The sequence below is a fragment of the Sus scrofa genome, chromosome 14 (genome assembly GCF_000003025.6).
Source record: "Sus scrofa isolate TJ Tabasco breed Duroc chromosome 14, Sscrofa11.1, whole genome shotgun sequence".
NCBI lineage: Eukaryota > Metazoa > Chordata > Mammalia > Artiodactyla > Suidae > Sus > Sus scrofa.
In genome coordinates, this window is record NC_010456.5 from 47516570 (window position 1) to 47753305 (window position 236736).

Consider the following 236736-nt stretch of genomic DNA (forward strand, 5'->3'; position numbering starts at 1 on the left):
AAGGAGTAGATGACACCGTAATGATTTCACTGCTTTTCTAGATATGAGAAGATACAAGAATTGGGCTCATAAAATCTCCTGAAAATATCTCTCGAAAGCCTGTTCTGCCGGTTTACCCAGAGCACAGAGGGCCTCATTCCTGATCACCTTGAACACCTTTCAGGGTGTGTTAAAGGTCAGCAACTGTGTTGGCTAGTGACCTAATCCTTGTAGTGCCAGTTTTTAGTTGGCGATTGTTAGGATCTCATGACAGAGTCTAAATTCAACCAGAGGCCCGGGACCCTAGAGCTTTTCCCCAGAGCAGTCAGGGCACCACCCCAGGCCTCAGCAGCCAGTGGGGTGGGGAGCCTTCCTTGCAGCAGGAGGGCCTAGGCTCTGGGTGGCCCTCTGGGAAGTGGGGTTCAGGCCAGGGAGGCACCCCTGGCAAGGTTAGGAAGGGGCCTGCCTTCAGAGGCCCCTTTAGACAGCACATTGGGCTTTCCAGTAACTCCAAATTGTCAATGCTGCAGATTAAACATGTGCTTCTTCCAGGAGAGTCAGTCTCCAAGGTTTAGGGTCTGGGCAGGTAGGAAAAATAGGTGATTTAAAAGATGTTTTGATATTGAAATAAAGATCAAAGTATCTGAAAGCCAAATGAAAAAGGTGACACTGTCTAGGCCCAGGCCTCTAGAGTGCTTATTCACTGTCCTTCCTTAATCTCAGCCCAGGGCACTTTACTGGGGGAATCAGGACCTGCCCTCCTTTGAAGCGTGGGGGCTTAAGAGGTCTATGGCTTACCTCAGGTCACTCAGTCCACCAATTCAAGGGCAGCCAAAGGCAGTGAGGAGATGGAAGTTGGGGCTCAGGCCTTCTCCTGAGTATGGCCCTAGCAGTGACTATGTCACCTTCCAGTTCAGTTCCCCAGGCCCGCTATTTTCTCAGCCTGAGTCCTGAAGCCTGGGGATGGGTCTGACTGGCATAGGCCATCTCCTGACACTGGGTCAGATGTCCAGTCTGGCTCAGTCAGCAGGAACCAAGAAGGGGTATGGATGAGAGGACAGCTGCATCCTCAGTAAGAGTCTGATAAGCAAAGGCCCTCCCTGGGGTTGGGGACCAGGTTTGTTTCTGACCTGCATTTAGATCCGTGTGACTCCATCCAAACTGCGTTCCCCCTCACAGCCTAACTCACAGCTTGGTGGGGGTGGTTGGTTTACAGATGGGGAGACTGAGGCCCCCGCAGTCAAGTGATTTGTCTAGGAACATGCAATGGGGGTGGTTGGTTTACAGATGGGGAGACTGAGGCCCCCGCAGTCAAGTGATTTGTCTAGGAACATGCAATGACAAGAGAGCCCCATCCTACAGCCTCTGTAGCCCACTTGCTGGAAATGGGTTCTTCCTCTCTCCCAGTGCCTCCTGAAGGTGGAGACCCTTCCCAAATCACCTGCTTCCTGTGGGGGGGGGGGTGAAGTGGGGGCGGAGACAGTCAGATCTGAGGGATTTGGGAGCCTGTGGCAGGGCCAGGCTACTGGGAGCTGCTCTGGGCTTTTAGGTGGACCCCAGGGGATGTGAAGGAGCCCCTGCTTCCCTCCATGAAGCTGGGCACCTGCCTCCGTCCCCAGTCTCCCACAATAGCCTGTGGAGAGCTTTACTGCCTGAAGGTCAAGGCAGGTTAAAAACTGGAGCTCTCCAGCCAGACAGACTAAGTCTGAATCCCCCACTGTGCTTTGTGGCAGTCTTGGAGGAGGTATAGACACTGCCTACCACTCCCCACTAACTCAGCTCTGAGAAGATCAGGGGGTTATTTATTATGTTTTTTTATTTTTATTTTTATTTTATTTTTTTGTCTTTTTGCCTTTTCTAGGGCTGCACCCATGGCATATGGAAGTTCCCAGGCTAGGGGTCTAATCAGAGCTGTAACCACCAGCCTACACCAGAGCCACAGCAACACGGGATCCGAGCCTCATCTGCAACCTACACCACAGCTCACAGCAAGGCTGGATCCTTAACCCACTGAGCAAGGCCAGGGATTGAACCTGCAACCTCATGGTTCCTAGTCGGATTCGTTAATCACTGAGCCACGATGGGAACTCCAAGTTTTATTTTTTTAATTAAAGCTTACTGGAAACTGACAAAATCTTAAAAAGAATATAACCCTTAGGGGCCCTAGTTCCTCCTCTTCAGGAAATGTGGGGCGAGGTGGGCTGCCCCTTGACTGGCTCAGTTTCCCTCCCACAACCCCTCCTGGAGAAACGCTGTTTAAATAAACACCTATATATTTTGGTCCTTCGCTTGGAAATCTCCTGCCCTACAATTCGTAGTATTCAGCAGTGATTTGAAGGCTCCTATAGGTATTAGAATCATCAGAGGCAAATGAAGAAAAAAAAAAAAAGCACACTCCTGGGCCCACCAGATGGCATGTGATTCAGCAGGTCTGAATCAGCAGTGAGGCTGGGGATTTTAATTCCAGCCCAAGGATCATGATGGGGATTAGGGAACACTTGCAGTAATTCTCTGTTCTGGCCACCAGAGGGTGCCAGGGACCGTGTTAAGGGTCTCCCTTTGAGGTCTTGTTCCTCTAGACAGGTTGCCTTCATCAAGGACTTGCTGGTCAAACAGGCTAGGGGTGAACAGTATCCCAGCTGGCAGGAGCTCCCACAGAAGGAAACCGGGCATCAGAAAAGAGGCTCACAGCGGGCACTGGGCACTTGTGATTCTTGCATATCTGACTCTAGAGCTAAGAGAGGCCAGGGCTCAGCCTGGAATTCCTATCAGCCTGTCCTGTTTTGGGGTGTGCTGTTTACCCAAACCTCAGCTCTGAGACTAACCGTCCATTCTGATGGAAAAGCCAAGACTCAGGCAGGGGCAAAGGCTTAATGGCAGCTGCTCTGGCTCCCAGCCCACCTGGGGCTCATGTCCTGCCAGGAATGGGGACAGAGAATGGACACTAGGAAGTCCAGCTGTGAACCAGCCTCCAGTGCCCAGGAGATGGGACAGGGCCTGCTGGCCAGGGATAGATGCTGGCTGGCGGGGCCCTGCTTCCGCAGCTGTGGGTGGCCTTGGTGAGTCAGCTTTCCTCTGCCTGCCTAGAGGGGGCCCGCCCTGGGCTGGGAGAGGGAGGTGTTCGGATTAGGGAGGGGCATTAAGGTGCCCCGGTGGTCCAGCTCTTCTGGATGCTGAGGTCCCACGGGATATAACTGTGGCCCCGAGGCCCATCTTCGAAGGAGGTCTCCCGGGGTGGGTGTCCTTGAAGATGGAATCTCTGGAGAGGCTAGGGCTCTTTATCAGGCTCCCTCAGAAAGATACCCCGTGGTCTCCTGCTCTGTGTTCGTCTCTAAGAGGCTTGCCACGGCACTAGGTGGGGAGAGGCCTGATCCCCCACCAGTAGGGTAAATGGGAACAGACTGGCTGACCACTCCCGTGAGGGGGGGCTCTGCTGGCGGAGGGAATGCTAGGCGGATGGGGGAGAGACGGAGAGCCGGCAGCTTGTGGGCGGGGCCTAGCCAGAGGTGACGCCCGAGGCTCAACCCAATTTTCCGGGTGGGGCGAGAGGGGCGGCCGCGGAGGCGGGGCCTAGAGCGTGGAGCCTTGCCCTCCGCCCGAGCCTGGCGGGATCTGCCGCCGCAGCCTGAACCGCAGCCGGAGCCGCTTGGAGCCGGAGCTGGAGCGCAGGCCCTGCCGGAGCCGAGCTGAGCCGAGCTCGCCGCTGGGCACCGGCCGGAACAGGGGCCCGCGTATCAGCCCGCTTCAGGGCCTGGGCGCTATCGGAGGCAGCGAGCCCCGACAACCAGCACCGCCCGGCTCAGGAGCCCGGATCTCCCCTTCAGGCCTGCGTACAGCCTGAAAACGCAGGAGAGTCCCGGGGTCTGGACTGAAGAGAAAAAGGAGTATTCCGTCTAATCATAGCGGGCACTGGGAGGGGAGAAGAGTGGAGACTTCGCCTGGCACAGGGCAGAGGTGCCCTGCACTTACTAGGCCAGGCTTGAGCACCAAAGAGCCTGGCATCCTAGTAGAAGCGACCTGGGCTCTGCCCTGCCTGAGCCGGGAACGCAGCATAGCTCCTGGACAGCCGCTGGCACAGGCCCAGCACAAGAAGCAGTGCCCTCACCTGTCAGAGACACGGTGGGATCCGAGGACTCCGGATCTGGCCCGACCCAGAGTGGGGCTCTCTGGTGACTCAGAGCTGGTCACTGGCGGGCCGGCCTCCTGCCCCAGCCCCACTGGTACGGATGTGCCGCTGCCCGCCAGAACACCATGACAGCAGGATGACCTCAGCTGAGGTAGTGGCACTGGCTGGCGGGGCTCGGCTGGCCGGGTCCCCCGAGTGGCCCCCAGACACACCCCAGGCCCTGGGGCGGCCTGGCCGGGCCCGGGTGGCTGTGGCAGCACTGGTGTGGCTGCTGGCGGGAGCCAGCATGTCAAGCCTCAACAAGTGGATTTTCACAGTGCACGGCTTTGGGCGGCCCCTGCTGCTGTCTGCGCTGCACATGCTGGCAGCCGCACTTGCATGCCACCGGGGAGCCCAGCGCCCCATGCCTGGCCGCACCCGCCGCCAGGTGCTGCTGCTCAGCCTCACCTTTGGTACCTCAATGGCCTGTGGCAATGTGGGCCTGAACGCTGTGCCCCTGGACCTGGCACAGCTGGCCACCACCACCACGCCGCTGATCACACTGGCCCTGTCCGGGCTGCTGCTCGGCCGCCGCCACCATCCGCTGCAGTTCGCTGCCATGGGCCCGCTCTGCCTGGGGGCTGCCTGCAGCCTGGCCGGGGAGCTCCGCACACCACCAGCTGGCTGTGGTTTCCTGCTGGTGGCCACCTGCCTCCGTGGCCTCAAGTCCGTTCAGCAGAGTGAGTACCTGGGCCACCGGCTGAGGAGGTGGGGATCGGGGTGGGAGTGTGGCCTGGGTGGCCCTGTGAGGGGCTTTGGCCATTATCCCATTTAATATATGAAGAGTCAGGAACTGAGGCTCTTCTCAGAAAGGGCCAACTGATCAGTGAGTTCAAGACCCCAGATTTAGGCTCTAGAGGCCCAGCCAGTATTTGGTACCATTTGCTGCCGTAGATCTGTGGCCCATGTTTTGCCAAGCCCTTTATCTCATTGGATCTCCACACCTGATCAAGAAAGTTGGGCCACATGAGCAGCAGAGGCAAGATTTTTAAAATTTCTTTTTATTTTGGCCACCCCATAGCATATGAAGTTCCTGGGCCAGGGATCAGATCTGAGCTCCAGATATGACCTATGGCAATGCTAGATCCTTAGCCCACTGTGCTAGGTCAGGGATCGAACCTGTGTCCTGGTGCTGCAGAGACACCGCTGATCCTGCCATGCCACAGTGAAACTCCCAGAGGCAAGATTTGAACCCAGGCAGAGAAACTCCAGGTTGTCCAAGTTATGTCGCATGAGGCTGTGAACCCAGAGGGAGCCTGAGAGCAGGGACCCGGGAAAGAGAAAGAGGACGAGGCCATGAGCTGGGATTCGGAAGGCGAGGTGGGTGGGCTCATCTGGCAGGGGCTGGTGTTTACTGGGAGCTGCAGTGTAACAGGCCCCATTCCGGGTGTTGACGTTGAATCATCATGGCACGCACCACCTTCATCCCCATTTTACAGGTGATGGAATGGAGACCCAGAGAGGTTCATGATTTGCTCAGTCCTATAGCCCCTAAGGACTGGAATCCTGGTCCCTGTGACTCTGGAGCTCAGGTCTGATGAAAAGGGGTCGGGGGTTCTGGGTAGAGGGTAGGGTGAGTGAGGCTCCAGGCCTAGACCACTCTGCCTGAGGGTAGAGGCCAACTTCCTGCCTGTCCTACTCAGGGGTGTTTGAGTCACAGCCCCCGCTCTCTCTCTGCCTCAACGTAAGGGTGCCCACTCAGGGTAGGCAGGACTGGGTTCCAGCCACACCTGAGTTGTTACTTGCTGGGTGACTTTGGGCCAGTCTCGATCTTGGCCGCACCTCAGTCTCATCTGTTTGGTGGAGGAGGTTGGAGTTGATGGCTTTCTTGCTCTCTCTCTCTTCCAGCTCTGAGGTCCTGTGACCCAGGCCTGTGAGAGGGGAGAGGGTGCTCCAAGGGCACTGGGCTGGGGTTAGGGGCAGTCTGCAGCCAGAGAAGGTTGAAGATGGAGCTCAGCCCTGTCCCCATCCTCCAGGGCCCTGAGGCAGGGCCAGAGCCCGGTTCTATTTTTGCACTCAGGTTACTTGAGAGCTGGGGCCTGAGCTCTGGACCTGAGTCAGTGGGAAACTTAACCTCGTGCCCTGCTCTGGTCAGGGCCAGAAGGCTGGGAAGGCCCACACCACATCTGCTGAAGCCCCATGCTCCTCACACGGGAGGAGCCTTGGCCTGCAGGAGGGGCTGTGCGGTGCACCAGGCCATAGGCCCACAGCGTGGGACAGCTCTGCCAGCTCTCTCCTTGTCACCTGCCTGGCCCTTGAGGGGATTGGATGCTTGCTCCAGGCTCCCACAGCGCCCTCTGTTTCCCCCTCAGGGCTCCGCATGCCTTGTATTATGGCCACTTGGTTACCTGTCTGCCTCCCACCACACAGGAGCCCTTGGAGGGCCTGAACTGGCTTTGGGAGATCTCTATGTCCCCAGCACCTGGCCTGGGGCCTGGCACAGAACAGGTACCCCTTAAGTGGTGGGTTTATTAATATTTCTGAATTGGAAGGCTGGTTAGGCTGTGTATTTCGGGGTGCTAAAGAACATGCTTAGGAAGCTAGAGGCCCAACCAGCAGAGATGGGAGCCTAGCAGAAGTGAGCAGGAACAGGCTGGGGATGGGGTGAGATGGGTTTTGGACAAGAGGAGGTTTCTACTTCCAGAGGTTCCAGGAAAGGCACCAGGGTCAATTCAGACTAGAGTGCAGATGGCTGACACCAGCTCCCTTCCTGAAGGCAGGCTCTGTGGGAACAGAGGATGAAAGTCCAGGAAGATGAGTCCCCAGCAGCCACAGGCAGATCCAGCAGCTTACCTCCTTCCCCGGCCAGTTGCAGCCACATGGGGAAAGGAGTGATGCCACCTTCCAACTCACAGGAAGGCTGGGAAGTGGAGTGCCAGCTCACTGAGACTTGTCCTCAGCTATACCCACTTGCATTAGGGAACAGCCTGACCCTGTCCAATAAGCTCTCAGGCTGGTGGGGAGATGCTCTCAGAAGTAGCAATGACAAGGCAGGGGACAAGTGATAGAGCCAAGGTGGGCACAGCTGTTACTTTAGGGGAGACCAGAGGAGGCTGCCGGGGGGAGGAGGCAGGCAGTGATAAAGATAATAATGTAGTAATAATGGTGAACATATGCTGAGCCCTCACTCCGTCCTTGCCGTGCCCAGCTCGCAAAGGGCCAGAGCAGGAGAGGGCGTTCTGGGGGTGGGAAGCAGGGCTTGCCAGGGCGCAGGTGTCAGCCAGCAGGAGCAGCACATGGAGGATCATGATCGGTTGCTGCTGGGCACCAGGCCCTGTGCTTAGCACTTCCCACGCCCCCATGAGGAGAGTGTTGTCACTCTGCCCACGCTCAAGGAGGGGACAGTCATAGAGAGAAGGTGGCTTGTGTGACATCACACAGCTCATGATGGAGCAGAGACAGGGTAAGCCAGAAACCAGCAGAACTGGGTCTAGAGGAGCTTTGTCTGCATGTGGTCAAAGCTTGGTATATTCAGATGCTGAAACAAAAATGCCTTTGGAGGAGGAGAGGTTGAAATGCAGAAACTGGGGGGAATCTGGCAGAGTAGGGGTTGCTGAGGAGGCAGGATGACAGGGTGGCATCTGGGGGCCTCTGGCAGAGGATCACTGCTCTTTCTCTGGGCTGTGGGGAGGGGAGGCAGAGGGCTGGGTGGGATGTAGAATAGGGCAAGGGTGCTGCCTGGCCACTTCTCAGAAGGTGAAATTATCCAAAGGTAAAGTTCACCTACAATCCTGACACCTTCCAGCCATTGCACCTTGAACACGTGGGTCACAGGCAGCTTGTAATGGTGCTAAATTTGGAGCGAACGAACAGGAAGCATTCCAGTTATCTCTTCATTTCTAGAAATGCTTGAGCCAGAGAGACTGTTTGTTGCCTAGAGAACAAAGCCAAAACATCAGAATGAAATCGAGAGAGAAATAAGATTTCCTATTCTAAGCGTAGCCTATGAGTAAGCACCTCTGTGGGTCTTTGGAAAGTGTGTGTCAGAAAATGCATAGAGGCTCAGAGAGCCCTGGGAAGGAACCAGGAGCCATGACTCATCTCTCTCCACGAAAACTTGGAGAGGGCCCCAAACCGTCATTGCCCAAGTGCAAGTACTGTCATTTCACCTGATTCTGTGATAGGTGCCGCTTCTTTTGTGAACCAGCTGGGTGGTAATACGTGTGCAGGGTGGTAGACTCCCCTCTTCCCTTGCAAGTCCTAAGCCTTTGTCCTGGATTCATCTTGACAAGCCCCAGTGTTGGTACCAAAAACGCTGATTATCAGTGATAAACAGTGAGTGACAGCCTAGCGCAAACAATGACCTTCTTGTTCCTCTGCCATCCCAGCAGTCATAAGTGATTGAACGTTTGATTCAAACAGTTTTTAATTTTTTGTTTGTTTTTGATGGAGAAAAAGCATTTGACAAAATTTATTGCCTAATTCATTAATTATTTTAAAACTCTCTTTCTTAACGTAAAGGCCACATAGCTAGTAAGTGGCAGAGCGGGGCTGGTGTTAGTCTGTCCCTGCTCTGGTGTGGAAGCTGCACTCCAGAGCCATGGGTGACAGAAGGGCTGCAGCCAAGAAAGCTGGGTCGGGGCTGCTTAGCTCAGGGCCTTCAAAGCTGGTTTAAGTCTGGGGGCCGCTAAAATTTTTTTTTTCATGTTTATTGATCCAGTAGGATATCCTAAGCAGATTGTTTCAGTTTGTGAGAGGTGGTGGTTACAGCTTATTTTATCTTATCTTTGTACATTTACCAAGTACTTACCTTATAAGAGCTTTACAGGGACCCTGCATAGTTGGTTTTATTACCATCCACCTTTGCAGGTGAGGACACTTAGGCCTCCAGGGCACCACTAGAAAAGGGCAGACCCAAGCCACTACCCGGGTGGTCTGGCTCCAAATTCTCGACCTTCGTGTTGCAGAGCAGGAGCCTCTCATCCTGCCTGAGGGTTGGGGGCAGGCTTCCTGGAGGTCAGGCCACGTTGGCCCACTGGGGTTGTCACTATGCCCAGTGCTAATGGCTGCTGTCCTGGTTGCAGGTGCCCTGCTGCAGGAAGAGCGGCTGGATGCGGTGACCCTGCTATACGCCACCTCGCTGCCCAGCTTCTGCCTGCTGGTGGGTGCGGCCCTGGTGCTGGAGGCTGGTGTGGCCCCGCCGCCTGCCCCCACTGACTCGCGCCTCTGGGCCTGTATCCTGCTCAGCTGCCTCCTGTCCGTGCTCTACAACCTGGCCAGCTTCTCCCTGCTGGCCCTCACCTCGGCCCTCACTGTCCATGTCCTGGGCAACCTCACTGTCGTGGGCAACCTCATCCTGTCCCGGCTCCTGTTCGGCAGCCGCCTCAGCACCCTCAGCTACGTGGGTATCGCACTCACCCTTTCGGGAATGTTCCTTTACCATAACTGCGAGTTTGTGGCCTCCTGGGCTGCCCGCCGGGGCTTCTGGCGGAGGGACCAGCCTGGCAAGGGTCTCTGACACCTGGGGGAACACAGGGACTACCTGGTACAGCCCTGAATCCAGCCTTGGCCAGTGGCCATGGGAAATGTGGAGAGTGGGCAGCGGCTGGGGCAGTGAGGGAGACAGGCCTTCCGGAAGGGCCACCTCGGAGGCTGGAATGGGGACTTCCAGAGAGACCCACCTCCTGTCCCTGCTGGCCTCTCTTCATCAGTGACCCCACTCACCACTGGATGGTGGGTCCAAGCCCGGCACAGTCACTGAGTTTGTCCGAGAAATTATTACATTTAGTTTCAACTATGGCGCCGAAAATTACCGGCCAAACTTTGAAAACCTCACCGTGTTCTAATGTCAGCAATGGTGATTCTTGGCGGTCACACAATCCTTCCTCCAGGAAGTGGGGGAGGCAGCTAGGGGGCTTGGGGTGGGGCTTCTTGGCTGTTGGCCTTCCCCAGGGAGTTGGGGTCTTCTGTGCCAACTCCAGGCAGCTGCTGAGGCCTCAGTCCTGGGCCCCCCAATTTTGGGTCTTCCGTCCTCAAATAAACTATTTTTACTTGTACACCAGTGTCATTCGTTGGGCTGGCAGCCAAGGAAATATGGGGAGATCAGTGGGCGTACTGGCTGCCAGCCACCCACATGGAAATGAGGGCCTCCTCCCTTACCCTCTGTGGTCTGTCCAGGCCCCCACCCTAGCCCTCTGCTCCAGCCCCTGCATGCCATCTTCCATTCAGGATCTCCTAAAACACAGGCTGTCTGTCCTCCACACTGCTCTTGGGACAGAGGCAGAGCTTCCTGCCCCAGAGCACAAGGCCTCGGGGTCTGGCCCCCACCAGGCTCCTCCCCTCTCCCCTTGGGCTACACCTTCCATTGTGCTGGCTTCCTTCAGGCCCCCAGATGCTGATCCTGCCGTCTGCAGCCTCTGTACCCGCTGGGCCCCTGTCTTCTCTCTTCCTACATCTGTTCCTCCTGTCTCATGGCGAAACCCTTGCCTAGGGGAGAAAACCCAAATATGCAACTCTCCTCTAAAAGAAACACCAAAAGGGAAGCCTGAGGAAGGAAGGGACTTGAGAGGGGCTGTGGCCCAGGCTGTGGGTGCAGAGGGGAAGGACTCGGGGGTTTCTTGAAGGAGGGCTGGCCTGGGGGCCTGACAGGGGAGCAGGGCTGCAACAGAGAGCACATGGGACAGCAGTCCTCCGCCTGGAGCCTCCCTGACCAGCCGGCCTGACTCAGCTGCATCACTTCTCATCCTTAACTCGGCTCTAAGCACATAACCTCTACCACCCACCTGCCTCCACTGAAGGCCACCTGTTAAAAAACATAAGGTCCCTGCCTGGGCTGGAGAGAGCTGAGGCCTAATCCTGCTCTGCCCACCTCACCATGAACCTGGGGTAAGTACCTCCCCTCTCGGAGCCTCGGTTTCCATATCTGCAAAATGGGGTAATGATCCCCATGGAGAGGATTCCAGTGAGGAGCCTGGTGGGGGGAAGGGTGGGGAGGTGGTGCCAGCTGGGTTGGTCCCTATCTTGTTGTTCACTCTCTCTAAGGCTCTAGGCTCATCTGGAAAGTGGGAGGGTGGGAGCACGACCAGGCTGGGGTGAGGGTCTAGGGGACCTAGGATCATTCATTTCTTCACATAGCCAGAATTCAGATGACTGCTGTGCCTGCCAGTGCTAGCCAGGGCTGTGTGGAGGTTAGGCCCCAGGCTGGGGCAGCAGGCAGGGAGGGCTTGGGAGGCACCTGGCCTCCACCCAGGCTGGTCTTGCTGAGGGGAAGTAGGCCTCGGTTGAATCACTCATCATCCATCCTCCCTGTGACTCAGAAATGCCACTGGCCCAGCCCTGTCCCTGTGTACCCTCAATACCTCTAGGCTCTGCTCTGAGGCTTGGCAGGACAAGACAGAGGATGGCTGTCTTCAGATGGTACTCAGGACCCTCAAGGGAGGCCCCTGACATAACCAGAGCCTCCTGCTGCACCCTTGCCCTGGCTCCTGGGCCCCAGGGAATGCTTCTTTAACAGTGAGCCTCCCTTCTGATCAAAGCCAGCCCCTCATGGTTGTAGGGTGGGGCAGGAGGGAACTGGAGCTGTGCTTGCCCTGGAGACTGGCTTGTCATCAGACTCAGGACCATCCAGCATTGAGGTGAGTTCCTCAAGTTCAGAGTTGAAGCCCTCCTATCACTCCCCTCAGCAGTGGGCACAGTGAACACCAGACTGGGAGTCAGAGGCCTGGGTTCATGTCCTGGCCCCCTTTCTCACCAACTGGCTTCACGATGGGATCCTTACAGGGAGGTGCTTAGCAGGTGATTCCCACTGACAGGCTGCTGCCCTCTGGGCTCTGTTGCTTCCTTGTTCTGGGGCCTCAGGCCAGGCACCTCACCTCCCCAAGCCTCTGTTTTTGCACCCAGTGCCTGCTGGGAAGCCTTCTCAGGATAACAGATGTCACCTTCCCTGGAAGCTCTTCCCTACCCATGCCACGCTGGGCTTAGAGCCACAGCCAAAGGTCACTGCAGCCCCTGGCTCCTCTCCAGGCAGGGCCCTGAGCACATCCCTCTCTTGGAGCTGGTTTATGGCCGAGATGACTGCTCACGGCCATCTCCCCAGCACAGCACAGAGCCTGGCGTGGATGGAGTAGGCGAGCGAGAATACTAGTCAAGAGCAGGGATCAGACCCCGGTTCCAATCCTAGTCTTGGCAAGTCTGAGCTGTGTGACCCTAGGTGAGGGTCTTCCCCTCCTATGCCTCTGCGTGTTAAGTGGGAGCAGCAGCAGAGCCTAACCCTGTCGAGCTCTGGAGGCTGCAGGGGCTAATGCGTAGCAAGTGCTTAGTGACAGTGCCTGAAACCTCCCAGGTCCTTGAGCGATGTTAGCTGGCTCACCACAGGTGCCTCCCAGTTCCTCTCCCAAGGCTCTTCATGCTGCCCCTGCCCCCAGGCTTCCCTCACACATCAAGGGCCTCAGCTCCCACTCCCTTGCCCTGCCTTGGAGGAAGCTGGGTCTGTGCTGGGCATCCTGCCATTGTGGGTGCAGAACAAACTGCGGCCTTGTCTCAGCCCCAGCTGCCAGGGGGGCCCTCCAGCCCTCCCCAGGGGGCCCTGGGCACACAAGGACTCGTGCTCCCAAATCAGCTCAGGGATGCCAGAAACTCCACCAGCACACTGTTCCTGTTCAGTTGTAAATACTTCTGGGAAATAATATAAAATTCAGTGGAGAGCTGTGGAAGGTTTTGAGCAGGCAAGGAGCATGCAACAATAACTTTTTTTTTTTTTTAATAATGGCCCTGCAGTTTAGTCTGAATCCTACATGGAGGAGAAATTGAAGGGGCTTGAGACAGGAGACTGAGAGACCAGGGAAGAACTATTGCAGTCCACCGAGCAGATGACAGCTGGGACAGTGTCTTGGGCATAGTGCAGAGTACCATCAGTTGTACTCATCTGTGGAAACAGGTTAGCCCCAAACCTTATGGCTTAGAGCAATGAACATAAACTATCTCCATTTTCTGTGGATCAGACATTTGGGAGCGGCTGAGTGGAATGGTTCTGGCTTGGGGTCTCTCATGAAGTTGTAGTCAAATGTCAGCCGGGGCTGCAGTTGTACAAAGGCTTGACGGGGCTGGCAGGTCTCCTTCCAAGCTGAGTCATCCACATGGCTGATAGCAGGAGGCTGCAGCTCCTTGCAGTGTGGGCCTTTCCACAGGGCCCCTTGAGTGTCCTCATGACATGGCAGTTGGTTTCCACCAGAGTGAGTGATTCAAGAGAGCAAGAAGTCACAATGGGCTTTTGGATCCCGTTTCACAAGTCACACTCCTTTCGCTAATATCTTCATTATTTAATTTGAATGATTGTCACTTCTCTAATGTCTTATTGGTCCCAAGTCAACCCTATTCAGTGTGTGTCCTCCCACCTTGACGACCAAGGGCAGGAACCAGGAGAGGATGGTGAGGTCACCCCTGAGGCTGGCTACCATATCAGTGAATGCTTGTGGAGTCAGTGAGGAGGATGCAGTCTGGGGCCGTGGGGAAGTAGTTCAGGAGCTTCCTGCTCCAGGGGGCATCTTGTCAGCCACACTTCTGCATCTCTCCTGACACAGCACCATAGATTCCTGGCCCATAGCAGGCACTTGGCAAGTGCTTCTCTCAGTGAGGGCTGGAGGTTCCTCTCTCTGCTCCCAACTGCAGACAAGGAGAAGACCTGGGCTCCTCGGTCTGGTAGGTGAAGCTGTGGATCGCTAGTGTTTCCATGCCCACTCCCCATGACCCTTCCAGCTCTATCAGCCACCTCTGCTCCCTGGGAGTCTGATGGAACCTTCCTATATCTAGGCCTCCTGCCCCCTCCTTACTGCCATGATACTCAAGTGCCCCTCCTGCCTTCTCTAAACACTGCCAGGATCCCAGCTGGATAGATTCTGGCCCAGCAGTACCTGCTACCTGGGCTGGGCACTTCTCTTTCTATGTTTTTCTTTTTTAGGGCTTCACCTGTGGCATATGGAAGTTCCCAGGCTATGGTCGAATCAGAGCTGTGGCTGCCAGCCTACACCACATCTACAGCCATGCAGGATCCAAGCCATGTCTGTGATCTACACCATAGCTCATGGCAATGCTGGATCCTTAACCCACTTAAGCGGGGCCAGGGATCAAAACCACAACTTCATAGATACTAGTCAGGTTCGTTACTGCTGGGCCACAATGGGAACTTCTCTCTTTCTATGTTTAAACTTTTTTTTTTTGGTGAAAGAAGCCTTGTCTCTGCTTCTCATGCTGGAGCCCAATATCAAATAAGCCAAAGCTGATTTGCCCCAGATGAACCAGGAGCCCCTCACACCTCTTCCAAGTTTTCCAAGAACCCTGTTTTGAAAACCATAGATTTAGCTCATTCCTTATACAGAAATCCCCCAAAGGAAGAACCAAGATGATGGTCTTAGTCCATTTGGGCTGCTATGACAAAATGCCACAGACTAGGTGTCTTATAAACCATGGAAAATTACTGCTCACCATTCTGGAGGCTGGAAGTCTGAGATCAGGGTGCCAGCATGGTCTGGCAAGGGTCCCCTTGTGGGTTACAGGCTTCATTGATAAGGGCACTAATCCCATTCATGAGGGCTCCATTCTTGTGATCTCATCACCTAATTACCTCCCAAAGTACCACCTCCGAATGCTATCACCTTGGTCATTAAGTTTTCAACATAGGAAGTTTAGGGAGACACAATATTCAGACCATAGCAACCACCCTGCATAAAGAGGGGGCAGCAGGGCTGGGTCTTCGTCTCCTAATTCTTGGGGTTCTGCCGTTCCCTACCCCATCCCCCACTCTGATGTGAAGAACAGAGCCAGGGTGTAAAGTTTACAGGGATATGTGGGGTCCAGTGTAGGTTCACAGGAAGTATCTGCTGGGTACCCCGACCCCCCAGGTCAGCACATTTGTTTCTTCATGGGAAAGGAATTCAGATATTTTGCCAAAAGTAGTCTAGAAAGATTTGTCTCAAGAGTCTTTTATGTGTGTCTGAAGCTTTCCGCTTTTGAGTGCTCTTGGCTCCTATAAGAGAGAGTAGGATGGTGTGGTAGGATGGAGAAGCAAGCACTAAGATGGAATTAAAAGCACAAAGATTTTATGAGGGCAAACATATGTGGAAATGGGAAGGGGGCTGGGAGAGCTGTCAGATCATTATCCAAGTGGAGGAGAACGAGGGGAGGAAGTTTGGGGGAACCATTCTTGACCTCACAGCTGTCTAAGGAAGGTTCGGCAAGGAAGCCAATCAGAAGAGTCCCAGGTCTGCCAGGACTGGCCTCCCCCAGGATCCCTGCTATGCTGGGGCATTAGCCAGATAGAGTCTGATGCAGTCTAGTCTCAGCACAGATGTGGTGATGGATTTCAGGGTGTCACAGTGGGGCCCTTGTTCTGTATTGCTTCCTGTAATTGGACGTCTGTGGGCCCTGTTCTTACGGCCACCACGGATGGCATTGTGACTCCCATTTTACAGAGTAGGCAGAATTCCAGAACAACTCTGGGCTCTGCCTGAAGTCACAAAGCAGGAGAGTCCACACTCCTTAACTCTCATCCCAAGCTTCTTCCTAAGTGACATGGGGCCTCAGTCCAGTGGTTATTAGGCTGATGGATTCCAGGTAGGTGAGCAGGGCTGTGAGCTGTGAGCTTCCAGGTAGGTGAGCAGGACAAGAGCGACTTGTCCCTAAATTTGTAACAAGATCACCATCCCAACAGAGGTCACTCAGGGAAACCCTCAGGGCCACCGGGTGTGTCTACTTCTCTGGCAGGGTAGTATGAATGTCACAAAAACTTCTCACACCAAATTTAATTGACTTTAATTCATCATAAAGAAAGGAAGTGATCCCATACTTTTGGAAGAAGAGAATTAAAGGTTCATGGAATCAGAGGCTTGGAATCCTGCTCCAAGTTAAGGATTAGGCTGTGAGGGCCATTTCATTCTCCCCTCTTATGGGAGTGCACTGAAATTCCAACATGACCTCTTTTCCTAGGTTGTCTGACTTAAGGACCACTCTACTCTGAATCTGGGGGAACAGAGTAGACTGTTTGGGAAAAGGACTTGGACCCTCTCAAGAGCTCTCAACCTCAACTTCTATTTAAGATGTGAAATCCTGGTCCTTCCACACCCAATTCTGAATATTAAAAGCATAATTTAAAAGGATCCAAAATTTTCTCAACTACAAAAAAAAAAAAATGCAAAGAAAGATGGAAATAGGAGTTCCCATCATGGCTCAGTGGGTAATGAACCTGACCAGTAACCATGAGGTTATGGGTTCGATCCCTGGCTTTGCTCAGCGGGTCAAGGATCCAGCGTTGCCATGAGCTGTGGTGTAGGTCACAGACTTGGCTTGGATCCCGCATTGCTGTGGCTGTGGCATAGGCTGGCAGCTACAGCTCTGATATGACCCCTAGCCTGGGAACCTCCATATGCCACAGGTACAGCCCTAAAAAGACAAAGGACAAAAAAAAAAAAAAAAAAAAAAAAAAAAAAAAGGAAATATACCATAATACCAAAATTTTGACTTGCTTACTGCTTGAGGGTAGTACTGTAGACGGACCATATTTGTTTTCCTTTTTCGACAAATGAGTACATATTAAAAAAAAATAGCATTTCTTAGGGTTCTAGTTTTAGTAATATAGAGTAAGCATCGTCTGTACTTCCCCAACTAAAAACCCTGGAGAGAATGCAGGAAGCAACTATCTAAGGACTCTGAAAAATAAGTGGTAGCAGGTGGATTGACAAAGGGAATCGGAACTTAGAGTACAAACAGTCTGGTGGCAAGTCTCCCGTTTTGCTTTTTGCCCGGGTATCTGCTGGCCTGGTCAAAGGCACTGAGAATCCTGGAACCACAGTGAAAATGGAAAGAACGAACTCCAAGAGAAGCCCTGTCTTTCTGGTTTGAGGAGTAGGAAGGAAGGCCCCTTCAGGACAGAGAGTGAGTGAAATCCCCCACCTCCCCGCACCTTTTTTGTTGTTCTTTTCTGATCTAGTCCTGAAATTGGGCAGCAGCAGGGGCAGTGGAAGCCCGGAAAGCATCTGAAACTCTGAGGGGAATGCTTCTGTCTGACCAGATGACTATGGCTTAAAAGGTGTGTGTGGTGGAGGGGAACTCCTTTGGTTTTTTTCTCTCTCCATGCTATCACTTGGTCCCAGGGCAGAACCAGTCATAGAATGTATGTAGCAGAGCAGGGAGACTAAAGATCCTGATTTCTAGCTGGAGAACCAGGGAAAGGGTGGCTTTGAAATCTACAGAGTTTGGGAGAAAACATGGAGAGGAAGAAGCTTGAGAAATGGATTCCTTAGACTCACCACATGCATAGATCTGGTCCTAAACAGTACTACCCTCAAGTGTTCCAATGACTTTAAGAATGAAACTACTATGTAGACCACTCAGATTTCAGATGGGCCCCTGAATGGCACAAGCTTAGGACTGATCTGACTTACATTGCAAAAGTTTTGAAAACCAAAAACCAAACTATGGCCTTGTTAAAAAATAAAATTCAACTGAGTAAACTTTAAAAGATCTTATTGGTTTATTCAGGGATTCATAAATTGGGCAGCATCCAATCTAGCAGATAGGAAGAGCTCTGAGGAGCTGTACAAAATGGAGGCTTTTATAGGCAGAAGGGAGCAGGAATGAGGAAGATATTCAAGGCAGAAAATCGCATTGGTTATTGCAAGGTTTTTTTCTTTTAGGGGATAACAGAAATCTACCAGTTAACCAGTGCTGATCAGATGACTCCTGATTGAATGGTTTAATATTCCATTTCTGAGAGAATTGAAACTATAATTAAGTTTCAGTTTGGTGACGTGGGGCTTAGCATAAGTGACTTCACTTGGGGCCTGCTGTCTTGTTTTTAATAAGGAGGCAGACTAAAACTAATCCTAAATGGATCAATTGCCCCCTAAAGTAAAAACTCAACATTTTCCACGGGATTTAACCACGACCTAGAGTCTCATAATATCCAAAATGTCTAGGATACAATCCAAAATTACTCTACATACAAAGATTCAAGAAAGTCTAAATACTGAGGTGATACAAAGATCCAAGAAATTCTAAATACTGAGGTGATACAAAGATCCAAGAAATTCTAAATACTGAGGTGACCCAAATGTTGGAATTATCAGAAAAAGACCTTAGAAATGAAAAGATAGAAAGTCTCAGCAGAGAAATAGAAGATATAGAACATACTCAAATTAAATTTTTTTAAACTAAGAAAATAATCAAAATTTGAAAATATACTGAATGGCCTTCATAGCACGATAGAGGTAACAGGAGGAAAATCTGTGAACTTGAAAGTAGATCAGCAGAAATTATCTGGGATAAAAAGAATGTTCATCTCTGCCAAAGATGTCTACCCCATTCCCTGGAAAACTGAATGTTTCTTTACATGATAAAAGAAAATTTGCAGATGTAACTCAGGTTATGGACTTAAAAGAGTAGCCCTCAGCTGGCAGGAAGGAAATGGGGTCTTCAACTACAAAGAACTGAATCCAGTCAACAGTCTCAATAAGCTTAGAAGAAGATCTTCCTCAGAGCCTCCCGTAAAAAACACACTTGATTTCAGCCTTTCAAAACACCTTGATTTTGGCCTTGTGAAACCCTAAGCAGAAGACTCAGTCAAGCCCAGTCAGACTTCTGACTTACAGAAATTGTGAAGTAATAAAGAGTTATTGTTTTAAACCATTATTATTTGTGGTAGTTTGTTATGGCAGCAAGAGAAAAAGGATACATTACCCAATATGAACAGCAGCAAGAAGTAGTAAGATATTAAGTAGATTTTGAAAAGTTAAGTATGTATACTGCAATTTCTAGTGCAACCTCTAAAAAAATTATATAAAATTAAAATGGAATATTTAAAAATATTAATAATCCAAAAGAAGGCAGGAAAAGGGAAATAGAGGAATGAAAAACAGAAAGAACAAACAGAAAATAATAAAATGCTAGACCTAAAGCCAAATATCAGTATTTTTGGCTTAAACATATCAGTTAAGAGGCAAATAGGATCTATTAAAAAAGGCTCAACTAGGAGTTCCCATCGTGGCACAGTGGTTAACGAATCCGACTAGGAACCATGAGGTTGCGGGTTCAGTCCCTGCCCTTGCTCAGTGGGCTAACGATCCGGTGTTGCCGTGAGCTGTGGTGTAGGTTGCAGACGCGGCTCGGATCCCGCGTTGCTGTGACTCTGGAGTAGGCCGGTGGCTACAGCTCTGATTTGACCCCTAGCCTGGGTACCTCCATATGCAGCCCAAGAAAACGGCAAAAAGACAAAAAAAAAAAAAAAAAAAAAAAAAAAGGCTCAACTATATGTTGTCTATAGGAAACCCACTTTCAATATAATAGTATAGGTAGGTTAAAAGTAAAAGGATGTAGGGAGTTCCCTTGTGGTGCAGTGGGTTAAGGATCTGGTGTTGTCATTTCAGTGGCTTAAGTCACCTCTGTGTCTCGTGGGTTTGATCCCTAGCCTCCTGGGAACTTCCACATGCTGCAGGCATGAACAACAACAACAAAAAAGTAAAAGTAAAAGGAAGTAAAAAAAAATCATACGTACATACTTAAAACAAAGCTAGAGTGGTTATATTAATATCAGACAAAACAGACTTCAAAAAATTAAGGATAAAGAGACACTGTATATTGATAAGAGTCAATTCACCATAAAGATATAACAATCCTAAGTATATATGCACCTGACAACAAAGATTAAAAATACATAAAACAAATATTAATAGAATTGAAAGGAGATGTACACAAATCCACAAATTTAGTTGGATACTTCAACACTCCTCAGTAATCAACAGAACCAGTAAACAGAAAATCAGGAAGGGTATAAAAGAACTGAAACCACCATCAATCAACTGGACATTTACTGAACACTCCATCCAAAATAACCTTTTTTTCCCTCAAGTGCACATGAAGAATTCATAAAGATAGACCATATCCTACATCATTAAGTAAACATTAACAAAATTAAAAGAAATGAAATCACACATTTTCTGACTGTGATAGAATTAAACTAGAAACCAAAAACAGAAAGGTGTTTATAAAATTTCTAAGTACTTGTAAGTTAAATTACACACTTCTAAATAGTCCCTGGGTTAAGGAAGACATTTCAAGGAGAATTAGAAAATGTTTTGAAATGAACAAAAATGACAATGCAGTATATCAACCTTTGTGGGATACAGGTCTCAAATCAATAATCCAAGTATCCACCTTAGGAAATGAGAAAGAAGAACAAAATAAATTTGAAGCAAGCAGAACTATAGACATAATAAAGAGCAGAAATCAATGAAACAGAAAAGGGAAGAATACAGAGAAAATTAAATACACAAGGTATATAGTTCTTTCAAAAGACTTTTTAAAATTGATACACCTCCAGCCAGACTAACAAAGAAATAGAGAAGACAAATTATCAGTATGAAGAATGAAAAGGTGATGTCACTGTAGACCCTGCAGATAATAAAGATGTTAAGGGAATACTATAAACAACTCCACATGCATAAATTTGACAGTTGGATGAAATGGACTTATTCCTCAAAAGTTACAAACTACGAAAACTCACCCAAGATGAAATGAATAAACTGAATAATCCTTTAACTATTAATGGAAATGAATTCATAGTTAAATCTTTCTGAAAAAGAAGTCTCCAGGCCCAGATGGTTTTACTGCTGAAGTCTACGAAACATTTAAAAAAGAAGTAACACCAACTCATACATCTCTTCCAGAAAATAGAAGAGAACACTTTCCAACCCTTCCTTAACATAATAAAGGGCAACTACAAAAAACCCTATGGTTAACCTTAAAGTTAACAGTAAAAGACTGAACACTTTCTAAGATCAGGAATAAGGCAAGAATGTCTGTTCTTACCACTCATATTCATCACCGTACTGGAAATCCTAGCCAGAGTAATAAAAAAAGAAATCAAAGGCATTCAGATTAGGAAGGAAGAAATAAAAACTTTCTATTTGCAGATGGCATGTAGATTGCCAAGGAATCTCTAAAAATGCTCTAAGAAAAGTGAATTTATCAAGATTGGGATACAAGGTCAATACACAAAAATCAATTGTGTTTCTATATACTAACAATGAACAATTGGAAACCAAAATTAAAAAAAAAAAACAGCTTTTTTACAATCCCCTCCTTCAAATAAAATATTTAGGTATAACTATGTAAATTCTGCCCCAGATAGGTCAACAGATTTAATGCAATTTCAGTTGAAATCCTAGCAGATTTTTTCTTTTGTCTTTTTAGGGTCACACCTGAAGCATATGGATGTTCCCAGGCTGGGGGTCGAATTGGAACTGCAGCCACAGGCCTACGCCACAGCAACAGCAATGTGGAATCTGAGCTGTGTCTCCAACCTATACCACACCTCACGGCAACAAAGGATCCTTAACCATTGAGTGAGACCAGGGGTTGAACCCTCATCCTCATGGATACTAGTCAGGTTCATTACTGCTCAGTCACAACGGGAACTCCACAATTTTTTTTTTATATAGACAATTTGCTTCTAAAATTCACATGGAAAGGCAAAGAAATTAGAAGAACCAAAAAAATTTTTTAAAAAAGAAAACTGGAAGACTTACAGTATCCAATTTTAAGGCTTACTATAAAGCTACAGTAATCAAGAATGTGGTATTGGTGAAGAGAAAGACACCTATATCAAACAGAATGAAGAATACAAAAATAGACATATACAAAAGTGCAAAGGCAGGTTTACAGAGAAAGGACAGTCTTCAACAAATGGAATTAAAATCATTAGACATTCATATGAAAAAATATGAACCCCAAACTAAACCTCACACCTTACACAAAAGGACCATAGAAATAAGTGAAAAATTTGAACTGTCAAGCTTTAAAACAGAGAAAATCTTTGTGCTTTGTGATTAGACAGAGAGTTCTTAGACCTGACACCAAAACAACAATCCATAAAAGGAAAAATTGTTAAGTTGCACTTCACCAAAATTTAAAACTTTGTTCTGCAAAAGACACTTTTAAGAGAATGAAAAGACAAGCTAGACTAGGGGAAAATATTTAAAAATCCACATCTGATGAAGGACTTGTACCCCAAATACATAAAGAATTCTCAACATTCAATAGTGATTAAACAACTCAATTTAAAAATGGGTGAAAGAGGTCACCGAAGAGGAACTGTGGAAGGCAAAACACACAAAAAAGATGCTTAACATCATCAACCATTAGGGAAATGCAAATTTAAAACCATAGTGAGGTAACATCACACACTTATCAGGATGGCTGAAATAAAAAATATTGGCAGTTCCAAATACTGGCGAGAAATGACCTCCCATAGTGGAATGCAAAATGGTAGAGCCACTCTGGAAGTTTGGTAGTTATAAGTTAAACATAACCTTTACCATATGACTGAGGAAATTCCACTTCTAGGTATATATCTAGATAAATGAAAACTTATTTATGTTCATGTAAAAACCTATACACAAATATTTGTAGCAGTTTTATTCAAAATTGCCCCAAACTGGAAATAACCCAAATCTCCTTCAATGGGTGAATGTTAGACAAACTGTAGCACATCCATACAATGGAATACCACTTAGCCATACAAAGCCACATGTGTGAATTTCAGAGACATTACATAGAAAGAAGCCAGTCTCCAGAGGTTACATCTCCTATGATTCTAAGTATGTAACACTCTGAAAAAGGCAAATCTATAGGGATGGAGAACAGATGGATGTTTACCAGAGGCTGGGGTGGGGCAAAGATGTGACTACCAAAGTGCAGCACAGGGAAATCTGGAAGGTGATGGGACGGCTCTGTGTCTGGATCGTGGAGGTAGTTACACAAATGCGTTAAAATACATATAACGTTATATAGGAGAAAGTTAATTTTATGGTATGTTAATTAAAAATTTTTTAAAAATTGGAACACAATATATCCAAATAAATCTCTTTAAAAATGCTTTCAAAGAAATTTTCCATCTGGGTTTTCTCCAAATGGGTTTTTTCTGCTTCGTGGGGCTCTGTCACACCAGCCCTGGTATTTGTGGGTCTGTTTATTCATCTATAAAATGAGATCAGCCTAGAGCAGTGATTTTCCTTCTCCACCAACCTGAAAATGGTACCCCTGGGCAGGTCCTTTGTGGAAGCAGGACTGGGGCAGGTTTGAAGAGAAGGAGAATTTGGCCTCCACAGCAGTTGTGCTTTTGTCTGCCCTATATATTATTTCTCTGAAAAATCTCTGGACTAGAATAGCTGGTCCTGACCCAGAGCCTCAGGCTTCAGGAGTGTGTGTTGCGGGGGTGGCGGGGAGGGTTATGAGTGGGTGTTGAACAATCCTGGATTTCAGGGCCTACTGGTAGGGCCCACTCATTCACCCCTTTGGCACATGCCCCATTGGACCCCGGAGGTTAGTCAGACCCGGGTGTTGGCTCTAATGATCAGTAGTCTAAACAAGGCCCTTTGGAGGAAGCTGAATAGTGCTCCTTGTTCTAGGATTCCCAGGTGGCAGGTGGATTAAACACAATGAGAACTCTGACAAGGCTTCGAGGTCTAGGCCTCCTCCGAGGCTGGGTCTGAAAGGGCTTAAACCATTTCTTTCCCACACAGCATAGCTTTTTGGAAGAGCACTTTGTAAGCAATAAAGAGCTGTGCATGGATGGGGGAAATGCCATCAAGGATGACTTGCTGACCCAGACCAGCAGGGCCAAAGCATTGTTCATGACGAGAGTACCTACCATGAGTGCCTACCATGTGCCAGGCACCCTGCTGAGGAATCGTTGTCTTCACAACCCTGTGGGAAAAGCACTGTCATTGCTTGAATGAGGAAACTGAGGCTCCAAGAGGCCCCAGATCACATAAGCAGGAGGTGACAAGGCTAGTTTCTGGTCTGCAGTTCCAGCCTTCTGAACCTGAGGCTCCATGTCAGGCCCACTCTCCACAAATGCCCCAAAATGGAGACTAATGCCACCTTTCATCAAAAGCTGGTGGGGGACTTTGCTATGTACATAAAAAAGAATTATTTTTAAAACATTTTTTACAATGGAATGCTTTCTTTGAAAACCATCTTATGCATAAGTCCAATCTAGTAAATCAGAGTTGGGCCCCTGTGGTTGAAGGTGGAAGCAGGGTTGGCCCAGGGCCCCTGGAGTACCACCTGAAGGCTACTTATCCAGTAGGCTGGCACTTACTGTGAGAAGCACAGGAGGTGCCATGATGCTTAAGGCTGGCATGAGTTCGAAAGAATGAGGTGGGATTGTGGCAGACTCATTCCTGGGCTAGTTGGTTGGGGGAGGGCTGCAGGATTCCAGGCTTGCCCTGTGTACTGGTTGCTGGTCCATCTCCCTGGCACCACCTGGCTCACCCTCTCCTCTGGTCAGCAGCCATGAGCTGTCACTCACAGGGTGGGAAACTTATCTACACCATCTTACAGTTATTAAGTTGACTCTTTAAAGATATGAATTATAAGGTTAAAAGCTGCAGCATCCTTCCTTTTTTCTCACCCTTATAAAAGGCATCATCTGGTTTTTCTATATCAATGAAAGCGGAATGTCCAAGTACAGATCTCGATGTGGGATCAATGGCAGATCTGTACCTCTGACCCCGGGGCAGGGGCTGGCAGGACGGCTCACAGTGGGATCATGAGGCGGACCTCCTTCTCGTAGATGTCAGGGATCACTCCCATAGGGGAGCTGACCATGTGCACAGTGTTCTTGCCAAACAGCTGGAACTCATAGTGGATGAGCTGCTCCCAAAAGCCATTGTTGGGCCGGATGATGGGCCGGCATGACTTGGTCCACGTGTGGGCATCCAGCAGGGACATGGCGTGGTACTTCATGAGGTAGGCAAGGCAGAGAGCAGCCGAGCGGCTCACGCCAGCAGCACAGTGCAATAGGGTGCGGCCCTGCTTCAGCTCCACACTGTGGATGTGGTCTGCGATGGGGTCAAAGAAGTCACAGAGATGCGAGGTGGGTGTGTCAGCCACAGGCACCTGCATATAGTGGATGTCCTCGTATACGGTGTTTGCCACCTCCACTGAGACGTTGATGACTGTGGTGATGTGGTTGCTGGAGAGCATGAGCTTGTTGTTGGCGGCCACCCCGTTACTGATATACAGGCTGCTGGTGATCTGTGAGAGGCCACTGACTGAGGGCTGCCGGAACTGAACCGGGAAGGCACACGGGGACGCTGTCATCAGGCCGGTGGGTCAGCGGCCAGGGACACAGAGGCTGCATCTCCCTGCTAGGCCGTGTCCATGGAAAACTGCAAGAGAGGAGACAAATGAGAAGTTTTGTTCCCCCAGCTTAATATGTGGCTGCCTGCTGTCAGGATGAGATGGAGCCCCTTAGCTTGGCCCTCAAGGCCCTTGTGGCCCAGCTTCTGCCACCTCTCCAGCCTCCTTGTAACCTTTCCCAAGTCCTGAGCCACTTGCAGTTCCATATGGACACTGGTCCTCTCTGGCCCAGGGCCTTTGCTGCTTTCAGCCCAGAACACCCTTTCCTTATAAGCCTATCAGATTCTGCTCCATTCAGCAGAGAACTGTTGAGCATTGGGATCTTTTGTTTTGTTTTGTTTCATTTTTTGGGGCCAAGCCTGTGGCATGCAGAAGTTCCTGGCTAGGGATCAAACCCGCGCCACAGCAATGACAATGCTGGATCCTTAACCCACTGAACCACCAGGGAACTCCTTGAGCATTGGGATCTTAGCCAAGGGTCACTTTTTGGGAAAACCTCCTTGGACCATATCCCTCCGCAACACTTGATCAAATCCCAGCCCCAGGCCCTATGTACCCTCTTTCCTAACATTTCCTGATCTATGGGTTTTTCCATGATCTATGGGTGAGTTCTCTTGGGATACACTGTGTCTTTCTTCACTCCTACTATATCACCAATGCCAGGCTGCATGTCCCCACAAGTAGGTGCTTAAAAATATTTGCTGAATGAAGAAATGACTCCAACCACCACGACTCTGCCTCCTGAGGGCTTTTCTAGAATTTGGGGGAGGAGCTGACTGCGGGGATAAGGGTGATTTTTAGGCTCTTGCAGAGTAGGGCCAAAGGCTACACAGACAACTCCTACCTGCCCATACCCCAGGTCCAATGCAACACGCTCACCCCAGGTAGGGAAGATGGGGGTAGTTTGTTCTAAAAGTCATGTGAGGGCAATCGAAAAGCCCCACTCCAATTCCACCCAGTTGGAAGTCTAAATGCTAAGGGATGTTCTGGAATCCTCATCATCTGAAAACCCAGGGCCAGAGGACTGAGGGCCCCCAAAACTAGTGCCCAGTGGACAACAGGAGTAGGGGAGACTGCTGTTCATCTCTCAGGGACAAAAAGTGTGCAGAGGAGACACTGCTCTGGAAGGTGAGGGTAGTGATGGGAGCAAAGTCATCTTCATGCTAGTCAAGAAATATTTACCAGGCACATAACAGATGTTGGGGATACTGATATGTACAAGGCAGCCAGGGCCCCCTCTCTCACACAGATCAAAGACTAGTGGGAGATGGGAGTTCTGGCTTTATTGCAGTGGGTTAAAGATCTGGCTTGTTTCTGCGGTAGCGGTTCAATCCCCTGCCCAGGTGCAGTGGGTTAAGGATCCAGCACTGCTGCAGCTCTATTCAATCCCTGACCTGAAGACTTCTACATGCCGTGGGTGTGGCAAAACAACAACAACAAACAAACAAAACTACTGGGAGAGATAGACATTAAAAAGGCAAGGACAGGCACAACAGAGTTAGAAAACAGATAACAGTGCCTACCTTATAAAGACCTTCTGAGGCTTAAGTGAGGTAACCGAGATAAAGTGTTTTAACACAGGGCGTGGAACACAGTGAGCACTCCATAAATAACTATTGTTGCCGCTGTTAGGGAAGTTAAAATGCAGGGCATTCTGGGAAGGAAGAGTAAAGGGATTATTTCAGGCTGGGGCTACAGAGTCACAAAGATCGCCTGAAGAAAACAACATAAAGATCCGAAGAACCTTTAGCGTGAGGGGGGAGGGGCGGGGAGAGGGGAGAAACCGCGACCTAGCAGCAGCTGTTCCATCGTTTTACAGCCTACGAAGCCTTTGGGTCCATCTCCAAACAAACAAACAAACGGACAAACAAGCAAAAAAACAATGGACCGGTGCCTGGAGTTAATATCTCCATTTTACGCATTGGGTTTAAAACCGTGGAACAAAGTCCACCGGTTGAAGGGAGAAAGGCGCCACTTCCAGGGGTGAGTCAGGTAGGTTTCCTGGGGAGTTGGCTTTGGAATGAGCTTCTTCGCCCGCTCGGTGTCAAGATATCGATGTATTACCTCTCTCTCGCGAGCGGAGGTCAGGTCCCTTCAGAAAGCAACCTTGGGCGAGAGCCTCTGGGTGAGAGAAGACTGATCACGAATCAGGAGCCACAATTCCCGCCCGGCTGCGCCCCGGTTTCCATAGCAACGATCCTTGTCAAGGGGAGGAATGGGCCGTACTGGGTCTTCGGAAAAATCCCGGCCTCGTCTCCCCTCCCGCACTCACGCGGTTACCCACCCAGCGATCACGCGACGACCATAGCAGTCCCAGCCGAGAACTAGGGTCTGCTCAGCTCGCTGTAGCCTACTCTAGCGCTCCCAGCCCGTCTCCAAGGCAACGCGCCGGGCCGCATCACGGCAGCCGCCGAGGGACAATCGTGCAGCGTCCGCAGTCTTCCGAGTTCCGCGCGCATAGCCCACCCATTGCCCTCCCCTCGGTCCCGCCCGTCTCCCGAGCAACATGCTTTGCTCAGCGCACTGCGTCTGCGCGGGAGTTCACTCCGCGTCTGCGCTTGCTCACACAGCATGGATTCTGACCGGCCTGCTCTTCCCGGCTCGCCCTATAAGGTGGAAGACGAGAATCTAGCAGTTAGTCAGCAGCCCAGGCCCTCGGTCACATGGAACCTAGGCTCTCCCAGTGCCTATACGGCCGCTGCCCAGGTGACCACCAGTTCTGGCACCAGCCCGGCCTCGGCCTTCTTCTGGCGCAGTAGGCTGGGCAGCCACCCGGAGATTCACCTGGGGTCCCAGCCAAAGATCTGCTTCCTGCGGCCGCGGACTGCGCGGCCGCCTGTGCTCTTCAGGTGCGGCTCGGGTGCCCAGAGCATTCGTCAGAGCCCGGGGCCCCCGCTCCCTCAGCCTGCCGCTGGGACCTTAGCGCCGGTTCTCTAGAGCCTCAGAGAGTTCTTCAGAGCTCAGCCCTTTCTTAGACCCCAGGAGAGGCTGAATTTCCCAGCCGAGGTCTTCGCCCGCCTGGGAGCCCGAACACCCTCAGCCCAGGAGAGGGTGGAATTCCCACCTCCAACCCAGAGAACTGCGAATCGCCCCGGGCCGGCACTTTTGTCTTCCAGGCTTGACGTGTAACCTGAGGGTCCTTAGCCCTCTCTGTCCAAGTTTGACCTTCCTTAGAGCCCGGCAAAGCCCAGGTCCCCTCAGACCTGAAAATTCCCTCCTCAGCCCCTACTTTCCCCAGAGGCCCTGGGAAGGCCCCATTCTCTCAGCCCCAATCCCCACAGACCCCAATTTCCCCTCCCCCTTCCACTTCACAGCCTCCTTATAGCATCCTCCAGGCTCTCAGAGGCCTTACTTTGGAAAACAATTCGGTAAATTCGGTGCACCACTATGTGGTTGAAGTGTTTTGTGTATCTTTAAGTATTTTAGGTCTTTTTTTTTTCTAACAATTTGGGGGACTTTTGTATGTGAGCATCTTTATCTCTAAACTTTTCCATCACCTTTGTCTGTCTTTGCTGTCAGCAGACTACATCTCTGTCCTTGCTATCAGAAGAAAATGTAAATGGGAGATGAGGGGTGGTTGTTCCAGTTTGTAAATGTAAAAACATTCATAAAGCCACGGTTCCAAACTGGCTGAAAATGAATTAAGAAGGTAGTTTCTGTTGTGGCCAGTGGGTTAAGAACCGACTAGTATCCATGAGGATTCGGGATTGATCCCTGGCTTCACTCAGTGGGTTAAGGATCCCAAGTTACCAAAAGCTGTGACATAGGTTACAGATGGACTCTGATCTTGTCTGTGGCTGTGGCGTAGGCTGGCAGCTATGGCTCCAATTTGACCCCCAGCCTGAGAACTTCTGTATGTCATAGGTGCAGTCCTAAAAAGACCCCCCCCTCCAAAAAAAAAGAATTAAGAAAAAAATGTTTAATCCTTCAAAATGCTTGATCCTTTAAAATTGTCCTTTTTTCTATCCTATCAAAATAGTATACACTCATAGAAAAATCAGACAAGCAAAATGAAAGGCTAGAGACAATGACTATTAGCATTTTGGTATATATTGTTCCAGATCCATTCTTATATATGTACTACAACATGCTTACACATTTTTTTGGGGGATGTGGGGGAATGTCACAAAAGTTTTACTATTCTGTAATCTTTTGTTGCCCACCCAAATACACTGTGGGTGTCTGTTTTATTCATAACTGCATAGTATTTTATTGTATAACCTAACCACAGTTTATTCTTTTGCTTCCCTATTGTACATTTAGATAATTTCTAACTTTTAGAAAGAAAATATTAGTAATTATTTTTAAGTGGGCAAAAATATTTAAAGGTATGTAGTTGCAAAACCACTTCATGGTGTCACCAAATTATCAAACAGTGAAAACTCAGTACCTAGTATTGTCCGTTTTTGACCATTTCCTCATTTTGACCAAATTGTTATCTCTAGTTTTGCCTGGAGCGCTTGAGTCCATTCCGACATACTCCTTTCATCCCATTTCAACCTCACACCCTCCAGAGTCTCCTCAAATCTTTGTTTACCCCAAACTTCCCTTACTTTTTTGACTTTTCCCAAAACTTTTCCCTTAGATTTCCGCTGTTAACTGAACTGACCTCTGTCCAAACTCTTTCTTTTTTTTTTTTTCCCTTTCACCTCTCCCGTCTGGATCCCCCTTAGACTTAGGTTTGAGCAGTACCCTCCCCCAACTAAACCCCTGTCAAGTTCATCCCTCTGACCTTGCTTCTTTCCTCTAAGACCTTTGCCTCACATTTCATCCTGCATTTCCTTAAGATGACTGCTCCTGTGGACAGTTCTGTGTCCCTGGTGACACTTCTCTTGTGGATTACCCTGGCCTATCTACATCCTTCTTGGTATGGTTTTTCCTCTTAGCATCCAAGAAACATCCCTTTAGTGCACATTTTCCACAGGAAGAAACCTAGGCCTACTCCTTGCTCACCCATGACAGGGCTGAGTCTCTCTCAAAAAACCTGGGGAAACCTCACTTTCTACTTCAGGATCCCCCAAAATAAGGCCCTGTTCTGGCTCTGGCCCCAGCCATCAAGCGTGTACCACCTTCTCCTACCCTCTCCAGCTTAATGAATTCCAGTGAAGCAGCGGTGAAAAAATTTTTACCCAAGAGCCACTTATCTCGGGTGATTATTCGTGACAACCTCAGTGCACAACGAATCTATGAGATGGAGGTAAAGTCATCACAAGCTTTTGCATTAGAGAGTGTTAGTGGCTCGACCCATGTTCATTTCACTCTCCCCAAAATCCTGGGGGAAGAGCACAGATCTTAGAGGTGATAGGGAGCCATCAAGGTGCTCTAATACAAGCACATTTTACAGGGGAGGTAATTGGGACTCAAGGTTACTGATTTGCCCAAGGTGTCATGACTGTCCCTGGGCTGAGGGAGCCAAGGAGAAGGACTCTGTGTCCCTTGGCTCTTATGGCATTCCCCCTGCCCCAAAGCACATTACCTTTCTATTGAGGGAATCCCCAAATGGATTCCTATTATCTCACATAAAAAGAAGTCTTGGATCTCAGAACTTGAAGTGGCATCAACACAACCTGGCCATTTTTTTCTTCAGGGACTGTTTCCCACTTTCCACACGAGAACTGAAGCTCTTCTACTTTTTGCTTAATGGATGAGAAGGGTTAGATTTGCTTACCCAAAACCCTCCAGAGAAGAGGGAAACCATAGCACCAACCCTGATTGATTAATTCATTAAGTGTATCTTTAGAGCCTGCTTGGGACAGGCACTATTTAGGGCACCCGGAAGAGGCTAGTGAACACAGTGGACTCTGAGAATGTACTCATTTCTTCCAGCATAGCAGGCAGCCCAAAGTTGAGCTGTCACTCCCTTCTTGACTCATTTGAGCCTCACTCCATGTTCCAGGACGAAATTTTTTTCACAATTTTTTTTTTTTTTATCTTTTTGCCTTTTCTAGGGCCACTCCTGCAGCATATGGAGGTTCCCAGGCTAGGGGTCTAATCGGAGCTGTAGCTGTCAGCCTACACCAGAGCCACAGCAACACAGGATCCAAGCCGCGTCTGCGACCTACACCACAGCTCATGGCAACGCTGGATCCTTAACCCACTGAGCAAGGCCAGGGATCGAGCCCCCAACCTCATGGTTCCTAGTCAGATTTGTTAACCACTGCACCACAATGGGAACTCTTTTTTTTTTTTTTACAATTTTTTTTTTTTTTTTGTCTTTTTAGGGCCACATCCACGGCATATGGAGGTTCCCAGGCTAGGGGTCGAATCGGACCTGTAGCTTCTGGCCAGCAATCCAGGATTTGAGCTGTGTTTGTGACCTACACCGCAACTCATGGCAATGCCAGATCCTTAACCCACTGAGCAAGGCCAGGGATCGAACCTGCATCCTAATGAATGCTAGTCAGATTTGTTTCTACTGAGCCACGACAGGAACTCCCCCAGGACCAAATCTTGATGGGCCTATGGGATTCTGACTTTGAAAACAGTGGGAAAGTCATACAAGATGGTGCCAGATCCACTTAAGTGTCACTTAATGACGACTAGAGCCCTGGGTGTTTTTTCCTCTGCTAAACTTCTAGTGGGGTGGTGTAGTAGAAATAGGGTGGCCTTGAACTTGGGCAGGCCAGCTTTGTGTGAACTTGGGGAATTGCTTTTCCTCTAGGATTCTTTTTCTTATTTTTAAAATAGGATCTATTAGGATCCTCTCACTTGTAGGTGGCACAAACTGAACTTGAACCAGTTCAAGCAAAATTTGAACTAAAAAGTTGGGTCATGGCCCCATCTATGCTCCAATCACTGTGGTCAGGTAGTGTAGGATACTCTGACTGGCCCAGGATGGGTTGAGGGCCAACAAGTGGGTTTGGGGATATTGTATCTCTGATAAATGGGGTGAGGATCTGTGAGATACAACTGGAAACTCCCGAGCTGGCTTTATGTGTGCCATCCTCCAGCCATCCAGAGATCTCTTTTGAAATCTGTATTGGGTCCTTACATGTTTTAAGTACAAAAGGTCCATTATGTATTCTGTTCAGGAAACTGAGACTGAGAGAGACATAGTAACTTCACTAAGGTCATACAACTTTTCATTGTGGAATCGCAAACCCAGGTCTGACTGATGGTGCAGGACCTTCTCCCTTAAGGACAGAGACTGTCTTTTCTGTGTTTGTAGACCCAGTGACTTGCTGAGGGCCCAGCTTGTAAGAACTTGGTGGATTTGAGAGGCCTGAGTGGCAGCATGATTGTGTTTCTCCCTCCAAAGTGCTCCATTAGTGGAAGAGGCAGCTTTGGCTAGGCTCTGATTTCTCAGGGCCTCCAAGAAGGCAGCTAAGATCTAGTGTCCTGGGAATCCTCTGAACAATGCTCTGAGAACCGTGGATGATGGCTAGTGTCTCTTCATCTATGGCCACAGTTCTCAACCTGAATGGCTTTCCCCCTCAGGAGCTTTGGCAATGTCTGGAGTCATTTTTAGTAGCATGAGTGACAGTGGGGTGGTGCTACTGGCATTTAGAAGCCGGAGGTCATCCCCCAACCACAAAGAATTCCCTGACCCCAAAATATTAGTATTGCCAAGGTCAAAAGGCCTTGATCCATGGTAAAAGTGAAATCACTCTCTGCCCTGGTTAGAAATATCTGGGCATGTGTTCCATCTTCCTGACTACATTGTCCTTACTAAAGACCTGAGGCTGATTGTCCTTAGTATCTTCTCCCCAGCTAACTCATTGGAATAAGTAAATGAATAAGACAAAGGACGTGCCTTCCCAAAGCTTATAGTCTTGTTAGGGACAGGACAGAAAAGAGAGAAGAAATAAGCAAAGTTCAGTGTGATGTAGGGAGTGTTCCCAACTATATGTGGGATCCACAAAGTGAGTGACAGGGACCGGCTGATAGGAGTTAAGGAAGGGGGTGAGCAAGATGCACCCTTTCCCCTCCTCCCACACCCCCTCCTCTTTCTGACCAGTCTTCAGATAGAGACGTTAAGGTCAAAATCAGGCTCTAAGGCTGCAGACTGTCAGAAGGTACCATAGACACTATCTAGCTTGATGCCTACGCTTTACAAATAGGGAAACCAAGGCGCCCTGTGAGCCGAGGTACTTACGAAATATTGGGTCCAGCTGGTCCCTTCTCCACCCTTATATCAGTAGCACAGATGCCTCTCTTACTGTGAAGTAGCCTCTTCATCCTAACATCACCTCTGTTTTTTGTAAGATAAGAGCTTCTGACAAGACCAAGAAAAAGATGGGCCACTTGTATGACCACTTGAAAAAAAAATTCATGACTGACCAGCTCAGAAAGCTGGGGCGCTGGAGACGGGAATCCATGAATATTCGGCAGTACCTGGATAGTATCCGGATGTACAAGGTCGAGTTAAAAACCCAGCTGAAGAAGAGCAGACGGCCACCCTAGTCAAGAAAGAGTGACCCACCTCAAGGCCATGACAGCACAGGGCTGACAGGAGAAGAGCTGGGAAGCAGCCAGTCTACACCATCGTAGAACAACAATAAACCAAGACCAGTGGACAGTGGAGCACAAAACCCCTGAACAATTCTAATATTTCTTGCTCCATCCCATCCCCTCTTTTCTGGTAAGAGTCCTGTAGCTGCCCAACTAGAAAAGGGTGAATTAAGCCAGCTTCCAATGTTAAGGCATAGAATGCCCTTTGGTCCCCACGTGTCTGAGACCTTTGATGGGAAGGTCTCAGTAATGCCTTTGCCTGGCATTCCAGTGGTGAGGAGTCAGGGTGGGGCATCAGGTAGACCTGAGATAAGGGTTATTTCCGCCATCCTTAGCTGTGTGACTTGGTAATGTCTCTGAGCCTCTATTTCCTTATCTAAAAGAATGGGGTAGTAGTGAGGGAACCTGCCTCCAGGAAGTGGTATGAGGATGTGAGTGCATGGCCAAGGGCCCACACTCAGTGGCTCTCATCACGATGCCTCTGGTTAGCTTCAGCCTTGCCTGCCCTCACACCCACCCTGACCTGCCTGCTGTCCCAACTATACCCGACGGTCCCCACATTGTGTCTTTACTTGCGCAGCCCCATCACCTAGAGTGCCTCTTCAGCCCCCCATGGGCTTTGGGAAGCTCTCTTCATCTTTCAAGGCTTATCTCCGTGCCATTCCTTTCCCACTCCCTGAGATTCTCAGATCCTCTGCCTCCTGCCTGCCCCACCCCTCTCCCCGCCCTGCCTAAGCCAGAGGAGGTTTCCCCTCCTCTGAACTTGGCTGACCTCCGGTGGCTTTGCTCTGCCTTCTGTGGTAGATGTTTGGGCATTTGTCCCAACCCTTGATGAGACTGTACAGTGTTTGCGGGCAGGGGCCAAGGATCCTCCAAGATTCATTTCAGGCCTCTTCCATGCCACTCTCTGTCCTGCCCCCTCCCCCCCCAGACCCAGTAGAAAAGGCTACTCTTTTCTGTGCTGACCTCTCTGTCCATACTGAGCCTGTGGTTGGCCATTTCTTGTTTGCTTGCTGTCTTCCTGACCACATCGTGAATGTCTTGCTGGTAAGAGTGCTGACTTGTTCATCCCTGTAACCACAATGCTTAGTAACTACTCGATGTTTTTTGCATAAATGACTATCTTATTTGTTCTTGTATTGCAGCTTTAGCACATTGCACAGAATAAGGGCCTGGTGCATGTTTTTTTTTAAGTTAACCAAGTTCCCTCGTTTTACAGATGAGGAAACTGAGGCCCAGAGAGGTGACCTGACTTGCCCAAGGTTATACAGCAAGTTAGTGGCAGAGAACTAGAAGCAGGTTTCCCAACTGCCGTGGAGTGGTCATTCCACATCACCACCGCAGCTGCTAGGTAAGGACCTCAGTCCTCTCTGTGGCTTTCAGAAGTCCTCTTTGCTCATCCTCATCCTCATTCACCCTTCCAGCGTTGCTGCCTAGTCATTTCCTTTCAGCTGGATCTCAGTGAGCCCCCAACCCAGGGGTCCAGGGCAGAGGTGGGGAGCCAGAAGCTCATGATGCTTCTGTTTTCCTCCTTCGGGGTCTTCCTTTGAGAACTGGAGCATATGCTGCTTTTCAGTGGGAGCCAAACTGTCTTTTTCTAGGTTCTTGTCTGTTTTCTTGGCTGAGTGAAACTGCTTAGAATAATTGATTTAAAATATTTAAATTTTATTGTACAAGCCATACGACCACATTTGCACCCCTCCCCCCCCAAAAAAACACCCTAAAAAAGTTCAACTGCTTCTAGCATTTGGATGTGTTTTTTTTTTTGTTTGTTTGTTTGTTTTGTTTTGTTTTTTTGTCTTTTTGCTATTTCTTGGCCGCTCCCGCGGCATATGGAGGTTCCCTGGCTAGGGGTCGAATCGGAGCTGTAGCCACTGGCCTATGCCAGAGCCACAGCAACATGGGATCCGAGCCACGTCTGCAACCTACACCACAGCTCACGGCAACGCCGGATCGTTAACCCACTGAGCAAGGGCAGGGACTGAACCCGCAACCTCATGGTTCCTAGTCGGATTTGTTAACCACTGCGCCACGACGGGAACTCCTGGATGTGCTTCTTATATTTGGTATATTTGTTTCAACAGTCTTTTTCCTTAGCACTGTACCTAAAAAGGGGAAAGAAAGGCTTTGGGGATTGTGCCACCTTCAGAGGGCCCACACAGCAGCCCCAGCACCTCTTTTTCCAAATTGTCCTCAACTCTCCACTTCCTAGCTCTTAACCTGATGCAGCCTCTCTGAGAATCACCCCAATCTAGCCTCCAGCCACATATACCCTTCTCCCCTGGATGAGGGTCTTTGCATTCTCATGCTGAGGCACAATGGACTGGGGGACTCCTGGGAGTCAGGTGGGTGGGGAAGATTAAGAATCCTGTCTAAGGTTGGACAGCTTGTAAGTGACAAAGCCCACCTCAGGCCTGTCTCCCTCTGAAGACCATCTCCTAACCTCTGTGAGATAAGCACCCAATCTTTATTGGTGCAGTTGGGAGTAGAGGCTGGGGACTTAGAGCCCTCGGGAGCATGAGCTCACAGATGGTGCTGTGGAGCCATAGCTGTAACATCAGTTACTCAAGGTCAGCTCTTTAACAGAGAGCTGGACTAAACTCCTGGTCCCTCTTCTACCAGGTGACTGAGGAGAACTTGTCACCCATTCTGGGATGGATTGGGCGTTAGGGAGAGTTAGGCTATGTTAGGGACATATGGACGATGAGGCAGGTGCCCACCAAGGAAGTGGGTGAACAGGACATGGGAGTCCTGACCATTGCCTTTGAAAAGATGTTTTCAGTTTCATCCTCAGGAAATATTTGTGGAATATCCTCTGTGTCTGAAGAATAGTGCTAATGGCAGGGGACAGTGCTGATGGCAGTTAAATGATACTCTTTTAATGGGATCAAGTGTGTCTGAGAAGATCTTTAATTCTTGCTGAAGGCACACTTCCTTTCCTCCTCCCCATCACCAGATGCATATCGCTCCTTTAGGGTACTTGGAAAACCTGGCCAATTTAAAAAATTGCTGGGTGCACAGTGGACCTTGTTCCTTCCCTCTCCAGAATTTCTCCATGACCTGGAGTAGAAGGAGGGAACTTCTGGGGTTTTGGGGGGCTTTTTTTTTTTGGCTGCCCCTGTGGCTGGATCATTAACTCTTCTACCTACCCATCCACTCACCTATCCATCTGTCCAACATAGAGGTGGAGGAACTGGTATTTTTTTGTTTGCTATGACACCTCTCACTTTACCTGATCAGTGTGGGGAAGTGAGGTGACCTGCTGACCAGGAGTGCCTCTGCCCTGACTCACTCTGACCTTGGGCAAGTCACCTGTCTGCTTTGAGAGTTTGGGGAGCTGGAACAACCTCAGAGCTGCCTCGTGCGGGGTGCTTCTATTTCGCTGGCAGATAACAGAGGCAGGGAGTGGGGAATTGACTTGCCAAGGTCAGATAAGGAATGGGTGGATTTGGGACTGGATCCCAGGGTGCTGCCACTTTGTAAAGTGGGGATGGGAATCTGGCTCCCCTCGCCTCCTGGGGTGTTAGGGAGGACCCCATGAGGTAAGTGGTGGGAAAACGCTTTGAGAAGTGAGGTCACCAGGGCAGAATGTCCCAGCCGTGTAACCAAGGCTGGGCCACAGTGACCACAAGGGGTCAGCAGATGCTTGCGCGCCCAGCTGGATCTGCTTGTGCCTCCAGCTGGATCTGTGTGCCAGGATCTGGGAGGGAGGCCAAATCACTTCATTCCTGAGGACCCCTATTACAAACAAGAGGACGACAACGGATGCTTCCCAGCCCAGCCCCTTGGTGGGGCAAGAAGTGTTACCTGGGTATTACAGTTCAGGGCCTGGCCCAACTGCTGACTTGGGAGCTCTGCAGGACTCTGAGGGCTGAGGGGGCCAAGCCAGAAGCGAGCCTTGACCTGGATCCTGGCCTCCCACAGTAACCTTTCTCTGGGCTTCAGCTCTCCTACCTCCAACTGTTTTTTGTTTGTTTTTTGAGTGGAGGATAGTACATGTGCTGGTGGCAGATCTCTGCACTTCTTTCCATTCTCAAGCCTGAGATGCAGCACAGACCTTTACACACATGATGCTCCATACATATCTGTTGAGTGGATGGGAGCAACTCCTGCTATGAGCAAAGCCAGAAAAATCCAGGTCAGCTTGTGGCCACAGATTCAAAAGTAGATGCTGGTTTATGTCTCATTTTACCCAGGAAAAGAGAGGCAAAAGCTAAGAGGGAGGCAGGGCAGCACGGTGCACAAATTTGGAAGGAAGGCCTCAGTTCAAATCCCAAGTCGACTGCTTTCTGGCTCTATGTCCCTTAGCAAGTGCCTTGTAAAATGAATCAGTATGTTTCCTCTGCTATTATGCAGCTAGGTCTGGCTTACCTCTGGCCCCTTTGCTGAATGAGGATATCTGGCTGGAAGCTGTGTGTGGGGCAGATCACACATAGCAGAGTCAGGAGGGCTCTATTTTGTGGTCCCAGTATCCACTCTGCAAGCCCTTGCTGACCTCAGATATTTAATTCATTTTCTCTAGAGAAGAGACACATTGTTTTCTGCCTGGGAGAAATGTTACCTGCACTTTGCAAACTTCAGTGTAGAGAGAGGTAGGACAGTAGGTTGGAGCAGCTATCCCCCCACCCCTGCCCCAGGGTGTATGTGAGGCTATGTTTATTATATAACTAAGCAGACACAAAAGGATGTCATAAAACATGTGGAAGGCATACAAAAATACAAGACATCATGGGCTCGCCAACCAGTTTGAAGAATAAAATCCCCCATTTTGTTCCCCCTCCTACTGTCTGCCATAACCTGTTGACTTTGAGCCTAAAGCCTCCCTGGGTTCTTTCAAGCCAACTGGCTCCCACCTCCTCTTTAGTTGGCTAAGAGAATGTTCTCAGCCGCTGCTTCCACCTGTTTTGCTCATCAAGTGCTCTCTCCTTCTTCCCATATTCTAAGCACTTGTTGAAATTTCTCATTCATCAGTGATCCATCTTTTTTTAAAATTGAAACACCCCCAACATGGTGTTTTTAAGCCCTCTTAACTGTTCTCTTTGTCTCCATGGCCTCTGCCACCCTCTAAATGATTTTTTTCCCCCTGTCTTCTTTTATTAGAATGTAAGCTTCAGGATGGCAGAGATTTTAGTCAGATTTCTTTCACTGCTCTATCATCATGATAAATACCATGAGGTATTTATCAGGGCCTAGAAGAAGATTTGGCATATGATATGAATTCAATGAACATTTGTTAAATAAAGTCTTTTTTTACTTCTCTTTGCTGTCAAATGCTTAGTACTATTTGAGATATTTATTTATTTATTTTGCCTTTTCTAGGGCTGCTTCCCGCAGCATATGGAGATTCCCAGGCTAGGAGTCCAGTCGGAGCTGTAGACGCCAGCCTGTGCCAGAGCCACAGCAACGCGGGATCCGAGCCGAGTCTATGACCTGCACCACAGCTCACGGCAATGCCGGATCCTTAACCCACTGAGCAAGGCCAGGGATGGAACCCACAACCTCACGGTTCCTAGTTGGATTCGTTAACCACTGCACCATGACAGGAACTCCCCTATTTGAGATTTTTATACTTTTGTTTCAGTAGGGTCTCTTTGGGTCTCAAGAAAGATGGGAGGCAAACATGGGTGCTTCTCAAATACCCTGAACGAAAAGTCTCAAAGTCAGTGGTTCTTAATGTAGACGGATCACGGACCCCTTTAAGATTATGATGAAACCTATGGAACACACAAATTGGCACTTACATTTAAATTTACACGTAATATATGAAGATCATAAACTCCATCCTAAGGACCTGCTCTCTTAGAACATTTCTGGAAAGATGTGTGGAAACTATCCACATACTGCTCCAGAGAGGAGGAAGAGGGGAGTTCTTTCATTATACACCTTATATACTTCAGTTCTAAATAATGCATGTATTACAATTTTAAAGTTTTAGAAGCCAGTTAAATATTTTAAAGGAACTTTTGTTTTCACCCCTTGGGGTGATCACAGACTCACAGGGAGTTCAGTGTACTTAGCTTTAGGATAATAGGCAGCAGTGGGAGCTGTGGCTAAATGGAACTTGCATACCCCACACAAGATGCTTAAATTCACAGCATGAAAAACATGGTGTTGACCAGACTGCTCAAGTCTCTGTTTAATTTGTTTCGTCAAACATTTCACAGAACACCCTCTAGTTCAATAACTAGGGAATATATACTGAGCACCTACCATGCCAAATGAGCTTGACATACATGATTTTTTTTACTCTCAACCTGGAGGTAGGGATTATTATCCTCATTTTACTGATGAGTAAGAGGAAGCTCAGTGAGGTGACTGAAGGTCCGGCAGCTAGGGTGTGATAGAGCTGGGATTTCCCTAGTGGCTCTGACTCTCAAAGCCCAAGATTTTCCCTCCATATCACTGTCCATCAAAATGTGGTCCACAATCCACCCACATTAGACATCCCTGGGGAACTCATTAAAATGCATGCTCCTGGATTCCCCCTCAGACCTTTTGTTTGACTCAGAATCCCAGGGAGACGGGGCTGGAAAAAACTGAATTTCTAATAACCTTCCCTGGGGTGATTTGAAACAATTATTAGTTTTGAATAGGTGAAACCGACACCCAGTTAAAACATTCAAGAGGTTCAAATGGTATAAATGAAAAGCAAGCCCCAGCTGAATTCCCCACTTGCACATTTCTCCTCTACCCACTTCCCCCCTCCAAATCGCTTTCCCTTGAGTCAGCACATTCAAGTTTGAGGACCATCTTTGGTATATGGGATATACCAAGATGGGCAGGTCTCTGCACTCCAGAACTTACAAAAATCTGCAGCTAAAACAACCATTCGGGGGCGGAAGCCCAATACCCATCCTTTCAGCCTGTATTTCCTAGTATTCGTGGAAACCATCAACCTTCCCTTTAGGATAGATTCTTTAAAATCAGTGATGTTTAACCTTTCTGGGAACACAGATCCCACTGGGACTCTCATGAAAACTAGGGACCTTCTCCCGGGAAAAATGCAAACAGGTAAAACTCCACAGAAGTTTTACAGGCCGCCAGCCCAGATTGTCAGGATGTCCAGGAGCTCCAAATTAAGAACTTCGCTTTTAGATGTGTTCCTTTGTACTAAGAAGCTCCGCTTACTAAACTCTTTCTATATTCCTTTAGAGAGCCTGAACCATGTTGCCACTTGCAGCGAAGTGTCCTGGATGAAGCCGAGGCCAGCTGACCCAGGAGGTAGAGGCGTGGTGACTTCGGGCCTCTGAGCCTGGTGGCAGCGGGAAGGACCCACAGACAGGTGATGGACCCCTTGGGGGGCGTTGGGCTTCCTCCCCAGCTTTTAACGTCACTCGGCTGGGTCCCTGTGCTTCGGGAGCATTCTCTGGGTTTCGGGGAGCGCCGGCGCGGGGCAGCGTGCAGAGCTGCGCTGGGAGCCGGCTCCGCATTCATCATTGTTCGCCCAGCGCCTGGCACCGGTTGGGGCGCAGGCAGGGATGGTGGTCTGAAGCGCGCCATCCCTTCCGCGGCGCTCGCTCGCTCGTCAAGATCGCGCCCACGAGTATTTCTAGGGCGTCTTCCTAGGGCTAGACTCGGAGCCGGGAGCTGGCGACGCAAGCGAGGGTGGAGGTCCAAGTTCAGTCCCCCGCGCGCAGAGGGGGACGAGAGCTGGCGGGCGCAGGCGGCACCAGGTGCACCTGCCGGGAGGGACGCGAGCGCGCCCCCGACGCGCTCTCGCGACAGCGCCCCCGGCCCCGCCCCAAGCCTCCACCCCCGCTTCTCCCCCCTCCCCCGCGCCCCCGACTCGGCCGCGCTCGGGTCTGCGGGCTCTATGGGGAAAGCGGCCGCTCTGTGCCGAAGCGGCGGCTTCAGCGGCCGCTCCCGCGGGCTCTCCTCTCTCTTCACGGTTGTCCCCTGCCTGTCCTGCCACACGGCGGCGCCGAGCATGAGCGCTTCCACGCCCGGCCCCGGGCCGGAGCCCAAGCCTCAGCCCCAGCTAGTGCCCCGGCCCAGGCGGGAGCTGATGTCAGAACAGGTGTCGGAGCCAGTTTCTGAGCGGATGCCAAGATCGGAGCCTGAGTCCAAGATGTCTGTACCGAGGCCAGGGTTCAAACAGGAATTAGAACTGCTGCCCGGGTTGGGGACGGGGTCAGGGCCCGGGCCAGAGTTGGGCTCAAGCCCAGGGGCTGGGCCCTTCACCAAGACCCCATCCGAGCAGGTGCCGGCCCTGGGGCCAGTATCGGGGAGCGTGCCCTTGAACAAACTCGAGTCAGGGTTGTTGCCGGCATCAAAGCCCCCACGACCGGGACAAACGAAGACAAATCTTGGGGCTCCAATGCCAGGGAGTGGCACAACTTCCACTGTCCCGGTGGCCTTACTACCTCTGGACAGCTTCAAAGGCTGGCTTCTCAAGTGGACCAACTACCTGAAGGGCTACCAGCGCCGTTGGTTCGTGCTCGGCAATGGCCTCCTCTCTTACTACAGGTATGGAAGTGTCAGGGTATGGAGTCTAAGTTTGGAGGGTTATGATGCTGCAGTGATGGGGACAGAGGGCATCCATGGTTAGAGGACACCACCGGTAGCCTAGGGACGTTTGGGAACACGTAGTCTAGTAGGAGAAATAATACCTCTGACCAACCTTCAAGGGCTGGGGCCCTGACATCTGACAGGGGAGTTCCCTGTGGATGTGACCTCTGGCAAGCTTGAGTCTAGGGAGTGAGCAGGGAGGTTGGAGTGAGGGAGTGATTTGAGGCCTTAGGACCCCTCTGGTTTTGGTAACTGTGGGACTTGGGCCAACTAACCAGAGTCAGCCCCTCAAGTCCTTGATTCAGGAGCTAAGATTGTTGTATTAGAACTGAGGGGGATAGTAACCTTGTCATCCCTTGGGTCCCACTCGTGGGAGGCTCCAGTTCCCTCCTCAGTTGGTCAGACTATTTCTCGATTTTCCTGATGCCTGCTGGTTGCTGGCTTTAGGTTGGGCACAGCAGTCTCACAGATGTATCAGACATTGTTCCTGCCCTCAGGAGCCCATTTTGGTATTCTATGGAGAACCAGGAAGCCCCCCACCCTGGCCTTTCTTATTCTAGAAGCAGTGTGGGATTAAAAATTGAAGTCCAGTGGAGAGATAGCTAACACTGTATTCCCCTGAGATTGACTGAAAGGGGGAAAATACTAAAGGCTGCCTTGGTGTGTTTCCTGGGTGTGGTTGGTTTAAACTTTGAGATCCCAGATCACTTTGTTCCTTTGATTCCCAAACCTAAGCAAGCATCAGAATTCCCTAAAGGGCTTGTGGAAACTTCAAGTGTTCAGCCACCCTGCGAGTTTCTTCTGTGGTGAGTCTAGGAGGGATCTGAGATTCAGCATTTCTAATAAGTTCCCAGGTGATGCTGTTCTGGGCTGCAGTCTGAGAAGCAGGGCTGCATTGTCATTGCAAGCAGGAGGGCCCTGCCTTGCTCTTTGCAAACTCAGGTCACCTTGCTGTCTTCACTCAGTTGGACAGTATTCCTTCAGGTCACCCACCAGAGCACTTATATGGTCCTTCCTAGCCTTTTTGGAACACAGCTTCTAGAGGATGGTTGAGTCGGTGATGTCCCTGAGAATTTGGGAGCTCCACTGAACTTAAATGGTAGTTCCCACTCAAAGCGGGGTCACTGTCATTGATTCCTGGCAAGAGAGAAAGCTGACCTGTGTTTCTAATGCGTCCATCTCATGTGGTGTCTTGTTGCCCCTCAGTCCACTCAGCTGCATCATATGGATCACAGAACATAGTGTTCTTAGAGCGAGGCAACTGAGCAAAAAGAGATCCTTTTCGAAATGGTGTTTTTATCTCACTTCCCATACTCTGTAAGATATGTAAACATTTCATCAAGGCATGCAATGATAGGGATCCTCAGTGATTTGTTATGAGTATGTGTCACTCTGTCTGCTTGTGGACAAGGGACATAACACATAGGGCACATCCACTGTGGACCACACTTGCTGTTTTATGTTGCATTCATTTATTTCATCCTCACAGCCACACTGTGAAGTGGGTTCCAGGATTGTCCTCTTGTACAGATGAGGAGCTCTGAGTTTTGACAGAGAGATGTGGCTTGTCCAGAATCTCTGGGCCAGGTGGGCAGGCGAGAGAGAGTCTGACCTGGGCCTTTTGCTCTGTGCCTGTCCCAGATATGTGTCCTAGTATCTGGCTTTACATTTAGATCTTTAATCCCTTCTGCGTTTATTTTTGTGTAAGGTGTTAGAGGATGTTCTAATTTCACTCTTTTACATGTACCTGTCCTGTTTTCCCCAGCATGCTTATTGAAGATACTGTCTTTTCTCCGTTGTATATTCTTGCCTGCTTTGTTGTAGATTAACTGACCATAGGTGCACAGGTATATTTCTGGGTTTTCTGTCCCAGATGTGTGTCCCAATACCCACTCATCCTTGAGTTCAGTATTTCTGAATTATTTGTGTTTTACCAGGTGCTACTGACCTGCGGGGGTCAAGAAAGTGTTTGTGAATCTAGGGTCTTACATGCAGGAAGGCCTAGTTCTAGTGGAAATAAAATCTGACCTCATGCATTTTTGTTTTGACTGGAAGAGCAAAAATGTCCTGTCTTTTTTCTTATAATAGCTATGTATAGACAGTTGGCATTTCAAGGCAATCTCAAATGTTTAGATTCTCTGGGTAATTAAAAAAAGTCCTTCTTGGAGTTCCCATCGTGGCTCAGTGGTTAACGAATCTGACTAGGAACCATGAGGTAGTGGGGTTCGATCCCTGGCCTCGCTCAGTGGGCTAAGGATCCAGCGTTGCCATGAGCTGTGGTGTAGGTCACAGATGCAGCTCGGATCTGGCATTGCTGTGGCCGTGGCTGTGGCTGGCAGCTATAGCTCCGACTAGACCCCTAGCCTGGGAACCTCCATATGCCACTGGCGTGGCCCTAAAAAGACCAAAAAAAAAAAAAAAAGAAAGAAAAAAGAAAAATCCTTCTTTCTTGCTGATAAGGTTGTGGGGAGAAATACTGGTTTAGGGGGGAGGAGCGGGAGGACAAGTTTTCTTGTCTGTGTGCTTGCATGTCCAGCTCTGTAGTTTCATTTTTGGATATTTCCAGATTCCAAGGTGGGCAGAAATGTTGCTTAAATCACCTGATGGAACAAATGATCCCTGATGTTTGCTAGCCCTCCGCCCTCCTTTAGCCCCATGTGAGGCCAGACACAGAGATGTCCTCATTCCCATTTTACAAGGAGGGAAACTGAGGCCAAATGAACCAGCTTCAGTGGCTTTTCCCGAGGTGGCCAGCTTGCTGGCTATGGTTGAAAGTCAGTCTTTGTGCACAGAAAGTCTCTTCTGAGGTGGAGCCAGAATCACCACTTATCTGCTGTCCAGCCCGCCTTCTCAAAGACACTTTGGTCTGCTCCTCCTGGGGCTTCCCAGCACTTCAAAAATTTAACACTGCTTTCCTGTCCCTCCTTCTGGTCTGAATCCTGCCTTACAGACCAGGCCTGGCCATCCTGCCTGCTGGGCTCAAGGGCTGAGTACCTCCAGTCCTTTGCTCACAGTTCCGGCAGGGCAGGGCTGGTGATCCAGGGCTTGGTCTGTACCCAGTGCCATGCATGCATCATGTCCTTCCAGCCCCCCAGGTCCCCACTCTCATAGTTCTCTAAGTGTGGGTAGCAGGCACAGAGGCAAATTCAGGCACTTGTGAGCTAAAAACAGAGTGAGAGAATTTTTATTCATGATCTCCTTTCCTCAGGGGCCAGGTACAGTCAGCTTTACTCACTGGGGTGGCATGGCTGGTGGGGAAGGAATCAGAGCCATTCTCTCTTTTGGAAAGACCACTCTCTAATTTTTTTTTTATCTAAATTAAGCCTGGTGTTTGGAGAAATGTGTTTGGAGAAAGTGGGCACATATTTCTTGTACTCCCTCCCTGACCCCACCCTCCAGCCTGCCCGCCTCCAGGATAACCCTCACCCCAAATCCTGGTCACCATCCACTTTCTTTACTTTTTATTTAGTTTTATCTACATGCAGTTTTTTTAATTCTGAAATTTTATTTTTTGCAGAATAAAATACATACATTTAAAGGCAATTATATTCACACAGATTATTATATCATGGATCTTAAGAAACAGATTAAATGACTCCCTCTGGAGAAGTGGAATGGAAAACATGCTGAGACAAATAGGAAATTTATTCTATACTTTATCCCATTTTGTATGGCTTTCATCCTTACTATTTAGTATTTATTACATTTCAATTTTTCTTTAAAAATTAGCATTATATTAAAGTTGTTATATTATGCAACTAAAATTTATAAAGAAAGCCTTATATACCATTAAATATTTTATATAGCATAATAAAAAGAATAACAACTGGTAAGAATAACAAAAATAATACACCCTCTGAAAATAAGTAAAATATATATTGCATAAATTGGTTTAAAAACAGTGTAACTACGTAAATATGTCCTCACGATTTGTTACATCTTATTGATTCTTCAATATAGGCATTACACCATTCCAGGTGATATGATAAACAAGACATTATAGACCTTACAGTGTACCATGGAGAGAAATGGTTATTAATAATACAATTGTATTATTTAATTATACAGTTGCGTTATTTAATTGTAATTATCATAAATTCTCTGATGGAGAGGAAATCAGAATCAGATCTAAGGAGACTTCAGCATTCCAACAATGATGTCAAATGACCCCTTCATGGTGGATTATGCACTTATTTACTATGAGATATATTTCTTCTCCAGAGATTCCTTGTTTGTGTATCAATTGTAGATTTTTGGTTTGCAGTTATTCTGAAGTTTTGATGTAAGAGTCTATATGTATATGAGATTGTTTTAAGTTGTTGTTCTCTTAATGGCAAGTTCATCTCCAGGGTCCTGCATTTGTACCCACCTCTTCTCATGATTTTGGATTTTGGTGGTATAATTGTGCATGGATTACTTTGTATCTTTACTGTATATATACCTTTACTGGTGAGCCTTGTCATTTGTGGCATTTTTGTTTCCTGTTGCTGTCTTTTCTTTTCTGCCTAGAGAAGATCCTTTAGTATTTGTTGTAAAGCTGGTTTAGTGTTGCTGAATTCTCTCAGCTTTTGCTTATCTGTGAAGGTTTTGATTTCTCCCTCCAATCTGAATGAGAGCCTTGCTGGGTAGAGTAATCTTGGTTGGAGGTTTTTTCCTTTCATCACATTAAGTGTATCATGCCACTCCCTTCTGGCCTGCAGAGTTTCTGCTGAAAAATCTGCAGATAACCTTATTGGGGTTCCCTTGTATGTTACTTGTTTCTTTTCCCTAGCTGCTTTCAAGATTTTCTCTTTGTCTTTAATTTTGGTCAGTTTGATTAATATGTGTCTCAGTGTATTCCTCCTTGGGTTTATTTTATATGGTACTCGTTGTGCTTGCTGGATTCGAGTGAGTGGTTCCTTTCCCATGTTAGGGAAGTTTTGAGCTATTATCTGTTGGAATATTTTTTCTGTCCCCTCTCTCTCTCTTCTCCTTCTGGCACCCCTATAATATGGATGGTGGTGCATTTAACGTTGTCCCAGAGTTCCCTGAGACTCTCTTCATTTGCTTTCAATCTTTTTTCTCTTTTCTGTTCTGCATCTGTACTTTCCACTAATCTATCCTCCACCTTGCTTATTGTTTCTTCTGCCTCCTGTATTGTGCTGTTAGCTGCTTCCAGTGAGTTTTTAAGTAAAAAAATACAGTTATTGTATTTTGCATCTCTTGTTTAAGTTTTGTGTCTTGTATCTCTTTGCTCAGTGTTTCCTGTAAGTTATCCATCTTTGCCTCCAGTTTATTTCCAATGTCTTGCATCATCTTCAGCATCAACAGCCTAAAGTCTTTTTCCTGGATGCTGAGAATCTCCTGATCACTTAGCTGTTTCTCTGGGGCTTTTCCTTTCTCCCTCATCTGAGTTATAGTTCTCTGTCTTTTCATTTTTATAGGTTTTTTGGTGTGGTGACCTTTTTATAGATAATAGAGTTATAGCCTCTCTTCCTTCTGGTGTCTGCCCGCCTTGTGGCTGAAGTCAGTATGGGGGCTTGCTGTAGGCTTCCTGATGGGAGGGGCTGATTCCTATCCCTGTGGTGGGTGGGGCTTAGTCTCTGGATGGGATTAGAGGCAGCTGTGTGCCTGAGGGGTCTTTAGGTAGCCTGTTTACTGAGGAGGGGCAGGGCTGTGATCCCACCTGGACTGTTGTTTGCCCTGGGGCTTCTCAGCAGCTGACTGATGGGTGGGGCCAGATTTTCCCCAAATGGCCACCTCCAGAGAAAGGCAGCTGCTGAATATTCCCGAGAGCTTTGCTTTCAGGTCCCTCCCTCACAACAAGCCACATTCACCCCTATTTTCCCAGGATGTCCTCCAAGAACTGCAGTCAGGTTTGACCCAGATTCCTATGGAGACCTCGCTCTGCGCTGGGACCCAGTGCATGTGAAAGTCCGTGTGTGCCTTTTAAGAATGGGGTCTCTGTTTCCCCCAGTCCTGTGGAGCTCCTGTGCACAAGCCCCACTGGCCTTCAATGCCAGATGCTCCAGGGCTCTTTCTCCCAGTGCCAGATCCCCGCAGGTGAGGGTTTGGTGTGGGGCTCAGAACTCTCACTCCTGTAGGTGAGTCTCTGTGAATCAGTTAGTTTTCAGTCTGTGGAACTTCCCACCTGGGAGGTCTGGGGTTGCTTATATCGTGAAATCACCCCTCCTACCTCTTGATGTGGCCTCCTCTTTTTCTTCTGGAGTAGGGTATCTTTTTTAAGGTTTCCAGTCCATTTGGGTGGAGATTGCTCAGTCTTTAGTTGTGAATTTTGTTGTTTTTAGGAGAGAAGTTGAGCTCCAGTCCTTCTATTCCGCCATCTTAATCCTGTCTCCTACATACAGTTTTTTAAAAAATGTATTTTTCATTTCAACCACTTTTTACTTTATAAAAAAAAAGGATATTGTACAACATATGATTTGGGGGAAGACTACTTTGACTGCTTTATAACAGCCCAGGAAGTGAGTGCACCACTTTTTACTTGTGTGTGCTCTTCTTGATGGGTGACTACAAAAATTCTTGTACACATATGGGAGTTCCTCTTGGGTGAAATCACTGAGTTCAAACTCTTTCTCAAAGCACTTGTGCAAATTTATATTCCCACTGGCAACAAATAAGACATTTTTTGTAGATCTCTGGTATTGTGAGCATTCATTTTGCCAATCAAATGCGTTTTGCATTGTAGTCTTGACCTCTGTTTCAGTTCGCATTATTTTTAGTTTAAGAGAAAATCAGTGGAGGTTTGGATTAGAATTTCCCATTAAGTGTGGCTTCCTCGACTGCCTCCACCGTAGATTTTGCTGAAAAAGCTCATTCGATTGCTCAAGTTTATTCTAAGGAAGAAAGTACATAGTGCCAACAGCCAGGCTTAGTAACATTCATATTATTAAGACTAAAAAGAGGCTCTTTGTAAATGTCACATATAGAAAGTATTTCTGGAAGGTCTGGATGAATTGTTAGCAGGTTTTTACTTCTTTCCAGCAACGTGCTAGGAATACAAATAAATAGGAGACGAGGTTCTTATTCCATTGCCCGGCACTCTTTTTTTGGGTGGGCAGGGGGCTGCATCGCGGCATATGGAGGTTCTCAGGTTAGAAGCTGAATCAGAGCTGTAGCTGCTGGCCTACAACACAGCCATGGCAATGCCAGGTCCTAGCCACATCTGTGACCTACACCACAGCTCACAGCAACACCAGGTCCTTAACCCACTGAGTGAGGCCAGGGATCAAACCTGTGTCCTCATGAATACTAGTCAGATTTGTTTCTACTGAGCCACAGTGGGAACTCCCTGGCACTCTTAATCATTTATTTTTTGGAATACCAACAAGAGGAATATGATTTTGTACTCCTTTTGGTGGGGGGTTGTTAGTTCCTATTTTAAAAATTTCATCCCCAGTTCTCATCTCACAGGGAGCATGTAATTGCATGAAATTAGGGAAGAATTCATAAATGATGTAGAATTTTCAAAGGCATTGCCCCCAGCAAGTCCTTATAAAGAGAGTGTTCCAAATATAAACTTTATCCATGTTAATGACAAAATTGATTTGACTAAACACAATTCTGTTTTGTTGTACACAAGTTGCCTGTTTGGTGACATTATAAATGACATCTGCTTCCCAGGAAATGATTTTAAACAAATCATGAAAAAAAATGTTTTAATTTATTATTATTTAGACTGATCCATGGATAGGGATGAAGAAGCAGTTAACAAGGAAGGGCTCAAAGAAATTAGTCTTGAAAAAGAAGGCTACTGTCAAGTGCAAGCCAGCTTTGAAAGTCATCTGGTTGAGGAAGCCACAGAACATACAGTGAGCTGGGCCCAACTTGGGATGGAGGCCAAGTGCCAAGACATCTCTGCCTCTAGGATGGAGCAAGGCTAATCCTTCAGCGCAGCCAACTCTCCATGGCAAACTCTTGTGGAAACTGGGCACCAGGATATAACAGTATCTTTGGTGTCAGTTTAGGTGATGCTTGAAGGATGGAGATGGAAAAGACCATCCAGTTGCTAAGAGTCCCTGGAACCATGAAGTTGAAGGTGCAAGTCTTTAGGTTAAACTACTGGGGTCTTCACCCCAGGAGGTGGCCTTATTATATTGGCTTCGGCTTTAATTTGAAATAGTACCCAGTGCTTCTCTATACTATGAGACCATCAGGGGGCTGAAAAGAAATGCACAGATTGATAATGTGTAAACATTGGTTTATGATCTGTTACCCTAACATTCAGCACTAGAGTATTGTAAAGAGCCCTTGAGTGGACTAGCAGCATGTTTGGGACACCAGGATTCTTAGCAAGGTCTAGTGACATGAATGATAATTTCTCCACAAAACCTGCTGCTCCTCCTGACCTTTCTCTTCCTATGAATAGCTGAAAACCTCTGAGTTGCATTTGTGCCTCCTGCCTCCTCATCCCACCTAAGATGGACCTGCCGAGCCCTGCCTCTTTCCTCTTGTCCCTCCTCCCCATCCCTAGCTCCTCATTGTGGCTTGGGTCTGCCTTCTGCTAACCTGGTGCCCCAGCCTCCAGCTTCTGCCCTGGACAGGATCCTGGGGGTGCTGACAGCTCCTCACCCCAAGGGCCCTGGTTTGCCTCATCTTCTCCAGGGGTCTCTTTCAACAGTTTCACCCCCTGTGTTAGCAGTTCCCCATGCCATGTTTCTCCCATCGGAAATACCCACATGGCCCCCAACAACCCAAGGACAGTCAGAACAGGAAGGGGGTATGGGGAGAAGTCTGGGGAAGTGAGGCACAGGATCCTTTCCCAAGGCAGTCACACAGGACATGCTAATCCCTCCAGCAGCCGGTTGTGACACATGTGTGAATGGTTGCCAAGCGGGATTGCTGGTTAGACACTTAGGGCCCAGCGATCTGACTGGGAGCTGATTGTGTGGGTGCCTTCTTCCTGGCACATTCCCAGAGTCCAGGCTCCCAGAAGGAAAGCAAGGGTGCAGCCTGGACCACATTGTTTGCACAAGCAGTTTGGGGGCAGTCAGCCACCCTTCCAGTTAGGGAATCCCAGATCCAGACTCCTAGCACCAACCTTTGATGCAGGCCTTTCAATGAAGAGCGTTCTGGGTGGTCCTGCTGTGTTAATTCTTTTCTGCACGAGTCTGACCTCCTTCCTACCTTCAGGGATGTCAGTGGCATCAGGACCAGCACTCTCTGGTTCAGAGAGAGTGTTTGCCCTTGGATCTGAGTGGAGAGGGTCTTCTGTTTCCTGCCAGGCTTGCAGGGTGTCTCACCCACCTCATGGTCTGCTGCTCTGTGGGCTGAGAGCCTTTGCTCTGGAGCCTCTGGCCACATGGTTGGCCCTTGATCGCTTCTGAGCTAGGTCTTCCCTGAGGCCCTTCAGTGGCTTGGGTTTGGCATGTGAGTAGGGAGAACTTGCCACATGGACCTCCTTTCTCTGCAGAGGTACTTTGCGCCTTTGGTGGGATGTCTGGTGTGAGTTCTTCAGCTGTTGTTGGCTCTTGAACCTTCTGTTTATCCAAGACCAGGACCTGGCAAGCTGTCTGGAACATTGTAATGGCAGGCAAACAGCAGCTTTTGTTGTATCATTTATTGAGGGTGAACAATGTACAAGGCAGTGCTGGGGACAAGCAGACATACCATCATCAAACCCCTGGGTGGGAGAGGAGAGAAGCCTGCATCCGTCCTGGCTGGTCAGTAAGGGGCCAGAAGGTTCTGGGGAAGTGCCATGGGGGCTGCTAGAGGCTGGGTATTCATGCCTGTGGCTTTCGCACCTCCTGTAGTTTTCTGCATGTGGTTGGCAAACTATGTCAGTCAAGAAAGACAGGCTTGTGAAAAGGATGTGAGGTTCCTTAGATCAGGATCAATATCTGCTTATCCCAGGGGGAAGGAAATACAGAGGAATGGGCTGCTTCCTGGACAACTACTCTGGATACTGACACGTGGAGAGGAGGAGATGGTAAGAAACACCCCTGAACTAAATTGAAATTGGTAGCTGAGTGTGTGGTAGGTCACATGCCAGGTGTCACCAACAGATGTGGCTTTAAGAGGCTCCCTTCATAGTCACACACACGAAGCAAATTGTCAGTGAGTTATAGGTCAGGCTGGGTGCTGTGTGCTTTTTTCTTTTACGAGCAGCCCTTCTCTGAGTCTGCTTCCATGTTTAAGATTTCTCAGAGTTCTGATCACTTAGCTTCACTCCTCCTGGCACCTCATCACATGTTCAGCCACAGCTCTGTTCGTCAAATGCCGATTTAACAATCTTGACTCACACCATTTGATCTGCATTGCTGGGCTGCTGCCTAAACCAAGAAGGGGGCAGATGGCACTGCTGAGCTTGTGACGGACCTGCCAGATTGTGTTGTCCTGTGAAGCAGCCATAGGTGCTGTCTTCCTAAAATATCGTGTGTGGCTTCCCTGGGCTCACTGCCCTTCCCAGGTGAGTCCCCCCTTGTCCTTCCTGTAGCCTTGACTCTTCTTCCCCCTAACTTACCTATCCTCCCTCTGCAAACCACCTGCCTTTTACTCTCCCCTCCAGATCTCTGTTCTTCCCTGTCCCCCAGCCCCGCCCAGGAAGGAGAACCCTTCATTGCTGCAGATGTCCTAGCAGGACATCTAATTCCAGGTCATCTCAGCCTGGCCCTGCCTGGATTCCCCCGCAATGAGCTGGGCTGGCAGAATCATCCATTGTCTGATGGACTGTTGTGCATTGTGTCAGTTGGCCATGTAGCCCTGTTACCTGGGTGTTGGTCCATTCCCTTCCCACCAGAGCATGGGGCTATGTCTTCTCCCTGGGGTCCTGGGCATTGCCCCTTGTAATTGTAGATTCTCAAATTTCAGTGAAGCTTTTTTTTTTTTTTTTTAAATAGAAGATGCACTTTGTAATGTTAATCTTTTTATGTGTTATAAAGACCCAATATGCAGCCTGGATTATTGCAGTAGACTGGGGGAAGTCACTCAATTGCTGGGAGAATGGAGTGACCACGGGGGGCTAGACATGTCCCAAGTTTTCAACTCCTTTCTGAGGTTTATCTGAGCCAAGGACATGTAATGATATTGAGAGCTCACTGTATTCATTTACACTTAAAACTCTTTTTATGAAGAATTTTAAACATATATAAGATTAGACGTAGTATGACAGCCCCCCCCATGTACCCATTACCCAGTTTCAATAATTATTAACTTCCTGGCCAGTCTTATTTCATCTTAGTGCCTTTATCTCACACCACTTTGAAGTGAATCCCAGATTCACATATCACCTATAAGTGTTTCGGTATGTATTTCTAAGGGACAAAGATTAAAAAAAACATATCCATAATACCATTGTTACAACTAAAACAAATTAGCAGTAATTCCTAAGGATTATTATTATTATCATCATCATCATCATCAAACATCCAGTCAATGTTCAAAGTTTCAGTCGTCTCAAATGTTGTAAATGGTTTTTTGATACATTTGTTTGTAGCAGACCTAAATAGGGTTTACCAGTAGAATATCCCTCAACCTGGGTTTTGCTCATTGCATCCTCTCGGTGTAGGTTAACGTGTTCCTATATTTTCTGTAGTTCCTTATTTTGGTAGATGGATCTCGAAACCTGGTCAGGTAGTTACGTGCTCTTCCATCAGGAACTTATAATATCTGGCGGCTTCCTGTCTGTAATGTTAGCAGGTGGTAACAATCAGTCTAGATTAACCCAGTTCTACCACTTCTTCTTCACTTAATAGCAGGAATACTTCTATAAAGAGAAACTTACCCTCATTTATACTCTGTTATTCAGGGATACCGTTCACACAGGAAAGGCAGAATAAATGCTGTGCAACCTGCTGCCACATTGCCCTTAATGATACTTATATCATTCTGCCTTATCGTTGTTTAGTGGGGTTATCTTCATTTGGCTCTGGGGTCTTCTGGCCAGGAGCCTTATGGTATTTATAGCTTACCAAGTCTGGCTTGAAAAGATGTTCCAGGCTCTTCTTGTCTTCTCCCAGCCCTTGAGTCAGCCATTTCTTCTCCCTACCCCTCTTTTTTGGCTGTCATGATATATGTGGAAGTTCCAGAGCCAGGGATTGAACAAGTGCCAAAGCAGTGACAATGCAAGATCCATAACCCATGAGCCACCAAGGAACTCTGAGACGAAAATTTTGACAGAGGGAGTTCCCATTGTGGTTCAGCAGTTAACGAATCTGACTAGCATCCATGAGGATGCAGGTTCGATCCCTGACCTTGCTCATTGGGTTAAGGATCTGGCATTGCTGTGAGCTGTGGTGTAGGTTGCGGATGTGGCTCAGATCCTGCATTGCTGTGGCCGTGGTGAGGCTGGCAGTTACAGCTCTGATTCGACCCCTAGCCTGGGAACCTCCATAGGCTGCAGGAGTGGCCCTGGAAAAGGCAAAAAGATTAAAAAAAAAAAAAAAAAAAAGAAAAAGAAAAACAAAAAAAATTTTCGACAGAGACAGTACTCTGCATTTTTTTTCCTGTTCTATCTCAGGTTCTAATAATGGCCAGATTTGAACAGTGCTTGATGATGCATAAGACGCCTATGCCTATGTTGTCCATTTGATGACACCCAGGGAGAAAGGTAGTTATTATGTCCTGGTGACAAATCAGAAGCCAGGGTCTGTCCCACTGCAGTAGCACCACTTGGAGGGTGACTGTACTGAGGTCTGAACGCAGCACTTTTTGGAATTCCACACCACCAGAGCTTCTTCTCCAAGCGTCAGAAGCGCTGACTTTCCACCCCAAAAAGCCATTCCCCTGAGCATTTCCTGCTGTGGGTATGTCCCACCTGCAGACCTGTGAGTGGGCAGCCTCCTCCAGGAAGGGGTGGGGGTGGGGGATTTGCCCCCTCCTGGTTCCCCTGTTATCTTCATTCAGGAGACACCTTGCCTGGCTCACCTGTCTTCAAGGTGAGGCCCTGCAAGTGACCACCCAGCACAAGTGCTGGCTCCAGAGTCTTCCGGAGAAGTGAGTCTTATTCCCTTGTTATCAGATACTTGCCGAACACTGAAATCACTGGCAAGGTCACCTGCCCATGTGCACTCAGTTTATCAGTTATCTATTGCTGCGTAGCTTTGAGGCTTAAAACAACAACAAAGATTTTATTGTTGCAAACAGTTTCTGCCAGTTGGGAATTCAGAAAGGGCTTGCTGGACAGTTCTGGCTTGGGCCCTGTCACGGGGCTGCAGTCAGCTGGTGGCTGGGCTTGGAATGGCAGGCTCTGGAGCATCTGGAGGCTGGCCAAGCAGCTCTCCCTCCATAGCCTCAGGGCTTCCCTTGTGCTCTGTCCACAGGGGTTGGTTTGGGCTTCCTTACTGCATGATGGCTTCAGAGCAGTTAGACTCTTACCTGGGGCTGGCCTCCCTCAGAGTGAGCATCCCAGGAGAACAGGACAGCTGCGCATGGACCAGGCCTGATCCAGAGACCACATTTTCAGCAGTACTGCTTTAATCACTGGCCCCAGAATTGAGCTATAAGTGGCTTCCTACACATTTTTACCCTTCAGATTACAACATGGGACATATTGAACCCAGGAATTGTCTACAGTTGGCTTTTTGTTTACAAGCAGCAAAAACCTCCCAGAGCAGCTAGAGCAGGGGTGGGAATAAAGTTGGGGTTGAGGAGTGCCTTTCTTGTGAGACCACAGAATAATTTATAAGCCCTGCCTGGCTGCACACTTTCCTCATTTCTCATATCTGATTTCCTTCATATTTTTTCTCTGTATTCTGGTCTGTTTGTTTGTTTTGTTTTGTTTTTGGCTTCTTGGGCCATGTGGCAGAAGATGGCTGCTGCCTACAGTGCCTGAGTTCATGAGTTACACATCTAACCATCACCAAAGAAGAGGCTGTCAAACTGAACCCAATTTCTAGAAAAGAAAATTAGATTGGCTCCATTTTGGTCAAGGGTCAACCTCAAGTTCAATCAACTGGTGTCTGGGAGTGGGTCTGGGTCAAAAATGCTCAGGTCACCTGGGAGAGTAGGGGCAGTTCCAAGTAGGCTTGTCAGATTTAGCAAATAAAAATATAGGATACCTAGTTAAAGTTGTATTTCAATTCAGATAAATATCAAATGAATTTCCAAATAAATTGGGCCATATATATACATATATACATACATATATATATACACTCACATACACACATATATACATACATATATATATACATATATACATACACACACACACATATATATATACACACATATACATATATATATATATATAGTCTTTTTGGGGCCCACACCTGAGGCATATGGAAGTTCCCAGGCTAGGGGTCAAATAGCCATAGCTGCCAGCTTATGCCATAGCCACAGCAATTCCAGATCTGAGCCACATCTGCAACCTACACTTCAGCTCACAGCAGCTCCAGATCCTTAATGCACTGAGCAAGGCCAGGGATTGACTTCGAGTCCTTGTGGATACTAGTAGAGTTTGTTACCGCTAAGCCACAACTGGAACTCCTGTATTTTTAAATTGCACTATGTGTTTTAGCTTAGGATTTTTTTTTTTTTGTCTTTTTGCCATTTCTTGGGCCTCTCCTGCTGCATATGGAGGGTCCCAGGCTAAGGGTCGAATTAGAACTGTAGCTGCCAGCCTACACCACAGCCACAGCAACATGGGATCTGAGCTGCGTCTGCAACCTACACCACAGCTCATGGCAACGCCTGATCCTTAATGCACTGAGCGAGGCCAGGGATTGTACCTGCAACCTCATGGTTCCTAATCAGATTCGTTAACCACTGAGCCACAACGGGAACTCCAGGACTTTTTTTTTATCCTATATTTTATCTGGTAACCCTATTCTAAGAGAAGGACTGGGCAAATGCCACATAGTGTCTGCTATGTTTGGTAGCCCTTCTTTGCCTCTTCAGAAGCTGTCGAGTGTAATCTTAAATATGTATCCCCAGAGGCTTTATTTCTCATGATAATGTTTATCATGTTTGCAGAGTTCCCATCTTGGCACAGCAGAAATAAATTGGGTTAGGAACCATGAGGTTGTGGGTTCGATTCCTGGCCTTGCTCAGTGGGTTAAGGATCCAACGTTGCCGTGAGCTGTGGTATGGGTCACAGACGCGGCTCAGATCTGGCATTGCTGTGTCTGTAGCATAGGCTGGCTGCAACAGCTCCCACTAGACCCCTAGACTGGGAACCTCCATATGCCGTGGGTGTGGCCCTAAAAAAAATTATTAAAACAAACAAACAAACAAACAAAAAAAGCAAGGCGTTCCCGTAGTGGTGTGGTGGTTAATGAATCCGAGTAGGAACCATGAGGTTGCAGGTTGATCTCTGGCCTTGGTCAGTGGGTTAAGGATCTGGCGTTGCCGTGAGCTGTGGTGTAGGTTGCAGACGAGGCTCGGATCCCATGTTGCTGTGGCTGTGGTGTAGGCTGGCAGCCACAGTTCGGATTCAGCCCTTAGCCTGGGAACCTCCATATGCTGCAGAAGCGGCCCTAGAAAAGGCAAAAAGACAAAAAACAAACAAACAAACAAAAAAACATTTATCATGTTTGCTATGTGCCAGGCCCTGTTCTAAGCACTGTACATGGATTATTTCATTTTATCTTATCTTCTGAACAAGCCTAGGGGTTGTAGATTCTGTCATTATTGTGCCTTTTTAACAAATGGAGAAATGAGTCTAAAGAGGTTAAAAAGACTTAAATATGTCACGACTAGTAAGTTGCATAGCCAGATTCAAGTCCAGGCTAAGCTAAGTCCAGAGCAGTTGTTCTTAGTTACTACACTGTCCTGATTCCATTTCCCCCAAAAAACTTGAAAATAAATATGTTTGGATTAGAGGTCCATCAGATTTATCCTTTGTTCTAAAGATCCAGTTGTCTAGTTGCTAGATAGAAAGTGAGAGAAACACATTAAAGTATCTACTAGGACTCCTCCTAGATCCCAGTGTTTCTCTCAGTCCCAAATTGTAAAATTCTTAAGAATTGTATTAAAATGTTCCTGTGAAATCATACACAGAACCACATTGTTCATAATCAGAGTCTAGCCATTGCTGGATTTGATAACCTCTAGGTAGCAAAGATAGTGAGAAATCAAGCTTCCCCCTGACAAACTAATTTTTGTCATTAATTAGCCATGTACTTTTTATTATTTATTTGTTTATTTATTGTATTTTGTCTTTTTAGGGCTGCACCTGTGGCACATGGAGGTTCCCAGGCTAGGGGTCTAATTGGAGCTACAGCTGCCAGCCTACGCCAGAGCCACAGCAACGCCAGATCCAAGCCGCATCTGTGACTTACACCACAGCTCATGGCAACGCCGGATCCTTAACCCACTGAGTGAGGCCTGGGATCGAACCTGCAACCTCATGGTTCCTAGTCAGATTCGTTTCTGCTGCACCACAACGGGAACTCTGAGCAATGTAATTTTTAAAAATATGGTAAAAAACTCACATAACATAAATTTACCCTCTTAACCAATTTCAAGTAACCAGTTCTATAGTGTTAAGTATATTCACATCATTGAATCAGAGCTTTTTCATTTTGCAAATATAAAACCCTTTACCAATTAAATAACTCCTCTTCATCCCCTTCCCCCCAGCCCCTTGTAACTGCTATTCTACTTTGTTTCTATGAGTCTGACTACTTTAGGTACCTCCTCAAAGGGGAATCATACAGTATTTGTCATTTTGTGACTGGCTTAGTTCGCTTAGCTTCATGTCTTCAAGGGTCATCCATGTTGTAGCATGTGACAGGATTTCCTTGCCTTTTAAGGCTGAATAGTAGTCCATTGTATGGATAGACCACATTTGGCTTATCTGTTCATCTGTCAGTGGACATTTAGGTTGTCTCTACCTCTTAGCCATCATAAGTAGAACCTCTTTGAAACTTTGCTTTCAATTCTTCTGGATATATACCCAGAAGTGGGATTGCTGGATCATATGCCAGTTCTATTTTTAATTTCTTGAGGAATCTTCATACTTTTTTCCGTTATGGTTGCACCATTTTGCAATCCTACTAACAATGCACAAAGTTCTTCCAGTTTCTTCATATCCTTGACAACACTTGTTATTTTCTGTTTTTTTTTTTATAGTAGCCATCATGATGGATGCGAAGTGATATCTTACTGTGGTTTTGATTTGAGTATCTCTGATGATTAGTGATGTTGAGCACATTTTCATATGCTTGTTGGTCATTTATATATCATCTTTGGAGAAATGTCTGTTCTGTCTATGGCCAGGTTATTCCTGTCTATGGCCAGGTCATTTGTCCATCCTTTAGTCTATCTGATTTTTCTGTTGTTGAATTGTAGGAATTCTCTATATATTCTGGTTTTTAATCCCTTATCCCTTACTTCTTGTGAATATTTTTCTCCCATTCCATAGGTTGCCTTTTCACTCTTTTGATGTACAAAAATTTAAAAATATGGTGTGGGAGTTCCCGTCGTGGCGCAGTGGTTAACGAATCCGACTAGGCACCATGAGGTTGCGGGTTCGGTCCCTGCCCTTGCTCAGTGGGTTAACGATCCGGCGTTGCTGTGAGCTGTGGTGTAGGTTGCAGACGCGGCTCGGATCCTGCGTTGCTGTGGCTCTGGCGTAGGCTGGTGGCTACAGCTCCGATTAGACCCCTAACCTGGGAACCTCCATATGCCGCGGGAGCGGCCCAAGAAATGGCAAAAAGACAAAACAAAACAAAAAAATAAAAATATGGTGTAGTCGGAGTTCCCGTTGTGGCTCAGTGGTTAACGAATCTGACTAGAAACCTTGAGGTTGCAGGTTCGATCCCTGGCCTTGCTCAGTGGGTTAAGGATCCGGCGTTGCCATGAGCTGTGATGTAGGTTGCAGATGTGGCTTGGATCCCACGTTGCTGTGGCTCTCTGATTAGACCCCTAGCCTGGGAACCTCCATATGCCACAGGAGCGGCCCTAGAAAACAAAGTCACAAAGTTTTTCCCCAATGTTTTCATCTAGGAGTTACATACTTTTAGGTTTTAACATTTAAGTCTTTAATCCATTTTGAGTTCATTTTTGTATGTGGTGTAAGTTAAGGGTCTGATTTCATTCATTTGCATGTGGATATCAACTTTTCCCAGCACCATCTGTTGAAGAGAACTGTCCTTTCCTCAGTGAGTGGTCTGGGCACCCTTGTCAAAGATCATTTGACCATATATGGTAAGGTGAAAAACAAACCCTTTTGAAAAACACAGACACTCATTGACTATGACAGTGTACCATCTTTGAGGTCCAGCTGCGGCTTTGTCATTTGGGACCGTGAGAAATTAAATCCAAGAAGCTGGACATCTCTAGGCTTTTGACTAGCTGTAGGGCCCTCTACCCACAGATAACCTGAGAGAAGGTGAGTGGAGACCCAGAGCAGATATTGCTGCAAAGACGGCTGACAGGCACCCGTGTTTCAACACTAGAGTCTCCCTTTCACATTCCATTCATCCTATACCTCACACTCAGGGTGGCCTTGTCTCTGCCTCTCCAGGGTCATCTTACCTCTTCCACCCCAGTCACATTCCAGAGATAATGGGTTCTGTGACTGTCCTGACAGGAGAGGGATAGACAGGAGTTAGAGCTGGGTCCTCAGCTCACTTTCCTCCTGGTTCAGGCTGCTCCAAAACAAATCACCCCAAAACTCAGAGGTTTAAAGTAAGGGGTTACTCTTGCTGGCACATCTGCAGATGGCCAGAGCACCTTGAATGAGTGGCTGAGGAATTAGGGCCCCCTCATTCCTATCCATGCTCCACTGGCCAAATCCAGGCACATGGCCCTATCCAGTATCAGTGGGGTGGAGCACACCCACTTTCCACTCCAGTGGGTTATCCAGCAAAGCCCCATGGAAAAGGTTGTGGGTGTGTAAGTGTAATTCAGGGAGGCTGTTAAGAATTAGAGAAAATGCTCCAGTCTGTCCCAGCCTCTAACCTCCCTTCCAGTGATCACACTCTTCATCTGTGAGGTGAGAGGGCTGGCCAGGTGAGCTCTGGGGTTCCTTCCAGCCTCAGCTTCCTGAGAACTTGATGGGAGAATCAGATGGAAGAAAGAGAAGAGAGTCAAGATATCAAAGATGATTTATGCCCAGCACTGGGGGGCTCAGGAAACGTCTACTGATTCAATGGGTCATTGGACAGAGTCCAGACATCTGGGAGCTGGTGTCAACCTGGTAGAGAAGGATTGGGGGGGTGCTTTTGCTGGGCCCCAGATGTTCTCTGGCCTTCCTGCTTCTTGGGCCACAGGCCTTTGGGAGTCTTTTGGAGTTGCACTGACAGCCTACAAGTGCTCATCTCCCTTTTTTCCTGCTGCTGATAATGGATTTGGTCCAGGGATGGTGAAGGCCTCTGCTCCTGAGCCCCTGGGTGGCATGGGAACAGGGCTAATGGTGTTTCCAGGTTTCAGCCCCAGGAGATTTGCAAGCAGGCTGAGTGTGGACACCACCCTGTGCTGAGTTGTTCATGTGCTGGGATGAGAAAGGCACCTTTGCTGAATTTCCTATTTTTAGAAAATTAAATTATTTTTTGCCAGATGCAAGCACAGAATTGAGTTTCTTCATCTGAGTCCCACGTTTCTCCTAAATTTGAATTTATTTTGCATGTCAGTTTACTGAGTCTTTGCCTTCTGGAGGTGGGCTCATGGCGTACTTAGCCTCTGCGCAGATTCTATGGTGCCTCCTCTCTCACCTGAGTCACCTTCATGACCTTCTAGACCGTGAAGGCTCCAGGCTGCAGCCCTCCTACTTCCTTTCCCCCTTTCAGACCTAATTTGTACTTGGTGACAGTGTCATCTGTGTGCAAGTGCCACTGCTTAAGGGCAGGACCAGTAGATGACATTTCATCTCTTTCCTTCCAGAAGGCCAATGTACATTAGGTCAGGGTTCAGTAGCTGATAGCCGGCCACACACTGCGCAGACCTATCATTGGTGCCTGGGAAGCTGGTGGTGGGAGAATCTCTAGGTAGGAAAGGAACATAACATTCATCTGGTCCAGCCCTCTGTCTGTTATTGACTTCTTCCTATAGCATTTCTGTCCCCTCAGCACTAGGCTTGAGCAAACCTCTCAGGTGACAGAGAATAAACCTTCATCTCCCAAGACAAGCTGGTATTCCTTAGACACTCTGAATGTTAGAAAATTCTTCCTCTGTTGAGCTGAGATGGGTTTCCAGCCGGCATCTGTCCTCATTGGGGTGTTTCTCTGTCTCGCATGGCTGGATTTATCCTTCCATCTGGGCACACTTTTCATCTTTAGAGAGGCTGGCTCGGTGTCCCTGTGTATGAGCTATTACTGCCCAACAAATAACCTCACCATGTAGTGGCTTAAAACAATAATAAAGGTCTCAGTTTTTGTGGGCTGAGAACTCATGAGTAGGTGGTTAGTGGGAGTGACTCTGGCTGGGATTGTCTCATGAGGGCTACACTCACCTGAGGGCCTGACTGGGGCTGGAGGCTCCACTGCTGAGGTGGTTCACTCACTTGCCTGGCAACGTAGTGCTGGCTGTTGACAGGACGCCTTCATTCCTAGCTCTACGGACCTGTCCAAAGGGCTGCTTTAGTGTCCAAACAATATGGCAGCTGGCTTTGCCCAGAGGGAGTGATTCAAGAGAGAGCAGGCGGGAACCACAATGCCTTTTCTGACCTACCTTTAAAACTACTCTGCCATTTCCTCTTAGTTATACAGGTCAGTCCTGCCAGTCAGGGAGGAAGGCTCCAAACCTCTGTGACCCTCACTTTCCTCATCTGTAAACAGCCCCACATGGCTGTCTGCAATAAACCGTGAAGAAGCCCTCTATCAACTCTTTCATATGTGAAAGGGATGTTCTAAAGATAAGGGTTTTGCTAGCATGGAAAGGCTTAATGAGTGAAAACCTCCTACTGAACCCCACACTCCTGTTTAACGGGTCCAGTCAAGGAAAGCAGGGCAGGGTTTGCCAGAGGATGAGGAAGACATATTTGAGGCCTCTTTCAGGGGCAAGCATGCTGGAGACTATCCTCCTGGGGTTCAGGAACCTTGTTGTGGGGAGACCCCTCTCTGCTGACAGGGCCTTTCCCTCATTCACTGCAAATATTGGAGGGGAGACAGAAGGTCACACAGTCTTCCCGGATGCTGTGAGGACCCAGGAGAGTGACTGACCCACAGAGGCCCCACTTCATCTGTCTTGTTCGCTGATCTGACCCCAGTGCCTGTCCTGATACATTGACTGGACTAAAGAATGAACGTGCCACTGGGGTGACAGTTGTTTTAGACTCAACCTCCGTTTGAGCATCTGCAACTGCTTGTGCTGTGGGGCCTTTGGTTCTGCTGTTGGCTGTCACGGTTAGACAGGAGTTCAACTGCTATTTCTGCTTTCTTTGAAGCTTGGTGGGAGTCACTTTTACATAAGATTATTTCATCTAATATTAATGTCAATGCCTATAATACCCGAGGCCATGAAGGGAAGACATAGAATTCCTGAATAATGACCTGTCTCACCATCACATCTGTAAACTCATAATCTGTGCATTTAAATTTGTGATTGTCCTTGGAATGTTACATTCTGATGTCAGTGTATCCTTCCCTGACCTCTAAATCCTGGCATTTCAGTCTCTCACTTGTCTTGGTAACTGATTTTCTTTTTTTAGAGCCTCCTTTGCTTGGTGTAGCATTTTGGGGGTTATGTTTTAGTGCTGCTTAACTTTTAAGCTAACAGATCACTTGTAGAAGGAAGAATCTAGGTTGCTAGGACATCCCGGAGATTGTGGCTGCAGCTACAGAGATTGTGTGATGATTTAAAAAATCAAATCTGTTCAAGGACCCTGAATTGCTCTGTGTAGGCTCATGACTGTGCTCAAAATAGATCCCTCCCTGTGCCCTAGGGCCCTGTCATCTTGTTCCTTCTCCTCCTGAGACACTCAGCCCACAGCCTAATTCCTATGCAAGCTCACAGGGCCTCGAGGGGCCCCCTTGGTCACCAAAGTCCTTCAGCTGTCACCAAAGTCCGACTGCTGTTGGATGTCACTATGTGCAGGGACGAATTTTGAATGAGATAGGTTTTAAATGGATTTTATTTTTACTATGGGAATTTTCAAACAGTTAAAAGTACATGGTGTCCCCATCACCCAGTGTCAGCAAGTCTCACAGTAGGGTTAATCTATGGCCTCTCCACCCTCACTTAATCTGAAGTAAGTCCCAGACATCTATTACTTAATTTTAATAATTAAGTTTAAAAACAGTTGTAATAATAATTAATATTTGTAGATATTTCAATATGTATCTCTTTAGAGACAAAGGTTTCTTTAAAAAATAATCTAAACGGGAGTTCCTGGAGTTCCCATTGTGGCTCAGTGGGGTAAGAACCTGACTAGTATCCATGAGGATGTGGGTTCAATCCCTGGCCTTGTTCAGTGGGTTAAGAATCTGGCATTGATGTGGCTATGGTGTAAGCCAGCAGCTGCAGCTCCAATTCAACTTGTAGCCCAGGAACTTCCATTTGCCATAGGTGTGGCCCTAAAAAGAAGAAAAAAAAAGAAATAAATGGTAGTTCCTCTTGTGGCTTAGCGGGTTAAGAACCTGACATAGTGTCTGTGAGGATGCAGGTTTAATCCCTGGCCTCGCTCAGTGGGTTAAGAATCTGGCATTGTCACAAGCTGCATTTGGGTTGCAGATGTGGCTTGGATTTGGTGTTGCTGTGGCTGTGGTGTAGGCCAGCCTCTGCAGCTCCGATTTGACCCCTAGCCCAAGAACTTCCATATGCCACAGGTACAGCCATAAAAAGAACAAAAAAATCTAAATGGCATTAATATGCATAAAAATTTAACAGTAATTCCTTGATATTATCAAAAATCCAGTCAATATTAAAATTTCCCCTTTGATTTTTTTGGCCCCTCCCACAGCACGTGGACATTTCCAGGCCAGGAATCAAACCTGCATCACAGTTGTGCCCTGTGCCATATCTGCAGCATCTTTAACCCAAGCAATACATGGGAACTTCAGGATATTTTAATTAAAAATTTTTTGTAGGCATTCAAAAGATATTTATTGAGTGAAAGATGTTTTAAATTCTATAGTGCTTTATAATTATTAAAAGTTTCACACACATGAGTTCATGTAATCCCAGAATAAAGTTTCTCCACTGATTAAAATTTTTTATAGTTTTTTTGTATTTTCTAGAAGTGTGTCCAAATAGAGTCCTTTCGTTGCAATTGTTGCTATTTCTTCTCAGATTTTTTAAAATAAACTTTTTGTTTTGAAATAATTTCAAAGTTAGAGAAAAATTACAAGAGTAATACCAGGAACTCCTATTCCAACTGGTGATTTTCTAATAGCATCATTCCTTCTATATTTATTAGTAGACATTGTCCTATAAGGAAGAACTTTTAATTTGTTTATCTATTCATTTATTTGCATCGGTGTGAACTCATGAATTTCTAGCTTATGCAACGGGGTTGTTATTACCCATCCCCCAGATCCCCCCAATGTTGACATACAACATTTACCTTATCATTCTCTCTGTATATTATGTTTATACATATTATTTTTTTAACTCTTTAAGAGTAAGTTTCAGGAGTCATGGCTCAGCAGAAACAAATGTGCCTAGCATCCATGAGGACGCAGGTTTGATCCCTGGCATCGCTCAGTGGGTTAAGGATCTGACATTGCCGTGAGCTGTGGTGTAAGTCTCAGGTGCAGCTCGGATCTGGCGTTGCTGTGGCTGTGGTGTAAGCCAGTGGCTACAGCTCTGATTCAACCCCTAGCCTGGGAACCTTCACATGCTGTGGGTGCAGCTCTAAAAAAAAAGCAAAAAAAAAAAAAAAAAGTTTCAGATGTGTTGCCTGTGATCACTTAATACACCAGTGTGTATTCCTAAAACAAGGATATTCTCCTATATATTCACAGTGTAAACACTGATACAGTGCTACCATATAATCCATGGACCCGTTACATATTTGCCAGTTGACTCAATAATGTCCTTTCGGGGTAGAAGATCCTTTCCAGGATCACAGATTGCATTTGTTTGTAATGTCTTGTTTCAGTCTGGAACAGTTCTTCCATTTTTCCTTGTCTTTCATGATCTGGATATTTTTGATGAATTCAGGCTTGTTACTTTGTAGAATGTGCTCAATTTGGGATTGCCCAGTATTCCCTTATGTTTAGATTCAGATCCTGCATTTGAGGCAGGCATACCAAAGGATGCATACTGTGTGCTTCATAGTGCATCGTGTCAGGAGGTACACAATGTCCATTTGTTCTACTACTAGTGATGTGACTTTATCATTTGGTTAAGATGGTGTTTACCTGGAGTTCTATAGTGTTTTTGAGTATGTCTCTTTGGATAACTTTTTAAGTTGTTCCTCTATGTGTACTGCATTATATATGCATAACTTATCATAGTCCACTGGTGTCATTTTGCCAGTTTTAGTAAAGTATAGAAACCTTACTCCATTGTAAGTTTCTTTACACTCCCTTTCTTACAGTATAATTGTCTTAAATATTTCCTTTACACACATGTACAACCACATCAGACAGTGTTTTAATTTTTGCTTTAACCGTTAAAACACTCATCTGTTTTCTACTTGGCAAGACCTTTTAGTCTAAATTTGAGATATAAAGCATTTGTGTAATTTTCTGTGACAGACTTTCTATTTAATAATCTTAAGAACCACCTTAGATATCACTAGGTGGTTCATGGTATTCTGATACTTGGATGGAACCACAAAAATCATCTAACAGATTTTCAGTGACTGATGTTGATGGAGTGGGATGGTGTTACCCCAGTACTCCACCTTTGGCATGTGAGCTTAGCAGAATTTTGGGTGGGGGCCAGAGCTGGGTCATCTCCTTGGGTTTGTTCCACTGCATGTAACACACATGCATTAATTCACTCCACCAGCCCCTCGTCTCGGAGTCCCACCATGTGTCACCTTGTGTAGGGAAAGACAGGCTAGCTCTGTATCTCAGAGAATTGATGTTCTAGCTTGTAAGCAGCAAATAAGAACAATGACCAGGTAAAGTAGAACATTTTTTCTGGATGGAAACCCCAGTATTCTCCATGGAAAGAGTCCTGTGCTGATAGGAGAGAAACCCAGTTCTGGTGCTGGCTTTGTTGTTCACCAGCTCTGTGGACAGGGGCACATGATTTACCCTTTCCTGGCCTCCTACCTTCTCTTGGCTATGAAATGAGGCTAATTCCCTCCTACAGGTTCGTGCCGTATAGAATATACTTGATAAATATTTATTAAACAAATCAATGTCTACTTTGCCCACTTTATGGGCCCTGGAGAGGATCAAAAGACTCATGTTTGTGACAGACTCTTACAGAAAGGGAAGTACTGCTTAGATGTAAGTTGTATTGTTAAGTGTGCTGTCTTATAAATTACTGTCATCCTCCATTTGTGTTAAATTGTAGTGGCGTGAATTTCAGTAACTAGAGGATGGATCCTGAGTTTCCTTTTTAATTTTCATTCTGAAAATTACGTTAGAAATATCCTTCCTGTAGAATTTGTAGCAGCATTTATTTAACATTTCTCAAGGGAAACTCTAAATGGCAAAGAATGAGGCCAGAAGCAAAATGAAATGGTGTCAGGTCTCATAGTGACAGCCTCATCTCTGGAAGCAGACACTGCACAGTAGATGCTTCTGTTTGATAGGACACTTCTGACACTTGCAATGTTGAGCATTTTCTAAATAGAGCCAGCCAGCCAGCTTTGGTGATTTTTGAGAGCACACATGACGCCTTGGGGGAGAAAGTCTGAGGAGTCCCTGTGGGTAAGAGGCAGGGCAGTATGTGGGTGGGCGGGCCTGGCTTGTTCTCCTTTGGGACTTCCTGTGAGCTGCCTACATCTCCGAGCCTCAGCCTCTGCGTCTGGAACAGAGAGATGACATTCCCACATTTCTTATCACATCTTAAATGCTAATCTGTTTGAGACACTTCTGAAGTAAGCTCTCAGGATGGCATAGTTAGACCAACTAGCTGAGCTTCATTACTTAGATCTTAAGGGTCCTGAAGCATCCCCTTGGCCTGAGATATAGAAGAACCCAACTCTGCTGTTTCTCCTGCCTCTGTCTGTCACTTCCTCACTGCCCATCCCACCTTCCAACATCCCTTCTGTGGCCACAGTTCACATGTACCAGCAGGTTCTTAGTTGAGAATAGAAAACCAGCTCTGGATATGTTAGACACAAAAAGATGTTTACTGAAAAGATCTTCAGGAGCTCACAGGATCCCTGGAAAGGCAGGAGAGCAGGATCTCAGAGGAGCAGTGAGAACAAGGCAGCCTGGTCAGCCAGATCCAAGTCCAAAGTCATGTCACAGAGCCATCCCCTTGAGGACATTGCCACCCAGGCACACCTACCTCTGCTGCCCTAGAGAACCAAGTGTTCCTACTGCCACCACTTCCAGCAAAGAATCCTCCTCATCCCTGTCCTTTTAGATGTGTAATTTTTTTCAGTTGAATTTTAAACTGAAGTATAGCTGATTTACAATGTCGTGTCAACTTCTGTACAGCAAACTGACCCAGTCACACACATACATATATTCCCTTTCTTTTCTTTTTTTTTTTTTTTTTAGGGCCACACCTGCAGCATGTGAAAGTTCTCAGTCTAGGGGTCGAATTGGAGCTGCAGCTACTGGCCTATGCCACAGCCACAGCAATACGAGATTGAAGCTGTGTCTGTGACCTACACCATAGCTCACGGCAATACTGGATTCCTGACCCACTGAGCAAGGCCAGGGGTTGAACCTGCATCCTCACGGATACTAGTCAGATTCATTTCCGCTGCACCCACAACGGGAACTCCCATATTCCCTTTCTTACATTATCTTCCATCACAGTCCATCCCAAGAGACTCGATATAGCTCCCCCTGTGCTATACAGAAGGACCTCATTGCTAATCCATTCTAAATGTAATAGTTTGCATCTACCAATCCCAAATTCCCAGGCCATCCCATAATCGTTTACTTTTAACAACAGTATGCATAGAGAAAAGTGGGCAAATAAGCTCAGGAAATGCTAACAAAATGAACACACTGAATATCTTCCACCCCTGCTGAAGAAATAAAATATGACCAGCCCCCCAGAGGTCTCCCCCATGTCCCCATCCTGTCACTGCTCCCCCAAAGGTAACCACTGTCTTTACTTCTCACCCCAGAGCTTAGTTACTGTACTTTCTATAAGTGGAATCACACCGTGCATTCTCTTGGTGCCTGACTTCTTTCGTTCAATGTTACATTTGTGAGGTTCTTCCATATTGTTATGAGTAGTTCAAATGCATTCATTCTCATTGCTATGTAATATGCCACCATTTGGATAAACCTCCAGATGAATAAACCACCATTTGTTTATCTGGCCTAGTGTGGATGGATACGTGTGTTGTTTTCAGTTCTCAGCTACCAGGAGGAGTCCAGGGGACATTCTGATACATGTACACGTATATACATCCCTGATGGGGAGGTCTGTAGGGGCAGAATTGCTGGGTCTTGGGTATCTGTGTGTTTCCTTATAACTGAGGAGGTTTCATACTTCTTCATACTTCATTAGCCATTTGAATATCCTCTTTTGTGAAGTGCCTGTTCAAATCTTCTGTCCATTTTGAAATTGGATTGCTGGCCTCTTTATTACTAATTTTAGAAGTTCTTTATGTTTTCTTGACATGAGTCTTTGTTGGTTACCTTTATTGGGAATAACTCTCCATCAGTGGTTTGCATTTTCTGAGCATGTGTTTTGCATTTCTAGATCCAGATTTTAAAACCTTCTTAAATGCACGGGATTGGCCTGTGCATGTCTTGGTTGCTGGGAATCCTGGACAGCAAACATTGCATGCTGTTTGCCGTTACAGGATTCCTCTCAGAGATGGCTTAGCCTCTGGGGAGGTGCCTGGGTCAGGACTCAGTCAGCCACACACACCAGACCTGGCTAGCGTTAGTGGAAAGGTTGTGCTGCCAGAGGCCGGATAGCTTTCTACTCACCGGGAGGGCCGGAGAAGCGGTCTGGGCCCCCAGACTTTCATTACCTCTGCTCTGATGGGGCCAAGCGCTGACACCCCTGCAGAGAGCCCTGTTGTAGTTCCTGCCACCATGATAGGTACCTTTTCTCCTGCTTACTTCCATGGTTAAGTCTTGTGTGAATGCATGCATATCCCCAGTGGAAACTGAACCCTTGGAATCTTTGCTCCGGGTCATTTCTGGCTGTCCAGCCGCTGTGGTGTCAGAAGAGGGGAAAGCTCCAAGCAGGTTGGGCAGCCCTGGAGCAGGGCTGCTTCAGTAACAAGCAGAGCCATGGGGCTGCCGTGGAGCTGATTGTTCTAGGTGAGAACAGTGGGGAGGGTGAGGAGCAGCCCCATGAGCGAGGTGCTCAGCTGATGAACTGGCTCAGCTGCCTGTAAGGCTCCAGAAGGTCCTTCCTCTACCAATCTCTTTAGCCATTGTGTTTAGTGTCCTAGGGCTGCTGTGATAAAGCACCAAAAACTGGGTGGCTTAAAACAAGAGAAATGTATAGTGTCAGAGTTGTGAAGACTAGAAGTCCAAAGTCAAGGTTTTGGGAGGATTCTGCTTCCCAAAGGCCCTGAGAGGAGTCTGCTCCAGGCCTGCCAGGTCTCTGATGTTTGCTGGGGATGAATGGTATTCCTTAGCTTGTAGATGCTTCACTCTCAACTCTGCCTCCCTGCTGTTTCTGTGTCTCTTCTTCTTATAAGGACACCAGTCATATTGGACTAGGGCCAACCCTAATGACCATACCTTACCCTGATTATATCTTCAAAAACCATATTTCCAAATAAGGCCACATTCATAGGTGCAGGGGTTAGGACTTCAGGAAATCTCCTTGGAGGACATAGTTTAGTTCACTTTTATACCCGTCATCAACCTAGGCCATGGCTGGACCCTCTTCTTTGGCTGGTCCAGATCCCTAGGCTTTCCCAGAGTCACAGCCTCATGCTGCTGCTTCTGTGTTTACCCAGCCCTCCTCTTCATCTTTGCCTGGGCAGAGGCTCTCATTGTTTGAGACACTGCTCTGGTGTACTCCGCACTGCCCCCTCCCAGGAAAAAAAGGGTCATTCTGTGTCCTGAGCTCCAACTTATCCTTTCATTTTGTTATTATTGTTATTATTTTTTTAGGGCCACACCTGTGATATATGGAAGTTCTCAGGCTAGGGGTCAAATTGGACCTACAGCTGCCGGCCTATACCACAGCCACAGCAATGCCAGATTCAAGCTGCGTCTTTGACCTACACTGCATTTTGTGGCAACGCCAGATTCTTCACCCATAGCGAGGCCAGGGATCAAACCCATGTCCTCATGGATACTAGTTGGGTTCATTACTACTGAGTCATGATGGGAATTCCCCCTGACATTTTGTTTTTAAAGCCAACTTTTCTTTTTTTTAATCTATCTTCCCTCCTCCTGCCTTCCTTCTTTCCTTCCTTCTTTCCTGCTGCACCTATGCATGTAGAAGTTCCAGGGCCAGGAATTGAACTTGAGTCACAGCAGCAACCCAAGCTGCAGCAGTGACAACACTGGTTCCTTAACCAGTTGAGCTACAAGAGAACTCCTAAAGCCAATTTGTAATTGACAACTGATATGTACGTAACATACAACATAGTGTATGTGTGTAACAGACACAGAAAAATACAAGAGTATAACTCAATGAGTTTTCGTAAAATCACCCCCTTTATTTTGAATTTATTTCCCTCTGCTTATTAAATAGTTGCTTGCAGTTTACAGGCCTCTATCTTTCATAAAACAGAATGTTCTCTGAGGCCAGAAAATATGTCTTATTTACCTATATATCTGCCACCTCTCTAGTTTCTAGCACAATTCCTGCATATAGTAGCCCACAGGAAGTACTTGATGAATTAGAATTTGGAAGATCAGAAGAAAGTTTCCTAAGTGAATCAGAGTCGACTTCAGCTAGTGTTAAGACTGAGTGCTTTGCTCCAGATTGGTAGCTTTTATCTTTCTTTGAGTCTGGATTAAAACTTGCTGCCTGTCGATGTTTTTCTTACCTGTAGACATTGTGTGTGTGTGTGTGTGTGTGTGTGTGTGAAGGTCTTTCTTACCTGTAGACATTGTGTGTGTGTGTGTGTGTGTGTGTGTGTGAAGGTCTTCCAGAAAGCATAGCCCAAGGCAAGAACTAAAGAGTTGACGCTTTGTTTGAGAGATGCCGTCCCAGGGGTGCAGAGAGGTAGAAGTGGAAAGTGGAAACATAAAAGTGACCTTTGCTAGATGTCACTTTGTAGCGAGGAGCAGAGACAAAGTGGGCCTGGCACACAGACTCCTCCAGAAGATGCATGAGGAGGAAAACCTTGCTGAGTTATCTGCAGAGGTGTGAGTGGAGTGGGGCTCTATCTGCCCTGTTTGCTCCCATCTCCTGTTTCCCGTTGTCATTTCATGAACATCCAGGAGTAGCTTTCATGACAGTTGGGCAAGGGGCAGGCACTGGCCAAGAGAGAGGAGGAGGCAATAAAGAGAATCTGAGAAGACATGCAAGTTTTGTGTCCAGTATGCTCCACACCTTGTGCTGCTCAGGTCTGCTCGTGCCTTCCTGTTGAGATGGAGGGGACCATCATTCTCCCAGAGGATGAAGACACCTTGGTTCCTTCTCTGGGAGGAGACATGGCAGGTCCATTCAGTGATAGGATCCCCTTCCTGGTGGCCAGCTGGGATTGCCTAGAAGACTAAAGCGAAAAGGTTGTAAAACAAGCTCATTTGAGGCTGTGGCTGGTCCTGATGCCATAATTGATATTCATCCTCTTCTTCCTCTTCCACCCAGTCTAGATCCTCTTTACTCTGCCAGCACTTTGGCTGGAGTGTGACATCTGTCCTGAAGGGTCTGAGTTCCTCGTTTCCATGCTGTTAGTAGCCATGACTAGGCATGGAAGTATTATAAGCTTCCTCAGGGAATCCCCTGGGCTCTATTCCAGACATTCTTCTTCAACCCCATATGTGGCACTAATCAAACTCCTTGTGGTAATCAGGATTGGTGACCTGGCAGTATAGTCAATCCCTTCTTGGTCTGTTGGTCACTGGCATAAGGAACCAAAAGTGACCAGGAGTTAGTGTCAGCTTCCAGTTTAATAGACATTTCACTGTGCTGTCTTCCCCCTTAGCCTGGAACTAGAACCCCTATCCCAACGGAGCCCAAGAATGCAGGGATGGGAAGCACAAAGTCAGCAAGTAACTATGAGCAGGGCCACCCCCGGGCCAGTCTGCTGTAGTCATACGGGACATGGCACCCAATATCAGTGCCAGTTCATGGAGTGTATTGCATCCTGGAGGATAGCTCAAACCCATAGATGGTGCACCTCCTTGGCTGAAATTGGTGACGTGGTCTGAGGCTGTGTTGTGTGAGAATCAAATAGATGAAGATTCAATAACTCTGGACCATGGTGCTGCTGGAGGCAACCCCATTATTAGAAAACACGATGATTCCAGTAAGGACAGATTGCTTTCCTCACAAGGTGGCAGGGGTCTGATCTAGCTGGTGGCTGTCTGGTTCTTCCCAAGGAGTGGGCCATGCCATGGAGGTTCAGTGTTGGTCTCTCATGCTGGCAGGTTGGGCACTCAGTGGGGCAGCAAGATGAGCCTTGGTGATGTGAAGCAAAAAGGGAGACTCAGGCAAGGGAAGGGTGCAAAGCAATGTGATGCCTTCACAGGCCAGCCACTGCTTCATAGCAAACTGTGAGGGTCACGGGGGTTGCTCATGCTCTCTGGCTCATGGACTTCTCCAGAAGCTTTGCAAGAATAAACCATACTGTGAAGAGGCCCATGGAGGTGATAAATGAGGTGTATTTACCTTCCTGCTTCCCACCCATTTCCTACTTCCCACTGGTCACTGTTCAACTTGTGAGGCATTAACCCTTCCACGCTAGTGGGTTGCAAAGATCCAACCTCTCAGTGGCCACTGAGGAAGCCAGATGGTGAACTCTGAGATTCAGTACGTCCAGAAGTGGAGGATGATTCAGGCCAAATGGATCACCAAAAGGGGGAATGGAGGAGGAGGTAAGGCAACTCTGAGCTGGTGCACAAGGTTGTACCTAATACAGATGAGTTGGTCACTAGCCTTTGTGCTATACTCACTATTATAGCTTAGTTAGTGCATAAGAAGTGCCACATTAACTATTACAGGCTTTCAAGTCCTGATGGCTGATGTCACATCATTCTCCTCTCTAGCAAGGACATTGGTCGTCAGAACTGCTGAGTATTATTTGGTTGAGTAAGAATGATTCCCTTGGAAGGATGTTAGTCATGGCAATATGGTAACCTTTCTTGAAGTTAAGCATTTTTTTTTTTTGTCTTTTTAGGGCCACACCTGCAGCATATAGAAGTTTCCAGGCTAGGGGTCAAATCAGAGCTGCAGCTGCTGGCCTATACCGCAGCCACAGCAATGCATGATCTGAACCATGTCTGTGACCCACACCGCAGTTCATGGCAATGCCGGATCCTTGACCCACTGAGCAAAGCCAGGATCAAACCTGCATCCTCATGAATACTAGTGGTTCTTTACCACTGAGCCACATTGGGAACGCCATCTTGCAGTTAAGTTTTAGTGCAGGTGTTCCATATTTTATGTCCACTTGTTCTTAAGACATCAGATATCCACTAAATGTAAAATAATGCTTCAAAACATGTCTTCTTTAAAAGATGACAGAAGAAACATGCTCATGTTTGTTGGGTATGAGCTCTGATATAACTGGGACACCCTAGGACATGGCCTAGGATGTGGTCTTGAGGTACTGAGGCCACGGAAGCTGCCCAGGGTTCAAAGGGAATAAATGGTTATGGTTTGTTGGGCACCCCCAAAGGCTCCCAGCAGGGAAGAAGACTTACTGCTGCAGCTTGTAGCCCAAGTTCATGATGTGCTATGAGTGGGGCTTTAACGATTCCACTGTCTGGGCTGTTGGGTAGCCCTGGAAGGTCAGCTCTGAGAGAGAAGGTTACCTCAGCCAGAACTCACAAAGGCAGAAACAAAACCTTTTCTATACAACATGAACAGGTACACCACTCCCCCAAACAGCTTGAGTTTTAAGATTTGTCCCTGAATTTTAGGCCCTTTCAGGACTGACTTTGGAGGCATAGAACTTTTAAAAAACTGACTAAACAAGACCAAAAAACAAACAAACAAACAAACAAAACTATCACTTTGGCTGCTGGTGGAGAATGGATTGACCACAGAACATTTAAATGAAAGAAAAAAAGAGAAAAGCTAAATTCAAACAAATGATAAACAAATGCACTGGATCTTAATAATTTTAAGGGACAAACTCTCCTATGCCACTATATGATTTATCCCAAATAACACAGAAAAGTAAAACTGAAAAATCAATGTCTTCAGTCTTTTAATGAAAAGTAACTCTAGTTACAAGAAATTAAGGATAAATTTAGATTTGTGTCTGGGTGACTGGTAAAGCTTATCTACTGTATCTTCTGAAATTCTTTGGTTACTTTTTCATATCTCCCTGTTCTTATTTCACTTACCTGCTTCTGTTATATAAATTGTTGTTCCTTTTATCAATGTTATTCCTTCATCTTTGCGAATCCTAAACCTATTTATATTCATTTATTTCATATTGTTCTCATGGTTCCATTTTGTCTGAAGTGATTCATCTTTCGAGCATTGACTTTGCTGGCTTCTTTATGTAGGTGATTTTCTTCGTGGGCTTTGAATTTTTATTTTCAGGCTGGTCTTGACTGGGAGGTCCTCCCTCCCTCTCTGAGCCTCAGGGAGGCTGTACTCTACTCTTCCTGGTCTAGTGATTTCTAAAGTGCCTCCACCCACCCCCTGGAGAATCTGGTCCAGAACCAGGCTTTATGATGCCTGGGCTCTGTCCTTCAGTGATCTTGGGGAATATCTCCAACCTAGTCACTGAGCCTAAGGGCAGGTGAGTTCAGATTCTGGCCATAAGACATCAGCTATGACCCTGGGCAGAACATGATGCAATATTAAATTTTTTAAAAATTTGAAATAACATAGACTTACAGAGAAGTTGAAAAAAATAGTACAGAGAGTTCCTATAATCTCTTCACTTAGCTTTCCCTAATATTAACATCCTCCTTCACCAAAGTACAGGTCAAAACCAGGAAATTAACACCCTTAAAATACTACTAACCAGGAGTTCCTGTTGTGGCTCAGTGGAAACAAATCTGACTAGCATCCATGAGGATGCAGATTTGATCTCTGGCCTCACTCAGTGGGTTAAGGATCCAGCATTGCTATGAGCTGTGCAGCTCGGATCCTGAGTTGCTGTGGCTCTGGTGTAGGCCAGTGGCTATAGCTCCAATTTGACCCCAGCCTGGGAACCTCCATATGCCTTGTGTGCAGCCCTAAAGAGACAAAAAAATTTAAAAAAATAAAAAAATTACTACTAACCAAATCCAAGGATTATCAGTATTTCGCAAGTTTTTCCATATCTTTTTTCCTATTTTATAATCCAGTCCAGGATCCCACAGTACATTTAGTGATTTTCTATTTCCACGATTCCACCTACTTTTATCAAGGAAGATCTCTCCCTTTTCTCACGCTTATTTATCCCTTCAATTATTTACTTATATCAGTATGGACTATGGGTATTTATTTCAGTCAAAGCATTGCCATCCAGCACAGTAGCCACTGGATGATTTCTAGCCCAGTCCTGATTTCACCTACCAGGCTGCCTTCCACCTCCCATCTTGCACAAGGTACTTCTATTCCCTGTTTTCCGTAGGAACTCCTGGAATTCTTAGTCACCTCTGTTTTGTTCCTGACATTAGGGGCAGGATGACCATTATTTCAGTCTTGGGATAAAAGTCTAAATCCTTAATATAAAGCGCAAGTTGCTATGTACCTTTGATCCCTGCCTGATTTTCTAGCTTCATTTTTTTCTTGTCATGTCTCTTGTTCTCAGTGCTTTGGCCACATAGGACCTTTTTCTGTTCTTTGAAAGCTGTAAACTCCTCCTTGCCTCATAACCGTTGCCCCTGCTGTTCCTTCTGCCTAGAACACTATCACCACCACGACCCCCTCTGCTTTTGAGCTAAGGCATAGTGTCATTTTTATTTACTAAACTATTTAACACCTGAACAGTCTCTAGCCTGAAAGTCTTTATAACAGCAAGTTTCCAACAGCCATGCCCAGCTTTGCCATTTTGTAAATTAGAATCTGTTTCTTTCAAGCGGAAGATGTCAGCAACCAGGAACTGAACCTTTCTTCAGGTATAAACTATAGTCGACCCTTTAATTACATGGGCGTAAATAGCACAGGTCCGCTTATGAGTGGATTTTTTTTCAATAAATGTAGTACCTGGGAGTTCCTGTCATGGCTCAGTGGTTAACAAACCCAACTAGTATCCATGAGGATGCAGCTTTGATCCCTGGCCTTGCTCAGTGGTTTAAGGATCCAGTGTTGCTGTGAGCTGTGGTGTAGGTTGCAGACACAGCTTGGATCTGGCATCTTTGTGACTGTGGCATAGGCCAGCAGTTACAGCTCTGATTCAACCCCTAGCCTGGGAACCTCCATGTGCCGTGGGTGCTGCCCTAAAAAGACAATAAGTAAGTAAGTAAATAAATAAATAAATGTAGTACCTGTATTTTCATTTTCAGATCTTTAAATTAATTAAGTGTATGGAAAAGTTTGGGTTCAGTTAGAGATCACAATATATGGAATTAAAAGAACCAGAATTTGGGTCCTGATTCTATCCTAACTGCTTCAGCTTCCTGCCCTTGGGTGAGTCACTTATAAATTCATTTGTTTTTAAGGCGAGATGGCAGTATGCAGATTTCTGACTGCACAGGGGGTTGGATGCTTCTAACCCCGTGTCATTCAAAGGTCAACTGCATATCATCTTCTCTAAAGAATGTAACCAAAGCAGGAGAGAATCAGAAATGGCAGCAGCTGTTCAAATGAAAGTTAAATGTCTTACTGAGTGTCAAGCTGTTTGACTTTGGAACTGGTAGGAGAATCAGGAAAATAGCAGATGATGAACAGCCAGAGAATATAAGTGAGCATCAAAGGGCAGCAGAATTGCCAATGATCTCCCACTACTGGCAGTGTTACGTGCTGACCAATCACGCTTCCTCTTCTAACATCCTCTGTGGAAAGATATTTGGTATGTCATGAGCGGGGGAGTGTTTGAATTTCCTGCGAGTGCTTAAAGGAGTGGATTAAGTAGATGCCGTCATGATAGTTGGATCTCAGTTTTCAGACACTGGTCACAGTTGGAAACAGCCCACTGTTAGTCACTTCCATTTCCCCTTACTTTGATACCATTAGCTCCATGATCTAGTAACCAGCAAAGGGTCAGTCCCTTGTCACGAGGAGCACTGTCAGCCCAGCGTTGCCTTCATCACCTGGGGCCAGAGGAGAAGGTGGCTTCCTTGCTCTGTGGACCTTGGTTCCCAGGTTGCCCCTGGCAGGGCGTGCCTCTGGGTCTGGACCCTGCCCTTCAGGGTCTCTAATCTCAGCTTTGGTGGCAAGTTCACCCCCAGCTCCAGCTCTGTGGTCCTGAGACTTAGTGGAAAGAGCCTGGGATAGTGTCAGAGATCCGTGCTGCCTAGTAGGACCCTGGCAGTCACCCCTCTCCATTTCCTGGTGTCTCAGACCACAGAAAGCACACCCCACATGCATCATTGCTGTGGGCCCTCTGCCACTCTCCCCACTGAGTGTCCCCCAGTTAAGCCTCTACCAGTCCTTCCCGAGAGGCATTACCTCCCAGTGCTGACTCCAGGGCCTCTGCCAGCTCCAAGGATCTGAGATTCCAAGGCTGTGCCTTGAGGCTTTTTTCAGTTGAGAAGTATTGCATTTGGGAGCCTTACCCCATCCCTTCTCTTGCATCCTACAGAAATCAGGGTGAAATGGCCCACACCTGCCGTGGCACCATCAACCTGTCCACCGCGCACTTTGACATGGAGGACTCTTGCGGTATCGTGCTGACCAATGGGGCCAGGACCTACCACCTCAAGGCCAGCTCGGAGGTGGAGCGGCAGCAGTGGATCACCGCCCTGGAGCTGGCCAAGGCCAAGGCTGTCCGAATGATGAGCAGCCACTCAGGTAGCCAGTGCTTAATGCAGCGGGTGTATGTGCAGCATCGTGGGCCTGGAGAGAGTGGGAACTGAAAGCTTTGGGTGGGCAGTGGGGACCAGCAGACCCAGGCTAGTTCAGACCAACCTTGGAAGGTCAAGGTGCATGTTCTCCCTTCCCACTTAGCTCTGTTCGTCCTCAGCAGTGGGATGTTAAGTGGTTCAGGGTGGCTGGCAGATCTTGGGATGGAAATGTTTGCGGCAGACAGGGCTGTCTGTGTGTGCCTTTCTTTGGACAAATCTGTTCCTGGGCTTCAGTAGATCCTTCGGATGCTGTAGTGGGTCAGCTCCTAAAGCAGCAGTCGGGGTGAGAGACCAGGATGGCACACTTGTGCCTCGGCCAGACCTTTTCTGAGGTCCATTTTGGGGACTGAAAACCTTTTAGCCAGAGCTACTGCCTTTGCCAGGGTGGAAGGTCAGCTCAGAAGTCCTAAGCAAGACATTTTATTTTCTACTTTAATACATTTATTTTTAATATGTAATGTCTTTCTAAGATTCATAAACCAATGATTTGAAAAGCATAAGCAGTGAAGTCTGCTCTTGACTCTTTTCATTTTTAAAAGTTTTATTGAAGTATAGCTGATTTACAATGTTGTATTAATTTCTGCTGTACAATGAAGTGATTCAGTTATAAATATACACAATCCATTCTTTTTCAGATTCTTTTCCCATGTAGATTATCACAAAATATTGGGTCGAGTTCTCTCTTCTGCCTTAACTCTTATTCCCAGCTACTCACCCCATTCTCCCACCCAGAGGCAACCAGAGCTACCAGTATCTTATATCTTTACATATGTGTTCAAATAGGTGCTTATTTTAAAATAAATAGAGTCCCCCACCTTGTTTTTTTTCCCCCATTTAGCAATAGTATATCTTGGACTTTTTTCCCTGTAACTACATGAAAAGTTTCCTCCTTGTTTTTATGACAGCACAGTACTTCGCTGTATGGATGTGCTCTACTTTATGTAACCTATAGCCTGTTGATGGACATTTAGGTAGTTTCACTGTGCTGCAGTGAGTAACCTTGCATTTCATTTCATGTGTGTACAAGCATAATGACGTTCTAAGACTTGGTGGTGCTGGGTCAGTGGGTTACCGAACATTTGTAATTCTGAGACACTATCAACCTGCCTTCCACAGGAGTCGTACCATTAGATGACTGCAGCCAGATGTGAGAATGCTGGCCTCTGCAATGCCCTGCCTGCCTAGAGAGATAGCAAATGTTTCTAATGGGTGAAAACTGGGTCCACACACAGGGAGGGGTGACTGGGAAGCTGTGCTCCTTTGGAAGTTATAAGCAAAAGGTCTACATAGACCTGTGTGGTTTGTTTAGGGAGGCAGGACTCCAGGTGAGAAGGAGTTGCAGCCCTATTTTCCAGGATTATCTCAGGCTGGTTTCAGAGACAGTGAGTCCTGTGAAAGGAGCTCTAGCACAAAGCAGGGTGAGGGGCTAGTGACATCAGTCCCTGTGCTCAATACTCAGTCTCCCTGCATTGGGGTCTCTCCCCCAGCTAGCTTCTCAATGCACATGGAAGGTTATTGAGAATCGCACTGACCTTCTCTTTCAGTCTCACCCATTTGCAGTGTGGATCCTCTGTGATGACTCTTGGGGTCCATACTCTGTGACCTGGGTGTGTCAGCAGTGCTGCTGACCTTGACAAGGGATCCCCAGGATACCACTCCATTTCCCAGAGAAGGAAGGTGTTTTGGTCATCTCAGGTATGGGCTACACTGAGAACCCCAACAGGACGTGTGGTCTCAGTTTGGATGCCTATGGAAAGCTCCTGTGGAGGGGCTGGTGGTGTGACTGGGCTCAGGAAAACCCCAGTGACCAAGCATGGAAGCATTGCTGGTCATGGAAGAACCAGCCTCCTCTTATCAGCTTCTCCTAAGTAAATACATACATACATCCATGCCTTATTTTTAGGAACTTACTGAAAATAATGTAGTAGGTAGGATTTATTGGATCCATCATTCTAAAACACTTTTCCTAGGGTAGGCAGCTGGAGGGGTTCCTTTTGCAGCTGGCATAGAAGTACTTTTTAACTCAGCTGGACAGTGCCAGGGATTGCTAACCTGGACCTCCTCTAGGAGCGGTTGGGACCCCTGAAGGAGCAGCCTCAGGCTTACCTTCCTTCATTTCATGCCCCTTAAGCATCATCAGAGGCTAGAGATGCAGCGCATGTCTTGTGTTCCCAAGGGGTTATCCTTCTGGGTAAGGATGCAGGATAGATATTCTGGCACAACTCAAGGTAACAATATGCTGTGTGTCAGTGAGAAATGGAGGGATTCCTCTCCTTTTGGTGTTTTGAAGCACAAATAAACTAATATACATGAAGGAGGAACGTTCAGGCAGGTACTGTGCTTTTATAGAAAGGTTGAGGAGTTCCCGTTGTGGCTTGGAGTTCCCGTTGTGGCTCAGTGGTTAACAAATCCGACTAGGAACCATGAGGTTTCGGGTTCGATCCCTGGCCTTGCTCAGCGGGTTAAGGATCCAACGTTGCCGTGAGCTGTGGTGTAAGTTGCAGACGCAGCTCGGATCCCGTGTTGCTGTGGCTCTGGCATAGGCCAGTGGCTACAGCTCCAATTCGACACCTAGCCTGGGAACCTCCATATGTCGCCGGTGCAGCTCCTGAAAAGGCAAAAAGAACAAAAAAAAAAAAAAAAAGAAAGAAAGGTTGAGGCCACCTTATTGTTTCTTGAAAAATAACATTTGTGGTGGCTTCTCTGCAAGGCAACCCCTCCTCCCATACGTCTCAGGCTGATGTTGGAGAGTTGTGGTATGTAACTTTTTGCTTAGAGTGAGCCTCAGGTAGCCCTAAATGAGGGAAGACCACCTGGAGTAGTTCTCCTTGAGTCTGGCTGATGGTGACCAGCTGAGTCAAGGGCACAAACAAGACTCCAGGCAGATTCCTATAGGTCATCCTACGGCCTTTCTGTCCCTTCTTAAGACTGTGGACAATCTCTCATCCAGCAGGAAGCCTACTTCCTACCTTCACTTACCTCTTGTAAGTGTTGCTCTCTAGCTTTTACTTCTGTTTACTTTTTACTTTTTATTACTCTCTAGCTTTTCTGCCACCCCCTAGTCCATGTGCCATTCTCTCTTACCTGGATGTCTGCAAAAGCCTCCTCCCTGTTTTCTTCCTTGTAGTCAGTTCTCCAAACAGCAGACAGAAGAATATGGTAAAAAAAAAAAAAAAAAAAAAAAAAAAAAAGGAATTCAGTCATACAACTGCACTGCTTACAACTTTGGGTGCTATGAACTGCCGAGACCAGCTCAGCAGGATGGGGCTGAAGAATGGGTGCTGTGGAACTTAAGGGAAAAAGTTAACATAAAACAAGACACAGAGACATTTATCTTAAGTAAAGGTGGGATGGGGCGGGGGGGACTCAAGGTCTCAGGGACCAAGAGCCCTGCCTCAAGAAACCATACAAGCTTTTATTGTGCTCTTTAAATGAGATCAAGTGAGGAGCGGCTATGGGTGGATGATATAGGGTTTGCTTACTATTATATAAGTTCTTTTACTATTTTAAAAGCCACTTATCTGGTAAAAGGTTAAGCTCTTACTCTGACCTCTAGGCACCTAACAGTTCTTAAGCTTAAGTCATTTACCAGCACTGTGACTGTTTTTCAAGCAGGAAGATGGGATAAAGTAAGGCAAGAAGATGGGATAAAGTAAAGAAGGTTTTCAAAGAAACAGGTTTGCAACAATGAACCAAATAAACTTAATGGACATATACAGAAGCTCCACACAAAACAACAGCAGAACAAAATTCTTCTCAGGTGTGTATGGAACATTTTCCAAGATAGACTATATTTTAAGCCAAAAACCAAGTTTTAATATGTTTTAAAGGGTTGAAATCCTACAAAGTATCTTTTCTAACCATGGTGGAATGAAGCTAGAAATAAATATTAGAAGAAACACTGTAAAATTCACAAATATATAAAAATTAGCACTCTTAAATAATGAATGGTTCAAAGGTGGAATCACAACAGAAATTTAAAAATACTTAATGATTATTGAAAATGAAATACAACATTCCAAAATTTATGGAATGCAGCAAAAGCAGTACTCAGAGGAAAATTTGTGGCTGTAAAAAGATATGTTAAAGGAGTTCCTGCCATGGCACAGTGGGTTAAGAATCTGACTGCAGTGGCTTGGGTCACTGCAGAGGTGTGGGTTTGATCCTCAGCCTGGCACAATGGGTTAAAGGGCCACAAGCATGGCTTGGCTTCAGTCCCTGGCCCAGGAACTTCCACATCCCATGGGTGTGGTCTTAAAAAAAAAAAAAAAAAAAGATGTGTTAAAAAAGAAGTAAAATATAAAGTCAATGGATAAAACTAAATCCAAAGCTAGCAGAAGGAAGGAAACAATAAATAAAAACAATCCAAGGTTGAGATAAATGAAATAAGAACAGAAAAATAATAGAGACAATCAATGAAACCGAAAGTTGGTTCTTTGAAAAGCCTGACAAAATTGTCAAATTTTTATCCAGACTGAATATAGGAAAAAAAGAGAGATGACTCAAATTACTAACATTAGAAATGAAAATGAGAACATAACTACTGACCTTTCAGAAATAAAGAGGATTATAAGATAATACTATGATCAACTGTATGGCAACAAATTCAATAACAGTTGAAATGAAAAAATTCCTAGAAACAGAAAAATTAAACTGACTAAAGAAGAAATAGAAAATCTTTACAGGCATGATAAGTAAAGCTATTGAATTAGTAATTTAAAAAAAAATCTCCCCATAAAGAAAAGCTCAGGACCAGATGGCCTCACTGGTGAATTCTACCAAACATTTAAAGAAGAATTAACATTGGTCCTTCTCAAACTCTTCCAAAAAAGTAAAAATAAAGAGAGGGAAACACTTCCTAACTTATTCTACAAAGCCAGCCCTATACCAAAGCCAAAGACATCACTATAAAAGAAAACCATAGACCATTATCCCTTATGAATATAGATGCAAAAACGCTCAACAAAATGCTAGTAAACAAAATCTAACAGCATATTAAAAGGATTATACACCATTGCCAAGTGAAATTTATCCCAGGAATGCAAGAGTGGTTCAATACAGGAAAACCAATCAATATTATATACCACATTGATTGAAGGAAAAAAATCCCTCATGATTATATCAACTGATGCAGAAAAAAAGATTTGACAAAATCCAACACTCTTTTATGATAAAAACACTCAGCAAACTCTGAATAGAAGGTAACTTCCTATATGATAAAGGGCATTTATAAAAAAAAAATCCCACAGCTAACATCATACTTAGAGGTAAAAACTGAAAGTTTTCTCCTAAGATCAGGAACAAGACAAGGATGCCCACCTTTACCATGGCTATTCAACATTGCGCTGGAAATTCTAGATAACCAATTAGGTAATAAAAAGAATCAAAAGGAAAAATTAGAAAGGAAAAAGTAAACTTTCTATTGGCAGATGGCATGATCCTATATATAAAATCTACACACATAAAAATTATTAGAGCTAATAAACAAATTCAGCAAAGCTTCAGTGCACAAGATGCACAAATACCACTTGCATTTTTATATATTAGCAATGAGTAACCCAAAAAGGAAGAAAATAATTCCATTTAAATATCATCACAGGAGTTCCGCCCGTGGCTCAGTGGAAACAAATCTGACTAGTATCCATGAGGACACGGGTTGATCCTGGCCTCACTCAGTGGGTTAAGGATCCGGCATTGCTGTGAGCTGTGGTGTAGGTCACAGAAATGGCTTGGATCTGGTGTTGCTGTGGTTGTGACATGGGTTGGTGGCTACAGCTCCAATTCGACCCCAACCCCAACTTCCATAATGCAGCCCTAAAAAGACTAAATAAATAAATAAATAAATAAAATCACAAATAATAAAATACTGAGGAATAAATTTAACCAAGGAGATGAAGGGCTTGTTCACTGAAAACTAAAAACAGTTACTGAAGGAAATTAAAGAAAATCTAAATAAATGGAAAGACATCCCATCATCGTGGATGGGAAGACTTAATATTATTAAAATGTTATACTCCCAAAGCAATCTATAGATTTAGTGTGATCCCTGTCAAAATTCCAATGGTCTTTTTTCCCCCCAAGGTAGAAGAAAATCCTAAAATTTATAGGGAATCAATTGCAAGGAACCCAAAGTAGCTAAAACCATCTTGAAAAGAAGGGAAAGTTAAAGAACTCTTTCTAGCTTCAAAACTTACCACAATGCTATGTAATCAAGATAGTTTGGTACTGACATAAGGATAGACATGTATAGATCAATGGAATAAAATTGAGAGTCCAAAATTAAACCCATACATATACAGTCACTTGAGTTTCAACAAGGGTACCAAGATCATTCAACGAGGAAAGGATAGTCTCTTCAGCAAATGATGCTGAGATAACAGGATATCCACATGCAAAAGAATGAAGTTGGATCCCTACCTTACATCATACACAAATACTAATTCAGAATGCATCAAAGAGCTAAGTATAAAGGCTAAAACCATACAACTCACCGAGGAAAAAAAGTAGTAAATACTCATGATCTTGAATTTGGCAATATTTTTAAGATATGACATCAAAAGCACAAGCAATGAAAGGGAAAACAAAATGGATAAATGGGACTTTATCAAAATTTGAAATATTTGTCCAATTAAGGAGTACTATCAAGGAAAAGAAAAGACAATCCACAGAGTAGGAAATTTGCAAAGCATATTTTGGATGAATTAGTATCCAGAATATAAATGAGAAAAGTATTGAATAGACGTTTCTCCAAAGAAGAAATACACATAGCCAATAAACACCTGAAAAGAGAATCAATATTATTAGTCATTAAGGAAATGCAAATCTAAACCACAAGATAACAACTTCACATCCCTTAGAATGGCTGTGATCAAACACGCAACAACAATGGAAAGTGGCAAGTGCTAGCAAGGATATGGAGGATTGGAGCCTTCGTACATGGCCAGTGGGAATGTAAAATGGTGCAGCCACTGTGGAAAATGTTTTAGTGGTTCATCAGTACTACCCATATGATTCCAGCAATCCTGCTCCTGTATACCCCAAAGAACCAAAAACGAAAGTGTCAACAAGTTTTTGTTCAAACAAGAACTTGTACATGAATGTTCCAGGACTCACCACAAGAGCCAAAAGGTGGACACAGCCCAAATGTCCATCAGTGGATGAGTGAATAAACAAAGGAGATCCCTCTACACAATGGACAGATGCTGCAACATGCATGAACCTTGAAAGCATGTAAGTGAAAGAAGCCAGACACAGAAGATCACATATTGTATGATTCTGTGTATATGAAATGTTCAAAATAGGCAAATCCATAGACAGAAAGCAGGTAGGGGTTGCCAGGAGTTGAGGGGCAGGGAATGACTGCCTAATGGGTACAGGATTTCTTTCTTTCTATGAAAATATTTCAGAGCTAGATAGCGGTGATAATTGCACCACATTATGATTGTACAAAGTATCACTGAATTGTGCACTTAAAAATGGTTCAAGTGGGACTTCCCCTGGTGGCTCAGCGGTAACAAAACCGACTGGTATCCATTAGTACGTGAGTTCAATCCCTGGTCTTGCTCACTGGGTTAAGGATCCAGTATTGCCATGAGCTGTGGCGTAGGTCACAGATACGGCTCGGATTCTGTGTTGCTGTGGCTGTGACGTAGGCTGGCAGCTGTAGCTCCAATATGCTGCCCTAAAAAGCAAAAAAAAAAGGTTAAAATGTGGAATTCCCTTGCAGCACAGTGGGTTGAGGATCAGGCATTGTCACTGCAGCATCTTGGGTCAGTGCTGTGGCATTGGGTTTGATGCCTGGCCTGGGAAATTTTATGTGCTCTGGGAGCAGCCAAAAAAAAAAAAAAAAAAAAGTTGGAGTTCCCATCATGGCGCAGTGGTTAACGAATCCGACTAGGAACCATGAGGTTGCGGGTTCGGTCCCTGCCCTTGCTCAGTGGGTTAACGATCCGGCATTGCCATGAGCTGTGGTGTAGGTCACAGACGCGGCTCAGATCCTGCGTTGCTGTGGCTCTGGCGTAGGCTGGTGGCTACAGCAACGATTCGACCCCTAGCCTGGGAACCTCCATATGCCGTGGGAGCGGCCCAAAGAAATAGCAAAAAAAAAAAAAGACAAAAAAAACAAAAAAAAACAAAACAAACAAAACAAACAAACAAAAGTTAAAATGTTAAATTTACCTGCAAGGAGTCAAGTGCCCAAGGTATCTGAAAGACAAAGGGAAAAACTGCTTTCTCTGTCTCAAGATGACCTGCCTCCAATAACATACATTTCCTTGAAATGTGGTTCAATGGCCCCAGAGGGCTGCATCTCTGGGAAGGCAGCCACTCTCCCCTCTAGGTGGGGACATGCCATCGGTAGGTGCAAAGGGACAGGCTATGATCATCCGTGGGGTGCCTGCACCTCCTAATGGGATGTCTTTGTCAGGTGTCCATGCGGGAACTGTGGCCCTTTCCCTGCCAGCCCCAGCCCAACTGTGGGCCTGCCTTAGAGCCCAACACTCCTGGAAACCTCCCCCTCAGCTGTACAATCACCTCTGCTTCCAGGAGCCACTGTCCCCTTGGGCACTTGAAACTCGGCCTTTTGAGTTTTTCCAGTTTTGTATTTGCAGCCTTAATTTACCAGTTGCCTAAAATGGGCAGAAGGAAGGAACACTATTTCCAGGCCACAATAATTTTTATTATATATTTATATTTTAAAATCTGCACAGTATGTGTGCTTATATATTAACCTTTCAGAAGGAAAGAACATCATTCAAATGAAACAATCTTATAATAAACCCAAACTTCGTGAATGAGGCATAGCAGCTCCCACAGAGGTTAGAGTGACTTGCAGGTGAATTAGTACAGCCTAAGATGGGAAGCTGTCAGTGCAGGCGAATAGCGCCAGGGATGGCTATCCATAGGAAGTGAGACCTGGACTGGGTTTGAAGGATAAAGATGAGTTTGAAATGTGGAGATGGAAGTTCCCATTGTGGCTCAGCGGAAATGAATCTGACTAGCATTCACGAGGACGGAAGTTCGATCCCTAACCTTGCTCAGTGGGTTAGGGATCTGGTGTTGCCATGAACTGTGGTATAGGCTGCAGATGTGGCTTGGATCCCATTTTGCTGTGGGTGCGGCATAGGCCAGCAGCTACAGCTCCATTTGACCCCTAACCTGGGAACCTCCATATGCTATGGGTGCAGCTCTTAAAAAGACAAAAAGAAAAAAAGAAAAAAGAAATGTGGAGATGGAGGTGAGGAGGTTAGGGAGGAAGACTGTCCAGGCAGTGGGAATGACTGGAGCAAAGGAGCGGATGTGTTCAGGTTCCTTGGTGTTCTCTGTGGCCGTGGGCACTGTGTACTTGTGGGCCACATCACCCCTCAGCCCAGCAGTCTGCTGGGGAGGTTCAGGATCAGCCTGGTGAGGGAGGCCTCTCTGCTTCCTCCCTCAGGGCTGAGGGGGTCAGCTGGAGACAACCTCTTCACCTGCATAGGTCACAGCCACTGAATGGTCATGCTTTCTGCCCACTATCAGAATGTTTTCCCCAAGGATCATTGGCAAGTCAGGGATGTCTGTTCTCACAAATAATATTCATCCTCATCTTGGAAGTCCTAGCCAGTATAATAAAGCAAGAAAAAGAAATCAAAGGCATTCAGATTAGAAAGGAGGAAACAAAACTACCCCCATTTGAAATGACATGATGGCTTTGTAGAAGATCCCAAGAAATTTACAAAAATACTCCCTTAGAATAAGTGAGCTTAGCAAGGACACACTATTCAAGATCAATATACTATACATATTTGTATGTACTAGAAATGAACAATTGAAAACCAAAAATTTTTTAAATCATTTATAATGCCCCCATGATATACTTAGATATAAATATCACAGAACATGGATAGTATCTATATACTGAAAACTATAAACTGCTAATGAAAGAAAAGGCCATAATAAATGGAAAAACACACAATGCTCATGGCTCAGAAGATTCAACAAAGATGTCAGTTCTCACCAACTTGATTATTATATTTAATGCAATTCCAATTAAAATCCCAGCAAGACTTTTTTTTAATACAGACAAACTTATTATAAATTTATTTATTTATTTGCTTTTTAGGGCCACACCCCCAGCATATGGAAGTTCCCAGGCTAGGGGTTAAATCGGAGCTGCAGCTCCTGGCCTACACCACAGCTACAGCAACATGGGATCTGAGCTGCATCTGTGACCCACATCACAGCTCACAACAATGCCCAGTCCTTAACACAGAGTGAGGCCAGGGATGGAACCTGCATCCTCATGGATACTAGGATTTTCTTCCACTGCACCAAAATGAGAACTCCCTCCCACTTATTATAAATTTTAATGGAAAGACAAATGAACTAGAATAGCTGAAACAATTTTGAAAAAAAGAATAAAGTGGGAGTAATTGCCCAATTTAAAGACTTATTATAAAGAAACTATAATCAAGATTGTGGTGTTGGCAAAGAGACAGATACACAGATTGATGGAACAGAATAGAGAGTCCAGAAATGAACCTACACAAATGTAGTCAGTTGAATTTTGACAAAAATACAAAAGCAATTGAGAAAGGATAGTCTTTCCAACAAGTAATGTTAGAACAAATGGACATCTATATGTTAAAAAAGGAAGCTTGATCTAAACGTGCCACATGTATAAAAATTAACTCAAAATGTATAACGCAAAACTATAACACTCTTGGTAGAAAACATAAAAGAAAACTTTTGTGACCTGAGATTAAGCAAATAGTTATTAAACATGACATCAAAAGCATAACCCATAAAAGAAAAAAATTGATAAACTGAACTTCATGGAAATAATTTTTTTACTCTGCAAAAGACACTGTGAAGAGAATGAAAAAATAAGCTGCAGACTAGCAAGTCATTCATTCAACAAAAGACTTGTATCCAAAATACATAAAGAATTCTCAAAACTCAATGGTAAAAACACAGACAACCCCTTCAAAGCTCAAAGTAAGTGAGTTCAGTAAGGTTATAGGATATAAGGTCAACACAAAAATCAACCATATACTACCTATGTACTAGCAAAGAACATGTGAGGACAGAAATTTAAAATATAATACCACTTATAATTACTTCCTCAAAGTGAAATACTTCAGTATAAGTCTAACAAAACATGTACAGGATCTGAATGCTAAAAATTACAAAGGTCTGATGAAAATGTATCAAAGAATACCTGAAGAAATGGAGAGACATAACATGTCCCTGAGTTGGGAGATTCAATAGGGTGACATAGGTAAGATGTCAGTTCTCCCCAAATCAATCTATAGGTTTTTGAGATCTATCAAAATCCCAGCAAGATTTTTTTGTAGCTTCTTCTAAAACTTATATGGAAACACAAAGGAACTAGAATAGCTAAAACGATTTTTAAAAAGAATAAAGTCAAAGAAGTAACTTTACCTGAAGTTGACTTACTCTGTAGCTGGAATAATCAAGACAGTGTGATGCTGGTGGAGGAACAGAGACATAGATCAATAGAACAGAGCAGGAAATCCAGAAATAAACAAACACAAATACACCAAATTGATTTTTGACAAAGTTGCCAAAGCAGTTTAATGGGGGAAAGATTGTTTTCTAAATACATGCTGGAGTAATTGGATATCAAAAAAATGAACCTCAACCTAAGTATCATATGGTATATAAAATTAATTCAGGGGAGTTCCCGTTGTGGCACAGTGGTTAACGAATCCGGCTAGGAACCATGAGGTTGCAGGTTCGATCCCTGGCCTTGCTCAGTGGGTTAAGAATCCAGCATTGCCCTGAGCTGTGGTGAAGGTTGCAGACGTGACTCAGATCCCTTGTTGCTGTGGCTGTGGCGCAGGCCGGCTCCGATTTGACCCCTAGCCTGGGAACCTCCATATGCCGCAAGAGCGGCCCAAGAAATGGCAAAAAGACAAAAATAAATAAATAAATAAGTAAATAAATAAAATTAATTGAAAATGGACAATGTAAATGTAAAATGTAAAACTATGAAACTTTCAGAAGAAAACATAGACTATCTTTGGGACCTAGGGCTAGGTGAAGAGTTTTTAGACATGAGAACAAGTTTAAGACATGAAACGCACACTCCATAACAGAAAAATTAATAAGTTGGTCTTCAAAATTAAAAACTATTGCATTGCAAGACCTCATTAAAAGAATGAAAGGACAAAGAACAGATTGGGAGAAAAATTTACAAGCTGCTTGTCTGACAAAGGACTAGTCTATAGATATAAAGAACTCTTAAAACTCCACAGTAAAAATACAAGTACTCTAATTATAAAATGTGCAAAAATATGAACAGCTATTTCACTGAAGAGTAGATACACATGGCAAAGAAGCACATGGAAAGGTGTTCATTATCATTAGCTGTTAGAGAAACAAATTCAGATCACTGTGAGATAGTCACTATACGTTATTAGAACAGCTAAAATAAAAAATAGTGATAATACTAAGTGCTGGTGAAGATCTGTCATACATTACTGGTGGGAACATAAAATGGTACAGTTACTCTGGAAGACAATTGGGAAGTTTCTTTAAAAATTAAACATACAGGAGTTCCCATCGTGGCGCAGTGGTTAACGAATCCGACTGGGAACCATGAGGTTGCAGGATCGATCCCTGGCCTTGCTCAGTGGGTTAAGGATCCGGCGTTGCTGTGAGCTGTGGTGTAGGTCGCAGACGTGGCTCGGATCCTGAGTTGCTGTGGCTGTGGTGTAGGCCGGTGGCTACAGCTCTGATTGGACCCCTAGCCTGGGAACCTCCATATGCCACAGGAGCGGCCCTAGAAAAGACAAAAAAAAAAAAAAAAAATTAAACATACAATTACCATATGACCCAGCAACCACAACCTTACACATTTATCCCAAAGAAATGAAAACTTATGTTCAGACAAAAACCTGCACACAGATGTTCATAGCAGGGTTATTTTTAATAGCAAAGGAGTGGAGACTTCCCACATGCCCTTCAGTGGATTGAACAAACCCTGGTACATCCATACACAGGAATACTACTTGGCAATCACCATGAATAAACTCTTGATGCATGCAACAACTTGGATGGACCTCAGAGCCATTATGCTGAGTGAAAGAAACCATTCTCAGAAAGTTGTATGATTCCATTTATTTTCTGGAAAAGGCAGAAACTAGAGATGTAGTTATTAGGGCTGAAGGGAAGGAGCGACACAAAGTTATAGTAGGAGGAATTGTTTTTGTGGTGATGTCCTATGTCCTAGTTGTGGAGATGTGTCATGAATCTATACACGTGTTAAAATGCATAGAACTGTACAGCAACAAAAAATGTGCTGTATGTTAACTTGAAAATAAAATGCAGAATTCCTGCTGTGGTGCAATGGGATTGGCGGGGTCTTGGGAGCACTGGGACAAAGGTTCGATCCCCGGCCTGGCACAGTGGGTTAAGGATCTGGCTGCAGCTTAGGTCACAAATGTGGCTTGGATCTGATCCCTGGCCTGGGAACTCCATATACTGCAGGGCGGCCAAAAAATGGGGAAAAAAAAGAAAAGCAAAGAAAATGCAATTTTGACCTCTGTTCCTTCTCTGCTCTCCTTGTTCTCCAGACCTGTCCAGCTTCTTCTCTCCTTATCAGCACACCATCTTGCTGCCAGGCCAACTTGCAAACTGAACCTCTCACTTACCAACCCGCTCCTTAGCACCCAGCCCCCTCCTACACCCTCTTCCTCTTAGGTTTGCTTACCCTTCAAGAAGTGGCCATTCTGGAAACCTTCCTTTAGCCAAAGGTCCCCTGCCTGAGCAGAAGCTTGCTCTCTGCCACCTGGCTCAGCCCATTGTGAAGGTAATGTGGCAATTCCTGTGAGCACAGGCTCCTGGAGTCTCTGTTTGTCAGCCCACTGGAGGCTTTAATTATGTGCCTACCAGCATCCTTCCAATTCAAAGATTTTTTTTTTTTTTCGCTATTTCTTGGGCCGCTCCCATGGCATATGGAGGTTCCCAGGCTAAGGGTCAAATCGGAGCTGTAGCTGCCAGCCTACACCACAGCCACAGCAACTCAGGATCCGAGACTCGCTTGCAATCTACACCACAGCTCACGGCAATGCCGGATCCTTAACCCATTGAGCAAGGCCAGGGATCCAACCTGCAACCTCATCATTCCTAGTCGGATTCGTTAACCACTGAGCAACGACGGGAACTCCTCCAATTCAAAGATTTTTAAGTCAGTGGGAAACAGCCAGCCTGGCTTCAAACTATGGCTCCTTTAGTAGCTGTGTGACCTGGGTGAAGTGCTTGCTGTTTGTTGCCTCATTCTCTCATCTGTAAAGTGGGCTTGATAATAGAACCACCCCTTAGAGGTGCTGTGAGAACTTAGACAGCACATGAAATGAACTTGGCAAATGCTCAAGAAAAGTCAGTTGTAGTTATTGATAATAGTCACTTTGACAGCTTTAAAGTACAGGTTCCCTGGTCCCCCTGCTGTGATAAATGTGAATGAATGAGAGCAGCATTGAAAGAGGGGGAGTTTAAAAAAATAATAATAAAAAAACCTCCCTGTATAGGATTGCCAGATTTAGCATATAATAATACATGTCACCAAGTTTAATTTGAACTTCAAACACACAACAAATAATGTGTCCAATGTAATAGTTGGGACATAATTATACTGACTTTTTTTACTGTAATTCTCGGGTAAATAGTGTCCTATATTTTATCTCCCTGCATTTAGCTGCATCCTCACGGACACTGATGCTCAGCCCCACTTGGGAGATCAGGTCTCAACTCACTGGCTGGGGTCTGAAGTTGAACTTCTCAGACAGAAAATAGAGCGTTTTCTTCCACTTGACACAAGGGGGAGCTAGGGGATGATTTGTTTCCTTTCTTTGCTTTTAAATCAATGCCTAAGGAAGCGCCAGTAGGACAGCCAGTTAGCAACCTACCTCTCAGTACTAGTGAATCATTTTCGAAAGATTTTCAGGTCTGCCTCCCAGCAGGGAGTTCAGGGGTGCACCCAGAGCAGACCCCCCCTCCCCTTACTTCCAGGGGGCTAATCTAACCCTCAAGACTCCCCCTCTCCTGCCCTGCTTGCCCAGGCTGACCTGCCCCACATTGATGTCATAGCCCTATTCTGATATCACAGCCCAGCACTTGGAATTATCCCAGGCAGCCCAGATTCTGCCCTTAGAGCAACCGAGGCCGGCGTCTGAGCAGGGGGTGAGAGGGGCTTGGGTGGCTGGTGGCCCTAGGGCCTAACCCTAAAGAACATCTGGGCAGCCTGCCATCCTGTTGCTTCAAAATGAAAATCCTCTAAAAGGTAGGCCTTGGAAGGCTTTTCCACTGTCCCTGATAGCTGTGGTCCCCCAAGGTGAAAATAAATCCTTGGGGACTATGTGTGTGTGTTGTGGGGCGGGGGGGGGGGTGCGGCGCTGGGGAGGGGGCTGCTGTTCTGGCTCTGGGAGCAGCTCCTGGAAAACCTGCTGTCTTTGTGCCTCGGGATGCAAGTGGCCTAGAGAAGTGGAGGTCTCACCTTGGTCCACTCAACACTCTTTCCATTCAAAGGAATGGCCTCCTGAAATGTGGAGTATATGACTTGGGGGGACTGTTCCTCAGTGCTCAGAGAGCACCTGCAGGTACTGAGCCCTGATGGCTTCCCCTGGGGCGGCCTACCCCCCCCCTCCCCTCCCTTTCTCCTCCTTCCTTCTCCCCCTCCTCCTCAGATGGTGCCCAGATGCAGTTGGCCTCCTCCTCCTTGTTTACTGTAATTCGCATGTAAATAGTGTCCTATATTTTATCTCCCTGCATTTAGCTGCAGATGCAGATGCAGAAGCTGGGTGGGGATCTGGGTGTGTCCATCTCAGGAAAAAGGGCAAACATAGCCACATTCAAGCTATTAACCTTCAGACCCTGGGTCCCAAGGAAGAGAAGCCCAGCTGGACAGAAGGTGTAATTAGCCTCTTGCGAGCTCATTAAGTTAGTGAAATATTGACTGGCATGGATTAAACAACATTCACACACAAACCCTGAATAACCTCTAATTTTGGTGGGCATGAAGGCTGCTGGGGTGAGCATGATGAAATTCTCCGGGGAGGGGGGCACTGAGATTCTGGTCAGATGCAGATGGTGCCCAGGAACCCCCATGTTTAATACACATTCCATGCGGTGCTCCTGCTAGCACCCCATGGATCTCATTTTAAGAAACACGGTCTGCTCAGACACCTGGACGGCTTGCTACAGCTGGCTTGCTTCCCCCATTTCCAAATTCCATGTTTTCCATGGGATGAGGGCTAACTCTGTTTTAACTACCACATATTTTTTTAATGCACTGAATCCAGAGAGGGACAGTATGGGCCATTCACCAGTACACTTGAATCTGAATCCTTGGCCCCCATCTTCTAGGTGTAGGGGCACCTTTTCTCCACCTGAGAAGAGGGATTATGTTTGTATTGGGGGTGCCATGCCCTTCACTCATCAGAGACTCTTTCTTCATGGTCCTCACCTGGACTGAGAGACTGGTGTTTGGATCTGGAGCCCCCTGTGGTCTCAGAATTTCCCTCCAGGCTTCTGGTCCAGGTGGGAGGCAGGATGTGTCCTGGCCCATGGTCCATGGTTCTCAGGTTGCAGGACAGACAGGTTAACTTCACCCAACCCCCCCAAAATGTGGATGGGTCAGCCTCTTTTCCCCTCAGTCTCTCCTCTGCCCTGACTCACTCCTGGGCAACCTCATCCAATAAGACCAAGGGAAGAACAGGGGGCAGTTAAGATTTTCCCTCATCATTGTCAGCACAGGAAGCCATGCTCACTTGGTGCCACATGCCCACTCTGGTGTTTGGGGAGATAAAAATCTGTGCCCAGTTTGAGAAATGAGGCCTTGGGGATTTTGTTAAAAGAGAATCCCCCCTCTGCGTCCTGAGGGCTCATTGCAAGGCGTGCCAGTCACTTTTACTTTGTAGCTTCAGCAGTGCCTTGCATGGAGTTATTTTTCAAGAAACCTGTCAGTTGAAAGAGGTGCAGGTAAAAGCCTCAGGTAGCACGGTTAACTCAAGGATGCTGCAGAACCCTGGGGATGGGATTTTTTAAAAACCCTTTTTGTTGTTATGGAAAATTTAAGACATAACCAGAAGCAGACAGAAGTCTCAGGAACTGGCACATACCCTTCACCATTTATCAACTCAATCTTGTTAATACGCCTCCACCCTCTTCCCTAATCCTGTATCATTTTGAAGATTTGTCAGTATTTCAAGATGTATCTTTAAAAATAGAGATTTCTAGCAGCTTCTTTGTGGCACAGCAGGTTAAGCAACTGGTGTTGTCACTGAAGTGGCTGGGGTCGAGATGTTGTGGAGGGGGTTCGATCCCTGGTCTGGGAACTTCCACATGCCGTGAGCATGACCAAGATAGGGATTTCTTTTTAAAAAATTAAATATATTCAAGGTACTGTTATCTCATCTGAAAAATTAACAGTGCATTGCACTGAGGTTGTTTAAAGGAACCTCTACTCTCCCTGGTGACTTCAAGGGTGTGAGGGAGCTCAGAAAGGGGGTACAAAGCCTGAGAAAGGGGGACACACAGGTGCTTCCAGCGGAGAGGATGGGGCCTTCTTCAGAGTCTGAGGAAATCAAAGGGGAAGTTAGCGCCCTTCAGCTGGGAGAAAATTCTGGCCCTTCCCAAAGAAGTGGGGCTTGGCGCAGAGCAGAGGTCCTGGAAGGATGCAAACCCTAGATGGCCTGGGGGTGGGGGAATGGAGGGTGGGTGGGCCGGGGTGTGCCTGCAGGGTAAGGGGTGGGGCCTGACTTGGAGTCAGTTCTTAAGTACCCACATTATCAGAGGCACCAGAAAGGAACTTAGCAGAGTGACGGTATTTTGTTGTGTAAGAGGTGTTGACAATGTGGATTTAGATGTGATCCCATGACCCATACAGATGGCAGCGGCTCCCCCCCACCGGCCGCCCGCCCCAGGGACAGGTATAAAAAATCAGTGCTGGCTGGAGAGGCTCAGGGTAACTGGGTCACCAGCAAGTTCTCATGTACATGCAGAATTTGAGCAGATTGATGTTGGGTTCTCAGAGGAGCTGGTTGGATTTTCACATTGAGGGCAGTGTCTGTTCTGACCTCACATCTTCCCACAGGACCCTCTGCCTGCCAGCGAAGCCCAAGAGGTAGCCCAGAGGTGGCCTCTTTATTCCAGTAGAAAAACAGGCATTCTGAAATGTGTTTGTATTAGGGGTGGTCCTCATAGGAATATTACGTCAGAGTCATTTGACCAAAAAGTAGACGAAAAAATCACTTGTGTGTATTTGATGCATTCTTACCATTAAGATGCTTTAAGCATCATTTTCCTGCTAGGGCAATTATCCTGATGACTCATTGCTTCCTTTGCAACTATAGGGCATAATAGGACTTATCTTTGTAATTATCTGGTTCCAAAGGCTTAAGCTTTGTTGCCATTTCAGTGTTAGCTTGCTCCTGGGTCTGTGGGCCTAAGGACCAGCCTTTGATGTGGGCAGGGCTAGCAGCTAACTGTCACCTGAACCCAAGGCCAGCAGGGCTGGGATAGTTTCTTGGGTTCCTCCTGCACTTTGCTTTGGCAGCTTGAGCTGTCTTGGAGATAAACTTTGAAAGGTCCAGGTGAGATCCTCTGAGCTGTGGGACTGAAAGACAGGGCTCTGTTCCCCCTGCCCCCCAAGGCAGTTGCTGAGGCTCATCTGCATGATGGTATAGAGGGGTGTGGCTTAGTAAAAGGGGTGCAAAATTTGGAATCTTGGCTTTGCTTTGAGTCACTGTGTGATTTTTTTTTTTCAAACAAGGCCCTCAACCTCTCTAAGCCGCAATTTTTTTTGTCACTCAGAGGGAGGCCTAATGCCTATATCCTGAGATGGTCATGAAGGTAAATAATAATAATCGCCACAACAATAATAAAATAATACAAAACCCCAGACCCTGACCCTTACTCCCTCCCTTCTTCCTGAAGGAACCAGGGCTGGGTACCTGCTCCAAGCTGCTCCGGGAGAGGGAACGCATGGTACAGTTGACTAATACCAGTTGTTATCACTACCCACCCACCCTGGGTCTCAGCTGGATCTTTAATTGGCAGTAGGTCTGTGTGTGATAGTGTCGTGCACATGGGGACATCTCACTGCACTGGAAACACCTTTATAGGCAGAGAGCTCTCTGTTAATCTCTGCTAATTCTTTTTTTTTTTTTTTTTTTTTTTTAATGGCCACACCCTCAGAATGTGGAAGTTCCCAGGCTAAGGGTTGAATTGGAGCTACAGCTGCCAGCCTACACCATAGAGCCATGTCTGACCTACACCACGGCTCACGGCAATGCTGGATCCTTAACCTACTGAGCAGGGCCAAGGATCAAACCTGCATCCTTGTGGATACTGGTTGGGTTTGTTACTGCCGAGCTACAACGGGAACTCCTACTAGCTCTTTTTTAACTTAAAATTTTTTTTTCATGGTTTTCCGTTCAGGGTCAGTTGGTTGGCAGGGAACAAGAACCCACTCAAAGTGTCACAAGTGAAAGCAGGGGCTTACGCAGCCTGCTGGAGGGACAGCTGCTCTCTCTGGCTGTCCCAGGGTCCCCTCTGTCTCCATTTCTTCTGCAGACTGGATTCTGACCTGCCCTGGCTGTGCCTGGCCTCATGGCTTCTATCTCTGTGCCCCAGTTTCAAATTCTTGGGCAGGAGGACGTAGAGCACCTTAGAGCAGGTGGAACCAGCCCTGGTTCCATCAGGTGTGGCCGGGGCACTGAGGGTAGGTTGTGTTCAGATCGGAGGGGTGCCCCAAGTGTGCTTAATGAGGGAGCGTGAAATCCTGTTCCCTCTACTGGGTCCCCCTGAAACATGACCTTTCCTACAGGTCCTTCCCCGACCACCTCCAGCCTTCGTGGACTGGTCCCTCACTGCCACCCCCAGGAGCTGGCACAGGAAGAGAATGCGAGGACTCTTCTGGTCCTCATGAACCCATTAGATGAGAGTGGTGGGTTTTTCTTTCCACTGGCACCCACCTTACATTTTTCATTTCTTTGGAAGACAAATCAGAAATGCTCCACTGCTCGAGAAGAGGTGGCGTCTCTGGAGGAATGGACTTTCCATTTTAATGAGACTCCTCAGTCCTGGCCGGCTGCACCTGCCTGGGGAGCTGTGCCGCTGCAGTGAGCCCATCTTTCTTCATGGCTGTTAAAGCCGCAGGAGTGGGGAGGCCACATTGGCCCACGGGATGTCTTGTCACTGATAAGGCAGCTCTGTGTTGGCAGAGAACTCCAACGGACATTTTGTAAGCACAGCCAGAAGTGTCACCTTCAGGCCTGGCCCCAGAAGCCCTTCCCAGTGGCGGCCCTGCTGGCTCCAGGCCAGCCTGTAACTAGTTAGGCCTGGCTCTGAGGCCATCGTGAGGTCTGCTGTCCCTCTCCTCAGCTGGGTGACACCCTCTGTGGCCAGTGCTTCTCTGGCCTCAGGTTCCTGTCTGTAGAAGGGAAGTGACAAGAGCCCCTGGGCAGGTAGACAGTGGTGTGAGCTCCCTTTGCTACAGATTTTCACACATGGTGGCTATTGTTTCCTGAAGGCCCTTTTCCAGGACCCCCCGACCCTGACTCCGCACCCCAGGTCTGCTTCCCCACCCCCAGTGGTGCTCTCCTGGCCCTGGGTACCTCCTCCAGGCACTCACCACGTGAGTTATTATTCATGGGTGCACTTACCTGTTTATCATCTGATTTTCCTGGTCATCCACGGCCAAGGCCATGCTCGTCTCAGAGTAGACACCCAAGAACTCTTGGGTGGATGGAGGGAGGGAGAGAGCACAAGTATAAGAACTGGGTGCCTGGTGCTTTGGCTAGGCACAGTGGCTCCTTCTATCAGTGGTTGCTGAGTTATCCCTCCCATGATAGATGCTCATGCAGACTCAGTTGGGGCTGGAGACACCTGGCTGTGCGTGATAAGGCAGGGGCCTGAGTTGCACCTGTGCAAGATCAATGTGTTGTGGTCTTCATCTCCTGAGAGGAGGGCCGGCCCCAGCCCCAACGGCCAAGTTTTCACTTCCTCATCTCTGAAGTAGGGACGGTCCCAGTCCTGACCCACCTGACTTCACACGGTGGCTGTGAGGCTGGATGAGTGTGTGCACGAAAGAGAATTGAAGAGGCCACTGCTGGGGCTGTCATCATTGGCAGGGGTGTCCAGCGGTCAAGGTGGGCCCCCCTCACCCCCTCCATGGGGAGATGGCCACTGTGGAGGGCATGGTTTTTAAGAACCCAGGCATCAAGCTAGCCAGGTAGCTTTTGTTAGGAATGTGCCATTTTCCAGGATTTTTCTGCCAGAATGCTGGAGGAGAAAAGGGTTCCTAAACATTTCTGTCTTTTAAGAAAGAAAAAAAACCCCAAACTATCCTTTTGTAAAAAGACTGAATGGAGAAAGCAAAGTACAAACAGTACTGGAAAGTAGACAACAGGAAGAAAAGTCTCTCAAATCTACTCACCTAGAAATGATCACTGTTAAATCGGTACTGAATAGCCTTATAAACAATTCTTTATGCAGTTGCACTTCTAGGTATATAATTTCACATCAGTGAAAAAATTCCCAATATTCAGGTTTGTAACTGGTTCATTAAATTCAACATGTTGTAGACATCCCATGTCAATAAATATGCATCTGTGGCATCATTTTTTATTATGGAAACTTCCTAAGTTACATGCATGTATATATATAGCATACTTATGCATGTATATAGTCCCATGTTCTTAACACTCACCTATGACCCGTCTTATTTTATCTCACCCCATCTTCTGGTCCCCTTCCCCATTTGTATGTTTTTTTATTGTGGTAAATACACATAACGTAAAATCACCATTAGTGACATTTAGCACATTCACAATGTTGTACAATTATCACCTCCATCTAATTCCAAAACATTTTCATCACCCCCAAAGTAGATTCTGTGCCCATTAAGTAGTCTCTCCTATTACCCCTCCCCTCTGCTACTGGCAGCCACCAATCTGCTTCCCCCCATTATTTTATTTATTTACTTATTTATTTTTGTCTAAGCCTGCCAAAGTTCCTGGGGCCAGGGATCAAACCTGAGCCACAGCAGTAACCAGAGCCACAGCAATGACAACACTGGATCCTTAACCTGCTGAACCCCCAGGGAACTTTTCCCTCCTATTATTATTATTATTATTTTGTCTTCTGTCTTTTTAGGGCCACACCTGCGGCATATGGAGGTTCCCAGGCTAGGGGTCTAATCGGAGCTGTTGCTGCCGGCCTAGCCACAGCCACAGCCATGCCAGATCCAAGCCGCTTCTGTGACCTACACCATAGCTCACGCAACACCATATCCTTAACCCACTGAGTGAGGCCAGGCATCAAACCTGCAACCTGTGGTTCCCAGTCGGATTCGTTTCCACTGCGCCACAATGGGAGCTTCTCCCTCCTATTATTTTAAAGTAAACCCCATCTGCGAATATTTAATATGTATCTCTAAAAATGAAGGACTTTTAAAGGCATCAGTTCAAGACCCTATCACACCTGAAATAACAATTCTTTAATAACATCACCTGTTCGAATATCTAGTTATAATGTCATTTTAAATGGTGCATGATATTCCATCAAATGGTTGTAGCATAATTTTTTTTTTTTTGCTTTTTGTGACATATGGAAGTTCCCAGGCTAGCATCCGCTGGCCTATGCCACAGCCACAGCAACTGGGCATCCAAGCCTTGTCTGCAACCTACACACAGTTCATGGGAATGCCGGATCCTTAACCCAATGAGTGAGGCCAGGGCATCAAACCCTCATCCTCACATATACTAGTCAGGTGCATAACACAGTGAGCCACAGTGTGAACTCCAAGACTGTAGCATAATTTATCTCCCTGTTATCCAGGAAAGCACTGGGACAGGCATTTCTGTGCTCACTTTTTTTCCTTTCTTCTCCTTTTCCCCCTCCCCATCCTCCTCCTTCTCCCTCTTATTTTTGGCCTTGGTGTAACTATTTGCTAAGGGTAAATTCTTATAGAAAGGATTACTGGGTCAAGGGCATGCTTTCCCTTTTGATAGTGGTGGTGAGTTATCCTCCATAAAGATTGTTCCAGTTAACACTCCCTTAGAAGAAAACACATGGCGTGGTTAAGGGAAGTACACCCACGAGGAGTCTAGTTTCTTGTGAGCCTTTGCCATAATTTATCTAGATGTGTCACTACGCTTCCATTTGTACAGAGGTGCCCCTATCACACTGACTCAGAGTCTCCCAGATGCAATCACAGCTCAAGGCCATCAACTGATAACCGAATGCAGGAGAAAAATGCGGTTTTGCACCCACGGTGACAGCTCATGCTGCCCTTCCACGCAGGGCGGGCACAGGGCTGTCAGGGAGAGTGATGACAAGTAGGAAGACGGAGCGCCTGGCTAGTGGAGCCAGGCTGGTTCCAAACACGCTCAGTCTGGAAGCTGGGGAAGCTGTGGGAGGAAATTGATACTCTGTCTTTCATAGAAGAGGGAGGAAGAGGGAATGGGTGAGAAAAATCATCCTCCACTCTTCACTTAAACTTGCCTTTCAATGCTATTAAAACATTACAGTGACAGCCAGGGAAATTTAAAAGAAATGAAAACACTGCCATGATCCAGCCATTCCTTCCCCACTCACCCAGCACGCGCCCCCACACAGCCCAGATCGCGGCGGTCTGGGAGCAGTCCTTTCACTCAACTTTGCAGCATCATTATTCTGAATGTTCTGCAGCCTCGGTTGTCACTTCATGCTTGTTTCTGTTCTGTTAGAGTCTGGCCCCAGTTTTCCTGCCCTGGCTGGGTACTTGAGCAGCTTCCAGTTGTGGCCTGTTGTAAATGTAATGCCCCCTGGACTGTGTCACCCTCCCCTCTCTTCTCTGACACCTTCCTAGGAAAAGCTGCATCGGGTTATTGGTCCTCCAGCCTTGTTGTTTCCAAGAAGAGCAAGCGTTCCTCTGAGGGCATATGATCATAAAGTACAAACTAAGGAGCACATCATATAACTTAAAAATAACTATTCATATATTGTAGGCACATGATCAAACTTTCTTTTTGCATGGGGTGCATGTTGGTAACCCGAGGTGGTCTGGCTTGTGGGTTCTTTGAGGACCTGCATGATCTTCTGCTCTGTCTCTGTGCCCCCTGCCAGCACATTCCACAGACGCTTGGCAGATGCTTCCAAAAGGTGGCCTAGCAGCCCAGCCACCTCCGTTTGTTTCCTGGGGTGCCCTTGTTGCTGTGGGAGGTGGACAGATGCGACTCCAGGTAGCAGGAGCCCACATCCTGCCCCTCCCTGAGAGAGATCGAGAAAGAAAGGAAGCATTTAAAAAAAAAGTATACCTAGTTCCTTTCCAGAATGAAGTAGCAGTAGAGCCAAGGGGACAGAGGAGGGCTCAGCATCGTGCTTGGGTGACAGGGGCCTAAGGCAGAAGGACTGTGGCCCTTTTGGTGGTCAGGTGCCCTGTCCTTGATCTTCCCCTCCCCCCTCACGTCCCTGCCTAATTCCTCTGTTACACAGAAGCCAGCTCATCCCCTCCTCGGACCTGCCTCTTGCTCTCCATGTTCTTTGGCTCCTTACTTTTCCTTTCACACGTGTATTTCACATGTGCAGTTAGAGTCTCATTTAATATGAAGCCAAACTCCCATCTACCTATTAATCTATTTAAAACCCATGAAGGGAGTTCCTGTCGTGGCGCAGCAGAGACAAATCCGACTAGGAACTATGAGGTTGCGGGTTTGATCCCTGGCCTTGCTCAGTGGGTTAAGGATCTGGCGTTGCCGTGAGCCATGGTGCAGGTTGCAGACACACTTCGGATCTTACATTGCTGTGGCTGTGGTGTAGGCCGGCAGCTGTAGCTCCTATTAGACCCCTAGCCTGGGAGCCTCCGTGTGCCGCAGGTATGGCTCTAAAAAGAAAAAAAAAATCTATGAAGATGCCTGGCACTGAATGGTCCCTCCGGCTGAGGCCTTATAGCCCCCGGTGAGCAGATGAACAGAAAGGCATGGTTGTTTAGTGATATTAGTGTTTGCGTCACCCAACATCGTTTTTTCTGGATTCCAGTGCCAGTGCTTTTGCTATAAATATGCCACAGTGATCCTTTTCCTCTCAGAAAATGGCAAAATGACCACCCAGTAGCAGGTCCTGGGGACAAACTCAGTCACCCGTGAGTGGCGTAACTGCTGAAAATCTCATCAGTGAGTTTTCCTCAGCCCCTGCTGCGTAACAACCGCATAACTTGTGAGATGGGGACAAAAGCCACAGGTTGTGACTCTGCCATTTTCCACATTCCACTGTGATGCACACAGGTCACTAAAATACCATTAAACCATTTTAATTTAATCCCTGTGGTATTTATGGACCTAATTTCTGTCACATCATTATGTTTCAAGCAACCCAAAAGTAAATGCCATGTACCAACTTTTTTTTTAATATTAAAAATGGGGTTTTTCGGAGTTCCCATTGTGGCTCAGTGGTAATGATCCTGACTAGTAGCCATGAGGATGCATGTTTGATTCCTGGCCTCTCTCAGTGGGTTAAGGATCTAGCGTTGGCATGAGCTGTGGTGTAGATGCAGCTCGGATCGTGTAGTGCTGTGGCTGTGGTGTAGGGTGGCAGCTACAGTTCTGATTTGACCCTGGGATACAGCCCTAAAAAGACCAAAAAAATTGGGGGTTTTGTCCCAGTGTTACCTGTACATAGGAAGGAAATCATGAAGGTGGTACTGATAATGGAAAGCAGCCGCCCTGGTCCCCTGCCCCCAACCATTCCTGCGTTTAGTTAGTGCCATGGTCCCCGCCACAGTCATTTGTCCTTGGGCTCAGACCCCGACTTGAGTTGTGGGTGTGGAAAGGCTGGTCCTGGGGGTCTCTAGGCCAGGGTATCCCCCAACCACCTCTCCAGTGGAGCCTGCACTTCCCAGAGACACGCTGACTCCTGGTTTCTTTGTGTGTCAGACCTGCACGTGGGCTGAAGCATTCTGACCTTGGGCAACTGGGAGGGAAGAAGGCCCATTAAGGAACACAACCCATTTCCTTTTCCCCCAAATAAACAGCCAGCCGCTGAGGCTGACCATGGGCGGTGCACCTGGGGCAACCGCTCACTGAGTTGTGAAGGTGTCACTGAGAGGAAGGCACACTATTCCTGTTCACAGGGGCGGACCTCAGCACCTTGCCCAAGGTCCCCGTTAGGAAGTGGTGATGCTTTGATCAATACCCGTCCGCTCAGCTAGACTGTCGGCTCTGAGAAGCATGCAGGGCCTGCCACACAGTAGGTGCTCAGGAAATGAATGAGTGAATGAATAGTGTTGCTGAAATCCAAATGTAGACTTTTGAAGCTTCAAAGTTGTGCCTTGCTGCATCCTCCAGATGAGAAGAACACAGCAAAGAGCAGGAACAGAGAAGAGTCATTTTCTTTGTTATACATTGGGGCACCCGGGAACAGGAAGCTTTTGCTCAGAATCTGGCCCTAGAGCTCTCTAGGCCACAGATTGAAAGGGTTATTGCAGATTCCCAAGAGTCTGACCGTGCTCTTACCCTCTTGGAATAGCCTCCGTTTTATTACATTGAACCTCAGGGAGAGGGAAATAGAACATGTGAGTAGGATTTTTATTGGCTTATAGTGCTGGTGTCCTTTTGCCTAAAAGAAAAGATAATCTGCAGTCATGGATTGAATTCTGTGAGAAGAATACCTCTGCCTCATACTAAGGTCTGTCCTGGCTGGCTAGGGCAGGAATTCCTCAGGGAACTTGAATGTTGGCCCTGGGTGGCCTGTGCCTTGACCTTGTGTGTGCTGACTGGAGGCGGGGGCTGACCAGCAGGGGAAGGTGGGGCCCAGGGGTTGGCTAGGCCTTCAGCAGGAGTGGCAGGCAGGAGGTCTGACCACAGGAGGTGCCAGGCTTTGTCTGGGCCAGGGGTTGAACCCGAGTCCCTGCCACTGCAGAGACACTGTCAATCTGCAGAGGGAACTCCTTGTTCTCTTTTTTATTTACTTTTTTTTAAAATTCATTTTAGGGCTGCAGCCGTGGCTTATGGAAGTTCCTGGGCTAGGGGTCAAATTGGAGCTGCAGCTGAGGCCTATGCCACAGCTACAACAAGGCCGCATCTGAGCCTCATGTGCCACCTATGCCACAGCTTGCAGCAATGCTGGATCCTAACCCACTGAGCAAAGCCAGGGAATGAACCTGTATCCTCATGGATACCAGTTAGGTTCTTAACCTGCTAGAACCACAGTGGAAACGCCTCCAAGCTCTCTTTTTTAAAATTGAGACGAAGACAAAAAAAAAAAAAAAAAAAAAAAAAAAAAAGAAGAGTTCCCGTCGTGGCGCAGTGGTTAACGAATCCGACTAGGAACCATGAGGTTGCGGGTTCGGTCCCTACCCTTGCTCAGTGGGTTAACAACGATCCGGCGTTGCCGTGAGCTGTGGTGTAGGTCACAGACGCGGCTCGGATCCTGCGTTGCTGTGGCTCTGGCGTAGGCTGCCGGCCACAGCTCCGATTAGAACCCTAGCCTGGGAACCTCCATATGCCGCAGGAGTGGCCCAAGAAATAGCAAAAAGACAAAAAATAAATAAATAAATAAAATTGAGACGTAATTGATATATAACATTGTGTAAGTTTAATGTGTATAGTGTGTTGATTTGACACACTCATTTTAATTTTTAATTTTTATTGACGTATAGTTTATTTACTTACAATGTTGTGTCAATTTCTGCTGTACAGCAGAGATTCAGTTGTACATATGTATACATTCTTTTTAAAAAATATTCTTTTCTATTATGATTTATCATAAGATATTGAATATCGTTCCCTGTGCAACACAGTAGGATCTTGTTTATTTATTTTTTTTCTTCCACTTTTATTGAGATATAATTGGCATATAGCACTGTATAAGTTTAAGTATACAGCATAACAATTTCATGGACAACCATGCTTTTTTGTCTTCAATACTCTTTTGGTTTTGGTTTTTAGCATTGTTACTGAGGAATAATTGACATGCAATAAACTACCTATATTTAAAGTGTACAGGAGTTCCCACTGTGGATCCCGCATTGCCTCTGTGGCGGTGCAGGTTTGGTCTCCAGCCTGGAGCGGTGGGTTAAAGGATCCGGCGTTGCCACAGCTGTAATCACAGCTCACAGATCACAGATCACAGCTGAGGTTCGGATTCGATCCCTGACCCAGGAACTTCCATATGCTGCAGGTGTGCTGGGGGAAAAAAAGTATGCAATTCTATAAGTTTTGACATACGTTTGTACCTGTGAAACCACCACTACAGTAAAGATTAGGAACTTAACCATCAGCCCTAAAGTCTCCTCAAGCCCTTTTGTAAATTCTTTTCAGCCCCTCCCACCTCCCCAGGCCACACTAACCTGCTCTCAGGCACAATAGATGAGTTTGCATTTTCTGGAATTGCACACCAGTGATCTTGTACAGGGTATTTCCTTCCCATGTGGCTTCTTTCCCCCAGTGTAACTGTTTTGAAATCCACATGTGCACCCATCACCAGTTTTTTCCTTTGATGATATTCCATTGTGGGATGTACCACAGTTTATTGGTTGCCTGTTGATGGACATTCAGGGTGTTGTCAGGTTTTGGCTGTGGCAGATAGAGCTGCTGTGAACATTCACAGCCAAGCTTGTGCCTAGACGTTTGCTTTCTTTTCTCTTGGGTAAATACCGAGGAGTGGAGTACCTGGGTCATGAGGTACATATATGTTTAACTTTTTAAGCAACTGCCGGATTGTCTTCCAAAGCGCTCGCAGCATTTTACACCCCCATTAGCAGTGTGGGGGAGTCCAGGCTCAGGGAGATGGGGTCAGCCACCCACAACAAACTGAGGAAGTGTGGAACACAGGTTTTCTTGAAGCACACACTCATTTTGCCTTTTAAAAAAGATTGCATGTTTTCTCAAGCATTACAGCGCCTTATATGTCCTCTTTGCTTAAAAAAGAGTGGGGGACCTGTGCACACAGGGTCCTCTTCATCAGCACCCCTGGGCATGGGGGTGGTCAGTGAAGCAGCTCACTGTATATACAGGTTCTGCCTCTTCTGGTTCCCTGGAGCCTGAAATACCACATCTTAGCAGCAGGGAGCCTTGTTCAGAGAGGGTAAACGAGTAACTGCAATACTGCGAATACTCTGCTCCCAAATCTGACTGATCATGGAAAAGCTTTGCCTTCGGGAATGTTTACCTAAGAATGCAATTGATGGGATTCCTTATTTTTGGAAATAGAAAAACTTGGCACCCTGATGCAAAGTTTGTCTTTTCTCAACCTGGCGTTCCTTGCCAACGAGGCCCCTAGGGTCCAGAAGCTTCCCAGAGCCACGCCTACTTGGATCAGCCAGGCAGTGATGGAAAAAACAGCTTGGGTCTCAGAAAGAACTGCCATCATCACTCAGGACTGCATTAGTTGAAAGCTGTCTTCAGTGTGCGAGATCTTCTGAATGACTGTATCCTCCTATGAGGAGGCCTCAGAAGCAGGGGCAGCATTTTTGGAATTCCGGCCTATGGTTGCTTATTTGTTTATTTATTTATTTATTTTTATTTTGCTTTTCAGGGCCGCACTTGTGGCATATGGAGGTTCCCAGGCTAGCAGTCAAATTGGAGCTCTAGCTGCCGGCCTACACCACAGCTCACAGCAACGCCAGATCCTTAACCCACTGTGCGAGGCCAGGGATCGAACCTACAACCTCATGGTTCCTCATCAGATTTGTTTCCTCCTGTGCCGTGATGGGAATTCCTGATGTTGCTTATTAAAATGCTGTAGGTGAAGAGCCTTGGTTTCCATTCTTTCTTATTTATTTATTTATTTTGTAGCCATACCTGCAGCACATGAAATGCCCAATCCTTTAACTCTCTCTGCCAGGCCAGGGTTAAAACCCCTGCCTCCGCAGCAGCCCGAGCCACTTAACCCACTGTGCCCCAGCAGGAACTCATCATTCTTCTAAAAAAATTTTATTGAAGTATGGTTGATTTACAATGCTGTGTTAACTTCTGCTGCTTCAACAAACTGACTCAGTTATACATATATATATTCTTTTCCATTACGGTTTATCACAGGATATTGAATATAGTTCCCTGTACTATACAGTAGGTCCTTGTTGTTTATTTATCATATGTATAATAATTTGCCTCTGCTGATCCCAAACTTCCCTTCCCCACCCCCTCCCCCTTGGCAACCACAAGTCTGTTTTCTATATCTTGAGTCTATTTTTGTTTCATAAATATACTGATTTGTGTCATATTTTAATTTCCACATCGAAGTGACATCATATGGTATTTGTCTTTCTTTTTCTGACTTAATTCACTCAGCACAATAATCTTTAGGTCCATCCATGTTGCTGCAAATGGCGTTATTTCATTCTTTTTAATAGCTGAGTAATAGTCCATTGTATATATGTACCACATCTTCTTTTTTTTAATTTTTTATTTTTTTGTCTTTTGTCTTTTTAGGACTACACCCATGGCATTTGGAGGTTCCAGGCTAGGGGTTCAATCAGAGCTGTAGCTGCCAGCCTATACCACAGCCACAACAACACAGGATCATAGCCTCATCTGCGACCTATGCCACAGATACAGCAATGCTGGATCCTTAACCCACTGAGTGAGGCCAGGGATGGAACCCATGTCCTCATGGATTCCAGTCGGGTTCCTTAACCACTAAGCCATGACAGGAATTCCGTGTACCACATCTTCTTTATCCATTCATCTGTTGATGGACATTTAGGTTGTTTCCTTGTCTTGGCTATTATAAATGGTGCTGCTATGAACATTGGGGTGCATATATCTTTTCAAATTATAGTTTTGTCTGGGTATATGCCCAGAAGTGGAATTATTGAATCATATGACAACTCTAGTTTTTTTGAAGAACCTCCTTACTGTCTTCCATAGTGGCAACACTAATTTACATTCCAACCAACAGTGTAAGAGGATTTTCTTTTCTCCACACCCTCTCCAGCATTTATTATTCATAGACTTTTTAATGATGGCCATTCTGACTGGTGTGAGGTGGTACCTCATTGTAGTTTTGATTTACATTTTCTAATAATTAGCAATGATGAGATCGTTTCATGTGCTTATTGGCCATCTGTATGTCTTCTTTGGAGAAATGTCTGTTTAGGTCTTCTGCCCATTTTTCAACTGGATTGTTTGTTTTTTGTTATTGAATTGTGTAAGCTGTTTGTATGTTTTTGGAAATTAAGTCCTTGTTGGTTGCGGCATTGGCAAATATTTTCTCCCATTCTGTGGGTTGTCTTTTTGTTTTGTTTATGGTTTTCTTTTGGTTTTCATTCTTAAAACTGGAGTAGTGTCTCTAGAAGTAGATTACAGTATCTATGGAAATTCACTTGCCATAGATTTATGTATCTATGTCATTCGAATCACTGGGGAAAGAAGGGACAAGGAGCAAGACGGGGGCCAGATCGTGGATCACGAAAGGCCTTCCCAGCCAGATTCTCTGCTGGATCCCCAAGGCTGCCAGCTGGAGAATATGTGAGAGTAAGGTTGGATGGGGCAGAGGTGTCAGTGGATTCAGGTGACAGTTGCACTGGCTGGGGAGGGTGGCGATGGGAAAGAAGAAAGTACTGGGATTTGAGAGGCTTCAGGAGGCAGAGCCAGGCTCTCTGTCCTGTTTCTTCCTCATGGTGTCTATAGTACCAGAACCCAACCCATCTGGGATCCCAGCTGTGTCACTCTCTAGCTACACAGCCTGGGACAGATGCGCTAACCCAGCCCACCTCCCTGCTCAGCTCCAGTTCCTCTATTTGAAGAGTCGGACTGTTGGAGTTTCTGTGATGGCTCAGCAGGTTAAGAACCCGACTAGTATCCATGAAGATGTGGGTTCGATCCCTGGCCTTGCTCAATGGGTTAAGGATCCGGCATTGCCACAAGCTGTGGCATAGGTCACAGATATAGCTCAAATCTGGTGTTGCTGTGGCTGTGGCATAGGCTGGCAGCTGCAGCTCCGATTTGACCCCTAGCATTAGAACTTCCTTATGCCACTGGTGTTGTTCTAGAAAGAAAGAAAAAAAAAAATCCATGAAGAATCAGGTTGTTGTGAGGATGGGTAAAGTATCAGTACCGTGCCTGGCCCATAAGGCACCAACAAGGAGACAGTGATGATGGTGGTAAGAGAGACAGTTTGGTCAGCAGCAGTGTGCCCTGAAGATTGGGAAAGAGGTGATGCCAGCCCTTCTGATCTATAGTTTCCCTGATGCCTCATCAGGTCCTCTGAAATTGCTGCCAAGGCACAGGGTACAGGATCCCATCCAGTTCCCAAGGAACCTTTTCCTCTGAGGATGACTCTTCCAGTAGAGAGCCTCCAGCCTTGGCAGCATGAGAGCAGGTGGTGGGTGGTGTGCTCAGAGCCAGGCCTAGGCCCCGTAGCCACATTGCATCCCTTTCACTCGGGGCCCTCAGTCCAAAGTCTGAATGTGCTCTGGGGTAGCTGACAAGGCCTTTGGTATGGTTGACTCTGACAGACTCAAAGAGGAGCCTAAAATGATTTTGCTGTGGTTCAAAGCTGCAGAGCTCCTGTATAACACGTCCCCTTTCGTGTAAAATTAGATTAGCATTGCAGCTCCAGTATAATGAGTCTTTAATACAGGGACCATGGTAATTAATTAATAAGTTGTAAATGTTGACTTTTGATTCAAGGCTTCTTGGGGGGGTGAGTAATTAATTTTTAATAGCTTTGGACAAATCTACATGCAATATTGTGAAAGGGTTAAAAATGGCTTGGCATCAGCCCATTTACAGGTATGCCTGGACTCTGTTGGCTGTCTCAGAGTCTGTGTCATAAAGGAAAGGTGAGCCGGAAGGCTGGTGTTGAGCGGGGACACATTGGCTTCTGATTGTTGCAGCCTCTCTAAAGAGCTGCACTATTTTAAACCTGAAAGGAGGCTCTTGGAGGGTTTACTGTGCCATCTCTGAGATGCATCCTGGAGGTTGCAGGGAGAGGTTCTGGAAGGAAGCCAACCCTGACCACAGGGGAGGTCCTGAGTCTGGCAAGCAGGCAGGAACCACTTCCTGTGTGGATGCAAAAACAGGATTTCTGGGCCGTGAGATCAGCCTCCTCTTAGAAATGATCTGGTCCATCTTCTTTCCAGATTGCACGTCTCCCATTGTTTCCAGGAGCCAGTAGCTAACGCAGGTGAATAAGGTTGCCTTTCCATTGACCCCACAAGCTCAGCTCAGATTCTTGCAGAGAGGAAAAAAAAAAATCAACTTACAGAGAACACAAAAATCAGGAAAACCCACAAAAGAGCCCCAGAATGACCCACTGCTTCCCTGGGGGATTGACCACATGGAATAGGCATTTGCTTGGGCTCCCATGTCTCCTAAGGGGAGAGAAGTGCTTTGATGGGAGGTGGTTTGGGTGCAGCCCCAAGGACTAAAAGGTGGCACAGACCTCAGTTCTAGCCACAAGACAGAGAGAAATTTTCTCCTTTCCGATTCTTTCTCTGTAACAGCTTTGCCTCCTCCTCCGGTGGAAACTGTTCCCATTTTAGAGTGCAGCTTAATTTGATTGCGTGCCCTGTTATCTTGGGGTAGGAGGGATGTAAATCTCCCTGAGAATGTGTTTCTTGTGGACTTCTCTATGCATGCGACACTGGCTGTCATCAGAAAGGAACAGAGGTAGCGGGGGATCACTCTGTCCCCCTGCTCCAAGGCGGCCAGGCTACAGGAAGAGAATATGGGCACCTGGCGTTGGCAGATGTAGTTTTGTTGCAGTGACCCATTGGGTGTGGGCTTCTTGGGCTGGAGGCAGAGGTTGGCTGAATGACACCCACAGCTTATTCTCAAGTTTCAAACTCAGCCTGCAAGTCAGGAAAGACTTTGGATATGTTGCCATACATGACACTGCTCTTGACCCTCCTTTTTAGGAAGAGAGAGAAAGAATAGATAAGTTTTGACAACTTGAAATAGCATCACCCATTTTGTAGAGGTTTTGGCTGCTTGTTTAGTTCACAGACACACGTGATCTATGATGGGTTTGGTTCAAGGAGAGCTCAGTTTGGGGACTGGATGTTTGTGTGTGTGTGCACACGTGCGTGTGTGTGCGTGTCCGTGTGTGTGTGTGTGTGTGTTTCCTACAGTGCCTACTGCTGCTTGCTCTCATAACCTGTGTGCCTATAGTTTTCAGGAAATATAAAATACAAGACTCTAAGCAAAATGCAAAAAGCAACCCTGAAGGGATGTAGCAAAGTGCATTTTACCAAAGAAAGAGAGAGAAGTGGTTAAATTCTTGCTATGTGGTAACTTGCAGAGAATCCACTGGCAAATGTGGTTAAGGGTCATTTCAAGACCGATAAGCTTCTGGATCAGCAGTTTAAAAATCAGTGAAGAGCTGTTTCTTCTGTTATCTCTTTGCTTGCCTCATTGCAATAATAGCTGCCCTGAAACTAAGGGGACTATGAGATCTGATCACTGGCTTTTAAATTCCATTGCTTGGAAGGATGTTGACAGTCAGGGCCAATATGATCCCTGTTCCAAACACTGCCCTTACCCAGATGTCGAGAGCTTACATGTACTGCGGGATTCTAGATATAATCAGTTCTGTCTGTTTACGATATCTGTGCCATAGTCTTGTGAAATATGTTGTCAATCTTTTTTTTTTTTTTTTTTTTTTTGCTATTTCTTGGGCCACTCCCGTAGCATATGGAGGTTCCCAGGCTAGGGGTCGAATCGGAGCTGTAGCCACCGGCCTACGCCAGAGCCACAGCAACGTGGGATCCGAGCCGCGTCTGTGACCTACACCACAGCTCACGGCAACGCCGGATCGTCAACCCACTGAGCAAGGGCAGGGACCGAACCCGCAACCTCATGGTTCCTAGTCGGATTCGTTAACCACTGCGCCACGACGGGAACTCTTATGTTGTCAATCTTAATTCTACTGTGTGGCTAGAGAAAAATGTCCGGACTGGCAGAATGCCTTAGCTAGCTCAGAGCAGTAGGGCTGAGAGGGTTATAGTAGGGTCAAAGTCGCCTCCCAGGGCTGGGCACAAGCCAGTGGAGGAGGAGGGGGTGTCAGGAGCCTTTGCAGTAAATAGTTTAATTCAGAACCCAGCTAGCTTCCTACTCTGTACCCAGATCAATGGATATATAGATATCTCCAACATATAGCATAGAGTCAGAGGGCTGATAATTAAAAAAAAATCCATAAGGATTTATCAAAACAGCAAAAAAAAAAAAAACCCTAAGTATTTAAGAACCACATATAGAAGCTTCAGTCATCATGGTTTGAATGATAAGAAATAGTTTATGAATACAAGTATTTTTTTCATCCACCCTCTGCAGTATTTTTACTGAAAAAACTGAAGTTATAAACCTTGCAGTTGCTTCCTGCAGACATCTGCTTGCAAGCCCATGGGTAGAAAGTTTGCATTTATATTTTTTAATGAATAGTCTCTTTGGGGTTTAATTAGTCATTGTGTCTATGCATGAATCATTCATAATCTGGGTTTGCCCCTGGCACACTGTTAAAATCAGATGAACAGAAAGAATATATATATATATATGTATTTTTTTGTCTTTTCTGGGGCTGCATCCGTGGCATATGGAAGTGCCCAGGCTAGGGGTCTAATTGGAGCTGTAGCTGCCGGCCTGCGCCAGAGCCACAGCAACTTGGGATCCGAGCCGCATCTCTGACCTGCATCACAGCTCAAGGCAACGCCAGATCCTTAACCCACTGATGGAGGCCAGGGATTGAACCTGCAATCTCATGGTTCCTAGTCAGATTCGTTAACCACTGAGACAAGATGGGAACTCCTAGAAAGAATATTTTAAAGCAAATTGTAAAACACTCTTTGGCCACTTATCACTGGTTGACAACATGTTTTGAGAGATAAAAGTTGATTGGCAGCTGTTACAAATTTTGGGTTGTCTTGTCTGTTGGGAAGAAAATGAACACCCAAGCCTTAAGTTTCTTCTTCACGGTACTTTGAGTACCCAGAGTCTTCAGAGGGCTTGTGAGAGTAACATGAATCATCACTACCATGTGTGCTTGCTGTATGCCTGGCATTTTTACATGCTTTACATGTAATCCCCCAAGTAACTTGCCCACAGTCACTGAGCTAGTAAGTGACAGAGCCTGGCTTTTGGATCCCAGTCTCTCTGACTGCAGGTTCTCTGCTCCATCCTGTCTACCATGTTGTCTGAAAACTGAAGAGTAATTAGGGTTTGTATTTCAGCTAAAAGGATGATGTTCATAGAATTGTCATTCACAGTATCCAAAAGATAGAAGCAATCCTAGAATCCATCAAGGATGACTGGATAAACAAAATATGATATATCCACACAATGCAATTTTATTCGGTCTTAAAAGGAAAGGAGTTCCTTATGGAGTAGTGCCTTAAGGATCTGACATTGTCACTGCTGTGGCCTTGGGTTTGATCCCTGGCCAGGGAACTTCCACATGCCTTGGGCTCGGCCAAAAAACAAAACAAGCAAATAAACAAACCAGTTCTGATGGTCCTTATTCCTTACTGCATTTTTTTTGCTTCCATCTGACTTAGTTCTTTCAGTCTAAAGAACTACTTTAGTATTTCTTGTGATGAATTTCAGCCAGTGGAGAATTCTCTGCTTTTTGTTTTTAATTTTTCCTGAAATCTTTATTTCGTCTTAATTTTTGAAGAATCTTTTCACCGGGCATAGAATTCTGAATTAGCTGTCCTTCCTTCTTTCCCTCCCCCGCCCCCTTTTAAAGCTTTAAAGGTCCTATTGTCTTCTTTCTTCTATACTTTATATTGAAAAGACAATAATCAGTCTTATTGCTCTTTTGAAAATAATATATCTTTTTTTTTTCCTCCAGCTGCTTTTAAGATTTTTCTCTGAATTTGATTTTCAGGACTGACTATGATGTGCCTATGCTTGTATTTCTCTGTCTTGGGGCTTCCTGAGCTTCTTGAATACATGGGCTAGTGTCTTTCACCAGATTTGGGGAAATTCATGGCCATTATTTCCTCCCTGACCACTTCTAACTTATTCTCTCTTCTCTCTTCCTCTTGTAGACTCAAATTACATGTATGCTACACCCTTTGACTATCTCTCACATGTTTTTATGCTATTTTATCTTTTCCATCTTTATTCTTTCTGGATATTTTCAATTAACCAGATATTGAGTTCATTAATCCTACTTTCTGCTTCACTCATTCTACCGTGGAACCCAGTCAATGAATTCTTAATTTCAGATACTCTATTTTTTAATCCTAGGATATCCATTTGATTATTTTTATAGATTTCCAATTCTGTTGAAATGCTCCATCTCATGCTTTTTTCTGACTTATTAATCATAGTTATGTTGAAGTTAGCTTCTCACCAATCAGCTGCTTAGGACACACTAGAAGTGCCAAGTGTCTCCTCTCACTGGCACTTGACATTTCAGCCATCTGTATTTTTGAAAGTTTACTTTTCTGTGGCATTTTCTTTGGTTTCCCTAACTGCCCATGGGCTTCATTGAGGGAGAACATTAAGTCTTTGACAGTTTCCCCAGAGTTGTGAGGACACAAGCCCCTAAATTTGTGGAGGTTGGGTGCTTGGTGACAGCTGAGGTAAAGCTGGTCTCCTGGGCTTGGAGCCACCTAATTAAGAGCCCCTTGGTCAGTCAGGGCTACCAGAAGGGTATTCTGGTTTGAATTTGTTTGTTTTTCCTATTATCTTTTCATTTTTCCTTTTTTTTTTTTTTTTTTTTTTTTTTTTTTTTGGCCATCCTGCTCCATATGGAGTTCCTGGGCCAAGGATCAGATCCAAGCTACAGTTTCCACCTACACCGCGGCTGCAGCAACACTGGATCCTTTAACCCACTGTGCAGGCCTAGGACTGAATCTGCATCCTAGTGCTACAGAGCCACTGCCAATCCCACAGCAGGAACTCCTGTTTTTCCTATTTCCACTCCTTGTATATCACAGGTTTTTAAACATTATCAACATATTTACAAGGGAAATAACTGATAGCAATCTCAACTACCTACCTAATGTTTTTTAAAATTCTCCTCCATTCCTTGTTATTATGTAAACTTCAGATAAGATACACACACACAAACATATGTATATACACATACGGCTTAAAATTTACTTATTTTTTGGCTGCCCCTGTGGCATGTGGAAGTTCCCAGGCCAGGGATCGAACCTGCGCTACAAAAGTGACTTGAGCCACTGCAGCAACAATGCTGGCTCCTTATCCTGCTGTGCCACATGGAACTCCCTTAAAATTTTTTTTATTGTTGCAAAATATACATAACAAAATTTGCAACCTTAACCATTTTTAAGTATGAAGTACATTCATATTGCTGTGCAACCATCACACTATCCATTCTATAACTCTATCTTGCAAAACTGAAACACCGTATGCACCAAATAATAATGTTCCCCGCTCCCCTTGGCCAACTACTTTCTGTCATTATGATTTTGACTGCTCTAAATACCTTGTAAAAATGAAATCATATAGTATATGTCCTTTTGTTACTGGCTTATTTCACTTAGCATAATGTTCTCAAGGTTCATCCATGTTGTAGCATGTGTCAGAATTTCCTTCCTTTTTAAGGCTGAATAGTAGTCTCTTTGACTTCTCCATTCACCTGTCCATGCATGCTTGGATTGCTTTCACATTTTGGCTATTGTGAATAATGTTGTTGTGAACATGGGTATACAAATATCTCTTTGAGACCCCACTTCACATTCTTTTAAGTTTATACCCAGAAGTGGAATTGCTGGACCATATAATTCTATTTTTAACTTTTTTTTCCTTTTTTCAATTTGATGGGGGTTTTTTTGTTTGTTTATTTTTTCATTTATTTTTAACTTTTTGAAGAACTGCCACACTCTTTTCCATAGTGGCTGCGCCATAATGCATTTCCACCAATAGTGTGTAAGGGTGCCAGTTTTTCCACGTCCTCTCCAGCACTTGTTATTGTCTGTTTTGTTGTTTTTTAACAGTAGCCGTCCTAGTGGGTGTGAGGTGATATCTTACTGTGGCACTTTGATTTGCACTTCTCTAATGCTCAGTGATGTTGAGCATCTTTTTAACATTGTTATTGGCCATACGTATATCTTCTTTGGGGAAACATCTATTCAAGTCTATTGTCAGTTTTTGATTCAGGTTTTGTTTTGTTTTGTTTTTTTACTGTTTTGTGTTTTAGGAGTTCTTTATATATTCTGGTTAATTCCTTATCAGATATACAATTTGCAAATATTTTCTTTCATTCTGTGGATAGCCTTTTTACTCTCTTGATAGTATTCTTTGATGCACGAAAGTTTAAATTTTCGTGAAGTCAATTTTGTCTATTTTTAGTTCTGTGGCCTGTTCCTTTGGTGTTACATCCAAGAAATAAATCATTGCCAAGCTAATGCTATGAGGCTTTTGTCCTATGTTTTCTTCTAAAAGGCTTTTTTTGTTTTGTCTGTTTGTTTTTAGGTCTTATATTTAGGTCTTTGATCCATTTTGAGTTAATTTTTTAATATAGTATTAGATAAGGGTTCAAATTCATTCTTTTGCATGTTTCGTAACACCATTTGTTGAAAAGACTGTCCTTTCCTCCTTTGAATGATCTTGGCACCCTTGTCAAAATGCCTTTGATGCTACATGCAAGGATTTATTTCTCAAAAGCCATTAGGGTTTTAGTACTAAAACTTGTTCTGTGGATCCTCTGGCAGTCTCAAGCCTTTTTCTCCCCTGCCTGCCATCCTAAGGTCATCTTAGCAGGGTGCAGCCTGAGGGGTGGGACAGGAGGGGTGGGGAGAGAGAGAGAGGAGAGATGAATATAAATTAGACCAGCTTCTAAAGCAGATTTTAAATTATGCCATTCTTGGTATCACCTGTGCTGATTTTGCTAATTCAAAAACTATTGAGCACCTCTCAAGAGCGCTATGAATGCTTTTCTGGGAACTGATAGGCCCCCACAAAGACAGAAGCCAAAACTTCTGTAGACCATCTACAGAGGAAGGATGCCTGTGTGTCGAGGAGGAGGTAGCAGTGTAGATGGTTAGAATGATTAAGTGTCTTGTGCATAGTACTGGCAAAGAATGCTCTAGGGACTCAAGGAGGTGGAGGAGGCAGAAGCCAAGGTGAGGAGCTGCTCTCCAGGACAGGAAGCTTCTGCTTCTCATTCACCCCATTGTGCCACATCCAGCACTGATCACTGAAGCACTTGGAAGCACTTCTAGATTAAGGGCTCTGCAGCTCCAGTAGGTGGGCAGGGAACCTGGATACCAGGTGAGGGATAGTGGAACAGAGACCCAGAGTTGACAAGGAATAGTCAAGGTCATATGGCAAATATTTGAGAGGCCAGAAGACAGAGCTACCACTAGGAGGGCCTAGAAGATGGGGTAGAGAGGAGATATCTGCCTGGGACCTACAGGGTTAGGCTTGGAAGTTGAACCTTACTTGGTCAGAAGCATGGTGATGGCATTTTAGGTTCATAACATGGGCAGTGACAGTCTGTACTAGGTGTCTTAGAAAGAGTCATGTGGCCAGAAAGGAGGCAGAGCCCAGGAAGGAGGCTGCCATGGTGGACCAGGGAGAGATAAGGAGGGCTAGGTCAGGTCCCCAGCAGGGTTGGCATGAAAGAACTGGCCAAAGGCTTGTGCAACCTGGGGCCAGCTGGTCATGAGTGAGGAGGAGAGGATGCATCATGGAAGTCCTGTTTTCATGGCAAAATGAAGCAGAGCGCAGCTGGGCTGGGAGGGTAGAGGGTGGATTTGGTTAAGATTTAACAGCCACATCAGTAATAAAGGTGACATTCCAGGCAGGTCATGGGTGGTTTACTAGTTGTCAGAAGAAGTGGCAATCAGAGTCTACCCACCAGGATAGGAGTGTAGTGAGAAAGTCTAAGGGCAAGGCCTGAGCCCTGGGGCAGAGGAAGGAAGAGGGCCTGGGACAGGAGTGTCTTCCTGCCTGCCTTTGTGGAAGAGAATCAGTGGAATGCATTCCAGTTTTCAGGCTTTTCCAGGATCTAGAAAATAACAGAATAACTGAATTGAAATTTAAAATCTTGCTGTATGGCTTAGGTTGTTTCTTTTAGTTCCAAATCCTGAATCTTTGGGGATCTTCAGTATAAATGAGGACATGTTATGTCAGTAGAAATTCTGGGCTTTATGTGTGTGTGTGTGTGTGTGTAGAAATGGACTTCCCTTGGCCCCTCACTGGCCTCCTGGAAGTTAAGGATGCCGATTGCAGAATGTGCCAAAAGTTAGACAAAGGAATTAAACTGAAGGAACCATTTGTCACAAAATGCTCAAGAAATTCCAACCCAAATGAGGAAATGCACAAAGAAAGGCTTGAGATTCACCTTGTGTCAACATGCAAATGTTAGGTGTTTGGAAGGCAGTTGGGTGCCCCATCCCCCTCATATGATACCTGTGACTGTTGCAGCTGGAAGCTAACACAACCTGGTGCCCCTGGAGTCTGACCCATTTCTGTCTTTGGACTTTGATGATATGCTACCTTAAAAACAAACAACAGCAACAACAAGCAACCTCTTGGAAGTAATTTTCAAAGAAGAAGAAAAAGGTGTTAGGTTAAAAAATTGTAGAGGTAGTGGTTTTACTTATTTTTTAAGGCACCACATGTGGATTGTGATTCTTCTTGCACACAAGCCCCACTGGCCTTCAATGCCAGATGCCCCGGGGGCTCTTTCTCCCAGTGCCAGATCCCCACATGTGGGAGTTTGATGTGGGGCTCAGAACTCTCACTCCTGTAGGTGAGTCTCTGGGAACCAGTTACCTTCCAGTCTGTGGGGCTTCCCGCCAGGAGGTAAGGCCTGAGGGAGGCCGTGAAGTGGGCAGGACCTATGGTGACTCTACTCTGTGGAGTCCCCTCTGCTTGGCCACACAGGACCAGTTATCTCAGACTTGGAATCAGAGGGGGCCCCACTCTACCCCCACATCCCAGAGAAGCTGAGGCTCACTGAGGGCAGAGGTGAGAGTGGCCAAGGGGTGGTCATGTTTCTGGTCTGTGGCAGAGGCGAAGTCAGAACCAGGGCCCTCCAGCTAAGGGGGGAGCAATGGGAGGGATTCAGACAGAAATTAAAAACGTGTACACAGTTCTGGGTGATGTCACCCGGCTCCAGTAGTCCTATCTGTTGGTTGATTGACACTCTGGCACCAAGGATGTGGGGGAGAGAATTGGATTCTTGGTGGGGATGGGACCCCAATAGCTCTCTTGAGATCCGAAACACTCTAATTGGTTAACTCCTTGCAACCCCAGGGCATATGACATCCGAGAAACGAGGGCCTGAGCCAAGAGCCACCCAATGGCCCCTCCCTTTCTGGGCACAGGTAAAGGGCCAGCCTTCTTTGGCCTTGACTGGGTCGCGATAGGGCCCTTAGTGTTGGGTCGGGTTTCCAGCCATGCTCAAGCATTTTCAGAGGCTGAGCTGTGCTTTCTGCCGCCTGCCCGCGTCCCGCCACGGAGAGCCGCCTTTGTCTAGACTGCTGGGCTGGAGGAGAGCAAATCCCTGCTCCGGACTGGAGCTGGGGGAGGCGCATCCTGTTCTCTTGGGACTGGTGGGTGGCCTCTCGGAGTCCCCTTCGCTCTTGGAGCGGGTCCTAGAGGGCAGAGGTGGCCGCTGAGGCTGGTGGGGAGGAGGCTGGAGGAATGAAGACGCGCCGCGCCGCGCCCCTGCCACGTTCTGGCTGACCCACCAGCGAGCGGAGTGGAGCGCAAAGCTCCTCTGGACTTGGTGGCTCTGCGCTCTGAACACGCGGGCTGGCCGCTGTCCGTGGTGCTGAAGGGGCGGCCGCGGCGGGGAGGCGGGCCCGGGGCCGCCGGTCTGCACACACCCAATCCGGGGACCGCCCTCCTCCTCCCTTGCTCGGCGCGGCGGCGGCAGCCGGCACTGCACCGAGATGGACTGAGAGCCCGGCGACGGAAAGGCGGCAGTGGCGGCGGCAGCTCCAAGAGCACCGTCAGCCTCGGGGCCAGACCCACTTCCACGCCCAGGAGCCCCTCCCTGGGGTGAGTTGGGGCAGACGGAGCAGGGACGGGTGGACTGGTTCTGGGGCGTGGGGATCTCTTGGGCTTTAAAATTTTTCTTCCCCATTGTAGATTCCCAGCCCTAATCTTGTGTAGACTACAAGGCTGAGGGATCAGAGCTCTGCCCTGGTACTTCCCCAGTCGTGGGATGGAGGGCAGGCCCCTCTGCCCTCACAAGCCAGGGGACAAAGGGTTCAGCCAGAAGTCTAAAGACAGTCACAAGGTATGTCCTCCTCACAACCTTTGGTGCAGCTCACTGCATGGCACTGGAAAGGATTGTTTGTCCAGGCTATTGTCAGAGGGCAGCACCTTCCCCTCTCTGTGCAGGGGGCTAGCTCTGGGCAGCCTAGTCCTTGGAATTCATCCCAGACAGAGGCCAGCCATATTTTAGCAGGGATGACAGGCTTGAGCCTTCACTGGGGCTACAAGCAAGAGGTAAAGCCCTTTCCCTACCTTCCTCCAGTCTTCTTAGTCACCTGAGCTGCCATGACCAGGGCTTTAGGGGCAAGGGTCACAGTGTAGATGCACTGCTGTGAGTGAGCTGGACTCATGCATAGGAGGTCTGTAGTAGATACTGGGCAGGCACTCCCTGCTAGTGTGTGTGTGTGTGTGTGTGTGTGTGTGTGTGTGTGTGTGTGTGTGTTTTCCCAGCAAGCAAAGGGTATTTTAAACTCCGGTGGTGCCTGTCACAGGAAAAGCCCTTCTCTGGCTGGCCTGTGCCTCTGAGTAAGCAGTTTGAGGTCACACTGGGCAGCTACCCAGTCAGAGGAGCCTTGGGCTTCCTCGGTCCCTAAAGCTGCCCCCTCCTGCCTTAACCATCTGCTGAAGGGGGAGATGTGTTTAAACTTGATGGGTCACCTCTGCCTTCGATCCTACCAGCATTCGGTTCCCATCTCCATCACCTGGCAAGGTCAGACGGATAGACCTCTTGATTCCTAAAACTTGTTGGGTGGGCTCTTGGGGGGCTTTACTGCCTGGACAACAGACTTTTGATGTGTTGGGGAGGTGGGGGCTGGAAGGAAGAGGACCAAGGAGAAAACTAGTTATGCTAGATTCCAAGCTGTGTGAGGCGCCTCTTCTAACCTGATGGATGTAAGTGAAGCTTCTAAATCTCGACAGGCTCATGCCAGAGGACTGGGGTCTGTGTTTTGTTCCATCTGTTCCAGGCTGAGCTCTGGGCATCAGAAATTACTCTGGTGGGCAGCTTCCTTGAATCATTAGGTGCCTGATAGTGCCGATGAGGTGAAGAAGTGGGGAAGAAGTGCAAGGTGATGTGCTGATTTTAGGGTCAGTGTGAGCTGCAGTGGTGCTGCAGTGCTGATGGAAATGCATGCCAAGGATGTGCTAGCATTACTTGCCTAGAGCAGACCACTTGATACCCTAGTGCCATTTGTCTCTGGCCAATGTTCCATAGAGAGGAAAGGTCGTAAGGGGAAAGTATGGTAACTGCGCATCTGGCATGTATTTGATTTACATTATTCTTGACTACTTTTTTCCACCATCCCAAAGCATTTTTGTTTTGAATAGGTACGTTTTTTCCTACCATGTAAACACTTTGTATTTTGGCTGGATGAATAAACCTCTTTAGAGTGTAATTGTCTGGAAAGATGGATAACTCATAACTGTACTTTGATGTCCTGTTGACTTGTTTCATAAAACTATGAAGCCCAAGACATATACTGGCAGGCCAGATAAGCAGCGGGCCATTGCTTCTGTTTGGGGAAAGCAATAGCTTTGAGCTTTGCATAGTGTTTGTTTCGAAAATACCATTTATAGCCCAAAAGTTTTCCACAACTAGATATGTTGGGGTATATGTATATTTTTAGCATGCACCACACCTGTAATGCAATCAGGCTACCTATTTTTATTCATAGTCTGAGCAACTTAAAACCTCTTCAATAATTAAGGTGGGCTCAAGTTCTCTGTAACAGAAGAAGATAACATTTGAGGGCTGACAGGGTGCTACAGTCTTAGATCCTGCTCATAGTCTCTGTTCAGAAGTCCTGCACTTGGCTGTATCACCTGCAAGCTATGAAATCTATGAAAAAGTAAGAACTGAACCTTTCTGACTGAATTTCTCAAGGTAGAAAGTAGAGATATGGTGATGAATATTTAGCAATAGAACAAAGTCTATTCTGGTGAAAGCAATTGACCTTGGTTTCCTGGTAGACTGGTGTCAGGCATGGTGGCAACAGCTATATCCTGTAAAGGAGTCATAAGAGGCCCAGCTTTGTAGAGTGAGAGACCTGGGTTTAAATTCCATTTAACCTCTTACTAAACTGTATGACCTGATATAGCCTCTTTGAGCCTCAGTCTATCATTTGTAAAATAGAGAAAATTACAGCTTCCTGGTACGTAAATGTAGCACAGGATACTAGGTGCTCGATGTTTTCCTGAATCTATCTCTTTCTTTTTTCTTTTTTTTTTTTCCCTGTCTTTTTAGGGCCGTACTCACGGAAAATGGAGGTTCCCAGGCTAGGGGTCGAATTGGAGCTCAGCTGCTGGCCTACGCCACAGCCACAGCAATGCGGAATCCGAGCTGCATCTGTGACCTACACCACAGCTCACGGCAACGCCAGATTCTTAATCCACTGGGTGAGGCCAGGGATCGAACCCACAACCTCATGGTTCCTAGTCAGGTTGGTTTCTTCTGTGCCACAATGGGAATTCCTTCTTGGATATCTCTTGCCATTGTCTACCACCACTGGTTATTAGAAGAATGTGAGTAGGTAGAGACAACAACCCCACACATTGATGTTCAGACTCAAACTGTGAGGGCCATGAAAGGACTCAGTAGTGTGCCTTGGGGTGGCCTGGCCCTGCCAGAGGTAGTGTTCCCTAGGTGGGGACTGGCCTTGTGTCTGCTGTCATCCAGGAGCATTGGCTGGTCATCAGAGTGAGGAAACTGTTTCCTCTAAGAGGAATGGAGCCTAAATGCCAAAGGCCACGAGGGGTCTCTGTTAAGAGAAACTCCTTCCAGGAAAGGGTTTGTGGACGATCCTGCCTGCCCTCCTGAGCTTCTCCCTCCCTGATACAGTGTTTTCTTTCAACACTGTTTCTTTTCCTCCTGTTTCTTGCCCACATGCCCCGTGGTTATAGCAGCTAACCCTGGGTGGGAGCCCACCTCAGGCCAGGCTTTCCTGTCCATCCCTCATCCTCATGACAGTCCTGAGAGATGAGAACCATTACCACTCCCATGATACAGATGAGGAAACCGAGGCCTGGAGAGGTTAGACCTCAGGCACCCAAGATCCAACCATGGCCCCTGCCTCTCCAGCATGAGGAAAGGGCCACAGATGAGCTGACAGCAAAGAAAGGGGGCATCACTCTGACCTCCGGGGTCACAAGCCCTTGTTCCGTCCTCACACTGTGGTGACAGCACCCATTGCTGGGCTGTGGGAGGAGGAAGGATAAGCAAGAGTTAGGGTCAGCAGGGCGGAGTCACCACTGGGAGGGCTTAGTGTCCGAAATCTTCCATTCCAGGCCTGCCAGATTGCTTATCCTCACGTGGGGGTGGGGCATATGATGTAGCAACAGGGACTGCCAGGCAGCTGTGAGCAGAGCTGGAAGGTGAGGGGTCCTTGAAAATCATTGAGGCTGAGGCTGACCTCTCAGGATATGAAGAGTCTGAAGCGCTGAGAGGGAATGACTCATCCTTGGGAGGGGGATGGGTCTTTATTCCATCCCCCAGGGCAAGAGCCCCTACCCCCGACTGCCCCTCTGGGGAGCCTGGGGTTTACTGGTGGCTCTATCAGCAAGACCCAGGGCCTCTACAGCCCTAGAGATAACCCTGAGGTGGACAGCTCCCTCGGCCCCTGGCTCCCCTGCCCCAGAAGCAGCTCCATCAGGGGTGCATTTGCCAACTGCATTGATTTCCATTTCCCAGGGTGATGAGGTAATTTAAAGGTTATTCAGCTGAATTTCTAGTTCCCTTGGCCTGAGGCCTTTCTCTAGAAACACCTGCTGCTAATAGCCCGGGCACCAGGCATTGATATAAAAAGATGTGCTTGTTGCCCATAAACTTGAATTATTTACGAAGCGTGTCCTTCTCTTATAGCTGCTTTGCATACATGCCCCCTCTCAATGGTTACTTACTGGCTGTACCCGTGAGCTTGCTTTTTTAATTGAATGGCATTTCATGAGGCTAAACCGATCGCAGCTCCTGTGAGCATGTTGCTCTCCCTGGGCTGCCATTTCAGTCTCTGGCCCCCAACCTCTTAGTCTCGAACCCCGAACCTCAGCCCCATGAGCCTCGACTCCTTTCTCTCCTTGCTGCCTCAGGCCATACATTGTCCATTTTTCTACTTGACTTTCTCTGGATTCTGTCCCTTCCTTCTGGCCATGCTCCTATTGCTCTAATTCAGTTCCTCATTATCCGCTGACTTTTTGCCATATCCTTTGACCTGGCTGCCTCCCTGCTCCAGGCAGGCCCCTTTTAGAATTGCTCCCGTGGGCTTTGGGCAGATTAATCTTTCAGGAGCACTGGTTCTGCTCTTGTCACTGCTCTCCTGACATACCTTCCCTGGCCGCTTACTGCCTCCAGTATGAGGACAGATGCCTCAGCCGAGGCCTCAGGCTGGCCCAGCTCCCTCCCTGCATTGCAAAGCACAGGGCTAAGGCGCCTCCCTCCTCTCCCGCTTCCCTCCTCTCCTGGGCAGTGCTCCTCTCAGCGCCCTATGCCCCTTCCCTCCCCCACCTCCTCCAGGGCCAGCTTCAGAGCCGTCTCCTCCAAGCCGCCTTCCTGCTCTGCCTTTTCCTCCCCGGCTTGGACCCAGAGCATACTAGTTTAGGAGTCAGAACAGTCTTGCTGTGGGTCAGGGTTGGTGCTGGGCACTCAGAATGCCAAAGTGAGTGTTATGAGTTACATTGTGTCCTCCTAAAAGATACGTTGAGTTTCTAACCCCCAGGACCTGTGAATGTGACTTTCTTTGGAAACAGGGTCTTTGCAGATGTAATTAAGATGAGGTCAGTGGAGTTCCTACCGTGGCTCAGTGGAAATGAATCTGACTAGGATCCATGAGGATGCAGGTTTGATCCTTGGCCTCGCTCAGTGGGTTAAGGATCTGGCATTGCCGTGAGCTGTGATGTAGGTTGCAGACACGGCTCGGATCTGGTGTTACAGTGGTTGTGGTATAGGCCAGCAGCTATAGCTCCATTTAGACCCCTAGCCTGGGAACCTCTATATGCTGCCAGTGTGGCCCTAAAAAGACAAAAAAAAAAAAAAAAAAAAGGTCAAGAATGTGGTGCCTAATCCATTATGACTGTTGTCCTTATAAGTAGAGGGAAACTACCAGGACTAGGACACACACACACACACACACACACACACACACACACACACACACACACAGGGGAAAGCCATGTGAAGATGGAGGCAGAGATTGAGGTTATGCTGCCACAAGCCAAAGATGCCCGGGGCTCTCGGAAACCTGAAAAGGCAAGAAGGGAGCTTCCCTATAGCCTTCAGAGGGGCATGGCGCTACCAACCCCTTGATTGTGGACCTCCAGCCTCCAGAATTGTGAGAGGATACATTTCTGTTGTTTGAAACCACCCAGGAGAAGACTAATACAATGAGTACCACCCCTTCCTGGCCCTAAAGCTGCTGAGCATTTGTAGGACACAGACATGGTCCTTCTAAGTCTGTGCAAGGAGTGCCCAAAAGATGGGCACGGATGTGATGAGGACCCTGAGGGGCCCTCCTCTGAGCAGGCTTCATCCCCTGGCTTGAGTGACAACAGTCAATAAAGCTCCCTTGGGGAGGCCCACACCCCACTGTGCAAAGATGACAGGAGCCAGCTGAGGAGGAGAAAGGTAGGGCATCCAAGGCCAGGTGAGCAAAGGCAGGGGAAAGAGGGTGGTGGGTGGGGCCAAGGAGTGGGAAGTAGAGAGTCACTGAGCCCCACAAGGCCTTGCTTCTGGTGGGCTGTGATTTGCCAAGGAGCCTGCACTTAAACTTGCTACTCCGGTTGTCAGGAAACCATGGAAAGGAGGTTATAGGGAACAGGTGGCATTTCTGGTACATTGTTTCATGGTGACATGAAAGATGGATCAGAAGGGGACAAAAAAGAAGCTGAGGACTTCCCATCGTGGCTCAGTGGTTAACGAATCTGACTAGGAACCATGAGGTTGCACGTTTGATCCCTGGCCTTGCTCAGTGGGTTAAGGATCTGGCATTGCCATGAGCTGTGGTGTAGGTTGCAGACATGGCTCGGATCCTGAGTTGCTGTGGCTCTGGCGTAGGCCGGTGGCTACAGCTCCAATTAGACCCCTAGCCTGGGAACCTCCGTATGCCGAGGGAGCGGCCCAAGAAATGGCAAAAAGACAAAAAAAAGAAGCTGAGACCTCAGCAGCTAGCCAAGAGGTGGAGAAGAGAGTATGAATTTGCAAATTATGTTTGATTTAAATCGTTAGGATTTGGAGACTCTTTGAATGTAGAGCCCATGGAGAGGGAGAAACCCCAGGGGCTGACCCTCATGTCAGAATTATCTGGAGAATGAAAGGTTGTCATGAGGGAGCACAGGAGAGATGCTGGGCTCAGCTGGGGACAGGTGGCCCTGGAGGTCTGGATCCTGGAGGGGAGGTGCAGATAGGGAAACATGAACGGACAGGTAGAACATGAAGCCCTAGCCACGGCCACCATCACTCGGGCCCAACAGAGGGGTGGGAAGAGCACAGGTGTGAGGCCTGACTGGTGCCTCAGAGCTGGGACAGGGGAGGTTGGAGGATGATGGGTGTGGGGCAACTGGACAGGAAGCAGGGGGTTTCAGAGGGGTGGCTGGTTTGACTCAGACCTGCACAGTAAGGGCCCCAGGACAGCCCTGGACAGTCTACTGTTTTCAGGGATGACTCTTCTGAACAGCAACGCATCTGTCACTTCTTGCCTTCCCTCCATCTTCTGTCAGCACTCACCCACGACATCCTCTCTGGCACCTTTCCTGACACCTCTCCCAGAGCAGGCCTGGAGAGGTAGGCACAAGTGGATGCCTGGGCACCCACGTGGTGGCCTCCTTCTGGGCCTCATCCTGGGCTGCAGCTGTTACTCTCAAGGTCACTGGTGTCTGTGGCAGTCGGGTGGCTAAGGATGGGGTGAGGCCTGCAGCCTGGCTGGATCACAGGTGCTTGAGCCCCTGCCCCCCCACACCTGGTTGCAGCCGTGTCCATTCTTTGCAGGGCCCATCACCATGGGCAGCTCTGCTCCTCCGCCTCCTGGGGATTGTGCCACGGTTGCGGCAAATGCTCCAGCCCCTCTCTGATTGCTGCCTGCCAGGTTGGTCTGTGTGCACTGATGTGGTGGCTTTTCTGTTGTGCCTTCTGGGCCCTCCTGCCCCCAAACTCGCTCCTTATGTGCCTCCTTCGTGCCTGACCTTCCACCATTAGAGAGTCTTCTGTAGGGTCCCGTAAGTTTCAACATGAGCAGGAGTTGATTCTGGGGCACCCTTTGCAATGGTGGTTTGTTGAGAGATTACTTTAGGTTAGGAAAGTTACATAAGATTTAGGTTACACAGGATTCTAAAATATTTAAATTATTTTAAAATATAAAACATAGAATTTAGTCATCATTCATTACCACCCTCCAGCTCATGCCCTGACAAAGAGATACACACACCCATTTGTTAACAGGGATACTTTTCCAGATTTTCCTGTGCATTTACAAAACATGTAAATTCAGGAGTTCCCATTGTGGTGGAGTGGAAATGAATCCGACTGGGAACCATGAGGTTGCAGGTTCGATCCCTGGCCTCTCTCAGTGGGTTAAGGATCTGGTGTTGCTGTGAGCTGTGGTGTAGGTCACAGACGCGGCTCGGGTTCTACGTTGCTATGGCTGTGGTGTAGGCCGTTAGCTGTAGTTCGTATTCAACCCCTAGCCTGGGAACCTCCATGTGCCATGGGTGCTGCCCTGAAAAGCAAAAACAAAAACAAAAACCGTGTAAGTCCACAGGCACCAACGCACACAAACTTACATATATAGGAGTTCCATGGTGGCTCAGCAGGTTAAGGATCCAGTGTTGTCACTGCTGTGGCTCAGGTCACTACTGTGACACAGGTTTGATCCCTGGCCCCAGAACTTCTGCATACCACAGGTGAAGCAAAAAAAAAAAAAAAAAATCAAAAAACAAAAAACAAAAAAACCCACTTCTGTACACACACATGCATACACGTACATATGAGATTATATCATGCATATTGATAAGCAGCTTGCTTTTTCCTTTACCAGTATATTTTGAAGATCTTTATATGTTAATACAAAAGGCCTATCTCGTTTTAAAATAACAGCATGGAGGAGTTCCCATCATGGCTCAGTGGAAACAAATCTGACTAGCATCCATGAGGATGCAGGTTTGATCCTTGGCCTTGCTCAATGGGTTAAGGATCCTGTGGCTACAGCTCCAATTCAACCCCTATCCTGGGAACCTCCATATGCTGAGGGTATGGCCCTAAAAAGACAAAAAACAAACAAACAAACAAAAGCCACATGGAATTCTGTAGTGAATCATAATTTATTCAATCATTTTCCTCTTGATAGACAGATTCAGAGATTCTGTACTATTCAGTTTCAGGGTTTCTGTAGTGAATCTTTTTGTATATGCATCATTGTGCACATGTATAAATTTTTCCAAAGCATAGGTTCGTGGGAGTGAGATTGCTAGGTTACAAGGGCATGACCATGATAAACATCAACAGACAATATCAAATTGTCAGCCAAAAAGAATGCCTAGATTTATGTCTCCCAACAATGTGGGCTGTCAGCAATGACTACCCCATCATTCTTTTGACTCTTCGTTACTCTGATGGGTGAATGAAAAGGCATTTCCTTGCTCCTTCCTGGGTATTGCATTTCCCTTAATACCCAGGAGACTGAGTATACTTTTTTCTGTTTATTGACCAATCATATACATTTTGTGACTTGTATATTCATATTGATTGCCATTTTACTGATGAGATATGTGTATTTTTTATACGGATGTGTAGGAGCTCATTTTAAGTTATGGTTATTTCTCCTTTGTTGGTTATATATTTTGCACGTATTTTCTCCTTGTTGCTTAGCTATTTATGGTAGCTGTGGTGCTATGGAATTTCTAAATGCTTATGTTGTAAGATTTTTCTATCTATCTATCTAGTTTTTTAGTGGTGAGGGAAAAAATGGAGCTTAGAGGTTTAAAATGTTACATTCTTGACCCTTCTTGGGTTTGTGTTTGCTCTTTGACTTTGAACAAAACCCATAACTCCACTAAACTTCCATTTTGCCAGCTGGGCCACAGCACTGTCTGTCCTGCCTTTCCTCACCCTGGCTGCCACGAGGGTCATGGAGAAGCCGTCTTCGGGGCTTCGCAGCCATTCTGAGCTTCACAGTTAAACTGATTCATTCACAGACATTGAGAGCCAGTCTTCTGGCATCAGCTTTGTCTGGGTCAGTGATTTTCAAGGAGTCCGTACCCTGCCCCTGACTTTTCCTGGGTGTTTTTTTGAGTGCTGCCTATGCTGGTGTTGTCATCCTCACAACCCTGCAAAGGGAGGTCTACTAGTTTGCTCAGGCTGTCATAACCAGAAACCACAAACTAGGGGGACTTAAACAACAGAAATGAATTTTTTCACCATTCTGGAGGCCAGAAGTCTAAGATCAAGGTGTCAGAGGGTTGGTTTTATCCTGAGGCCTCTCTCCTTGGCTTGTGAGTGGCTGCCTTCTCATTGTTTCCTCACATGGTCATCTCTTGATCTGTGTCCTAAACTCCTCCTCTTATAAAGAGACCAGTCATACTGGATGAGGGCCCAGTGTATGACTCATTGTACCTTAATCACCACTTTGAAGGTCCTGTCTCCAAATGTAATCACACTCTGAGGTACTGCAGGTTTGAACTTTAGGGCACAGTTTAGCACCTAACAGGAAGACAGCCTTGTGTCTGGATGAGCATCATGGAGGTGAAGCTTAGAGGCTCCTGCACTTATCCCAAGTCACCCAGGGAACAGGTTTCAGATCTGAAGTCGAGCCTGTGCATTTACCCCTAAGCCCACACCTCCCCAGGCAGCCTGACTGATATAAGACTGTTTTGGCTCTGCTGCCCTGACTTCCTGCTCACTGGCCCCTGGCCTGTGCCCCTACCATCCTGTGGCCTCATAACTCCTGCTCCCTGAGCAGGACATCTACTCCCCACTGACTCCTCTTCATCTCCTTTGTCCTCTCGGGAAAGGGTTTCAAATAATAATTCAATTGATTGAATGTAGCTTGTTTAATTTCTGTAGTTTTTATGGGAAAGATCACACAGTAAGATAAAGAGCATTTGGAATGTAGGAAATTCCCCAGCAACCTCATAGCCTCACAAACTGTTTTTGATTTTGGCACGTTCCCTTCCTCCCCTCCCTCCCCCCACCCCTACACATACACTTGTATTTCACAGCTTTGGTATTACATTAAACAGGGCCCTTCATGCTCTGCTCTCTTCACCCCACATTGTCACTAACAGTGTCCTTGTCTTTCTAAAGATCACTTTAGTGGCTGCATAATATTCCACTGAGTTGAGGTGCTCTGATGATTCGAATCATACTCCAATTGTTGAGCATTTGAGTTTCCCAGTAGCACTATTAGAGATAAATATGTAATGAATGTCTTTGTACTGAAAGCTTTTTACTTCTGTTGAACTGTTTCCTGAGGGAAGATTCCCAGGAGTCAGATTACTAAATTAAGCGCAGCAGTCTCATCACGGCGCCTTGATGAGCTAGAATATCTCTTTACGGAATGAGCCTCCAATGTTCCAAGCCACCAACAATGACTGAGCCTGCCAGCCTCCCTGCACTCTCACTGGCATTAGGTGTTCATTAAATACATTTTTGACCATTTTAATATACTTAAAAGGGGATGTAGCTCAAAGAGGCTTTAATTCGTACTCCTTTAATAACCAACAGAGGAGAAACATTCTGCAATGGATTTATACTTTCCATTCTTTTGGTTGTCACTTAAAAAAAAGGAATAATTGAAGAGTAGACAAATGAATATTAATCCCTTGGGAATCCTATCACTTCTTTGATTGTCATGAAGGATTTGTTGGTGAAAGTGGTATTTAGACTTTTAGCGAGCAAAAGGCCTTTTGGTCAATAACAGACATAAGCAATGGAGTGGGGCTGGCTGGGCAGGGCATTCCAGGGAACAGAAGGGTCTGAGAAGAGGCCATGTCCTCAGAGCAACTTGGTGGGTCCTGACCCTAATTTTCTGTAGGGTCCTTCACCTGGTCTGCAGGCAGGCCACCCCTTTCTAATGCATGTGTAAGGGATGCAGCCTAACCCCTGGACTGCTCTACAGCAAAGCCTGGTGGCTCAGCTCCCAGTGAAGAGGCCCCCCACTGTGTGGGCTGCCCTTCACAGCAGTGCGGGCAGGTCAAGCTGAGGCTCCGTTCCTAGTGGAAACTTTCTCATTGTTCCCTTCTTTCAAACTGACTTGAATGGCACACTCTTCCCTATTCCATTTTTCTGATCTAAAATAATCAACGATAAGTTGAAATCTTTTTTCCCTCGAAAGTTTATTTTAATTGCCTAGCAACACATTATCATAAATTGCTCTCAAATTAATCCTTTAGCTTCAGTGCAGCATCATTTATTAATGATGATGGCTGTTAGCATCTATGCATGACTATTCTTAGAACACTGATATCTTAAAGAGTTTCATTTGTGAGATATCCCCACAAGGAATGTGTATGCTAGACAGACCCCTGGAGAACTTGATCCTCCAGACAACACTGGGAAGGCTGGTGCCGCTCTTCTGTGGGCTGGAGCCCTTCATCAATGATGAGCCTGAAACAGAGGTCCCTAAGTCCCACAGTGGTTGAAGGCTGTGGCCAGCTCATGTCAGGTCAGGTCTTGCCCTGTGGGACTCTCAAGCCTGTGCTCACCTCTGCAAGGTCCAGTCAAGGGCCGAGGTGCAGAGGAAGAAGGGGTTGTGTGGTTCTATGCATAAGAAATGCCCTCTCTGTAGGATCAGGGAGCAGCGTCAGTGATGGAAGGCTTGGGAAGGTCAGAAGGCAGTGTGTGTGTGTGTGTGTGTGTGTGTAGACTGAGCCAAATCAGGTTGCTGAGGAGTGATCACATTGTTTTCATCAATTGATTCATTGATCAGTTGATTGATGTGTTTATTCCTGGGTCCATTCATTCAATGCACACCTATCATGTGCTGAGTCATGCTGGAGGCTGAGAATAGTAAGAAAAGACCACAGGCTCTGCCCTCAGGAGTTCACAGGCCGGTGTGGGAGACAGACAAATAGGCACCCACAGTAGGGCAGGCCAGGCCCTGGGAAAGAAAGAAACCCCAGGCATTCTAGGAAGCCAGATTTGAGAAAATTCCCTGTGATCATATTATGTTAACATTTCCAAATATTCATAGTTTTCACACAGTGATAACTCTATTGCATGATTTGCCTTTTTCCTCTCAGCATTTTGTTTTTAAGCAGTTTCTTATTTCTGCAGAGTCATCACGGACATACTTCTAAATGGTTCCAAGATATTCCATGAAGCCAATGAAGTAAACATTCACCTGCTGTTAGGCTCTTGGGCTGTTTCTAGGTTTTTGCATCAAAGGGCATTGGATGCAGAGCCTTGTGCTCTTTTCCCCTTGTTCACACTGAGTGGGAGGGTGTGGACATGCTTGTGGTTCTTACAGAGTATTGTCCCGTGCTCCCCTTAAGGGCCTCACACCAGTTGCCAGGGACCTCTTTCTCTGTTGCCTCCAGTACTGGGATGAGCAACAGATCCATCCACCCACAGACACACACGGATATGTATATATGGATTTTAGTTGAGTGGGTGTGTGTGCCATATTCTGGAGCAAAGGAGGAAACATGTTGGAACTAGACTCTGATGAGCATTATTCTGGTAGCAAGTGGAAACGGGGAGACTGGCCTCTAGGGAGACTTGCAGCAGCTGCCACCAGGTGGGATGTGACAATAAGACAAGTGGTCACTGTCAACATGAGAGCAGACCAGAGACTTTGAAGTGACCAAATTAATGGTCTTGATGTGGGGTCAGATAGAGCTTAGGGGGGAGTTTGCAGCTGCCTCCAGCATGGCCAGAACAGGGTATTTGGGGTGAATGGACTTCAGGAAGGTTGCAGGGTTAGTGAAGCTTACATTTAGAGTGTTAGGGATCACCCACCTGGAGCTGCTCAGGAGATGCCCTCGATGCATGAGTGCAGATGGGCAGGTACAGGGCTGGGGTTTCGCCTCACCTGCACGTGGTCAGGAGGGAAACTTGTACCGGGCCCAGGGTGACCAGCAGAGTGGATGGAATTACCATCCATCATCATTTGATTGGCCTCTTGGCCTTCTCACTGCTGGGTCAACTAATACTTTTCAGTTAAAATATTTCCTTTAAGGATAAATTGGCACCTTTTTGAGTGCTTGTGAAGCTAGGTTGTAGATTTTTTAGTATTTCACATGAGCAGAATCTGATCATTGTTTGATGTGACTTATAGCATAAAAGAACTATTTAGAAAGGAGAAATTGGAGTTCCCGTTGTGGCTCAGTGGTTAACGAATCCGACTAGGAACCATGAGGTTGCGGGTTCAATCCCTGGCTCACTCAGTGGGCTAAGGATCTGGTGTGGCCGTGAGCTGTGGTGTAGCTCACAGATGCGGCTCAGATCCTGCATTGCTGTGGCTCTGGCGTAGGCCGGCGGCTATAGCTCCAATTAGACCCTCAGCCTGGGAACCTCCATATGCCACAGGAGCAGCCCTAGAAAAGGCAAAAAGACAAAAAGACAAAAAAAAAAAAAAAAAAAAAAAGAAAGAAAGGAGAAGTAATGCATGTGTTTGCCTTAGTAGGACTGTATGATTTTCTTTTGCATTTTTCTTTTCTATTTTAGTTTCTTCTCCGGCTATGCTTTGGCTCCTGTCTTCTCCATGACACAGGTGTCAGCTAGGTGTGGCTTTAGGTGAGGGCAGGGTGAGCAAAGGAAGCGGGGTCAGTGACCCCAGTGCTTACTCCCTCTGAGGACACGAGACACTCAGCCCCTTTGCCTCCCCAGTTCTCAGCTCTGAGACAGAGGGCACAGTTTTGCATTCGAAAGATTCTTCCAGCTTCCAGAGTCCACAATACTCAGTGTCTAGTTCAGTATCTTGTCTTTATTGCACATTCAATAAAAGTCACCTGTATGAGCAAAGCATTCCGGACACTGCTTCCATCTCCCCTCCTCTTTCTTCAGAAGCCCCCTGAGAGCCTGGGAAGCAACATTCCACGTAAGGAATCCCACAGAGTATGGTTCAAAGTGTGGTCAGAACAGGCCAGCTCCAAGCATGTTGATCCTGCACAAGTCACTGTACCTCAGAGCCTTAGTTTCCCCATCTGTAAAAAGGGTGTTTGAGGAAATTATTCTCAGGGATTAAATGAAGAAATGCAGGGAATGCAGGTAAAGCTCTCAGCCCAGCACTTGGCACTGGGTCAGCACTCCATTACTGGTAGCAGTTTGCATCATTATTTTGCTCTTCATTTGTAGTCCCCAAGCCAAGGCCCAGAGTGGCTAAATGCCTTACTTCCCCTGGGCCAGTGAATCTGACACAATTGCTAAGGCTTAATTCCCTAGATGGAAGAAGTACTGGTTTCTTCAAAGGTCCAGGAGGAAAGCATTGATCCAACATCACCTTCCTCTAATCTATTACATGTTATAAGAGGAACTTCACTGTATGTATTTGAAACCCCTTAAATTGGTGCAAATTGATTGATTTGGTTTCAATTAATTATTCTGGACAGATTCCGTGGACTGAGCTGGGAAGGGCTTGGCTGGAGATGGGACAATGGCTAGAACGCAGCCCCAGGGCTCAGGCCAGTGCAAGAGACGGGACATGAGCAGGGCAGAGTAAGTGGGGTCTGGGCCCCTGAGTGGGACTGGTCCCCACTTGTACTGCCTTGCAGTGACCTTGTGTTCAAGCCAAGATGTCAGTGTGACCAGAGCAGAGGGAGGGTGGGGAACAGGACAGGCCTCCTTGGATACTTGGAGACACTGAGGGGAGGAGCGACAGAGTCTAACATACATTAGAACAGGAGCTCTCAGGGTATTGTATTGAGCATAGACTGTGGGGGCCAGAGTGGAAGTGGGAGACCTGCTGGGCGGCTCTGGAAGAGTCCACAGGCAAGGTGAGGGTGACTTAGGCTCAGGTGGCAACAGTGGGGTGGTGAGAAGGGACAGGATCCTGGCTATAATATAAGGGCAGAGCTGTTGGGATATGCTGACCACATGGAGGTGGGTCTAAGGGACGAAAAGAGCCAAGGATGACTCCAAGGTGTCTGGGGCAACTAGGAGGACAGTGCTGCCACTAGCTGGGGGTGGGGGTGGGGGAAACTTGGGTAAGGATGGGTGCCACTGGGAGCTCAGATGTGGACAGTTGGGTTTATGATGCCCATGTGACATCCCATGGAGAAAACCTACAGGCAGCCAGAGAGGCTAGTTGTGTTCAGAGAGGTCTAAGAAGTGGCAGATGTTTGTCCCCAGATGCCCACAGCCCTGTGGTAGCAGCACCAAGGGATCTGGGCTCCCTGAGACCCCCACCTGTTGCCTTCCTCCAGGACATGGGACAGGTGGCTGCAGGTGGCCGGACTCAGGTGCACCAGCTGTCACGGCAGGTTTCAGAAGTGACCCTAATTTCCTGAAATCACCTTGAGACCCGGGACAGGCCATCCCCACTTTCCATGTGCCCCGTGGCTCTCAAGGGCATTTTCCCTTTGAAACAAAGCAACGTCCAGCCTGCTGCTGCAGGGGGCGGCACCTTCGCATGGGTTTTCCCCTTAGAATGTGACGTCTAAACAGGGAGCCTGCCCGGCGCTGCTCGGCTCCCGCGGCGCCGACGGAGTTAACGGGCTCAACGGGCTCGCGCACCGGGCGGCGGACGGGCGGCAGTGGTGCATTGTGGTAACGCGGCACCGGCCCCGCGAGCACCAGCCGCCTCCGCCGGGCGGCCCGCCGAGCTGTACGCGTCCCTGCTCGCCCACAGGGCGCGGCGCCATGTAGCGCCGGGTTGCTCTGAGGCCGCCCCGCCGCGGGGATGAAGGGACGCGGCTGCTGGGAGACGGCCTCCGTGCGCTCCTTCTGCAGCTCCCGCTGCCTGAATAAATTTAAGAAGGGTTAGTGTTGCCGGGCTTCCGCCTGCAGGCCCGGCTCCCCAAGCACGCCCTCCGGGCGCTGGGCTTGCTGCATGATCAGTCCACGCGAGCCTCTGATGTCACTCCCTCGCGGCGTGGAGAGAGCGGGGAGCCTCGGGGAAACCCTGTCCTGGTACCCTGCCAGCGTGAGCTCTGAACTCGCTTTACGCACCGGGTATTTTGGAGAGGGGACTGCAGCTAGAGACGTGTCGCCTGATGAACCTATGCAAAAGGGAACCGAAATATAATCCAGAGCTTTCTGGAATGAAGGGGGAAGTGGTGGCTTTGTTTAATGCACCCACCTACCCCTCCTGCTCCAGAGTCTGCTTGGGACCCGTGTGCCCTGGGGCCTGGGCAGAATTGCTGCTTTGCCCACAAGGGCTTCTTCCTGGGACCATCCTTGGTGTTGACTATGCTCAGTGCCTGACCCGACCCCTGCCCCTTTTGCGCTCTGAGCAAGCTGCCGCAGATCAGGAAAGTCACTGTAAGTGGCACTTGGGTTTGAGCAGCTCTGAGGATGCTGCCCCGCCCCACCTTAGGCTGTGGAGGCACAATGGCCTGAGAGCCCTTTGTCAGCACTAGGGGGAAGAATCAGTCGTAGCTACCTTAAGGTTAAAGCCTTGCAAACTCGTTAAGCTCCTTCCTGCAATTTCTGATGCTTGAAACCTTTGATATTGGCAATTTTGCATGAGTGAAACTTTGTGTTCTCCTTAATTAATGTTTAAGTTATAATTTGAAACTGAGAAAAAGTTAGGATTCTTTGACCCTGTAGACCTAAGAGACACAAAGGGAGTTAATTTCGCTTAACACCAATTTATTAAAAACAGCTCCTTTTAGAAATTAACACTTTCTGGTCTATAGTAAACCTTGTAATTAACTTTGCCTGCTGGTCACACTAATGGCTTCCTAAAGCCCTGGCCCAGGCCAGACCCCAGGCCTCAGTCCCAGAGTCGCATTTAAGTTTGCAAAATCTCCTGAAAACTCTGTCTGAAGTCTTAGAATGTTTCTAATTGTACGTATTTTAATTTTTTGTTTGTTTTTTTACTTTTGCTTTTAGGACACATATGCAGCATATGGAAGTTCCCAGGCTAGGGGTTGAATTGGAGCTGCAGCTGCTGGCCTGCACCACAGCCACAGCAACAAGGGATCCGAGCCATGTCTGTGACCTACACCGAAGCTCACACAACACAGTATCTTTAACCCACTGAGCAAGGCCAGGGATCAAACCCTCATCCTCATGGATACTAGTCAGGTTCTTAACCCACTGAGCCACAAGGGGAACTCCTTTAATTTCATTTTATATGGAACTGGTACTACAGCTCTGTCTAAAGAATCCTTTAAAGAAACTTGCAAGTGAACTTTGTCCAAAATATGTCTTCTGGTTGTAGAAGATTGGTCTTAATTTCCAGTTTTCATTTTTGGATATAGTATCATTTCTTATGCAAAGTTTAAATGATGTTCCTGTTATCAACTTATGGATTTATTCTGAGGATGAGTTTTGGAATTGTGGGGTGAGAAAAGAAAGTACAAACCAGTTAGATATTAAATTGTTTTTCATCCACCCTCCTGCCCTATGATTTTCTTGGTTGCCATTCTTTAGAAGATTTGCTGCTAATGGGAGTGTTGGGCCAGGTGTCTACTTGCTTTTTGCTTGGTTGTAGGAGGAATATTCACATTTGTCTGGAAGCTCAGGTGACCAGAGCAGCTGTAATTCAAGAGTGGTGACAGGATGGCCTCTTTGGTTGCCCTCCAGACTCAGCCTTCTTTCCTACCCCTCCTGTGGCTGATCCACTCCGCACAGCAGGTCTGGCGATGAGGAGCTCAGGAGGTGGTATGTCTGGCACTGTGTTTAGAACAGAGCCTGCAGCAGGGGCTTGCTGTGCTGGCCAGAGGGGCCCCCAGAGGCAGCACATTGGTTAGGAGCAGCCATGACTCAGCCTCAGTGTCAGAGGTCCCAGAGGCAGCAGTGTGTCCCTTGGCTCCCTATGTGAAGGTGGACCTGGAAAGGCCAGGAAGAGGGGTTTTCAGGAGAAACTAGAAATCTCTCAGTTCTTAAATGTTGGCCAAAAAACATTTTTTAAACATTCTTCAAGGCCAAACAGTATATCTGCAGACAAGATAATGCCTATGAACTTTGCTGGCTAAAGAGAGAGAAGAGAGGCAGAGATGGGGGTTGTGGGAGGCCTGGCCAGCTGTCAGCTTTGGGAGTAGAAGCCTCCTGGCCCCTCACACTGTGGATGTGGAGATGTGGGTAGGGAGTCCTCATCCCCAGCGTGCAGACTGGTCGTGCTTCTGCTTTCAGACACACTGAAGGATACTGCAATGGGAGGTCACTCCAGACCACTTTTCCCTTAGAAAAATGACTCAATGAAATTGTGTCTCCTACCCCCAGGGCCCATCTTTGTGGAAGGGAGCTGGGTTCAGCCTGCCCTGGAGAACCTCCTAGGTCCAGGCTATTCCTCCTAGGGTCCCACAGGGTAGCCAGGGGTCAGGGAATCTGGGTTATTGTCCTGACTCTGCTGCTGGTTTTTGTGACCATAGGTTAGTGCCTGCCCCTCTGAGGGCCTCAGTCACCCCCAGCCTTGTACATGAGGGCAGAAGTGGCTTAACAAGGACCTGGGCATGGGAGGAGCCCAGGGAGTCCGTTGACAGGAGGCTGCATGTCAGCGGGCAGTGGCGTGTTCAAATCCTACCACTTGCCTGACCTTCAACTAGCTTCTGAGCCATTTTGACTCTCAGTTTCCTTGTCTAGAGCATGGTATTAAACTAGCTTGCCTGGCAAGGCGGCTGGGAGGTTGAATTGAGATAATATGTGTTTATACCTACTGATTGGTCTGTTTATTTATCTGTGTATGTCTCTATCTCTCTCTTTCTCTCTCTATGCTTCAAACAGAGCCTCAAATGCAGAAATGTCCCTTCAGGGTCTCTCACAACTTCTGAATTCAGCCCTTGGCAGCTCACATCTTTGCCTTTGCATGTGTGCATAGATGTGTAAGGACTTTTGCATCTTTTCTGCATGGAATATAAAGCTCTGACATTCCAAAAAGTAGGGCTCCCTGGACCTGGGAAAATAGGCTTACCAGAGGTCAGGGCCAAGTGGCCTTGGATGACCCTACTTATGACACTGCTGAGGTTGTCACTTTCTCATTTGGGACCTCAAAGAGCCCCCAGTGCCCAGCAGCCAGCCTCCATCTTCTGACTTGCTACGCTTTTTTTTTTTTGTCTTTTTGCCATTTCTTGGGCTGCTCCCACAGCATGTGGAGGTTCCCAGGCTAGGGGTCTAATCGGAGCTGTAGCTGCCAGCTTACACCAGAGCCACAGCAACGCAGGATCCGAGCCGCATCTGCGACCTACACCACAGCTCATGGCAACACTGAATCCTTAACCCACTGACCAAGGCCAGGGATCAAACCCGCCACCTCGTGGTTCCTAGTCGGATTCATTAACCACTGCGCCACCACGGGAACTCCCTGGCTGCACTCTTTGCAGAGAGCTTAACTGAGCTTGGCAAAACCTGAGTGATGTGTCAGGAAAACAGGGAGGGGTCAGGTACTGTAGACTGAGAAAGTGCTGGACTCCAGAGGAGCCTGGCCTGAGCAGAGGCCACAGTAGCTGGGGCTGGGGGTTCAATTTCTAGGGCAGGACTTGGTGATCGTACAGTGTGGTGATTTGGGGGGATTCCTTCTTGAAAGAAGCTAAATGCCAGGGGAAAGTTTCAAATGTTTGGATGCTTTTGAGTCAGAGTGAAGCATGAGTAAATGGTAAGAGAAAACAGAAGGATTTGTCTTTTCTATTTAACAGAATATCTGGCCAGTCTTTCACTCTGTGCTGAGAGATGGCCTAGCATCTGTGCAGGACCCACAGTGTCCACAGCCGGGTGACAGGAGTTCAGCCCAAGGATCTGGGTGTGCCAGCAGCCCCCCTACACCTGGGCCCCACCGGGAAGGGACTGATGACAGTGCGTGGCCCTGGTTGGCCAAACTCAGAGCACAGGAAGCCTGAAATGCCCTGTAGAGATCTGAGAATACTCACACAGCCTGAGGTGTGCAGGAGTCCTTAGGCTCCGAGGCAAGGTGCTGCTGGGGGCAGAGAGGCGGGTGAGGCACCTAGCGTGGAGGGCCCTCTGTGGGCAGGTAGCTAAGGGGTGTGCTGTGTGGGCTGCATGCAGGCTTGTCCCCGGTAGAGGGAGCAGTGTGTTGGGGGCACCCAGGAGGATCAAATATATGTGCATGTGGGTGTCAACTGTGTTGGGGGGCAGGCTGACAGGTAGGGAGGGTGGAGAGCTAAAGGCAGAAGGAGGGGAGGAGAGGAGGGAAGGGTGGGGAGGGCTGTGCTGAATTGTGAGGACTCCAGAAGAAAGAAGGTCCCATCAGAAGTGACTGCTGCCTAGGGGTAGGTGGTGAACAGGAGCCGGTCATGTACTTGCGGCCATTCCCTCTAGTGGCAGGCTGCCAGTGAGGAGGGTATTGGCAGCGTGGGGGTGACGAGGCTGTGACAGGCCTTGGGCTGTCCCAGCCAGAGTTCTGTTGCTCTCAGTGGCCCCAAGGAATCTGGGGATGTTGTGCACTCTCTGGGAGCTAGTTCTTAGTCGTTCATGTGTAGGTGTGCAGGACTGCGATGGCCCACTTGGCACCCGTCTTTAGAAAAAGACACCCCTTCCTCGAGACCCTTTGTTCCCACTTATTCTGAGACCATTGTGATATTCTGACTTGTGAAAGCAATACTCTTTTCTTCAAATCCACAGTGTCTGTTGTGAATGGTGCCTCCTAGAATTGTACAGTGCACAACCTCCTTGATGGTATGCAGCAGCTGTTCACATAAATGTTTATTAGGCTGGTCCTGAGGATAACACAGTGACTTCTGTCGCCTCCAGCAAAGAGGGAATGGGCTACTTGGGTGCCACGCCAAGCCAAGTGCCCCTGCATGGGACATGAAGGAGGCCAAAGAGGAAGCCAGACTCAGAGTGGCCCTGGGAATCTGGGTGTGGAGCAAAATGGGAGAGGGGCTTCCAAGCCACTGTGGAGAGAGGTGCAGCCTGAGGCTGGCTGCATGGGGTCAGGCTTGAGCCCCAACGCCACTCCTGCCCGAGAGGTTTGCTCTGGTACATCCTCCTCAGACCTCTTCAGGAAGCATCCCACAGCACGAGGCACTACCCTCTGCAGACATGAGTCAGACCCCTGACACCTGGTTTTCCTGTAAAGTGCCTGATCAAATAGATGAATGACATGAATAAAGATGAAGTTATGGGCTTTGGGTGGCCAAAGATAAATTTCCTTTTGTGTCCTTTTTCCCTCTGACATGTGTGTGGAATTATGCCTGATGCACATCTTCAAAAATAGTAGCTGCTCAGGCCTAGTGGTGTGGCGAGGCTGGAGGAGGCCGCAGGCTCGGAGGAGCCCCACCTGGGCAGCCCTCCTTGTCCTGGCCTGGCGCACCCTGCATCCTTGTGGCCGTAGGTGGGAGCTGCTTAGAGGACAGATGTTCTTCCTGAGAGTCGAGAACTGACAGCCAGCTAAGCCCCCTGAGTGCATCCTTCACCTGGGATATTTTTACAGTAGAAGCAGCACAGTTTGTACGGGGTGGGGCCCTGGAGCACAACTCTTCGCCTATTAACCATTTGGCAGCTGCTCACCTGCCTAATGAAACCCCTTCCCCACACCCAACCCCTCCCCTCCCCCAACACACACACGTTCTTTGTCCTTGGCCAAACTCTGAGTTTCACCTGGGTCAGTCTTCTGCACCCTAAAATTCAGTATTTTTAAGGGTCATATACTGTTAAGGCGGCAGCTCCAGATATTCAAGATTGTGGTGTTTCAATAACTTTGTTCCCCCTCATGTCGCTGTTTTTAGGTGTCTATTTTTAGTCAATGTGTTTCCTCTGTATGAACATCTTTTTACATCATTGAAATACAGAAGCATCACCATTTTCACGTGGCTGTACATCATAAGCTCTTTCCCATCTTATCACAAGCCTAGTGTGTATCCACTGACTGGCTGTGGAATGCCTTTCCTTCTGTCAGACGTTTGGGTTCTTCCTAGACCGTCTCTAGAGCCAAACTGCTGCCTGAGTATCTTCTGCATGTAAAATTTTCCCTGATGTTCTTTTCCAGGACTGGGTCCCAGGAGTGTGGTGGCTGAGTCAAGGGGCGTGAGTGCTTCCCTCTGGCACCCCATTGTCCTTGGCCGAAGTGTTCAGGTCCATGATGCTCTCAGGGCTGGGTGTGGTTATCTGCTTCTCTCCACCTCCCCTGCATTAGTACTTTTCTGAGAATATTTCTTGACGAGGCATAAAATTATGCCTTGTAGTTTTTTAACTTGCAATTGAATGACCAAAAAGGATGAGTTTTCCCCGAAGTTTGGTTATTATTTGTGTGTGCCCCCCCCCCCGCCCCCGCCATGGCTCGTCAGCCACATCTCCTGCCCTTGCATGGAAACCCAAAAGGAAACATCACAGATCTTGTTGGTTTATGTTGGGCATGGCTGAAACCCAAGCCACATAGGACTTCTTGGGACCCTGGCACTGCTCTGCTTTCTTTGGTGGGTGGGATTCAGAGAAATGGAACTGTCTTCCCATGACCCGTGGGGCCCCTTGTTCCAAGATTATTAGGAGTTACAAGACAGAGACAGCTGAGCATTAAACCAAGCAAGGGACCCTTCTCACTTGGTGACTACACTGGTCACCCTGCCCCATGCCTGGGGTCATCTAGTTGGAAGTGGACAGAGTTTGGAAGTGGCTTGCTTAACTGAGCTGAATTCACCTGTTAGATTTCCCAAGGGTCACACAGAGGTTCCAGATGCAGGTGTGATTGGGCTTCTGATGCGAGGCTGCTTGTGGCCACCTGCAGCCCCTGCTCCTGACCTACCTGGCCATGCACCTTCCACCGCACCCCGGGTCTCAGCCCTGGAGTTGTCCTTTTCTCTGTGGCCATTTCTATGCCTACTTTTGCCTCACTTCACAGTCGATCTGGTGGAGAGCTGGCCCTTCCACTCATTTTTGCCTGCTTTGGTCAGGCAGAACGGGAAGCATCTCGCCACTCTGGATATTTAACGTACTGTGCTGTTTTTCTAGCCAGAGCTTTCGCTTCTGCCTTGCCTGCTTTTCTCTTACTGTCCACATCCCAGCCTTCTCCCCACCAGCCTGGGGCTAGGAGGAGCTGTTGCGTGTATCGTGAGAAGCTGTTAGTCAGAGTGGTTGCAGATAATTGCTGATCATTGGTGACAACTGGTTGCACTTGCTGTTGACTGGAAATGCTAGGTTGTCCCCCTGATTACTGTTCCTGTTCTCCCTTCCCAAACAGCAGAGCTTCCTCAGGCACTGTTAGCCACATAGGGAACTCTGAAACAAGCCCCATTCTGAATGGACTAGCTGGTCTCCATAGGAGGGGCAATGAGCCTGTGGGTCACCTGGGAGGTGGCACTTGTGAGGGATGGGGACCTGGGACTGACTGCCCTGCCAGCACAGCAGCAGGAGCATCACTCTGGGAGTTTCTCCCTGTGAACTGCGTGAAATTCAGAGCTTTCTTAAATGGCCCTTGGCTTGATTGAGCTCTTACTTTTCATAGGAACTGTGGCCTTATACTCCTGGTTTTCCTCACACTTTTCAAAGATCTTGATGTAAGAGTTCTCACATTGAACTGCAAAGGGTTCATTTACCCACGCGAAGGAAAATCATGTGGTTGTAGGTTCCCTGACTGTCACCGGTGGGTGGGATGCAAATCATTGCCATTTGGTGATTAAAATAATTTTTGACATTTTTTCCAGATTACAAAGGTAATTCATGCTCATTGTGGAAGATTTAGTAAAGAAAAAGCATTTAGAAGAAAATTAGGGAGTTCCCGCTGTGATGTAGTGGGTTAATGATCCATTTTGTCTCTATGGAGGCTCCAGTTCAGTCCCTGGCCCACGCAGTGGGTAAAGAATCTGGCGTTGTTGCAGTTGTGGCATAGATCACAGCTCCGGCTTGGATTTGATCCCTGGTCCGGGAACTTCCATATGCCGTGGGTGTAGCAAAAAAGAAAAAAGAAAGAAAATTAAAAGTGCCTGTAAATCTATTGCACAGAGATAACCCCCAATAATAGTTACCTGCAATGAGAACCTGTGCTGTCCTCCCACATGTCTGAGTGATTTCCCTGTCAGTCTCTTTGGTCTCTTTCACCCTGAGCCCTAGGTGATTTTAGGTCTCCCCCGACCCAGTTTTGCAAGTTATGGGAGCTGAGACGCAGGGACAGAGTTTGCCTGGTCACACAGCCTTTGTAAATAACCAGTGCTAGCCTCAGCATACACCCGCATCAGCATTTTGAAACATGCTGAGGTTGGAAAAGTCATCTCATTCTTTAATGGGCATATCTTTGATTTCTAAGGGACGGAATGAATCAATCAGTCCTCATCCCTCCTCCCTATACTGACCACCTCCCAACCCTAAGTAACCGCTGATCTACTTTTTGTCTCTATGGATTTACCTGTTCTAGATATTTCGCATAAATGTATTTATATAATTTGTGGCCTTTTGTGTCTGGCTTTTTTCTCTTAGCATAATGTTTTTGAGCTTCATCCATGCTGTAGCATGTGTAAGTACTTCATTGGCATTGCTGCATAATACTGCGTTGTATGGTTACACCACATTTTATTTATCTCTTCATCAGTTAATGGGCATTTGAGTTATCTCTCCCTTTTGGCTGTTATGAATAATGCTGCTATGGACATTTTTATATAAATTTTTGTGTGGATGTATGTTTTCATTTCTCTTCAGTAGACACCTAGGAATTGGGTTGCTGGATCAAATGGTTTAGTTTTTAAAGGAACCGCCCAACCATTTTTCACAGCAACTCCACCATTTTGCATTAGCACAAGCAGCAATGTACTCGGGTTTCAGTTTCTCCATATCCTTGCCACACTTGCTATTTTCTGCATTATCATTATTATTATTATTGATATTCTAGTAGGTGTGAAGTGGTATCTCACTAAAGTTTTGATTTGCATTCTCAAATGTTGAACAGTTTTTATGCTGTTTATTGGCCATGTGTATATCTTCTTTGGAAAAAACCTATTCAAATCCTTTGGCAATTTTTTATTTGAGTTACTTATCTTTTTAATTATTGAATGAGTTCTTTATATAGTCTGGATATGTCTTTTATCAGATATATGATTTACAAGTGTTCCTTCCCATTTTGTTCATTGTCTTTTCACTCTCTTGCGGGTATATTTGCAGAACAAAAGTTTTTAACCTGGAGTTCCCGTCGTGGCGCAGTGGTTAACGAATCCGACTAGGAACCATGAGGTTGCGGGTTTGATCCCTGCCCTTGCTCAGTGGGTTAACGATCCGGCGTTGCCGTGAGCTGTGGTGTAGGTTGCAGACACGGCTCGGATACGCGTTGCTGTGCCTCTGGCATAGGCTGGTGGCTACAGCTCTGATTAGACCCCTAACCTGGGAACCTCCATATGCCGTGGGAGCGGCCCAAGAAATGCCCAAAAAAAGACAAAAAAAAAAAGTTTTTAACTTTGATGGTATCAAATTTATTTTTTCTTTTCATCACTCAGGTCTATTAGGCAATAGATCTGAGAATCTATTGCCTAATCCAAACTTATGAAGATTAAATTCTATGTTTTCTTCTAATAATTTTATAGTTTTGTCTCATATTGAGGTGGATTATTTATTTTAAGGTCATTTTTGCATATAGTGTGAGGGAGGGGTCCAATTTTATTCCGGTACATGTTCTTCCAACATCATGTGTCGGAAAAACTAATCTTTCTCCATTTAATTGTCTTAGTATTAGTCTGTTGAAAATCAGTTGACTATAAATGTGTTTATTTTTGGACTCTCAATTCTGTTCTGTTGATCTTTATGTATGTCCTTATGACATTACTACACTCTGAATACAACAGTCTTAATTCTACTGTAGTTGAGTTTATCAGTCTAATAATACATTCAGTCGTGTTTCTGCCTGAAGATCACGTTTCCTATATTTTCTCTTAAAAAGTTTTAAAGTTTAAAATTGAAGTCCTTAATACATCCAGAATTAAGTTCTGTATAGGATGTGAAATATGTAAAAAATTTCTTTTTTTCCCAATGATATACCATTTGGCCCAGCACTGTTTATTGAGCCTCCCCTCTCTCCCCCACTATTCTTCTCTACCACCTCTGGCCACTGTCAGAGTTTCACATGTGCTTCTGTTTGGGGCTTTCTCTCTTGTTTCATGAGTCAATTTTTTTCTCCCTGTGCCAGTTCCACCTGCCTTAAGTCCTTGATAATACATTTTGACATCTTATAGGCCAGGCCCCCTGGCTTATCAGGGTGCTGTTATAGTTATTCCCTTTTTACAGACGAGAAAACTGAGGCTAGAGAGATTACATCCCAGGCCAAATTGCTAGTGACTGGCAGAGCCAGTCTTGTTTGAACTTGGACAGTTAGCATTTCAGCTGACACTCTTAGTCTCTTAACTCTGCATTCCTGAACAACCATATGCAAACCACACTTGCTCCACCAGGTGACAGTTTAAGAGTTTACCTCCCTCTCTTTCTTTTCCAGGCAAAGGAGAGGTAAATTCATTTTAAATGTAACCCTCGAACAAGATCTGGTTTATTGAGGTTTTAACTCTTTGCTGCTGCCAAACGAGATATTTCAAAGAAAGTTTTTCCAAGCTATTTACCACCAGGCTGATGTCTTTGGGCAACCTCCTAGGCAATGGTCACAGGTGTGGTCAAAAGATGAGCTACCTGGGAGCAGGTGAGACACAGCAGGGCAGGTGACCTGGGGTTGGTAGACAGAGCAGTCATTTGGGACAAGGGAGAACTCCAGAAACTCCAAGAGGTGGTGATGACTGGAGTTCTGGGTTGATGTTGTCTCATAAAGGGCTTGAAGACTTGCCGTCTCTGAGGGACCCCTGCCTGTGTCCCCAGAACCTCACATATTAGCTGGCACACAGTTGGTCCTCAGTCAGTCTTGTTAAGTAAGTCAGTATGATTAAGGAGTCAACTTAACAGATCAAAGATGCTAAATTAAATTGTGGGGTCTCTAAGTTGTCAGTCCGTATTTTTGAGGGGTGCAGTGTGCAGGAGGTCAGGGGACAGAGTTCTCACCCCAGTCCCAGTGTATGTAGTTGTTCCATTGGGGGGAATGGAGATGTAGTTTTTTTTTTTTTTTTTTTCGTGGTAATCATAGTAGCAACATTTATTAAGCACTTACTTAATGAGATAGACTATCTCATTTTTCCTCTCACATTTTAGCTCCAGGAGAGAGGTACTATTATCATGTCCATTTGAGAAAGGCAGAAAACAGGTTTAAGAAGCTTATGTTCACATAATAGGACTCAAATAATAGTTCTTTTTTTTTTTTTTTTTTTTTGGCTTTTTGGCTTTTTGCCATTTCTTGGGCTGCTCTGGTGGCATATGGAGGTTCCCAGGCTAGGGATCGAATTGGAGCTGTTGCCACCAGCCTACACCAGAGCCACAGCAACGCGGGATCCGAGCCGCATCCGCAACCCACACCACAGCTCACGGCAACGCCGGATCCCCAACCCACTGAGCAAGGGATTGAACCCGCAACCCCACAGTTCCTAGTCGGACTCGCCAACCACTGAGCCACGACGGGAACTCCTCAAATAATAGTTCTTTGAAGCAATAATATATTTGGGTTAGGATTTAACTTACAATAAATTCAAATAAAAAGATTATTAAGATATTAATAATAACAAGGTAGCCCATATAATCTGGCCACATGTTTAGTAAATCTTGTACTGAAAAACAAATATTAGCAAGTCCAATGGTAACAAATTATACAAAAAGTAATCAATACAGTCAAAGGAGATTAATATGATCCTATTGCAAATTTGGTTTAGACAGACAAAAATAACAATCATAATTTATGTTTTCAGTGAAAACAACACAATATAAATGATTTATTACAAGTGATAAACTAGCCAGTGATATTCCAGTCCTGAAAATGGTTCTCACCTTTTAGAATCAATGACCAAGAAGATACTTTAGGAAGTTTAACCCTTTCTTTAGATCATTTAATTCTTCCTACATCATATCCCTAATTATACTAGTCATAGTACTTTTTTTTTTTTTTTTTGCTTCAAAAAAACCCATGAGAAAGAAGTATATTAATGTCACTGCTGTGGCATGGGTTCAGTTCCCAGGCCAGGAACTTCCCCAGAAGTGGCAAGAAAAAATAATTAAAAGAAAAAGGAGTACCAATCATCAAATGTGAATCACTTTAAACAACGAACACTGAAAAGATAAGCTCTTGGAACTGTAAGCAGGAGGTTATATAAAAGTAAAATAACAGGTACCAATGTTGACAGATATACCTGACTTGAGACAAGAGAACTTGGACTGCTGTGGACCATAGTCAGAATAATGTAAATCTTAATATTTAAATTTGTAAATCAATACTTATATGGAGAAGTGACCTCTGTTGATTGCTTCTTAGCCTACTCTTGTTGACATCCCCAGTACATGGAGATGTAGTTTTATCTGTGCCCACATAGTGATGCAGAAGCATGGAAACCTTCCAGGACCGCTGTTGAGGGGACTCCTATGCCCCTGTTAGAAGGGGGTGGGCCATACCACCCAGCAGGGCTGAGTGCTGGTTCGTAGGTACAGCTTGTGGCCTCCAAGACCCTGCATCATGTGAAGCAAAACCTGTTGCAGAGAAAGGTGTCTCTACTTTTCCCTGGGGCCCATCTCAGAAAGGATGGAGTATCTTGCCATTCCAAATGGCATGTCCTGAAATCTGGGTCGCCCTGCAATTCCCTGAGCATGTACAGCTCTGGGCCCTGCCTTTGTTTGCCAGCTGCCCACTCACACTGCACTCACCCAGAGACTGAGGTTGTGATGTGGTTCTTGGCAGATTCAGAGCAGGAGTGAAGTCCAGGGTGTGGCAGAAGCAATGCGTTCCATAGCGGGGTAAACCTCGGTGCCGACACTGTCCCACTTCCTTCCTCTATAGCCCTGAAGTCTCACCTCTCACACATTGATTGGACATGTGAACCCTCTTTAGAATAACATGGGTCTTAAATTTTCAAATTTGTGAAAGGGCATCACCATTATTTTTAATGAGTACTTTCTTGATGTCACTGTGCTGTATTTTTTATGTACATTGTCCCTTTTCATTTCTTTTCAACCCTTGAGGTCAATATTACTTTTGGGATTTCAGAGACAAGAAACTTAGACAGTGACAGGTAGCAGAACTGAGAGGTGAGGTGAGGCGAGGCAGAGCCCGCCCACCTCTTAACATCCAGAACTTGTCACCATCCCTCACACAGCACCAAGCTGTCCAATTTAGATGATCCCAGGAATAGTTTCAAGCAGAGTCAGGGCTCTCAGTGTGGTCCTTGGTTGTGGCACAAGGAGACTGACAGCTTACATGTGCCTCTCTTCCGACGCATGTTCCAGGGACTGCGGTCCCTGGGGGTGTGATCCTGTAACACTGTAGATTCCCTGATGATAAGAATCAGATTTGACTCATATCTATAGAATAATTGCAAAATACAGCAAAACATGAGGAATAAAATTTTTAAATGCTTAAACCCACAAAGATGTACTTTCTTTTTTTTTAATGGAGGCTAGGGTTCCAGTTGGAGCTGTAGCTGCTGGCCTACACCACAGCCACAGCAACTTGGGATCTGAACCATGTCTGTGACCTACACCACAGCTCATGGCAATGCTGGATCCTTAACCCACTGAGTGAGGGATCGAACCCGTGTCCTCATGGATGCTGGTTGGGTTCGTTAACCACTGAACCACAACAGGAACTCTGATGTACTTTCTTGTATTTCTTTTTCTTACTCTATCCCACTCTCTAGAACCCCCCAGTACAATGTTAAATAGAAGCCAAATAATTCAGAAATTCTTATTCTCAGTCTTAGAAGGAAAACATTGTTTTTCCCCATTAAGTATATTGTTGGCTCTAAGTTTTTGGCAGATATCTTATCATATGGGGGAATCCCCTTTTATTCCTTGTTTGCTCTGTCAAATACTTTTCTTGCATCTATTGGTATAAGATTTTTTCCAGTCTATTAATATGATGAATTATACTGTTTTTTAATACTCTGGCCTTACCCCCAGAATCTTCTGATTTGGTAGGTCCAGGGTAGAGTTTAAAGTTTTGTATTTCTGACATGTTCCCAGATGATGCTTATCCAGGGATTACATTTTGAGAACCACTTCATTAAAGAGATTGAAGGGAGATGCTATGGGAGTAGTGAACAGCTCGTCCAGAATTTCAGGTTCAGACTTAGCTCTGGCCCTCATCGGGTGTATGCATGTTACATGACTTAGTTTCTCCACACCTACTTCTCATCTGTAAAGTGGGATTGATAATAAGGTGAGGAATGAAAGAGTTGATATGTGTGGATAACTCAGAATAATATCTGCCACAAGTAACTGCTTAATTAAATGTTAGCTCTTTTTCCTCTTCATGTGGTGGTTGGGAGCATTTAATGAGATAATGAATGTAAAGCTCCTGGCACATGCCAGGGCTCTCTCTATACATGCTAATTTTTTGTTTTCCTTCTAATGGTTTTATTGAGATATAATTAACATAATGTACCATTCACCTTTTAAGAATGTATAATTCAACGTCTTCTACTACATTTACAGTTGTACAATAATCACCACACTCGATTTTAGAGGATTTTTGTCCCCCCAAAAGACACCCTGTACCCATAGCAGTCACTATCCTTTCTCTGCACTCCCCACTACCCACCCCTCAACCCTAAGCAGCCCTGATCTACTTTCTGTCTCTATAAATTTGCCTATCTTGGACATTTCATACAAATGAAATCATACCTGTCACAAAATGCATGGCCTTTTGTGACTGGCTTCTTCCCATTAGTGCAACGTTTCCAAAAGTTCATCTGTGTTGTAGTGTCCATCAGTACTCCTTTCCTTTTTGTTGCCAAATAATATTTCCATTGGGTGGATATACCACTTTTATCCATCCAGCAGTTGTTGGACATTTGAATTGTTTTCACTTTTTTTGCCAGTAGGAATAATGCTGCTGTGCTACAAACACTTAACATAGAATTTTTTTGTATGGACATGTGCTTTCATTTTTCTTGGTTGAATACCCAGGATGGGTTGGCTTGGTTATTTAGTAACTGCCAAACTGTTTTCTAAAGCAGCTGTGTCATTTTTTTATTTACATGAGAAGGAAAGGTACCAATTTTTCTGTAGCCTTACCAACATATTATTTTCTGTTTTTTTAATGACTAATGATACTGAGCATTTTTTCATGTGCTTATTGGCCCCCTGTATTAGCTTCTTTGGCGGAATGTCTATTCAAATCCCATTTTTTAATTGGTTTGTCTTTCATAGATTGATATTTAAATGTTGAACCAACTTTGCATTTGTGGGATAGACTTCACTTAATCAAGATGTATTACCCATTTTATGTATCGTGGATTATATTTGCTAAGGCTTTTCTGAGAATTTTTATGTCTCTATTCATGAAGGATATTGGTCTATAATTTTTGTTGTTTTTCGTTTTTGTTTTTAATGTCCTTGTCTGGTTCTGCCATCAAGTAATACTAGCCTTATGAGATGAGTTGGGAAGTGTTCCCTCCTCTTTAATTTTCTGGTAGAGTTTGTGTAGAATTAGTATTGTTTCTTCCTTAAGTGTTTGGTACAATTTGTCAGCAGGGCTTCTTTTTAAAAAAATTATAGTAGATTTGCACTGTCTTATTTGTTTCTGGTGTATAGCAAACGGATTCAGATATATATATATATATATATGATATATATATATATATATATATGGTTTTTTTCATATTCTTTTCTGTTATAGGTTGTTACAAGTTATTAAATGTAATTCCCTGTACTATACAGAAGGACTTTTTATTTTATATAGTAGTTTGTATCTGCTAATCCCCAAATTCTAATTAATCCCCCCTTTCCCCTTTGGTAATCATGAGTTTGTTTTCTATGTCTGTGAGTCTGTTTCTGTTTTGTAAATAAGTTCATTCGTATCATATTTTAGATTCTACATATAAGTGATATCATATGATATTTTGTTTTTGGTTTACCTTACTTAGTATGATAATCTCTAGGTCCATTCATATTGCTGCAGATGTTATCATTTCATCCTTTTTATGGCTCAGTAGTATTCTATTTATAGAAACCCCACATCTTCTTTATCCATTCATCTGTTGATGAATATTTAGGTTTCTTCCATGTATCTGCTATTGTAAATAGTTGTCAGCAGAGCTTCTGAGCCCTGAGTTTAAGATTTTTAACTAAACAATCAATTTTAAAATAGACTATTTAAAAATTATTATTTTTGTCTTTTGTCGTTTTTAGGGCTGCACCCACAGCATATGGAAGAGGTTCCCAGGTTAGGGGTCAAATGAGAGCTGTAGCTGCCAGCCTGCACCACAGCCACAGCAACTTAGGATCTGAGCTACATCTGCGACCTACGCCATAGCTCATGGCAATGCCAGATCCTTAACCCACTGAGCAAGCCAGGGATAGAACCTGCGTCCTCTTAGATGCTAGTCAGATTCGTTTCCACTGAGCCACAACAGGAATTCCTAAAAATTATTTTTTTACTGAAGTTTTTTTTGTAACTGAGAGGGTTGTAGTATTTTTGTATTTCAAGAAGTTATTTCATTTATGTTATCAAATTTGTGGGCACAAAGTTTTTAGTAATATTTTCTTATTATCCTTTAAAGTCTGTAGGATCTGTAGTGATGTTCTTTCTTTCATTGCTAATATTGGCTATTGGTCATGTTTATATCTAAGAATCAGATTTTGGTTTTATTGGTTTTATCTACTGTTTTTTCTTATCTGCTCCTTAAAAACATATAATGTAGATATCTTTCAAAAGATAAACGAGAAGTTCTCATCGTGGCTCAGTGGTTGACAAATCTGACTAGCATCCATGAGGATGCAGGTTCAATCCCTGGCCTTGCTCTGTGGGTTAAGGATCCGGCATTGCTGTGAGCTGTGGTGTAGGTCGAAGATGTAGCTCAGATCCCAAGTTGCTGTGGCTGTGTTGTAGGCCGGCAGCTGCAGCTCCAGTTTGACCCCTAGCCTGGGAACCTCCATATGCTGTGGGTGCAGCCCTAAAAAGCAAAAAAAATATATATATATAAGCTAAATCATACTATACATACTGCCTACACCTCTGTCTGTTTTATGGACTATGTCAAATTTTTTTCATATCAAACAGAAGTCACATATCTGCATGTACAACTGTGTGTTGGTAAGATACATTACTAGAACTGGATCAGTATATAGTTATGCTCTTTTTTCTATTTAAATCAATTTTATTTATATATACTTTAAATAGGGTAAAATGAACTGATTTTAACAAATGCATACACCTGTATAGCCACCAATCCAAATAAGATATAGAACATATTTATCATCCCCCAAAGTTTCTTCATGTTCCCCATACATAGCCCCAGACAACCACTGATTTCCTTTTTGCACTAGAGTTTTACTTGTTCTAGAATTTCATAGAATGGAATAAAACAATAATATGTGTGGCTTTTTTGTTCAGCATCATTTTTTTAAGTTTCCTTCTTGTTATGTAAATACATATTTTGTTCCCTTTTGTTACTGACTAGTTTTCCACAGTGTGAATATGCTACAGTTATTCATTCGCTTGTTAATAGACATTTGGGCAGTTTCCACTTTGGGGCTACTATGAGATATGAAGTTGCTATGAACATTTAAAATGCATATTTTTCATGGACATAAGTTTTTATTTATAAGTTTTTATTTCTCTTAGGTATACCTGGATATATATTGTAGGTTATGTTGTAAGTGCATGTTTGTCTTTATAAGAAACTGCCAAACTGTTGTCCAAAGTGGTTTTTCCATATTACGTCCCACCAGCAATATTTGAGAGTTCTATTTTCTCACATCCTGTCACCCTTTGCTGTTGTTAGCCTTTTAAAATTCACCTATTTTAGGAGTTCGTGGTGCAGTGGTTAACAAATCTGAGTAAGAACCATGAGGTTGCGGGTTCGATCCCTGGCTTTACTTAGCAGGTTAAGGATCTGGCGTTGCCGTGAGCTGTGGTGTAGGTTGCAGACACGGCTCGGATCCTGTATTGCTGTGGCTCTGGCGTAGGCCAGTGTCTACAGCTCCGATTAGACCCCTAGCCTGGGAAAGTCCATATGCCGCAGGTGAGGCCCTAGAAAAGGCAAAAAGACCAAAAAAATAAATAAATTTTAAAAATAAAATAAAATTCACCTATTTTAGGGGGCATGTAATGGTATCTCATTGTAGTTTTAATTTACATTTTTCTAATTACTAATGATATTGAGCATCTTTTCATGTACTTATTAACCTTTTGTATATATTCTTTTGTAAAGTGTCTTTTCAAATCTTTTGCCTATTTGGCATGTGAGTGGGGAGTGTTGTTTACCTTATGGAGTTTTAAGGGTTTTTTATGTATTCTGAATACAAGATCTTTTTTAAGAATATATTTTGAGAAAAAGTTCTAATCTGTGGTTTGCCTTTTTTTTTTTCTTTTTTTTAATAGCAGTACCTGTAGCCGATGGAAGTTCCCAGGCTAGGAGTCCAGAAGAACTGGAGCTGCTGGCCTACTGCATAGCCGCAGCAACATCAGATCTGAGCCACGTCTGCAACCTACACCACAGCTCATGGCAACACCGGATCCTTAACCCACTAAGTGAGGCCAGGGAACCTACATCCTCATGGATACTAGTCAGGTTGGTTACCACTGAGCCACAACGGGAACTCCTGCCTTGTCGTTTTTAATGGTATCTTTCTAAAAGCATATGATTTTATTTTGATTAGAGCTCCTAAGTTCTTTTATGGTTAGTGCTTTTTATGTTCTAAGACATCTTGGCTACCTCATGGTACTGCTGTTTTATTCTAGATATTTTACAGATTTAAGATCCATTTTCAGTTAATTTTGTGTATTGTGCGAAGTAGTTGTCTAGGTTATTTTTTCCTCCCTGTGGATGTTCAGTTGTTCAAGCACCATTTTCTAAAAAAAAAAAAAAAAAAAAAATGAAGTTTTTCCTTGTTTATTTATCTTGACACTTTTGTTGAAAACCAGTTGCTGGAAGTTCACTGGTGGTTCAGCAGGTTAAGGATCCCCTGTTGTCACTGCTGTGGCTCAGGTTCAATCCCTGGCCCTGGAACTTCTGCATGCCAAAAAGAAAAAAAGAAGAAAACCAATTGCTCATACATGCCAGGTCTGTTTCTGAACTCTGTATTATATTTCATTATAAATATATACTTTTGCCACCACTAATCTGTCCTGATTATTTTTTGCCCTTTTTTTTTTTTTTTTTTGGCTGCACCTGCAGCATGGGGAGATTCCCAGGCCAGGGATGGAACCTGTGATGCAGTTGTGAGCTGCACCACAGCTGCAGCAATGCCAGCTCCTTAACTCACTAAGCCACGAGGGAACTTCCATCTTGTGTCAATTTTGGTAATTTGTTCCTTCAAGAAATTTTCCATTTCATCAAAGGTGTCAAATTTATTGGCATACCATTGTTTATAATAGCTTTAAAATATCCCTTTAATAGCAATAGATCTGTGTGATGTTCCTTCTTCCATTCTTATTATTGGTCATTTGTATTTTCTTTGTTTCTTGATTTTTGATTATTCTAGCTAGAAGCTTATCAAGTTCATTGATCTTTTCAAAGCTTTTAGTTTAATTTTTTCATTGTTATCATTTTCTATTTCATTTGTTTCTTCTCTTTTTTTTTTTAAATCACTTAACTCCCTCTACTCACTTAGATTATAATTTGCTCTTTTTTTTTCTAGTTTCTTAATGTGGAAGTTTAGATCACTCATTTTAAACCTCTCCTCTTTCTATAATAAGCTATTAAAGCTGTGTATTCCTTCTAAGCACTGCGTTAGCTGCATCCCACAAATTTTGATATGTTGTAATTTCTTTATCATTCATTTAAAAATATTTCCTAATTATCCTTGTGGTTTTTATTTGGCCAATGAGTTATTTATAAGTGTGTAGTTTAATTTTCATGTCTTTGGGTATGCTCCAGGTACCTTTTTGTTATTGCTTTCTGATTTAATTCTGTAGTAGCCAGTGAATATACATTTTATTATTTTAAATTTGAGACTTGACCTGTGGCCAGCATATGCTATTTTAGTGAATTTTTAATATATTGTTGAAAAGAATGGGCATTCTACCATTGCAAGGTATGGTGTTCCATAAATGCGCTTAGGTCAAGTTGATTGATAATGGATACTTGAAGGTTCACATCTTCTAAATCTTTGTTTTGTGTATATCTTCTATCAGTTGCTAAGAGAGTAGTAGTGAAATCTAACTGTAATTGTAGATTTCATTTCTGTTTTGCTTCATATACTTTTAAGCTCTCTCTTAAGGCACATGCATATTCAGGAGTTTGTATCTTCTTAATGAATTGACTTTTTTTGTCTTATGAAATTTCAGTTTATATCTCTGTCCTCAAGCCTCTTTTTGGACGTTAACAAGGCCATCAAGCTTTCTTGTAATTGCTATTTGCCTAGTGGGTTTTTTTCCCTAATATTTTACTTTTGACTCATCAGTGCCTGTATATTTAATATGTGTTTCTTGTAGAAAGCATGTGGTTGGTAATTTTATCTATGCTTCTACATTTAAAGGGGTTTTATTGTAGATAGCATATAATGAGTCTTCCTTTTTTAAAATCTAGTCTAATAAAGCCTCTGACTTTTAATTAGAGTGTTGCAACCATTTTAATTTAATGTAATTATTGATATGGTTGGGTTTAAATCTATTATTTTGCTATTTGATCTCATCTGTTTTGTTCTTTTTTCTCTCTTTTTCTGAGATCTGTGGCATTATTCTTAGTATTCACTTTTTCCCCTTTTATTAGCTTGTAACTGTACATCTCTCTTCTCAATGGTTGCTCTGGGGTTTATATTGCACAACTTTATCCTACCAAATCTTCCTTCAAATCATACACCATTTCAGGTATAAGTAAGAACCTTACAGCAATATACTTCCATGGCCCCCACCCTTTCTGCTAATGTCCTGTTTTGCTTTTGAAGATACAGTACACTTTTTACACTTGCTTTATACAGTTATCTTTAAAAGAAATTTAAAAGTGAGAAAATCAGCATTTTTTTTTTTTTTTTTTGCCACACCTGTGCCTTGTGGAAGTTCCCAGGCCAGGATGAAACCTGCACCACAGAAGTTCTCTTCGTGGCTCAGTGGTAGTGATCCCAACTAGTATACATGAGAACGCAGGTTCTATCCCTGGCCTCGTTCATTGGGCTAAGGATCCAGTGTTGCCATGAGCTGTGGTATAGGTCACAGATTTGGCTCAGATCCTGCATTGCTGTAGCTGTGGTGTAGGCTGGCAGCTGTAGCTCTGATTCAACCCCTAGCCTGAGACCTTCCATCTGCGGCCCTGAAAACAAACAAAAACAAAACGCTGCACCACAGCAGCAACCCTCGCCACTGCAGTGATAAGGCCAGGTCCTTAACCTGCTGAGCCACAAGGAAACTCCAAAACCAGCATGTTTTATTTTTATTTATTTATTTATTTTTGGTCTTTTCTAGGGCTTCACCCAAGACATATGGAGGTTCCCAGGCTAGGGGTCTAATCGGAGCTGTAGCCACTGGCCTACACCAGAGCCACAGCAATGTGGGATCCGAGCCGAGTCTGCAACCTACACCACAGCTCACAGCAACACCAGATCCTTAACCTGCTAAGTAAAGCCAGGGATCGAACCCGCAACCTCATGGTTCCTAGTCAGATTTGTTAACCACTGAGCCATGATGGGAACTCCATAAACCAGCATGTTTTATATTCACTCACATATTTATCTTTTTTGAACCAAACTTGGATCTACTCACCTGCTGCACAGCAAAGCCTACCTACTGACACCAAGTTGTGGTGAAAGATAGTTCAGCATTTGTTTGCACGGCACCAAGGAGGGAGAACAGGCAGTTTGTGCTCAAAAGACCCAAACTCTGATGACTTTCAGGGAATCGGGGGTTTTTTTGTTGTTTTTTGTTTTTTGTTTTTTTCTAGGGCCACACCTGCGGCATATGGAGGTTCCCAGGCTAGGGGTCTAATCGGAGCTGTAGCTGCCAGCCTATACCAGAGCCACAGCAACGCCAGATCTGAGCCGAGTCTGCGACCTACACCACAGCTCACAGCAATGCCACATCCTTAACCCACTGAGCGAGGCCAGGGATCAAACCTGCAACCTCATGGTTCCTAGTCGGATTCGCTAACTGCTGAGCCATGACAGGAACTCCTCAGGGAATCATTTTTTTTTTTTTTTTTTTTTTTTTTTTTTTTTTTTTTGCTTTTGTCTTTTTGCTGCTGTTGTTGTTGTTGCTATTTCTTGGGCCGCTCCCGCGGCATATGGAGGTTCCCAGGCTAGGGGTCCAATCGGAGCTGTAGCCACCGGCCTACGCCAGAGCCACAGCAACTCGGGATCCGAGCCGCGTCTGCAACCTACACCACAGCTCACGGCAACGCCGGATCGTTAACCCACTGAGCAAGGGCAGGGACCGAACCCGCGACCTCATGGTTCCTAGTCGGATTCGTTAACCACTGCGCCACGACGGGAACTCCAGGGAATCATTTTTAAAGGCAACATTTGGGGTGAGGGCTGCAGGGTGCATGACTTTCTTCTGATTGGGTGGTGGTAAGGGAACAGGGTGATGTTTCTGTAATCTTAATCCTCAACCTTCTGATTCCAGCCAGTTTGGACATGCTTGTAGTCAGCATGTGCTAACCATCCTTCACCCGGGTAAGGGTCTTAGTTCCTGCAGAACAACTTAGAGGTGTATCAGATTGTTATCTATATCCCTTGAGTAGGAACCAGGGTTCTGTTTGATGCTATACTGTTGTCATTACTTTTTTTGCTTAACAGCTTTTTCTTTGTTTCTGCTCTCCTACTTCCCTAATTAGTAATCGCTTGTGCCTGTTCTTTGGAACTCAGGGAAGGCTTAGGAGACAAACCTTTTTCCTATAAACAAGACACAGAATGGAGTTGCTGTCGTGGCTCAGCGGTAATGAATCTAACTAGCACTCATGGGGACTCAGGTTTGATCCCTGGCCTTGCTCAGCGGGTTAGGGATCCAGTGTTGCTGTGAGCTGTGATGTAGGTCACAGACACGGCTCAGACCCCAAGTTGCTATGGCTGTGGTGTAGGCCAGCGGCTTATAACTCCAATTCTACCCCTAGCCTGGGAATTTTCATATGACTCGAATGCGGCCCTAAAAAGTCCAAAAACAAAAACAAAAAAAAAGACACAGAGGGGCTTATGCCTGGAAGGCCCTGCAGGGTCCTGCCTGGTTTCGTCTCTGGCCCTCTTCACTCCTTTGTCTGAATCCGAGTTTCCCTTTGGCATCATTTTCTCTCAGCTTGAAGAACTTTAACATTTCCCATAGTATAGGTCGGTGGGCCATAGATTCTCTCAGACTTTATTTATCTGAACATATCTTTATTTTGCTCTTGTTTTTGAAGAGCATTTTTATGAAACTCTGTAATTCTAGGGTTTGGTTTTTTTTTTTTTTTTTCCCTTCCTCTCAGCTCTGTAGAGAAACTGTTCCTTCCCTGTCTTCTGGCTTATATGCCCACTGGCCTGGCACATCCCCTTTCAGGGTCCTAGTCCCAGAGTCAAGCTACCCACTAGATGACCAGAAGCAGGCACCTTGCCTCCTGGAACCCCAGCACCCCTGACACTTAAGGCGGCCAGAAGTGGAGGCCCCAGCACAGGGGTGTGGGGACCCCAGGAGGAACTGCCTGGCAGAGTGTTTCATGACCTGTAAAGTGACTTTGTGTTGTCCGCAGGCAGTGAATCTCTGTGGTTACCTGGGTCTCTGCTCACCTGCTCCAGAGAAGGGGCCTTTTGTAGGACAAAGCTGTGAGCTGGAGATTGGCACTTGCCATCTGCCTCTGCATGGACTGAATCATGAGCCCGCTGCAGCTGCTGACCCTCAATGCCCCCTAAAAGCAGCTCAGGGTAGAGATCAGGAGTGAGGCTCTCTGTGCTCTGGGAAAACTTGCAGAATAAGTCTTCAGATAGATATTTTCAGGAGAAGATTTTATCAGCCCAATTTTTGCATGTCCTCATGTCTTGAAAAGCACTAAAATCCTTCATGGTGATGTCTGCTCCTTGTGACCAGCAGTAACCTCCGTAAAACCAGCAGCGGCCTTCTGTAAAATGTGTGCTTGCATGTGCCTCTCCTTTCACCAAACTCACATGTATACTCACATTCTCCCCTGCCTTTTTGCAGCTGTATTTCAGAGCTCGATGAAATGCTGCCTCCCAGGCTAGAGTCCTCATTTTGCCCCCAATAAATCTTAAGTCTCAGCTTTTAGTTGTGCTTTTTTTTCTTTTTTCTTTTTTTTTTTTTGGTCTTTTTGTCTTTTTAGGGCCTCACTAGTGGCATATGGAGGTTCCCAGGCTAGGGTCGAATTGGAGCTATAGCTGCCGGCCTACACCACAGCCACAGTAACTCGGGATCCGAGCCGCATCTGCAACCTACACCACAGCTCACGGCAATGCTGGATCCTTAACCCACTGAGCAAGGCCAGGGATCAAACCCGTGTCCTCATGGATGCTAGTTGGGTTTGTTAACTGCTGAGCCATGACCGGAACTCCCAAGTTGTGCACATCTTTTAAGTTAACAACCATTCCACAGCCTTGGTCCTCCAGTCCTTAAATAGCCTTGGATATTCCTTAGTACAGCCCCCCCAAGCCTCACATCCCCTCACTACCTACTCCATCAGTCCCTCCCCCTCCAGCCTGGGTGGGCCTTGGGCAAGGACACCAGAAAGTTCTCAGCCACCGAGTGACCCATTTAAGGGGAGCCCCATCAGGCCACCGTGGAGCCAGTCTGAAGTGGATCTCAGGTGGAAACTTGGCCCAAATATGTTGGATCTCTGCAGACTGTCTGGTTATAATTCAAGCTGTCTGGCCTATGGGCTTTCAGATTGTTCAGGACTGTGTTCGAGGCCCCTACAGACTGCGTGGCATCTTCAGCTGCGTCCAGGTTTCCTCCTTAGCCCCGCAACCTAAGTGAGAAATCCCTGGGCTCTGCATTTGAGGGAAAGGTCCCAATCAGGTTCTGGGGACCTGGCGTTGCTGGGGCTGTGAGGACCCTCTCTTTGGGGTCCCCAGGACCGGAGTAGAGGGCCTGCTGACACAGCCCCAGATGGGCGAGTGGCCTTCCTCTCAGGCTTTGCTCTGAGACAAGGTTCTTTGTTCCCCACTATTACCCTCCTTCCCCCCTTCCCTCTGTTTCTGCTTGCTTTTCCCTCCGCAGGCCTCCCAGTGGCATTGCGTCCACCACATCACCCTCCCCACGGTTCCCTGTGGCAGTATTTCCTGCCCAGGCGCCAGCTTCTAGCCATCAAGACCTGGCAGGTGGAAACAGCTCCTTTCAGATTTTAGGGACAGTCATTTTCAGCTTCTTCACAAATACCACCACACGTTGGAATTTCTAGTTTCTGTTCTTTTAGAAAATATAAAACCAATTTTTTGATTTATGGTAAGAAATGTAACAGCAAGGAACCTGAGAATGAAACTCACTGGCCCAGCAGAAAACAGTCCTCCCCTGATGGAGGCTGGGCGAGCAGGTAGTCAGAGGCAGGGGCCACTGGGGAGCCAGGTCATGCCTTCATCCCTCTGCCCTTAAGAGGAAAGGGCCAGCAAAATCCCACCTCATTCATCTTTGGCCTAATTCCTCGCTTCATTCCCGAGCGTGGACTTTTCGGGGCCTCACTATTTTCAGATTGCTCTTCCTCTTTAGCAATAACTGCTTGGGTAGCTTTTTCCCAAGCTAAGTCTTGGAAGCCACCTGCCCACAGTGGTGTCTGCAGGTCCTGCTGGTAGTGCTGCTCTTAGCTGTGGGGGATGTGGGTATGGATGAGGTGGGCCAGGGCACAGCTGACTGGTGGAGGAAGGAGTGCAGAGGGCAGGGGCTCTGGTGGGTGGTTCCCTCCAGCCTTTTTCACTACATGCTTTCCTCAGCCCCCTTTCCTTCCTCTGCTCTGAGTCTGAGCCCCATTCACTACTCCCAGGTAGCAGATCTGGGCTCTGCCTGCCTAGCTGGGATGCAGTTATGCTCACAGTCAACGTCCCGCTCCATCTCAAGGTGACAGGGCTTTCATGGATCCTGGCTTCTGGCTTGGCTCCCAAGGCTTCTTTATAAACCAGTTGTACTGAAGTGTCAAATCTGGGGTGGGGGATGGGTTGCTCACATGGTCACAGGGTCCTTTCCTCCACCTCCCCTTTCCAGAGCAAGACTAGCAGAGGAGCCCCCAGGCCCGGGGGTCAAGGGTGAGTCTGCATTAGCCATAGCTAATGGGCCTTCTCCGCAGAGCAGTGTGGCCCCTAGAGGTGCTACCTTTTGGGAGTAAACGCTGTGTCCCAGAGAGGGGAGGAACATGCTCAAAGTCGCACAGAGGGTTGGCACTCAAGCTGAGAACCTGCCCACCCAGCAGTCTCCTTAGTCACCTGGGGACATAGGAAACGGAAAACAGAGCACCACACTGGGAATTGGAAAACCTTGAAGTCTTCCGGGTGCAGGAAGCTTTCCTCAGCTGTGCTGACACTCACTCTAGCCTCTCCCAGCCATTTCTGAGTCAGGGCTCCCGAAGCTGGGGGGTCATGATGAAGACTGCCCACTGTCTGAGGTGTCCTCCAGGAGGAATGTTCAGGTGCCTGAGAATAAGGGCCTGGGCCAGACTCCCAGCTGCATGGACAGTGACCCGGGAGAGGAATCAAAGAGCCTTTGGAGGAGCCAAACAGTTTCCAAAAGTATCCCTACCCCCTGCCCCTTTCTCTCAGCCTCACTCTGAGCCTGGTCACTTTCAACACATTCTGTCAAGTTTATTTTTCTGGTGTTGCCATCAGAGATGGTGGCCTTCCCTAGGTGACACTTGAGGTGGCCACCTCTGCCAGCCTGGTCCTCAGCTCTGCAGGCCTGGATGCTCAGGGATCAGGGACCCAGACCACTGGCAGGGAGCATGTAGTCATGGTAACCTGGCTCCAGGTGTTCCTGGACCACAGGGCACATGCCTTTCAAGTGATGAGAGTTCCCATCTGCCCCTCTGGCCCTGGAAACATCCTTTGTGTGTGTGTTCTTGGTCACTGGCCGTCACGGCATTGGAACAGGGAGGCAGTCCTGATTCTGTGCAGTTTGTTGTAACTGGAGGGAGGGTTGCCACGGCATCAGACAGATGATGAGGTGATCTTGAGGAGAATTGCTGGTAATTGTTTCTTTTCTGCTTTATGCTTTTCTCCCCAGAACTTTTCAACTTTTCTGCCTTCAGCACAGCTCATTTTTATAGTTAGGTAATAATGACCCATGTTCATGGCTTCACTGTGAGGCAGGCACCGTGTTAAGTACTTTACAGGCATTGACCCATTTTGCAGATGAGAAGCTGAGGGTTAAGTGAAGTATCTGCGAGATCACAGGAGTGATAAATAGCAAAGTGGACTTGCAGGGAAGAGTATCTCTTACTTGGGCAGTTAAATGAAAGGGCACCTCTGTCCCCTTTCTATTTAAGACCTGACTTGGCCTGTCTGCCCTACATGGAGCAGAGTCTGGGATTCTACCGACAGGGACTGTGGGTTCCCGCCTGGCTCCCCCGGCAGAGCTCAGCCCAGGGCTGAAGAGGTGGGAGCGCACCCCAAGGGCTGCAAGGTGGGAAAGAGGGACTTTGCAGGAACTGGGCAGCCTGGGCCTGGCCGCAAGGGGCAGGTCACAGGACGAGCGGGTTTTGATTCTTGTGTTAGCTCAAGAGCCAGGGGCTACACAGAGGAAAACCCTGAACCCAGACTCTTCTCTGAACCCCAAAGCACCACAGTCCCCCTCACTACTCACCAGCATTGCTGAGCAGTTCACAAAATACTTCCCACCATCACCCCTCGTGGCTTCCATTCATTCAACAGGTTTCTCTGTAGCGCCTCCTTCAGGCGGCCCGGAAGCCAGGGATCACCAGGCAGATGTAGCCCCTGCCCCTCCTGGGCCCCAAAGCTCCTTGGACCTCTCTCCCTGCCCTGGGCCCCCGACCCCCCCTCAGTTACTATCTGTCATTGACGCTTAGAGGCAGCTGCGTGGAAAGCTCTTTACTGTGATTACATGTGCGTTCGATGATTTCCAAGGATAAGCAGACGTGGCTGACTTCACGCCAGGAAAATAACAGTTTCCAGTGACCGGCTCAGCTGCACTGGTGTCAATGAGGACAGATGAGTGGTTTCTCAACGTGTGGGTCTCCAGGCCTCACTTTAGAACTTAGTCCCACTAGCTTTGACCTTGAAGGCAGGTGTTTGTGCCTTCACACTCACACAGGTGGGGCTTCTTGTTGCCCTGCCCTTCTCATTGGTCAGGGGTCTCTGGCCCCACAACCATCAGGAGGGATGGGTTGGGCTGGGAGAAGTGTGAGATGGGGTCAGTGGCTTCTGAGGCGCTGTGCTTGGAGTTGGGCCAAGGGTAGAGCCTCCCTGAGTGCCAGGAAGGGCAGGAGTAAGCCTTTCCCAGTGTTCCCGCCTCACCACCAGCAACTGGTGCCTCAGGGAGACCATAGCTCATAACCCAATGGGATCTGGGGGAAAAGGCTTATGGACTGGAGGTGAGGCAGCAATGCCCAAGCTGAACTTGTGTTATGTGGGCAAGGGCTGGGTTTCAATGTGGAAATAAGGACATTGTTTCATTTCCTGAGCTGGCAATTCCAGAGAATTTTCCCTTTTCTTTGGTTACCCAGAAGACAGCATAGGGCTCTGGAGAGGGAGCCCCAGGAGCCAGATGCCTGGGGTCACATGAGCTCCACGACTTTGGTTCTCCCATCTGCAGAGCTGGGAGGCAGCACTGGAGCTGAGGTGTGGGTGTGGGGAACAGACAGGGAGCACTGAGGCAACCGTTAGATTATGGGGCGTTAAAGCTGGTGAGACCTTGCCAGCGTCTGACTAAGCCTTTCCTACCCGGCTGCAGCTGACAATCTCCTGGAGAAACTTTTTAAAGATGCTGATGCCCTTCCCGCTATCAGTCACCAGGTAGTCCCCCTGACCAGGAGGCCAGGCCTACAGGGGGCTTTCTAAATGAGCCCGGAGTGAGCAGAGGGTGGGATGGAGTTAGAGGCCTGCAGTGGAGGCTGGGAGGAGCGAGGCAGCCCCTGGAGGAGGCTCGCTGTTGTCTGATGGGGTTGGCTCCTGAGACAACCAGCCTCAGGGGCAGGTATCTCGGAGGGGGGCACCCCCTGTGCTGGGACACAGGGAGGTTCCCACTCTTGACGTCGGCAGGTCAGAGGAAGAGAGGGATCAGTGCCCCACTGCACTGCTCATGTCCCTTAAACAAGGGGGCTCAGGTGAGAGCAGTGGCACCTCAGCCCCCCGCCCCTTCCCCATCAGCTCACACAGGTAGGGGGTGGGCTGCAGTGTCTTGGCCCAAACCCAGCTGGCATGGGGTCTGGCCCTCACACACCTGCCTCGGGTTGGGTTGGCTGAAAGGCAGCCCCTCTGCTCCTTGGGACATGGGGCAAGACTCAAATCAGTTCAGAGCAGATGTGTGAGCCTGGAGGCCTGGGGAGGGGACAGGGGGACATCAGCTCCCTGCAGGGCTGCATCCCCTGTTCCTTTAGGAGACCCCATGGAAACCCTGGTTGGGGTAGAAGCTCTGGGTGGGCTGGGCGCTCTGCTGGCTGGAGGAGGCGGTAGGTGGCGGGTTGCCTTCAGCATCACAGCAGATGCCATAATTGGAGCATGTGCCTCTATTTTTATGCTCCATCTCTGCACCAGTGTTTATTTCCCCGGAGGTAGGCCCTGCTCCCAGAGCTGTCTGTCATCCTGAGGATGCTGAGTGGCCCTGGGTCCCAGCCTTCTGCTGAGGAAGGAGGCCCCCGGCTTTGTGGGCATCCTAGCCATCACTTGCATACACATTTTTCATCCATCGTCCTGCCTCATGGCTTTGACCCTGTGCCCCAGCCCCCTCCAGTGAGAGGAGAGGGGGGTGTGTTTCTTTGCTCTCTGAAATCGTTCCCAGATGTTCGCTGTTTGCTGGCCTCTCTAGCTAACCCAGGTGTCCCCAGGTAGGTTTTTCCCTGGGAAGATGGGAGACTCAATCACCACCGATACTAGCCTATAGATTCTTGTTTGTAGGATGAGGTTTCTGCCCTGCATCAGGGGAATGGAAGCAAAATTTGGCTTCCGTGTCAGCCAGGGGCGCCTGCCCCTGAGGCCCCATCTCAGCCTTGTTGATAGCTGTGCTGGTAAGGGGGCCACCCCTGCACCCCTCTCTAGTGGAAGCTTCTGGGGAGCCCGAATGTGGTCTCACCTGGTTCCTGGTGCTGAGCACCTGTGAGAGGGGAGGGGAGATGGGCCACAGCGGGGCCACATACGTCATATGATGCTGGTGCTCTGGCTTCCATCCGCCTGCCAGGGTTTCACACTTCATTATGTACTATTGTCTGATTTTTCCGTCAGATGAGACCCTGATGTACCTTTCAGTGTCCTCAAGGCCCTGCTTCTCAGAGCATTCAGTCACCTACCTCCTTGGGGGGATGGACATCATTCATCCTGTTTTCTAAAGTATTTGTGTTAATCACTGTGTTAATCACTGATTTTTTGCAGAGCCCCCTGCAGGACTAGTGACCCGCAGAACCGACTTTGGGGAGGGCGGACCTCTTTTCCCTCTCGGTTCCCTGTCAGGAAGTTCTGGCAGGGCCTCAGGGGGCCACTCCTGTTCCCAGGGATCCTAGGAGGCTCCCTGTTGCATTGAGCACTGAGGCCTCCCCCCAAGTCTCAGGACCACACTTTAGGGTGCTTATCCCCAGTGCTCTGGCCTGTCCCACCTCTGGCCCAGAGCTCCTATTCCCTCCTCTCCCTGGAACAGCACCCTCCTCCCATGCCACCCACCTTGCGGCTCCTGTCTGAGCCCCTTCTCTGTCCCTCTCCCCCTTGCCTGAGTGGGGTCCTCCTCCATGGCAGGGGACCAGAGGACCAGTGCCACCCCCCAGCAGGGCTTCCCTCCCCTCTCACCAAACCAGGCCAGGTAGGAGGGTACGGCCAGCACAGACTTCATCTTGGGCTGGGTGCTGGCAAGCCACTGCAGTCCTTCAGCCTCCAGGGCCACAGGGGTGGCAGATGCCACCAGACTCTCTGTGAAGGCCACCCTGTGAATCCCACCTCCACCATTCGGGAGCCTTGGGGTCTTGGGCACAATCTTGAACTCTCTACTTGGCCCTTTCCTCTTCTGGTCATGATTCTTGCAGCAACTATGTCATACGGGACACAAGGACATGCAGGGTAGGCTGTCACTGAGAAGTGGAGCTGTTCCTTCTCAGACCCAGTGAGGTCACTTGATGTCTGTGCACCCGCCTCAAGGCTTATTTCTGTCTGTTGGCATCCAGCTGATTGGATTCTGCAATCGAATTTGGGCAGCTTAACAAACCTCCTGAAATCTAAATAACAATCATCAAACCTGCTGTAATTGAATTTTTGAGGTGCTGACATTGCAGATTGGAAATGGCTGTTTTCTGCCAAGAATGCAGTGCCCTGTGGTTCTCACTTGAGACCGTCGCCTGCTGTGTCTGTCTCCTCAGAGGCTCTGTGTGTGTGTGTGTGTGTGTGTGTGTATGGAGGGGGTGGTCTCTGCACAGCCAGACTGCAGGAGAGTGGGAGGCACTTCCTGCTCCAAGTTCTTGGTGCTCAGGCAGGATGAAAGCCCCCAGTGGGGTCTGGGGGTCCTCAGGGAGCGGTAGCCACTCAGGGATCAAGGCCATGGCTGGAAAGCTGCAAGGCTGGGGGCTAGGCCTTGTCTCCTCCCAGTCGTCCTGTAGGACTCAGCAGAGAAGGAGGGGGCCCCGCTGTCCCCAGTAACTGAGCTGCTGGGTCAGGGGGCACAGCTGGGCCAGGGCTAGTTCTGCTAGTGACGTTAAGTTCCCATCAGCTGCCACCATAAGTTGGGTCTTAGGGGCCTTGGGGCCCGTGCTGCACTGTTGCAGGTTCCCTGTGGAGCGGGCATGGGTGTCCTTCACCCTCCCTGTGTCCTCTCTCCTGTGGAGTGGCAAGGAGGCCAGGAGGAGGTGCAGGGACAGCCTGGGGTGAAAAAAGGCACCCGAGCACTCACCATGTGTCCTGTCCTCTCAAAGCCAGAGAAACAATGCACAATGGGGCAGCCGCCAGGCCCCTGACTCCCATGTCCCCACTATGTCACCTCCTCCTCCTTCCAGACCAATCTGTGCAGCCTTTTGGTATCTTGGTTTCCCCCTCTCAGGGCTTCCCCACCCAGAAACTTGATCTGTTTTCCTCAAAGAAGGAAAAAAAAAAAAAGCTGCACTTCTAAAAATAGCCCACCTGGCTCGGCTCCTGGCTGTTTCCATGGCAACCCACTCCTTCCCAGGAGTTCAGGTGAAAGAGGGTCCCAGCCCTGGTGGGGGTACCCAGTGGCTTCTCAGCCACAGCTGGCTATTGAAGGGTTTGATGAGACCCCCAAGTGGGGAGTGGGAGTAGGAGGCATGGCAGACACACAGGGGCTCCCTCTGGCTCCAAGCCTCTATGATTTGAGGTAAACACAACTGGTTATGTGCAAAAGTGAGCTGTGCTGATAGGGTGAGAGGGATATTGATGGAATCGGGGCAAGTCCCAGCTGCGAGGCATTTCCTGGGCATACTACCTGGTGCAAAGCTATCCAGAGGCACACAGGAGTGAAGCAGAGCAAGTGACTGCAGGGGGCTCAACAGAGGCAGGCAGGCACCCCCCTCCCACCTCCACCTCCAGTAGGCCCGGCAGGACAGCATATCCTAAAGAGAGAGGCCTCAGATGCATGGGTGACACTGACGTGGAGGATAGCGGAACCTTCCCTGCCAGGCAGAGGGAGGAGGCCACGTGTGTTTTGGGCTCCCCTAACTGGCCCCTTGCTCACACCTGCTGCCCAGTAAAGGGGGTCACCTGCCCCCTCTGGCCTTCCCCTACCCAAAGTCCTGTGCTGGACCTGAGCAGACCTGAGCGTCCCATTGTGCGGGGACAGCAGGCTCCTCATGTCAGCAGCTAGGGTGACAGCAGGAGCAGAGGCAGCCGCCCCTCTTGGGGGTCATGGGAGCTCAGCCTCTGCTCTCTGACCTCCTCGTTTTTTCCCCACTCCCGGGGCCTGGCAGCCCCTCCCCCAAGCTGCCCTTTTGCCAAATCCTGACCTTCACCTGGGCTTTGAGGCAAATCGAGGCTCCCTGTGGGTGGGAGTGTGGCCTTGGTCCTGGATTTCAGTTGCTGCTCTTTTTGTATTAATATAGTTGCGAACTTTCTATAGAGTTTTACAGCCACAGTTACAGCTCAGTGTTTGCTGTGTTGAGATGTGGATTGTTACTTTGTTCCTCTCAGAGGCTCACTGTCAGCTGAGTTTTATTCCCAGTAGAGGTGGGGACAGAGAGGATGTGTGGGGTCATAAAATCCTGAGATCCCTCAAGGCTTGAGAATTGCAGCCTAAACAGCTGCAGATCCGAGTGTTTTCCCTCCTCTGGAACAAAGGATCACAGAAACCCCTCAGCAGTTACAGGCTCTGGCACTCACAGGCTGATGTTGAAGCAGCAGCAGGGCCAGGCCAGCTGCCTGCCCCACCCCACAAGGCTCAGGGCATCCCAGGGGCTCCCACAGCCCCCACCCCTTTGGACACAGGCTGGGCTGGCAGCATGGAGGGCATGGAGGGCTGTGTGAGATGGGGGGTGAGTAGGAGGGGGAGGGGAGTGCCCACCTGGCCCCCTTGTGGGGGCCCCCACAACCTGGCATGAAGAGAATGGCTCTGGAGCAGACAGGCTCACCAGATGGCCTGGGGCATGACTTCACCTATCTGAGCTGTCCCCAGGGGGTGGTATAGCCCCTACCCTGACAATGCCAGTGAGAGGCCACAGCCTCTCCACACAACCATAGGTGAGCATGCCATTGCTCTCAGGAGAGATCCGCAGGAGGATGGCACTGGGCAGAAGTGGGAGAGGGGTTGTGACTCTGGCCAGAGTGGTGCTGGGCTGGAGGGGGAGTAAGACCTCTGCGGAGGTGGGGGTAATGACAAGGTTCCAGGCTCTGGGTGCACAGGGAGGACACAGAAGGAAAGGCCCCAAGCCTGAGCACTCATTTTTGCAGGGAAAGGGGCAGTTTAGCATGCCAGGGTGAATGGAGAGCGAGGTCAGGCTGGCATGGGAAGCTTGGGTCAACCCGGGCTGGGCCTGCGAGCTGGGGACAGTGTCCAGGCTTCATTTGGGCTCTGGGATGGGATCCACAGTCTCCACCCTTTCACCAGACAGCCCGCCCCTGCCTCATGTCAGCTTAGGAGGGCTAATGCCCCCTGCACTGACTCAGCAGGGCCTGGGGCCACCCAGGAAGGCGGACCCCTCACCTGGCCTGTCCCCCATCCCAGGCCTGGGCCTGCAGGCCTCTGGTGCTGTGTTGGTCAGTAATAACCATGGCAACCCCATCTCTCCGCAGATGACTCTGGGGACGACGAGGACGGGACTGCCTCCCCAGCTGACAAGAGCGAGCTACACGACACCATCAGGAACCTCTCCCTGAAGCTGGATGACCTCAGCAACTGCAATGAGCTCGTGGCCAAGCATGGCGCAGCGCTGCAGCGCTCCCTGAACGAGCTGGACGGCCTCAGGATCCCCTTTGAGAGCAGTGAGAAGCTGAAGGCCGTGAACGAGCGGGCCACCCTCTTCCGCATCACGTCAAATGCTATGATCAACGTGAGTGCCTGCCCACACCCTGGCCCAGGGTCCCCCTGAGGGAGGAGGCTCCCGGTCCCCAAGGGCAAGGTACGGAACAGACCAGGGCTCCCAGAGCCATCCCCTCTTGCACTTGTCATCCTCTGTGTCGTCCACGCGTCCTCGGATATTAATTTTCAGGGGTGGAGCCTGCAGGTGGTCTGGGCCTGGGTGAGGAAGGCCAGACCCCAGCTCAAGCAGCTGGCTCTGCTCACACAGTAGGGACACAGCTGCCTAGTTGTCCCACCACAGCTGCTATCACTCTTGCCCCTGAGTACCACTGCCCAGATGCAGCAGGATCGGGACCCCATAACCCTGGGGCACATATGGGGTGGTGGTTGAGGATGGGGCTGGCACTGGGGGGGGGTCCCTCAAGCTGAGCCTGCCATGGTTGTGTTGACCTGATAGTAGGTAGCTGAGTGAGGATCCACATCTGTAAACTGAAAGATTCAGCCCTAGGAGTCACCACTTTCCATGGGCTCTGGAAGCCTCATTGCTGTGACCAGGAATTGGGAGGGTCTCTCCACGGAGGCAGAGAGTACAGTGCTTAACCCACATCCTGGCCAGGGTGGTTCACTGGGAGCCGGGGGCCAGGGAGGTGTGGGGAGATGGAGGCCCTGCAGAGGAGACAGCCGGGTCCAGAGAAGGTGCTTCAGGCAGACAGCCATTCTGGCCGCAGAGACTGTGGGCAGTACCTGTGCCCAGGTGAGCGCCAGCTGGGGACCTCAGCCCCCGAAGCAAGGGGTCCAGAGCAGAGCAGGGCCAAAGCAGAGACTAAACTCTCTGTCCAAGACCTGGAAAGCCAAGGGCAGGGTGGGAAGGTGGAGGCTCGAGCCCACTGCAAGCCAAGATCCTCAGGTGCATCCTGGGCGTAGGAGACTTGCTCCCCACCCCCAGCCTGCTTCACTGGGACTGCGGGCATCATGACTGGGGGGATGGAGCACCTCCACCACCCCACCCACCCTGCCCCTGCCAAGTTGGGCCTGGTGCCTCTGGGTACAGAAGGAAGCCTTAGGAACCCCCCTCCCCGCCAGGGACCTGAGGCCGAGCAGATGCATCCTCTCCCCAGACTACAGGGACACACACAGGTACTCGCAGGTGTGGACCTTTGTCCCCGATGTTCAGGGGTGTGTGCAGTGGTGCCCATATGCTGAGTGGCTGCTGAACCACAGCCCTGTAGGTGCCCCGCGATTTGGCCCAATTGTTGGTCTGCTCTCTCTTTTCCTGCGTCCACCCCCCTGGCCCACTGGCCTCCTTACAGCCCCCAGACTCTAGGGCCCTGGGTCACTGCACTTCTTTCAGTGATGGGCACTGATATCAAGCATTTAATGGCACAATGATGCATTTGTGTTTCCCCGAGGCCTCCCCAGCACTGCCTCCCCACCTGCTGAGACTGAAGCCACACAGTCTTGAGTAAGCAGTTTGGGCCTTTCCCAGATAATGAGCCGCTCAGTTGGCGTCTCTAGTGGAAGTATTTTATCAGACATCAGAGGCTCATCTGTGTTTATGAAGCCATAAAAACAGCTCACCCCCTAAGTGTATAATGAATTGTTTGATGGGAAGCTCAGGCCCCTGAGGTTGATTAGGAAGCCTGTTTGCAGTCTGGCACTGGAGCATTGGACCTGCATGACGGAGACTGCACCCAAGGCCGGACTCTGCCCACCTGTGAGCGTGAACCTGATGTGAGGCCCTCTCCCCATCCACCTCCACTGGGGGGCACAGAAGTGAGGTGCTGGGAGCCCAAGCTGGTGCAGAGGCCTGCGTTTCTCCTGGGGACCCTTCCTGACAGCTGCTCGCCACCTCCATTCTGGGAGGGCAGTTTGTATGCCTGTCAGATACCATGCCCAAGCCCCCACTGTGTGCAGAGGGGCCACCTAGGCACAGCACCCCCCCCCACCCCTGGCCAAACCTTGACTTCTACAACTCTGTTAGAGGAGGGGGTTCGACCAGTGAGCTGTGACAGGCACCCTGAACCCCAGGGTAGAGCCTGTTCCCACCCAGGACCACTCACCCCTCCCCACAGCTCACTGGTACCCTTAGTGACCCCTGAGCTGCCTAGGGTCACCAACTGATACATGGCCAAGCTAGATGCACGCCCAGGTCCGTGCAACCCATTGGGGGAGTGACGACCTGCATGACAGTGAGGGTAAGACCTCAAGGGCCACAGAGGCTCCTCCCACTCTGAGGTGAGTGAACCCTCAATCTCAGAGACCTGAGTCTCTGGTATGCCTTTTACCTTTAGGCTGCAGCCCAACCAAGGTCCTTCCTGAGAAGCTGGGAACCCAGGATGGGTGGAAGCCACCCTCAGCTGTCCCCAAAAGGCACACACATCATCGTCCCCCAGAACCCTCCAAGTCTCACTCTAAGGTCTCACTCCTGGGTTCCCCTGCAGCTCCTGCACCTTCCCCCCTGACTGGTGGGAGGCTTCATGGCAAGTTTGGGGAATCTCTCCTCCCACCAGCTAGGCCAGGCCCCATTCCTGTGAACGGTGAATGGCTGTGGGTTTTCCACTTCATGGGCTCTGGTTAATCCTGGGTCATGGAAGTGGAGCAGAAAATGAGGGATGGGTGGCCTGACAAAGCCCACAGGTGAATACATCCTTCAGACGGCCCTGGGCAGGCTGCCCTCTTCCCACACAGGGAGGGTTGGTTGCTTCATCTTCACTTTTCCCCAAGACGGCCAAGACTCAGGAGAGAAGTCAAGGAACAATTTGTAAACTCCCTCAAGTTTGGGACAAGGCATCAGTACCGTTAGCCTTTAGATTCCGAGCTCCCAGCAGGGCAGGCATGGGCAGGCTCTTGAGACAGTTTCCAAGATCCCAGAACCACAGTGACCGAGGCAGGCCTGTTTCCGACCCCTGCTCCCCACGTGGTGTGTGGCCCTCAGCTTGAGGGTGGACCCTGTGTGCATGTTTGAGGGAACAGGATGCTTGGAGGAGGTTCTGGAGGAATGGTGAACAGCACTGGCCACAGGGCCCTTGCCTTTGCTTATCTTCTAGAGCAGCCCTTTCCCACCTTTCAGATGCCTGGCAGATCCCTCTTCATCCTTCAGAACCCCACGTGGATGTCACCCCGGCCAGGAGATTCTCTAAGCTCCTTCAGGAAGCCATTCTCTGGTTAGATCCCCCAGGACCCAGGGCACTGCTGAGCCCACTCAGCAGCATTTAGCCCATTATTATTTCTTTCTTTCTTTCTTTCTTTTTTTTTTTTTTTTGTTTTTTTTGCTTTTTAGGGCCACATCCGCAGCGTATGGAGGTTCCCTGGCTCGGGGTCCAATCGGAGCTACAGCTGCTGGCCTACACCACAGCCACAGCAACACAGGATCCGAGCTGTGTCTGCGACCTACACCACATCTCATGCCAATGCCAGATCCTTAACCCACTGAGTGAGGCCAGGAATTGAACCCACAACCTCATGGTTCCTAGTTGGATTCGTTTCTGCTGCGCCACGACAGGAACTCCAAGCCTATTATTTCGACATCTGATCCCCCACCAGGCTTTGTGCCCCCTGAGATCAAGCTCAGGTCTTACTTACCTGTGGCCCCAATGGTAGCCCAGTGGGCATGCCCAGTACACATGTTCCACAATCAGAGTGGGTCCTGTACCTCAGGGAAAATGTTCTAAGTGGCTCTTATCTTACTTACCTCACAGGTGACCATTTACAAAGCCATTCCAGCCCCAGCCCCTCCCCTGGGCAAGGCCGGTGAGAGAGTGCAGGCTCTGTACTTGGTCCAGGCTGAGAGCTGGAGGTAGAGCCACCTAGGTAGTCACCTGGGTTTTCAGAGAAATGACCCAGCTTGGTTGCCAAGAATAGGAACAGAGCTTTATGAAATCAAATCATAAATGCGTTTATGGGATGCCACACCGAGCCCAGCCTGCCTTCCTCCTTTTGTGGTTTAGGTTGGCAGAGTTCTTTCTAGCAGGACTGGGAGGGTGCTGCATGGCAGAGGGCCTCTGGGGGCAGCAGTGGGTAGGTGGATGTCCCTGTAGTGAACTTGGGGCTCATGCAGTTAGGAAAGTCCTGCCTGATGGGTTTGAACCCAGACCTGAGCGGCTTCCCACTGAGGCTGCCCCAGGCCTGTGCCAGGTGGAGATTGAGGAGGAACAGGTGGATGGGCCAGGGCCATGAGCTCCCAGTCCAGGGACCTTCCTAGAGACACCGAGTCTCATGTGGGTTCAGCAGCCTTGCCTTGGTGGGTGGGGGCAGCTCCACAGGCAACAGCTCACACGCCTTCTTTGAGGGCACTCGTGTAGAGGGTGGGGAGGGGCTGGGCAGTGACCCCCAGGTGCTAAGGGGGGGCCTGCGAGTGGGAGGTAGTGGCCAGAGAGAGAGGCGCTGGAAAGGGTCAGGAGGGGAGGGAAACACTCCCAGTGGCCACTTGCTGTGCACGGGGTGCTGAGCTCTTCACTCAGAGTTCCTGTAAGTGGCGCTGGGATGGCACCCACCCCCTCGGGCTCTGAAGCTCCCCATCCGTTACCCTTCCTGGGCCTCTGCCAACAAGTCTCCGCGGGCAGGACCTGGTCATTGTTGGGTGAAGCTCACCGGCTGTGTCAGGGCGGCCTCAATCCCCAGAGCTCTGGAAAGGAGAGCAGCTTCACCTCCTTCCTCCTCAGCCCTGAGCAGGGAATGTGTGCGGGATTCACACAACTCCTGATCATCCCCGGGGACCCAGCAGCCCCTCCCAGCCTTCCCCCTGCCACCTCCCATCCCCGTCCCTGTCCCCTGTCAGCCTTAGCCACTCACCTGATCGGAGGAGGCCACAGCCTCTCGGCCCCTCCGCTCCTATGGCCCCTTGGATGGACGGCACCTCTCCTGGAAGCCCACCCACAAGCCCACAGCTGCTCCCAGGGCCCCAACTCCCAGTCCTCCCGGCTGGGTGGGCCCCTGGCCAGCAGGGAGCCAGGCCAGGAAGGAGAATCACCTTCCTGAGGTCACACTGCCTGCAAGGCATTCTGAGTGCTGTCCTCCTGCCCACTCAGCAGCTTAGGGGGGACACTGAGGCAGCTGCTAAGGATAAGAGCCTGCTGCCCCGTGGGAGAGAAGGAAACCCAACCCTGTCTTGAGCCGGGGTGGGAGGGTCAGGAACCCTACCCGCCCGCCCTCAACCCACATCCCCACCCCCCTCTGCTGACCGTCCTCCTCCTCACAGGTCCATGTGCCTCCTGGACTTTTCTACCGCAGCAGCATGCCCCATCCTCCCTGCTGGGCTGGGCAACCTGCGGGGGACAGGACGCAGTCTCCCTCACAATCCCAAGACCTGGAACTTGCATGCCTGGCACAGTGCCTGGCACACAGGGGCCTCCGTGAACAGAAGAGGGGGAGAGCGGGCAGGCTGTGGAAGTGAATGGCTGAGTGTCTGGCACAATTCCCTGATGGGTGATTTTGTGAATCTGATCACAGCCCAGTGGCTCCAAGCTTGGATCACTGTCTGGGTAACTGCATTTGCTGCCATTTAGAAGGAACCTTGCAGTGCCTTGAGCGACTGTGGTTTGTAGACTGGGCCTTTTTTTTTTTTTTTTTTTTTTTAAACTGCCAAGGTTTTAGTGTTTAGTAGCACAAATGACCAAGGTCCAAGATAGGAAGTTACCATGTTCAGGAAAATGGGGGGTGGGGGAGGGGGAGAGGTCACTCTATAACCTAACTCTATAGTATGTGGCAAGAAGAATGCACACTTTGTAACATAAAACCTGTCTACACATAGTAGTTAGTTGCAAAAAGCCATCTGTCTTCTCTTGCCTTGTAAAAAGAGTGTTCTGGATTTCAGTGCAAATGAGCCACCTTCAACTTTTCTGTGTGGTGGGAATCTTGTTGTCACTTTCTAGCTCTTCCACCCCAGCCTATGTCATGAGGTCTGCAATGTCTTTCCAGGTCATCCACACAACTGCTCATGTCATCAATTCATCCAATGATCTGGTCGGACATGGTCTGAAATTTATCTTGCATCTGTTGCAGGAGTGTCTGCACACTTTCGTTTGTCCATGCAGACGCCCTAGCGTCTCGTGACAGCAGAGGCCAAGGGTGGGACCTGTAGACTGGGCCTTGAAGCAGCATGTGTGACCAGGGCTCCCCAGGCCTGGGTGTGGGGGCCGCAAGGCACCCCGTCCCTGAGAACCAGGATGTGCCAAGTGTTACAGCGTTGGGTTGGGTATGAGGATTGAGGTGGAGAAGGGCTGAATCAATCTATTAGCAGCTCATGCTTTGGGTATTAGTTTCCATGAAGTGAAAAGAATGAACTCCCGTTTTCTTCTTTTTTTATCCCCATGAGTTTATCTTTGTGGTCAAGCAGAGCACCCTGGGTTGGAGGCAGGCCTATGAGATGGTGGCCGTGTGACAGCAGGCGCCCGCCCTGGTTTCTTCCCTTTCTTTGTTTTCTCCTCATAACGGCCATGGGAAGTTGGTGTCATTACAGCTTCCTGTCGTTGTCATCGTTCATACCATTCAGGTGCTACCCTGAGGCCTGAGCAGACATTTTGCCCAAGGGTGGCAGGCCCAGCTGCTGCTTGTACATGTGGGGTCACAGCCATTGGGCCCTAGGCTGTCCCCACCGCTGGCCAAGGGGGTCTGAGTTCAGAGGGCCAGGGCTGTGTCAGCTGTCACCAGGCCCAGCACACTGGGCTCCCTGTGGGTGGGCCTTGGGCCCCTGCCACAGTCATTCTGAGGGAGCCTTCCCTGGGTGGGATGGTGCACACCCCTCTCCCTGGATGGTGGAAGCAGGTTCTGTCCATGGGCCAAGGCGGCAGAGCCTGGCGGAGAGAGGGCTGCTTCTGTGACTTCCATGTAGGCCTGCTTCCCTGGCTGCTAACACCTGGGGTCCTCCTCCTGCCCAACCTCGCATCCCTCCTCCTGTGGGCGGTGGCCAGAGCCAAGGGCAGCCAGCCCCAGGGGGAAGGCGCTGAGCCCCTCAGTGGGCTCACAGTCTAGGAACTCGCCCCCCCCCATGCTCCTCCAGGCCCCCTCCTGACACAGCCCCCACCCCTGAGCCGTGAGAGGCCTCTCAGACTTGAGGGGCCCTTGACCTCAGGAACAGGTTTTGAGCAGAGTGGGTGGTAGGCCAGCCCCATGAAAGACCAAGGACGGTTAAGGTGGCCAACAGAGTGTGGTGCCCACTGGGCCCCCCTCAAAGGGCTCCTTGGGACCGACCCTGCACACTGGCTCCTCAGTTCCCCAAGAAAGGTAGCAGCCCACGAGGAACATCTGTTGTCTGCAGTCAAGCCGGCCAGGTGGAGTGGGGGCGGGGAAGCTGTGGAGGATGCTCGCCCAGCATAGCTGGACCTGGAGGGAGGTGGAGCAGCTCCAATTGGAGCCACTATGAAAGCAAAGTGCAGAGAGGGTCAGAGGCACCAGGGGTGGGAGAGGCGGCTGGCTGGAGTGGGAAACAGGGATGAGGCAGGGACAGGCATGTCAGGAGAGGTGGCTGGGGGGGCAAGTGGGAGATGGGGCAGGGAGTCAGGTGCAGAGGTGGCAACTCAGGGCGCTTGGCGAGGCCTCAGATTTGGGCATCATAGAAACAAAGATCAGATGAGAAGGGGCTGTTTACTGCTGGGAGTGCTCTGTGGCTTCTGGGAGCCCTGTTTGGAGATCACGTGGGGCCCCTGGTACCCATCCAAGCAGAGCAGTGGCGAGAGACCCCAGAGCCACCCTCTTCGTCCTTCCAGGGCCCACGGGCAGTTCCTGTGCAGCTGACCACTGTCCTGCTTCTGACAGCTTGCTCACTTGGGGGCCTGGGGAGATGAGTAAAAATAGATTCCAGGACTGTCTAAAACTGGTTGGCAAACAGGCAGCCAGATGGTGCTGGTTCCTGTGCATGGAGGGTAAACTATTTTTTTAACTCAATTTTATTATATTTATAGTTGTACAACCATCATCACAACCTAATTTTACAACATTTCTATCCCAAACCCCCAGCCCATCCCTCCCCCCACAACCTGTCTCCTTTGGTAACCATAAGTTTTTCAAAGTCTGTGAGTCAGTTTCTGTTCCCCAAAGAAGTTCATTGTATCCTTTTTTGAGATTCCACATGTAAGTGATAGCATATGACGTTTGTGTCTCACTGTCTTAACTTCACTTAGCATGATAATTTCTAGATCCATCCATGTTGCTGCTAATGCCATTATTTCATTCCTTTTTATGGCTAATAGTCCATTGTGTACATGTACCCCATCTTCTTTATTCCACTCCTCTGTTGACAGATGTTTAGGTTGCTTCCATGTCTTGGCTGTTGTGTATAGTGCTGCAATGACAGGTATCTTTTCAAGTCATGGTTTACTCTGGATAAATGCCCAGGAGTAAGATTGCTGGATCAAGTGGTAATTCTATTTTTAGTTTTTTGAGGAAGCTCCATAATGTTTTCCACAATGGTTGCACCAACAGTGTAAGAGGGTTCCCTTTTCTCCACATCCTCTCCAGCATTTATTGTTTGTAGATTTTTTTTTAATGATGGCCATTCTGGCTGGTGTAAGGTGGTACCTCATAATAATTTTGATTTGCATTTCTCTAATAATTAGTGATGTTGGACATTTTTTCATGTGTTTTTTGACCATCTGTATGTCTTCTTTGGAAAATTGTCTGTTTAGATCTTCCGCCCATTTTTTATGGGGTTGTTTTTTTGTTTGTTTGTTTTGGTATTGAGCTACAGGAAGTGTTTATTTTGGAAATTAATCCCTTGTCAGACGATTCATTTGCAAATATTTTCTCCAATTCTGTGACTTGTCGTTCCATTTTGTTTAGGGTTTCCTTTGCTATGCAAAAACTTTTAAGTTTAATTAGGTCCCATTTGTTCATTTTTATTTTTATTGTCATTACCCTAAGAGGTGAATATCAGAAGATATTGCTGTGGTTTATGTCAGAGAGTGTTCAGACTATGTTTTCCTCTTAGAGTTTTCTAGTATCTGGTCTTACATTTAGGTCTTTATTTTTTATTTTTAAATTTTTTTTGCATTTTCTTTTTTGTTGTTTTTTTTTGTTTTTTAAATTTTATTTTTTTTTACAGAATAAAATACATACATTTAAACACAATTACATTCACACAGATTATTATATCATGGATCTTAAGAAAGAGATTAAGTGACTCCCTCTGGAGAAGTGGAATGGAAAATATGATGAGACAAATAGAAAATTTATTCTATACTTTATCCCATTTTGTATGGCTTTCATTCTTACTATTTAGTATTATCAATTACATTTCAATTTTTCTTTAAAAATTAGCATTATATTAAAGTTGCTATATTATGCAACTAAAATTTATAAAGAAGAAAGCCTTATATACCATTAAATATTTTACATAGCATAATAAAAAGAATAACAACTGGTAAGAATAACAAAAATAATACACCCTCTGAAAATAAGTAAAATATATATTGCATAAATTGATTAAAAAACAGTGTAACTATATAAATATGTCCTCACGATTTGTTACATCTTATTGATTCTTCAATAGAGGCATTACACCATTCTAGGTGATGTGATAAACAAGACATTATAGACCTTACAGTGTACCATGGAGAGAAATGGTTATTAATAATACAATTGTAGAACTGTATTATTTAATTGTACAGTTGCGTTATTTAATTATAATTATCATAAATTCTTTGATGGAGAGGAAATCAGAATCAGATCTAAGGAGACTTCGGCATTCCAAGAATGATGTCAAATGACCCCCTTCATGGTGGATTATGCACTTATTTACTATGAGATATATTTCTTCTCCAGAGATTCCTTGTTTGTGTATCAATTGTAGATTTTTGGTTTGCAGTTATTCTGAAGTTTTGATGTAAGAGTCTATATGTATATGAGATTGTTTTAAGTTGTTGTTCTCTTAATGGCAAGTTCATCTCCAGGGTCCTGCATTTGTACCCACCTCTTCTCATGATTTTGGATTTTGGTGGTATAATTGTGCATGGATGATTTTGTATCTTTACTGTATATATACCTTTACTGGTGAGCCTTGCCATTTGTGGCATTTTTGTTTCCTGTTGCTGTCTTTTCTTTTCTGCCTAGAGAAGATCCTTTAGTATTTGTTGTAAAGCTGGTTTAGTGTTGCTGAATTCTCTCAGCTTTTGCTTATCTGTGAAGGTTTTGATTTCTCCCTCCAATCTGAATGAGAGCCTTGCTGGGTAGAGTAATCTTGGTTGGAGGTTTTTTCCTTTCATCACATTAAGTGTATCATGCCACTCCCTTCTGGCCTGCAGAGTTTCTGCTGAAAAATCTGCAGATAACCTTATTGGGGTTCCCTTGTATGTTACTTGTTTCTTTTCCCTAGCTGCTTTCAAGATTTTCTCTTTGTCTTTAGTTTTGGTCAGTTTGATTAATATGTGTCTCAGTGTATTCCTCCTTGGGTTTATTTTATATGGTACTCGTTGTGCTTGCTGGATTCGAGTGAGTGGTTCCTTTCCCATGTTAGGGAAGTTTTGAGCTATTATCTGTTGGAATATTTTTTCTGTCCCCTCTCTCTCTCTTCTCCTTCTGGCACCCCTATAATATGGATGGTGGTGCATTTAACGTTGTCCCAGAGTTCCCTGAGACTCTCTTCATTTGCTTTCAATCTTTTTTCTCTTTTCTGTTCTGCATCTGTACTTTCCACTAATCTATCCTCCACCTTGCTTATTGTTTCTTCTGCCTCCTGTATTGTGCTGTTAGCTGCTTCCAGTGAGTTTTTAAGTAAAAAAATACAGTTATTGTATTTTGCATCTCTTGTTTAAGTTTTGTGTCTTGTATCTCTTTGGTCAGTGTTTCCTGTAAGTTATCCATCTTTGCCTCCAGTTTATTTCCAATGTCTTGCATCATCTTTAGCATCAACAATCTAAAGTCTTTTTCCTGGATGCTGAGAATCTCCTGATCACTTAGCTGTTTCTCTGGGGCTTTTCCTTTCTCCCTCATCTGAGTTATAGTTCTCTGTCTTTTCATTTTTATAGGTTTTTTGGTGTGGTGACCTTTTTATAGATAATAGAGTTATAGCCTCTCTTCCTTCTGGTGTCTGCCCGCCTTGTGGCTGAAGTCAGTATGGGGGCTTGCTGTAGGCTTCCTGATGGGAGGGGCTGATGCCTGCCCACTGGTAGGAGGAGCTGATTCCTATCCCTGTGGTGGGTGGGGCTTAGTCTCTGGATGGGATTAGAGGCAGCTGTGTGCCTGAGGGGTCTTTAGGTAGCCTGTTTACTGAGGAGGGGCAGGGCTGTGATCCCACCTGGACTGTTGTTTGCCCTGGGGCTTCTCAGCAGCTGACTGATGGGTGGGGCCAGATTTTCCCCAAATGGCCACCTCCAGAGAAAGGCAGCTGCTGAATATTCCCGAGAGCTTTGCTTTCAACGTCCCTCCCTCACAACAAGCCACATTCACCCCTATTTTCCCAGGATGTCCTCCAAGAACTGCAGTCAGGTTTGACCCAGATTCCTATGGAGACCTCGCTCTGCGCTGGGACCCAGTGCATGTGAAAGTCCGTGTGTGCCTTTTAAGAATGGGGTCTCTGTTTCCCCCAGTCCTGTGGAGCTCCTGTGCACAAGCCCCACTGGCCTTCAATGCCAGATGCTCCAGGGGCTCTTTCTCCCAGTGCCAGATCCCCGCAGGTGAGGGTTTGGTGTGGGGCTCAGAACTCTCACTCCTGTAGGTGAGTCTCTGTGAATCAGTTAGTTTTCAGTCTGTGGAGCTTCCCACCTGGGAGGTCTGGGGTTGCTTATATCGTGAAATCGCCCCTCCTACCTCTTGATGTGGCCTCCTCTTTTTCTTCTGGAGTAGGGTATCTTTTTTAAGGTTTCCAGTCCATTTGGGTGGAGATTGCTCAGTCTTTAGTTGTGAATTTTGTTGTTTTTAGGAGAGAAGTTGAGCTTCAGTCCTTCTATTCTGCCATCTTAATCCTCTCTCCTAGAATACCTTTTTTTTTTTTTGCATTTTCTAGGGCTGCATCTGTGGCACATGGGGTTCCCAGTCTAGGGGTCTAATTGGAGCTGTAGCCACCAGCCTATGCCAGAGCCACAGCAATGTGGGATCCAAGCTGCTTCTAAAACCTACACCACAGCTCACAGCAATGCCAGATCCTTAACCCACTGAGCGAGGCCAGGGATCGAACCTACCACCTCATGGTTCCTAGTCAGATTCTTTAACCACTGAGCCATAGAGGGGAACTCCTACATTTACGTCTTTAATCCATTTTGAGTTTATTTTTGTGTATGGTGTTAGGGAGTATTCCAATTTCATTCTTTTACATGTGGCTGTCCAGTTTTTTGGAACAGCACCACTTATTGAAGGAACTGTGTTTTCTCCATTGTATATTCTCACCTCCTTTGTCATAGATTAGTTGAATAGGTGTGTGGGTTTAATTCTGGGCTTTCTGTCCTATTCTTTCTATCCTGATCTATATTTCTGGTTTTTGTGCCAGTACCACACTGTGTTGATGCCTGTAGCTTTGTAGTATAGTCTGAAGACAGGGAGCCAGATTCCTCCAGCTCCAGTTTTCTTTATCTGGGTGGCTTCAGCTATTCTAGTTTTTTTGTGCTTCCAAACAAACTTTAAAATATTTTATTCTAGTTCTGTGAAAAATACCATTGGTAATTTGATAGGGATTGCATTAAATCTGTAGATTGCCTTGGGTAGTATAGTCATTTTAACAATATTGATTCTTCCAATCCAAGAGCATGGTATATCTACATCTGTTTGTATCATCTTTGATTCCTTTCATTAGCATCTTATAGTTTTCAGAGTATAAATGTTTGTCTCTTTAGGTAGGGTTATTCTTAGGTATTTCATTATTTTTGATGTGACAGTAAATGGGATTGTTTTCCTAATTTCTCTTTCTGATCTTTCATTGTTAGTATATAGAAACGCAGTTGATTTCTTTTTTTTTTTTTTTTATTTTCCCACTGTACAGCAAGGGGGTCAGGTTATCCTTACATGTATACATTGCAATTACAGTTTTTCCCCCACCCTTTCTTCTGTTGCAACATGAGTGTCTAGACATAGTTCTCAATGCTATTCAGCAGGATCTCCTTGTAAATCTCTTCTAAGTTGTGTCTGATAAGCCCAAGCTCCCGATCCCTCCCACTCCCTCCCCCTCCCATCAGGCAGCCACAAGTCTCTTCTCCAAGTCCATGATTTTCTTTTCTGAGGAGATGTTCATTTGTGCTGGATATTAGATTCCAGTTATAAGTGATATCATATGGTATTTGTCTTTGTCTTTCTGGCTCATTTCACTCAGTATGAGATTCTCTAGTTCCATCCATGTTGCTACAAATGGCATTATGTCATCCTTTTTTATGGCTGAGTAGTATTCCATTGTGTATATATACCACCTCTTCCGAATCCAATCCTCTGTCGATGGACATTTGGATTGTTTCCATGTCCTGGCTATTGTGAATAGTGCTGCAATGAACATGCGGGTGCAAGTGTCTCTTTTAAGGAGAGTTTTTGTCCGGATAGATGCCCAAGAGTGGGATTGCAGGGTCATATGGAAGTTCTATGTATAGATTTCTAAGGTATCTCCAAACTGTTCTCCATAGTGGCTGTACCAGTTTACATTCCCACCAGCAGTGCAGGAGGGTTCCCTTTTCTCCACAGCCCCTCCAGCACTTGTTCTTTGTGGATTTATTAATGATGGCCATTCTGACTGGTGTGAGGTGATATCTCATGGTAGTTTTGATTTGCATTTCTCTTATAATCAGCGATGTTGAGCATTTTTTCATGTGTTTGTTGGCCATCTGTATATCTTCTTTGGAGAAATGTCTATTCAGGTCATTTGCCCATTTTTCCATTGATTGATTGGTTTTTTTGCTGTTGAATTATATAAGTTGCTTATATATTCTAGAGATTAAGCCCTTGTCAGTTGCATCATTTGAAACTATTTTCTCCCATTCTGTAAGTTGTCTTTTTGTTTTCTTTTGGGTTTCCTTTGCTGTGCAAAAGCTTTTCAGTTTGATGAGGTCCCATGGGTTTATTTTTGCTCTAATTTCTATTGCTTTGGGAGACTGACCTGAGAAAATATTCATGATGTTGATGTCAGAGAGTGTTTTGCCTATGTTTTCTTCTAGGAGTTTGATGGTGTCCTGTCGTATATTTAAGTCTTTCAGCCATTTTGAGTTTATTTTTGTGCATGGTGTGAGGGTGTGTTCTAGTTTCATTGCTTTGCATGCAGCTGTCCAGGTTTCCCAGCAATGCTTGCTGAATAGACTTTCCTTTTCCCATTTTATGTTCTTGCCTCCCTTGTCAAAGATTAATTGACCATAGGTGTCAGGGTTTATTTCTGGATTCTCTATTCTGTTCCATTGGTCTGTCTGTCTGTTTTGGTACCAGTACCACACTGTTTTGATGACTGTGGCTTTGTAGTATTTCTTGAAGTCTGGGAGAGTTATGCCTCCTGCTTGGTTTTTGTTTCTCAGGATTGCTTTGGCGATTCTGGGTCTTTTGTTGTTCCATATAAATGTTTGGATTGTTTGTTCTAGTTCTGTGAAAAATGTCATGGGTAATTTGATAGGGATTGCATTGAATCTGTAGATTGCTTTGGGTAGTATGGCCATTTTTACAATATTGATTTTTCCAATCCAGGAACATGGAATATCTTTCCATTTCTTTACATCTTCTTTGATTTCTTTGATTAAGGTTTTATAGTTCTCAGCGTATAGGTCCTTTACCTCTTTGGTCAGGTGTATTCCGAGGTATTTGATTTTGTGTGGTACAATTTTAAAAGGTATCGTATTTTTCTATTCCTTTTCTAATGTTTCATTGCTGGTATACAGAAATGCAACTGACTTCTGAATGTTAATCTTATATCCTGCCACTTTGCTGAATTTATTAATCAGTTCAAGGAGTTTGGGGGTTGAGTCCTTACGGTTTTCTAGTTATAGAATCATGTCATCTGCATACAGTGACAGTTTGATCTCTTCTCTTCCTATATGGATGCCTTTTATTTCTTTTGTTTGTCTAATTGCTGTGGCTATGACTTCCAAAACGATGTTGAAGAGCAGTGGTGAGAGTGGGCATCCCTGTCTTGTTCCAGATTTGAGTGAGAAGGCTTTCAGTTTTTCCCCATTGAGTATTGTATTTGCTGTGGGTTTATCATAAATGGCTTTGATTATATTCAGGAATGTTCCCTCTATACCCACTTTGGCGAGGGTCTTGATTATGAATGGATGTTGAACTTTGTCAAATGCTTTTTCTGCATCTATTGAGATGATCATATGATTTTTGACTTTTTTTTTGTTAATGTGGTGTATGATGCTGATTGATTTGCGTATGTTGAACCATCCTTGTGAACCTGGGATGAACCCAGCCTGGTCATGGTGTATAATTTTTTTGGTATGTTGTTGGATTCGGTTGGCTAAGATTTTGTTGAGAATTTTTGCATCTATATTCATCAATGATATTGGCCGATAGTTTTCTTTTTTGGTGGTATCTCTGCCTGGTTTTGGAATGAGGGTGATGGTGGCCTCATAGAATGTCTTTGGGAGTATTCCTTCTTCTTCAACCTTTTGAAAGAGTTTAAGGAGGATGGGCACCAATTCCTCTTTATATGTTTGATAGAATTCACCTGTGAAGCCATCTGGTCCTGGACTTTTATTTGTAGGGAGTGATTTTATGACCTCTTCAATAGAAATGCAGTTGATTTCTATGTATTAACTTTGTATCCTGCAATTTTACCATATTCATTGATGAACTCTAACAGTTTTCTGGTAGTGTCTTTAGGATTTTCTAGGCATGGTGTCATGTCATCTGCAAACAGTGATAGTTTTACTGCTTCCTTTCCAATTTGGATTCCTTTTATTTCTTCGTCTTCTCTGATTGTTGTGGCTAGGACTTCCTAAACTATGTTGAATAGTAGTGGCGAGAGTGGGCATCCCTGTACTGTTCCCAATCTTAGCAGGAATTCTTTCAGCTTTTTACCATTGAGAATGATGTTAGTTATATGTTTGTCAAATATACGGTCTTCATTATGTTGAGATAGGTTCCCTCTATGCCCACTTTCTGGAGTGTTTTTTATCAGAAATGGGTGTTGGATTTTGTCAAAAGCTTTTTCTGCATCTATTGAGAGGATCATATGGTTTTTATTTTTCAGTCTGTTAACGTGTATCACACTGATTGATCTGTGGATATTGAAAAATCCTTGCATCCCTGGGATAAACCCCACTTGATCATGGTGTACGATCCTTTTAATGTATTGCTGGATTTGGTTTGCTAGTATTTTGTTGAGGATTTTTGCATCTATGTTCATCAGTGAAATTGGTCTGTAATTTTCTTTTTTGTTGTATCTTTGTCTGGTTTTGGTATCAGGGTGATGGTGGCCTCATAGAATGCATCTGGGAGTGTTCCTTCCTCTGCAGTTTTTTGGACTAGTTTCAGGATAGGTGAATGTTTGATAGAATTTACCTGTGAAGCCATCTGGTCTTGGACTTTGGCTTGATGGAAGTTTTTTAATCACAGTTTCAATTTCAGTGCTTGTAATTGGTCCATTCATCTTTTCTGTTTCATCTTGGTTTAGTCTTGGAAGATTGTACTTTTCTAAGAATTTGTCCATTTCTTCTAGGTTATCTGTTTTATTGGCATGTAGTTGCTTATAGTAGTCTCTTATGAGTCTTTGCATTTCTGTGATGTCCATTGTAGCTTCTCCTTTTTCATTTCTAATTTTATTGATTTGAGTCCTCTCTCTTTTTTTGATGAGTCTAGCTAAGGGTCTATCAATTTTGTTGATCTTTTCAAAGAACCAGCTTTTAGTTTCATTGATCTTTCCTATGGTTTTCTTCATTCCTCTTTCTTTCTTTCTTTCTTTCTTTCTTTCTTTCTTTCTTTCTTTCTTTCTTTCTTTCTTTCTTTTTTTTAAGGGCCACATGCACAGCATATGGAGGTTCTCAGGCCAGGGGTCAAATCGGGCTGTAGCTGCTGGCCACAGCCACAGCAACAGGGGATCTGAGCCAAGTCGGCAACCTACACCACAGCTCATGGCAATGCTGGATCTTTAACCCACTGAGCAAGTCCAGGGATCGAACCTGTGTCCTCATAGTCAGATTTGTTTCCACTGAGCCATGATGGGAACTCCCTCTATTTCATTTATTTCTGCCCTGATCTTTCTTATTTCTTTCCTGTGCTAACTTTGGGTTTTTTCCTGTTTTCCTTTCTCTGATTGCCCTAGGTATAAAGTTAGGGTGTTTATTTAAGACTTTTCTTGTTTCCTTAGGTAGGCTTGTATTGCTATAAACTTCCCTCATAGAACTGCTTTTGCTAAATCCCATAGGTTTTGGATTATTGTGTCTTTATTGTCATTTGCTCCTAGGTATTTTCTTTTTGTCTTTTTAGGGCCACACCCATGGCATATGGAGGTTCCCAGGCTAGGGGTTGAATTAGAGCTGTAGCTGCTGGCCACAGCCACAGCAAAGTGAGATCTGAGCCATGTCTGAAACCTACACCACAGGTCATGGCAATGCCAGATCCTTAACCCACTGAGCGAGGCTAGGGATTGTACCTGCATCCTCATGGATGCTAGTCAGCTTTTTTTCCACTGAGCCATGATGGAAACTCCAGTTTCCAGGTATTTTTTAATTTCCTCTTTGATTTCTTCAGTGAGCCATTGGTTGTTTAGGAGTATGTTGTTTAGTCTCCATGTATTTGTGTTTTTTGCAGTTTTTTCTTGTTGATTTCTGGTCACATAGCATTGAGTCAGAAAAAATGCTTGATATGATTTCAATTTTCTAAAATTTACTGAGTCTTGATTTGTGGCCCAAAATGTGATCTATCCTAGAGAATGTTCCATGTGCACTTGAGAGGAACTTGTATTCTGCTGCTTTTGGATGGAATGTTGTATAAATATCTGTTAAGTCCATCTGATCTAAGTGCATCATTTAAATCCTGTGTTTCCTTGTTGATTTTCTGTCTGAATGATCTGTCCATTGCTGTAAGTGGGGTGTTAAAGTCCCCCACTTACTTTTCTGTTATTTTCAATTTCCCCTTTTAAAGTTGTTAGCAGTTGCCTTATATATTGGGATGATTCTATGTTGGGAGCATATATATTTACAATTGTTATGTCTTCTTCTTGGATTGCTCCTTTGGTCATTATGTGATGTCCTTCTTTGTCTCTTATAATAGTCTTTATTTTAAGGTCTGTTTTGTCTGATATGAGTATTGCTACTTCAGCTTTCTTTAGATTTCTGTTTGCATGGAATATTTTCTTCCATCCTCTCACTTTCAATTTGTATGTGTCTCTAGAACTGAAGTGGGTCTCTTGAAGACAGCATATATATGGGTCTTGTTTTTATATCCATTCAGCCAGTCTATGTCTTTTGGCTGGGGCATTTAGTCCATTTACATTTAAGGTAATTATTGATATGTATGTTCTTATTGCCATTTTATTAATTGCTTTGGACTTCTTCCCTTCTTCTCTTGTTCTCTTCTCTTATGGTTTGATGACTATCTTTAATGTTGAGTTGGATTGCTTTTTCTTATTTGTGTCTATATCTATTGCAGATTTTTGGTTTGCAGTTACCATGAAGCTATGATATAGGAGTCTCTCTCTATATATATACAAGATTGTTTCATGTTGTTGGTCTCTTAATTACAAGTGCATCTCCAGTATTTTTCATTTGTACCCTCCTCTTCTCACAATTTCTGGTTTTGGTAGCACATTTGTGTGTGGATGATTTTCTACCTTTACTATATGTATGCCTTTACTGGCGAGCCTTGTTGTTTGTAAAATTTTTGTTTCTAGTTGTGGCCTTTTCTTTACCACCTAGAGAAGTTCCTTTAGTATTTGTTGTAAAGCTGGTTTAGTGGTGCTAAATTCTCTTAGCTTTTGCTTGTTTGTAAAGCTTTTGATTTTTCCTTCAAACCTGAAAGAGAGCCTTGCTGAGTGCATAAGTTTGGTTGGAGGTTTCTTTCCTTTCATCACTTTAAGTATATTGCGCCACTCCCTTCTGGTCTGTAAAGTTTCTGCTGAAAAATCAGCCAGTAACCTTATCAGGGTTCCTTTGTATGTTATTTGTTTCTTTTCCCTAGTAGCTTTCAATATTTTTTCTTCATCTTTAATTTTGGTCAGCTTGATTAATATGTGTCTCGGGGTATTCCTCCTTGGGTTTATTTTATATGGTACCTGGCCCTTTCTCTCTCTCTTCTCCTTCTGGCACCCCTATAATACGGATGTTGGTGTGTTTAACATTGTCTCAGAGTTCTCTGAGACTGTCTTCATTTCTTTTCAATCTTTTTTTCTCTTTTCTGTTCTGCATCAGTGATTTCCTCTGGTCTTGTCTTCCATCTCGCTTATTTGTTCTTCTGCCTCCTCTTGGTTTCTTCTAGTGGATTTTTTATTTCAGTTCTGTTTTGCACCTCTGCTTGCTTAATCTTTAAATCTTCTATTTCTTTGCTCAGTGTTTCCTGTAATTTATCAATCTTTGCCTCCAATTTATTTCCAAGGTCTTGAATCATCTTTACTATCATTAATCTAAAGTCTTTTTCATGGAAGTTGATAATCTCCAGATCACTTAGCTGCTTTTCTTTGGTTTTTTTTCTTGTTCCCTTATCTGAGTTGTAATTCTCTGCCTTTTCATTTTGTATAAATTTTTGGTGTGGTCTCCTTTTTGCAGCAATAGCATTATAGGCTGTATTGCTTCTGATGTCTGCCTCCCTTGTGGCTGAAGTTGGTATGGGTGCTTGCTGCAGGCTTCCTGATGGGAGGGACTGGTGCCTGCCCACTGGTAGGTGGAGTTGAGTCTTATCCCTCTGGTGGCTGGGGCTTTGTCTCTCGGTGTGATTAGAGACGCTGTGTGCCTGGGGTAGGGGATCTTTAAGTAGCCTGCTTGCTAATGAGTGGTGCTGTGTTCCCACCTGGTTTGTTGTTTGACCTGGGGCTTCTCAGCCCTGATGGGTGGGGCCAGATTTTTCCAAAACAGCCGCTCTAGAGGAGGTCACACTGATGATTATTTCTGCGATCTTTGCCTCCAATGTCCTTCCCCCACAACAAGCCACAGACACCCCCTGTTTTCTCAGGAGATCCTCCAAGAACTTCAGGCAGGTCTGTCCCAGATTCCTATGTGGTCTCTGCTTTGCCCTGGGACCCAGTGCACATGGAATCCTGTGTGTCCCTTTCAAGAGTGGAGTCTCTGTTTCCTCCAGTCCTATGGAGCTCCTGCACACATACCCCACTGGCCTTCAACACCAAATGCTCTGGGGGCTCCTCCTCCCAATACCAGATCCCAGGGGACCTGATGTGGGGCTCAGAACTCTCTCTCCTGTGGGTGAGCCTCTGCAATAGTTACTTTCTAGTCTATGGGCCGCCCATCTGGCAGGTATGGAGTTGCTTATATTGCATAATCGTCCCTCCTACCATCTTGATATGGCCTCCTCTTTGTCTTTTGGAATAGGATATTTTTTTTATAGTTTTCAGTCTATTTTCTTGAAGGTTGTTCAGCAGTTGGTTGTAATTTTGTTGCTTTTTTGAGAGAATTGAGCTTCAATCCTTCTATTCCACCATCTTAATCCCATCTATGAAAGGTAAACTATTTTGAATGTGGAAGTGGCTATTTTAAAGTTTGAAGTGAAGTAAGAAGCTGACTCCCCAGTGCTATGAGTGGGCCACATAGAGGAGGAGCTGTGGCTGTCCCCTCAATGTCTGGAAAGGACTGGCCCCTGTGCTGAGGGTCACTAAAGAGAGGGCCTGGTTCTGAGACCTGCTCAGCCTGAGGTGCTGTCTATGTGGTGTGGCTGGTTCTGAGCCAGAGGGGCTCCCAGGAGAGCCCAGCACTCCCATTGAGGTTCCTAGGGGCCTTGCTCTTGGTCTTGGAGTCTGAGATGGCTGTGCGCCTTCCAGAATGACTGCCTCTGAGTCAGGCAGTCCCGGCCTGAATCTCAGCGCCTTCCTGCCACTAGGAGGCCGCTCTCCTGATCCTACATGGGAGGGGAGGAAGAGACCCTGCTGACCCTGATGTGTCCATGGCGTCAGCTGCTGGCCACACAGGGGGGCTCAGAGAACCATGACTCTACAGTTTTCTCCTATTCACTGCCTTTGGTGCCAAAGACCCGTGATTGGCAGGTCCACAGTGATGCTGGCCCTGTGAGGATCCTTGTGGTGGGGTAGATGGTGGGGCAGCCTCAGCCCTGGCCACCTGACCTGGGAGCCCTGACGCTGAGAGCCACTGCAGGCCAGTCACGTGGCCATCAGCCCCCTGGCAGGTCTGGCTGGCTGAAGGCGGAAACATGGCCCTTCCTCTACCCCCCACCTCCATCCCGTGAGCAGGGTCACCAGGACCTGCTATGTGCCAGTGGCTGGAGACAGTCGTTGAACTGGACCTCTTGGCCCAGGGCACTCGCCTGGCCCAAACCACCAGGCATTTGGCTCATGTCGCCACCTCCTCTGTGACTCCAAGGGCTGCCCACCCGATGTCCAGCAGTTCTCTGGCACCTTCCTCAGGGTCCAGCTAGGACGGAAGTGACCGTGCAAGAGACAAGGTTTCCAAGCAGCCGCTGAAGGGCCCTGAGGGGTCCAGGCTGTGCAGACCTTCCTAGAGCTTGAGAGGCTTCCCGGGCCACACACTGGCAGGCACTAGACCCAGGCTGCTGCCTGCAAGCCCTGCTGGCCCACCCACACTGGGGAGCAGTGAGGTCATCATGGAGATTAGGATTAGGACCAGCAAAAGCGATTAGCATTTGTCCTCATTCCTCCAGGCTATAGCTGGGCAAGGTTTCCAGCTTGGACACACTCTGCATCTGTCCCGTGCGACCCGTGGCAGGGTGACCAGCAGCCACTCCCCTTGGAGCTCACACAGCCTGGCCCTGACACACTTCCCCAGGTGGGCAGCCCTCGTGGCCCCATCACAGACCCAGCTTCTGGGAAGGGAGAGTCCCTAATGGACAGTCCAGTGCAGGAGTGGGGGCCGTCTTTTCCATCTTGGGCTTTTTGCTTCTCACTCGGCTTTGGGCATCTCATCCCTGTGCCTCCCCGCCGCCCCCCGTGGCCGAGAAAACTGAACCACCCACAGGACCCAGGACCTCTTCATCTGGGGACCCTCTTGACGGCCCTGGGGTTGGGAGGAAGGGGTGGTGCTGGGAGGTAGAACCCTGTTCCCAACCAGAGGACGGTCACCCCAGCGGGTCACAGAATTGGGGACTCTGCAGGAGTCCTGGGGTTCAGCCCTCTGTTTACCTCATGAGAACACCAGGAGGTTATGGGCCTGCCCCAGGGTGGGCAGTGAGACAGCACCATGAGGGGCCTGGATGTTGGCCCAGTGCGGTGGGTGAGGGGTTTGGGGCCGCCCGAGGCTCTGCTCCTGTTTAGGGCTAGCATTAGCTGAGGGTTGTGGCAGTGCCTCAGGGGCGATGTGACCATGTCCAGGGCCAGGGTCATCCAGGCCCTCCCTGGGCCCCTGGGAGCCACCACCAGCCATCCACCCCTCCCTGGGCCCCAGGATTAATCCAGCTTAGTGAGCACGCAGTGCACAGCTCAGCTCAGCATTCCAGGGCACTGTCTGGGGTGGGGCCTGGAGAAGGGCGGCAGCCTCAGGGGAAAGCAGCGCAGTTGGGGATGGACACCAGGTAGGCACCTTGGGGCAGAGGGGCAGGTGGGCTCTGCACAGCACACAGGATGACCAGGGCTGCTCATCTCCTGCAGATGACCCCCCGCCACAATTGGCAGCAGAAAAAGCTCTGGTCCAGCCATTTGGGCCTCTAGATATTGGGATACAACTGCTCCCACCATTCCCCCCTCTTCAGACAATGCTGACACTGTCTGATCTTCATGTCCCCAGCCCAGCCACATGTGGCCCGAATGAGGCCCCAGCTGTCCTGGGGATTTGACTTCCTGTCCCTCTGCTGCTTCACATCAGCCTGTCCTGCAGTGGCAGCAAGCCACAGGCCCCCGAGTTGTCAGCCAGCAGGCCTGGGTATGTGAGCAACAGCCTCAGCGGCAGGGCCGGCTTCTAGGAGGCAGGTGGGGCCGAGGCAGGACCGGGTCCCATTGCCTGAACAGGGTTGTTCCCCAACATCCTTGTTAGTGAGTGTCTCTAGGAGCCCAGATCCATTCTGGAAAGGCCACGGGATCCCCTGCCACATCCAGGGGCACCCAGACAGGGATGAGGATCTAGAGTGACAAGATGAAACATGATGGCACAGGTTCTCTGCCCTGGGAGGCTTGCAGGTGGGGTCCGTAGGGACTTGGACCCTGGCCCTGCACACACGGCCGTGTGGCCTTGCGTGGGTTCCCTGGCCTTCCTGTGCCTCCATCCCCTCCTCGGGTGCGCTGTTAAAACATCTGCCTCAGTGCCCATGAGAGTGGCCCTGACAGCCCTGCCCTCTGCAGTGTGTGGTCTGAGGGCAGGGATTGGAGGGCAATAGAGTAAGCAGGTGTGTTTGGGGTTGAGCCAGAGAAGGAGGACGACACCAGGCCACCTGTGAGGGAGAGCATGGGGGAGGCAGGGCCTGGGGAGGAGTGTGGAGAGGACTTGGGAGAAGGTCTGTGTGTGAGAGGCTGTCGGCTGTCCCAGGAAATATAACGAACACTCCATTTTCTCTTAGAAGAAAAAATGGTCATTCCTCTAGTGTTTAGAGCTTCATAAATGTCAAGGGTAGGAGGAAGGGAGCCTGACTCATCTTCGCACCAAGATCATCTTTCCCTCTTTGCTTTTTTTTAAGTTTAATTTTTTTAATTGAAGTATAGTTAATTTACAATGTTGTATTAATTTCAAGTGTACAGCAAAGTGATTCAGTTGTACATATATATGCTTTTTTAGATTCTTTTCCCTTATCAATTATCACAAGATATTGAGTATAGTTGCCTGTGCTATATATATAGTAGGTCCTTGTTGGGTATCTGTCCCTCTTTGCTTTTGCAGCCTGGAAGTTCAGGGGCCATGCAGTGCCCTCTGAGTTTACGGAAATTATTTACCATGACCTTTAGCTACTATTTTATACAGTTGTTTATGGTTCTTTTACAAGCTTTGTTTTAAATGCCATGCATAATACGACAGCAAAGTATCCATCTGTGTTAAATAGGCAGAGAGACGACTGCAGGAGCTGTAGAGGGTTGGCAGGGAGTGACGGCGGCAGGTGGCACTAAGGGAAGGCTAGGGCAGAGGCGAGAAGCCTTGTGCAATCGCATGAAGAATTGGGTGGGGCAGGCCACGTGCACCCATGCGGGGCACCCACAGACCCTAAGAACCGGAAAATTGTGAAGCACCAGTCATGTGTCTCGCCTGTAACAAAGCTCCATGCAACCTCAGCCCCTGTACCCTCTCTCTAAGACAGGAAGGCAAGGGGACGGTGCCTCATGTGGACCTGGGGTCCTGTTCTGCTTACCTCTCCCGGGCAGCCCCTCCTCCCCAGGGCTCCATTTGGGGGGACGGGAGGACCGAGCAAGGTGCTTCCCTGAAGTGGTGCCTGGCACCCACCCAGGGAGATGAGGGTGCTTCCTCCACCAGTGCCAGGCCTCTTGAGCGAGTTTTGGACACCACTGTGCATACAGTTCAGTGGTCTCGAGAGCTGCCTGGCCAGCAGCAGAGTTAACTGGTGCCCCTGCTCTTATGACTCCTTCTTTGGTCAGCAAACAGGTGGCAGGAGCCCAGACTAACCTAAGTGGGCACTGGGGCCAAGCTGAGGGTTGGGGGTGGGGGGAAGCAAGGATGGCATGGACATGGGTCACTTGGGAGTAGCAGCTGGGGATGGATGGAGCTCTGGGTTGAGGACCAGGGGTCTGGGTCTGGTGCCTCCTGCTGTCCCACCTTAGGGCCTCCATTTCACTGCCTATGGGATGGGGGAGGGTCCTGAGGGCCCTCTCATCTCACAGGACTCCTGAAAGGGTGTGCACCATTTCTCAGGTGCCCAGAGGAAACCCTGCCTTCCCACCCCACCGCTACCGCCTTTTAACCTGCTGGTGCAGACCCAGCAGACTCGGCCTGGCTGCCGGGGGTCAAGGAGGTGGCAGTTGCCCTGTCTGCTGTCAGGCCCCCACCCTGAGGCCTGTAGCAATGAGGAAAGGGCAGGGACAGGGCAGAGCTAGAGGCCACTGTGGGGCTCAGAGCGGTGAAGGCTTGACTTCAGGTCCCAAGGTCTCCCAAGACCTACCCGGGGTCTCCACATCACATGGTAGTCAGTGATTGCAGCTCCGCACCAGCACGCGGGCCTTATAGACCCAAAATAGCCCTGCAAAGGCCTTGGATGTGGCCTCTGTCACCTCCAGAGCCTGCTAAGTGCATAAGGAGATTTCTTTCCTTCCCCATGAAAGTCTCTCCCTCCCACCAGCCTGTGCCAGGACACCTGTCAGCACAAATCCCTGCCAATTCTGGAGATGCAGGTTATGGAGACTTAGATGTGGCGGGGCAGGGACCAGACCTGCCAGGGAGGCAGGAGGCCCTTGAAGACGCCTCCTCCCCAGAGCCTTGTGGGGAGAACTGCTGGGAGCTGAGCCTCAGTTTCCTCATCTGTCAAATAGGAAAGATCCCGCTCCCTGCACCTTGGGGATTTTTCTGAGTGAGCTGGGGAGGGACCCCGCAGGGCATGGCTGCTGTGGCTCACAGATGGATCATGGGCTCAGAGGGGCCTTGCAGTTCCTGATCACACACCCTTTTCCACCCACTTGCTGGTTTCCTCGGGCCTCCTTTCCCACATCTTCAGAAAGGCAGCCTGGGGGGAGCCCTGCCCACTCTGCCCAGCGCTGGGGGGTAAGACAAGATGGGATGATGGAGGGACAGTGCCTGGGAGGGCTTGTTAAGTGGGGAGCACCGTGCCCAGGGCCAGCTGAGCAGCCAGCCCTCGGGAGCCCAGTCCAGGGCCCTTTCCACCAAGTCGGGCCAGCACAGGGCTTGGCTCCCTTGTGGGGGGAGAGCCAGTGGGGCCCGGCAGGCAGCCATCCATCTCTGCTCTCCTGAGGGGGTCCAGGACACCCACCCCCCAGTAAGACATTCACTCATCCAGCAAATGCCCTGGAGCAATGGCTGAGTCTGGGGGATTCCATGGGCAGAAGAGAACCAGGCACAGTCACTGGAGAAACTAACTTGCAGACATGAGCTTGGGGAGGCCAGGGTTGGGGGCCAGACTGAGGTGGGTGGGTGCTTTCCCTGGGGGGATGTGGGAGAGGCCTGAGGAGCAGTGGGAAGTGGCAGGTGGATAGGTACATGCTGGGCACTGACTGTGATGGGGGTTGTGTCCATCAATACTCCTTCACCCCAAGCTCCTGTCTCCTCCCTGGCTGCTCCTGACAGCCCTTCAAGGAGTGCTATGTGGTCCCTGTCATAGACGACGGGCCACGTGCCTCTCTCTCTCCAGGAATAAAGTCTCTAACCCTCAGGGTCAGACCGAGTATGATGTATGAGGAGCCCAGCAGTTGCTGGGAAGGGGCATTGGGGAGTAGCAGCCCCAGGCCACTGATGCAGGTTGGGTCAGGAGATGTGTCCTTTCCGACACCATTAAAGGGGTCCAGAAAGGGCAAGTTCAGAGGTGCCCAGCTTGGACCTCGCTGCCATCCAGGGACAGCTGAGGCCCAAACCCTCCTCTCCACTGTGATGACAGGGGCAGAATGACCATCCCCTGCTTCATAAGAGTGTGCTAGGACCACTTATGGACCCAGGAAGCTGAAAAGAATCTGGATGTCATAGTGGGCCACGAGTTTGAAGGGAGATCCTTAAGAGCAGAGTTCATGTGGTACAGCCTTTGAGGTAACTTGGTGGAACGTTCCAGTGCCAGTTCCTCTGCCAGACAAGACCCTTTATCTCTTAACCAGACAGTAGAGAAAGTGGCTTCCCTTCCTTCTGTGCCAAAGCCAGGGTCTGGGCTGAGCTGCCAGGGGCTCATTGGTTTCAGTGGGGACAAGGTGTCGTGACAAACCCCAGGTTGGCACAAGCGAGGATGCAGCAGCTGAGAGCACAGGCCCAGCCCTGAGGAACACCCAGCAACCCAGCTGAGCTGCTGCCAGCGAGGCAACATGACCAGCAACACCGGGGTTTGGTGCTCTTGAATGGCATCCTGACTGTGGGGCATTGACCAGGGCAAATGCCAGGCTTGAGAAATCCGGGTCCCCGTGACCCCACAGAAGCCAAAGGGGCAGCCAAGGTGTTTGTGGCTCACCTGGTAAAAGGAGCAGGAGGAGAGACACCCTGCCCCTCTGCTCATAGGCCATGTCCCCTTCCCAGGCCTGCAGGGACTTCTTGGCACTAGCAGAGACACACAGCCGGAAATGGCAGCGTGCTCTGCAGTATGAGCAGGAGCAGCGCGTCCATCTGGAGGAGACCATCGAGCAGCTGGCCAAGCAGCACAACAGCCTCGAGCGTGCCTTCCGCAGCGCCCCAGGCCGGGCCTCCAACCCCACCAAGAGCTTCAGCGAGGGTGAGTGGGCCAGGATGGCCTCTGTGCACCGTGCACCCCACCCTCAGAGTCCCCTCTGCCAGCTGGCTCAGCTCAGGCAGCTGCCATACGCATACCCCTCACGCCCACATCCAGCTTGCCCTGGTCAACTCTGGCTGCCCATGTGCCCTCGTATCCCCTTCGCCCCCATGATGGGCACAGAGAACCCAACCGTGCCCTCTGGGGCAGGGCTGCCTGGGAACCAGCTGGCCACACACCCAACCTCCGGCTTGGGGTCATGGGTACCCTGGAAAGGGGGTCCATCAGAAAGAGAAGCCAGGCCACAGAGAAACTGACTAGCATGTTTAGCGATCAGAGGAAGCTTCTGGAAGGATGGAGGCTCTGAGTAGGAGGGTGAGAGGAAAGCATGTTCCAGGAAAGGAGCATGAGCACCACAGCTAGGTGACTGGTGTGGGGAGGGGAAGAGGAGCCAGGGGTGCTCAACCCCACGGGCAGCTGTGATTTTTGAAGTTGCAAACTGAGGCGGCAGCTCCATGTGTCTCTAGGAAGCCTCTTAACCACCAAAGGTGAGGACAGTGAGGAAGATGAAGATACCGAGTACTTCGACGCCATGGAAGACTCCACGTCCTACATCACCGTGATCACCGAGGCCAAGGAGGACAGGTGGGCTCACAGGCCAGGCCACTGCCTGGAAGGAACCACTCCTGGGCCAGCCTTGCTCCCCTGTTCCGCTCCATCTGTTATTCTTTGCACTTGGGATTTTTTTTCTTAAGTCTTGTTCCAGATGGTATTTTTGCTTCGACTGGTTCTGTTCTCTCTTAATTCAAAAATGTCCACATAGAGTTTATATCAGGATTTCATTTTAAGTGGAGCTGGAGCACAAGATCCTGGTTGCATCCAGTTCCTGCCCCAGAACCACACAGGGTCCCCACTCTGCCCCCGTGTCAGCCTTCCAGAGCGAACAGAGACACAGAAAGCCCCTTCCATTTTCTATTTCCAAGCCTTTGTTTCATTTTTTCATAAATGCTTGCTCTTTCAGGATCCTTCCAAATATACATTATCATAACCAAGGCAGTTACTAGCACCAAAAGCCACGTTGCCACATGCCCTGCGACCCTTAGGAGGTGCCTGTAGGTGACTGAGCTGGCAGGACACATGTGGAGGGAAAAGAGCGAGACAGTGGGTGGCGGGGCTGCGGTCAGAGGGAGGCACTTGGGGCTTGAGCATAAATTTAATAGAACTGTTGTTTCTCTACTCACCAGGACTATTTATTCTCGTCAGATTGCTTTAGGTCCCAACACTAGAAGGGCTGGCAGGTATGGCAGCACTGGGGGACACAGAAGTACCCCATGCCCCACAGGTGTCAGGCTCCCTGCCATGCCTGGGAAGGAGCCGCCTGAGTCCTGGGGACAGTGACAGAACTGATGCAGCCCAGGCTGCCCACCACCACCACTCTCACCACGAGATGTGACAGAGCCATGTGCTCTGGTGCTCGCCCTCAGGAACCACAGGCTTTCCAGTGGCCTTGCTCTCCAACTCTGTTCCACTGCTGCCCACCCCACCCTGTCTTCCTTCCCTGACCCCTGAAGCCCAGCCTGGCAGGGAGGAGGCCAGTGAAAACCTGTGGCCGCTCCTTTTTTGCCTCCTTTTTTTGACCAGTGTGTTTTCCTGGTTTCTTCCCAGGAAAGGGCTGATTTGGATTCCTTTTGCCCCTCAGGGAGTTTTACATCCTCTTAGCAGAGTGTTTCCCACTCAGAATCCTTTCCCATTTCCCATTATTTTTCAAGTTGAAGTATAGTTGACTTAAAATGTCATGTTTAGTTTTAGGTATATAGCAAAGTGAGTTATACATATATATATTCTTTTTCGTATTCTTTTCCATTATGTTTTATGATAGGATATTGAATATAGTTCCCTGTGCTTCTTATTATTTTTTATATAGTAGTTTGTATCTGCTAATCCCAAACTCCTACTTTCTCCCTCCTGCCTTCCCCTCTGTAACCAAAGTTTGTTTTCTATGTTTATGAGGCTGTTTTGCAAATAGGTTCATTTGTGTCATATTTTAGATTCCACATATAAGTGATAGCATATTTGTCTTTCTCTGACCTACTTCACTTAGTATGGTAATCTCCAGTTGCATCCATGTTGCTGCCAATAGTATTATTTTCATTATTTTATTATTTTTATGGCAGAGTAGTAGTCCATCATATATATATTGAATCTTTATTCATTCATCTGTTGATGGACATTTAGGTTGCTTCCACATCTTGGTTATTGTGAATAGTGCTGCTATGAACACTGCATTTCCCAGTAATATTTTTGAACTGCTTATATTGCTCTCAGATTAGCACAGCTTGGCCATTCTGAACATTCAATTTTATTGCCTGGTAGTGCCACCCTTTGGGCTCTGAGGCCAGGCAGGTCCTGCTCAGGCTCCTTCTGGCTCCTTGCCCAACTCCTCCATACCCCGAGAGCCCCTAGGACCTAGGCTTTGCCTCCTTGTCCCCAACCCTGGCTGCCTTCCATGCCCTGGCAACAGCCCAGGCCCCTCTGCTCCCACCTGACCAGCAAACAGGTGACCCCATGCTCAACACTCTTCAGCTCCCTGGTTCCTGGCACAGCCTCCCACCTCATGCTGCAGCTACACTGGGATAGTGGGCAGGTCCTCTGCTAGGGTGTTCCTTGGCCTGCAGTGCCTTTGCCCTCTCCTCCCCAGAGAGTCAGGTGGGTTCTTCCTATCAGAGGCTGGGCTGCCAGGTGCCTGCCCCTGACCGGGCTGGTCCAGTCACCCCCCACCCCGGGGGCTCCCTCAGCCATAGTGCTCCCTGCTGCTCTGGTCACCATCTCAGCACAAGTCCTCCAGGGCATAGAGATGCATCCAGCCCACTTCCTTCCTTTCGTGAACCCCAGTCCAATGTAGGAATCAGGCCAGCACAGTGAGGACACAGTGGGGTCTATCTGTGACAGAGGGGACCCATGGGGCTCCATGGGCTCTCCCAGAGGTCAACCAGTCCTCAGAAGGGGGTCGTGTGCAGGGACCCTGAAGAGGACTTTGCTGGGCGGCTGCTGCCACAGGGCACAAGTGGGTGGGAGCCCCTCCAAATCAGTGCCCCAGGTCCCTCAGCCCCACCTGAGTCCCAAGCTGGAGATGTCCCCATTGGAGACAAGTCTGCCCCTTGGACCTCAAGGAGGGGGCTGGATAGAAGGTGGCCAGGTCCCCAGGAGTCACCACTTGTAAATAACTTGCCTTCCCTTTTGTGTTTCCCACAGAAAAACTGAGAGTGGGACTACAGGCTCCGTGGAATGGACCTCAGACAATGTGAGTCAGGGGGACCCCCAGGGGGATTAGGAGGGAGGTCAGCACTTGGAGCTTGGAGCTCAGGCCCCCCAGGGTGGGTCCTGCACCCTGGGTACCTTTATCTGAGCTCAGACAGAGCCTGCCCCTCCCGCCAGCAATGTGTGGGTGCAGGTCTTGTCCTCAGACCGTGCTGGATCAGAAGTGAGGGTGCGGCCTCGGGGGCCAAGGAGGCGTTCTGTCCTCTGCTGATGGGCACACTCTGCTTCTCTGGCAGGTGCTAGATGGCGCCTCACTTGTGCCCAAGGGCCCCCCAAAGTCAAGAGGCGTGTCCGCATCCCGGACAAGCCCAACTACAGCCTTAACCTCTGGAGCATCATGAAGAACTGCATTGGCAGGGAGCTCTCCAAGATCCCCATGCCGGTAGGGCGCTGGGGCAGGGCGGCCCCAGAGGGCTGTTTTCCTGTGCATGGATGGGAAGTTATGGTCCGTGGGGAGTACAGGCAGTCCTGGGTGTCACTTTCTCAGGGTGGAAATCCCCCCAGAGCAGAGGTCACAGACTCAGAGAGGAGCCGCCAGAGGGGCTCTGTGCTGACCAGACCTGGGGACCCACGGAGCACCTCCTGCCCTGGTGGGTGGACGTAGCAGGGTCGGGATGGGTGGGGCTGGGTGGAACCAGGTGGGCCCTCCTCTGTGCCTGGTGCTGCCCCAGTGCCCACCCCAGCAAGGTCACCACCCAGCTTGAAGGGCTGGCTTTCTCATGCTGCTGGGCTAGAGTGGCATCTCCATGGAGGGAAGTAGTGGGGAGCTCCAGGCCAGACCTGGTTTCGCTGTGTGATCCAAGAAACTTGCATAAGAGCTCAGAACATGAGGAAGCCCGCTTCACCCATTCACTCACTCATTCGTTCCTTCACTCACTCCCTGATCCCTGATTCATCACTTAAACCAGAGACCCTGGCCTTTGTGGCATTTACATCCTAGGAGGGGAGCCCAGACAGTAATAGAAATCTGGAAGATGCAGCAGGTTAGAAAGTGATGAGAGTTGAAAACAGGCAGAAAATGTAGAGGGAACAGCAGGAGGGGCCGGGAGGCAGGCAAGCAAATGGGGCTACGGTTTTAGGTGAAGGTGGTCTGAGCAGCGAAGTCCCTGTCTGATAAAAGCAAGGCCGCCCAAGGCTGCCGTGCCAATGGAGCCCAGGTCTGTGCTGGGAGTGGAGGACGGCCTGTGAGACCCCTAACCTGACCCACCCACCTGCCCACAGGTCAACTTTAACGAGCCCCTGTCCATGCTCCAGCGGCTGACAGAGGACCTGGAGTACCACCACCTGCTGGACAAGGCAGTGCACTGCACCAACTCCGTGGAGCAGATGTGCCTGGTAGCGGCCTTCTCCGTGTCCTCCTACTCCACCACCGTGCACCGCATCGCCAAGCCCTTCAACCCCATGCTGGGCGAGACCTTCGAGCTGGACCGTCTGGATGACATGGGCCTGCGCTCCCTCTGCGAGCAGGTAAGGCCTGCACACTCCTGCCAGGCCTGGGGGTCAGAGCCAGAGAAATGAGACAGGACCTCTGGCCCAAGGGGCCATCAAGACGAGGTCCAGCTGGGCCTCTTGCAGCAGGGACAGGTCAGGAGTATGCCATGGAGCAGGCCTCCTGGGGACAGTGAGGGCCATGTAGGAGGGTAGCTGGGTGAGGTCAGTTTCATGGCATGGGGCAGAGGAAGACTCCCCTTGGCCAGGAGGTGGGGAGGGGGTACCTGTAGGGCACCATCAGAGAGTTGAGTGCCCCATGGGGCCACTGTCAGTGACAATGGATGCCAGGAATGTGAGGAGCCCCAGGTCCTATCCTAGGCCAGGGCTCAGCTGGCCTCCATCCTCTCCATCCCTTCTCCAGGCCTTCCTGGCAGAGACATGTGTTCTCCCCACAGGGCAGAGCCAAAACTGGGCCCCCAGGCTGGGAGCCTCAGCAATGGCATCTCAGCCCAAGCCCCTGGCATCCTTGTCTGAAGGGTGATTCTGTTGGTGCTTCACTGGCTGCTGGGAGGACCTAGGAGGCACTGCACGAAGGTGCCCAGGATAGATTCTGGGTCGGGATGCCAATGAGTGCCTCCTGTTTATTGGGTGCTGCTCTGGGCCCGAGGGTTGAGCTCAGAAAGCAGACAGCTTGCAATCTGGTGGCTGGTTTCAAAGGCATGCTCTGCCTGTTGTGGGGAACTGTAGGAGGTGGGACCAGAGGCAGTAGGAGGTCAAGCTCAGACACATGTAGAAGGTAGGGATTTGTTGATGCTTTAGATGTGGGGAGGGAGGCTGGGGAAGGCAGCAGGAATGACCCCAGAGTTCCTGGCCTGAACTACTGAGTGAGCGCATTTCTTCATTGAACAGAGCTGATCAAGTATCTGTGATGCGCCAAGGACTGCTCAGGTGTTGAGGGTACAACCAGCTGGGTACCTATTCTCACCAGGCAGAGGGTGGGGAACAAGTACTGTGTATGTGGATGGCTCTGGTTCTTTCAGGAAGGGGTGGTCAAGAGCAGTTAGGCTGACACAGAGCAAGGGAGAAAGAAGACAAGGTCAGAGAAGAGGAGGCAGGCGGCAGGAGGCCTGTGGCTTTTCTCTGAGGGGGAGGTGTCACAGCAGGGCAGAGGGGACAGTTTTATGGGGAGCCCCTCCATGGATGCTTTGGGGAGAGTGCAGCATGGGGTGTAAGGGTGGAACAGGGAGGATGGAGAGGCTTTTGCAACATCCACTGAGGCCTGGAGGCAGGACTGAGGAAGGGGCAGATTCTGGATGATTCTGGATGCTGTTTTGAAGAAAGTACAGCCAGGGTTTGCTAAGGATTAGATAAGGAACGTGAGAAAGAGGGGCTGGGGTAACTCTAGAGCATGTGATGTGAACAGCTGGACTGGCTACATCATCTGCCTGAGAAGGAAGGGATGGCACAGAGCACCAGGGCCAGGTTGCTGGGGTCACGTCCCTGAGTTTGCCCCGGGTGTGTGTGGGGGGGAGAGGGGTGAGTAGTATCGCTGACGGGGAGTGTCAGGAGCTCTGGGTAGTCTGGGGAGCTGTTCAAGTGGAGGTGTGCAGTGAGGCTGGAGCCCACAGCTGCAGTTATTGGCAGGGTTGTGAGACGGGAGGCTGGGAGAGGCTGCCCCTTAACCCTGCGACCAAAGGAGCCACAGGAATGAGGAGGAACAGACAAGGGAAAGTTGATGGTGCTTTCCTGGCCAGTGAAGCTATAGTCAGGGTTGGAGAGAATGGGGCAGAGGTGCTAGGCAGGCAGAGCAGGACACTGGCCTGGACACTGGCGCTGCAGCCAGGCTGGTGGGAGGCAGGGCCCAACTCTGCCCCTTGGTTGAAATGGCTTCCTGGTTCTGGGCCTCCTCAGTGTAACCCAGCACAGATGAAACTTCTTCAGGCGGTGGGCAGGTTAACTAGAAAGTGGGCATGAAGCCCCCGGTAAAGCCTAATGCCCTCCCATAGCCACACCCTTGCTTTCCCGCTGGAGTGCTGTCCTTTCCAGGGCAGGTGGTAGGGGTGGGTGCCTGACGTGTGTCCGTGGCTCCCAGGACCACAGAGCTATTCATATTAGGCTTGGGGTGGGGTTGGGGGCAGGCCTTGGCCGAGTCTAGAAGACGCTCATGTCCTGTGGGTCTGGCCTCAGGTGAGCCACCACCCGCCATCGGCTGCGCACTATGTGTTCTCCAAGCATGGCTGGAGCCTCTGGCAGGAGATCACCATCTCCAGCAAGTTCCGGGGGAAATACCTCTCCATCATGCCGCTAGGTGAGCCAGGGCAGAAAGATGGCTTTGGACGTGTGGGAGGGTTCTGCCAACCCATGAGCCAACCTGGGGCCTCCAGGGACAAAGATAGTCCCCCTGAAGGCCTCCTGGATGCCCCCTGGCCTGTGCCCTGTCCCCAGTCTGCACAAATACTGTTTCTGGTTCTCAGGACCCTGGGACTGTGGGCAGGTGGGGCAAGCTGGCTGGGACCCAGCATGGCATGCCCTGACCTCTGACCTTTTTTATCTGGCCTCCAGGTGCCATCCACTTAGAATTCCAGGCCAGTGGAAATCACTATGTGTGGAGGAAAAGCACCTCAACTGTGCATAACATCATCGTGGGCAAGCTCTGGATCGACCAGGTCAGGGGCACCCCCCGGGGAGGGGCCTTGTGACCTGAGGATCAGCCACTGACCACTCCCATCCCTCACCAGACAGGGGACATTGAGATTGTGAACCACAGGACCAAGGACCGGTGCCAGCTGAAGTTTTTGCCCTACAGCTACTTTTCCAAAGAGATGGCCCGGAAGGTAAGCAAGGCTACCTCTCAGAGCCTCTGGGGAGTTGGGGAACCCAGAGTAGGGCATGTGCCTCCACTGGCCCTGCCAATGTCCACAGGTGACAGGTGTGGTGAGTGACAGCCAGGGCAAAGCCCACTATGTGCTGTCAGGCTCGTGGGATGAACAGATGGAGTGCGCCAAGATCGTGCAAAGCAGCCCCAGTAGCCCCAGCTCAGACGGGAAGCAGAAGACAGTATACCAGACGCTACCAGCCAAGCTGCTGTGGAAGAAGTACCCGTTGCCGTGAGTGGGGCTGCAGGGCAGAGAGCAGGCAGGAATCAGGGAGGGAGCCAAGGAGGGAGTGAGCAGTAGACAGGCAGGCTCCCCACGCAGTGAGCCAGGAATCAAACAGCAGGCACGGGAGGGTTCAGTCCAGGTGTCATGTAGCTGACATCCCAGTGCAGGAGCCAGACACCCAACTGTAAACAAAGGTGACATAATCAGGGGTAGCAAGTCCTAGGCAGAGACCTTAAACAGGCTGATAGGACAAGTCCCCATAGTCCAAAGAGTGAAAAGCAAATGTGAAAAACAATTGCAGGAAACTATAAAAAGTGGCAAAGCCAATTCCAAAGAGAATGAAACAAATTCTACAAAGGAAAAATAAAGTAACTAAGATTGAGAATCCCATGGGAAAGTTTAATAGACAGAAGCCGTTGCCTGAATATAGGTCAGAGGAAGTAATCTTCAGATAGAGACAAGAGCTGAAAAAGACAAGAAGCTGAAGTGAGAAGCCAGCCTCATGGTGACCCTAGCGAGTCCCTGGAGCCTGCGTGGGTGCAGTTAGGGTGCACAGTGTATGTTGAATCTGAGAGCAGGGTCAGCAGGCTTCCAGTCAGAGTCCAGAAGAAAGAGCCTGTATCTGAGGAAAAAAACAGCAGAGAAATTTCCACACCTAAATCTACATAGTGAAACTGCTGAAACTAAATCAGAGAAAATGCTAAGTGGCCAGATTTTAAAAGGATGTTAATTGGAGTTCCCTTGTGGTGCAGCAGGTTAATCCAGCATTGTCACTGCAGGGGTTCAGGTCACTGCTGTGGCACAGGTTCAATCCCTGGCCCAGGAACTTCCACATGCCGTGGATATGGCCTAAAAACAAAAACAAAAACAAAAACAACAATAAAAAGACATTACTTTCTGAGGAACAGCAGACTGACAGCTGTCTCCTCATCAGCAATAATGGGAGTCCAAAGACAGTCAAATGAAATCTTCTATGTGTGAAAAGACTCACTGCCAGCCTAGAATTGATGATACACCCAGCAAGAACATTTTTACAGAAGGAAACTGAAATAGACATTATCAAACCAATAAAAACTCCTTTTGCCACCAGCAGACCTGCACTAAAGGATATAAGCTCCCAGATGGAAGAACCAGTATGTGTGAAGTGAACAAAAACCATGTGAACAGTGAATAAATAAGAAGAATAATGTCCTGTGGGGTTTTAAATCTAAAAAATCTAAACATTAAGTACAATTGCACAATCATGTGAATCAGAAAAGGGATAACTAGATCTGTGGAAGGAAGCTTTTTTTGGAGGCCCTTGTGCTGCCCAAGAAGAGGGTCAGGATGCACACTAGCTTTTGACTATATAAAGTATGCATACAGTAATTCCTAGAATCACCACTACATTAATATGTTTAATTGGAATCCCAGAAGGAAAGGAAAGAAATAAAAATGGAAAAGAGAGAAATAGTTGAAGAAATGATGGAAATAAATTTCCTGGAATAAAGATAAAGAGATGAAAGATCTTGCGATGAAAGGGCCTATTAGAGGTTCCAGAGACGAGAAATAAAGAAAAACTTCTGCCTGGACCACACCATAGTGAAAAATTACGGGTACTGAGGGAAAAAGTCTAATAGCTTCCAAATAAGAAGAGATTTCAGTAGAGAAACATCAGATTTTGTTGTTGTTGCTGTGTTGCTTTTTAGGGCCGCACCTGCTACATATGGAGGTTCTCAGGCTAGGGGTTGAATCAGAGCTACAGGTGCTGGCCTACACCACAGCCTCAGCATCGTGGGATCTGAGCCATATCTGTGACCTACACCACAGCTCACGGCAATGCCGAATCCTTAACCCACTGAGCGACGACAGGGATCAAACCTGCGTCCTCATGGTTGCTAGTCAGATTCGTTAACCACTGAGCCACAACAGGAACTCCAACATCAGATTTTTTAACAGTCAGCAATGGAGTAACAGTTTCAAAGTAATGAAGAAAATGAAACTAGAAGGTAAAATGTTCTGTCCAGCCAAGCTATCATTCAAATATGAGGCTGTGATAAAAAGAAATGTTCTCAGGGGAACAGCCTCAGAAGGTTTGCCACAAAAAAGCCCACAATGAAAACGGTATTGGACACAGCACTTTAGGGGAGAAAACAAATCCAGAAGATGCTTGAGTAGATACATGAAATGAAAGGCTGTGTGTGTGTTTTAAACAAGTACTAAGACCAAAGAAAAACAGAAACTATTCCCACAATAGTCCAGAATTAAAAGTGTTAAAAAAAAAAAAAAAGGAGTTCCCATCGTTAACGAATCCAACTAGGAACCATGAGGTTGCAGGTTTGATCCCTGGCCTTGCTCAGTGGGTTGAGGATCTGGCATTGCTGTGAGCTGTGGTGCAGGTTGCAGACGAGGCTCGGATCCCGAGTTGCTGTGGCTCTGGTGCAGGCCGGAAGCTGCAGCTCTGATTAGATCCCTAGCCTGGGAACCTCCATATGCCGCAGGAAGCGGCCCTAGAAAAAAGCAAAAAGACAAAAAAATAAAATAAAATAAAAATAAAAGTTGAGATAATGTTAACGTGATGGGGTTTGAGAAGACAGAGAAAGCAAGAGATAAGAATGTAGAGACAGATTTTTTAATTAGTAAGAAAATAGTAAAAAGAAAAAGAAGGAAAAGTAAAAACAGTAAATTAATACAGTAAAAATAGGGTCCAAGGAGTTCCCTGGTGGCCTAGCAGTTAAGGATTCATCATTGTCACTGCTGTGGCTTGGGTTCAAGCCCTGGGCAGGAACTTCCACATGCCATGGGCATGGCCAAAAAAAAAAAAAAAAAAACCAAACTAGGCCCAAGCACAATAATGTTAATAGATGAAACTCTAGTTAAAAGGCAAAATACCGACTGGATTTTTATTGCTTTTTTAGGGCCACACCTACAGCACATGGAAGTTCCCAGGCTAGGGGTTGAATTGGAGCTACGGCTGCCTGCCTACACCACAGCCATAGCAACAAAGGATCTGAGCCATGTGTGCAACCTACACCACAGCTCATGGCAACACTGGAACATTAACCCACTGAGAAAGCCCAGGGATAGAACCCGTGTTCTCATGGATACTAGTCAGATTCATTTTTGCTGCACAACAGGAACTCCTGACTGGATTTTTAAAAATCCAGGTGCATGCACCTTGTAAGAAAGATCCAAAACATAAAGACGGGCAAAGATTGAAAGTAAAAGTATAGACATACCATCTATATAGCTATATAGCATCTATTGCCAACCAAAAAAGCTATAATAGCTATATTAATATCAGGTAAAAATAGATTTTAAGACAAAAACATCATTAAAGATGGAAGATACATGATAAAAGGTTGAATTCTTCAATAAGATATAATAATATTTTCAAACATGATGCATGTAGTAAAATGGTCTCAAAAATACACGAAGCACATACTGATAGTAAAGGGAGAAGTGGATAAATCTGTCACCACATGGGAGACTGAAAGGTTTCAATATACCCATCTCACTTGTTAGAGTCAAATGGGAAAAACAACCCAGCAAGGAGAGCAAACTAACATAGAACATACATTTACTTATGGTTGCAACAATCAGAGAACATGTTTCTTAATCAATATACATGGGATTTATGCAAAAATCAGTTGTGTACTTAAACCTGAAAGAAAGCCTCAATAAATACACAGAGGGTAGAACACAGACCACAATCTATGATAAGACAAGTTAGAAGTTATGAACAAGATGTCAAAAAGTCCTCACATATTTAGGTATATATATATTATATAAGTCATGGGTAAAATAATAAATCAGAATGGAAATTTTAAAATGCCTAGAACTGATTGAGAAGTTCAAAACTGGCTAGGTGTTCCTGTCATGGCTCAGTGGAAACAAATCTGACTAGTATCCATGAGGACACGGGTTCAATACTGGCCTCGCTCAGTGGGTTAATAATTGGGCATTGCCATGAGCTGTGGTGTAGGCTGCAGACACAGCTCAGATCCTGCATTAGTGTGGCTGAGGCATAGGCTGGCAGGTGTAGCTCCGATTTGACCCCTAGCCTGGTAACTTCCATATGCCACAGGTGCAGCCCTACAAAAAAAAAAAAGACCAAAAACAAAATCCTATCTGGAGGTTCTCCCCTTCATTCCAGGCCTTATGGAACCCCACATGTGAAGTTGCAAGGAAAATGAGCTGCTTATAGTATAGTATCTCCAAACACACCAGGAAACACAACACACAAATTGGCCTAATAAGCAGTGGCTAACAGAAATAGCAGCAGAATTAGGAGTTCCCATCATGGCTCAGCAGAGGCAAATCTGACTAGAATCCATGAGAATACAGGTTTGATCCCTGGCCTTGCTCAGTGGGTAGGGATCTGGCATCACCAAGGGCTGTGGTATAGGTCATAGATACAGCTCATATCTGGTGTTGCTGTGGTGTAGGCCAGCAGCTGCAGCTCTGATTTGACCCCTAGCCTGGGAACCTCCAGATGCCTCGGGTGGGGCCCTAAAAAGACAAAAAAAAAAAAAAATCAAAAAGCAACTGGCTTGATGTACTAAAGGCAATGCTTCAAAGGAGATGTACTGCCTTAAACAGGTATATAAGTTTACTAAGGCTTTTTCTTTTTTGAGTTTCCATTCTAACAAATTAGAGAAAGTTCAACATATAAACTGAAAGAAAGAAGAAAATATACCTTAAAAGTAGAGATTAATAAAATAGAAGTAAAATAAAGAAGTTCAAAAAGCAGGAAGTTGATTCTGTGAGAAAAAAAATGAACAGAAAACTACTGGCAATACAACTGATCGAGAATATAGAAATAAATATTGTTAATGAAAAGAGTTTCATATGACAAAGTATAAAGACATCATTAAAACTCAGATTGGAAGGAGAAATTCTTTGAAAAATATAATTTACAAGAACTGAGTACAAGCTTCTGCCATGGCAGAGTGGATTAAAAATCCAACTGTAGAAGCTTGCGTAGCTGCAGAGGCGCATGTTTGATCCCCAGCCCAGCACAGTGGCACAGGTCACAGCTGTGGCTTGAATTTCAGTCTCTGGCCCAGGAACTTCCATATGCTGCAGGTGAGGCCATAAAATTAAGGGGAAAAAAAGAAAAATAAAAAAAATCCTTGAGTCTAGAATTTTTTTAAAAACCATGAATAGTCCTATAATAATTAAAGAAACTGAAGCAGTAGTTTAAAAATTCCAACAGGGAAAACACAAAGCCCAGATCATTTTTAGGTGAAACTGACCAAATTTTCAAGAAATATATTATCCCAACTTTATATAAAATCTCCCAGACCACAGAAAAAGAAGAAATACTTTCCTCTCTTATACCATGAGGCCATTATAAGATACCTGATACCAAACTAGCTAAATGAGTAGTAGGAAAATAAAAGTTCTACCCTTTCATTTGTGAATATATAAGCAAAATTCCAAAACAAAATATCAGAAAACCCAAGTGTATAAAAAAGATAACATTCTTCAATCACGTTTATCCCACATATGCAAGGATGATTTTATACTAGAAAATCCATAAATTAATTTGTCACATTAACAGATCTGAACAAATGCAGAAAAAGCATTTTAGTTTCCTCAATATAAGATTAATATGCAAAAGTCAACTGCATTTCTACAAAGAAAAAGAAAACAACTGAAAAATACAATTTAAGAGAAGATACCAATTAATATCAGAGTATCAACGACCTTGTAATAAATATTATATGCAGGACCTCTACAGAGAAAATAAAAACTTTGCTGAGATACCAGGAAAGAGTGAAATGAATGGAGAAAGATACCATGTTGATGGGTAGAAAGATTATTACAAGAATGCTGTGATCTAAAGAGTAAATAAATCAAACAGAATCCCAATAGTGATTTTCCTGCATGCTGAAGTTACAATTTTTTAACTTATATTGAAGAAAAATGGACCAGGAAATTTCTAAAGAAGGACGAAAAAGAGAAGACTCGCCTTACTAAATACCAGGACTTATTTTGAAGCTAGAGTGAAACGGAACAGTGAGCCTGGAAACACATACAAGGACATGCACGTATCCTTGGTGTAGAGCATGGATATGTCCTCGGCATGTCAGATCACGTGAAAAGATGGCACCATCTACTAAAAGGATCTGGGAAAATGGCTGTCCATATATATCCCTTACATTATATAACAAAAACCAACTCCAAATAAAGGTCTTACAATAAGTATGAAGTCTGACTTCCTGTTAAACTAGAAGTTAAACTCAAAGTAGAAAATATAGATGAGTATCTTCTGGAACTTAAGGAAATATTATCTTAATACACAAAAAACACTGATGGATTCTATTACATTAAAATGCTTTTGTTCATTAAAAGAAATTTTACTCATTAAAAAACAATGTCAAGCAAGGGAGAAGAAAACATATAAACTTGGAGAAGATAATCACAGTATTTACATTTGACAAAGGATTAGTATTAAGAATACACAAAAGTACTCTACCAGCAGTTAATAATTATAAAAAGAATACATTAAATAGTTTAAAAAGAACTTCTAATTAATAAATACAGCAAAAAAAAAAAATCCAGTTGGTGAAGTGCAAGAGTGATGAACAAGAATTTCACAGAAGCAGCAGCATACATGGCCAGTCGTCTTATGAAAATGATCAACACTGGAGTTCCCTGTCGTGGCTCAGTGGAAACAAATCTGACTAGTATCCATGAAGATGCAGGTTCAATCCTTGGCCTTGCTCAGTGGGTTAAGGATTTGGCGTTGCAATGAACTGTGGTGTAGGTCACAGACTCGGCTTGGATCTTGCATTGCTGTGGCTGTGGCGTAGGCCAGCAGCTATAGCTCCAATTCGACCCCAGCCTGAGAACTTCCATATGCTGCAACTGTGGCCCTAAAAAGCCAAAAAAGAAAAAAAGAAAAGAAAAAAAATGATCAACATCATTGGTCGATCATTACCAACATCATTAGCAATCAGGGAAATGCAAATCAAAATCACAATGAGATGCAGCCTTACCTTCAGTTCATTTGAAAAAAATGAAAAGTCTGATCCCAAGTGTTGAAGAAGACATGGAGCCACAAGTCACTGGTGGTAGTGTGAGCTGGTGTGACCATGCTGGAAAGAACATGGTCACAGACTGCATGTTACCTCCTAAAGAACACCATCACAGACTGCAGCCCAGCAATCCCATTTCTAGGTATATACTCAAAGAAATTCCTGTAAATGTACAATAGGAAACATGCATACGATTACTTCAAAGAAAAAACCTGGAAATAACCCATATGTATTGGGTGAATAACTAGTATATTTACACAAGGAAATATTTACAGTGTTTGAAACAAATGAACCATAGCAACATACATTATAATCTTAATAAGCAAAGTCCTAGAAGATTACATATATGATATTCTTTTTATAAAATTAGAAACAAGTATCTAAAATATATGTATATGAAAAAATGTATATATATGTATTTTGCTGTATAGCAAAAACTAGCAGAACAATGTAAATCAAATATACTTTAATTAAAATTTTTAATTTTTTATTACAGTTGATTTACATTGTTCTGTCAATTTCTGATGTACAGCAAAGTGACCCAGTCATACATCTACATACACTTTCTTTCTGATATTATCTTTCATCATGATCCATCACAAGTGACTAGACATAGTCCCTGTGCTATACAGCAGGACCTCATTGTCTATCCATTCTAAATGTAACAGTTTGCATATAGTAACGCTGAACTCCCAGTCCATCCCACTCCATCCCCTTTCCCCTTGGCAACCACAAGTTTGTTGTCCATGTCTATGAGTCTGTTTCTATTCTGTAGATAGCTTCACCTGTGCCATATTTTAGGTTCCGCATGTAAGTGATATCATATGGTATTTGTCTTTCTGACTTACTTCACTTAGTATGAAAATCTCTAGTTCCATCCATGTTGCTGCAAATGGCATTTTCTTTTTTAGGGCTGAGTAGTATTCCACTGTGTATATTCACCACATCTTCTTAATTCATTTATCTGTTGATGGACTTTTAGGTTGCTTCCATGTCTTGCCTACTGTGAATAGTGCTGCAATGAACATAGCGAGTGCATGTATCTTTTTGAATGAAAGTTTTGTTTGGATATATGTCCAGGAGTGGGATTGCTGGATCATATGGTAGTTCTATATTTAGTTTTCTGAGGAATCTCCATACTGTTTTTCATAGTGGTTGTACCAATTTACATCCCACCAACAGTACAGGAGGAATCCCTTTTCTCCACACCATCTCCAGCATTTGTTATCTGTAGTCTTTTTAATGATACCCATTCTGATTGGTGTGAGGTGGTACCTCATTTAGTTTTGAGGTAAAATAAACTCAAAATGGCTTAAACACTTAAACATAAGACAAGTCACCATCAAACTCCTAGAAGAGAACATAGGTAAAACATTTTCTGACATCAACCATACAAATGTTTTCTTAGGTCAGTTTCCCAAGGCAATAGAAATAAAAACAAAAATAAACCTAATCAAACTTACAAGCTTTTGCACAGCAGAGGAAACCATTAAAAAATGAAAAGACAACCTACAGAACTGGAGAAAATAGTTGTAAACAATGCAACTGACAAGGGCTTAATCTCCAAAATATACAAAGAACTCATTCAACTCAACAACAAAAAACCCAACCCAATTGAAAAATGGGCAGAAGAACTAAAAAGACATTTCTCCAAAGAAGACATACAGATAGTTAAGAAGCACATGAAAAAAATGCTCATCACTAATTACTAAAATTTTTTAAAAATTAAAAATATATATACAAATACACAGACATACATGCACATTTAAGACAAAGATGCAGGAGTTCCCCTCATGGTGCAGTGGTTAACGAATCTGACTAGGAACCATGAGGTTTTGGGTTCGATCCCTGGCCTCGCTCAGTGGGTTAAGGATCTAGCGTTGCCGTGAGCTGTGGCATAGGTCGAAGACGAGGCTCAGATGTGGCGTTGTTGTGGCTCTGGTGTAGGCAGCTCTGATTAGACCTCTAGCCTGGGAACCTCCATATGCCACAGGTGCAGCCCTAGAAAAGCCAAAAAAAAAAAAAAAAGACTTAAAGATGCAGTAAAATTATATTAAAAGGAAAGCAAAGGACTGATGAACCCAGGAGTCCTGCTAATGGCTACCTAAGAAGGGAATGTATTGATGAGTTTTCCATAGGGTTAGATGCAGATTTTGTCAGGATTCTACCTTTTTGTTTAGGTAGCAAAGCTGCATTAATATAAGCAAGCCATGTAAGGACTAATGTACAAAGGATTATGACTAATCCAAAACTGTGCACCTGAGGTCCAAAAAAGCAGCAGTATGAAAAGAAAAAAACAAAAAAAGATAATATTAGAGTTAAATCCAACATAACAGTAATTACATTAAGTATTCTCATTACAGGTATAAGCTTTCAGACAAATTTTTAAAAATCCAACTATATGTGGTCTACAAGAAATACATGTAAATAAGAAAAGACTGAAATAAAAGGATGGAAAATACATGTATACATAGAAATACAAATACAAAATACAAAAGCTCCTGCATCTATAGTAATATCGCAAAACAGACTTTAAAACAAAAAGACCAGGGGTTCCCTAGTGGTGCAGTGGGTTAAGGATCCAATGTTGTCACTGCTTTGGCTCTGGTTGCTGCAATGGTGTGGGTCCAATCCCTGGCCCAGGAATTTTTGTATGCTGCAGGCCATACCTGAGGCATTTGGAAGTTACCAGGCTAGGGGTAGAATAGGAGCTGTAGCTGCTGGCCTACACCACAGCCACAGCCACAGCCTCAACACTTTTCTTTTCAATTTTAAAAACAAAAATACCAAAGAGGGTTAAAGGTTCAGTGTACCAGGAAGATGTTTTAAATTTGAAAATACCTTGTACGTGATAACATAACCTCAAAATATATACAGCAAAAGATGAAAGAAATATAAGGAGAAATGCACTGGTTTACAACCAAAGTGGAAGGTTTTAACATACCTTTTTTAGGAGTTCCCGTCGTGGCGCAGTAGTTAACGAATCCAACTAGGAACCATGAGGTTGCGGGTTTGATCCCCGGCCTTGCTTAGTGGGTTAAGGATCCAGCATTGCTGTGAGCTGTGGCGTAGGTCGCAGACATGGCTTGGATCCTGCGTTGCTGTGGCTCTGGCGTAGGCCAGTGGCTACAGCTCCAATTCGACCCCTAGCCTGGGAACTTCCATATGCCGCAGGAGCGGCCCCAAGAAAAGGCAAAAAGACCAAAAAAAAACCTTTTTTAGTAATGGATAGCAGAAGGAAAAAAAAAAAAGCCGGAAGGACAAGTTTGAATAATAGAATCTTCAGGATAGTTGTAGAACACTGCACTCAACTGTAGAAAACTAGAAAACAAAATTTCTTTGATTATATGTCGAACATCTGCAAAACTGACCATATGCTGGGCCATAAAGCAAACTGAAATTATACCAAATATACTGCCTGACTCCAAGGCAATTATGCTAGAAATAAAGATGACTAGAAAAATCCCCATATATTTATAAACTTAAATATACTTCCTGGAGTTCCCACTGTGGCACGGTGGGATAGGCAGCCTCTTGGGAGCACTGGGACACGGATTTGATCCCCAGCCCCTTGAAGTGGGTGAAGAATCCAGTGGCATAGACATGGGTGCAGCTTAGGTAGCAAGGTTAAAGCTTCAGCCTCAGGATGGACCAAAAAAAAAAAAAAAAAAAAGAAAGAAAGAAAGAAAAAGAAATATACTTCTGGAGTTCTCTGTGACACACAACAGGTTAAGGATCCCTTGTGGTTTCTGCTGTGACAGGGTTTGATCCCTGGCCAGAAAACTTACACTTGCCAAGGGTGTGGCCCCCCAAAATACACCTCCAACTAATCCACAGGACAAAAGGCATAATGAAAATTAGAAAATATAACTACATGAGAATTAAAATATAGCATATCAAAAACACTGGGGCCCCATTAATGCAGTAGTTGGAGTGAAATGCATAGCCTTGAAATGCACATATTCAAAAAGAAGAAACACGGAAAAATATAGAGCTAAGCATCCATCGCAAGTTAGAAAAGGAGCAGCAATAGAAACCCCAACAAAGCAGAAGGAAGACAATACAAACAAAATCAATTAAGTGGAAAAAACCTAACACAGGAAGAGCAAACCTTCATCCCCTAACGAAGAAAAAGGACAGACCTCTGACCTGACTGGATAGAGAGAAGGCACATAGACCTACACCACAGATGCGAAGGACACACTGCTGTCACACACATCAAAGCAGTGAGGATATTCCGAAACACTTCAGGCCGTAAATATGAAAAATTGGACGAAATGGGCAAATTCCTAGAAAAGTATAATGTAGCAAAACAGATACGGGTTGGTGGAGCATGTGAGGTTCAGGGAGGTGAGGGTGAGGTGGAATGCAGTGGCCAGGTTTGGGGGCTCGGGGTGGGCACGCTAGCAGGGGGCCCCAAGGGCCTGGACGCTCAGCCCCCCGGGGCCGCTGCAGGGAGAACGCAGAGAACATGTACTACTTCTCTGAACTGGCCCTGACCCTCAACGAGCACGAGGAGGGCGTTGCGCCCACCGACAGCCGCCTGCGGCCGGACCAGCGGCTGATGGAGAAGGGCCACTGGGACGAGGCCAACACGGAGAAGCAGCGGCTGGAGGAGAAGCAGCGCGTGAATCGGCGCCGGCGGCTGGAGGCCTGTGCAAGGGGCTGCGGTGCAGAGGAAGGTGAGGCAGGGCAGGCGGGAGGGGGCTCTGGGAAGCGGGGCGCCTGGGGAGCGGGGAGCGGGGCAGTGGGAGAGGGGCTGGGAGCGGGCTCCCGGGGCACACAGAGGAGGCAGGCCGCCGACTCACTGCCCGCTGCGCTGCCCAGCAGAGAAGGAGGCCGAGGTGTATGTGCCGCTGTGGTTCGAGAGGAGGCTGGACCCGCTGACCGGGGAGACGGCCTGCATGTACAAGGGCGGCTACTGGGAGGCCAAGGAGAAGCAGGACTGGCACATGTGCCCCAACATCTTCTGAGCACCGCCCACTCCTGCAAATACAGGCGCCTGCACAGACCGGTCCACCTTTTATTTAATGCACTCAAGTTAGTACTCAACGGCCCTTCTACCCTACCTTTCTCTCTTTTTTTTTAATAACTTTCTGGGGGCTCCTGCCTTGGAAGGAGTAAGTGTTGACCCAGGTCCTCAACAGCCCCCGGGTGCCCCGGGTCTCCTGAGCCCCTTCACCATGGACTTGGGCCCCATCGGATCCCAGCTCCAGTTTCCACAACTCAGGCAGGCTGGCCCGGGCACCTGGGCTGCCCCAGTCACCAGCCCCACCCAGGGAGGAACTGGCCTCTCCCAGGGAGCCACTTTTGACTTTTTTAGAAAAAAAATTATCTCCATTTCTTTCCAGCCAAGATGTTTAGTAAATATTTTTAGTACAGCACTTAGTGGACAACTTTCTAAGTGTGCTTTCTTGCCACTAAAGTGTCCTGGCAAGAGCCCCTTTTTTTTAAAACATCAGAAAGCCAGACAGAACGCTTTGAGTGGGGAGCATTTTGTAGTTTAAACAGCAAGGCCGTGTGTATCTGAGCTGCCCGCCCTACAGGGGCCCAGGACCCTCCAGAGAAGGAGAGCACAAGTCAGTTGTCTCTGGAGCTACAGTTCCACCCACTGTGAGGGAGGGGACACTGAGGGGCCACCATGTGGATTTGAAGGCAACCGCCCCTGCCTAGCCTTGGCCATATTAGGGCTGCTCCCCAGCCCCTGAGAGAACAGGAACAGCCATGGGCCAGACCTGCAGGTGCTCCCACCCCAGAACCAGGCCCCGAATCAGCAATAAGAACCAACAATCGGCTTAGCCTGGGCTGGTGTCCTGGGCACCAGAGACCCGGCATCCCACCTCTGGGGTGTCCCATCTCAGCACCCCCTGAACTCTTTATTTGCCTGATTTATATATATGATATATAAATATATACAAAATAGCTATTTTGCTTAAATTTCTATGGTATAGAGAAGTGAAAAAATGATGAAGACAGGGCAATCCTGTCTGAGTTTGGCCCTCCTATAAGCTATGCCCTGCTCTCTCCTCAGACCCCCTTCCTATGGCTTCTGCCAACCACGGCAGGGAGGGGTGGGGAAGTGGGGGGTTGGGACTGGGACTCTGTGGCCACTGTCCCAGCCCCTCAGAACTCCCACTCCAACCTTTTCCACTTCAGTTGGGTCCTGAAAATTCATCACAAGGTTTTACTTTCTACTCCAGGACTGGTTTTGTTTTTATTAAAAACAAAAGTGAAAACACCAATGTGTGAAATGCCTTAGGGTGCCCACTGGAGAGCTGGGCCCACTAGGCCTGCAGCAGAGCTGTCCAACGTTCCTCTTTTCAGAACTGTTTGTGAGTGAGCACCTTCTGACTGGTAATAAAAAACTTGGATTTGGAGTTTTCCATGGCCCTGTCCCTGAGTCTGTCAATAATCAGAACAGGTGAGAGCCCACAAGGTGGCATGGGAGAGGAGTACGGGGCTTTTTTTTCTGCTCAGTGCCAGAAGCAAGCAGTGGGAGGTTGGTCTGAACAGGGAGGGGTGGGCTGGAAAACTTGGTGGGAAAGGGTCTGGGCTAGGAGGCCTACAGCAGCACCAAGTAGAGGGTCACAGTCTGGCCTAGGGCTAAGCTAAGGCCCTGCCCTCACCACCCTCCACAGGGAACACTGGTGAGTTCTAGGGCTGCTCAACGACTGTGACATGGGCCACTTCTTACCCAGGTTGCCAAGCAGATCAGATCACTAGCTCCCAGGACCCAGCCAAGGGTGGCTGGTCTGGCCCAGGGGGTCTTCCTCCCACTGCCAGCACTTCCAGGTGAGAGGATGGAGTGGGGCAGGGCACTACAGAGGCATCAGAGCCAGAATCTATCTGTCCAGACACCATAGTGCTGTGGGATCCAAGGCCAGCCCTGCACAACTCCTTCCTCTCCAGGGCCTTGGTTTCCAATCTGTGGGGAGGCAGATACCAGTGAGTCCTGGTGGCAGCTCTCACTGGAGAGAAGGGCTGGGGTGAGACAACCCCAGGATGGTCCTGACCCAGGAGGCAGTGGAGAAGGATCTGCCAGGGGAGGAATGGAATGTAAAAACAGAATTTTTGTATATCCAAATACAGCAACAGCAAATAGAATCCAGCCACATACAAAAAACTGATACTACAAATTAGTAAACCCATCCCCAGGGTGGTTTTAACACAGAAATGCAAGAATGGGTCAAAGTTGGGAAGCTTTTTGTCAGAAATCATTCATTATACCAACCAGTTCAAAAGGGACTTCTTTTTCTGGCAATGGTAGACTAGGTGACTAGATTATCCTCCTTTGTGGAAAACTAGATGTGCTGGATAAAATTTTAAAACACATTAAATGGAAGTTCCCATGCATGGCTCAGTAGTAATGAACCCGGCTAGTATCCATGAGGAAGCAGGTTCGATCTCTGGCCTTGCTCAGTGGGTTAACGATCCAGCGTTTCCATGAGCTGTGGTGTAGGAATCCACACAGTTCGGATCCTGCGCTGCTGTGGCTGTGGCACAGGCCAGCAGCTGTAGCTCGGATTTGAGCCTAGCCTGGGAACCCATATGTCATGGGTGTGGCCCTAAAAGAAAAGACAAAAAAAATCCTATCTGGAGGTTCTCCCCTTCATTCCAGGCCTTATGGAACCCCACATGTGAAGTTGCAAGGAAAATGAGCAGCTCACAGTATAATATCTCCAAACGCACAAGGAAACACAACACACAAATTGCCCTAATAAGCTGTGGCTAATAGAAATAGCAGCAGAATCAGGAGCTCCTGTCGTGGCTCAGCAGAAATGAATCGAACCAGGATCCATGAGGACACAGGTTCGATCCCTGGCCTCGCTCAGTGGGTTAGGGATTCAGCATTGCAGTGGGCTGTGGTGTAGTACAGGTTGTAGATGCAGCTCGGATCTGGTGTTGCTGTGAGTGTGGTGTAGGCCAGCAGCTGCAGCTCTGCTTCAACCCCTAGCCTGGGAACCTCCATATGCCGAGGGTGCAGCCCTAAAAAGACCAAAAAGAAAAAAAAAAAGAAATAGCAGAATCAGACTCAAAAACTCCTCAAGCTAGTGAAATTAACAAACAATAAAAAATAAGCATGTTTTTTAAAGTATTTCTAGAAACAGAAGGGTGGCCTGAAAATGAGTAAAAAGCATTCAAGAAATATTAAAGAACTTGCAGAAATGCAAAAATATCACTGAAAATAAGAATTTCATAACACATTACACATAAAGGGAGTATTAGTGACATGGAAGTGAGATCTGTGGAAACTATCCAGAAAGACACACAGACACAGAAGAGAAAAATATAAAAAAGAAGAGACATGGAGGATAAAATGAGAAGTATCAGGTGCGTCTAATCAAAATGGAGCAGAAGCAATCTTTGAAGAGTTAATGACTAAAAAACTTTTGATAAGAAACACCAATTACAGAGTTAACTCCAATAAATCCTAGTCAAGGTAAATAAAAAGACATCCACAGCCAACTACAACATAGTGAAACTGCCAAGACCTTTAAAAAGAACCAAAAAAATGTAGGCAAACTGGGTGGGTGGGGGATACCTTGAAAGAGCATTGATTGGACCAAGAGTTCACTGTCTTCTGACCAACAAAGAAAGTTAGAAGATAGTCTCTGAAGTAGAGGAAAAAAGTTAGTATTTTCAGTGGAAATACCTTTCAGAAACCAAAAGAAAATAAAGACATTAACAGAACTTCTTAAAACAATATTAAGTGGCTTATGGAGTTAGACTTTGATGAGTTAAATACTTAACTCGTACTTAAATTTAGGAATACTAAATATTATTTAGAAGATGATTTAGAATACTCAATACTTAATTTAGAAATACTAAATTTCCAAGACAGAGGGAAAACATCCTATGTGAGTGAGAAATTTTCAATCTAAAGAGGAAAAGTAGAGGAAAAAGGAATGCAGATAAGGTGGAATAAAAATTACAAATTAGAAGATGGAAATAAGCAAAAAACCAATGTATCAATAATTACACAAAATTGAAGTAAGCTTTGAGTAAGAACAAAAAATATCAAATAAAAACAAAATCTAGCCATATGCTATTTACAAGAAAATACCTCAATCAGACAGACTTTAAGGCAAAAAATATTGAGGTGTCAACTTTTAGAAATTAAAAATGCCACTTTATAATGATAAAAAGTAAAATTCATAAAGTTTTTTTTTTTTTTTTTTTGTCTTTTTGTTGTTGTTGTTGTTGTTGTTATTGTTGCTATTTCTTGGGCCACTCCCGCAGCATATGGAGGTTCCCAGGCTAGGGGTTGAATCAGAGCTGTAGCCACCGGCCTACGCCAGAGCCACAGCAACGCGGGATCCCAGCCGCGTCTGCAACCTACACCACAGCTCACGGCAACGCCGGATCGTTAACCCACTGAGCAAGGGCAGGGATCGAACCCGCAACCTCATGGTTCCTAGTCGGATTCGTTAACCACTGCGCCACGACGGGAACTCCTCATAAAGTTTTAAAACTCACATGTACCTAATATTTCGAAAGTGAACACATCACGAGGAGAAATGGATAAATCCACAATCATAATGGAAGATTTTAATACATATCTCTCCCAGGAACGATAGCACAGAGCAACAAAAAAATATCAGCAAAGTTTCAAAAAACACAATTAACAAACTTAGTGCAATGGGCACATAGAGGGAATGACACATAACTGTAAAATAAATATTTCAGAAATTCATGCAGAACATTTATGAGTATTAGACACATACTTGGGCCAGTCATAAAGCCTCAGCAAATTTCAAAGGACTGGTATACAGACCACAGTCTCAGATCACAAGGAATACAATTCAAAATCAATAACAAAAAGATAATTATAAAAAATGTTTGAACATTAAGAAATATACTTTTAAATAACTCATGGACCAAAGAAGAAAACAGAAATCAAAAAATAAAATTAAAAATTAAAATATTATATACCTAAACTTATAGGATACAGATAAAGCTGGTACTTAGAGGGAAATTTATAGCCTTAAAAGTTTATGTCATAAAAGAATAAAGGCTAAAAAATAATGAGAAAACATCCAATCTGAGTAGGAAAACGAACATTAGGATAAATTCAAAGGAGGGACCAGTAAGGAAATAAAGATAGGAAATTAATGAAAGAGAAAAACATTATAGAAAGGAGAGAAAAAAAGAAAGAAAGCTGAGGTTGATTCTTAGGAAAACTAAAACTGACAAATTTTACTGATAAGAAAAACAGACCCAAGGAGGAAATTAACAAACCCCCCAAACAATATTTGGAATGAAAAGAACATAAGTACAAATACCACAGATATTTTAATGATATTGTGAACAATTTTATGACAATTATCTTTGAAAACTGAGATAAAATTCCAGAAAAAGGAGTTCCCGTCATGACGCAGCAGAAATGAATCTGACTAGGAGCCATGAGGTTTCGGGTTCGATCCCTGGCCTTACTCGGCGGGTTAAGGATCCAGCATTGCTGTGAGCTGTGGTGTAGGTCTCAGACTCAAATCTGAGGGCTCAAATCTGGCGTTGCTGTGGCTGTGACATAGGCTGGCAGCCACAGTTCCTATTAGACCCCTCCATATGCTGCAGGTACAGCCCTAAAAAGCAAAAAACAAACAAAACAAAAACAAAAAACAGAAAAAACATAACTTAAAACTGTCTTAAAAATTAGAAAAGCCTGATTAGTATTTTAACCAATATTTTAAAAATTCAATCAGTTACAAAATCTCCTCTCACACATATACACACAAAACTCCAGACAGCACCACTGATCAAGGAATAATGAACCTTACAGAAACTATCCCAAGAGTAAGAGAAATACTCCCAAACTCATTTCGTGAGGCTAGTATAACTAGTCACCAAAACCTAACAAGGATAGGAGTTCCTTCTGTGGTACAGCAGGTGAAGAATCCAACATTGCCGCAGCTGTGGCATGGGTCGCAGCTGTGGCTCAGACTCCATCCCTAGCCCAGGAACTTCCATATCCCATGAGTGCAGCCAATAAATAAATAAATAAATAAATCTAACGACAGGAGGAGAGAGGAAAATTATAACCTAGTGTCACTCACATGCTGATACATTTCAAAACAAAATACTAACAAATCTGGCAATATAGAAAAAGACAATTCCAGAAATGTGAGGTTAGTTTAGCTTAAGAAAAACTAACCAATGTAATTCACATTAACAAAGAGAACACTGGATGATTATCTCAATGGATGCAGAAAACATTTGAGATAAAATATAATGTGCATCCATGATATTTAAAAGTGAAAAAATGTTTAAAAATAGGAATAGAAAGAAAATTCCTTAATCTGATGAATGATACCTACCAAAAATAATTTTTTTTAATTCTCTATGGGAAAGGTAACAAAAAAGATGCCCACTTCTGCCCCTTACATTCAACACTGTATTGGCAGCCCTAGCCAATGCATAAAGCAAGAAAAATACATGAGATATTGAGAACTGGTAAAATTATCATTACTTACAGATGCTATATCATAGAAAATCCAGAAGAATCTAAATTAGATCAATATATAAAAATCAATTATAGGAACAGTCCTCAGAGCTTTCTGAAAGACTATCTCCCAAATTATAATCTTCAGATTGGCTTGCATAAACTTTTTGATTTCTTTCCTTAGAAAAATCAATGACAGGATTCTCATTGTGGCTCAGCAGAAATGAACCTGACTGGTATCCATGAGGATGCAGGTCTGATCCTTGGCCTTGCTCAGTGAGTTAAGGATCCGGCGTTGCCGTGAACTGTGGTATAGATCACAGACACAGCTTGGATCTGGCATTGCTGTGGCTGTTGTGTACAATGGTAGCTGTATCTATGACTCAACCCCTAGCCTTGGAACTTCCATATGCCACAGGTGCGGCCCTAAAAAAAAAAAAAAAAAAAATTAATTAAAAAAGAATTTTTATTCAGTAGTAACAAACTGTTGAAATGAAGTTTTAAAGTTTCAAAAAAATATCATTTATGGAAATTCCCTTATGGTGGAGCAGGTTAAGGAACAAGCATTGCTGCAGCTATGTCACGGGTTTGATCCCTGGCCTGGGAACTTCCATATACTGCAGGTATAGTCAAAGAAATAGTAATAATAATTTACAATAACATCAAAAATCATCAGGTACCTAGGATACATGTAACAAAGGACACACAAGACCTCTAAAAGGAAAATTACAATACTTTCTTGAAAGATTTTTTTTTTTTTTTGTCTTTTGTCTTTTTTTTGTTGTTGTTGTTGCTATTTCTTGGGCCGCTCCCGCAGCATATGGAGGTTCCCAGGCTAGGGGTTGAATCGCAGCTGTAGCCACCGGCCTACGCCAGAGCCACAGCAACGCGGGATCCGAGCCGCGTCTGCAACCTACACCACAGCTCACGGCAACGCCGGATCCTTAACCCACTGAGCAAGGGCAGGGACCGAACCCACAACCTCATGGTTCCTAGTCGGATTCGTTAACCACTGCGCCACGACGGGAACTCCCTGAAATATTTTTTTAATCTAAATTAATGGAAGTTATACCACCTTCATGGTTTGGAAAACTTATAATATCAATTTTTCTCCAACTGATGACATACAATAAATTCCAATGAAACCCCTAGGTTTTCTCACAGAGCTTGATAAAATGATTCTAAAATTTATAGAGAAATACAAAGAACCAGGAATAGTCAAGACTCTCTTGAAGCAGAAAAAGTGGTATGACCAGCTCTACTAGATATCAAAACTTACTATAAAACTATAATAATTAAATCAGTGTGGTACTGGCATAAAGAGACAACAAATGTAAAACTGAATAAAAATCCAAAAACAGATATATATGTGAACATGTGATATATAAGAGAGGTTAATGGAAAAAGGGTTAGACTTTTCAATAAAGAGTTTAAGGATAATCAAGAAGGGAAGGAAGAAAGGAACTGGAGCTCTACTTTGTCAATTTCAGATGGATTAAAGATCTATATGTGAGTGACAAGCTATTAATACTTTAGAAGATAATCTAAAATTATATCTTCATGGGAGTTCCTGTCCTGGCTCAGCAGTTAGCAAACCTGACTAGCATCCATGAGGTCTTGGGTTCAATCCCTGGCCTTGCTCAGTGGGATAAGGATCCAGCGCTGCCATAAGCTGTGGTGTAGGTCACAGACATGGCTTGGTATAGGTGTGGTGTAGGTGGGCAGCTACAAATCCAACTGGACCCCTAGCCTGGGAACCTCCATATGCCACTGGAGTGTGCCTAAAAAGACAAAATAAATAAATAAATAAAATTATATCTTCATGACCTCAGGATAGGGAAGAATGTTTTAAACAAATTACAAGGGATGCAAACAATAAAAAGATTGATAAATTGTCTACATTAAAGATAAGAACTACTCATAAGACTGCAAAAAGAGAATTTATAAAAGTATGCCAAAGGTGTTCCCGTCATGGCGCAGCAGAAATGAATCCAACTAGGAACCATGAGGTTGCGGGTTTGATCCCTGGCCTTGCTCAGTGGGTTAAGGATCCGGCATTGCCATTAGCTGTGGTGTGGGTCACAGACGCAGCTTGGATCCTGGCTTGCTGTGGCTCTGGCGTGGGCCAGCAGCTGTAGCACCAATTGGACTCCTAGCTTCGGAACCTCCACATGCCACGAGTGCAGCCCTAAAAAGAGGGGGAAAAAAAACCCACAATGAGATTAGACTATACACTCATCAGACTGACAAAAAAATCAAGTCTAGAAATATCAAATGTAGGTAAGTAAAACATTTAGAAAAGAGTTAACACTTATCCTCTGAAACTATTCCAAAACTGCAGAGGAAGGAACACTTCATAAGGCCACCATTACTCTGATATCAAAACCAGACAAAGGCACTGCACACACAAAAAATTACAGACCAATATTAATGATAAACATAGGGGGTTCCCGTTGTGGCGCAGTGGTTAACGAATCCGACTAGGAACCATGAGGTTGCGGGTTCGGTCCCTGCCCTTGCTCAGTGGGTTGGCAATCCAGCGTTGCCGTGAGCTGTGGTGTAGGTTGCAGACGCGGCTCGGATCCCGCGTTGCTGTGGCTCTGGCGTAGGCCAGTGGCTACAGCTCCGATTCGACCCCTAGCCTGGGAACCTCCATATGCCGCGGGAGCGGCCCAAGAAATAGCAACAACAACAACAACAAAAAGACAAAAAAAAAAAAATGATAAACATAGATGTGAAAATCCTCAACAAAATACTACAACTGAATCCAATAATACATTAAAAGTATCATACACCATAATCAGGTAGGATTTATCCCAGGGATGCAAAGATTTTTCAATATCTAAAAATCAATAAGTATGATAAACCACATTAACAAACTGAAGAATAAAAACTATATGATCATCTCAATAGATGCAGAAAAAGCCTTTGATAAAGTTCAACATCTACTTATGATAAAAAAAAAACTCTCCAGAAAGTGGGCATAAAGGGAACATACATCAACATAATAAAAGCCATATATGACAAATCCACAGCTAACATCACACTCAACAGTAAAAAGCTGAAAGTATTTCCTCTAAGATCAGGAATAAGACAAGAATGCCCACTCTCACCACTTTTATTCAGCATTATTTTGGAAGTCCTTGCCACAGCAATCAGAGAAGAAAAAGACATAAAAGGAATCCAAATTGGAAAGAAGTAAAAACTGTCACTGTTTGCAGATGACATGATACTATACACAGAAAATCCTAAAGACGCTACCAGAAAAGTACTAGATATAAACACAACAAAGTCCTACTGTATAGCACAGGAACTATAGTCAATATCCCAGGATAAACCATAATGGAAAAGAATTATTTTTTTAAAAGAGTGTAGGAGTTCCTGTTGTGGCTCAGCAGTTAACGAACCCAACTAGTATCCATGAGGACACAGGTTTGATCCCTGGCCTCACTCAGTGTCTTAAGGATCCAGCATTGCTGTGAGCTGTGGTTTAGGTCACAGATGCAGCTTATATCTCACATTGCTGTGGCTGTGGCATAGGCCAGCAGCTACAGCTTTGATTGGACCCCTAGCCTGGGAACCTCCATATGCTGCGAGTGCAGCTCTAAAATAAATAAATAAATAAAAAATAAATAAATGTATGGATATGTTTAAACAAATCACTTTGGCTGTACAGCAGAAATTAGCACAACATTGTAAATCAACTCTCCCTCAGTTAAAAAAAAAAACTACTAGAAATCACCAATGAACTCAGCAAAGCTGCAGGATACAAAATTAATACACAGATCTGTTGCATTTCTATACACTTAACAATGAAAGATCAGAAAGAAATTAAAGAAACAATCCCGTTTACCATGGCATCAAAAAGAATAAAATACCTAAGAATAAACCTACCTAAGGAGTCAAAAGACATGTAGTCTGAAAACTGTAAGATGTTGATGAAAGGAACTTCAGACAGCACAAACTGATGGAAAGATATTATCATGTTCTTGGGTCGGAAGAATGAATATTGTTAAAATGACTATACTACCCAAGGCAATCTACAGATTCAAGGCAGTCTCTATCAAATTATCAATGGCATTTTTTTTTTTTGTCTTTTTCTAGGGCCACACCTGCGGCATATGGAGGTTCCCAGGCTAGGAGGTCTAATTGGAGCTGTAGCTGCCGGTCTAAGCCAGAGCCACAACAATGTGGGATCTGAGCCACATCGGTGACCTACACCACAGCTCACAGCAACACCAGATCCTTAACCCACTGAGCGAGGCCAGAGATCGAACCCGCAACCTCATGGTTCCTAGTTGGATTTGTTAACCACTGAGCCACAACAGGAACACCTCAATGGCATTTTTGACATAACTAAAACAAAACATTTTAAAATTTGTATGGAAACACAAAAGACCCAAAAATCCAAAGCAATCTTAAAAAAGAAAAACAGAGCTGGAGGAATCAGGAGTTCATACTACACTGCAAAGCTATAATAATCAAAACAGTATGGTACTGCCACAAAAACAGAAAATATAGATCCATGGAATGGGACAGAGAGCCCAGAAATATACCTACCTGCCTATGGTCAATTAATCTATGACAAAGGAGGCAAGAATATACAATGGAGAAAATACAGTCTCTTCAACAAGTGGTGCTGGGAAAACTGGACAAATACATGTAAAAGAATGAAATTAGAACATTCTCTAACACTATATACAAAAATAAACTGAAAATGGATTAAGGACCTAAATGTAAGACTAGATAACTATAGAACTCTTAAAGGAAACCAAGGCTGAACACTCAAGACATAAATCTCAGCAATATCTTTTTGGATCCATCTCCTAGAATAATGGAAATAAAAACAAAAATAAACAAATGAGACATAATTAAAAGCTTCTGCACAGCAAAGGAAATAATAAGCAAAATGAAATGCACTTTATAGAATGGAAGAAAATATGTGCAGACAATGCAACAGAGAAGGGATTAATTTCTAAAAGATACAAACAGCTCATACAGATTAATATCAAAGAAACAAACAACCAATCAGAACAGGTAGAAGATCTAAATAGAAATTTCTCTAAAGAATACATCCAGATAGCCAAGAAGCACATGAAAAAATGCTCAACATCACTAATTATTAGAGAAATGCATATCAAAACTACAATGATGTATCACCGCACACTGGTCAGAATGACCATCATCAAAAAATCTACAAATAATAAATGCTGGAGAGGGTGGGGAAAAAAAGAAACCCTCCTACACTGTTGGTGGGAATGTAAATTGGTACAGTCACTAAGGAAAACAGAAATGGAGGTTCTCTAAAAAACTAAAAGGACCTACCATATGATCCAGCAATCCCATTCCTTGGCATATATCTAGGGAAAACTATAATCTGTAAAGATACATGCACCACAATGATCAATACACTACTACTTAAAATAGCCGAGACATTGTAGCAACCTAAATGTCCAACAGATGAATAGAGAAAGAAGATGTGGTATATATACACAATGGAATATTACTCAGCCATAAACAATAATGAAATAATGCCATTTGCAACAACATGGATGGACCTAGAGATTATTATAGTAAGTGAAATAAGCCAAAAACAAATAGCATATGATATTGCTTATACTTGGAATCTAAAAAAAATTATACAAATGAACTTATTTACAAAACAGAAATAGACCCACATACATAGAAAACAAATTTATGGAGTTCCACATACATAAAAAACAAACTGATGGTCTTGATGCATCGGAAACAAATCCGACTAGGAACCATGAGTTGCAGGTTCGATCCCTGGCCTCGCTCAGTGGGTTAAGGATCCAGCATTGCCGTGAGCTGTGGTGTAGGTTGCAGACGTGGCTCAGATCTAGCATTGCTGTGGCTGTGGTGTAGGCCGGCAGCTACAGCTCCATTAGACCCCTAGCCTAGGAACCTCCATATGCCTCGGGTGCAGCCCTAAAAAGACAAAAGACCAAAAAAAAAAAGAGAGAGAGAGAGAGAGAGAGACAAACTTATGGCTACCAAAGGGGAAGGGGAGGAGATAAATTAGGAGTTTGAGATTAACATATACAAACTACTATATATAAAATAGCTAACCAACAAGGACTTAACTGTATAGCACAGGAAACTGTACTCAGTATTTAGTAATAACTATGAGGGAAACGAATCTAAAAAAAAAAAAATACACACACACACACACACACATAACCAAATCACTTTGCTGTACACATGAACCTAACCCACCATTATAAACTAACTACGCTTCAACTTGTCATAAATAAAGGGAAGGGAGTTCCCATCATGGCTCAGTGGTAACAAACCCAACTAGTATCCATGAGGACACAGGTTCGATACCTGGCCTTGCTCAGTAGGTTAAGGATCTGGTGTTGCTCTGAGCTGTGGTATAGGTTGCAGATGCGGCTTGGATCCCGTGTTGCTGTGGCTATAGTGTAGGCTGGCAGCTGTAACTCCGATTCAACCCCTAGCCTGGGAATTTTCATATGCCACAGGTGTGGCCCTAAAAAGCAAAAAAATCAAAATAAAAAATTTTTTTAAATAAAGGGAAAAAATGTAGGTAAAGAAGTAGAAGAATGAAGCACTTTGTGCCAATGGGCATGTAAACTGATACAACTGCTTCTGAAAAGAATTTGGCATCACCTAGCAAAGTTGAAAATAGGCATGGCCTGTGATGCAGCAAGTCTACCACAAAGATTATATATGCAACAAGAGACATAAACATGAATGTCCACAGATGAACTGTAATAGAAAAAAGCTAGAAAAGACCCAAACGCCAATCGCAGAGACACAGATTTTTTTTTTTAATTGTGGTATGTTCCACTTAGGTATAATTCATTTTCATCACAGTATTTGGCATTATTAATTTAGTAGTGAAGGTGAATAAATTTCAGCTACACTCAACAACATGGATGAATTTCTGGAACATAATACTGAAAAGAGAAAGCAAATTGCATTTAAGTTCAAAAACAGGCAAAACAAAACACTTATTTAGAAATACAAACCAAGGTGGTTAATGTGTAAACAGAGAAAAGAAAAGATGAATACAGCACAGAATTCTGGATGGTGGTCACCACTGAGCAAGGAGGAAAGGGGAAATGACCAAGGAGGGGCACAAGGATTATAAAATAATATGTTTTCTTAAAACAGGTAATAGATATATGATGCATATTCTTTTTACCTTATAAATATTTTATAAATACAGTATTCTTTTGTAGCTACTCAATGTCTAATAAAAATAATCATTAAAACAGGAGCTTAGAGGAGAAAAACCCCATAGGATTTTATTAATAGATGCTGAAAAGGCATTTGACAATGGGAGATGGGGATAGGGGGGCTTACCACCCACATTTAATTCTGTGTAACTGGTGCCCACACCAGCACTTCAACTCAGGCAAGATTGACAGTATGGCTTTGTCCCGGAAGCCACAAGTTTAAAAAAACAACAAAAACAAGGAAATTCTTTCCACACTTGAAAGGCCAGTCACCAAAACAGAGAGCCAATATCCTGTTCAATCCTAACATGTGCATTTCCATCCGCATCAGAAAAAAACCCCTGGATAATTAATTACTGTTTCAGAGGTTCAGCAATTAGCATAGTGGCAAATTTGCACATTTCATCTATAAAACACAAGTTTACTTTTAAAACTACCAGAGTTCATAAGATTGCAAATAAATTATTTAAATAATTTGCTTTTCTATATAATAATAATCAGGAATTGAGACAGAAAAAAATTCCCTTCACAACAGTAACAAAAAACATAAAACAGGAATAACACAATAAAGTTACAGAACCTGTAAGAAGAAATAATAGAATCTTACTGGAAGATCTAAAAGGAGTCAAAGAAATGGAAAACCACTTGGTATCTATCTAGGGAGATTTAAAAATCATAAAAAATGTCAACCCTCTTACATCTTACATCTTAATTTAAATTCCAAATGGAATTTAAATTAAATTAAATTCCAAATGGAACTGGCATGAATTGGATAACTTGATTTTAAACTCTCATGTGAGAAAAAATTCTAATAGCCTGGAAAAATATTTTAAAAGAAAAACAGTGAAGGACATTGAGCCCTCTAGATGTTGATGATGCCCCCAATTCTAGTTTCAGCTAGGACCTCACCCAGCACTTTGGAAGTGCCTGTCCAACTGGAAACAGGATGTCTCCACTGACATATTTAAGGGTCATTTCAAGCCCAACAGGTCCAAAACCAAATAGACTGGAATATAAATAATGGCCAAGGTGGGTCATTTAATAATAATTCACTTATGGGGCTGGCAAAAGTGAATTTCCATCTGCAAAAACCAAAATCAAAGTCTGACTCCAGCCTTACCACTTATACTAAAATATTTTCCACAGGGAATGGAGGCTGACATAAAAAACTTTGAAACAGTGCCACAAAAGGTAAAATGTTTGGGGGTAGGCAGAGAAGAAGGTTCTTAAACAAGATAGGAAACCCCAAAACGTTTCATGAAACACCAGAAAACAAGCCAAGGACAGACAAACCATAAGGAAAACAAAGTTGTGAGCCACAGCTTTAAGCTAAAAGGCCTCAGGTGCTGCGCCTCAGGCCCTGAGCAAGCGGCTTATCTTTCAGGAGAAATTACCTAGAGGCTATTTTAAAATGTAAAACATGCCGCTTCTTTTCCAGGCCCTCTGTCAGGCATATATAAAAACACCTATATAAAAAAGTTTCCTGTGGTGACCCAAGAAAGTGGGAAAATAGGAGGGTGGGGGGTGGGGTGGGGGCTTTCACCTGGGCCCGGCCTTAACATTCAGTCTCCAGGGGAAAACTCTGCTTCTCTGCTGAGGATGTGAGCCTTCCGTTGGCCCCAGGATGTGGGATCGTAGAGGCTGCTGGCCCCGGAGCTGGTCGTGAGCGACTGGGCCACAGGGACCCGATGTCGGAACCCAGGATGAGTCTGGCACAGTAGGGTTGTTCCCAGCGCTCTCCTCTCACCCAGCTGAGGTGCAGAGGCTGCAGGCTCCACTAGGGTACGTCAGTCCTCGCGCGCACCACGGTTCCAAGGCGCAGGCGCAAGACACAGACCACGTGGGGCTAGGGGCACCGCGCAGGGGCTGTTGCGCGGTCGCCTCGAGGCTCTGGAGGAGAGTTAAGAGGGTTGACGTCTGGTCCTACAACAGTTGGCCGCCCGGGAGAAGACGGGCTTCTGGGTGGAACTGAGTGTTGAACAACTACAATGCCTCTGGAAAGAGATGCCGCATGCTGGGTCCTGATTACGGCCTCGGGGCCAGGTGAGATGTTGCAGCCAGGCCTCAGGCTCATGCTGTATTGCATTGGCTAACAATTTAAAGCAAAAAAGACAAAACTTTTCCTTCTGAGTTAAGGGATCTCCCATTGCAGTGCCCCAAGCCTGGCTAGTGGCATGTTGGCTTAAAAGGTGGAGAGCTGGGGAGGGGAGTGAGAGCCCAGGGCTTAAACAGAGAAAGAGATATGTGGACAAGGACGGACGGTAAATTCAAAGTGGTGGATTAGAGCTGCCCACAGATTCCTAAGGATCCTGCAGTTGGCTGAGCAGGAAGTGACCCCACACAGGAAGCATCTCAGCAGAGTCCAGACTGGGCAAGAAAGGGATGTGTCTGCCAGAGCCTTCCCCTCTTCCTGGTCCAGGTTTGTCTCTGTTGTATGAGCTCCCCTACCCTCCAGACCTTGGCTGGAAGCTGCTGAGAAAGTCAGAGCCCCAGAAGTACCAGGGGCAACCTGCCCAGGCAGCCAAAGTCAGCAGAAAACCCCACTCTCTTCACCTGAAGGGATGCTGAAATGGGCATATCGTTAGAAGGCCATGAAGATGGCTATTGAGTAAGTGGTGGAAGGCCTACAGGTAGTGGGCCAGGACCAGTGGATTTCAGAAGCAAAGATAAGGAATCAGGGCAGCAAGGGCTTTGGGCCCCATGCCAACTGACACCAGCTCAATTACTATCTAGATGGGCCTCTGGATAAATTTCTGCTGGAGAACAAGCCCTGAGGCTCAGTAAGCCAGAAAACCTCTAGTGTTGTCCAACTTCTTTATTTTAGAGGGAAAAAAAAGGGGACCCGGGATGGGCAGTGATTTGTCTGAGGTCTTGTGAGCTGGAAGAAGGAAAGAAATTTCTGCAGGACCCATCAGGAGCCCTAGTTGGGCCTGGCATATTCCAAGTTAAAGATGAAAAATTCCAGACTGAAAAACTGGCTTGGCAACATTTTGGCTCATTGCTGAGTGGAATGTGCCTTACCAGGCCCTTC

General features: G+C 46.7%; 4 protein-coding genes and 1 pseudogene across 11 annotated transcripts; 3 read left to right on the forward strand and 2 right to left on the reverse strand.

Moving 5' to 3' along the window:
- SLC35E4 (solute carrier family 35 member E4) lies at window positions 2033–33588 on the forward strand. Of its 4 annotated transcripts, XM_021072952.1 has the most exons (4): window positions 2033–4824; window positions 9169–9318; window positions 10846–10969; window positions 33482–33588. In XM_021072952.1, exons 1-3 carry the CDS (start codon window positions 4206–4208, stop codon window positions 10935–10937), a joined length of 861 nt encoding a protein of 286 aa, XP_020928611.1. In that variant the 5' UTR covers window positions 2033–4205; the 3' UTR covers window positions 10938–10969; window positions 33482–33588. The 4 variants fall into 4 exon arrangements, with proteins under 4 accessions (XP_020928611.1, XP_020928610.1, XP_001929360.1 ...); XM_021072951.1 differs by lacking the exon at window positions 33482–33588 and having other exon boundaries at window positions 10846–11146; XM_001929325.5 differs by lacking the exons at window positions 10846–10969; window positions 33482–33588 and having other exon boundaries at window positions 2038–4824; window positions 9169–10140.
- DUSP18 (dual specificity phosphatase 18) lies at window positions 17583–34384 on the reverse strand. 5 transcript variants are annotated; one of them, XM_013983071.2, is made up of 3 exons: window positions 27561–27722; window positions 26800–26930; window positions 17583–25305 (listed from the first exon to the last, which is right to left on the reverse strand). In XM_013983071.2, the coding sequence occupies exon 3, from the start codon at window positions 25235–25237 to the stop codon at window positions 24671–24673; it is 567 nt and encodes a 188-aa protein (XP_013838525.1). In that variant the 5' UTR covers window positions 25238–25305; window positions 26800–26930; window positions 27561–27722; the 3' UTR covers window positions 17583–24670. The 5 variants fall into 5 exon arrangements, with proteins under 5 accessions (XP_013838525.1, XP_005670906.1, XP_020928612.1 ...); XM_005670849.3 differs by having other exon boundaries at window positions 27341–27715; XM_021072953.1 differs by lacking the exons at window positions 26800–26930; window positions 27561–27722 and adding an exon at window positions 33372–34384.
- C14H5orf52 (chromosome 14 C5orf52 homolog) lies at window positions 27815–33679 on the forward strand. The gene is made up of 3 exons (XM_021073685.1): window positions 27815–28125; window positions 30365–30478; window positions 33487–33679. Exons 1-3 carry the CDS (start codon window positions 27848–27850, stop codon window positions 33677–33679), a joined length of 585 nt encoding a protein of 194 aa, XP_020929344.1. The 5' UTR covers window positions 27815–27847.
- On the forward strand, window positions 41519–221425 carry OSBP2 (oxysterol binding protein 2). The gene is given in 15 exon segments (XM_021072949.1): window positions 41519–42193; window positions 78933–79141; window positions 172630–172886; window positions 199978–200170; window positions 200695–200812; window positions 203420–203468; window positions 203722–203752; window positions 203755–203867; window positions 204707–204952; window positions 207104–207224; window positions 207479–207582; window positions 207655–207750; window positions 207839–208023; window positions 219498–219724; window positions 219873–221425. Coding segments are annotated over 15 exon segments (2745 nt in total). The 5' UTR covers window positions 41519–41540; the 3' UTR covers window positions 220016–221425.
- Window positions 178433–178867, reverse strand: HSBP1P (HSBP1 pseudogene; annotated as a pseudogene).

Bases quoted from the DNA above. Each gene is read 5' to 3' on its own strand.
- SLC35E4 (XM_001929325.5), top strand. From the start codon at position 4,206: ATGTGCCGCTGCCCGCCAGAACACCATGACAGCAGGATGACCTCAGCT. The intron at 4,825-9,168 runs GTGAGTACCTGG...TCCTGGTTGCAG, and splicing joins CCTCAAGTCCGTTCAGCAGA to GTGCCCTGCTGCAGGAAGAG.
- DUSP18 (XM_021072953.1), bottom strand. From the start codon at position 25,237: ATGACAGCGTCCCCGTGTGCCTTCCCGGTTCAGTTCCGGCAGCCCTCA.
- C14H5orf52 (XM_021073685.1), top strand. From the start codon at position 27,848: ATGGATTCTGACCGGCCTGCTCTTCCCGGCTCGCCCTATAAGGTGGAA. The intron at 28,126-30,364 runs GTGCGGCTCGGG...TACCCTCTCCAG, and splicing joins CGGCCGCCTGTGCTCTTCAG to CTTAATGAATTCCAGTGAAG. The intron at 30,479-33,486 runs GTCATCACAAGC...TTGTAAGATAAG, and splicing joins ATCTATGAGATGGAGGTAAA to AGCTTCTGACAAGACCAAGA.